The following is a 288,358-nucleotide window of genomic DNA, read 5'->3' on the forward strand; positions in this document are numbered from 1 at the left end:
AAAAAAAATTATTAACAAAATTTAAATTGTGTGAGTTGGATCAAATAATAATAATATCATGAAAACATGTTCAATATAGTGTGTTCACTAGGATTCAAACCTAAGACCTCTTGGAGAAAAAACTCTAGGAAAGAAACCTATTGCCAGTTCCCAACACAGCCTTTTGAAATTAATTGTGCGCTTTAACCTTTTGTTAACTACAAAAACTTCATCATTCACATATTTCACTTGATGATCATTGATAGACACATTTTTAACATTTTTCTTAAACATTACTTATTGTGCTTGTTTGAATATAATGCATACATTCATTTTTGAATCTTTGACATAATATATTATAGGGTAGACTTGTCACTTTGCAAAACTGAGAACACGTCTTTGTAATCACACATTACCTGTTCATCAACTATCAATGATACATTTGATCTTTATTCACCTTAGTATTCTAATTATGCGTAGTATTTATGTGAATACGAGTGTTCATCTGTTATACTCAAGGCGCTATTGTGTGTTCCTACACAGAGAGTGATATCCCAGGAAGAGCAGGAGGTGACCTCTGTGATGACCACATACGAGCCTCTGTATCCTCCAGGACAGATCCTCCATGTGCTAGAGAAACAGGATGATAACAGGTAGGCATATAGACAGAAGCAAGATGATAACAAGTAGGCATATAGACAGAAGCAGGATGATAACAGGTTCCTATATTGCAAAAACCAAGCAAATGAAACATGAAAGACGAAGCACTTAAGCATATAATAAAAAAGAAAGCAATTTCAAATGAAAACGTGTAATAACTATTTTAAGTTTTCTGAATCATGGGTTGTCATTAAATCCACGTGTGTTTCAGAGCCTGGTCAGAGGCACCAGAATATTACGTGGAATGGGGTGAACTGCAGCACATTTGGGGAGATAGTGTTGAGTCGGAGGATGATAGCTCACCACTTCCCCGACACTCTGCTGGCTGCATTGAGGCAGCTGGCTGCACACTTTGACCTGGAGGGCAAGAAGGACTCCTGATTGGCTTCCTTGAGAAGACATCGGGCTAAGGTGGAAAGCAATCGGGCCCTTTGGAGTTGTTTTCATGCAAGTTGATGTCTCAGTCTTCCAAGTTGGTGGCGTTATCACGTTAGACAAGTAAATTTATGTTTTAATGTATAGCGAATGTAAAGAATTATTTTTGTTTTGTTATGTATATGGATATCGTGTGTGCAATATATTAGCAATCTCATTATATGAGCAGCATTGTGCGAAAATAGGTATTATGCCATATGCTGTTAGCATAGATCACCCTGCGCATTTACAATAATCAAGTCAGGGGCTGCCTGTCCCTTTAAACTCGTGTAAGGTTTTATAAAACTTTAGAGGACATTATGGCTACTCATAGTAGTTGGATACAGAGGCTCCAATATGTCTTAAGACCTATTTTCGCACGATGCGCAGACTTGCAGGTTGGAATCAATCAGGCTAGGCATATTGATGCATTAGCAGAGTTGTATGTGATTTTATGCGGGTTTTTGTGTTAACATGATCAAGATAGAAGTGTTTATGTTATTCTATTCAAATCTCACTGCTTATTTCTGTGATTTTACAGATATTTTTATTTTGAGTTTTTTATATTATATTTTATGTGTTTTTTTTAAATGTTTATGAAATGATTTATTTACTCACTTGTTCTGAGATAAATCATATTTAAATTTTATTAAGCATTAGTGCTTTTTGCATGAAGATAATTGAGACAGAGGATCATAATATACATGTTTGTGAGGGTAAAAAGTTAGATGTTGACACATTCCAACTAAGGAGATTATGTACACATTTGTTTTGTGTGGAACTGACAGCTAGGAGTGCTGTTATTTCAAAAATTGGTCTTATGCTATTTGTAGCCAGTGCAGCTTGAGCAATTGCCTAGACAGGTCAGGAGCTACCTTGTGAGCTAAAAAATCATGCAGGGTTTTGTGGTCTCCTTAGTGCATAGGTAGCTCTTGACCAGACTGCACAAAATCTGAAGACAAGTGTGTATGCAGCTCCTTTGGTGTCATACGGCATTAGACCCATTTTTGCACGACTTGCTAATAGTGTCATAATTGAACTATGATTTTGATGCGTGCAACTTTGTGTGGAACTGACATTATGTCATCTAAAGAAAAACTATGGTATGCATATTGTTTGTGTGTTCACTCTTGTCATTGCGTCAATGCATATTTTTGGGTGAAACTGAAGCCACAACATAATGTTGCAGTCGCTGCGAAAATGGGTATTATGGTTCAAAAATAACATTTTCAGGTTTTTACATATTTTATTTCTGCTATCTTTAAGAAACAAAATGCAAAAAAATAGGTTGCTATCATTGTTAGTTTTCAAGATATTGACCTTAACGTAAGACCACTGTTGAGTGCAAAATGACTTATTTTCTGCAAATATGCTTCCAAAAAATTAACATAAGACAAACAATGGGAAATAAACCAATATGCAGCAATAGATGCTATTTATTCCATACAAAAATCTTTTACTTAATTCTACACATACAAGCAATACATTTGTGTCCCGAGATACCATTTTATAAATATGGTTTCCATGGTAACATAATTTTTAAAAATGATTTTTTTCAATAAAACAATGATTTTTCTATAATTATTTAATTAACAATACGAAAAAAATGTGTATGGAAATTTATTATAAAAAATAAAATCTTTATATTCTTGAGTAACTTTCGAAAATATGTTTTTTGAGTGGGCAGTAAATGCGCAAACATAACATGCTCACTTGAGGTGTTTGACAAACACTTTTCAACATATGTGTAATATGTGCATTATTGCCATTGCAAATCAGAAACATTTGTATAAATCACATAATAAGAATATCAAATAAGAAGTATTATTGGTTGCCATGGAAACTAATAAATAATAGGACAATAAAATATGTTACAATATTGTTAAATTTAAAAAAATAAAATTAATGCAATAACATGATAAACACTACATTGCAATGCATTCTCTGTAATGTTAAAGAAGCATTGTGCTAAACACATTACATTACTCAATGCAAACAATACATTTATATATAAATTATTGGTCAAAATAGTTATCCAGAACACCAAAACATATAGTAACATTTAAATATTTACAGCTGATCATTAAGTCATTCACTTCACATCTTTTTAAAGTTGATTACAGGTTGATAACAATTTTATAATAATTTAGCCTGAAAGAACCACTTTTTAAAAATCATGGGTAGTGGCATTCTTTGCTAAATGTAAGCACATTCATACATATTTGCATGACAAAACTGTCAACAATTCAAATAAGCACAAAGTACAAATACAAGTCTGATAGTACAATATTACATAATGATTATATACTATTCAAAGTAAATTTGCAGATTAATTGAACAAAATATTTAAAGTCACTATCACGCTCACCAATACATACGGCTACTGTATTATGCTATATGAAAACATTCGACAACAAGTAGTACCATACGATGGTTAATTACAATAAAAAAAAAACTAAAAACAAGTAACATCGATGTAAAAACGTTATATTACAAGCATTCGGCAAGTTTTAAGCATCTAAATATCTTAATATCGTTCGACGATGTAATTTACTTTCTCTTTCGAGTCAGGATCGGATTTATTCGAGTTGCGTTCATTTGCATAATTTATACAAGCCATTTTCGCATTCGCCAAGTTCAAGTTACCCAGAATTCATTTGGATTTCACAGAATGATTATTCATGAGAGCTACGTCATGCTTCGGACGCTTACTGTATCCAATCTCGTGTTCGCCCGTAAATGTTCGGATATTTCACGGGAGATATAAATGGAATTGTTTGTGGCCACAAAAAAATAAAAACTAGCATTTTGTATCTCGTTAAATCAATTCTACCAGACAACATCTAACGTTGAAATTTTGCATTTTGCTAAAAGGGACATTGATTTTTTTATGGGTTAGCTTTATTTAACGAAATATTCGATATTTTTTAGCGTGATTGTTACTTTAACGATTGGAATGTCTTACAAATACATAAATTATCTGTTTACCATGTTGAAACTTTTATACAGCGCGCTGGAACAATTGTCTTACAAACACATACATTACATGTACGTAACATAAGTTATCTGTAAGTTGTCCATTTACACAGTATGAAAAAAAAGAAAAAGACAAAACTTGTCAAATCATGAATATTCAATATTACTTCAACATCAAAACATTACTCTTTCCGTTTCTTTGTGGCTTTACCGGGCCTTTCAACATTACCCAATGGGCAGGTAGAATCTTTTGTTACCTGTGACCTGCAAAATTCCCGTATATGATTGTACAGGTACCACCTTCGTTCAGGTGTAAGGCCTGGTCCTGAGATTGTCACTGGCAATTGTGACTGGAGAATGTCATTGAAGCTTATTCCCTTTTTCAATAAGCTTATTTGTATTACCTCACCATTGTGAAGTTCACTGCATGAAACTTAACCAGGTTCTGTTGAGCAGAACAGAAACTTGTGAAACCTGTAAGTCCCTTCAAAGGCACGAAAAACTTGCTTAAGCAGAGCCACCAGTTATGGAAATCAAACTTCATTTACAATGTGTGGGTGGTTGTGCCTGTTGCGGGAGGATTTTTCTACTGTTTGCTACATCCTGTAATAAGGAGCATAACAAATTTAACTCATTTCATTTTGATAACGACCAAGTACACAAATATTAAGTAAAAACTGAAGAAATACTTGAGAATTAAAATGTTATTTATGACAAAGGTAATCTGATGAATTAATTAATAATATGCATAGAACTTATCAATATATGTATATATTTATATATTGATTATGATAATATGACATGTCATAATTATAAAATAAACACTTTTTTTATCATGACATTGACATTTGTACCCAATGTACATTGTAACAAAAAAGTAATAATACGCTTTGACATAGGTCATAGCATTTCCCCCTCCTATAGGAATTGCTCACCAATAAGAAGTTTTTAAAGTACTATTAGTATGGTAGTATGTTTCCAAACCTTTCTTTAATTTTCTATCTTAGAGGTAATCACTGTTATTTCACTTCCGTTTCAGTTCATTTCCGGTTTCAAATTTAAACACAATGGTGACAGCATTTTCAGATGAAACATATCCATTAAATCCAGCTATTTGAAGAATGATTTTTATATCAATTAATTTCAAAATTAAACGAGACTTACGCTCATTCTCTGGCTTTAATCTTTTTGAGGGGCCAGCTCCTCATCGTACTCATAGAAGTCGCCTTCTTCGAAGAAGCTTGCCTGTCCCTGTTCCATGGCCATTATACGCTGAACCATCGACAATTGAGTTTCTTGAATGCTCTTTAGACATTCCATAACAAGGTTATTGTTCAGGTCATTATTGACCGACTCCGCCGTGTTTACTTTAGGAACATCGGTGTGTGTCCTTTTTACTGCTGGGGCTTTGCCCTTGCTCACTTTTTGTCGTTTGAAGGAGCCTTTCTGTAACTTTATACAGTCACCAAAAGCTGTACTAATTTGATTACTATTGGATGTTCCACTACATGGATCAGCACGATGTGATGATGCATGATTTAATTGTGCATAAGGGTGTTGTATATAAACATGAGAGTTTTTGGCAGGCATTGAGTAAGAATGGTCCTGAAAAGGAGACGCCTCGGACCTGGTCGAGTTTGTAGCGATTTGGGAGAAATTTTTTTCAGTTTTACTTAAATTACTGTAATTTTTGCCTGTGAGTATTTAGTGGATTGCGTAGAAATTTGATGATTTACGAGACGGGACAATACTTTAAAATGATCATTTTCCAGCAGCAAAGAAATTCCTTTTTTTCATTTGAATTTGTTGGATATGTAGCCAATGTGTTTGTTGGCCGTTCTGATTTACGCCCTTTAAATAAACCTTGATGGCAAACTTTAGTAAATAAGAGGGTTGCCTCAATTTCAGACGCATTTGCCCACCAATTACCATCCAGCATACCAGTATGTATCTACAATGTAATGACATGGCATGGCCATTATACATTTGTACCTTATTCTGCCAAAAGTCTCAAGCATTGACAATTCTTTGGCAGATCAGATTTCGAAACATTTGAGAATTATCAAAATTTCTTGCCACTGCATGACTTGGAGAGTGAAAGAAACAGTTGCCATCTGGTGGTACATCTTGTACCAAAGAGAGAACATTGTCTTTTCTCTCAAATTTAGTAAGTGACATTTTCTGTCAAATGAAATGTTGTCTTTTAGTTGACTGTCAAAATATTTAAAAATTTCAACGATCGGATTTGTTAACCAGGTTTTCCGAAGGAAAAAACTGGTTATTAGATTGGCGAATGCGGGCGGGCTGGCTGGCTGGCGAGCTGGCGGGCGGGCGGAACAAGCTTGTCCGGGCCATAACTATGTCGTTCATTGTCATATTTTAAAATCATTTGGCACATTTGTTCACCATAGTTGGACGGTGTGTCGCGCGAAATAATTACGTCGATATCTCCAAGGTCAAGGTCACACTTTGACTTCAAAAGGTCAAAAATGGCCAAAAATGAGCTTGTCCTGGCCATAACTATGTCATTCATTGTGAGATTTTAAAATCATTTGGCACATTTGTTCACCATCATGGGACGGTGTGTCGCACGAAAGAATCAATATCTCCAATGTCAAGGTCGCCACGACTAAAAAAGATTTTTTTTAAAACAAACTTACAAAGGGGGTTAATTTAGTTTGTTCATTTCAAAAGTTCAGTTTGAGTTTTCTCCCTTTATCAGATTTTTTTTTCACAATGAAAACCTGGTTTTGTGACAATTTTGTCCCTTGTTTTATTGAATGAAACGCAGATTGTATCAGTTTAAAAAGACAGTTTAAGCTTCAATTGCAATGCAAAATTGTTGTTATCAAATAAAATTGATCTAATTTTTTTTACGTGAAAGAATTGAGAATGACACAACATCTTTGGTAGTGACAGACAGACGACAGAATGACGTCACAACCTGACATACATAGCCTCGATAGACTCAGCCTACCAGTTCATTTACTTTTTTTCTTGAGATAATAAAATAAATTGGCATACTATTTATTTTTTATCAAATAGAAAAACAATGTGCAATAATGATTTCAAAAATGAAAAAAATCTTTTGTTAAAAACAAGGGAATTCCAGTGCTAAATTTGGTGATGTCGTCATCGAACGGGAAACTCCCGGAATGAAGACAACTGTTTTACACCAAGAATGCTGATGCTTTATTCGAAATATAGTCACAATAAATACAGAGAAGAATTTAAGAAAATTTAAAAGCCGTAAAGTTGATCATTATACCCCCACAAACGAAGTTTAGGGGGTTACTATAGGAGAGAGCTTGTCCGTTGGTCGGACTGTCCATATTAAGTGTCCGCTCTCTAATTCAAGTAGTTTTCATCCGATCTTCACCAAACTTGGTCGGATGTTGTATCTAGATGATGTCTAGGTCAAGTTCAAATATGGGTCATGCGGGGTTAAAAACTAGGTCACTGCAGGTCACTTAGTGCGTTTTAAACATTGAGCATGTTGTCCGCTCTCTAATTCAAGTAGTTTTCATCCCATCTTCACCAAACTTGGTCAGAAGTTGTATCTAGATGATGTCTAGGCCACGTTTGAACATTGGTAATGGTTGGTCAAAAACTAGGTCACGGGGTCACTTAGTGCGTTTTAAACATAGCGCATGGTGTCCGCTGTTTTTTTTAAAGACAACATGCAAAATATTCTGTGTCAATCCGGCATGTGGGGATATTCGTCACGTCTGTGACAAAGCTCTAGTTTTTATCTATTTTATCATTATGATCAATCAGGAGACGCCGGTTATTAACTTAGAAAATTTACGGTTCCGAATATTGCGCGTGCAGGTACCAAACTTTTCAAAAAAACAACTTGCACAGTCAAATATTGCCGTATTGCTCGCCTCGATCTGAGCAAGCTATCATCAACTAGAAATAGAAAGTACACAATCTATTATCTGCAATGCTTTGTGTATGCAATATAAACCAATAATCAACACATTTCTTCGTTTAAAAGAACTTTTATCATAAATTCATAATGAAAGCACAACACACATTCAAACTCATTTTTCATTCACAATTATCCAAATTCTTTTTAAAAATCTTTATGAGTTATTTCATTCAACACACTGTCATTAATTCCTACAACGAATTTCTATTTAGTTTTAAAGGAATATTTTGAAATAGTATCAAATACCTAACATAAAATCACGTGACCATCAAGAACAATTACACATTAAATACTATCAGCATCACTGACAGATAAGATAATATAACTATATAGATATATTAAATATTTTTCAACATTTCAACATCCAACTTTAATAACGAAATGAAACATTAACTGTCATTCAACTTAATTTCATCTTAAATAGACTCAACTTGCACTGTTTACAATTTCAAATTTGCCCTTTTCTCCAGGCAAAGGTAAGTGTTACATCTGGCTTCTAGACTGATCAGGGCCAATTCCCGTCGTGTGTTGGGAAGGATATCTAAGGAAATGTGGCACCTTTGATGTTGGAAACGGATATGGTTAAAAATATTTGGAAAGTAAGTAGGATCTCGATTGATAAATCCAGAGTTATTAATGTTTGTGTTTCCATTGTTGGTCTTGTAGTTATGAACAATTGTCCACCGACATTTACTTCAACTAATTTAATTTTTCCTTGGCTGATTACTTTATTTTGGAGTTGAGTTTTGTTGTTCTTTTTCATGTTCCTGAACTTGAGCCTTTGGTTCCTTCCCTTTCCAAGAAAAAGAGGATTCTCCTGATGAGGAAGAGATTTTGTCAGAGGCAGCACTGGAAGAACTTATCGCCAAACTACTCTTTCTGGACCATTTCCAGTTATCTTTGTTTTCCTGACCTTCTGGCAGGCATTTTCCAGAAAACACTGGTAGTGGTCTTGTTGCCATTCTCCCAGTAGGGTCATGGTCATTTGGCCTTTTCACGTCTTGCTCTTCTGGCCTTTTCTGAATATGTTCGCTAATCAGCGAGGGGACCTTTAGTTTGAAGTCACTGAGGACTCTTTCTGCCTCAGCTCCTAGTGCGCCTGTTTGCACAAACCGGATGTAGTCATCTGGGTGGTGCAGGAACCACTGCTGAATGTGTTTCTGTGAAAACAACCCCGGAATGCTGTTCCACAATATGATTAATTTACTTCATTTCTTGTTGGGAATTTTATGTCCCCACACACCAGGCAGGTATAACTTTTCTGTCAAAAAAAATATACTGTATATTAAAAACGAGATTAAGTTATTTTTTAAGATAATATTGTCTTATTAATAATTTTCTTCAAAATACTTTTTATGCCCCCGGATCGAATGATTGTTTTTGGCCTGTCTGTCATTCTGTCCCAAAATCCAATTCAGTATCCACTGTGAGCGTTCCAAATCGGACAGTTGTTGAAAACTGTCTCTGGCTGTTCGAATCACTTCCAATGGCATTGATGCCAAACACATCAGGCTGCAACACAAGTAGGCACCTAAAACTTCAAGTGGCAGCAGGTCTTTCTTCACTGTACTGAATGAAGGATGTACATGTCCAAAATGTAACAATTCAAAGAGTTAATAAGCTTATGTCTAAGAAAACATTTATTTAATTGCTAGTATTTGTGGTCTGAAGCGTTGATATAAATAATTCATAACACTATAAGACAATAATAGATAAGAATAAAATTACTAATATTTTATTTCTAATTCCCCCTTTTTGGTCTCCCTTTGTTGTGGCTCATGTTTTCTGTACCCAACCGGCCTGCCCCTCTTTCTGAAAGAAAACCCTACAATTTCAGACATTGTACTACTTTTCATGCCCCCGGTACGGTGGCATTTAGCAGTTGAACTGTCCGTCAGCCTGTCTGTCAGTCAGTCTGTCCGTCAGAAAACCTTAACATTGCCCATAACTTTTGCAATATTGAAGTTAGCAGCTTAATATTTTGCATGCACGTGTCTCTCATGGAGCTGCACATTTTAGTGGTGAAAGGTCAAGGTCATCCTTCAAGGTAAAAGGTCAAATATATGGCTTCAAAGCAGCGCAGTAGGGGCATTGTGTTTCTAACAAACATCTCTTGTTCTCAATACTATTTATTTAGCTTACTAAGATGTCATTCTATTAGCAATGATTGTGTTGAAATTCCCCTCATCTCTGTATAGTAGGTTGGCCTGCAGGTGGAAGTTGAAAAAAGTCACTGCACAGCACTGTATTAATCCCCCGACAACGATTCTTCCTCATCTTTAAGCCGACACACTCTGATGTTATCTTTTCAAATCTATGAGTGAAACTGAAACTTGTTTACTTTAGAATCCGCTATTTATACTTCTGTGGGTGTGTAATATTCAGGGCCGTAAGGGACTGGTCCACAACCTGTCTTTGGGCATTTATCCTGTCTGCTGTAACAGACTCTTAATTTTTTCCGACGGTTTTCAAAAAATATAATAAAGAAAGAACACAAATTAAAATAACTTCAAAGCTGCTTCAAGCAGCCCATTAGGGGGCATTGTGTTTCTGACAAACACATCTCTTGTTCTCAATAATATTTATTTAGCTTACTAATATGTCATGCAATTAGCAATGGTTGTGTTTGCAATTTATAATAATTAATTAAGACATATTGTTTCCCATGCTTTTACACTCATTGGTCAGCTTGGTGCAGAAAAGATGTCTTCCATGCATGAGCATGGTACACACAGTTGTATTGTTATTACCTCACCTTATAGTTTAAGGCAAACAAGCTTCTGTCTTCAGAGATTTTGTTTAGCTCCATTGTCCCTTCATGCATAATGGTGCATCTCCCACAAGACGACATATGAAAACAGTGTGCCAATAGTGAAGTTGCTCATAAAGTCATAATCAGCCAGTTTTCATATTGTCACAAACTTTTTAAGGTCCAAAGATTAATAAAACAGCAATTCTAAAATGCTTTCTGCAAATTGATTTAATTAAATATAGAAGTGGTCTTCTGCAATATCATCCCATGCACAAATGAGTTAAGACTATGTTTGCAGAATAGTCATGATTACATTTGTAGCAGGTGTAGAAGAGATGGAATTGTTATCTACCCGTTGAATGTAACTTAAGGTACAGTGATGACTTCGGTGGAACCTTCGAATTAGACTCTCACTCTGTCGGTTTTTACTAAGACTGCGGACAACCACACAGAGACCATTGCAGAGTTGGTCACACAGGTTCTGGATTAGGATAACAGGGCAGCCCACCTTCAGCCATAACATTTTTGGAGCTGTTTTGTCCTGTAGTAACTGGAGATATGGACCTTCAGCAGGGCTTTGACAAAGTTCCCCCGGCTCTGTTGAAGTCATCTACCAAGTCATTCTTGGCAAAACGCTTCATTGATGACTGGCCAGGAACAACATGAAGAGGCCGTCTTTTTTTGTCCCCCACCACTATAGTGGGGGACATATTGTTTTTGCCCTGTCTGTTGGTCTGTTGGTTTGGTAAAACTTTAACATTTGCCATAACTTTTGCAATATTGAAGATAGCAACTTCATATTTGGCATGCATGTGTATCTCATGGAGCTGCACATTTTGAGTGGTTGAAGGTCAAGGTAATCCTTCAAGGTCAAAGGTAAAAAAAAAGAATTGTTAACAATGAATTACTTTCCTGCATGACTAATCCAGAAAACACTTTGTTGATAGCTTTGGTTAAGGCGTTTGTGCTTTCAATCCTTAAGTATTTCCTCAGAACCACCTTGTGTGGGAACCACTCATTGAATGAATCATGTTCAAAGCAGAACTCCCCCTCATCTCTGTATAGTCGGTTGGCTACAGGTGGAAGTTGAAAAAAGTCATGGCACAGCACTGTCTGAATCCCCCGACAACAGGGTTCGCAAAAACTTGAAAAATCTGTCAGTCATTCTGACTGACAGACTTGAAATTGTTTTGAGTCCGAATCAGTTTCTGTCAGTCCCACTGTCCGACTAAACTACATGTATAACAGCAAAACACAACAAAAGAGAGTACCTTTTAGATGTTTATTGGTTTTGATCACATTAAAATACAATAAAAACATGTCCAAAGTCGATATAATTAAACAATTATTTTATTAATAATAAACCACATATAAACCAAAGGCATACTTTTTAGACTTCTTTTTGTCAAACTGTTTTTTAGCCAGCACAGCTCTACAAATCCGTGTTCTTGAAAAGTTAGGGTGACATATCCAATCAAGTTTGACTTAATTGCACACACCCATTCACACTTCTTTGGATGACTTAAATTTCTGTTTATTAGCCAATTTCACAAGTTCTAAAACAAACACCTATAATTGTTCAAATATTTTCTCTTAGCTGAGGTGGTTGATTTTCAGGTTCAATTAAATGAATGTCTTTCACACCTATTTCTTGATAGAAAGGCCCATGATAATTACCACCATCCATTCTTGTTGTCTAAAATAACACAAAACATATTGCTACAAACTATCAACAACAATCAACGCATATATATCCCTATGTCCGAATTTTAAAATATCCGAAATATAGTACATCGGGTGAAAAATCTAATTTTGATTTCAGAAATAATAATTGAAAATACAGTTGCTTTATAAAATATTTTAAAATATATGTTTAAAAAATGAAGACATTTGTCCGATATGGAATAACAGGAACTATATAGTGTATAGATATTAGCCAGTTTAATAATAATAATAAAGTGTTTAATAACTTTAAATTTAAAATATTGTACAATTTACTGCTACACAATTAACGTATTTAACGTGTGCAGGCAAATGTAAACTCCGCATAAACATGTTTAGATGGTACATTACTGAATTAATTGTATGTAACACCATCATGAAAAGGAGCAATCACGTTTGATCACAATAGGGGTTAACAATACTTGCGTAAAATAAATTAAAAATATAGATTTTTGGTATCATAAAATGCTAGATTTTATCATTCATTATGACTAGTAATTAAAGAGATTTCAATATGCCCGCAAAGACTGTTCAGTTTGCATTATATACAGTGTTTTTTTCCATTTGTATGCTAGAAATATAAAAATTGTCATTCAGTGGAAACGAAACGAAAATTAGTTCAATGTAAAGAAAATTACCACATCATCAAACGATTGCAATGTATTCCGTTTTTTTTGGACTTTGTTTTATTATTGATTCAATTCACGTCTAACACTTTGGATGGCTGACAAAAAAACACAATATCACATCCACACCTGTGCATTTATAATTACAATCAAATTATAACATGCTTGATTGTTTTTGAAATATAATTTATTAAAGTCTTACTTTAAGACAGAATACGGCTAATTTATATTTTTGTTTTGTGGAATTGTCAGTGTTTAGTCTTCCGAACACCTTTACTGTTATGCTAATAATTAATTCGTATATTTATAAAGAGGAAATTATAAATTAATGAATGAACAGTTATTGGTTCTAACAGGATCCTATTCCACGATATATATATATATATATGTGGCTCCATGGTACTAAATACTGATAAGCGAGTATTAGTCGGACAACAGTATTTACTGGACTTTCTGATATTTTCGTGTAATGTAACGCTGAAACGCAATTTGCTTCGTTACATACTAACAGATGCTTGTTTTCTTGAAGTTGACAGCAACAATTCGTTAAATGCTTTTATTATAGTTAAACAAGTGCGGTGTTTTAAAATTTCGTCGGAAAGTAATGCGACCCCCTCGTGGTAGATGTTAATAGCATGCACATGCGAAGAAATCCCTTATTGATACCCGAATTTATTCGGTGCTTGAGATTTTCCTTTGTCTACTGCAATAGATCAGGGCTCAATTATTTGTATAACATTCTCTAATTTTCAATGAGAAAGTTATGAATGTCGCCGTACTCGATCGTCGGCCATAGTCAGGTCATTTTTCCAACATCCAGCTTGCAATTTGTACGGACATTCATTAAGCCCTATTAGCTTTATTTTCTGGTCATATCAGGCTTTCGACTTGCAATATAACCCTTCATTATAGTCAAAAGACATTTTAAACACCAATAACAGCACATTTAATTACCTATCAACTTCCCAATAGGAAGGCAATTGGTGAAATGTCAGCAGAGGTAGCTCAATCAGCGTAGTCAATCGTGCGTAACTAGGGCATTGTTTTCACCGTCGCTAAGGAATCGCCTCTGCTGTGACGTCACTGCGATATCCCCAATGAAATGCCCAGTTGCCATGTCAATAAAGGTATACGCTCCATATTTATCGCAATGTCCAGGGCTGTCACATCTTCCATCACCAGCTAGAGTGACACTCCTGCCCTCTTCCTTGAGTCAGAGCAGAGGATGTATGGTCTAGCCAAACAGCCTCCTCAGCTGGCCACAGGAATGATCGCTGATGCTGAAAGAATGTGCTCATAGAAATGCAAAATACATTCATAAATGAAAAAAGTCTCAGCACTTTTTTAGGTGTGCAGCCAGCAAACACTATTGCTGCACTGAGAAGCAGATTCCTAGCTGGAATGTCTTGCACTTTTGGCAGTGACGCACACCGCCGTGAGTAGCCACATTCACATGTCTGCCTCATGGCGATCTATGAGCCACTTCGTTGGCTGATGAGTCCTGCTGCAGGCAATCGACATTCGGGGCATGTCTTGAACAGCTCAAGCAGGTTTTCTTCAAACACTAAGTATTTGTTCTGCTCTCGGACATCAGTACTGAAATGAAACAGCATTTTGCTCAAAATCTATTGCAAATAATTACCTTTGTACGTCTTAAACAAGGTCACTTGTCCGAACATTCTCTCCAAACAGCGTCGGTACTGCATCCTGGTTCAGGGCAGGCTTACACGGCAAACCCAGCAACCACTTAGTTCTTGTTGATGAAGAGAATGACTCTAATGTGAAATGCATAGAGCAGACTAACTTGGTTGTGGTCTGAATTCCACGAATCCAGAGTCTTCTTTGGGCCATGTTTTTAGAAAAAGTATGGAGACTAACATCTTTACTCTTCCTATTGGCACATTCGCCAACACAGCAATATGAACTGCTAATTTCACGTCAAAATATCAAATGTTGACAAGTATCTTGCGTTTGTTATCATTTGTAATCAAAACAAAGATGGAGTCCTTATAGTGACGTTACACAACCGTAAGTTACGAATGAGACCAAGTGTAGCCGATGGCAAAAATAGATTTGCTAAGGTGCAATACCGGGCTCTGATGAGTCGGTAAAATATTTTTTCACTGAAGCTTACCTTTAAACAATCTGACAGTGTTGATAGGGTTACTGGTCGGCACATTGCAAGGTCTTGAATTGTAGTAGAAAATTTCAATGCTCGTCTTAGCTACTATACATTTTTAAAGAAAAAAAAAATTCCAGTCTTATTTTTGCCACTTGTTTTTTCATTTTTTTCTTATTTTTGGAAAATAATGTAATAAATGAACACACCCCCCACACTTATACACCCCTCTCCACACCCACCCCTAGCTCCCTTCTTTTTGATTAAAGTATTGAGATAGGTCCCTTCACCTTAAAAAAGAAAAATAGATGAGCGGTCTGCACCCGCTAGGTAGTGCTCTTATTTTCCCATATTTCTTTCGTTCGAAGTCTATATCATATAATGGAGTGGCTTGTAGTTTGATGTCTCTTGACTTTTCTCAAGTTTATCTAAATTAAAACAAGAAATTAAACTTGCAAGTTGTTCTGTTTAATTCTTTATACAAATATCTTTAAAAAGTCTATATCATATAATGGAGTGGCTTGTAGTTTGATGTCTCTTGGCTTTTTCCAAGCCTCAAATTTATCTAAATTAAAACAAGAAAATAAACTTGCAAAGTTGTTCTGTTTAATTCTGATTTCATTATACAAATATCTTAAAATAATATATGTATATATATATATATATATATATATAAATATATATATATATATATTATATATATATATATATATATATATATATATATATATATATATATATATAAATATATATATATATATATATATATATATATATATATATATATATATATATAATACTTGTACATGAAGGTATGTCCTCTTATACCATAAAAGACTTTACAAAGTCATCCAATGCATAGCACAAAGCTGCAACAAGCTTGCATGTGCTGGTAGGGCCCCTGGCTGTCTTCACACCCATAGTTGGCATGTATAATGTGTCTCCACTTTGGCTTAACAAAATTAAAAGTATATGTACTTTTTCTGCCTCATATGAGCCAGACACTCTGCCTTCAATAGAATTTTGCATGCATTTTTATCTTCCTTCGTCATTATCTCCTGTAGTGCAAATAAAAAATGTAATATAAACAGTGAAAATATACATGTAGATTTTTTCTAGTACATATTCGAAACATATTCAATTTTAAATTCTGTTTTGTTTTGTTTTTAATTTAAAAGATGTTAGTTATCAAAAGAAAAATTTAGTATATCAACTCTCTCTTCTAATTTTCTATTGTATCGGTTCGAAATTTTGTATTACCACCCGAGAAAAATTTGGTTATCTTAAAAAGTAAAATCACATTGAAATGCTGTACGCATTATTTAGTTATGGACTGCAATAGTTGCTTACAGAATGCAGATTAGGCATATTGGATGACATAAATTGTATTCATTTAATGATAGGCTAACTGTTCGCAAACAACTTCATTTTCTACAAGCTTGACCTAATTATCAGGTTAAAAAGTATACATACTCTGACGTTTCCGTTTGTAAACAGCTCGTATGAAACTTCTCTGATTGAACGAAAGTCTGAATGTATGTTGAGATTGTAACTAATTATTGATGTAATATTCAATTTTTTAAGTGATTGCGGCAAACTACCGCTAGAAAAGGCATTTTTTATTTCAACAAAGGAAACTGTTGAAGCAGACGCCATGCTGATTTAATGTAAACATAATACCCCAGAATTTGATTGGTTAGTGTGGTCAGCTGATAACGCTCCATATGACTTAGAATTCCGAGTTTCTGCCAATATTGCTGATCTTCTGGCGAAATGGGCTATCAAATAGAAGAAACTTCCTTTGTTTGATCCACACTGCATATTCTTTAAAATCGGAATGAATACAGTCGATTTTCGGTCAAAACTATAAATTCAATAACACTTAATACATCGCCATCTCTACAACGGAAGTTTTTATCGGATATTAATACATGTACAACATACAAACATTTGGGTCAGGTCATTCACTACTATAAAAGGAAACAGATTGATTCATAAATTCTGAGATATAACTTGCTTGTGTGTCAGGAGGTATGGAGTGTCCTCCCCGAGTCCAACAGTATGAATCCTGACCAACTAATATATTTTCTACTAATTCTTGGGCAGTAGCGCGGTCAACGCCTTACCTGGATACAAAATCCATGTCACGAATATTCACGAACTGAATTGGAGGATGGAATAGACTTCTAATCTATTTCGCTAATTCTGTCGCTGTAGCACATATATATTTCGGCCATTTAGTCAACAGTTTGCACCACCTAATACAGGCAGTTGCAAACGCCCAATACAAATTTGCAGCCAGCAAGTGCACATTGCAACTGCAACTTTTTAATGAAACGGACACAAGGTTGCAAGTTGCAATTAATAGCAAATTTTCAACTGCAACTGCGCTGCAACTGATAATGAAACGGCCCCCAGGCTGTTGTTTTGTGCCCTTGTACCAATGTATTTCAACTTCTGCAGGCGATACAATATTTATGACTTTGGCAACCTGAGACCACTTGTCAGCGTATTTTGCCCAGACAATTAAAACAAAGGAGCCTTCTTTGATGACTTGTATTGCAGGCCAGCAGCAGCCTTTTTGTTCCCAATTATAACAAGAGGGATGGGATTGTCAATTTTGGCAATTCCCAAGAACTCTGTTGTATCATCTGGGGCTGCTGTCTCCTAACTTCCTTTTCTGCATGAGCATATCAAGGATGGGCACTGGCTCATCTATCCAGCTGTCTTCTGAAGGATGAACATGCATAAATATTTCAAGTTATTTTGCAATGATGAGTGATCAATGTGGTGTTAATTTACCAGTAGCTGTATACATGTACTAGTATGTCAATTTACTTAGATTCAGCAACTGTGTAATATATACCTTTGCTCAATTGTGTAATAAGCCGGACTTTTTTTTTCGAAAAAATTCAGGCTAATAGATTTTATTTTTTGAATATGAAAGCATTTTTTATACTTTTTGTGGAATAAATGACTGCAAAATAATAGGATAGCTAGAATAAGTAGAGGATTATTGTTGGATACTCGTGATCATAGAAAGCATGAAAATATTATTTTCTATGATCACTCAAATGAATTAAATTGATATTCCACCAAATCCATCAAAGAAAATTGGTTTATTTTTTATCAATGTCGGAACAAATTTAAAATACAGTTTTTAATTCCTGTTAAGTCAATTAAATATACTATTTACGTAGATTTTTGTGCCTGATGTTCAAAACTGTGTTTTTTTCAATTCCTAGATTTTATTAATTCTGTAGTATATGAAGTGTATTCTTATTGAATGTGTTATTCCATGCATATGTTACTTGCATATCTTTCGGATAGACACTATATTCATAAATATAATATTTCAACATTTTAGCCGATATATGCTGATAATTGTCTGAATAACGTATCTTCAACCCAAGATACAGAGGTACAAATCCTCTCATAAATGATTTGCGGACGGTCGAGACGCATTATTTGGTGAGTCCAAATATTGTCGACAGAAGTTTATTTGATATGCCCAAATATATAATTTGAATAAGAACAGTCCAATACTTGTTCTTGCTAACCTTAAAGGTGTGTTTTTATGCCCCCGGTAGGGTGGGATATAGCAGTTGAACTGTCCAGCTGTCCGTTTGTCTGTCTGTCTGTCCGTCCGTCCAAAAACTTTAACATTGGCCATAACTTTTGCAGTATTGAAGATAGCAACTTGATATTTGGCATGCATGTGTATCTCATGGAGCTGCACATTTTGAGTGGTGAAAGGTCAAAAAAATAAATCCAAGGGAAGTAACAAGCTTTAAATGGAGATTATTTTCACAAGGGAAGATATATTTTTTAAAGGGATAAAATTTTAAAAAATCAAAGCAGCACAGTAGGGGGCATTGTGTTTCTGACAAACACAACTCTTGTTCACTTAGTCAACTAGATGGCGGCACAGGTCGTCAAAGTGCATTCTTGTAGGGCTGTAACGAATACACTAGGTGACGACTATGATAAGTATCATGAATACAGGGTGGCGAATACGAATATTTATTTGCGAATATGAATTTCAATGAACAAAAGTAATACTGACACCTTGACATGTCATTATATAGTATGAAACTATGAGTATATGTCAAGATTTTGATTGAGTATCATTGCATACTGAAAATATGAAATATAACACTTTGAAATCACAAAACACTGACTAGAACTGCTTAAACTTTAAACACAGTTTTGAAAACATGACTACTACCAATAAAATCCTTGAGTAGAACAATTAAGAGTCAACAGTTGACACATTATTGACAGTACCCATTCACATTTTTTTAATGAGCATATATGCCAGATAGGTGATGTAGATGATATTTCAATGTCACCTATCTGACATATGCTCATTTGATATATTGAATAAAAACAGTGTGACAATAGAAAAAGTATTGAACAAGAAATATTTATCATTACCCCATAAATACTGACCACAACTCAAATATTCAACCGGTGCCCGCCATTTTTGTTAATAATCTCACTGTGTAACATAGTGGGTGGGATAAACATGATGAAAAACACCGGAATAAGGAGAAGAACATTTAAATATAGGGGTTTATTGTATGAACTTTCATTCGTAAGTTTAGATGAAAAGATTAAACTTTCAAACTGGAAACCACGTTGTTTGTATTCGTCAAATATTTGATTCGGGAGGTGGCGAATAACGAATACAATTCGTCCACAGCTGTATTCGAGTAATTCGAATATTCGAATGAATCGTTACAACCCTACATTCTTGTGATACCAGTTAAAGATGGATAGTCACTGTCATTAAGCTTCTCAAAGTTTAGAAATGATTGCTGTGCAATGCAAGCACTTTCCATCTTTTGAAGCAGGTTGTTTATTGATGAATGACTAAGCACAGACTGGCTACTAACAGTTTGGATACTTTCAACCGCTATTGTAAGTATACAACCATCGGCAGTTTGTCCTTGGCAACATCTAGCATATGCGTTGATCAGGAGAGTAACCCCGCCTACAAGTGTCGAAGTGTCAGTCTTGGAAATAACAACTCCTCGTGGCACCCTGTGGCACGCATATTGCGCCGGTTACTGCTCCTGACACCCCGTATCGTATTAATTAATACACGAGTGTGATAAATAACAGGAATGTAAGGGTAAATATTTAATAAATTGTTTATATAGTAGTTTGTTGAATTGATTATTTTATTTTGCAAACACATTGATGCTTATTTTAAGTTGTTCATGGAAATAAAGAGCGTTTGAAATAAAGATTGAAACACCTAAATGATCTAATACTTTAAAATTACGTTCACGTATAGTTTAAAATACTATGCAACCGTATATAATTTAAATATTCATGTTGAACAATGTTTTCCATCTCATTATTTTCTCATTTGCCTTAAATTTGTTAATTTAGTGTAGATTTATTGGACTTTGCGTGCCTTTTCATGACTTTTCGTGCCTTTGCTAGACTTTGTGTGACTTTGTAGTGTTTAGTGTGACCGGTTGTCTGTGCGTAATCAAGTGGGCTTTTATTACTAAATCCAATTCATCACAAGTGAGTTTATGGCAGTATTGTCTAAAAGAGATTGCTTGTTGAAAGTCAATGACATCGCTGCACGTTTTTTAATGAAATGACGAACAGCCACATGTTAGAATTTTGAATTTGTTTTGCTTTTCTTGTTTCTTTAAATCAAACAAGGAATTCTCAATTTGGACAGACACTCCATCTGTCTCATTTAGCACAGATAATTCTGTTTCTGTACAGTCTGACTCATAGTTAATGTCTTCATCAGAATCTGACGAGCGCACTTTTTCATTAAGTTCTAAAACATCGCTTGTAATATTATCCATTATAATGCTTGGTGGTCTGTTTTGAAAATAAAGTATGTCAACCAAATACAGATCTTCAATAAAAATATCATTCTGGCCCTGGGAGATTTCATATGGGATCATGCTTGCTGAACTTTCTTGTGACATATTTACTATTTAAATTTTAAATAAGTGCCCAATTGCATATGTGTAACCAACAAAAAAGTTTTCGTAGCTATTAAGTATTTTACTTCTGATTTAACAGTTTCATTTTCAATGTTCTCTAAATAGGACACTTGGTTACCAACATTAATGATTGTCAAGTTTATTAAAAGATCTTACCTGATTTTAACTAGGATCCTTCAATTGAAGAAATAATTGTCAGAATTGATTGACAATTTATTCCAGAGGAACTCGCAAACAAACGGTGAACAATGTCAATGCCTTATTACATCACGCCATTTTTAGTAAAAGTAGGGTCGAACTAAAACCCGGACCAATCTGCGGACGATATAGATTATATAGTGATCTGCGGACCATATAGACAAAAAAAGCAATCTGCGGATGATATGAACCAAAAAGGAAATGGGAGACGATATGGATTGTAATTGAACAATTGTTTCGTAATTGTTCACGCGTTATGTTTTGGTACTGGAATATTTGAAAGTAAATATTTAATTATTGTGCTATTATTTTAGACAATTCACATTTTTCATAAACACAAACACAAGTAGGTTTAATGGTTTAGTAACAATACATTAAAGAATTACAATCATATACATCATTAAAGAATTATAATGTACACAATGACAAGCTGGCATATATTACTATAGAATGTTAATGCATACATAATAGAAAGGTGAACATGATAAATAATGTGTAATAGATATGAACAGGTACTTTAACACATTCACAAGTTATTGCATGTTGCAATTTTTGCAAACAAAACAGTACAGAATTTACAATCATGTACATCATCAAAGAATTATTATGTACACAATGACATTAGCACGCATATATTACTATAGAATATTAATGCATTTACATGTATAATAGAAATTTTGAATTAATAATGTGTAACAGATACCAAAATGTAATTTAGGACATTCACAAGTTATTGCATGTTGCAATTTGGGCAAACATATTGCACATCAACATTAGAAATGTCCGATGGTGCATGAACACAGTGCTTGTGAAACCAGTTCGAGCATTTGTCGCATTGAACTTGATCTCTAAACAGGCTGGTAAATTACAAATACAATATAAATCAATTGTTATTGACTTTGATTTATTTTTGCGTCGAACACTGATAGTTTTACTGGTTGTTGGAAATTCACTTATATGTCGGAATCTAAACAAGACAAAAGATGTTCTCTTAACTTTAAGGAATTAAATATCAAATCAAAACAAGTTTTTTTCCTAATACACAAAAATGTGTCGTGCGCACGTGCATAAAGACCACAATCGATGATATTTTTTTGTTTTGCACTGACAGAACTAAGATATTAATGTTGTCTTCGCCTTCACCATAAATTTGCGCCAACTTTATTATGACAGTTTTTTATTAATTGGTTTTAAGGGAATATGCTTTTGCCATTTATTTGTTGTCTTATCAAATTGTGGGACCTTCTCAGGTCCTTGAAGGCCGCCAATGTCATTCCCCAATTGATTTCTTAAAAGCTTATTGACTGCCTCTATATGCTGATAATGTAGTTTTTCGTTGTTTGTAATTTCATTTTTGTCATCTACAGTTAATTTGAGGTTTTCGTTCCACAATAAAATGATATTATGTGGACTGCTATTGCGACTGTCGCTGACATCAATACATGTGTTAACAGATTCTATCTGTGTAAGAGGATTTTTGTGAATTGTTAAAAAATGCTTATCATCATTCGCTAGTTTAACATCATTTTCGCAAAATTCTATCAGGCTGTCATTTCGATGGTCGCTCAATTCAATAAATTGATTTATTTCGTCTATAGTTGACAGGTCGGGTATTTTCTTAAATTTACAGGGGTCTTCTGTAGGGGATAACTCGAGTTTTCTTTTCTTTCCACTTGTGCAATAAGGCGTTTTAATAATTGATTCTGACATTGACGCATCAAATAACGATCTATGTACATCAACGATTGGTTTTGAGGCATTATTAGGTTAATGGAGGACGCTAGCATGTCTTTTTTTTAAAACTATTTTTAATTATAGAGCCGCATTGACTTGAATATCGCCATCACCCTTTCTTGCATGGACCTCTACCTTTTGATGAGGTCACTGGGGCTAATAATAGATTTTCCATCACACTTTTGTTACAATTTCTCATAGCGCCTTCAATATTTTACTGATCTCTTACATATTTGGCATGTAGGTACCTTGCATGGACCTCTACCTTTTGAATGAGTTCTGAGGTCAAGGTCACCGAGGCTAATAATTGATTATCTGTAGTTTCAATTCGCCTTATGGACTTATCCATCTCCTTTTCTAAATAAGATATATGAACTCGAGTTTCATTCAAATGTGTATTCATCTTATCTTCGGTGCTTGATACAAGTTTGGCTGTTTTATTCAACGTAGACTTGAGATTTTCCTTAAATTCGGACATCTGACCTCGAAAGACGTCAGATGCATTCATTAAAACGTTCATATCGGACTGTACGTTCCACTTTTCAGCAAAGCATTTAGTCATGACTGTGTTGCTGCCTTCTCCTGCTCCAGTCCGCATCTCAACAGATGCGACCTCTTTCAGGTGACTGTCAATATTTTCGAGTCTCTCCTGGACAGAGGTCGGTTTCTGATTAAAAGAAGCCACCTCACTGAACTGCTGATTAGTTGCGGTAATCGATGTGATGAGATCCTTCATATGTTTTTTCATGACATCTTGCTCATGTTTGATTATTTCCTGCTCCAATATGATGTTGTCTATTCTAGCAGACAATAGGCCATAAACCTTGTCCCATGCTAACTCACACTGTCCGCCATAGGCAAACAGAGTTACCGATCCAAATAAACAAATCAGAGGAGACATTTTTCAAGTCGCTATATTAAATTTTCAATGCTGTCTTATCGTATCAATTCGGTCTGGGAAGTCTGCTGCTCTTACGCATTTTCACATGCATTGCATATTAATGTGTATGCAATTTTATATATAGATTCTATCTGTGTAAGAGGATTTTTGTGAATTGTTAAAAAATGCTCATTATCATTCGCTAGTTTAACATCATTTTCGCAAAATTCTATCAGGCTGTCATTTCGATGGTCGCTCAATTCAATAAATTGATTTATTTCGTCTATAGTTGACAGGTCGGGTATTTTCTTAAATTTACACGGGTCTTCTGTAGGGGATAACTCGAGTTTTCTTTTCTTTCCACTTGTGCAATAAGGCGTTTTAATAATTGATTTTGATATTGACGCATCAAATAACGATCTATGTACATCAACGATTGGTTTTGAGGCATTATTAGGTTAATGGAGGACGCTAGCATGTCTTTTTTTAAAACTATTTTTAATTATAGAGCCGCATTGACTTGAATATCGCCATCACCCTTTCTTGCATGGACCTCTATCTTTTGATGAGGTCACTGAGGCTAATAATAGATTTTCCATCACACTTTTGTTACAATTTCTCATAGCGCCTTCAATATTTTACTGATCTCTTACATATTTGGCATGTAGGTACCTTGCATGGACCTCTACCTTTTGATGAGTTCTGAGGTCAAGGTCACCGAGGCTAATAATAGATTATCTGAAGGTCAAGCAAGGGGAGCATCCATCTTTTTTCAACGATACTTGTTTATTTATTTTGGTACGACACTTTTGCCTAAGTTCTGTTAAGTTGTAAACTTTTTTGTCATCCGGTTGTGGCATGCCGATTGCCATCATCGCTGAAATCAATTAATCCTCGTAATTTCCTTGTAATCTTTTTAACATAGCATTGAGACTGTCACTTTCTAACTTTCTATATCTCTTTCTAACAGAATCCATCGTGCTGAACAGTTAACAATTGCAGATAAAATACAGTCATCAAAATATTTCAGAAACGATTAGCTCCAGTTTATTTTTAGCTCATCTAATGTTTCATCAAAGATTGTTCGGTTCTCACATTGCAATAAAGTTTGGATATTTGCCTCATACACCTATCCTATCCTCCATTGTACCGCTGTGTTTTAGAACCCAAAATTTCACATCATTGAGTATGTGAACCCAGCAGTTCACGACCTTTGCGTTTTCCAATGTTGTCTCAAATGCACCTTCTATTGCTTGCTCTTGGTCTGTCACAATCATTACATGCTTTGAATCTAAATTTGGTATTTGTTGTTTTAAAATGTCAACGAAGCTTTCGTGGCAACTTTGGAACTTTCGTTCACGTATCATAAAAGCGATAGGTAGCACAGGTGCTTCTTTAAACATTTGGTGCTGAATTGCGATTGTAGACACCTAAAAGTCACCAAGATTAAACGTTGTGTCGCAAAATAGTTCAGGCGTTGTTTTTATACTTAGAACATAACCGTTTAGTTGCGATAGCAATAAATGCAAAGAATACATTTAGTCGTGAGATAGTTTGTTTTTGTTCTTTACCTTTAATTTCAAATTTTGAAGTTGCTTCAAATTTCTTGGGGCGCTAACACCCTGCAATTATGTCTCTGGCGATAGCTCAGATCTTATTTTTTCCAAAATGTGTTTCGGAATTTCATTGTTAATGACGGAATTTTTTTGTTGACCCATTACAGATGGTTTTGTTCACTGTTGTTTCGCTTCCTATTACCATAGGGAAGTGCTTGATATAGACTTTTATCACCATAATGTAGCTTGTGATTGGAAGACTTCTTCTGTTTTCTTGGCTGTATTTTCTTGGTACTTTCAAGCAGGGCACAACACAATTTAGAGTCAGAGTGTTGGGGAACCCTGATGCTGGAACGTTTTCACTGGCGTATCATCATTTTGATGCATGTTCTCTCCCTGTCCAAAAATAATGATGGAAACACACGTGTAACCCAGAACCATTTGTGTGCTTCACAGACACCTTTCCAGAAGTCTACATCAAAGTCAATGCCACACATAGCATGTCCATGATGGGTATTCACAAATAAATCACAGTATGGTCGATCCAAGATAGCCATTTGACCCTGCATTTGATAAAAGTATTGATGTTTTTTGTCAAACATCACAGGTCCGTTTTCATCATACAGTAAATATTTCACATTGTGAACAGTTGGTACAGAATCCTTAAAACTTTCAGGACATTTTATTTCACAAAGGCCTTTACTGTAGCACACACAATCCACTTCCAAATCTGCGCTTGCTGCAATGTAAGGTGCATCTGCACAAGCTGATAGGCCAGAGTCACATATGAATTCTATGTTGGTGCTTACAAATATTAAGTTGCAACCAAATATTTTGATTTTTTTGATTAAAAAAACATAAATTTTGTTTTGAAATATTGTTGCACGCCGGCTGCTCTGTTTTCTCGTCAGGATTGTAAAAACGCACAAACAAGTCATTTAAAGCTTCACGTAGCTTTATGCTTTAACGTAACTCGTAATGGGTATACTGTAACAACAGTACAATTTTCTTCAAATGTATATAACCTAAAAACTCTCAGAAAACAAGTCCTGCTATCACAATGAAACCCTCGTGCAACTGTTCAACACTCATTCAACACTATAGTATAAGTTTTAAAGAATGATAAGCTACTTACATATATTTACGAAGCAAGTCACTTTATTTGTTAGGTATTTAAGACTATTATATTGTTGTACTTATTATAAATGTGAATTCAGTATAAGATAATTATTTAGTATTTCTTACAAGTTTTCTTAATATTTTTAATCGATGTATATACCCTTGATGTTATGGCTTGACTGAAATGCTTAACAAAGTTTCTGGACCCTTATATACTGGGGCGACTCAAAAGATTGGTGCCAAAAAGTGGGTCAGTGACCAAAAACGTTGGTCATCGTGACGTCGATCGACCATATAAATGGTCATGAACGCTCAAAATGACATCACACAAAAATACACAGCCATATTGGATTTTGAACAAAAATTAATGTAAAACAAAATATGGGCGCTTAGAGAGAGGGATACACCACTTTAAACAAGTATTAAACAGAGATTTCATCATAAATAACCTGCTTCATGCCTAGTTGAGTCGCTGCAAGAAATAACTAAAATGTAACCACAATCCAACGCGACAAGATGGCTGCGACAAGATCATAAATGTGAGTGATCTGACAATAACATACGAAAAATGTAATAATGTATGCATATTAAAATAGGCATGCAGCGAAGATGTAAAGGTATTGTCACGACTCTGACTTTTGTGAAAGTAAAATACTTTCGGAAGCGGTAGCGAATCGTGTCAAAATAAATTTATTTTAGTTAAGAAGTGAAAAATAAACACTTTTTGTAAATTTTGTCAAACATACATGTATCATTTATTATTTTCATCATATCACACATTTATGAACATAATACATTCATGTCAATAATAACATTATGTGAGAAAAGTTAGAGTTATAAGTTTATAATTATGTTAAAATTCTGCAAGTTCCTCTGTTATATTCTGCAAGTTTTTCTGTTATATTTGTATGTTATTTCTTTTTCTTATGAGGTTGTTAATTACAAACCATTAACTTTCAAAGCTTTTGTCTTTCTTTTATTCTCCTATTTTTGCGTTACCACCTACCAACCCAACCGTTCTGGTTAGAGTGATTCAAACTCAGAACTTCTGCTAAGTATTAGAATGTCATAACGTGAACAGCAGAAGACTGACAGAATCACCAATAATTTTGGATTGTTCAATGAAAAATATAACATTTCACTATGTATTAACAATATAATATATAATACTACATAAATTATCTGAATATTTGCTATTTTAAATGCAAATAGTATTTTAAAACAATAAAAATTAATACAGTATAAAAACAGTTGACAGCAGATTGTTTACTTAATAGTGACGTCATTCTCGGCTACAACGCCACCTAGGGTTAAATAACACTAAGTGAACATGTGTACAATAACTTTACAAAAAATTTAAATTTAAACTCAAACAATGGCGTAGCTGGTTATCCAGGTAAATTTTGTCTGTTATCATTAGATTCTCATGCAATACTATAGCTTAACTGCAGACGTCATTCGAAACTTAGGTTAAATATCAAACAGTAAATAAACATTACCCCACCCACTAAGGTATACATGTGTTACAGTATATTCACTAAACGTTATTATAAAAAAGAAGTTTACAATGAGCAAAAAACTTATACATCGTAACAATGAATTTTGAAGTTATAAAACACAGAAAGAACAACAACAACAACAAAAGTAGAATTTACAGTTAATGGGTCGAATGTTTTTTAACGGCAATGTCTTTTGTTTTTGTATGCTTTTCTGTGAAATTAACAAGTTCACATGCAAATTTAATCATGGCTGCTTAAATATTCAATACATGAGTGGTACAGCAATTGGTAAGTTAAGTTAAATTCAGAATATAAACAATTGTTAGATACTTTAATGTTCCCATATGCAGGGCATATCAATATCCCCTTGTCTTTTTGGCAATACTCCCGTTGCCACACTCAACTGGTAATTGTAACAAATACTATAACAGTTTCCTGATAAACATCTTATATTAAGACAGAACGTTATATGATTTAAAATAAACAATCACTAACAAAACACACTTTAAACAGTAAAACAACAATACATCCTTTTGGAAATGTTACATGGCTTTGGTAGTTTAGTTTGCCGCGTCAGCACCTGCTCCTTCTCAAGCTTCTTAACAGTGGACCGCCTTTCCAGGTCTGAGTTGAATCGTAGTATTTTTATGTCATCACTAATCAGACCCAGTTTGTTATTGATTGAACGCAATAATCTCCGCCGTGTTCTCTCTAATGGCCTTTAGAATCTCCCTATTATCCCTGCTTTATTGATTGACCAAGACAGTGAAAGCTTGTCTTAGCACCTCGTTTGATGATGAGCTAGCAGCTGGAACATCATTGTCGCACTTCTTGGCGGGGCTAACGGGACGCTCGAGTTTCACGGCTTGCCTCAGATTTTCTGCGGTTGCAGTGGTTGCTGGAGAACATAAATCCTCAAGGAACAACTCGGCAATGCCATTACCCAAAAATTCATGTTCGTCTATTAACGGGGTGCTCTTGCTCTAACCGTTGATGACTGTGTGAATGTTATTGGAGCGTTCTCTCTCTTATTCTCTTACGTCGGCATTGGGAAGGGGATCGTCGCTGGCCACAGGTTTGGGGCTGGTGCCTGAATTGCCAGAATGAGCGGTGAGTGACTTGGTAATCTTGCAACACTAATCACTTAAATTTCCACAGGCTTCTCTACTTGCTTAAACGCAGACACAGGAGCTGAGGTCAAAGGCGTTGGCAAACTACCGGTAGCCTGAGACATCCAGTCGGGTAGGACTACTTCCTCTGCGTCTTGTTCAAAGATACCTTCTGAGTCATCTTCTAGATCGCCCTCATCCAAGTCCATTAAGTTGTTTACCTCGATGGGCCTTTCCGCTTTTCTCAGGATTTGTGAGAGATCGATTACTCCTTCTTGTTTGGCCTCATCGACGTAACACTTATACCGTGTTATATGTTAAGTTAAATCTGCCACTTCCGTACAGCGGAAGTTGCACAATCCGCAAGAAAAAGGGGCTTGGTCCATCGGCACATGGTGCTTCAGGATATGGCCAATCAATCTCCCTTTCCTGTTGGTTTTCCCGCACTTTTTGCACCGGTATCTACGCCTGGGGCGCTGCAGCGCTTGCACCTTAGGAATCATCTTTGTCTGAAATTTAGTAGTTCTTTTGTAATAACTTTGACTATGTCTATGAAATTTAATAAGAGTTAATATTCTTTCACTCGACCACTGTCACATAGGCATTGATTTGTATGTATCTTCACCGTTCTCAACTTAATGTCATTAACATAACATTAAGTTTCAGAATATAATATCCACTGATGGTAGGCTGGTTTATGGTTTCTATGTTTTTAAAATTTTCCTCCGTGCAGATAACGCCAATCTCGGTAGTATCCCCGCTTTGCATGGCTTAAGCTTGTTGTGGTGTACAACCCTGGTTTGGCCTTCTTTGTTTAGCTTGATCGTAAAGTTGATCTCGGAGAGTTTCGCTGTTACAAGATAGGGACCATCGTAAGCCTTTTCCAACTTAGGGTTGACGCCGACATTCCTAGACTCATGCAGGCACCAGAATATTCCCTCTAAAAGGTGTGAAAGTTAGTGTTAATTTCAGACATTTTCAAACTCAGTCCAAATTGATTATTTACACTACGTCTAGCTTGATATCTGCCTTCTGCCACACATCACCATGATTAAAAGTGTGACACACTACTAATATTAGTCCCAGGCAATACAACGTGAAACACTGTGGAACACGGTGATGTCGCTGTGACAATCTCTAAAAAAAATGTTGATAAAAACTCGTGCGCGGTCGTTATCTGGAAATGGATTTCACGATTGACTGCGGGGTTGCCGCTGGACCACTGCGGTCTTGGTGGTGTTTGGTGAAATAGAATTTTAATTTTCTTTGGTAGAAATCATGCTTTTCGATATGGCCTTCATCTCCTTAAAGTAGATACCGATACGTTCCTTGGTCATCCCATTGTGATGGTTTGTGATGGTTGCCTCATAACACAGGGGCGTAGATAACCTCCCAACATTGGGGGGGCGGTCCAGTTTCTGTACTGGGAACATAAAGAGGTTCGTTTGAGAGGGTTGTCCTCTCCCGTGGTTCCGAAAAAAATTACAATTACAATTAAAATGGTGCGTTTTTGGGGAACTTTCATGTTGATATAAATGTTATTGTTTTCTTTCCAAAAACTCTAATTACAACATAAAATTAAGTAAATGTTTATGTATTTTAATGACGGAGTTTTACAAGTGATATGAAAAATAAAAACATTAACATTACATTCACAACGGATATATTTTATTACTGATGGACATATTTAACACCTGAAAATGGGAGAGTGTTATAAATAACCACATGAAAATACACAACAACCAATACAATATGACATGATAAGTAAAGAATGTATCCACATTTCGAGCACTATCAAAATACTGAACCAGGATGAATAAATATTATTAAATTAAGTTAAATAAACAAAAATTACGGATAATTCATTTTTAAGCCACAATTTATCATGCACTGTTCGCGTAATGTTAATGCCAAGTGTCACATTCTATGAAAACTTCCCGAAGATAGTTAACCGTGATTCATTCACACTGACGAACTCATTGGCAACATCTAACAAGTCCATTGCGTCGGTAGCACACCTGTGCACGTGGAGCGTCATGAGGTGGGTGAGTCTCTCCTGTGTCATAGACGTCCGGAGGTACGTCTTCAGGCGTCTCAGGCCGGAGAAGGACCTCTCGCTGGTGGCGTTGGTGGCGGGCATTACCAGGACGTGGCGGAGGACGCGCATCACCTCCGAGAAAAAGAGGCGAGACTCAGGAGACAAGTCGCGGAAGAACGTGACAATGTCCGTGATGGTCTTGACCTTCTTGTCCCGTACGGCGACCTGGTACGTCTCCAGCTGAGTGGTGAGCGCCTGCTCGTTGAAGTCGTCCCTGTAGAAGTCCATCACGCTCCGCAGATGAGTGGTGTAGTCACCACCACAGGCGCAGCACACCAGAAGGTCTTGGAGGGATCTGTAGGTTTTGTAGCCTGGCTGATCGAATCTGTCCTTGATACACGCGATCACCAAATCGAATGCTTCAAAGTAGACCTGGCGGTACCGATCACGTGCTGTGGCTGGATACCCGTGGGCCCCGGTTCCAACGTCATAGCGTTTCGGCATCTTGCGTCGCCTGGGAACCACTGGCTCTCCTACGTCGACGTCATCGAGCTGGCTGTTGACGTCAACCCAAAACTTGTCGAAGGCATCGTCGGAGCGCTTGCTGGTCAATGTTTCCACTGTCATTGAAGCAACTGCCTGACCCTCTGATGCGGACATGTCCTTCTGTTGTAGGGTGCGGCTCAAGTTGTCTGTATGTCGCAGGATGATGTAACCCAGATGGACACCAAAGAAGAGGTCGAAGCTCTCCATCTGGGACCGCACGCCTACTATCCTGGAATGGATCTCCGAGTCTTTGGTCTGCTCGTAGCAGGTGTCCCACAAGGTCTGTAACACAGTGTAGTTGTCTAAGACACTACACAGGCTTGCTGCACGCACTGTCCATCTCGTGGGGCACAGTACACGGAAACCAGGGGTATCGGGGCTCATCTCCTCCTTCAGGGTCTGTAAGGTACTGTCCCTCTTTGGTGAATACTTAATCAGTTTGGAGACTTCATGCACTGTATCCATGGTGTCGCGCAAGAGCTTGCACTGACGTACACAGTCCCCAACGGCCAGATTGAGTGCATGTCCGTAGCAGTGCGTGAACACAGCTCGCTCCTCCTTTGCTAAGATGTTGGTCGCCACACCACGCTTCGCTCCGGTCATGTTGCTGGCCCCGTCATAACACTGCCCTCTGCACTGGCTCAAGGATAGGTTCATTCTTAGAAGAGTGTCTTCTATGACCGACGTCAGTGTAGTGGCGTCAATGGAATTTACTTGGTGAAACCCAACAAAGTCCTCGTGCACATTTAAGTCCTCGTCCACGTGTCTGAAGACTACCACCACTTGTTCTCGGTTGGACTTGTCTGTTGTCTCGTCAGCCATGATTGTGTAGAACTCGTTTGTCTTGATGTCGCTGGCCACTTTACGGAGGATGCGCAGTGCCATGAGCTGGAGTATTTCATTCTGGATATCAGGGGCGACGAACTTGTCCCGCTTCCGTTCCAGCCACGCGAGAATAGAGCTGTCCGTCTCCCCGTGGTGTTGTAGCAGCTGCATGAAGTTCCCCTCATCGTCGTCGTGCCCACGTAGCGCGATGCCCTGGCGTGCGAGGAACCGTATGCTGCGTAGGATTTGCAGCAGCTGCTTCCGGTTGTCGGCCTTCTCCTTAGCGTGCCCCGCTGACAGCATCTCCCCCACGTCACGCGTCGTGGCGGGAAGCGTCACCAGTCGCTCGACCGCCTCCTTGTGGCACTCGCTTTTTTCGTGCTTCCGGAACTTCTCGGTACCCGCTTTCCATTTGGAGAAGCCATCACTGATGAAGCTGCCGTCCACCTTCGTGTTGCCGATCTTGCCCAACTTCTTGGCCGCCATGCAGAGGTGGCAGAACGCAAGGTCCCGGCTCTGAAAAGAATAACATTGTAATAAATTTTGTGTTAAATATTAATGATAATAATAAGAAACATTATTAAGCAACATTTTTTTTTACAATACGAGTATTTTTTGTATGTTGTGCCTTTTTTTCTAAATTTCGTTTGTATTTAGATCAACGTTAGGTTCAGAAAAGATAAGAACGATCGCAAATTAAAATTTAATACTAATATACATACCTCATCGTAGTGGAGCCATGTGAAGGAATCAAACCAACAAGATTGGAATGAACGCTGTTCTGGCTTTTTCTTCCCGAATGTACGCTTAGGAAACGCAAAATTTCGAGGCTGATTAGGAATACTCATTTTGAACATTAAACAATTACATATATGATATTGTTTCAATGATTTCTAATCAAATAATAACTGATGTACTTAGAGAACAAAAATATTTTCAAACTAATGAATGTTTTTCACGCGTATTTGATTGCAGAGACTGTTGACATGATACTAATGGTCATTACTGTCTAATTCCTGGAATGTTCTGCAGTCTGAGATAAACAGTGAAGACATTAGCACTGACAGTGTGTTTATGATTCAAGCAGTTTCGAAGAAGGGTTGTTTTGCCAGGCAAGTTAAATAAACATTATAGTGTCTGAATAATGTTGCCATCAACATTAAGAGGTTCCAACCATCCCATTATTTTACCTAGGGGACACATGGCTTCTGCACTGACGGCGCGTGATTACAAAAATACTGGTTTTGGGGCGGCGATTTTTTTGGGATTTTACATTTATTTATATAACGATACTAGCCGAAATATTGGGGGGGGGGCGGCCGCCCCCCCTGCCCCCCCATTATCTACGCCCCTGTAACACAGAAAAGAAAAGCTTTAAACAGGGTCAACACATACAGCATTGGACCTCCTTCTAAAATGGCTTTCCTCTTTACTTCGCTTATACATCCACAAACCTAAAAAATGTACTTTTTTTGAACCCTAAGCTCATCTTTGACTCCGTCTCAGTTCGGATAAGCTCTTTGTCTTAATTCAGATAAGCTCTTGTTCGACCTTAAGACACAACCAGCTTTGTTTTCCAAGGATCTTCCAGCCTCATCTCTCATGCAATTATAATGTACTCATAGTAGATATCTTTAAAACAATGCTTTATAACTAATTAACAGATTAAACTGAATAAAAGGGCTTTTGTTTCCATTTAAAGAGTTCAATAAAATAACTGCTTAACAATTTATACCACTTACATATTGTTCATATTAGCATGTTCTTGCTTTCTTAATAGACTTATGGTGAATTCAAAATTGTTTGAATATTGTTATGCCAGTCCGTCTGGTGGCCGTCAGACTATTCCAACACCACAAATAACTCTTAAGCAAGTAAAACAAAACATTGAATAATTTATATATTTATTTTATTTACATTAAAATGGTCATTTCTATGTTCTTTCGGTCATTATTCCTTATCTAATCGGTAGTCGTAAAAGCTCTAGTTATGTACCTGATTATCCATTTCCCAAAGCGAACCTATGTCAGCGTCAGTGCCCAAAAGGTACTGAAGCCAAACAACAGTTGGGCCCTATTTATACTCATAGTAAGATGACGCCAGATGCAAGATTCAATGAATGACATCACATTACTAAGCACATTTTCAATGAATGACGTCAAATAATAATAAAAAACATTCAAGATGGCCGAAAAGAGAAAATACAGCGGAATACTTGAGATATAAAATGTAATATATCGTTATGCCGTATACATGTAACAAAGAAAACAAAGGGTTATAAAAGTTTCTGTACTTTTACTTTCAGTTTCATAATTATTTTTCTTATAATAAAAGCATATATCCAAAATATCGTATACAATCAATAATAAAATATTCGTACCTGCATCTCACTATTTTTCAACCCTTAAAGGTTTATAAATAATCTGAAGTATTTTAAGTTAAGTATCTACTCAATTTTGATCTGTATTCGTTTTAGCAGTATTCGAAAGTGAAACTTGTTTACGTTTGACCCCACTATTTATACTAAAACCGGCGTGACGTCAATGACATGTGACGACCGTTAAAGTAATAATATCTACCAATGAATGTCATACGAAATGGCGGATTTAATGAATGAACAAGATGCAAGCGCGAACAAGAATATTAAGTTAAATCGTTGACAAATACACAAGTTTAACAATGGGTATGACTTTAAATCAATTAATAAGATATTTATCTTTAATGTTTCATATAAATTCTTACTGTGATTATGATATTTAATTGGAAACGAGACTTATTTAAATTACGCAATACAATAACAACTGGGTGGGGTAACGGCCTAGCAGTACCCTCACCTTTTAAGAATTGTCCCAATTCTTGTGGACAACACATCTAACTATAAGGTAAGTATACTATTTTAAATTACATAAATTACTATGATATTAAAATGTATTTTGAATAAATGTTACAATTAAAATGTGTCAACATTTATGATTTCACATAATATTTACATGAACAAAATGACCTTGTGACAAAACATTGATAATGTAATGATAAACCACATCACACATAAATTGTAATAATGTCAAAAAATTTAATGACATATTTAATGACATACACAACACATACAACAGGAAAATGTCATTTAAACAATATGTTACAATATATGAATAATATTTAAACTTTAAACAGTTATTTAAACAGTTAAAACATATTAATGTTTGATGACACAATACTTACACGGAAAAAAATTGTCACCACTTTTTAGCTCACTTGTCACGAAGTGACATGGTGAGCTTCTGTGACCATCTGAGCTCACTTGTCACGAAGTGACATGGTGAGCTTCTGTGACCATCTGATGTCGGGCGTCCGTTGTGTGTGCGTGCGTGTGTGCGTGCGTCCGTCAACAATTTGTGTAGACAGTAGAGGTCACAGTTTTCATCCAATCTTTATGAAATTTGGTCAGAATGTTTATCTTGATGAAATCTGGGTTGGGATTGTATTTGGGCTATCTGGGGTCAAAAACTAGGTCATTAGGTCAAAGTCTTTGTCACATAATAGGTCAAATAATAGAAAAACCTTGTGTAGACAATACAGGTCGCAGTTTTCATCCAATCTTTATGAAATTTGGTCAGAATGTTTATCTTGATGAAATCTGGGTTGGGATCTGGGTCATCTGGGGTCAAAAACTAGGTAACTAGGTAAAATAATTGAAAAATCATCAACAGTTTGTTTGTGTAGACAGCAGAGGTCACAGTTTTCATCCAATGTTTATGGAATTTGGTCAGAATGTTTATATTGATGAAATTTGGGTTGGGATTGTATTTGGGTCATCTGGGGTCATAAACTAGGTCACTAGGTCAAAAACAAGGTCAAATAATAGAAAAACCTTGTGTAGACAATAGAGGTCGCAGTTTTCATCCAATCTATGAAATTTGGTCAGAATGTTTATCTTGATGAAATCTGGGTTGGGATTGTATTTGGGTCATCTGAGGTCAAAAACTAGGTCACTAGGTCAAATAATAGAAAAACCGTCAACAATTTGTTTGTGTAGACAGTAGAGGTCACAGTTTTCATCCAATCTTTATGAAATTTGGTCGGATTGTTTATCTTGATGGAATCTGGGTAAGAATTGTATTTGGGTCATCTGGGGTCAAAAACTAGGTCACTAGGTCAAAAACTAGGTCACTAGGTGAAATAATAGAAAAACCTTGTATAGACAATAGAGGTCGCAGTTTTCATCCAATCTTTATGAAATTCGGTCAGAATGTTTATCTTGATGAAATCTGGGTTGGGATTGTATTTGGGTCAAAAACTAGGTCACTAGGTCAAATAATAGAAAAACCTTGTGTAGACAATAGAGGTCACAGTTTTCATCCAATCTTTATGAAATTTGGTCAGAATGTTTGTCTTGATGAAATCTGGTTTGGGATTGTATTTGGGTCACCTGGGGTCAAAAACTAGGTCAATAGGTCAAATATTAGAAAAAACCTTGTGTAGACAATAGAGGTCACATTTTTCATCCAATCTTTATGAAATTTGGTCAGAATGTTTATCTTGATGAAAACTGGGTTGGGATTGTATTTGGTTAGTCAGGTGAGCGATTCAGGGCCATCATGGCCCTCTTGTTAATAATTGTTATTTCACTGTTTATATTTTATATTTTCGCGTGAATGTTTGTACTTCGTTTAGGAACCCTCCCTCTTCGAAGACCGTACACTCGCTTCTTTCAGCAACCAAGGTCCTCCTCATCCTCATGAGTTTCTGGATTTTTTCCTGTACCTCGACCAGTTCGGTATGCTCATCTGCTGTAACCATCGAATCCAGTCTTTGTCTTTTGTTCATGTTTTCTTTTTCAGTTAACTTTATCCATTTGTCTGTTGTTTTTTTCTTCCTTTCTTCCTTCTTATTTTCCTGAACTTCTTCCTCTTTCATAGCTTTTCATACGGACTTGTTTCCAAGCTTTGGATGAACAGAGTAAATTGGGGTATCAAAAACTGTAGACATTGCATGTAACTGCCAAATTCCCATTAAAGATTTGTCTTCTCTAATTGACATAACCTCCTTTCTGTACAAACTTTGAACAGTTTTCTTATTCAACTTCGTCCCAGGGATGTACGTTTCTGAGTACTGGGCGTATTGAAGTGACAGTTTTGTTTTATGATGGAGATTTTCATCAGAGGCGTCAACTCCTTTTTTTAGAAAATCATTGTCTAAGTACTTGTTTTCATTTTTAACAAGTTCAAGGATGATGCATACTCTTATTTCTGTGACACTTTCAGGTTGTCCAAAAGCAAAAACACTTCCACAAGAAGGTAGGCAGTTACCATCTGCTTTGACGATGCATATGTTTTGCATACATTTAGCTCGTTCAAGAGCTTAGTTAATATGTCATGTCTTTTATTTCCTTTTTGATTTTGAGAGTCTTGCTTTCTTTATACTCAGAACACTCTTGCTTATGTTTGATGTTTGTTTCATCAGAATCTCGAAAACAGCGAACGTCATGTTTGGATTGTTTTGGAGTGTTCCCTTTATCTATTTCTGAGTTTGCTTCATCGTGTAATTTGATTTTCTTTGCAACTTCTACCTTTTCTTCAGTTATAAGTTTCCTTTTCCTGAGTATTGTTGTCTTTTGTTGCTGATTCACTTAGTCAACTTGCTTTAAGGTTTCACTGCATTGATTACAAGTACTGGTGCATGTGCAGCTTAAGTTTCTGTAGGAAACTGTTCCAGGGGAACACACTATAACCTGATGAAGTTTAAGGGTTCCGTGTATGGGTTTCAATGTGTTTTGTTGAAGTCTAAGTTTTTCTACTTTGATTTCTACTTCAGTAACAAGTATAACTTTTGTTTTTCCAGTTTTCATTTTGTCTACAAATGCCTGTGCAGAAGTTATATCTTCACCGTACATAACTTTTTTATCTGCTTCGCGTTTGATTGACCCGCCTACTGCATCAGGTATACCTTTACCATGTCCCGATTAAAAAAATGACCACTTCGTGGATTTAAACCCCATCTCCTGTGGTTCAACTGAAAGCAAAAAGAAGTTACCCTTTTGTCTTATATTGTGTAGTAGGACCGTCACTAAAAAACTCAATGTTGACTATATTTGGATGGTACTTTTTTATATCATTTAGTACTTTCTTCAAGTGTGCCCAGACTGCACTTGGGCCGTGTTCTAGGGATCCAGACACAGTGCAAAATGTTTCCTTATTACTCTTTCGTACATAAATTATACCTGTGTGGAGTGTTAATTGCTTCTTTGACGCACCAAAGTGCATACTTTGAATTTCTTCTAACATTTTGCACACATAATTTTCACTGCAGTCTATATGCACTATACATTCATTCTCTGCTATATTGTCTCTTCTGCTTTTGAAATATATATGTTGCGCAAACTTGTTAAACTCGTGTTTCATGTATGTTTCTAATGCTTTACTGAATTTCTGAAACAATTCTTCAGCTGTGCAAGTAATTGTCTCTTTCACTGTAAATGTGATTTCTTTCTCTTTGCTATCTTTCATGATCCTCTTCTCAGACTTGGTTTTCCATTCAAACCATTCAATTATCAGATTTGATACTTTTTCATTGATTGAGTGCTTTGTCTTTACACATGCTGCACAGACCATACATGCAATCATGCTTCTTTATGTCACACACCTTTCCTTTCAAAACCTTCTCAATTGTATTTAGGGAAATTACATCTGCCTTATATAGAGCTGTAATCATATGATCCCTGTTGTGAGCTGTAATCATATGATCCCTGTTGTCACCTGTCTTACACAGGCATGTATTCCTATCGGTATCGGACAGAAATAACACCCAGAACAGCCTAGGTCTACAAAAAAGGCTGTATTTCAACTTTATTTTACCTTCTGACAGAAATGTTTGATGGAGGTTAATCAAATTGTCACATAGAACATGTCTCTGCTTTTTCTTCTTGCCTTTTGTGACGTTTTTCTTTAAGCCAGTGATAACTCTCGAGTTATCTTCTCGGAGATAAAACTTCTTAACTTTGTCACATATTCGTTTGGATAGAATATGTTCTTTCTTTATGTCTCCTTCTTGAAGCACCTATTCCGAGCCTATGGAATGTTTGTGTTTAAATCCTATACTTTTTATGCCCCCGGATCAAAAGATCGGGGGTATATTGTTTTTGGCCTGTCTGTCATTGTATGTGTCTGTGTGTCCCAAAATTTAACCTTCTTCATAACTTTTGCAATATTGAACATAGCAACTTGATATCTGGCATGCATGTGTATCTCATGGAGCTGCACATTTTGGGTGGTGAAAGGTCAAGGTCATCCTTCAAGGTCAAAGGTCAAAACAAAATCAAAAAAGTGCATAAGGGGACATTGTGTTTCTGACAAACACATCTCTTTTTTATTATTTCGTTGAAATAATAACTCATGGAAGTTATGCACTAAATAAACAATAAATTTCTTAACTTATGCTGATTGTATTCGATTCATCTTTACATTTTGTATTTCCTGTCACGAAATGAGTATTTACTGTTGCATGCATGACTGTTACACCAAAGACTGTTACAGGAGAGAAAATTTTGCTTCTAATTTCATACAGAATAATAATGGATCCCCAACATGTGCAAAATTGTTTGTTTCTCAAAACCTACCACCAAACATAATTTCCATCACTTAAAATGACGGCATACACTTCAATAACAATCAATAATTCATGTGACACTCACTGTAGAGAGAGGAAAAATAATTACGTATGCACTAACCAACTTTCAAACTCTTTATTTTCCATCAGCATCAAAATAAACTGAAATATCACCTCATGTGTTTACCGCGAACTGCTGCTTTTCAAAATGGACGGTGATGCATGAGAATAAAAACAAAGGGATCCTTTATTATTTTTATCGGGTGGCTTTTTGTTACACGAAAGACAAAAATTTGGGTACAAACTTTGATACTAAATAAATTGATGAATTGATTCGAAAATGATAGGTTTTAATGTGTCATTATCAAGACCATATCTACAATAAATAGAAATGGTCATTTTTTTTAAACCAAGAACGTTTTAGTTTCATAAAAAATCTCGTCAAATCTCGTCAAAAATTAAAAAAATGCACCTGGGGACAGCGGAAAATGCATCTTCAAACTATTTGAATTGGTAAAAAAAAATCGTGTTATACTACGCACAAGGTACAAAGTTTGGTATCATTTTCTTACGTACATAACATTGTATTAATCAATCACATCCTAAACAGTTTTTAGTGTCGTACATCGGATTTGCGGTCAGATAAACCTCTGGGACAGAAAATGTTGCCAAAAAATAGAATGACTCGTATGTCATTTATATTGAATATTAAGTGTACTAAATCCTGTCATTGTCTGCAAATCCTCGACGCGATGAACAATATGGTGTAGATTACATGTTGATTAACTTCTCAAGCTTGTTGTTGCTGCAAAATATTTGACGTTTCTTCAATGAACGCCACTTCTGGTAAATAACCTCGGGCTCGAATTCAGACAATCCAGGGAAATTGATGTCAACGCACATTAAATGGTCAAGATTTTCGAAACCCATTCTGCACCTCAGACGAATTTTTAGAAGGTTTTGAGCAGAAAAACCTCTTTCGCAGTCTACTGTACTGACGAGGAGCACCCTGAAAATGGCAACAAGCCCCGTCATGTTTGAGAACTTTGCCCACATCTCTTCTTGAGACAGTATTTTGTCTGCAAGCCCCTCGAATGATGAAACTGAGGGCTCCCTCTTCTCAAACAGGCCGCAATTTGCCACCGCTCTCTTTTCCATTCCAAAATGCTTCAAAGCACAGAGATTTGTTCAATGCCATAATCGGCCTTGTCTTTAGTGGAGCTTGGAAATCTATATATATATATATATATATATACACACCGCCAGTTTAATGTTGTCTGCATTTTTGCACAGACTTTTATCAACAGACGACATCCTTTGTGCTATCATGACTGATTCATGACTATTAAAATATATGTGAAGTTATTTCCCTGTAAGCAATTCAAAATAGATTTCACTATTTAGAAATAAATTCATGGTTATAGTAATCAATAAATATGGAATTACATTTTAACAAGTATTATCTATACAGTGAGTGTATCTTTATGTAAAATAAGTTTTTCGATTATTTTCACAAAGACAACAAACACATGCAAGAAATATTAGTTGAAAGTTTTCTACAATACATGAGAAAAGTTGCAAAAGCAAATATTGCATACACACTCACATACCAGCCATGGCCCATAGTCCTTGATTGGGCAAAACGCGTCAATACTAGCTGGGAATCTCACAATGTCGCTGACCTGTGCACAGACGCTGCTGGGAATCTCACAAATTCCGGCACTCTGGTTGCCAAAATGTTGCTGACCTGTGCACAGACACAGACACGGCTAACCGTTGCCTGGGACAGGCCAGTTCTGTCGCCCCTGGCCACATACCCCAGGTAAGTACATACTTCCATGGTGATCGGATCTGGCAAGCTCCCATCGTATTTTGGCTAAGCTCTTCCTCACAAATGTTGCAGATGAAAAGAATACCTGGTCTGGTAAAACAATAATGTTTGTACAGTTCAAACTCAGGAATGTGTGCATGAACATTATTTGCCTGTGTCTGGAACAATTTACCATTTAATTATGCCCCCTCCCTTCAAAGAAGAGTGGGTATATTGTTTTGCTAGATGTATATCTGTCTGTAGTTCTGTCGGTATACCAGTTTGTTTCCGATCAATAACGGATTGACCGATTGGCTTGATACTTCACATGTGCATCGGCCTTGTACAGTAGATGACCCCTATTGAAATTGGGGTCACTAGGTCAAGGTCACTGTCACAATAACTGTGAAAATTGTTTCTGATCAATAACTTGTCAATGAAATGACCGATTGGCTTGATACTTCACATGTTCATTTGCCTTGGACAGTAGATGACCCCTATTCAAATTGGGGTCAATAGTTCAAAGCCCTGTTGGGGGAGGGGAGCATATGTATCCGACTGCGGAACATTTGTTCTTAATGAATTAAGTTTTGTACATCTTTGTTCGAGTTAGAAACTTGCGCTGAGCCTTAAATTACAGAATAATGTTCCTTGGTGAATTTGGCTTGTGCTTCACTACTGGTACTAAATAGTTATTCTGAATCTTGGTGAAAAATGTGGTGCTTGGACATTTAAGTCAAAGGAATTGGGCAAACAATGCCATCTTCAAATAGTTGTTTCTAGAGAGTAGAGTGGATAATGAGGCTTGAAAGATGTTGCAGAATATTCAGAAGAACTGTAGAGCTCAGCCCTCTGTGTAAAACATACCCAATTTTCACAAGTCAATAAACACATTTCATAGTAGAGCTATATGCACACCTACCTTCAGGTCTGTCCACTTCCGTTAACAGTCTTCGCCTTTTCAGCTAAGACCTCCAACAGCATTTCTTCTTATGACATCAAAATATGTGTTGTAAAAAATATAACAAGTGTGTGCAATTATGAAGATCTAATAAAAATGACCAAACATAGATATTTAAAAATATGTATAATTATTACATTATTAATTATTTAAGTTGTAGTCTACAATATAACTTTTGGGAGCACTTGCCCAAAATATCAAATTATGTAGTCAACTTGTAAAAACTTATAAAATGTACTACTTGCCCAACAACAAATTAATCAATTGTCTTATTTTCAATTTACTTGCTAAGGTTTTGGTAAAGTGGGTTAAAGTGAATAATTAAGTTGTACATTAAATTCATTAATATATATCCATGCTGAGTCCTGATGATGCAGTGTATGCAGTTTTTCTCGACCCAGTTTTAAAGATCACAAAATTAATCAGTGCATAAATGCATAATTTGAATCAATCTGCAGTTACATCAATATTGGGCAAGTGTGTTAAAATCATTAGGCCTGTGTATGCTTTATATATCAATTAGGTTTGGAGATGGAATCTTGTCTCGACACACCTTGGCTTAAATTTGCCCCTGCCCTTAAGCAAGTTCACTATGATCAAAAGATTTTAACTTAATAAATAAATAAGACACATTAATTTCACCTTCTCAACAGTTTACATACATCTACGATTATTTGCATTAAGTCCTACTCTGTATTATTATTCAATAGTGTAAATCTAGTATTGCTACCTACTTCTCAGCAACTACATTGTACTTTCTATATTGATGCATTATCCTTGCAGGTATGACTCTGACTAAACCTTCCACACAAGGTTGTGTAGTTTTCTTCAATTTCAGCTGCAAGTGCTACAATTTCATAGTCTGACCAATTTTTGGAATGATGTTTTTTTAGCAACAAAAACACTACCCAATGGGGAGGCGGAAAACTACAACGGGCAAGGCATGGTCAGGGGTGATAACCCCAAAAAAAGGTTAGGGTAAGGGTTAGGATTAGTGGTCGGGTTAGGGTTAGGGTTGGGTTTAGGCTAACCAAAACCCTAACCCGACCCCTAACACTAACCCTGACCCTTACCCTAACCCTCTAACCCCCCCTTGCGCAATACCATACCATGCCTCGCCCGTTGTAGTTTTCCGCCTCCCTACCCAATGTTGACATTTGAAATATAAACACAAAGAAAACAGAATGTTCAATAAAGAAATAGAAGATTACGAGAGAGTTTTATGAGGTGAAAACAGAATGTACAATAAAGAAATAGTAGATTACGAAAGAGTTTTCTGAGGCCATTTACAAGGAGGTTATTAAAACGGTTTACGAGAATCGTACATCCAATCGCAACTTCTCAAGTTACAATATTGCAACATTGATACTAGATCTTGTTGAATCGATCCCCTGGTTTGCGAAAACAGTGTCAATGCTAGCTGCGAATCTCACAATGTTGCTCACCAGAGCACAGACATGGCTAATCGTTGCCTGTAACATGCCAGTTCTGTCGCCTACTGTTAGCTGGAGGTCGCCATTGGCCACATACCTCAGGTAGGTACATACTGCCATGGTGATCGGAACTGGCAGGCTCCGCATCGCACTCCGGCTTAGCTCTTCCTCACAATTATTGCAGATGAAAAGAATTCCTTGTCTGGTGAAATGCTAATGTTTGTTCAGTTCAATGTTCCTATATATTTTTAATGGATTTGTTGGGTCGAGAAAAACACTTTCAACTCGTATAGTATTATTGTTGTGCAAGTAGCCTTATGCTGCTGCTTTTTTAGAAAGTAAAGGTACACTCCAAGAACATTACATCGTGATTGTTATACTTCTATACTTATAAGTCTAAAATTTGTAGACTAAGCATTTGAGACTTAACATGTCTGAGTCTGCAATTTGCATTGTTATTTTTCTTGAATCAAGTTTTTTAACTCTGAGTCCTAAGTTAGAAGCTTGAGCAAAGCCTAAAATTACAAACTTACTGCCATTGGCTCTTTCCGCCTGCCAAACTGAACGGAAGTTTTTGCCATGGCGTCATAGGGCAATCCAATAAGACCTTCCCAGTTATACGGTGGATACTTTTGAAGATAATGGCAGCAAAAATATGCATTGGTGATTACCGCCTGAGACTCTTGTGGAAGTGGCTCTTTATGCCTGCCAAACTTAACGGAAGTTTTTGCCATGGCGTCATAGGGCAATCCAATAAGATCTTCCCTGTGGTATGGTCTAGACTTGTGAAAGTAAGTGACTGGTTTTTCCTGGCTCAGGAAAAATATCCTGTCCAGGAATTGAGGGTCTGAGTACCTGCTATTTGTATCAGAAGCGTAGCTACCACGTACCTTAACTGCTTCCCAGGCAACCTTTCCGGGGTTGGGGAGGGGAGCAAGGGTGGGACGTAGCATCTGATAGTCATATTCTTCTGGCCACCATTTTAAGGACTTGGACTCTGCCTTGCCAACAAGCGCAGCCATACCAACAGGCTCAGCTTATACTTAACCACAGTGCCTTTCATACAGGCATTGCCTTTTCAAGGGTCCGGGCCTTTCCAACAGGTTCTACTTTTCCAATGCGTTCAGCTCTACCAACAAGCCCACCCTTTGGAACGGGGGAACGAGTATTACTAGCCTCGGACTGGGACCAATAATCATGTAATTATTCTTGAATTAAGTTTTGTAAGTCTGAGTTATGAATTAAATTTGAGTTCTAACTTACAGACTTATGTAAATATGGCTGGTGGTTTACTACTGGTATTACATACTTCTGCTGAATACTGGTGAACACAGTTTTGCTTGGACATTTTAGTCTAAGAAATTGGGCAAACAATCCAAACTTCAAATAGTTGTTTCCAAAGAGTAGAGTGGAGAATGAGGCTTGAAAGTTGTTGCAGAATATTCCATTTGGGAGACCTGCAGAGCTCAGCCAACTGTGTAAAACATTCCCAGCTTCACAAGTCAATCAAACACACACACACACACACGCGCACACACACACACACACACACATGTTTATTTCCAATCAAAAATTAAACAGTGCTGGCAAATGTATTTATTTTCAATTATTGTCATGTTGATGTATATGTATGTTAATTAGAAAATTTAATTTGCATGCTCAGTGTTAAATAATATAAAAATTAGTAAAAAAGAATGTGCGCTGACAATCACAATTTTATAAACATGGTGTTCTTATAAGTCATAATCAAAGTTTGAATACATATTGTGCATGGCTTTTTATGGAGTAAATTTCTGCTTTTGTGTGTACCAATTTCTTTGTATCAGTATAAACACTACACATTGTTACATAAATAATATTCTTAACATAACTTATATCATAATATTGCAGTGTTCGAGGTAAAATGATGGCAAAGTACAAACATTTATATGTTTCCACATTGAATATGCTTGATCTGGGTAAGTTCCAGCATGGATTGGAATTTGAAATTCACAACATCTTTGCCTAAATGTGGTTGGGACTGAACAAAGTCTGCCATCCTCTGCCTACCTATCACCATAATGTATGACAGGTGTTTGTTGACTTGTCTTTCTGAAGTTGTATGAGCTTTAATGCACAAAATTTCAGCTCTCAAAACTGGCAACTCACTTCTAGAATACCCACAACAAAATTAATGTACATGAAAAAAAGGAGACTTTCGCATGACTAAAAGTCAATAGTAGAAACTCGACTGGTCTGTAGGGTCATATGGAGATAACTCGCTATCCTTAAGAGATTTATTGGAAATTATGCTAGGTTACATATAAAGCCTGTCATGCAAAAATGGGTCTTAGCAGTATATGGTTTGGAAAGCTCCATTCCAGCCTGCGTATCTTTGCTGTCTGGTCAGGGGTTTACTCTGTCCACTAACTAGACCACCAAACATTTTAACCCATTTATGCCTAGCGTCTAGAGAAAAGGCCTTGGCAAACAGCGTAGACTCAGATGAGACGCCACATGATGTGGCGTCTCATCTGGGTCTGCGCTGTTTGCTTAAAGGTATTTTTGTAAGAAATATTCTAAATATAGAAATAAATATACTAGACATCCCTAATTTTGGAAATAAATTGACCCAATTTAGAAGGATATGAGAGTCCACTAGGCATAAATGGGTTAAGAGAACAGGGTAGCTCCAGACTAGACTAGATACGCCCATGCCATGGCTGGTCAGGAGCTGCTTTGGCCACATATTGTTGTATGGCACATCATGTATAATAATAAGATGATTCATTATCATTTCAGTTTCACACAAAATATTTGTATGTAATAACAGCATAGGATGGTATACTTCAAGTAATTGTATTGAGTTGTATATGTAAAAATGAACTTTTGTATAGTTTAAGATGAACTTTGGCAATTAATGTCTTCCAACAATAAACATTTTTTAATGTGCTGTGAATGATTTCCGTTTGTGTAGTTAGTGTTTTCATTTATTTCATTTCAATTTGTATCTCTGAATTATAAGTGTTTTGATTTTATTGAAGTATATGTAAGCTTATAAGCATAGTAATATTTTTAATTTGTTATATTTGAATGAAGAATGTATGGGAATGTTGTTTCCATTAGTAAAATAGCTGATGATATGTTCAACAAATATGTATCTTCTGTCGGTCCATTTTGATCTAATTATTGATTTATTGGTTTGTTTTAATGAATGCAATAATTTGTTGTTTTTGTTAAATATTGTAAACACAGAACAGGGCTCGACATTAACTTTTGAAGCCACTTTTCCAGGTGGCAAGTACCAAAATTTTACTTGTCCTGACCAAAAAGCAACTTGTCCTTCCTTTCATAATTACATTAATTTTGGTTTCTTGGCGACCTTTAGGTATATTTTTTTAAGTTTCTTGTGAGTTTGAAGACGAAATACTAAAGGAAACCAGATTAGACATTTTTAAGCAGACAACATTGTACTAACAAAAACAAACCACAAATGGGAAATGATGTCGCAAAATCATTCTATACATAAAGATGACGTCACTACATTAATTGTCTGTAAGATCGGTTTGTACTGCTGTCGTAAATGCATAATCTTTACAAGGGAGAATATTCTTGTTATCTTTGTAAAGAAAAATGTTAAGGGTTGCTTCCCTTGTGAACAGTACGGTGTAGTATCACATGGAACTATCGGAATATCTCGCGCTTTGTTGTTTAAACGTAAACAAAATATAATCGAAATAGTTTTGTGGGAACTCCACAGAAATAACAGATTTAAAGGCATTTTGTCTAAGTAATTAAATTAAATCAACCACTTGTCCCGTGGGACTAGCAAATTCTTTATTTACTTGTCCGGACCTACAATTTGGTTGTCCCGGACAGTCTGACTACCGTTATTGTCGAACCCTGCAAAAATCTAACATTATAAAGAGACCCAGTACAAATCTTCTCATTTAATTGTGTGTGTGAATTTCTGAATTTATTTTTTGAATATCCATTGCATTTTTTTTTCATCTGTGTTTAGAACACAGTTTGTGTGTTTAGAACACAGTTTTTAAATCCATGTAAGTCCTTCATATACTTTCTCTGTGATAATTTTCATCTTTTTTGTTCACATCCTTATGTGGTCACTTTGTTATTGTCACATTGATAAAACTTGTACGTTCTGTCTGTACGTTTTTGCTATATGACATGTTTTGTTATAAGCTTAATGTATTTGTTTCATACATTCTTCATTAAAAAAAAGTTCTGTTTTATAATCTGTCTTTTTTTCTTTTAGCTAGTCTTGTTATCAGCAATAAATGTTTTAATATCCTCATTAAAGTTTGCAAAGTACTGGATACTAAACAACATGACCTGAAGTTTTATCTAAGGACTTGAGCTGAAGAAAGAATAAGCATTATCTGTTCATTCTTTTAATTGGTCTTTAACATTTATCACATATATACATTGTATTTACATAATGTACAAAACATATTGATGATTAAACTGTGTTTGCAAATATTTTGTTGTGTACAATAATATTGCATTATGATTAACAAACTTAAAATCCGCATATTATTACCTAAATCCTATAAACATGACCTTTACAAAAATCTGTTTAAATTGTCTTTTTGTTAACAACTGCAAACAAAATACATGGATGGATGGTCTCATATTATAAATAATGATTTAATTATTTATTTAATAGTTTATGTCTAGTTGGCAATGCTTTTTGAGTAATAATAGTATGTACATTATGTTCGTACCAAAGGGAAACAGTTTTGTAGCATGATCATAATAACAATTCTCTGACAAACACAATTTTGTTTTCAGAATTACAGATATTTGTTTGCATATAATAACAGATTCCAATTTATAATGTCTCAAATTATTGTTGGTAAACCATGGCTTTAATACACACAATATTTTGCAAATGTACTACAAATATAGAATCAATTTTTAGCGGCTCATAATATTATACAGTAGTTAAGAGAACTCATTTTCAATTATTTGTGTTTGTCAAAAAATTTAATACAATTTATCAATGCATTTCACTTAATTTTAGTCCTTTTTATACGGAATATGAAGCATACTAGATTCATTTTTATCTGCAAATTGATGCAAAATTAGAGTTCACATGTACAATTGCTGTGAAATATTATTTTAAAAAATTATCATGCCATTGTATGATAAATCTATTCTATATACAGTTGAATTAAAGTGCCCTAAACGAAAATGTCCTTTATATCCGAGAACATAACCTACATAGCAATCAAAAATTGCAATAAAATATAAAAAAATGCTTAAATAAAATGAAAGGATCATGGAGTTCAGAGGTTGTCGTAGTTTAATACACCTCTACATCGTTGATAAATGATTTACACCACATACATAACCGAAAAAATAAGCATAAATGAAGTAATTATGCAACACAATTTCCGTATGTAGATATACCCCATTACCGGTAACTTCGTCCAAACAAAAACGATCACCATTACAGTTAAAACCTTTTAAAGCATTTACAAAAATAATGCTCATTGACGCCACATGCGTGCATGCCTAAATACAAAGGAACACAACCCGAAATCCTTACTGTCTGAACAATCCTGTTTACCTATAACAGAGTATCCTTTTTCAAACGCTGAAACAACATGCACTCAAAGTACAATAGCACTTATGGTTTATTCATTTTCTGACTGAAGCTATGTTTACTTTGGCAAGGATTCATTTTTTAAAAGTTAAACGATTAAAAATAAAATAGTGACACTAATACAACGTTTTAACGTGTTTACCCTTTTTAAATGAAAACACCGTGGTACCTTTGATGGATTCTGTGAAATAACTTTTTAATATAATATCAGTAAAACACGGAGCGTATATGAGTAAAAGTCATATACCAAAGTTCTCTTTTTTGCTTTATATAACAGCCTATCAGCGTTTAAACCTATAATAACATGTTAATTAACGTCAATATCATGCTATGACCAGTCATTTGCAATGTTCTGGTTGGTTATTGTGAAACAGGGCGCCCTTCCTGCAAAAATCCAGAACCGCGCATTACGTTTACAATCAGAACTTTAAACCAGCAAGCAATGGCACCAATCAAATATTGATGCAAACACGCGCCGTAATATGGTGTACGAACTGGTCCAAAACTATTCTAAACTGTCCGGGACGGTTTATAAACCGTCCGGGACGGTTTGTAAACTGTCCCGGACAGTTTACTAAACTGCCCCGGACAGTTTTTTACTTTTGAACCGCTCGTGCGTCTGTAAACTGTACCGGGCGATTTATTTTGTGGATTACAAACCGTCCGGGACAGTTTAGGAAACTGTCCGGGACGGTTTCCTGGAAACTGTCCGGGACGGTTTCCTAAACTGTCCCGGGCGGTTTACAGGCATAAATTTTAGTACGGCATAGGTTCTTAAGAGGAGTCAATCAATCAATCAGAACACTCGTAACACTTCGCATTTGTGTGCCATTTCGAAAGTAAGAATTTCCTTTTTAAAAACGTTTACTCGAGTGATTGTTCGATAATTTATCATTGTTACGCGAATATGGACAGAGATCGATTTTTAGAGACTTGTCGGGATGTGTTTAATTCCATTACAAGAATTTTAGAGACAAATAGGTCCCTTGAGGTCATTAATTCTTCACTGACAAGATTGGATGCTCTGGCTAGAAATGTGAACAGAATGACCACATCATATCCCGAGTTTACACCTACTCGACATTTTCAGGGCAGCGACTGTAAAAGAAGAAGTTCGTTACCAATGTCAGAAATACTTTGTGGGCAAATACATTTATTTCGAGTACTTAAAATATTCATTTTTAACTCTGGCGTTTTTGGCAGCAATTATTGATTAAATATTTTTAAAATCATGTTTTGTCCGAGAAAAATAGCGTCGCTCGAGATGAGAACGATATTACATTACGACTTCTAAAGAAAAGCATTATTGTAAGGAGTGTTCTGATTGGCTGATATAAATAATACCGTATCGGACAGTTTAAACCGTCCCGGACAGTTTACTAAACTGTCCCGGACAGTTTAAACCTTCCCGGACGGTTTATGCGCACGAACGGTCCAAAACTTTCCTAAACCGTCCCGGACAGTTTGTAAACTGTCCGGGACAGTTTAGTTAACTGTCCGGGACAGTTTAGAAACCGTCCGGGACGGTTTATAAACTGTCCCGGACAGTTTAGAGTAGTTTTGGACCAGTTCGTACACCATACCGTAACGCATGTATGCTTTAGATGAATGTTATTTTTCATTAGTATGAAACTAACAGTTCGGTATTCAACATTAACGATTATATAACTATCCAAGAAAACAAGTCTTGCCATATGAATTTGTATCATTTGTGTTAAGCCAAATCAGTTCAAAGACATACATAAGCATTAGCTTGTAAACTGAATTATGTCTAGTTTAAATGTAAAACCATGTACCACGCTACAAGTATATATCGGCCTTCAACGTCGTCTAGAAATTTCAATTGTTTCCATCGTCATTGGATGAACACTATATTGTAAGTAACATCAATGCCGAAGTTCAATTGAACACGTTACCGCGTCTTCAAACAAATCGCTTCTTGAAATACCAATGTATTATCTTCAATCATCTTTCGTGTCAAACATCCTAAGCTTAGTCAAGTTATCCACAACAAACGTGTCGAAAACTCGATCGCCACTTCTCCAGTTATGTAACAAACGTGTGGGTCAAATCATCCTTGACATTGCACGTCTTAAATAAGCATTGCTTTTTTCCTGAAAGTGTATATGACTTCATCGATACTCTGGCTGCATCAGAATACTTGGCCGTCTGTTGCAACTTTCTTTACCGGAAGTGATGGACCGTCCCTGTGCTGGTCTCTCAATGCCTTCGAAACACGCATGGACTTCCGGTGCTGATATAAAGAAATAAACAAGCTATTTATTACTGACCTAGAAAACGCTGCTTAATTTTACGTAGTGTATGACTTGGATATAAACACGGTGAATCCAAAGCCGCACCAGCAGGAGATGAATCTTAAAATTGCATCGCCTTAATCGAAAGGAATCGATGAAAGATCTTTGCGACACAAATCATACTCTCAAGACACGAACCACAAATACAAAACTAACACAAACAATAATAAAACTCTGCTCAACATTGATTTGAGTCTATAATCCACGATAAAATGTTTTACAGTTGTTCTGAAACGGTTACTTTTTTACCATCAGGTCAGGTAAGTAAATGAACAAATGGTGGGTGCAGGAAGTTTATAGCAGGATTTTTTTTTTTAAATGAAGTATCTTTTGGGCATGTTGTTTTCATCTTGGAAAGATTTATTTTTTTCTCCGTTATATTTTTTTTATTCCAAATATTAAGAGATAAATGTGTCAAGACAATTGAATGATTTTGCAGTGTTATCTACAGAGGATTAGTAAAAATTAACCTGCTATGTAATACAGACTATATATTGCGAAGTTGGTGTTAGTTTAGAACCCTATGTATATTAAATACATGCATATCGGCCTCGATCATAACACTATTAGGTTACTGCTCCTATATCCAAATTCACGGAATAAAATTTGGATACATATTTCTTAACTATTCGATATCTAGAAAGTGAAATTTAGTTTCATCCTGTGTGATAGTTTCATTTCATTGAAATCAAGTTGCATACCCTTTCTTGTTTTTCTTATAACTTCCTTATTGTACGAGCAGAATAACAATATTTCAATTGAAAAACTCTTCAATACCATTATCACTACCACGTATGGTGTCAAATGATTACTACATGGAAACTATTAGTCCATGAAAAATCCACATTTAGTCATTCACAAAACACTTAAACTAAAATGTAACGAATACTGCGAAAAAAAGTAGTTTGTATCGATGCTTTTTGAAGCATTATTTATCAAAAGTTACCGATTCATGGATTGTTAACGGGAAAACGATATAACCACTAATTTTTTAAAATGAGGTTTTCGTGCCTTTTGTATGCCCCTAACCATTCGAAGGCGGCATTGAGTAGTCGCTCTGAGCGTCTGTGCGAAACTTCCTTTCTCAGCCATTACATTGCCATATATGCCAGAGCTCCAGATAAGAGGCGTATCTGCGTATTTACGCATTGAAAAAATATTTAAAAAACGCATTAAAAATCGACCCAGTACGTAACAAAACGCAATACAAATCTTGGTACGTATTTAAAATCGATGAAAGTGCGTACCGGTTTAATCAATAATCCAGTTGAGTTTTTAGTGTAAGTTAGCATTTGAATTAAAAGTAAGTTAATCAGAATAAGTCTGTAAACAAATGGCGGTTCATAATATTTGTGGATAAAAAAGAGACGTATTAAGCTACCAGCGGCTCCTTCGGGAATATTTTCTAAGAAATTCTTTTCATATTGTCATTTTAAATTCATTCAGTTTGCATTTAATAATATAAATAACAAATGATAATATTTCTAGATTAAACACGCCAGTTACTTTGTCAGTTTTCTATGGAAATGGAAAATTTCCTAAAATATTCCTAAATACCCTTTATTGCTGAAACAAAGGAGTAAAATACGCTTTAACAATAATATCATGGGGTGAAATACCCTTTAGACTAAATCCTTATCTGGAGCTGTGCATATATCGATCTTTTTATGCCCCCGGATCGAAAGATCGGGGGCATATTGTTTTTGGCCTGTCTGTCATCGTATGTGTGTTTCCCAAAACTGTAACCAAAACTTTAACCTACGTTAAAGTTTGGTCATAACTTTTTAAATATTGAAGATAGCAACTTGATATTTTGCATGCATGTGTATCTCGTGAAGCTGCACATTTTGAGTGGTGAAAGGTCAAGGTCATCCTTCAAGGTCAAAAGTCAAAAAATACAATCCAAGGGAAGTAATAAGCTTTAAAAGGGAGATAACTTCCAAACATGACAAATGATATATTGAAATTTTATTTCAAAGCGGCGCAATCGGATGCATTATGTTTCTGACAAACACATCTCTTGTTTTCTAATTATTTTGCGCACATATCCATTATATGACGACGTGCCGTGTGTATTATATGTTTCCATACCTAAAAGGGCAAGGTCATACATTGAGGTCAATGGTCAATTTTGGCCACAAAACAGCTTGACAATTCCTGTCCTAGTCATAACTTTGCCTTATATGTTTGATTGTTATGCCCCCGGATCGAAAGATCGGGGGTATATTGTTTTTGGCCTGTCTGTCATTGTATGTGTGTGTGTGTCCCAAAACTTTAACCTTCTTCATAACTATGCAATATTGAACGTAGCATCTTAGTATTTGGCATGCATGTGTATCTCATTGAGCTGCACGATTTGAGTGGTGAAAGGTCAAGGTCATTCTTCAAGGTCAAAAATAAAATCCAAAACTTTAACCTTCTTTATAACTTTTGCAATATTGAACGTAGCAACTTGATATTTCGCATGCATGTGTATCTCATGGAGCTGCACATTTTTAGTGGTGAAAGGTCAAGGTCATCCTTCAAGGTCAAAGGTCAAACATAAATTTCAAGCGGCGCATTAGGGGGCATTGTGTTTCTGACTAACACATCTCTTGTTTACGATAATTTTACACAATTGTAAACCATCATAAGACGCTTCATCCGTCTCACTATTTCAAAGGTCAAACGTCACAGTTAGTAGGATTAGTAGGTAAAAAGTGAAATTGGGGGAGGCTGGGAAGTGGCATCCATACCTTCGCGACACATATCTTGATATTGAAATGTTGAGAATAAATACTGACGACTTTTTTGAAGACTAATATGATATAGAAAATAAGCCAAACACTGAACCATGAGAAAAACTGCAAATTATATGTTCAATATCTATAATGCCCTGATAAGCTTTATTTTTGCAATATTAGGATTGGATTTGTTATTGGGAGGATTTTGCATCTAAATTTTACCTTTGAATTGGCAACAATGCTCAAAAGATTGCCATCACTTTCTTCTGTGTTGATGTCCGAGTGGCGAAGAACCTTAAATATATGAATATAATAAATTAAGTAGTTAGTTAGTAATTGTAAGAAGCAATTAGTACTTAACTTGTTAATATTTACAAGTGTCTTCCCATCTTGAATCCAGAGTATAGCAACTCTATACGTCTATCACTATATACGCGGTACAAATATCCGTAAATATAGTAAAACTGTTTTTCCCTGTAAGTCCTTTTTAGCAAATTGGTAGGGTTCATATATTAACTTACTGGTACATTATCGTCATCGTCTCTTTGAGAGATATCCGAGTGCGTGGAGCCGGTGCTGGAACCTGGAAAGGTGAACATGAACAAAATATATCACGTGACAGAACGACGGTATTTGATGAGATGTATTGTGGTAATGAACATTGAGTGCAATGTCGTGATGACATGACAGTTTAGACAGGTTTATATGGAATTTATATTAACCCATTTATGCCTATTGGACTCTTCCCATCCTTCTAAATTGGATCAATTTATTTCCAAAAAGTAGGGATGTATAGTATATTTATTTCTATATTTAGAATATTTCTTACAGAAATTCCTTTATGCAAACAGCACAGACCCTGATGAGACGCCGCATCATGCGGCGTCTCATCTGGGTCAAAGCTGTTTGCCAAGGCATTTTTTTCTAGACGCTATGCATAAATGGGTTAAACCAAGTATTTTGTATGCAAATTGCAGACACATTTACAAAATATACAAAAGAAAACATGCTTTATGATGCAACTGTTTACTCATGTTAACATTGTATTCACATAAAACAAAGTGCTGTATTTGGCCATCGGTGTCTAAGGTTACATGTACATTAAACTTGAAGCTAACATCATGTTCTTACGCGCGACACACCGTCTTATGTATGTTAAGATTGGTGCTAAGAAATTTCAAAATGTCGAAATTAAGATGTAGTTAGACGTACAAACATTTATCCAATATAGCCGCCAGTGGTTCATCTTTAATTTTATCGAAACATTCATGTGAGTTTTTTTATCACAAAAATACTGTATGACACTTTACTAAATTTCCCCAATATATGATATCACTTTAGATTAGCAAATTGGCCGCTAGTTGGGAATTCAAGATGGCAACCATTGTATGCAACTGCTTAAACGAGATGTGTACGCACAAAGTCACCGAATTCCATTTGTCACAAAAAGTGAAGACATTAACCAGATTATTGGCTGTGCTTCAACTGCAGCATAACCTGTTGACGTTAAAAGTTGTTTAGTTGTTATCAGTGTATCCTTACCGCATTTCAAACGGAAGATATCTCATATAGGAAGTAAAAACGCTTTGTTTTTACTCGTTTGTTAACGTCAGTTCTTTTTTGTTTTCTCGAAGCGGGAAATTTATTATAGTTTTGTTCGTTAAAAATGACGTAATATTTGTACTTTTGTCTATTTGTCAACAACAGTGCATGTCCATACTCTCGTATTTAAGCTTCAACGTGTGATGTTTTATGCCATTTGTCATATCTAATTGTACCTAATTAACTTTGAGCTCGATGCAGATGCGCATTGTCACACCACCGCAACAGTTTCATTATTGGCAATATGAAGTTGGAGAAAGAAATCAAATGTCGTCGCGATAGTCAACATATTTTTTAAGAATACTTTCAGCAGGTTAACATATGAGCTCCTCATTTCACGGAAACCAAAAAGATAGAGGTGCAAATGCACAACATAAATTGCGTTGTGCAATGAGGTATTGTACATTACGAAATTAAAGTGGTTGCACACAAATTTGCAAATATATCTCCTGAATGATATAACTAGGGTTGCAGCAATTACAGATTAATACCCGTTTAAAAGTGGACTGTTTAGTCATCAACGTTCAGTCATGTAAACGTGTTGCATTTCTTATCGATTTGTATTAAAATGTGCCTATTTATTTTATAAAATGTTAGTTTCTGAAACCCGTGATGTCTGATTAAAATTGAGAACACTTACTGGTGTCGCTGGAACGTTTAGAGTCCTCTCTTTTATACCGCTTCATGATGCCCTGAAAAGAGCAGATCGGTGTGAATCATTTCTCCATGTATGTATGTGCTATTATTGGCAAGAATTGTTACGTATCCTATAAATGTATAAAGATGTCGTACATAAATATATAAATGTTATTTACAAATGTACCATGACGAGAAAATAAGGGTTTAGATAAAATCCTAATGAATTGAATGCATAAAATTAAACAATTATGAATGCTTACGTTATAACTTATTACACACCGGCCTAAAATAAGTTGTAACTTTTCAATAATTTTAAAGCGGCCCTATGGAACAAACGAACCAATTTTGTCCAATATCAAAATAGTTTTTAGCGAGGCTGTTTTCGGAGAAAACCCCGAGGTATTGTCATAGCCTGCTCGTCGTCCGCCGTCTGCCGTCCGCCGGCGTCGTGCTAAAACCTTTACATTGGCTCTTAAATCAAAGTGCTTCCACCTACAACTTTGAAACTTCATATGTAGATGCACCTCGATCAGTTCTACACGCCACACCCATTTTTGGTCACTAGGTCAAAGGTCAAGGTCACTGTGACCTCTTAAAAAAAAATTCTAACAAGCTTTTGCAGCCGAGCGTGGCACCCGTTATGCGGTGCTCTTGTTTAATCAAATAATCATTTCTAAGTTCACTTCTTCAAACAAATAACCTATAATTTCCAGTCGTTGCTTTATAAAAAGTGACTTAAACTAAACTTCTTTCCACCAAGCACATTACAACGTTGATGATTACATACCTTGGAATTGTTCAGTTTAGGAGTTGACGACGGTGCCTCCGCTTTTCCACTTCCGCCTCGCACTCGTCCGAACAGTTTCGACAAACCCTTGGACTTCTTCTTCTGGGGTGGCGGCGTCTGTAACGCAATTCATCAGATGTTGCTTTCTAGAAACATCTTTTTAAATGTAATTTCCAACGTATTGTAGAGTTTTCACGTTATTTAGCTGTTGTTGCAGCTTTATTTAACTCGCATACTATTTAAATGATGTAAAATATGTATTATTTTCATCGATATAAAAATACAAATCAAATTAGTAAAATAAAAATAAAGGTAAGCTTTTGTATTGCAAACCGAAGTGATAGTGTCATTTCTTATGTTGCAAAATGCAAAGAACAGCCTGTGATAATGCACACATACACTAGATTAATTGAATATATGATATCATACGTTGACATCAATTTACAATTTGTAACATTCAACAATACAGTTAAATGAAGTATTATATTCTTAATCGTCATGCTATATTTGACATAATGCATGCTTATGTCAAGCTATTATAAATTAACATATATACTATGTATTATTTAATGTTTAATTAAGACATAACATAAGAAAGATAAATGGCGGAAAAGAGTTACGAGTTGATTATATCAATATGCAGGAAATGTCTTCTCTATAATATCGCCAAGAAACTTGCAACAATTAATTTCAAAACATAATTCAAATTTCTTTTTATAACAACTTTGAAATTAATATACTACGATGGAATTGCTATATTCTGAAAGGTCTATCTTAGATTCCGCGTATTATGTCACTTTACTCCGATGATGTTTAGATACAATAATGTCATGAATTTACTATATCGTCGCCTTATGTGACAATTCAAACAATTCCAGTTAAAAAAGCTTCAAAACGTTACGTAACAGTTACTTGTGTGTTTTTTTTAATAATGTATACAATTTATAAACGGTATATTGGTGATGACCGCAATACAATAGAATGTATTCCGCATTCAGACTATAACATAATACATAGATTTAATACATTTAGCTTGACGAAACGGCATGCCTGTTTATAAGAATGGAACAACATATTATATGTTAGTATATAATAAAGCGTGTAAGCACACATGCTGTACATAGATGCAACGACACTGTTTGAATTATAACAACCATAAAACCGATAGTTTCTTAGCTCTACTGACCAGTTTTCGTCGAAATGCTCATTAATACACAAGGTTATTAGCTCATCTATATATCTAGAAACTTATTTGACCAACATATTATTGCATTGATAATCAATATAAAAGTATAATTGTTTTATTCGTTTAAGAGGCGCGTGCATCAGATAACATAACCATAAAATGATATGTTTTCGAACTTTTTGAAAAACAACGCTTGACGTGTCTATCATTTCACCAACATCATTGCATCTATGAAACGAAGCTCTAAGCCTATACTACTACACATTCAATCAGGGATGGCAAGATGACTTTGCATGGCAAGTATTTACCAATTGTAGTTGACCAGCTTTTATTTAAAACAATTGCAGTTCATTTTGCCCATCCATGCTTGTAGGACAATACGGCCAAGTTATTTTGCCACCCCGTCAGCACATATATGCCTTCATGCCTCCCAAACCATCCGAGCTTAAAGATTTCAAAGTACCGACATGGAAAGTAGAACCGGTATACGAATATACGTATTTGGTTAGAATATATAGCTGTATGTAACTTGCGTTACGTGTTTAAACATTCAGGCATTTCGTGTGCTAACCGTCATCCCTAGATGGGCAGACAAATCTTTACGATGGTATTTGACGTAATCACTGACGCCATCAATCGCACCCCATACCTCGACAGATACCGGAGAGCTTTTTGGCGACTTTTCGGTTATATGATGTTTCGACTTTCCACTTTCTGAAATAAAGAAAACATTTTGTATAAAAATTACATTACAAATGTAACTAGTGCACATCATGTTTCTATAGTAAATTGCTAGTTGTGTTTCATTAAGTTCATGAATTGGGCAACAAGATACAATATCTTTTTTAAGTAATAGGCCGAATATGTAATATACTATTAACGATGGCATACAGTGGATATGGATACAACGGAAACAATGTATGAGTATGAAACTAAATTTATGCTTAGAACGAAATCTCTAACATAAACATACACGAAAAGAACTATATGACAGTAATGTAGATATGTAATCAGAAAACAGGAGAATAACATTTCGTTAGAACAACTCAACAGTAATCAAGTATTGCAAAAAAAGACACGAATAACACATGTGAGACAGTCATGTGTATAGCAGTACCCGTATTGCTGAATACGAGACTCGTTTTTGCGTCATGTTCGTGGATATCATCCGTAATAATGATTGGAATGCCTTCATCACCTAGTAAAGCAAGAAAGTTAGCTTAACCCATTTATGCCTAGTTGACTCTTCCATCCTTCTAAATTGGATCAATTTATTTCCAAAACTAGGGATGTCTACTATATTTATTTCTATATTTAGAAAATTTCATACAGAAATTCCTTTAAGCAAACAGCGCAGACCCTGATGAGACGCCGCATCATGCGGCGTCTCATCTGGGTCTACGCTGTTTGCCAAGGCCCTTTTTCTAGACGCTAGACATAAATTGGTCAAATGAGATGTAAATGTTACAACCAAAGACTTCATAAAATGACTGAAGGCATTTTCAGTCCTTTCGCGAAATTCCTTAAGAAATCAGGCATTTCGTGAAGTCCCTAACTGAAACCGTCATTTCACGAAAATCCCTTTCATTTAGTGAAATTTCGTGAAATTCCTAGTTTCACATATTAACTGTAACATATATATATTATTTAAGTGAGTAAGTGCAATTTTATTATCAATTGAGCAATAAAAAACATAATATATGTTATGTCGTCCACGAAAAGATTCGACCTATCTGGGCATTTCCATGATTAACAATAAAGAGTCAGTCTTCCAAAACACGATTATTTCAATTTCTTATATTGACATATATACGCCTGCCAAGCTGTTACAATAAGAATCACACTAACATATTTAGTAAAACTGTGGTTAAACATAAATGTGTGTACCTTCATAACTTGCAAGTAACTGTTGTCAGATTGAATTGCATATAGCAGCTAGGGTTTCATTAAATAATTATAAATGATAAAACGTTTACAAATGTTGGTAACTCTATGGCACGATATCTTTGACAATTTCGAGGCTAAATGCCATATTAAAGACGAATTTATTTTTATTGATAAAAAAATCTCTAACAATAACATAAACGGAGCTTGCGATTTTAGACCAGTCTTTAACTCGACGTGTGCAGTAGTCTTAGTTTGAAATAATTCAACTGTTTAACATTTAAAATTACATAACTGTTTTCTGACGTCGATTATTAATAAATGTGCAACGAATAACGAAAATGCATGAACTAACTTGTGAATTTGCATTGCTAGTGGTGTTATGTATAACCAAATGTCTCTACATATCTCTACCTGTTTCTCCGGCTACATTCGCATATCCGTCATGTGGTCGACTGAACGTGTGCGGTTTGGGTGGCAGGGCGGGAGCATCTTTCTCGCTCATAAGTCGAGTGGAAATCCTCGTGCGTTCAAGGGAGAGTTCCGAAACCCCGCTGTCGTACTTGTTATCGGGGCCTTTTTTGCGTTGCAACACATTGGATTATTTTAGATATTGAAAGATGGTGTTTAAACATACTGACACAATTGTATATATTAAAAGATTAAGAGCACTATGGGAGGAGCATACATGGTTATAGATTAAACTATTCGTCTTTGATTTATAATATTTCAATTAAAAAATATCTTTGTCAAGCCAATCTATTGATTTCCCTACGGTAAAACAAACAAACTATATTTCTATAAAATTGAGCACTTAACGAGAATGCATTCACATTGCAGTTCATATCCTTACCAAAAGCTGTCTTACATAGCTAGCACACATTATCAAGAAACTATTAAGTTTAAATGTATTATAGTGTCGATTTCGTTTAAGTGCATGCATTGTTTTAACTTAACTTATTTATAAAAAGCAAAGCAAGTTTACATGCTTGTTCTCCTTAACACATATGTATTATTATTGCCTCGAAACAATCGGTTTTGTTCAAAAATATTGTATAGGGAGAGTAAATTTCATAATTTCCATTTTACCAATTCCAATGAAGCCTATATCAATCTTTCAAAGTAATAATATTCCAAAACTCACTGGTGTGCAGTTTTTCAGCGAACGATTCAAGCATATTGGCCAGCTCACAATGCTCGTGCGATCGTGCGATATCCACGGGTCTCTGTCCGTCCTTATTGCGCCTGTTGACGACGTCATACATCATCGGGTTGCTTAGCAACGCATCGCAGAATCTGATGAGGTTAAATCTGGCGCCAAAATGTAACAAAGTAGGCCAGACGCTTTGATGGAATTCTAAAAAAAGGAAAAGAAAGTCGTGTGTTGGTAATAGACTTTATTACTGCAGGCCCGGGTTTACACATGGAATCCATAATAATAACTACGTTACTCATTCGTATGACCATAATAGTGTTGTTAGTTTCAATAATAAAAAGATAACTATCTATGTTAGTTATTGATATGGGAGATACATTCTAAGAATTTGTATCATTATCCGAATGATCATCATCGTCATCATCATCATCGGCATCGTCATCATCATTACGCTTGATAACAACATAATCATGTAGTCGATATTAGTATTGACTATTAATAACACTGAAATAGTTAATCATGTTTTAAGGAATTGAATAATGAATACCGGTCCTGGAATGGTTTAAGCTCGATCAGTTTAATTGACTAGATGTCATTAGCGGTTTAATATTTCAATATTCTCATTATTTTATGGTGTTTCTAAATAAAACTCAGTTTCTGTTAATAACAAAAAATGGAACATCGATTGGCCAAATATTGGACACAAAATGTCATCTACTAATTTTATTTTCTGAAATATATTAACTAAGAAGTAAACAGGACTTAAAAAACTTTCGGTATGTATTAAATAAACCGATCTGTAGATAATTAAGAATAAACAATTATAATGACTGAGGGTATTGTTTAGAAAATAATAAAAGTGCGTCCATTAAGACGCTCAGCAAAATGATGACTCGCGTATATCAAATAAGCGGGCGACGTTTTCTAAAACGGTAGTGGCTTTCCGGTTAACGCAGTGGTTGGTAGAAGCGGTTCTCACCTCGGAGACCTGGGTTCAATCCCCTTGCCGGAAGCACGTGATATTGGTTGGTGTTTTTTCATACCGACTAGGCTGTTTTCCTTCGTGTTCTACGGTTTTCCCTCACAGCACAAGCCCATTGCAAATATACAGTAATACTCGAAGTAGCTTAAACCCATTTATGCCTAGTGGACTCTCTCATCCTTTTAAATTGGATCAATTTATTTCTAAAATTAGGGATGTCTGGTATATTTATTTCTATATTTAGAATATTTCTTACAGAAATTCCTTTAAGCAAACAGCGCAGACCCCTTATGAGACGCCGCATCATGCGGCGTCTCATCTGGGTCTACGCTCTTTGCCAATGCCTTTTTTCTAGACGCTAGGCATAAATGGGTTAATTCACATATTCTCCCAATCTTTCGCGTGTCTAGTAATTTGATTATGAAGGATTGCTGGGACAAATACAGATTCCTCACATAGTATAGCATCAGAAGCGGAAGTGGCAGCCCCTGACGTGACTTCATGAATGAGCATCCTGGGCATGCGCTAAGCTTGCCTTATGTGGCATAAGACACATTTTCGCATTACGCGGCTAAATAATATATAAAGTGTGTTGTGTATCGACCATTATTATAATAATATCGAACAAAGTAGCTTAGACGGAAGTTACATGATATAAGTAGATTTTCTATTGATTGTATAGTACAGTACTCGTCATGTTACACATCTACATGTACTTAACTTTCTTCGTATTTGCAATAGGTTCCTGGTGTATTGTTTATTTAAAGACAAGTTTTGTTTCGTAAAGAACACGCTGTCGTCTTTGAAAAAAGTTAAGGTAGTTTCCCTTTGAAGAAAACGTTCAACCTTTTCAACCAATACGCTTAAATTATTAAACAAGTTGACACCTCTAAATCTCCATGTTTTTGGTCTTTTTAACGTTTGCTTTTTTAATTATGCATTCCAGATTTCCGATTAGTTTCTTAGACGCTTAGATTAATACTTTGGTGAGAAAATAGACGTTGCGACTCTGAAAGATAATAAAAAAACAACAGTAATAAACGTAGCAGTATTTCTGCCCGATGATTCGAGCCATTTGTGATTTCGAATTCACTTGAATATGCTGTAAGCATATTTTTATTTCACTTCTTTGTGAGTTATGTAATTAATAACTCGTTCGTATGTACATATGTCAGTTCTCGTTCTATTATTCTGAAGTCGCTATAAGTTTGAGCGTACTGCTCATAGAATTAAAGTAACATGAAACTGCATGTGTTTTTGTTGACTTTCAATTTTTATTTCGTTCATGATTTCATGTCATAATTTAATCTATAAGCTAGTTTTACAATTTATCGTGTAGAATTGCGATTTTATGTTTTCACGTATGTAAAGCGCGACAAAATTATACCCTATTTGAAATTCTAAACAGATTTTGTAAATTTGATAACTTTCGAGGCAGACAATATTTTGACATTTTTGAGTTTTCTGGTTCTTTTGGTGATATAAGCGGAAACATAATACCTTGATGATACACATGATCAGATGATACGTTTATGATATATACACTTTGTTACCACATCATTACGCTTCTTTTGCGAAGAAAGAGTAATGTTATGTGCCAAGTTTGTACAATAGTTCACAAGAGTCACAATAACCCGGACGTTGGAATAATAAACATAATCAGCAGATTACTTTTTGCCAAAGCCCACGGTCCATTAGCCTATTCCGTTCAGGTCCAAACATGCACATCAACATTAACTATGACATAATGAAGTTGTGGCACTGGCCACCGCATCCGAACGGTCAATGACATTAATTGGGAGTTTAAACCGGTCGAAAGTCGTTTCGAATTTAAATAATAGCAAATAACAGCATAAAATAATTTCCTCCAAATCATAGAGCACATTCGTGTAACTAAACATTAACTCTTCGCATTTTCATTAAAATAAAAATGCTAAGTTTTAGTAAATGTGCAATTCGAGGCTCATATATACTGATCCATTACCTGATCGATATCCATAGTGAGTCTGGAGAGGATCTTCAACATAAAATATCTTTGAGTGCATAACTAAAATCCAAGATGAAACAAAGAAGGCTACCCTGTGTAACTTAGTGGGAATCGTGGCCAGGTCAATTAGTAAAACACACCGGTATATAAAGCCATTATTAGTATCCGAAATGAGGCAATAGTTTAACAAAGTATTAAAAGCTAGGCCTTTAGCTTATACAAGTTTCTTCACGAGTAGTTCTCTATTAAAATCGTTAACTATTGGCGCCATAAGTATTGACACGTCTTATCTTTCTATTTCCATTGACTGAATGCTGAAGCTCAAGACCTTAATTGACCCTAAGTATGTTCGTACCCAATGAATCTTTAATTTTCATTCACTGACCTTCGTTATTTACTGGATACGTCAGACCCGGGAACGCGTTCGCGCTTTCGATCAATGACGTCATCTTCTCGTCGAGAAGCGTACAGTCGCTGTCCGCGATACCGAAACATTGGCACAGCAGTTGCTCAGGCGAAGTCACATCTTCCAGGAGCTGTCTCAGCAGCTCCAACTTATCACTTTCAAAGCAATCATCGTCGTTAGCTTTCAGCGTGTCTCTATTGTTGTCATTATCGTCCTTTACATACGATTGTACGTTTTTATCGGATTTCTTTCGGTTTCCGTTTGAGTCTGTTTGTTTTGTTACATTTTCGATGAAAACATTATCATGGTCACTAAAACTTTCGCTAACATTAACTAAATTGTCCGTCTGAGTTGAAACGCTGACGAGAGTATTAGACTGGTCGAGTGTGGATTTGTGAAGCGACGCCAAGCGACGTCTTGACTCGTCGACGTCGGCGTCAAACGCCTGCTTGTGGTCGTTATAGAGCCGCGACACTTTTCGTTCACCTATAGACTGGTCGTCCTGGTACACGGAAACGGAACACGCCGTCGGGTCTGCAAGTAGGAAAAACAACTAGAACATTACATGTACTTTGAAAAGTATTGTACACGTGTAAAGCACACAGTAATGGCATATTTTTATTTGAGTTCATAATGTATGTCATTGTGCAATATGTATATGCGCAGTCTGGCCAGGTGCTACCTAGTTCGCTATAAAATCACGCAAGATTTCGCGGCCTTATCAGTACCGGGTAGCTCCAAACCAGAACGCACGGATGCATATTGCAAAATGACATGCATTACGAACTCAAATAAAAATATGCCATAACATTTTGCTATACTGTGATAAAAAGTATAAATATCGCAAGATGACACTGCTATTATGATTATTAACCCATTTATGCCTAGCGTCTAGAAAAAAGGCCTTGGCAAACAGCGTAGACCCAGATGAGACGCCGCATGATGCGGCGTCTCATCAGGGTCTGCGCTGTTTGCTTAAAGGAATTCCTGTAAGAAATATTCTAAACATAGAAATAAATATACTAGACATCCCTAATTTTGGAAATAAATTGATCCAATTTAGAAGGATGGGAGAGTCCACTAGGCTTAAATGGGTTAAATGTTACATGAAACAGGCAGGCAACTGACAAAAATATACCACATTTAATAGCTTACGAAATGAAATGAAACTTCATTTTCATGGCAATTGTAATTTAAGCCATGTGTTTTTAGAGGTGAAAATTCAGTAAACCAAATTTTATGTAACTTGCGAATAACATACAATAATCTCCTCCTAATGATAAAAAAAAATTGTTTCATGTTAAAGAGAATTTATTACTTATCAATCGTTCCGAAACCAATGTCAATGTAACTGTATGCAGTAAACACGGAAGATAATTTGATGAATGGAATTTAAACATAACAATGAGCAACCGAAAAGGAATATCCCTTATTAATCCGTGTTCTGCTTTTAATGAATAAATTGCCGTGGTTAATTCGTATTTTAAACCATGTTCAGAGAGAAGTGTTCGGTGAGCGATGTTCCATAATTAGTGGGAAGAGACTGACCGCGCATTAAAGAGCGTGGGTATAAATATATACCGTGGGAAAATAACATTAAAACAGCAGTTCAATATAACGTGTCCTTAAAACGGTATAGAACATATTCAGTAAAATAAAACCCAAACTATCAGTTATTTCAATCGACGGTACTTCCAATAATGAATGTATATTTCGTAAAAAATATGTTACTATTTTTTTCGTAAGATGAACTCAACTTTATGTGAATTTTTACTTTATTGACGATAAGGTATTGGCTCAAAGACCGATTATCCCGCCTGAACATATATCAAATAGTTACTTGTAACGAAAAGTTTACTAGCCAGATACAACCTGGGTGATCTATTTAAGTTTAGACCAAAATTACTATTGATATTGCGTGGCGTAAATCATAAGCGATTTATAGCCTGAGATAGAAATTATTACTTCCGGTATCAGTCGTATTTAGGAAAGAACATGAATATGCCATAAGTTCAATAACGAAAACTTGATGAGTTTGCATGTAAGATAGTTAGTTTTTATGAAACCAATTTTAATTAAAAAAAACTGCTCGAATAGGAGCTTTCGTTTTTGCTAAATATAAAATAATTCTGACTGAAAGGAAACTAACTTTATTAACGAACTTACACCAGGAATTAATTAATGAAAAGAAACTGGGAAATTTGAGATAACCCCCGTAGACAAACAGGTAAATAAAATAAATCCAGGTTTGCAATTTATAACGCTGAAGTCTCATAACAATTTCAAAAAGAAAAATACTTCCTCATTGATGATCGATAAACGTGTTTCAATGAGGGGTTATTCGAGTTAATACATTGGCAGCAACGTTATTACACCATTAAAATATAGAAGGTTACAATATACTAAATACTCGTTTCATGTAGGGCTGTACTCTCTAAAAAAATATCATAGACATAGTTGACTCGAAGGCATGTTTTACATCTTAAACTATTGTTCGGGTTTTATCTTTCGGAGATAATGGTAGGGCATAAATAGGTGTTCACGACCGAATCCCTGAAATATGATAAACTTGGAGACTTTAGTAAAGCCTTGCACTGAAAAAGGTTACATTCCACTAAGAAACGGCCGAAAAAAAAGTTGCAAAAACAGTCGATTTTGATTAGCGTCAAGTTCTTTTTTGGTTTGAACATGACATGTCTTTTTTATTGCATAAATCGATTCCGCTTAGAATGGCCTTTAAGAAAAGGTATGGTTATGGGGGTCTCTATGTGCAAAATGTTGCATTTATTTTCGCTCAAAGTTGTCGCTTTTACATTGAATTATATAGGGAAACTATTTAGTATATTGTGACCTAGAAAGCACGGAAGACCATTACTCATGCATTAGAGCGCACAAAAAACATCAACCGACTATTGTTCGATGGTGTTAATGCATGCGCGCCAATATAAAGGTTAACATTTGATGGTATTGAAAACACGGTCTTTGATACCTGTTATTTGGTTTAAACATATGTATTCCAGAATGTGTCCTACAACATAAGTTGCAAGCATCTTTAGTTTCTAGGATTGGAACGTTAGCTAAGCTTAAGGGTTCCTTTCCTAGGTATACCTTTGGTTTATACCTAATTGAATAAAAAAAATGATGGATCAAAAAAACGTTTAAAAAATAAGTCATCTAAAGATCATGAGTGTGTATGAGCCCCCCCCCCCCCACCCCCACCCCGCTGCCCTGCGTTCAAATGCGCCGGAAACTCCCGCAATGTGGGAACGACGACATTTATCGCAATATTGTACATACTAGATAAAAAATATGGTGTCATATTGATTTCAGACAAAATATGATGTCCTACTTCACTGGTGTGACAATACACTTCATAGATAGCCGTATGGTCCAGTCGTGATTATTTTGACCTTCGAGTGGTGACATTGATGATGAGGTGGATTGACAATCTTATCCACTTCGATTGAGTCCACTTTGAGAGATGTATTGGAATCTGATCCTGCTGATATCAGTTCCCGTAACAAGGACTTGTCTTAAAGCAATCTTCGTTCTTTAACCCGTTTATGCCTAGTGGACTCTCCCATCCTCCTAAATTGGATCAATTTATTTCCAAAATTAGGGATGTCTAGTATATTTATTTCTATATTTGGAATATTTTTTACAGAAATTCCTTTAAGCAAACAGCGCAGACTCTGATGAGACGCCGCATCGTGGGCGTCTCATCTGGGTCTACGCTGTTTGTTAAAGCCTTTTTTCTAGATGCAAGGCATAAATGGGTTAAACATGCCGTCCTCCTTACCTTTCTGTTTATTCGACAGCTGGACAGTATAGACGGCGTATTCACTGAAGGTTAGACTAAATACCTCCTTACACGTGTCGTCCTCCCTACCTTTCTGTTTAATCGACAGCTGGACAGTATAGACGGCGTATTCACTGAAGATTAGACTAAATACCTTATTACACGTGCCGTCCTCACTACCTTTCTGTTTATTCGAGAGCTGGACAGTATAGACGGCGTATTCACTGAAGGTTAGACTAAATACCTCCTTACACGTGCCGTCCTCCCTACCTTTCTGTTTATTCGACAGCTGGACAGTATAGACGGCGTATTCACTGAAGGTTAGACTAAATACCTCCTTACACGTGTCGTCCTCCCTACCTTTCTGTTTATTCGACAGCTGGACAGTATAGACGGCGTATTCACTGAAGGTTGGCGTCAAGGTTTCCTCTCCCATGACGATTTCTAGCTTCCTCTCGGCTCTCCGATCTAGCACCAGGTATAAGGTGTTCTCCTGAAATACGACAAAACATGCGTTGTTCGTATTGTGAAGCAAAATGATGTATTTATGCATTTGGCATCTTTGTGGTATTTAGAAGTATGCGCCCTCTTCTTATTTTACTCAAAATGTATAATGGCGGAACATTCTTTAGGGCATGTTAATTTTACCCTTAGAAGCCGACGTAAACTACGGTGTATATATTCTAGATTCGATATGAAATAAAATCAATTTAAAATTTGACTACGGAACTTATTGCAATAATTCACGGAGTGTCTTCGCAAAGCATCTACAAAAGGTGGTGTAATGGATATGGTGTCCGCCTACCCATGTTAAGGTCTTGGTTTCTATCGATTTTCGTAGCATTTACAATCCGCCCCCACACCGGACACACAAAAGACTGGTTTCTACCAGTTCTACACAGGAATCGAATTCAAAAGTGCCTTAAAAGTTCATAGGCTTTCGATTCAATTCATATTAAATAAACAGGTTTAAACTCATGAAAACGTTATGAAATATTGATTTATAATATTGAGAAGGGATACGATCCTAATTGCACAAATATGCAATAGTCACATATGTTTCATGTAGCCCTCATAAAATGTATTGAGAAATTATAAAAAATGACAATAAACGTTGGTGCAATTCCTTAGCGCCTATTTACCAAAGGAAAGTGTTTTCATGAAACTCGAATTTACAGTATGAGTGGCTGTTAATGGTTATAATGCATTGATATTAAAGACTATGAACGAACAATGCAGACGAATTTCTGAAGGTTTTACACATATGCTTAGTGATGATAATATGTAGAGAATGATACTAAGAATTGAGCAAGTAAGATTAACTTTAAACATACACACTCATATATAATGAATACGAATTTATATGTTCACAGATGACTAATCAAAACTAAGTGGGAACCCGTGGTTTTCCATTAACCATGAACAATTGTAAACACGGCGCCTAAGTTAATATTCCTACATATAATTTAACCTTCAAATTTAGTTTGAGCATTTTTTTTAATCAGATTTAAACCAAAAGCGCCATTTTACTGCTGAATTTTTAATTTGTGTCAAAACCTACATCGCAGTAACCATATAATTATGACGATACGATATTAGATTTAATCTAAATGCATAACTGTATAACAAAATAAAAATCCTGAAAACATTTGAAGATTTTATAGCGTATTCATACAGTTGTACAAAAGAATATTACACAAATTAATTGTGATTTAAATGAACATTGAAGACAAATTTCGTTTTAGTGTTTCTTTACAACTTGAAAACATCCGCCCACAGTAACACCATCGTAAAGTATAATTTTGACGTTTAATGTGTCCATGTACGAATTAATTTGAGCCACGCTCTGGGAAAACGGTACTTAATGCATGTGTGTAAAGTTCCGTCCCATATAAGCATTAATTGCAGTCCGCACAGGCTTATCAGGGACGCTGCTTTAGGCAGGTTTTGTACTTTTCCACTGCCCGCTTCTATTATAAGTGTTTTTAATAAAGTCTCTTCTTAGCGAACATCCAGTGCAAGCGGAACGTGCCGTACCTGATTAGCCTGATCGGTCTGCACAGACTCAACCGGGACGGCACTTTACGCACATGCATAAAGCCCACATTTCCAACAACGAAGATCGTGTAACGATTCGGAAGCGTGAACTATCTCTTACATTCGATAAACCCAGCTTACCTTGTAGAACACTTCATGCAGACAATTAAGCTGCCGGGTGTAGGCCGGTAGTACGTCATAATCGCCCGAGTCGCGGTCCGCGCCCGGGTCACTCGGACTGTGATCGAACCAGTGCGGCGATGGGGCCGGAGACGAATTCGCTGACGGTGACGTTATGAGCTCCCCTTCGTACATAAGAATGATCCGTATCATCATTTCCTTCACCGACTCCTCCGAGCCGGTGTTTTCGTGCATCGCGCAGTTCGCTACCTGTGCGCAACCATAGCGACGCGACGCCTCCTCGAGGTCGCACTGTTCACTTCCGGTTAGAATGAGCATGCATTTGTTGATGTCAACGTGTTTGAACACAGTCCAGTCGGTGAATTCTAGAAAATCGGGGGTGATTATGAACACGTTTACGTGCGAAGAAATTTCGAAATGGTTCGTGTCCGTGAAGTTAAAGATCTTGCACTTGATGTTATAGTCCTCTAGTTTCTGTGCCACATATTTTGCCCAGTCAGTGCCGTCGCTCGGTATATAGAAGACAGAAGCGCCTCGATGCATTTTGAACGTTTCACACTTCCCAAGCTATCTCTGAAACACATTACAAATGTGACGGTGTAAAATTGAATTGCGATTAACCCATTTATGCCTAGTGGACTCTCCCATCCTTCTAAATTGGATCAATTTATTTCCAAAATTAGGGATGTCTAGTATATTTATTTATATATTTAGAATATTTCTCACAGGAATTCATTTGAGCAAACAGCGCAGACCCTGATGAGACGCCGCATCATGCGACGTCTCATCTGGGTCTACGCTGTTTGCCAAGGCCTTTTTTTCTAGACGCTAGGCATAAATGGGATTAATAAACTTAACTGTACCACAGGTATAACATGAATACGCATTGGTGCATATTGAAGAATATGTATAGTACATGTAGCTTGTTCTCTGTAAAAAATAATTAAGAAAGTGTAGAAAAAAACGGGCAGTTGTTATTTTTATTTCCTACAATACCTAAGGAATGAAGTAAGCGACAACTGTCGACGGTAATACATGTTATTTTAACGGTTATATTAATACCGGTACTAAAATAAATTGAATGTGATATTGATGATGTTGTTATTGCTGCTGATGATGTTTGAAGATGTTGGTTATGTTGTGTTGTTTGTTTTGTTCGGTTATGTTTCTTTTTCGTGTGGTGGTTGTAGTAGCAGTTTTTATTATAAACAGTGCTTCAATAAACCAAAGATTTACAAAATAAAATACGCTATCGGTCGTTTTATTACGCATTCATAAATTAAACTTGTACGTGACACGAATTTATTTTTTCACACATGTCGTACTTTGCTAATCAGCAGAAAAGTCACGGTTCAAGTCACGGTTCAACTACGGGACTGTTTTGCACTTTTCTTCCGGCTGTTCACTTGTCTTCCGGGTTCAAACTGACCCCGTTGTTGATTTCTCCGTGAAGTGTTAATGGATATTCGCATTACAGCGTGTGAATACATACGATTTATATCAAGCGTGGTGTCTATCAATGATGTCGCCCTAATAAACGAACATCACCTGCGCCAATTGCAGCTTCGTACGTTATCAATTCGACCTTAAATCTTCCTGATGTTTTGCTACACTCACATGACATAAATTCCCCTCATTAGCAAACTGACCATTCGGCAAACAACAACAACAAAAAAAACCAAAAAAAAACAACACTTATTTTCTAATTATTTGTGTCAGTTGATTACTTTTGTAAAAATAACTAGTGCATTTGAAGGAAAAGACTTGCTCTGTGCGTAGAATATAGAATGCATCTAATACTCTTAACACGAAACAAAATGGACTAAATTTCGCATCTGTGGAAACAATAGACTGTGACCTTGTAACTCACGGAAAGGCTTACCAAACTTCCTTGACAGCCATGCCGACGATAGTAGTAAGAAGAAATATCTTTAAAAAAAATTCAGCGTAGTTCCTGACTTGAAAACAATCAGGCTAATCTGGGATGACACTGTACGCACATGCATTAAACCCCCTTTATAGAGAGCTCGGTCCATATTTAAAACAGTGGTTGTCTTTCATACTGTCATACTTTATTAGTTAAATACTTATATATAAATAAATGCATAAATGAATTTGGGATTGGGCGCACGATTGGGCGTTTACACTCATGCCAAACACGTAAAGACTGATCATCATCTTCACTTAAAGTGTTAAAGGCAGAAAAGGTTGTTTTTAGTGATACTGACTCAAGTCGTCATTTAATTGCCTCGTTACGACCTTTAACAAGTGAAAGATCTACTCATAGTATTTGCCATAGGGTAACATTGATCTTTCTAGACATGACTTGCAAATTGAATAAAAACGTTTTTGTAAACAATTGCACAGTTCATGTGAAAATTAGGTGAGTCGTGTATTTTGCGGTTAAATAGTGTGTCACCTAGTACGCGGTCAGTAAGACTCAGCGACCTAAATCAAACAGAAAGATGCTTTATACATGAGTCAAAATCCACCTATTATAGTGTAACCCGATCTTTATGTTTATTCTTTTATTTTTCACTGGACCAGTCTAGTGTAGAGGATACAAACAACTAATTGTTGGCGGACTGATTCACAGTACTATTCATTGTTATACCAGTCTACTAACGAAACGTGGGCCTGCGAAAAATGCATCCGCATGAAGGGGAATATGAAATCTTACACTGGTAAAATTGGTGACAATGAAACGTGAGAATGCCAACAATGCATCCGCATTAATGGGAATATGAAATCGTACAATAGTAACTTGGTGACTTTGAAATCTTGAAATCTAGCAACAAACAACTGCTTGTTGGTGCTGAGACTGTGTGGAAATTATAATTATCATTGTGTAACTTCAAAGCAGGTCTTATTCATTGTATTTATTTAAAAAAAGAAAAATGTTTTGTTATTTCTCTATATTCTCTCGAAAATTTGAGATTCGTAAACCAAAGATGTGTATTAGTTATAACTATGATGCGTGAAGTGTTCCCGCAAAAGAAAGAAAATGTTTTCAAGAGGGTCCATTATTCTGAATGTCGGTGGCCGATTGTTAAAGTCTTTGTACTGATATACGTTATGCAAACTATACCCATTGCACTACTTGCATAGTTTATGGCAAACTATTTAAACATAAAAATAATATATAGCCTAAGTATAATTGATGTTGAGAACGAGCGTTTAATCTATGGAACCAATTAACGATGTGTAACATAATTATAATATTTGTTGCCATAAAAATATAATATGCAACAAATAACATATTTACACGAACGTTCAAGGCCTTGCAGCATCTATTTCAACAGATTTATGTTATTAAAATTCATGCTTGAACTAATTTCCAAATCTCAACAACAAATCTTAACACCGTTGCATTAGCTGTATCATATACGACTGATAACATGTCAAACAAATACACTAACCGATGCTAAAGCTATTTTGTATTGAAATATGTTTGTTAAACTAACATAGCGAAGAGGGGATGTCATGTTAGATAAAAAAAATCCATCATGGTGCATTAATTAAGCCATTTTAATTTAGATTATAATACAGTACTGCAAACATTTAATAACCAGGACATTTTTTTAGCTGTAACAGTGGAAGCAAAACTCAAGTTTGATGTAATATAAACATATGAAACAGTGAAATAACTAGTTATATTTGATTAAATTGAGCATTGATATTTTGTTTTGTCATAATTGTTATAACTGCAAATACTATCACTACTACTTATACTACCACTACCACCACAAATACTGCTACGACCAGTCATAACACAGCGGTCAGTTAACCTACCAATACTTCCCGGAGTCAGATGATTTACTTCTAACCTCCGAATTTATACATTTTTATTTTAGAGTAAAATTATATGAAAACTTTTATGTAATAAAATCACCAACACGACTCAATCCATTCCTGCTTCTACAAGGTCTACTATATATTTATATACGTGTTCCTATTTTCATTTATTCTGCATTACAAATAACGGAAGCAACGGACTATTGTGATTTTTCTTAGAATATGATGACATTATTTGTTCAAACGCAGCTGATAAATACATCCGCCGGAAAAAAAGTTATTTATATCTGTTTTGATTTCCTACTTCACTGGTATTTATAAATATGATATACTAGTAAATTAAATTACCTGCAATGACATCAAACGCCTTTCTATAATATCCGACTATTAGTCAAGTACGACTTACGGTTTATTAAACACATTACAGTATCAAATAGTTAACACCTTAAAACGCTTAACAATATTTTCAATTTCTTGTGCGACTCTTTCAACTTCTTTCGTCAAAGTAAACAGACCGTCGGTTAGCAGACGATAAAAATTGACTGCCTGTTGTTAAAACTTCCTCTGTCGTCTTGGGGTTTCCCCGTATGCGGCGAAGCTTAAACTAAAATAGAATCTAAAGACACCAGGTTCACCGTTTAAAGAAGTGTTCTCACCGATAATCGCGGATAAAATATCACCTATAATCGCGGATAAAAGATATTTTATTTGCGGTGGTTAACGGACGAATGGCAGTGCACTTGTTAGATATTATCTGCATATGGCTTTGGGAGTGATCATTTTCGGCGCTAAATGACATCTCGCTAATTGCTATGTCTTATTGCGTTTGTTTAACCCATTTATACCTAGTGGACTCCCCCATCCTTCTTAATTGGATCAATTTATTTCCAAAATTAGGGATGTCTAGTATATTTATTTCTATATTTAGAATATTTCCTACAGAAATTCCTGTAAGCAAACAGCGCAGACCCTGATGAGACGCCGCATCATGCGGCGTCTCATATGGGTCTACGCTGTTTGCCAAGGCCTTTTTTTATCTAGACGCTAGGCATAAATGGGTTAATCAGTGCTAAACGATGGAAATTGCAATTGAAACACAATTCGTGACAATAACTTCATCATTTGTTTATGTTTGTTTTCGGGGAAAAACAATTACAAAAAAGCGCCATATTACAATTACAGACGTGTTATTCTAATAAATACAGGCCTGCGACCATTAACATAATTAAAAGTTATATGTTCATAAAAAATGTGAGCATTATATAAAAAAAGCGAAGTGACACTTATGACTAAGAAACGTGTTTTAAATATCGTTTCATTTATCGATAATCATCACTCTACATCGAGACAATAATACGCGATCGAAACGATTGTCATCATTAATAAGCAAAACATAAGTATGTTCAATGCATCAAATCCCCAAAAGTAAAATATATTTTTTTTCATTTGTTTCTTTTGATGGTATAATTATATGAGATAATATAAGTAGTATAGTTTTTATAGAAAACAAATTTAGAAAAAGCGTGAAAAAATCCGTTTAAACCTTTTACAGGAACCCAATGACAAAGAATGCACAAGGAAAACGTTTACACATTCAATGTGGTAACATATTAAGGATTAATGCATTCTATATTAATGTTTGGCTTGTAAAAGTTATTTTAAAGCTATGCTCAAACATAGGTATGTCATCGAGTGAAAACATAACTTGCACTATTTCTTCAATTTGCACAACTATAAAGCGTATCAATGATGAATGGTAACGGGTCACTTCGACCGCCCTCAGTTCTTTGTATGCTGACTCATACTATGGCGTATCATCTGGGTCACACCTTTATACATGTATAAGCATACCATCTTAGTACAGTCTGTTATATTTGATGAATATGTTACAATTACTATATGAAGTCTTCAACCATGTATTTGTTCTGATACTTACGTTTTTTCATATTTTGCTAAATCCGTATACATTTTGGTATGTTTCCTTGAGTAATCTTTAAACAAAAATATTTATAAGGATTCATATCATATTTATTTTAATGTAGTATAAATTTAATTTAGATGTGTCAATCATCTACACGTATAATATGCATGTTTACGATTCGACGTCATTGACGTAACGTTATCCTGTTTTTGAATGTTGCGAACATAGAGCTGATGTAATTACTATCATTATTTAATTTAACTTCTGTCAGTAGTACATGATAGTTTTAGGAAAGATTATATAGAGGATATTTGTTGGATCCGGTGGATTATCGATTTTAATTCACGAGTGATCATAGAAAATATATGTTTTCTATGATCACGAGTGAATTAAAGTCGATAATCCACCGAATCCAACAAATTTTCTTTTTATTTAATGCATTTTTCACAGTTTATATACATTGTTCAAGAGTTTAACTAACGAATTTTGCTGGGATAATGACGTCATTTCGTCAAAAAAATGACGTCATTTCACAGTAAACAATGAAAATTATCGATAATTCTCACTGATAATTTTCACTGTTTGAAACAGTGAAATTATCAGTTTTAATTCACTGATATTTCTCTATAAACCACCGGAAAGCATTAAATAAAATGATGTATATATACTGTTCTAGAAAGCATCGATATATTAATTCGCTTTTTTTCTCTTCTCATTTAGTAAATAGATAAGCAACGATATTGGTCTTTTTCTGCAGCAAAATCGGTACATGTCCTTGAATAATTGATCATTTTCGTTGATTGAAAGTCTACACATATTGTGTTGTGTATTGGTGTTCATCAACAGTATTTAAACACGGATATCTTTTACCTCTCAAATGCTGTGATCAGCATTTCAGAGTAATGACCAGGAGGTCATTGGTTTCAGTCCAGACTCAGGATATAATTTTTTATCTTTGATAAATCGACATCAATTTCCTAGCCTATACGAAGAAGAATAACCTCTTGATCCTGACAAGATGAAGCATTGCAATTTCTTATGTTATTTTTTTTTCAAGAAAAAATCTGTAAAATAACCTGTAAAGTTTCATTTTAATAGACACTTATCCTTGGTAATAAACTTCCTATTTACGTGCAACATATGCACAACAAGTATTTCGTACTATAATAATTTTCCGCGATATAATTATGTTCACACTACAGAAGGTATGTTTTTACTAACCTGGGTTTGCCAGAAATCGTTATCGTTAATAGATATAACAATTCTGAAGATTTTCTGGTGTAATCATTTGCTTTAAGTTGATAATTATGGTAGTTAGGCATGATATGAAATGATGTTTTGATTGGATGTTCATTATCATCGACTGACATTAAAGTATGACATTACTGACCCATATATTTTATTCTTTTGACTGATAACATCTGCCGTTCATAATTTAAGAAAGGATCGATTATATTTTGAGGCCAGTTTCATTTTTTTTTTTACGATTCATAATACAATATCGACGTTGGTCGATACTGTTTAAATATGTGCAACGTTTAAATGTAGGATTTATAATTCTTCGTCTTGTATAAAGATGAACTTTTGACGTACATATGTTATTTGGACTGAAAAAAGTTCTTCCTATTGAACATTGCATAGTTGAAAATGCATAAATAATTATTTCTAAATGCAAAATCTGTAAATATGTATAGCTTGCAAACAATAAAAAATTCATAACTATAGATCTACTTATTCTGAAAAAAATCATTGTTTTTAATGTTTTGTTTTAAATATTTTCAAATCCCAAACTACCATTTTCATGAGTGAAATTAGCAAAAACGATGATTATCAAATGTCATGACAATCCTCTCATGCCCACATGCCCACTTATGTACTGATTTATTTTCCTGCTCAGATTTCAATGACTTTAATTTTTTTTAAATGCGCATGTCCACGGACAAGATTTCATTATTGCCCATGTTGTCCCAAATCATGTATTTAAAAATCAAAGCGCTGAAGGCACTGTAGGTGTTCGCTGTTGTAAAATGTCGTCCTTGATTAGCTTGTGCGCATTGCACAGGCTAATCAGTATGCACCGGCTAATCTTATTTGACATGCATTAAGCCCCGTTTTCCCTGAAAGCAGCCAATATGTACAGATTTCAATGATAAACACTAGACTGGCCAATCTGTATTACAAGCTGTTAAACACTATTAGTCATATAAACCCTCTGCAGTGTACCAGTAGTGAACTATAAACAAGCAAATGTGGTGGTTATCTTTCCTAGCAGACGCTCTATATAGCATGTGTCGTCTGCTGCAACAGGCACTGTCAGGCAGTGGTTGTTTCCATACCGTACCTAAGGCTTCTAAGCACATACTGATTTGCAAAATATGGTCTGTAACATTAGTGTGAGCTAACGCTCATACTAATAACGTTTAAACAGACACAACCAAGAAAGCCACCGAGGCGAAGCATAAAAGGGGCGCCATTTAACGTTTATACATACGTAGAACATTATGAGGCTCGGATAATTGCCTCTCTACATAGCACGTGTTGCGTTAGGCATTTTACAACAAAGATATTTGTAATATGTTGACAGAAAAGCAAATAAACAGAGGGCAGTATAAATGTATGTGACTGATCGACTGTTTGAACGCAAATAAAGGCAGTTAAATTAAGTAATCACAACTATTGATCTGTAAAACTGGTTGTTTTTGTTATTAAGTGCGTCGCTTTAACATTAAACAATGATGTCGCCAGAGGGACCTGCAAACCGCCGTCATAAACAATCAGCATCCTGAATTTAGTACGAATAATGACATTAAACTTCAGATCCTATTTCAATTAGCTCTTAATATATGCAAAGTAATTTGAAAGTCCTTCAGGCGGCCAAAGAGTTTCGGGAGTGCACAAATAGAGTGATATCAACCATCCGACCTCGGGCACAGGGCGTACTATAAACAAAAGCCATTTCATCCAATCCGTGAATCCTAGTATTGTGCAGACAAATTTTGACATATAAAAAGAAAACAAACATCTATGTGGGAAAAAAGAACAATTTAAAGCGGGACTGCACGATTTTTTATATGTAATATATTGATAAAAATATGATTCAATAACACAAAATAGGCAAGACAAATTATTCATTGAAGACGAATTTCATAAAATGCAGCAAAGACAAATAAGCACCCCGATCCGATTGTGACAACGATATTTCGTACATATTTTCCTACAATAACCGAAGCATAAGTCTTTTTATTAGGATCGGAGTTAGTGTTTGTGTGTCGCATGAATAGATATCGTTGCAGGAATTTGAAATGAACCGTTAAACTAAGTTTAGCTTCACATCGTACATGCATGATATACATGCTGGCGAATTCGACTGTAGACACTTTCGAATTAAATATCTGGCTTATTTTGCATTTTTCGACACCTGTTCTTCTGAACTTTTATTTTAATTTTTAATTAATTATTTTTTTACACATTTTATATAAATTCATAAATATTTGACAAAATCGTGCAGTCACGCTTTAACAAAAATATACTTGAGTGTTTGGTAAACGAAACTGACAATGAACACTTCTACAATCACGCTAATCTACATGTATTAAATTATCTTGTGAAAAAGGGATAGACCGCTGGGAAATACCCAATATGATCTGAAGATGTACTAATTCAACATATAGACACCAACTTATATGAGTTTACGTGTCGCAATTGACTTTGTCACGAAATATCTTTCTAAACAATCGTCAAAATAAATGTCAATATCGCAGACTCATTGACAAATATTATCGTCATGTCCAATGTTGATATCACCAGTACCAGTCTTCGTTGGTCGTTCATATTCTCATATGATATCTCAAATAGTTATGCATGTTATTCGACTAAGATTTGTAAAAAAAGTCTGCGACATCAGTCGTACTCTTTGATCTCGTCTTTTTAGTGATGCTCGCTTTTAATCAACTAACAACATATTAACGTAAACGTCGTATTTCTCATTTCAAATACAAATGTGTATTTTTTGAGAACAAATTTAACAGCATGTACACGCTTTCACATCGTTATTTGAGACAGGTTGCCATGTATACTGTTTCTGGTCGGGTCTTTATGTATGTGCCTTTTATACGCTATTACATGTAATGTGAAGTGTGTTGAGTTTTTAAACGGGTATACATTTCAATATGTATTCCTCTTACCCCAAATCGTGCACTCGCAGCTACATATTCTATTTTTAACAGAACATTTGTACACGAACTTTCAAAATACAATAATAGAACATCGATCGTTTATGATAAAAATAACAATGGCCGATTTATTTACAACGTTTAAACGACTTACGATCGCTACTGTATTATAAATTGAGTCGCGTTCTGAGAAAACTGGGCATAATGCATGTGCGTAAAGTGTCGTCCCATATTAGCCTGTGCAGTCCGCACAGGCTAATGAGGGACAACACTTTCCTCTTTTATCCAATTAAAGCGGAAAGTGTCGTCCGTGATTAGCCTGTGCGGACTGCACAGGCTAATCTGGGACGACACTTTACGCACATGCATTATGGCCAGTTTTCTCAGAACGCTACTATATTATAAATTGATTGTTCAATAAAAAGAGAATATTATGTATTATAGGATAAAATAAGAGTCAGCACAGAAGGTAGTCGTGACTTGATCTTTATCCAAAACTCACAAAATAATTATATTCTCTATTTATTGAACACTCAATTTATAATATAGTAGCGATCTGGTAATAACTACATTTCAGGTGTGCTTTATAAATTTAGTCATGCGTCCTATTAATAGTTATATAGTGTGTATATCAGAGTTTATTTACAGGTCATCGCCGTGTCGTTACGACTACCTTATATTAAATTGATTAATGGAAAAGGGGAGGAAATAATAGGACAAATAGAATATTATGTGAGTTTGGGATAAAGATCCTCGCGCTACAAAGGTTCTAAGCCTCGCATGATAAACTTGATCTTTATCCAAAACTCACGTAGTGTTCTCTATATCTATTTAAAATGCCTTAATAAATAATAATAAATTTTACAAATACTGTCTCTATAAATACTGTAGTTTCGGGTTTTCCGCTGGAAACCCCAACTATATATATTCATACGTAACGCGGCGAAGTCGTCTCCCTTTCATAGTATAACTACATCATCGCGTATTTCCATGATTATTTAATAAGGCCTTGTATAAAATGCAAACCATTTATTTGGGGCTATGTTACGTTTTGTTAAGATGCCAGTCCCATTTGAGTTTAATTGGATAAATCCGTGGTGATAATAAATAAGACTTTCCAAAATAAGATTAACAATGCCTATGAGTCACCGGTATTTGCCTGAACAAACCATCACACAAAGTGCTAGACTATTTTATAGCTAATATATGTTAAATACTGTATAAGGAAGATTTTGTGGAATGGGCGACCTTAGTATGCTATACTCGAGAACATTGCAAGTGAAATGTGTTGCTGTAGGTGGATGGTCCACGGCCGTCCACAAGCTCAAATGACCATATATGGAGAAAAAGGCGGGACCAAACCAAATAGGCTTGCAATGCGCATGCCCAAGCAAAACCGATTGTAAGCCATCTTGAATTGTTAGCGTGAAAAGAAATATATACTACATTTATTGGATATTTTAATATGATGAATATTCTAGGTAGAGAATATGGATAGTATTACCATTATTAGTATTATGTCAACATTAACTCAACAATTGTATTGTTGACATGAAGAAAAAGCTATTTCGAGGTTGTTTTGACCATTGATTGCTAAGTAGGTCAAACTCAAAGTTTTAACTTTTATTGATATTTTATTTAGTTAAGGAATCTTCGAGTAATAGTTAAAAAAATTTTTCGCATTCTAATTCTATAGCTAAATCATGTGTTGTTGCTATATTATAAACTTTCGTGCATGAGCCATTTAAATCAGTTTGCATTACTTTTTTAGTTGTTTCCCCTGGAAAATTCTCTTCTTGCTAGCCTTCGCTGAGTTATTCAACAACATCGCTATATTGCTGATTTTTGCTGTTGTTTATTGGTTAAAGCTGCATGCTTTTGTTGGATAATGTTTAATTTATCATTCACGTTTTACATATGATTCTGTTTAAACCATATTTAATCGATGTTTTGGTGAATTTCGCGCATGCTTAACTTGCCTGATTTCGGACGTAATTTACTTTCGGATACATGCTCCTCTTGTGTTTTTTTTCGATGTTTTCTTATGTATGCAGATTTAAAAAAACAGCTCATGCTTAAATGTGTTATTGAGCAAGTGACTTCTTAATACTATGGCAGGAATAAAAAAACTGTTATAAAATTATAAAGGAAGTTTAGTTACATGTATAAAGTTAAAACTCACAGTCACAAGTGTGTAAGTATTACCAGCGATTTTCCTTGTCCAATTGGGAAAAGTACCCGTACCGGTCCGATTGGGAAAAATTGAGTCGTGAAAACCTCAAAATTGGGAAAAATCGAATCGTGAAATCCTGAAATTGGGAAAATCGCGTCGTGAAGTTTGGGTCTTATTGAATACATCATACAGTTCATACTTAATTGAACATACCCATTTAAATAATCATTTGCAGGCATGCCTTAATGACCATTAAGTTATAAAGTTTATATAAATAACAAAATATTATAAAGAACACACCAAATCAATTACTAGTTGTTTTAATCTCTTTTAAAGCAATGTCTCTCTCTTTCATTTTTGTGAAAATTTCAACAATCTGTGATGTTTGATCATCACTCAGTTGCTTGCATCCCTCCCTGCACAGGATCATTAGTGCTGTCAATGTGTCCTGTGATAGATGGTTCCGATTGGTTTTTTGGCATAATATTTGCTATTATGACTCATTTCAAACTACGATAAGGTTACAAACCGACGTAAAACAGTACGCTGACTGCCTGGCAAAAGAACCGGAAACAGTAACAACTCTATTGATTGAATGCGCTGAATAATAAAACCCGAAATTAATCGAGCGCGTGGTTACACACAACTATACGATTTTCTTTGTTCGCTCGCCGAAAGTTGTTTTTTTTTACGAAACTTTCGATCGTTTTGAGAAAAAATTCGGACGCTGATTGGGATTTTTCCAGATGCCGATTGGGAATTTGGGAATTTTCGCTCGATTGGGAAAGTACCGTTTTGGGAATTTGGGAATTTTCGTTCGATTGGGAAAGTACCGTTTATCGGTACTTTATAAAGAAGGAGGAAAATCGCTGATTACTGTTACATTTATTTATATTTACTAAAAGTAAATATATGCTCACATATCAGTAAGTATTGTACAGCCCTAAATTATATTTAATACACCCATCTAGGCAGTTAATTCATATATGTGCTGGCTTTAATTTACATTCATGTTATTATCACCCTGCAATAGGCGGAGGGATATTGTTTTGGCCTTGTCCGCCTGTCTTTCCGTCCATCCGGCACTTTTGTGTTGGGAGCCATATCTTGGAAGTGCTTTGGTGGATTTCATTGAAACTTGGTATGAGTATATGTATAGATAAGAGGATGATGCATGCCAAATGGCATTGTACACTATCTGTTAATAACGGAGTTATGGCCCTTCGAACCTAAAAAAATCCTTTTTTACCTGAGTGTCAAATATAACACTTTTGTGTCCAGAAGCTAATTAGCGGGGGATATCAATTCAATGAATTTGCTTGTTATTAATTGAAGGGAAATAAACCTGTTATTTTGTTTGTCATTATGGTGTTTAAAGTCACATTTAATGGCATCCAACCTACTTTATTTCAAATACAGTAACACCTGGCGCCGTGACCTGGATGCAGATTCTAAGCAGATGGGCCAAAATGGTGGCAGCTAGAGAGACTCGCCTGGAACTGACAAGCCTGGAGGGAGCTGGTTGACTGTTGGCGAGATGGGACAACAGACGAAGAATAAACGAACCTACTTGATTTGATAAACACTTTTGTAAGTCATTCAAGAATCGAGCAAACTTTTTGTTTCCAATAAGCATTCCTGTATATATCCGAAATAAAATAAAATGTTTCACTCAGGTTCCTTGATACTCATCTTGGTATTTAAGGGACCTTATAACAGATTATGGCATGTATTGAAGTTTGTCATTAAATGCGTTATATTTATAAATGTAAACATTAAATCTAAAAAGCTCAATTAAAAAACAAGAACAAATTAAAAGAAAAAGTAATCCTCATCTGGGCTCGAACCACTGACCTCTGGAGTAAAAGTCTAACGCTAAGACGGCCATCCATGCTCATACAATATTTTATACTTTTAGTTTCTATAAGCAAAGCTCGTAGTGTCACAAAAAACGACAACAGAACTCCAAATTATTCAATTGTTTTGCTTTGCAATGATATATCATTTTCAGGTTGTTAATGTTAAGTATAACTGTTTTCTCACAAATATCATAACTGCAACAAAAATGTGCAAGTCTGAAACAATTTTTATGCCCCCTTTCAAAGAAAAGGGGGCATATAGTTATCAGACTGTCCGTCTGTCGGTCCGTATTTCTGTCACACTTTGCGTTTAGGTTTCGAAAAATGCTCATAACTTCTATTTCCCTTGAGATATAACCTTCATATTTGGTATGCATGTGCATATGGACAAAGCCTTTCCATACGAACACAAATTTTTACCCCTGTGACCTTGACCTTGAACTTAAAGGGGCCTTTTCACAGATTTTGGCATTTTTTTACTTACTCATTAAATGCTTTATATTGATAAATGTGAACATTGGATCGTAAAAGCACCAGTAAAAAATCAAAAATAAAATTAAAAAAAGGAAAAGAACATTGCCCGGAGCAGGTTTCGAACCAGTGACCCCTGGAGTCCTGCCAGAGTCCTGAAGTAAAAACGCTTTAGCCTACTGAGCTATTCCGCCAAGTACACATTCTTGACGTATTTTATACCTTATATAAGCAATCTTCGTAGTTTCACAAAATTTAACGACAAAAACAGAACTCTCCAAATTATTCAATCGTTTCGCATTGCAACGCTTTATAATTTTTAGGTTTTAAAATCGTCAAAAGATGCATATAATGGCTATATTAGAGCATGGTAAATGTTCAGTATTACTGTTTCCTCACAAATATCAAAACTAAAATGAAAATTTGCAGATCTGAAACAACTTTTTTCAATTTTGTCAATTTACCAAAGCGTGAAAAGATCCCTTTAAGGTCCGTGTTTAGGTTTCAAAATCTGCGTTTAGGTTTTGAAAAATGCTCATAACTTCTATGTCCCTTGAGATATAACCTTCATATTTGGTATGCATGTGTATATGGACAAGGCCTTTCCATACGCACAAAAATTGTTACCCCTGTGACCTTGAACTTAGGGTCCTCGTTTAGGTTTCGAAATCTGCGTTTAGGTTTTGAAAAATGCTCATAACTTCTATGTCCCTTGAGATATAAGCTTCATATTTGGTATGCATGTGTATATGAACAAGGCCTTTCCATACGCACACAAATTTTTACCCCTGTGACCTTGACCTTGAAGTTAGGGTCCGCGTTTAGGTTTCGAAATCTGCGTTTAGATATTGAAAAATGCTCATAACTTCTATGTCCCTTGAGATATAACCTTCATATTTGGTATGCATGTGTATATGGACAAGGCCTTTCCATACGCACACAAATTTTGACCCCTGTGACCTTGAACTTAGGGTCCGCGTTTAGGTTTCGAAATCTGTGTTTAGGTTTCGAAAAAAGCTCATAACTTCTATCAAGCATTTATAGGGGGCATAAGTCATCCTATGGTGACAGCTCTTGTTTTATTTTGTCAATTTACCAAAACATGCAAAGGCCCCTTAAAATACATGAAGTAATGTTTACAGTTGTCCATAACCACATATTGAAAAAGAATGTGCAAGCTCTATCTATTGGCATACAAACAAAGCCAATCTGTTGGATTATTACTCATGGCAAGCAATATGATCTTAGGTATACCTTCTATAATCAGGTGTTTGCACTTTAATTACATTAAAATTTGAAAAACTATAGAAGTACAAAAAGGTCAGAATGATAACAAACAGGTTTGTAATGGACATCATCTTGCAATTGCTATTTATGTGAGTGGGATGGTACACAAATTCTGAATTTGTTATATGTAGGACATTTAGTAACTTAGCAACCCATGCATGTTGCAAGGGTGTTAATTGTCCGGATTATTTGGAAATCCCGATTTGAGCCATTCAGGATTGAATTTTAGATCAGTGTAAATTCGATGATTTGTTTTAAGGGGGTGTGAACAAATATTGTAATTGCTTCATTGGCATGCCGGGCATGTGCGCTTAGTATGGATTTTTCCTGGTCTTTTTAACACGGTTTTCCAAAGAAAAAAACGGGTTATTAGATTGGCAAATGCCGGCTGGCGGGCGGACGGAACAAGCTTGTCCGGGCCATAACGTTGTGGTTCTTGGTGAGAATTTAAAATCATTTGGCACATTTGTTCACCATCATTAGACAGTGTGTCGCTCAAAAAAATACCGTCAATATAATATCCAAGGTCAAGGTCACACTTAGAGTTTAAAGGTCAAAAATGGCCATAAAAGAGCTTGTCCGGGCCAAAAAATGTCATTCATTGTGAGACTTAAAAATAATTTGGCATATTTGTTCACCATCGTGGGACGTTGTATCGCACTTTAGAATTACGGCAATATCTCCAAGGTCAAGGTCGCCACAACTAAAAATATATTTATTTTGAAACAAAGGGGGTTAATTATAAACAATCAGTTCAGTTTGAGTTGTCTCCCTCTATCAGACTTTTTCTACATTGAAAACCTGGTTTTGTGACAATTTTGTCCCTTGTTTTACTATTGTCTGATTGGTTATCGGCTGACACGGACATAAAAGGTAACTGACCTAACCTCTTGGCTACTTTCCAGAAATCTTACATACTACAAAATGTAGCATATGTCCCCGATCATTAAATTTCCATTTTCTGCTGTCAAACTAAGTGCATATCTTATTTCATTTGCAAAAGACATATCTGGATATATATTTGGACAGTTGTTTTACTGTATGGTTAGTGGATTAACATTTATTATGCCCCCCTTCGAAGAAGAGGGGGTATATTGCTTTGCACATGTCGGTTGGTCGGTCTGTCGGTCCGTCCACCAGGTGGTTTCCGGATGATAACTCAAGAACGCTTAGGCCTAGGATTATGAAACTTCATTGGAAGATAGATCATGACTCGCAGATGATCCCTATTCATTTAGAGGTCACTAGGTCAAAGCTCTAGGTCATGGTGACCCGAAATAGTAAAATGGTTTCTGGATGATAACTCAAGAATGCATATGCCAAGGATCATGAAACTTCATAGGTAGATTTATCATGACTTGCAGATGACCCCTATTGATTTTGAGGTCACTAGGTCAAGGTCACGGTGACCCGAAATAGTAAAATGGTTTCCGGTTGATAACTCAAAAACGCATACGCCTAGGATCATAAAACTTCATAGGTAGATAGATCATGACTCGCAGATGACCCCCTATTGATTTTGAGGTCAGTAGGTCAAAGGTTAAGGTCACGGTGACCCGAAATAGTAAAATGGTTTCCGGATGATAACTCAAGAACGCATATGCCTAGGATCATGAAACTTTATGGGTAGATTGATCATGACTCGCAGATGACCCGTATTAATTTTGAAGTAACTATGTCAAAGGTCAAATTCACGGTGACCCGAAATAGTTAAATGGTTTCCGATGATGACTCAAGAACGCTTACGCCTAGGATCATGAAACTTCATGGGTACATTTATCATGACATGCAGATGACCCATATTGATTTTCAGGTCACTAGGTCAAAGGTCAAGGTCATGGTGACCCGAAACAGTAAAAAAAAATCCGGATGATAACTTAAGAATGCTTTTGCCTAGGATCATGACACTTCATAGGTACATTGATCATGACTCGCAGATGACCCCTATTGATTTTCAGGTCACTAGGTCAAAGGTCAAGGTCACAGTGACAAAAAACGTATTCACATAATGGCTGCCACTACAACGGACAGCCCATATGGGGGGGCATGCATGTTTTACAAACAGCCCTTGTTATCGATGTTCTTTATAACATTTATATAAAATGACAATTACACATCGAGTGTTACTGGTGGTCTGGCTTATAATATTTTGCATTTTACTCACCAGAAATAGCAACTAGGACTATAAAAAGAACAATGAACTATGGCTTTGGGGGGCTCTACCTGTAAGGGACCTACAGCCTCAGACTCCAGACTTTATCATTAGGATTTCAAATTTGGGACATTTGACACCCCTGATGTTGTGCCATGTATCAAAACCGTCTATATATAAAAATTAATTTTATTAATTGGATATGTTGAAGATTTGGTGATGCAATCATTGGATTTCATTTTGTGTTTTGTTGACCTACTTTTAATTTTTAGGCTCAGCAGAACTATGGCTGTCAAAACACAATTGTATTAAAATGAATAGTGCTTCAAATTATACAAGAAGTCACTTTCTTTTTGTTTTAGATGTTTTTCAGTTTCATCGGAAGACATTTCCCACCAACCATCCTGTCTTGAAAGAAATAACTTTTGAACCCGATTATCTGGTAATACTCTTTTTTTTACAAACAGTTATTAGTGAATTATGAACATTTCATAAGGATCTCAAGGGTCACAACAGGTATATATATATATATAATCAAGATTTTCCATAGGCAGTTAGAGCACAGCCGGCCCGAATAGCATGGACAAGTTAACAATTTTTTTTTTAAATATCCAGTGTGTAAAAATTACTTTGCATTGCAGAGAACTTTAAGATCATTTTATTTCTGTAAAAAATGTTCAAAGTTATATCCTGAATGATTTTAGGGCCTTATATTATATATGGAAACAAGCTTATTTAATAATAAAAAAGGCCTGTTGAGTTTTTAATTTGTTCTCTTAAAGATTTACAGAAAGACCCTTTTTAGCTCGACTATTATATATGAAATCTATATAGTGGAGCAATTCTACTCACCCGGCGTTTGCGTTAGCCTTAGCATTGGCGTTAGTGTGAGCATGCAAATGTTAAAAGTTTGCGTACTACCCCAAATATTTTCAATGTCCCTTGGCATATTTCTTTCATATTTTGCATACTTCTTAACAAACATGACCCCAACCTATAAACAAGAGCAGACAACTCTATCAAGCATTTTGTAATAATTATGGCCCCTTTTCCACTTAGAAAATGCAGCAAATGTTTAAGTTTGTTTACTACCCCAAATATTTTCAATGTCCCTTGACATATTGCTTTCATATTTTGCATTTTTCTTTACCAACATGACCCCAACCTATAAACAAGAGCAGACAACTCTATCAAGCATTTTGTAATAATTATGGCCCCTTTACCATTTTGAATATTCATATTATTGATAAATCTATGTTAAAGTTGGCGTACCACCTAAAATATTTTCAACGTCCCTTGACATATTGCTTCATATTTTGCAAACTTATTTACCAACATGACCCCAATCTATAAAGAAGAGCAGACAACTGTATCAAGCATTTTGTAAGAATAATGGCCCTTTTTCCATTATTATATGCATATTACTTAAGATTCAACCCAATAATATCTTTAACAAGTTTTTAAATGACGCCGGTTGGTTGAAAAACATGGCATTTATGAGGTGGGGCATTTTCCTTATATGGCTATAGTAAACCTTGTTATCACTCTAGAGGCCACATTTATTGTCAGATTTTCATGAAACTTGGTCAGAACATTTTTCCAATGATATCTTGGATGAGTTTGAAAATGGTTTTGGTTGCTTTCAAAACATGGCCACCAGGGGGCGACCCATTTTTCCTTATATGGTTATTTATATATGGTCCATATATGGTTATATATGGCTTTAGTAAAACCGTGTGAACACTCTAGAGGCCGCATTGTCCAATCTTCGTGAAATTTGGTCAGAAGATTGGTCTCAATGATATTTTGGATGAGTTTGGAAATGGGTACATTTGCTTGGAAAACACGAATGGGGCGGGGCATTTTTTTCATTATATGACTATAGTAAAGTCTTGTTAACACTTTAGAGGCCACTTTTATTTCCGATGTTCATGAAAAATGGTCAGAAGATTCATCCCAATAATATCTTGGACGAGTTCAAACATGATGCTGATTGGTTGAAAAACATGGCTGCCAGTGGGCTCTGCATTTTTTCTTTTATGGCTATATAGTAAAACCTTGTTAACACTCTAGAGGCCACATTTATTGTCTGATCATCATGAAACCTTGTCCGAAGATTTGTCCCAATGATATCTTGGATGAGGTCAAAAATGGTACAAATACGTACAGACTTTAATGATAAAAACTAGTCTGGCCAATGTCGTCTTCAGGGGTGTCAATTTTCCGGATTATTCCGGAAATCCGGATTTGAGCCGTCCAGGGTTGATAGGGACAAAATTCTTTTAGTGCGGGATCATTTGAGAACGAATATTGTTATGGCATCGTAGGCATTCCAGACATTTGCGCTTGGTACCGATTTTATTTATTGATTTCTGATAGGTAAGCGGCTGGCACTGTCATGAGCAGTCAATGGCTAAGTAAAGCACTGCAATATCATATTTTAAAACAATATGTTAATCAAATTATGTATTGACTGCGTATTTGCTAGGTTACTGGTTACTGGTTTTCATTTTCTGCAGTCAAACGATATGCATATTTTATTTCATTTGCAAATGATGTATCGCGACATGTTTTCGGACAGTCTTTTTCAAATACGCTGGTTTGTCGATTTTAATTTAATTTCGGAGTTCTTAATATCATTTGTTAAGAATGACAAATACACCTGCGGTGTTACGGATGGTTTGGTTTATAATATTTCCTTTGTACTCACCAGAAATTGCACCTAGAAAGACTATTAAAAAAAATAACAATAAGCTAGGGCTGGGGGGGTTGGGCCCTCTCTTCCCTTTATCCTACGGCTTAATTTTCTGGATTTCAAATTGGGGACAATTGACACCCCTGCGTCTTACAAGCTGGTATATACACTCACTGCTAGAGCAGAATCATTTGTCATCTGTTGCAGACAGGCAGTGGTGATCGTTCTTAGCAAATTGAGTTGCGGTTCTTTCCGTAGCTAAGGCTTCTAAGCACACACTGATTTGCAAAATATGCTCTGTAAATTTTAAAATGCGACCAACTAACCCTAGGTCAAAGGTTAAGTTTGAACATCATGATTCCTTTTAAATGGCAAATGATATTCGCGTACGATCTTACAACTGTAACTCCCTATTAATTGTTCCCAACTCGGCATTTTCATCAAAGGGCATGAAGGGTGTCCAAGGTTGATAGGTTGGAATCTTTGAATGGCAGGGTGCTGCGCCCTTCCATTCATGCCAAGCTGGAGCACTGGTTTTGATGGTGTTTCACTTGTAACACACCAAGCAGTATGACCCATTATATTTATCAACATGGCTAAAATGAGGCCAAATAATTGTTAAATGCCCTTTGTTTATTTCCAAAGACATGGATGGATCATCTTTGTCTCTGAATATATTATAAATACTTGTGTTGTTGATTTTTTCCTGTTTGCTTATTGCAGGAAAACTGTTAACGCATTATGTTGTGAAGACTCCTCTGTAATCAGACAGCTAGCAGTATTATGATTATCAAATATTAAAATTTGACTTAACAATATAGCGATTCAAATTATATAAGACTTTATTTTTGTTTCAGATATTTTCCAGTTTCCCCTCACAACAATTTGCATCAAACCTCTTGTCTGGTAAGAAATTTCCATTGAAACCAACTGCTGGTAATATTATCTTTTTGGTAATGAGGGCTATATAGGAACCACTTTGTCGGTCCGTCAGTCTGTCCCGAAATTTCATCAGATCTTCACCCAAACTTGGTCACAAATTGTATCTAGATGATGTATAGGTCAAGTTTGAATATGGATCATGCCCGGTCAGAAACTAGGTCATTGTGTCACTTATTGTGTTTTAAACCTGAACTTTGTCTGGGCCATAACTTTGTCATTTATTTCATACAGTATTTTAAATGATGGAACAGTTCATAATGATTTCAAGACATCTTCTGATCCCTGGAAGATAAACTAGGGATTGATCTGTCTGTATATAACAGTTCAGAGACTTCCAATCTAGCGTGAGAAGATGTAATGATAATGTTAAATGGAAATTACATATAACCATACATGCCATAATTTTTCAGACCAATTCCGGGACATTGTGTTAAATTGTCCGGGACTTTTGCTGATTTTCCGGGACATGTATTAAATGTAGCGATATTTATAGACATATGCATTTTTGGTACGTTTTGTTTTGTTTCGCATCGTTAATTGCAAAAGTTCGAAAGCCTATCCGAAATATACTTGATCTATTAACGTCAAATTAAACATTACTAGTTCCTTTACTAGATACAGGCCATGTGTTTTCAGTGTAAGCGTTCTAAACATAGATGGTGACGTCACTGCGTTATTGTTATTAAGACCGGTGTGTAAAGCGTAGTTGTTGATACGCCTTTATTCATTTATAACATTTATATAATAAAAAATACAACAATACAGTACCGTTAGATTGTCAACTCAAATCAATTCACAATACATACAACCAATCACATAAAACAAATACAACAAAACAGTATCGGTAGATCGTCAACTTAAAATCCATACAGTCACACATTAGTTACACTCTTGTTTCGATGTAGATATAAGTCAATTAACAACCAAAACAATGCCACCTTTTCGGTTTGACAGCGAACGTGAGACAATGAATATGATAACAGGACCCCTGTTAATTGATCGAATTTGACACGTAGCGTAGTCTGCCTATTCGGGTAGGCATTGTCATGGAGACGCTGCATATATACACAGATTCGAGGTGCAGTTAAGCCTAAGATAAGGTACATGTATATATGGATTTTGTAAATTCGGGGACATTTGACAGATTTCCGGGACAGCGGGACAAGTTCTTCATTTCCGGGACTGTCCTGGAAAATCCGGGACGTATGGCATGTATGATATAACAGTTCATACAGTTTAAGAAATACAATACATTTTATACAATGTCGTTTTTATGCCCCCGAACCAGCGATTTTGAGGGCATATTAAAATCGCTCCGTCCTTTAGTTTGTTAGTCCATCCGTCTGTCTGTAAGTTAGTAAGTCGGGGTTCCAGTGTCCGTGAGCGTTGGAATGAACTATAGTGGGGGACATATTGTTTTCGCCCTGTCTGTTGGTCTGTCTGTTGGTTTGTTTGCTCCAACTTTAATATTTTGCCATAACTTTTGCAATATTGAAGAAAGCAACTTCATATTTGGCATGCATGTGTATCTCATGGAGCTGCACATTTTGAGTGGTGAAAGGTCAAGGTCATCCTTCAAGGTCAAAGGTCAAAATATACCTAGAAAGGTGCAGATTTGCTTCAGTTTTGTGTTTAGGTGCATTTTATTCTTAAAATATCACAGCTATTACACTATGCCTCCAAACAATATACAAAAGCTTGACCTAAACCAAGACACTCTTGATGTTAGTAATGGTAGGTGAACGTAAGAATTAAATGCTGGCAATTCACATGTAATTGACATGAGGGTTTATAAATTATCCATGGTCCTGACCCCTTTAATATCTGAAATCCCTGTTTGTGCATATAACATAATGAGAACACCCTTTGGGCGACCTAACTTTGTATTTCAATCAGGTTCTTGTTTTGACCATTATTTTTGCATTATTATCAAAACTTGTTAGTTTCCTACCCTTGAAAAAGGAGAGGGACTTACGGTTTGCGCTCTGTGTCTGTCAGTCTGACACTTTTCTGGATCCTTCAATAACTTAAAAAGTTCTTCACCCATTTACTTCAAATTAATACTGAACCTCTCTTATGACAATACGGTTAATCTCAACTATGTATGGCCCCATTACCAACCCTGGGGTGCCCCTCCCACATAGGCCACGCCCACCCAAAATTGCCTTTTACTATAATTTCTTCATTTCTACACCGATTCACTTCTAATTGATACTGAACTTCTCTTATGACAATATGGTCAACTATGCATGGCCCCATTACCAACCCTGGGGCGCCCCTGGGTCAAACATGCGGCATGGGGATATGCGTCGGTCTCTGCCGCTCCATTTCTAGTCAACATTGGAAACATTGGCATCTTAAAGGAATAAATTATGTATGAGCCCAAATTTTGCAGAACTATGGCCCTTGCTCATTTTTGTTTAGCTCCTCAGCTGAAATCATCATCTAGCAGTCACAATAGTTGAGCGGTTGGAGAGGCATGCATTGTGTCCTACTACTGCTCAGACTATATCATGGTAATGCCTTATCCAAATAACACAAGTATTCACCATGTGCAAATGTCTTGTTGTCTGTATAACTCTCTCTATTAGCTCAAAGTAAAAAGCATTTGAATTTGCACACTTTGGTATTTTAGCTTAATTTTGTTTGGACATTACAATTGTTTTGAAACTAAAGATTAGTGTTGGGGCATTACACTTCTCTTTAAAATGTTTATTTGTGATTATTATTTTTTTCAGTTTGGCAGACAAAACATGCTGATCAAAAAGAATGTGTACCACAGGGGCCAGTGTTTCCATTTGAGTGATTGACAAGAAGAAGAAGAGATGAGAAATGTTATCATCATATTTTAGTCCCTACATTTATAGTGTACAGCTCAATGTATTGAACCGGTGTTGTAGAATATAATTGGAGATACATGCAAACATTATAACATTATATATAAGATGATATTTCAAAAGCAATACGAAATAAAAAGTATAAAAAGGTCAAAACAGTGAACCTTGTGTTTACAGTGGACAGGTTTAAAGTGGAAGTGACTAGTTAACTGTTGATCATAAGCTGCACTGATGGAAAAAATAGTGGGAAATTACTATCTAGAAAACTGTTTAACGTACGACAACAGTTGTGGAACTTCATAAATTACCGTATGTAACAGGGCTGGGCAGTTTTCCTTATATAGCTATAGTGAAAACTTTTGAACACTAGTGAAGTCACTGTTTTTTTTCCAATCTTCATGCATTTTGGTCGAATATTTGTTCAAATGATGGCTCAGTCCAGTTTCGAAATTTGTATGTCTATTCAAAAAAACATATCCACTAGAGCACGAGGCAATTGTCTTTATATGGCTATAATGAAACCTTGTAAATTCTCTAGAAGTGACATTTTTAGCCATATCTCCATAAATTTTGGTCAGAATATTTATTCTAATGATAGCTCAGTTGTCGAGTTTGTAACTGGTTCCGGTTTGTAGACTAACATGGCTGCCAGTGGACATGACAGTTTTTCTTAAAGTGCTAGAGTAGAACCTTGTTAACACACAATTGGCCCTTTTTATGTGCATTTTTCATGAAAGATGATCAGAGCATTTGGCCCAATGTAATCTCAGCTGACTTTGAAACTGGATCACATAACGTCAAAAAGTGGGTCAAAATGTCAAATTAAAAAAAGATTGTAAACACTGGAAGTTGCATTTAAAATTGTGTTCCTTTTTTATGTCCCCCACTATAGTAGTGCGGGACATATTGTTTTTGCCCTGTCTGTTGGTTGGTCAGAGGTCAAATATATGTGGCCCAAATCGCTAATTTTATGAATACTTTTTCTATATTGAAGATAGCAACTTGATATTTGGCATGCATGTGTATCTCATGGAGCTGCACATTTTTAGTGGTGAAAGGTCAAGGTCATCCTTCAAGGTCAAATATATGGGTCAAAATTGATCATGTAATGTCACTTCTGCAATATTGAAGCTAGCAATTTTATATTTGAAATGCATGTGTATCTCATGGAGCTGCACATTTTGAGTGGTGAAGGGTCAAGGTCATCCTACAAGGTCAAACGTCATATAGGGGGACATTGTGTTTCACAAACACATCTTGTTTAAAGTTTGTCAAAACATTGCTGTAATAATAAGCAAAGTCAAGTTTATAAATGATTATTTGCCTACAAATTACATATTTTTCATCAAGTTCATTTATTATTCTAAACTACACCCTCTCAGAATAGTTTAGTTACTTCTGGTCACAGTTGAGCACCTTAGGCCTCTTGTTCTATAATTTGATTGTTTTGGAAAATTGTCATTTTGCCAAAATGTGAGCAAGTCCAAATTTAATTAACCCTGCTTTGTAGTATCTTGTTTTCCTTATATGTATAAAGTGGAAAATTATCTATGAATCTGACTGCATAGATATTTGGTATTCAGCAAAGCATCATGTAAATGTAGTAAAACTAAACACAATTGTGTTAGCATAAAACTGGCCATGCCATGGGGGTCAAATGGTTAATACAGACTTGTAGGAAAAAGACTTCTAAAAATTTTATCCGTTAAATATATTTTGTGTACATAATGATTAGCTTTTTCCTTCAACTTATCGCTTTCATGGTGTAAAGAAAACATGCCAACTTACTAAGTAAGTCGGAGATCTGGGTTTGATTCCCAGTGAAAGTCAAGTCACAAGGAAAAATGCTTATTGTTGGAAGGATTTATTAGTTATTCAAAACGTAAGATTTTTTTCTTTGCTCGTTCAGTTACAAATAACAGCAAATGATCTGAAAGTATTTGTTTATAACGTAGAAGTTAGTGTCATGAATAGTAAATTGGAATAATGCACTTAATAGAAACTATACATATTGTATATAAGACTAAAATACGCAGAAATGAAATACAAGTAGCATTATTAATACATTTTTATACCCCCACAAACGAAGTTTGTCGGTCCGTCTGCCTGTCTTGTCTGTCGGTCCGTATTAAGTGTCCGCTCTCTAATTCAAGTTGTTTTTACCCGATCTTCACCAAACTTGGTCAGATGTTGTATCTATATGATGTCTAGGTCAAGTTCGAATATGGGTAATGCCGGGTCAAAATCTAGGCCAAGGGTCACTTAGTGCGTTTTGAACTTTGAGCATGGTGTCCGCTCTCTAATTATGCACCCCTTCGAAGAAGAGGGGGTATATTGTTTTCCACATGTCGGTCGGTCGGTCCGTCCATCAGATGGTTTCCGGATGATAACTTGAGAACGCTTAGGCCTAGGATCATGAAACTTCATTGGTACATTGATCATGACTGGCAGATGACCCATCTTGATTTTCAGGTTACTAGGTCAAGGTCACAGTTATTCCAAATAATAAAATGGTTTCAAGATGGTAACTCAAGAATGCTTAGGCCTAGGATCATGAAACTTCATAGGAACATTGATCATGACTGGCAGATGACCCCTATTGATTTTCAGGTCACTAGGTCAAAGGTCACAGTGACAAAAACGTATTCACACAATGGCTGCCACTACAACTGACAGCCCATATGGGGGGCATGCATGTTTTACAAACAGCCATTGTATATACTACTACCCCATGCTCGTATATAAGTAATGCCGTTTCAAGCCAGTACTATACTAGCGAGTCATATACCGGATATATCCTACTACCCCATGCTCGTATATTAGTAATGCCGTATCAAGCCAGTACTATACTAGTGAGTTATATAGCGGTTATATCCTACTACCCCATGCTCGTATGTAAGTAATGCCGTACCAAGCCATTACTATACTAGCGAGTCATATACCGGGTATACCCTACTACCCTATGCTCGTATATAAGTAATGCCGTATCAAGCCAGTACTATACTAGCGAGTTATGTACCGGGTATATCCTACTACCCCATGCTGGTAAACGAGTCTTATACCGGGTATATCCAACTACCCCATGCTCGTATAAGTAATGCCGTATCAAGCCAGTACTATACTAGCGAGTTATATAGCGGGTATATCCTACTACCCCATGCTCGTATATAAGTAATGCCGTATCAAGCCAGTACTATATTAGCGAGTTATATACCGGGTATATCCTACTACCCCATGCTCGTATATAAGTAATGCCGTATCAAGCCAGTACTATAATAGCGAGTCATATACCGCGTATACCCTACTACCCTATGCTCGTATATAAGTAATGCCGTATCAAGCCAGTACTATACAAGCGAGTCATATACCGGATATATCCTACTACCCCATGCTCGTATATTAGTAATGCCGTATCAAGCCGGTACTATACTAGCGAGTCATATACCGGGTATACCCTACTACCCTATGCTCGTATATAAGTAATGCCGTATCAAGCCAGTACTATACTAGCGAGTTATGTACCGGGTATATCCTACTACCCCATGCTGGTAAACGAGTCTTATACCGGGTATATCCAACTACCCCATGCTCGTATAAGTAATGCCGTATCAAGCCAGTACTATACTAGCGAGTTATATAGCGGGTATATCCTACTACCCCATGCTCGTATATAAGTAATGCCGTATCAAGCCAGTACTATATTAGCGAGTTATATACCGGGTATATCCTACTACCCCATGCTCGTATATAAGTAATGCCGTATCAAGCCAGTACTATAATAGCGAGTCATATACCGCGTATACCCTACTACCCTATGCTCGTATATAAGTAATGCCGTATCAAGCCAGTACTATACAAGCGAGTCATATACCGGATATATCCTACTACCCCATGCTCGTATATTAGTAATGCCGTTTCAAGCCGGTACTATACTAGCGAGTCATATACCGGGTATACCCTACTACCCTATGCTCGTATATACTAGTAAGTAATGCCGTATCAAGCCAGTACTATACTAGCGAGTCATATACCGGATATATCCTACTACCCCATGCTCGTATATTAGTAATGCCGTATCAAGCCAGTACTATACTAGCGAGTTATATAGCGGGTATATCCTACTACCCCATGCTCGTATGTAAGTAATGCCGTACCAAGCCATTACTATACTAGCGAGTCATATACCGGGTATACCCTACTACCCTATGCTCGTATATAAGTAATGCCGTATCAAGCCAGTACTATACTAGCGAGTCATATACCGGGTATATCCTACTACCCCATGCCTTTATATAAGTAATGCCGTATCAAGCCGGTACTAAACTAGCGAGTTATATAGCGGGTATATCCAACTACCCCATGCTCGTATATAAGTAATGTCGTTTCAAGCCAGTACTATACTAGCGAGTTATATACCGGGTATAACCTACTACCCCATGCTGGTATAAAAGTAATGCCGTATCAAGCCGGTACTATACTAGCGAGTTATATAACGGGTATATCCTACTACCCCATACTCGTATATAAGTAATGCCGTATCAAGCCAGTACTTTACTAGCGAGTCATATACCGGATATATCCTACTACCCCATGCTCGTATACCCGGTATAAGTAATGCCGTATCAAGCCAGTACTATACTAGCGAGTCATAGCGGGTATATACTACTACCCCATGCTCGTATATAAGTAATGCCGTTTCAAGCCAATACTATACTAGCGAGTCATATACCGGGTATACCCTACTACCCCATGCTCGTATATAAGTAATGCCGTATCAAGCCAGTACTATACTAACGAGTCATATACCGGGTATATTCTACTACCCCATGCTCGTATAAAAGTAATGCCGTATCAAGCCAGTACTATACTAGCGAGCCATAGCGGGTATATACTACTACCCCATGCTCGTATGTAAGTAATGCCGTACCAACCCAGGAATATACTAGCGAGTCATATACCGGGTATATCCTAATACCTCATGCCTTTATATAAGTAATGCCGTATCAAGCCAGTACCATACTAGCGAGTTGTATACCGGGTATATTCTACAACCCCATGCTGGTATATAAGTAATGCCGTATCAAACCGGTACTATACTAGCGAGTTATATAGCGGGTATATCCTACTACCCCATGCTCATTATAAGTAATGCCGTATCAAGCCAGTACTATATTAGCGAGTTATATAGCGGGTATATTCTACTACCCCATGCTCGTATATAAGTAATGTCGTATCAAACCGGTACTATAATAGAGAGTCATAGCGGGTATATACTACTACCCCATGCTCGTATATAAGTAATGCCGTATCCAGCCGGTACTATACTAGCAAGCTATATACCGGATATATCCTACTACCCAATGCTGGTATATAAGTAATGCCGAATCAAGCCGGTACTATACTAACGAGTCATATACCGGGTATATCCTAATACCCCATGCTCGTATATACGTAATGCCGTATCAAGCCAGTACTATACTAGCGAGTTATATACCGGGTATATCCTACTACCCATGCTCGTATATAAGTAATGCCGTTTCAAGCCAGTACTATACTAGCGAGTTATATACCGGGTATATCCTACTACCCATGCTCGTATACAAGTAATGCCGTATCAAGCCAGTACTATACTAGCGAGTCATGTACCGGATATATCCTACTACCCCATGCTCGTATATAAGTAATGCCGTACCAAGCCAGTACTATACTAGCGTGTTATATAGCGGGTATATCCTACTACCCCATGCTCGGATATAAGTAATGCCGTATCAAGCCAGTACTATACTAGCGAGCTATATACCGGATATATCCTACTACCCAATGCTCGTATATAAGTAATGCCGTATCAAGCCTGTACTATACTAGCGAGTTATATAGCGGTATATACTACTACCCCATGCTGTTATAAGTAATACCGTATTAGTTACACTGTTTGTAACTGATGGTGTATGAGAGCGAAGCTCGAGAAGGGAACTGAGGGTGTATATCCTATACACAATCAGTTACTAACTGTGTATCCATTATATCTCAACCGATTACTCGGGGTGTATGGAAATTTCTCGGGGTGTATGGAAAATACACAATGGGCACATGGCCTCTCAAAGCAAATCGAATCAGGTCATTTTTGTAGGAGGCGAGTTATACCTTACTACCCTATGCTCGTATAAGTAATGCCGTATCACATCAGTTGTATTTTTGTCGTCATTTAGTTATATACAGGATAGTCATATAGCGGGTATTTCCTATAACACCCAAGTACGTACTGTTAATGCTATATCAAACCTGTTATATTCCTAATTTCACAAAGCGGGTATAACCGACTATCCCAGGCTCAAGTTTGCCAAGCGGTATCTACCCAGTAATATTCTATATGTCATTATGCGGGGATACCTGACTATCGTATGTTCGTATTTAAGTGATGCTGTAGCACATTAGTTCAACACTCACAAGTCATACCAAGGGTATATAGGGTTAGGGCAACTAAACCTAATCATATTGTTCACTGCTCGCCTGCATGGTCTGTTCTTCTAAAAGCCATGTAAGAAACACAATCATTCTGCTGTGTGCATATTTTGATCAAATTAATGAATGCTAGTTCGGTTGTTCGGCGTAGCTGTCTTACCAAGCTTTTCACATTAAATACCCTTTATCAACAAACAATTAAATGATGGGGAAATTTCACGCCTGTAGACCCGAATGAATGAATCAGAATATTTTAATTATTGATTTCAGAGAAATCACCCACAGCATTGGCCAAATCACTGCGGAACTCCGGACTTCTTCATGCACGTTTTTGACCTAACAACAATCACTGCGAAATAGCGCAGACCGTGTTTGACTTACGCTGGCCGCATACGCATTAAGACCTATTTTCGCAAGACGCGACTATAAGTGTGATTTGGTTGTGTTGAAAGAACACTGTGCATGTATGAACTATTTACATCTAATTGCGATGGCGATATAATAAATTCATAATAAGCCTTGTGAGGCCACATATGATCACATGTAGTATATTTTTATCTAAGGACAAAATTGTTCGGTTTGAATATACCTGCACTTTATAAGAAACACATCATGCGGTGGATATGCGACAATTAAACCTTTATTTTCTATTTAAATATTTATAAACGTGAATATACGACTTGCTTTAACGATACAAGCGTTAATTCGTTACTGATAGGATCATGCGGCAGCAATGAATAGGACACTCCTCGTGTAAGTAATCATCATAGTCTAGGGACCCTTCAGATTTTGCATCGTAAAAAGTGTGACCCAGTAATATTGCTTAAAATGGTTGAGCTAACTTAATTTTCATCTTTTCTCGTGCTCTTTAATTACCCACATATTTAGGTCTGGTTGATAGTACTTTTACTTCCCACAGAGCAATTCGGTTCAAATTACTAATAACAACAATACACATTTTTATACGCCCGTCTATGACGGGACGTATTATGGTATACCCCGCGTCTGTCCGTCCGTCCGTCCGTCTGTCCGTCCGTCCGTCCGTCTGTTAATGTCGTACGCTACGTCAAATATCCTTTGACAGATTTTCTTCAAATTTTAACACAATCTTAATATTGATAAACCCTGATCCCCTTTCGTTTTTGACGGAATTCTGAATTGTCGTTCCAGAGTTATGGGACTTTGTTCGTCAAAATTTCGTTATTTCATTGAATGTCCTACTGTAGCTCAAATATCCTTCGATGGATTTTTTTCAAATTTCAACACAATCTTAATATTGATAAACCCTGATCCCCTTTCGTTTTTGACGGAATTCTGAATTGTCGTTCCAGAGTTATGGGACTTTGTTCGTCAAAATTTCGTGATTTCATTGAATGTCCTACCGTAGCCGTCCGTCCGTCCGTCTGTTAATGTCGTACGCTACGTCAAATATCCTTTGACAGATTTTCTTCAAATTTCAACACAATCTTAATATTGATAAACCCTGATCCCCTTTCGTTTTTGACGGAATTCTGAATTGTTGTTCCAGAGTTATGGGACTTTGTTCGTCAAAATTTCGTGATTTCATTGAATGTCCTACCGTAGCTCAAATATCCTTCGATGGATTTTTTTCAAATTTTAACACAATCTTAATATTCATATTTATAACAAACTTACAAGAAAACAAGATAGGTGTAGACAACAATGTCAAAAGAGAAATGGAACGATTAAGAGATAATCTTATGCAAAAAACAATCAAATTTATCTACGAACTAGAAGATTCACACTACAAGATTTATTTCTTGAATGCATGCTCTTTGAATAGACATATTGAAGATACTCGTGTAGACTATAATATTCAGGCTGCTGATTTTTTATGCTTTGCAGAGACAAGATTCACAACAAAGGACTCTCTAGAAGATACAAAAATAATACCATTCAATCAGTTTAGACAAGATTCACAAATGTCAGAATCAAATAGAAGGCCTGCACATGGAATTGCTATCTATTCAAAACATTTATTTCAATGTGATTTCCCATCAAATGAATCCTTTGAAGGCATTGAAATAGCAATCTCAAGAACAACAGCAATGGCATATTTGGCTATAATAAATGTGTATAAACCGCCAAATAAACCAACAAAACAACTTTGCGAGCTACTTTTATCTATTCACAAAAAACACATCAAAGATTCAAAAGTAGTAGTGATGGGTGATTTCAACATTGATTGGAATAAAGAAACACCAGACAAAAACCGACTGCACAAACTAATGGTTCAACAGCTGGACTACAAACAAGTGGTAACTGATCCTACAAATGACTACGGATCCACTATTGATTTGATATTCACAAATATTGACAACTTCCAATGTGGCACACTAGAGACATACTTCTCAGATCATAAAGCTATCTGGATTTCTCTCAGTCAATAAATCTTGAGTATACCATCTCATTTATGACAAACATTATTGACAAACATTTTTGCAGATATTACTTGTGTATTCTTCTAATTGCTCTATGGACAAACCTCAATCTAAATTGATGTTGCAAGATGATACATTATGCTCCATTGAAATAGTATCCCTGAAAAATTGAACAAGGTGAGCTTTTTTCTATTCCGATTGTACACTACCACTTACCCATCTACATTTCTCTTTTATTATTGGTCAAAATATCTATAACAGGTTTACTTCAACTCCATATCCTCTAAAGAAATGCATACATATACTCAAAAAAAGATATGGTATGAATGTCAAGGAGACGGCGCTCCATGCTCATGTACTTATAAAATAAACCATGTATTCAAATACAAATAAACTGAAGTAAAAAAATGATTCAAAGGGTTATTTATTACCTTACTACTTCATTGGCGAACGACGGGCGTATCATGCGCTCATGGCGCAGCTCCTCAGTTAGCTTTATTTCAAATGTGAACATATTTATTTAACGCAGACGTGTTACATAATTTTAACACAGAACAAGGGCTGTTTGTAAAACATGCATGCTCCCCCCTATGGACTCTCAGTTGTAGTGGCAGCCATTGTGAATACGTTTTTGTCACTGTGAACTTGACTTTTGACCTAGTGACCTGAAAATCAATAGGGGTCATCTGCCAGTCATGATCAATGTACTTGAGAAGTTTCATGATCATAGACCTAAGTATTCTTGAGCTATCAACAGGAAACCATTAAACTGTTTTGAGTCACTATGACCTTAATCTTTGACCTAGTGACCTGAAAATCAATATGGGTCTTCTGCCAGTCATTATCAATGTACCTATGAAGGGGGTCATCTGCCAGTCATTATCAATGTACCTCTGATTTTTTTATTTTATGATCCTAGGCGTAAGCATTTATGAGTTATCATCCGGAAACCATTTTTCTATTTCGAGTCACTGTGACCTTGACCTTTGACTTAGTGACCTGAAAATCAATAGAGGTCATCTGCGAGTCATCATCAATGTACCTATGGAGTTTCATGATCCTAGGCGTAAGTGTTCTTGAGTTATCATCCGGAAACCATTTTACTATTTCGAGATCAATAAACCTATGAAGTTTCATGATCCTAGGCCAAAGCGTTCTTGAGTTATCATCAGGAAACCATCTGGTGGACCAACCAACTGACATGTGCAAAACAATATACCCCTCTTCTTCCAAGGGGGGCATAAATATAATATTAATTTTTAGTAATCTAAATTAAATAAAAATTGCTAGATTGTATTTTCCGAGAAATTATCAGAAAACATCGTTAAAGTTAAAGGGTATCTGCCAGCTTATGCCATTATAACACAAATGTTAAATGACAAAAGCTGTTGCCCGGTTCACGGCACGCGGAGCCTACCCTATTGTGAACCAAAATCTTTTTGTGTATTTCATCCTAGTAGTTACCTTGACATAGAACAGACACATTGGTTACTTTTATGAAACAATTCATATAAAACTTGGTATACAAATTGCAACATTGTTGCCCATTTGTCCGTCAGTCCATGTCCGAATAGTAGCTAAAATTGAGAAAACTCAGTAAGATTTCATGAAACTTAATATTCACATAATTTTTAAATACACAAAATAATACATTGACCATTTTAATTTTGTGATAAAACTTGGTTTACAAATGAACTCAGAAAAGCAATGTGATATTTATTTTGTCCCTACCGTTTTCACATGAAGGGATTTACGGTTGACCCACTGTCCATCGGTCTGTCAGTCAAATAAACCTGGATCTGGTTACAATGTTTTCCTAAGATTTCACCAGGTTACCTACTTTTTGGACACACTCAACCCAGGCTTACTCAACCAAGATGAGCATGTCGATCAGGTTTCATCAACATTGAGTCGAAAAAAGCCTGGTTTCTTCCATCACCTGATGATCCTCTAACACAGCAAGTCAATCCTCGAATGTCCGAAATATGTTCTGGTTCTTATAGTGGCAGACAAAAACAAGACCTTTGATTTTAAGTAAATTTGTTATGTTCATATATACATTAATTATTCCAACTATTTTTTTAGCTCGTATATGTTGTTATACAATTGTATTAAACATGGCCATTTAAGTCTTTCATAAGATTCTAACTAAACAAATGAGTTTTAATTTCTTTTAAAACTCTTGATGCAAACAAACGATGAACGGCAGTATTGGGGGAAAAAAACTGGCAGACAATATGTATTTGACCATCAAAACTAGAGAAGACTGAGATAAAGATATGCAGAAAATGAAGTAACATCAGTTCATACACAGTGCTAAACTCACATCATAGAGATGTTTAAGTTCATGGATTTCAAGACTATTAAAGCTCAGGACTTTGGTACAGTCTCCCCATCTACAGCATTTCTCTTGATCCACATGAGAGATGATATGTGCATCTTGCTGTCCTATGGAGTGGAAGTCTTCCTTGCAGGATATCCATTTGCACGAATACACCTATAACAAGCAACTTTGTAAACTGCAGATTGGAAGCCAAAGTCAATTAACTTACAGTGTCCACATTTTTAACTTTAGTTATAATCATTGACTAAGTTTTTCACAAATGTTATTTTTGATTGAAAATGTTAATGAAAAGGCAAAAAAAAGAGATTTACTGTGAAATAAGTCAATGGAGATAAGCCTACTAATAGCTCTTGGTGTGTATTGTGGATTTCACCATGATTTGTTTAACTCTATTTTTGTTTTATTTATCTATATATTGATATTTTCTATGAGTTCTTTACGCAGATACACATCTAATCAGAGCCTCTGTTAATGTAATAAAAGTATGTTACTGTGCTGTTCTTCTTTTAATAACTAATCTAAAAAGAAAGAAAAAAAGTAAATTTGCACTATTGTATGAACACGGCATACACTTATTTTTCCACGTTGAAATCTTATTAAATTCATGATATGAAGCCCTAAAATGTTTGTAACAAACAGATGGATGGACTGACAGACTGACCGATGGAAAACGCCAACACTATATCTCTCTGGCTTTGGAAAGGATAATGATTCAACAGAAAGTAGAAATCATCAATAAAAACTTGATGCATCTAATTTAACTTAGCAATTAGTGAGTTCAATATGTCCTTTAACTGAACAAAAAACAGATGTTTCAAAAACTTAACATGATTTGTCATTTGTTGCAAATATTAAGAAGCACTTACAGGTCCTGGGTTTCAATCACCAACATATGATAAAATAGTTCTCAGTAACAAAAGGCACAAAAATGCAAGAAAAAAATCACTTTAATGTTAAAATAAATATATATAGTTATTCAATAAACGATGTATATTTTGTCATAAAGTACCGGTCCTGGATTTTTCTCAACATCATTTAAGAGCATCAACATCCGCTGGGACAGGTTAACATGTTGTTGAATACACAGCTGCATCATGATGTAATGAGGACCACCTTGTCCACACATACGACCCAGAATCATCAGCCCAAACATCTTGATCCACATGGTGGGTGGGAAATGTTTGTATGTTCCTAAAGAACAAAACATGTTAATGATTTATCATTTCAAGTATAAAAGGCAAGCCTTAAATTTCTGAAGGTTAATATCACCCTGGCTGTGCAGATCTTGGTAATATACCCATTTAAAAAACATTCCTTAAAGCCACACACCTTGAAATGAAATATCTGGCATAGTAAATTTGGATATAAATAAGAAACATATTTTATCTTTGCCAATTAGAATATATCTGGTGGTTGCAAGGTAGAAATCCATCTTTCTTGTGCTTTAAAACTTAAAAATAATTGAGTTTCTCGAATTGAACATGTACGTATACAAATCAAACATTCAGTTTTAAAATATAAAAAAATAAATTACTTGCTAACTAGGCTATAGATTTAATGACAATTTTGAACACTTTCAAATTGCATCTATATGTACTGAGTAACATGTATTTCATTTCAAGGTGTGTGACTTTAATGTAATAAACAAGAGTGCTAAACTGTCACAAGATACACCCGTTTGAAGGTTTTGGACACAATGCTAAACGCTGGAAATGCACTAAGTGACCTAGTTTTCGACCCGGCATGACCTATATCTGAACTTGACTTAGATATCATTAAGACACAACTTCTGCCCAAATTTGGTGAAGATCGGATGAAAACTCTTTCAATTAAAGAGCTTACACCATGCTTAATCCTTGAAATGCACCCTGTGAACTAGTTTTTGACCCAGCATGACCCATATTCGAACTTGAACTAGATATTGTCTAGATACAACTTTACTTCTGACCACATTTGTTGAAGATCAGATGAAAACTACTTCAATAAGAGAGTGGACACCGTGCTAAATGCTTGAAATGCACTAAGTAACCTCGTGACCTAGTTTTTGACCTGGCGTGACCCATATTTGAACTTGACCTAGATAACATTTTGACACAATTTCTGACCAAATTTGGTGAAGATCGGATGATAACTACTTCAATTTGAGAGCGGACACCATGCTTAATCCTTGAAATGTACTAAGTGAACCCCTGACCTTGTTTTTGACCCGGCATGACCCATAATTGAACTTGACTTAGATATTGTCTAGATAAAACTTCTGACCAAAGTTTGTGAAGATTGGATGAAAACTACTTCAATTAGAGAGCAGACACCATGCGAAATGCATGAAATGCTCTAAGTGACCTCGCGACCTAGTTTTTGACCCGGCATAACCCATATTTGAACTTGACCTATATATCATTTACACACAACTTATGACCAAATTTGGTAAAGATCAGATGAAAACTACTCCAATTAGAGAGCCACCAATGCTAAATCCTTCAAATGCACTAAGTGACCCTGTGACCTAGTTTTTGACCTGGCATGACCCATATTCAAACTTGACCTAGATATTGTCTAGATACAACTTCTGACCAAGTTTGGTGAAGATCGGATGAAAACTATTTGAATTAGAGAGAGGACACTGTTATGGCCAAGGGTGAAACTATAATACGTCCCGTTTTTTCAAAACCGGCGTATAAAAATAAGTAATATCCCTCACAGGGTTCAGGTCACACAATTAACTTATAGACAATAGGCAATACTTAATTAATTCGCTTCAAACTGTTTCTCTTGACAGATAACAAATGTTCAATCAAATTTTCATTCAAGATCTTGTCACTTCATTTGGTTACAAATTTGAAATATACTAAAATTTGCCTTCATAATGGAAAATTTTATTTTCCAAGCATGCCTTCCACTTCCTTGAGCTGACTTCGTTGAGTTCATGATTAGCAGATGCAATCTGTAAGATTTACTTATAAATAACTCTAAAATAAGTGATTGTTACCCAAAAAATAAAAAAATATAAATTCTTTTGTCTAATTACACACTTTCACATACATAAATGTGACACACGCATAAAGGCCCATAACCATCCAATCAAAATATTCAGAAATAGAGGTGCTCATTATACTAACAGTAATGACTAAGTTTGTATACATGTATGTTTTTTCAACTATGTTTTGCAAAATATTCTCATGCAAACCAGGGTTTCCAATATAATAAGCCACATGTACATTGCATGTAACAGGGGTAAGACAATGCTAACAAGAAATGTGGTTGTCAGAAACACAATGCCCCCTAATGCGCCACTTTGATTATTTTTTTTACCTTTGACCTTTAAGGATGACCTTGATCTTTCACCACTCAAAATGTGCAGCTCCATGAGATACACATGCATGCCAAATATCAAGTTGCTACGTTCAATATTGCAAAAGTTATGAAGGTTAAAGTTTTGGTTAAAGTTTTTGAATTATTTTTTTTGACCTTTGACCTTGAAGGATGACCTTGACTTTGACCTTTCACCACTCAAAATGTGCAGCTCCATGAGATACACATGCATGCCAAAAATCAAGTTGCTATGTTCAATATTGCAAAAGTAATGATGAAGGTTAAAGTTTTGGTTAAAGTTTTGGGACACACACACACACACACACATGGACACATACAATGACAGACAGGCCAAAAACAATATACCCCCGATCTTTCGATCCGGGGGCATAAAAATAATCCTGGTTGCGTTTTTCAAGCAATCTAGCTAAAACAAACAGGTTTAATAAAATAGAAAGATTAACTAAAATGAACATACCAGTTATATAGGGCTATAACTATCATATTGAGTATGTCAACACAAAATCGTGTCATTAGTTGCTAAAAGATACAGAAAGCATTATATGGGAAAGTGCATGTGTTGACCTCCTTTTTTTGTTACTTTATTTGTACATAAAATGCTTGTCAAGCATACACAAGTTAGTGATTTAAAGTCATACCATTGGTGAGCCTATCAGCTTAATTTTACTCTCTTTTCCAGTCTCTGGTTGCTTGATGTGGCGACTGCAGAAGTGGCTCAGCAAAGCGTCTTCGTTGGAGCAAACAACCCTGCATTCTGGACACCGATTGTGCGCCTCCTTTAAATATAAAACTTTGTGAAACATAAAAATATATTTAACATTTATTTTTCATCATTTTAACTAATAAATACCTACTAAACAAGAACTTTGACATTAACTTAGATAAGAAAACATATATATTATTTTCAATTAAATTGTTAAACAAGAGCTGTCTCCATAGGATGACATATGCCCCCAATAAATGCTTTGATAGAAATTATGAGCATTTTTCGAACCCTAAACGCGCACCCTAAGGTCAAGGTCATGGGGTAAAAATTTGTGTGCGTATGGAAAGGCCTTGGCCATGTACACATGCATATCAAATATGAATGTTACATCTGAAGCGACAAAAGAAGTTATGAGCATTTTTCGAAACCTAAACACAAAGTGTGACGGACGGACAGACAGACATCAGATAAACAGACGGAAGGACAGTGCGATCACTATATGCCCTCCTTCGGCGGCATAAAAAACGTTAATTTAGAAATGCAAAATAAGTCCCAAACTAGAGAGCGGACACCATACTTAATCCTTGAAATGCACTAAGTGACCCTGTGACCTTGTTTTTGACCCGGCATGACCCATATTCGAACATGACCTAGATGTTGTCTTGATACAACTTCTGACCAAGTTTGGTAAAGATCAGATGAAAACTACTTCAATTAGAGAGCAGACACCATGCTTAAACCTTAAAATGCACTAAGTGACCCCATGGTCTAGTTTTTGACCCGGCATGGCCCATATTCGAGCTTGACCTAGATATTGCCTAGATACAACTTCTGACCAAGTTTGGTAAAGATCAGATGAAAACTATTTGAATTAGAGAGCGGACAAGAAAAGTGTGACAGACAGACAGTGCGAAAACTATATACCCACTTTTCTTCGAAAGGGGGCATAAAAAATGTGGAGTAAAATATATACAAATGTGTTCTTTTTCTTTGCAGACTGACTTACCTATCAAAATAGTTACATAAACAAATATGTATAATTATATTGTTAATATTATGCGCATAAATAAAACATTTGCTATTTCATGTAAAATTAATTGTAGACAGCAAATAATGAAACAAGAAACCGTTTGAGACGGGTGATGCTCCACAAAGGTTTTTTTGTCACAATATTGCACTATATATTCAGATAAAAGGAAACGTCTTGAGGGGCATAACTTTGGACAAAATAATACAATGGATGGTTTAGTAACTTAAAAATTTCAAAGGGCCATAACTCTGTAAATAAATCATCTAACCAGAACCCACTAATAACATGCGCATCTCCTCAAGGTAGTTAAGCTCCCCATAAAGCTTCATTGTATTCCAGTCAGTAGTTGGGGAGAAATAGCCTGGACAAGAATTGCACTATATGTACAGTTTATAGAAAATTTCAAAGGGCCATAACTCTGTGAAAAATCATCTGACCATAACCGGCTTATAATATGCACATCTCCTGTTGGTAGTGAAGCTTCCCATAAAATTTCATTGAATTCATGTAAAAAGTTGCTGAGAAATAGCTCGGACAAGAATTGCACTATATGTACAATGGAAAATTTCAAATGGCCATAACTTTGTGGAAAATCATCCGACGAGAACCGGCTGATAATATGCACATCTCCTGTTGGTAGTGAAGCTTCCCATAAAGTTTCATTGAATTCCCGTAATAAGTTGCTGAGAAATTGCTCGGACAAGAATTGCTCTATATGTACAATGGAAAATTTCAAAGGGCCATAACTCTGTGAAAAATCATTCGACCAGAACCCGCTGATAATATGCACATCTCCTCTTGGTAGTGATGCTTCCCATAAAGTTTCATTGAATTCCAGTCATTAGTTGCTGAGAAATAGCCCGGACAAGAATTGCACTATATGTACAGTAAATGGAAAATTTCAAAGGGCCATAACTCTGTGAAAAATCATCCGACCAGAACCCGCTGATAATATGCACATCTCCTCTTGGTAGTAAATCTTCCCATAAAGTTTCATTGAATTCCGGTCATTAATTGCTGAGAAATAGCCCTGACAAGAATTGCACTATATGTACAGTTAATAGAAAATTTAAAAGGGCCATAACTCTGTGACAAATCATCCGACCAGAACCCGCTGATAATATGCACATTTCCTCTTAATAGTGAAGCTTCCCATTAAGTTTCATTGAATTCCGGCCTTTAGTTGCTGAGAAATAGCCCGGACAAAAATTTTTCACGGACGGACTGACGGACTGACGAAGCGGCGACTATATGCTCCCCCCCAAATTTTTTGGGGGAGCATAAAATGTCAAATTAACATGGATAATAGAAAATATTGTGAAAAGCTTTATTTATAAATTAGAAACTAGATAACACTTCTAAAATGATTGCAAGTTTCCATGACTCATTGAGGAATAAACCATGTAAAATGTTAGTTTTGCAAATTTATATAGTTATGGGAAACAACTACATTAAATTTAAATATCAAAGCTTTTTTTTATAATTGTATATGTACCGGTAAAACACCGCTTCATTCGTAAGAATGTCATTTGAGCCTAGATGAAGATACAGCTGTTGAACATCCATCTTCCGCAAGTCTCTCAACAATGCATGGCGAAAACGATCACAAGAAAATTTGGCACCTTTGAAAACAGAGTTGGCGAAAGTCTGTGTAAATAAATCACAAATATACATGAATGAATACACAAGGAAAATTCATGCTTTGCCGCAAGATTAAAATGAAAAGTTTGCAATTACAATTCCCTACAATCTGTAAAATATTCCACAAGCTTAAATAAAATATATAACCATGCAAATTAGTTAGAAAACGCAATGATGCCAATCATTGCACATCAGCATAATAAGTTTAACTTTATATTGATGACAAATACTGTAATCATACGAAGCTTTGGACTTGACATTTGAACTGTTTAAGTATAAAGAAATGAAATAATTACATCATTTATAGAAACTATGAGTATCACGTTTAAATGGTGGCATTTCGTGTTTTCTCAAAAATGTTTACAAAAACAGTAAACATTTAAACGACTGTTGATATCAACATAATCCATTTTAGTTCATTACGTTACAATGTTGCAAAACTTATTAAAAGCTGTTAAAAAAAGACTGGTATACATTTGTATCATGTGTGCCAGATGGCCCTTATTCACAACAGCGTAAACATAACAAAACACCATGTACAACCTTTACGTCTTGAATATTTGACACACGTCGGCACAAAGTGCTCGGGAAAATTTTCCAGCTATTTGTTGCATGATCATTCCCCGAATTGTCTTGAACATTTGACGCGCGTCAGCACAACGTGCATGAGGAAAATTTTTTCGACATTTATTCATCCGTATTCATTTTAATTTAATAAACAGATACTCGTTTTTATGTACATCTTGTTAGGTAGAAAACAATAAAAATTTTACACAGGTGTAGTCTTATTGAAGAAATGTGGGATCAATATTTATTTGTCTTTGTTATAAAATACTACGGCATGTAAGTAGAAAATGTTTACCCAATGACTCAACAACGGCAAGAACAGTTGGTTTTAATATGACGTCATTGCCCAAATGGGTTATGATCTGAATATAACTTCTGGAAATAATCATTACTTTCAGTTTGGAAATGCGATGTCAATGACGCTTTTATAACTGACATATGGATACTGTTTAAACGGTAACCTTTTGTATATTTCATTAATCATTTCGTTTTAACGTCTAGAAAAATGTGTACATGTGATACCATTAATAGAAACAAACCTGAAACTGTAATTACTGTTCTATACCATTGTCATTACATATTCTCATCAGAGATTGGCAGGCATTTGACAGCTATATCGTCAGGAAGAATATCCTTAATCCGATGAGCATTGGAGTCTCCAGCAATACGGTTCACTTTTCTCCTGTCTTGGGCACCTGAAAAAATAAAAGGAAAATGCTTCCTGACACAACACTGCATCCTGTTCAAAAGAGCCTGCGTAATAAATCTACTAATTATAAAAAGACAAGTCTTAACAACCCAAATACTACCTTAACAATACTATTGCAACACGACTAATAAGGATGACTAAACTTGTCTTATGTGTATCTAACTACACAAAAAGAATATAAACAAAACAGATCAATCACGCTTTAATAAAAATAAAGGTCACACAAGTTAAAAAGCACTAGTTTTCAATAATCAATAAGTGTCAAAATTGCAATACACTGGTCAGTGTTCAGTGCAAATATCACTATGAACATGTCAAAAGTGTCAATTATTGCACCAGTGTGTAACACACTGAATGTGTCCAAATGCGCGAAACACCTGTTTTTTAATAATTTGTATTAAAGTGTCACTCAAAATTGCAATCCACTGGTACAGTCCACTCGCCGATAACGGGCCAGTATACAGAAAACGCATGAATGTAAATAAATCAAGCACAACTAGAGACTGAAATAACTATCACATTGAATGATATTTCATCTGCATTTAACCTGCACACGATTTCATCTTTGTGTTTGGAACTTACAGATTTTGCTGCCTGTATTTGTTTACATGTGCTTCCGCCATTAGCGGGCTAGTTTTGTCAATAACGAGTCACGTGATGTATAGATTGTGGGGGTTTTCTCAAAGTCGATTTTACCTGTCAAAACAGTCAAAAAGTAAACAGTGATTGTCATTGCCATCATGTAAGAATTAAATACTTATATAATGGTATCTAAAGAAAGATTCTGGGCATAATTATTAAGACAAAACTAATGAAATATTATGCTTGTTTATTTAAACAGATATATAATGTCAATAAAATATTCAAAGGTCAACAAAATATAGGTCTGTATAGATACATATATTTATATACCGAGATCAAAGATTACTACTTGTATTCAATAGAAAAAATACCAAAACAAAGCGACTGAAATTAACATTTTAAATGCTTAGCTTAATCAATACTGACTAGATTAAACAGAGATCACACATATCTATATCCTGAGGTCAAAGATTACTTCTTGTAATCAACATACAAAATAAAAGAAATAATACAAAATTAAAGAAATAAGTGATTGGAACTTACATTATTTGCCAATCAAAACTTACCAGGTAATCAACAGAGATCAAAGATTACTGCTTGTAATTTAAAACACATGCAAAGAAATACTCGGAGTAGCTACAGCAGAACAAGTTCCATGGCCGTCCCTTCAGGGATACTTTTGAGCAGTTCTGAAAGTTTATTATATTGTGCCTCAATATCAGAATGTGTGATAATGTAATTACATGGAAGCACTACACCCCCTCCTTCTTCCTTTAGTGCAGGCCAAGGAGGAAAGCTTGGGACAGGTTCTCCAGTCACCACTGCTACAATGCGTCCACTCTCCATTAAAGGCCGGAAGAATCCTGCCAAATTTCTTGGGACATGGCCACATCTTGAAGTTTTAGCTGCCTCTTTTCATCCGTAATAAGTGAATGCATATGGTCTGGAAAAGTATCTAATTCTGGTAACCATACCAAACTGGCACACTCATCATGAATGTTAGTGTATTCTGGCTGGACTAGTAACTGAGTAGGGGGTGTGGTATTGGGTGGTCTTATTTGGAAAAAATGGTATCCCTTAATAACAGAGTTTCTTAATACCATTTCCTTTTTTGTTGGTGCCAAAACCACGGAATCATCTGGTTTCTGTAATGAAATGGACAAATTTATAGGGCAAACCATACATACAATATTATGCATATTTACATAGTTGTTATGACAGTGCACTAATACAAGTTATTAAAATATGTACATGGCTAGCCACTTGTACTTTTGATATTTTACATGTAATATTTTAGTATGGTTTAATTATTCTTACTTTAGTGCATAACTATTATATGTTTTCTAAAGAGAATGAAATATAGTCAATGGCATGTATGAATTTGTGTTTTATAATTATCATGTCTAATTTTAATGTACTTTCATTTTGAAAACATGATTATCTCTTCGAAAGTATCTGGACAGTTGATTTTTTTTTTTAATCAGCCATCATTTTATTATCACTAACTATAGATTATGATGGACTGCTTATTACTTCTAAACGCAATCTGGACAGGTGAAAGGCTCATCTTCATCCACACGTTCCGTTAGGCAACCTGCATGTACCCATCCGTCACATTGGTCGCACTGTATCCATAGTTGATTTTCACCTGATGTGATATCTTCCACCCATGTGGTTAGACAAGCTTTACAGAAGTCCTTCGACATACTTGATCCTGTTGTTTCTTCTTGGGGAACAACATTTTCCACTTTTCTTTTTAAGCACCCTTTACCTTTCAAGGGTCCTTTACCTTTCTTAGGATTTGCAGCTGAGCTCCCTTTCTTTTTTTCATTTTTCTTAGAGATTTGGGCTTGTTTTTTCAGGTACGCCGCTTTTGCCTTAATCTCTCTTTCTGTAAATTTGGTAATTTTTTCTAACTGCTTCAGTGACATTGTACGAATACTTTCTGTTGAGGTCAGATTGTCTGGCAAAGTGTTCAACAGTGTTTTCCGGACTGGTTTCAATGTTTCTGGAGCCTTAGGGTAAACAAGAGCTTCTCTTAATACAGGTGAAACCAGACAGGATGAAGTGGATGGCGGTGTGGACAGAAGTGACACGATGTCAGGTGTTACAACTGATGACGTCTGTGTGGCTTGGAATGCAGCATCTGCTAGCATGTGCAGTCCAGTATGATGACCAGATGAACTACTCCCTTGTGAAGATGATGGGGGTTCAGCTGTCTTGTGCACTTTACTGTGCAGTTTCTTATAGACCTCAAAACAGGGTGACTGCGTTTCAATGTCATAGTTTTCCTCTATTCTTGTCCTGTACTTCTTTAGAACTGGTGTGGACAAAGTCTCTTCAAATACCTCTAGAGCACCCTTTGCCTTTTGTTGACCAGGCGAACATTCCATGGGCATGACTTGTGACACTCTTCCAGAAGTTGACGGTTGTTCTTCTGGTTTGGAAGTGAAGAACGTTCTTCCAGGTTTCAGGATTTCATCAGTTATAACAGATGCATCTACCGGGTATATACCAGAGGATCGGAATGCATTAATGACTGTTAGCGGTTTGTAGAAATTGAGAAATGCCTCTGTCAATTTCTCGGCAAACACCTCCTTGCCAATCGATCTTCCAGGATTTTCCCTACTGTACTTTCTTGCAACCAAATGCCACTTTGATTTCAATGGCCCGAAGACGCCTTTGTCCATCGGCTGCATCAGGTGGGTGGCATTAGGCACCATTCTGTACAACTCTATCCCCTTGCTCTTTGCATCCATGAACACTTTGTGATCAACATGACTACTGACACTGTCTAGCAACAAGACAACAGGACGATCAGTTCCAGCATGCTTATCAAAATGGTCAATGAATTTTCCAAATGTGACAGCATCCATCCAACCTTTCTTGGTGTAAGCGATGGCTGATCCCTCAGTAGCTCCATTCAATGGATTGTACGACCTTGGTTTAGGTTCTGGAAATACTAAAAATGGTGGCATTATCTGTCCATTAGCACAACCACAGTACATAACTGTAAGTCTTTCTTTCCCTGCAGTTATGTGGGGCACTGACAAATCTCTCCGAGCAGGACCAATTACCCTTGATTTGTTACTTCCCATATTGAAACCAGTTTCATCTGCATTCCATATACGAGAAGGCTTATCAATGCACTCTTTGTTCACCAGGAAGTTTCTAAATTTCAAATACCAATTGTCAGTGACATCCTTGGTAACTTTTGAGCGCTTCAGCTCAAGTGGAGTTTCTGTGCGAATGTCTATGATATGTGAGTTCCTATTCATGAAAGCAATGTACCAACTGTAACCTGGTCTACCATCAGTGAAAGGCGTTTTCCTTTTCTCCCGTTTTACTACGTCCTGAACAAAATCCAGGAATTCACATGTTCTGAGGCCCATGCCTCTCTGCGCCATCTCACTTAACCATGAGGCCATATTCTCCTCCTCTTCTTTAGTGAAAACAGTAGCTGGACCTTTCACCTTATCTATGTCAGTTTCACCAGAATATCTCCTCTGTAAAAAGCTATATGATAGATTGTATTCACGGGCAGCTTTTCTTAAAGACATACTTTCATTACATACGCTATAAAGGGCTCTCCGTACAGCCATCGTCTTCCTCGGACTCATCCGCTTCCCTTTCAGTTTGTATTTATTGGATACTGCCTTTGCAGATTTCTGTGCAGGGCTGGAGTGCACATTTTGGACAACCTTCTTTTTCTTACAAGGCATCTGAAACCAGAATAAAAACAAGATGTGTTTGTGAAACACTATGTCCCCAATATATTTGACCTTTGACCATGAAGGATGATCTTGACCTTTCAAACTCAAAATGTGGAGTTCCATGCATGAGAAGTTGTTATGAATCTATAGTGTACATTACATGAGCGATTTTGACCCATATCTTTGACCTTGAAGGATGACCTTGACCTTTCACCGCTCAAAATGTGCAGCTCCATGAGATACACATGCATGCCAGATATGAAGTTGTTATCTTCAATATTGCAAAAGTTATGGCAAATGTTAAAGCTTGACGAAAACCAACAAACCAACAGACAGGGCAAAAACAATATGAGCCCCAGTATAGACTTGGGGGGGGGGGGGGGGAATAATAACATTCAATTCATATCAAGAGGTTTGAAACAAACATTCCTATTTTGAGCTTTCCATCTCATGGACCTACAAGACACAAGAAACTTTAACTTTTTTTATAAACAATTAACAATAGCTATCAAAGCCTTTTACAGTTTAAACAATGTGTAATTTGCAATAAAATGTGTCTATGAAAGTCATATATGCCAGAAAATGTCAAAATGTAACGTTGTGAAATCTATATGAAATGCAGAACAGCTCTAATAAGTAGTGTTCAACCTACATTCTGTAATTCAAACATTTGTGAGACGACCCCTCACCTGATGAAACTGACGATTCGCTAAGGGCAAAATTAGGTCAATTTACTTTCATGTCAGCAGGCCATTAAACAAGCAACTGATCAGGGAAATAATATGATGGAGGAAAGTGCATACCTTGACCCTGCTTTTAAGCAACAATTTTATTGTTCGCTGAAAATCACCGCCAGGAAACACGAGGTGAACTTCGGCCTTTCAATTTAAAACGAGGCTCTGAATCTGGATCAAAAAGACGCCGTGTTTGCATTTCATCTACGAAGATCAATACCCGTTAATTGACAACAACCATTTTTAGTCTTCAAAAGTCAAAATGAAAGACCTCAACGACTGATGCATTATGATTTTAAAAGGCATGCATTAAACAAAATTTCCATTCTGTTGAATATTGTCTGATTCGTTAAGGGCTACGATTCGTTATCGGCGAGTTGACTGTAAGTGTTCAATCAATGCAAATATCACACAGTCACTATAAACACATCAAAAGCGTCAATTATTGCACTAGTGTAAAACACACTGTAAGTGTCCAAATGCGCGAAGCACATTTTTTTAATAGATCACAAAATGGGTAATAAAACGCACAGTTGAACTTAAGGTGAAAAGTAAACACAAATCCTTCGTTCACTCACACCGAGTTACTAGGACTAGGTCGCGAAAATGAATGCCACTTTGAATTATACACTTTACAACGTCGAAATACACCAAATCACAATTAAAAGATAGCTATTGCAAGTTAAAAAACAAAACTGAAATATATAAGCGCCGAAATGACTTTTTGATCTCAAAACAATGTCACAAACGTATACAATACCGGATCTCAACCATTTGAAAGCTCGTGTGCAATCAAAAGGGGAGATTATTCCAATGATGTTTTTTCTTGTTTCTCCATTCGGTACCCCTCGCACGTTATTTGATTACGCTTTCTTCATATATGGTCATATTACACTCATTCATAACGTTTATTTATAGATGTTTGTGTTGTGACATATATGGTTATGATTACCATATAAGGTAAAGACGGCCAGGGACCAGAGTCGCTCTGCAAAGGAGCGAAGTAAAATGTCAGGTAAATAATATGTTTTTTCTGAATATTTACGATTAAATGACTTCACTATGATTGATCCTAACTGGCACCATGTGCACGTTGAATACCACATGATATTTCGAGTCTTTTCTTTTATTAGAAATTACATTAAATGTTCATATTTGAAGGAGAAAACTTATGTACAGAAATATATTTCTTTTTTTGCGAACGGTTGTTAATCATAAAATAATACTAGGTATTATCATGTCAACACAGATTAGTTAAATTGTCTTTAAAGCATATGGTTCGACGACTTTTTGCCTCTAACGTTTGTCGTTTTAATAATAATGGGGTTCACTATTGAACATCTGGGCCTTAATGAATCAAGAGTTTGTCAGCATTTCTCTCCCATCCCTTGTTTCGTTTCTACCAAGTTTATGTTAAAACATGCTTTAAAGTTTATGGATTATAGAAATACTGCTATAGGCAATATATTAACAAAAATAAAACTTAAATACTACGAAACCTTCCTTATTGATTATTCCGAACCGTTAGGAAGGTTATTGATTTCTTAGAAGACGTCATAGATAAATCTCAAACTAGGCTTAATTAAGAGATAGCATTTATATAGATACCACTACTTTTATAATTTTGCTAAAAGTATCTTGACGAAATCTCACGAGGGCCACTTAAAGCAATATTTTCCGTTAAATAATACGTTGTAGTTGTTCATAATGTATGCCTTTGTAATCTATTCCAAAACTTAAATGTTATTTTATAACTGTGTTTAGTTTTCCTTAAAGGGAATGTACACTTAACTACATAAGGGAATGTACTCACATTTTGCGATTTCTAGTATAATGTTAATGGATTCTTAAGAACTGTTGTAATACCGAGTCATGTGGGATTAATTCCTTTTATTTGCGTATGAATACTTACATAAAATTGAGAACACAGTTGATATGGATATGAACATTAATTGTTCGATGCTCAAGTTCGCGATGTTAGTATTGAATAGTAAACAATGGTTTTCGATTTGTTCAATTGTCTAAAGCATATGTGTAAAAAGTTACAATTTTGGCAGGAATATATTGCTGTTTGAGAAACAAGGATTGCATTCTGTTAGAGCTGTTAACGAAACCATGTTGCTTAGAGTTTTTAATGACCAAGACAGTGAACCTAAGAAACTTATCCATATATTTGACACAGCTCATAAGGTCTTAAACGCATCGAATAAAAGGTGCACACAAATGTCGAAGCAGGATCGCAGTTAATTTATCCGAACCATATTGAAGGAGGTAGACAATATAATAATAATGAATTTTACAATCAACACAGTGCAACTCCCTGAAAAATCTGATCCACCTCCGGCCTATAGCCCACCCAAAGCAGGGGGAAACGTATACCCACCCATGGGACCGGGGTACCCGCCACAACCCGGCTATGGTTATCCCGGACAGCCAGGATATCCCCCGCCCCCTCAGGGATACCCGGGTTACATGCCGGCGCATCAACAAGCCGCCCAGTTCTCACAACAAAGCACCAGCGTCGTTGTGGTTGGCGGGCAACAGCAGGCAACTGGCAACTGTCCGTATTGCCTGGTAAGATTATGCATGGTGTGTCCTGTATTCTGCAAATACCAGCGTATATAAATGTGCATAGGCAGTGTTCAATGTAATATGCATTGGTTTATGGACTTTAGAAACATGAATAAAAAAATCATGAGGTGGACTAACAAGTGAAAATGACAACAACAATTAAACTTGTGTAATTAATATAATTGTTTAGAATTGGAAATTTTAATCTTTATTTTCAAAAACTAGGATTAACGTCGAATATCTTTTAGAAATATATTTCTTGCGAATGGTAAGAAAAAGAACACGATTTGTATGCATATTATGTAGTAATTTGACGAAGTGCAGCTACATTTAGTATAATTCGTTTTTATTATTTATTTTCCACACCGTTGGTTGGATTGTCCATATCCGTAACAGTGTGTCGTTTCTATTGTAATTCTGTATCGTATTACCCCTTTAAAAAAGCTAAAATGTTCTTGATGGAAATCAGACATGATATAAACATTGATTTAAGATACAGTTCAGATAGCGTCGTCAACCATAAATTTAAGATAGCGTTGTGCTCATACGCGTGCACCACAGGGCATATTAAAATTGAATGTCAACAATAGCGCTGATACTAGCTGTTCAATAATGTACAGATATCATTGCAATCCTGATCGGTACTCAACGTCGTATGTATGATAACATACTCACAGATGTGGGTTACTAAGACACGTGATTTACAGTACACACGAGATAAGTAATCGACGTACAATTGCATACACCATTATGGAACTAATATACAAATTCAGTTAATTATTCACTGTCATAACGCAGCACAATGTTAGCTAACACTACATGCATAGTTTACCTTTATAAAAAACGATTCTATATATGGTTTGTCTTCAATACAGAACAGAGAAATGTGTAAACACGGCCTTACTTGTTAACGCAATGCGCTTTTTTACAAACCAGGTTATCAAAAACCCATTCTTTCTTTTTTCATGTTTTACAGCAATGATCAGCATAGGCATGCATCTTCCGTTGTTATAATGTTTCACTAAATACGTACAGGTCTGTGGCCGCATTGCCACATTCCTGACATTCCTGAAGCATACCGTGACTTACACCAAGAAGAACCATATTACAAAAATACAATATTAAAATTATATTGTCTTCATTCCGTTTTCAGCTCGGATTTATCAAGCAGGACTACTTCACACTGATCAAAGTCGCATTTAAATGTGTTATTTTAGGTTTTAATTATATATTTAAATATCACACAAAACAACTTTTAACTTAGTATCAGGTTGTCATCCGTTTTCAGAAAGCTTCACCAAGCTCCTCCGCATTGCGCCAAAGGCATACATGTTGCCGTTTCCAGCATGGCTGCACCTAACAAGCTACACCCCAATCAAAGTCAATGAAATTGCAATACTCTTTTCTACCGTTAAGAACACGTTTTTACCAAGCAGGACTACCTCCAAATGATCTAAAGGTACAGTATTTTGCCTTCTATTTCAGCACGGCTTCACGAAGACGGATTTCACCGCTATCGGCATTGTCATTGCCATCTTGTTCTTTCCGTTGGGCGTGATTTGCTGCATGTTCATGACAGAGCGACGCTGTACCTCCTGCGGGCGGGTGTGCTAGGGTTACCACGTTTCGAGCAGCATGTGATAGACTCTTTATCTTGAGACGTATTTGTTTGTGTGTGCATAACTTTAATCTATGAAAATATTTGGTACCGTAAATTAAAATATAATTGTATGTTATTTAATATTTGGTTAACTCCTTTTCATTTAATCCAGTTTAAACGTGTTTTCAACGTTTTATTCCACATTATTATAAACGCATGACTTTGTAAATGTTATATATAGATTATATATAGAGTGTTTGATGTGTTATTCTGTTAAATGTTATATTTTAAGTTATATAGCGCAAGGTGGGATCAAATGCATACATATGTAAATACATAACATTTTGGGAAAACTATAATCTATAGTTGGTCTCGCTTTGCACAAAATACTTCGTGTGTTTCGTGACCTTCAATTTGCAAGAATTTATAAGGATGATTAGAATTTATTATTATTATTTTAAGAAGATTATCTTTTTTGTTTTGAAAACAAGATCCTGGTTTAAAGGAGTCATTTCCATATTGAATCGAATACAATTTTAAAATGGATCAAATTTAAGCAGCGGACTTTGTTATTTTTGCATGAAGTTCTCAAAGTGAGCGCTATTGTGGTCACCCTATGTGTGGCCTCCGTCGTCTTGCGCTGTGCGGTGTGTGATGTGCATCATAGCCTTTTAGCTCGTTACCTCTCAAGAGACAACACACCCTCCAATCTTGGAGAAACTTTGTCAGAATCTGGCGAATATCTAGGCCAATGTCGAATATGGGTCATGAGCATGTAAACACGAGGTCACTATGTAAAATCTTTGAAAAAAACAAACATTCTGACCACTCTAGAGAACACATTTATGACTCAAGGAAAGCAGAACAGAACAGAATATATATTTTGGTGATGTCAGAACCGTGTTTAAAATTTTGTCACAATACCATATCTTACAAAACAAGTGCTTACATTCTAGAGGTCACATTTATTACTCAATTTTGATGACACTTGGTGAGAGAATAATTATCATAGTATTTCCTAGTCATGATGAAACTTGGTCAGAATAAATATTTGAGCAATGTCTAGGCCTAGAAATCCGAGTCACATACCTAAAAACAAGGTTATAAGGTCAATTCTTATTTAAAAAACACACACTATATCATCACTTAAGATGAGCCACATCTGAATTGTCAAAATCTAGGTTAAATCTAAGAAAAAAATTGTTTCCACTCGTTAGACCACAATGGCCCAGTCTTGATGAAACATGGTTTGAATGTTTGGCAAGACAACGTTTGTATGGTTCAAAAAGGCTTGGAAACTAGCCGCAATTCTAGTAATACATGTTTTATTTTCTTTAAATACTTAGCCGTTGCCCTTGAAAATGTCGTTCGCACGACTGACTTAATTCCCAATTTTTATTAAGTCGCTGTTAACGTTGACTTTGGGGATAAGTTTCTTTTGAATGTTGATTTACACAAATCAATATTTGAACAAAACCCCTGTTTAAATGAATAACAAAGGAGTGAATATATACAAACAGTTTATTTGTTAAGATGTTATATCGCATAGGAATTGCAATTGAATCATTTAAACATTAAGCTCTTAACTATAAACGATATAGACATCAAAGACATACAAGACGAAATCATAAATAAAGCTGTTCATTTACATAAGTACTGGATTTGAAAGATAAATAGCGATAAACTAAGTTAAAATACAACAGTAAAGATAAAATTAACATAAAACATTTAATAAACATATTTACACATATATTGCATCATAAATCGTTAAATTGACTTATGTATATGTTTTGAAATCCGCCATAACGAACTGTATACATACATACATTGTTTAAATTGTATGAAACTTGTACAATATATTTAATACAACGGTTTAATTATAAGTAATATATTAAAAATCAGAAATAATACTAGACAATACACTCTGTACAACATCAATATACGTGTTAAAAAATATATAATAATGTCATTCAAAAATCAAATAAGGCCTGCTTCAAACACACCATGATATACTGGTTTCACCTGCATGCATGCGGTAGTCAATTAACTAATGTGCCTTGGTTCAACGATTCAAACTTGTAAAAATACATAACAATTAAAAGAAATAGGAAATAATTTCAACAATGCCATTTTTCTCAAATAGTTAAGTCATACCTAACACTTTACTATGTCCATCGGAGTTTAATCACACACTTCCTCATGACTAGCAAATTATTAATTCTATAAAAGGTACGATTTAACCAGAGCAATAAACCAGAAGAAAACCAGAAAAAACAAAATGGACATCCTTAACAGAGATGATAACCCGTATTAACATATTAACGTTATGTTATTTCCGATAATCAATAAATTCCTCACTGTTTTGTTTTGTATCTAAATGCGGTTTATCATAAACCGTTTGCCTTTATTTTTCGTCTATATTTTACATGCCTGTCAAATAAAAATCTTATTGATATTATTTCTGGTCTATGAGAATTTATTTTGCTAAATATTGGTCATTAATTTAATGACGTGAACACTTAAGTATAACCGTTTTTATCACGGCTTTCAAATTATATCACTGTCAGTTTGTGAAGGATTAATCTAAAGAAAATAATACCATTGTTCATTGGTATAAACAAATTATCTTGTCAGGGTTGTGAGAAAATTATTTGTAATTATTTCTTAAATAATTTTCAACATTTCATAACTCAGCATTAGGTGTGTATTTTAATAATTAAATATGAGTTGTGCTTTCTAGCATGAAACTTCAGAAATTTGAAAAATCCTTTCCGTACAAATTGTGTTTAAAGGTAATTGTGGACAACCAGGACATGGCCATCAAAAAAGTGCCAAATTCTTCTAACCTTCAAACATATATTTGCACAAGTATGGTATATATTGAAATGCCTTATTTTGTTGTACTAGTCCGTCTTAATGAGATTTTTGAATGAAGATTATCGTACTTGACAGGGCACATATATGTTAAACACTAAATAAAGAGTACTGAAATGTCATACTATGCACGCAAACATGACACAAAGATTACGTTTGTCAGATTTAATACTGAATTTGTTTTCCATTGACATGTTATTGTCTGTTAAACAGAACTATTATGATATATTAACAAATGGTTTCTTTTGTCTTAAAACCACACATGACAATCACGACATTTTCAATAATGGTTGCCAAGACCGAAGGTTCGAAGTGGAAGAGTTAATTTAATATGTCTACGCGGGATATTTAACAAAATATATGGGAAACAAATCCATGGAAAATCGCCAAGAAAATATACCTCTAATGCTACATAAAAATCATTTTGAACATGTGTATGTGGGATGTCAAACGAGATATGTGGGCCACCAACACTTGGCGAATAGCGAACGAAATAACCTCCATTCCTTCATAAAGAACCTTTTTTAATCCTAAGTCAACAAACTATTGAGCATTTTGCTCAAGGTATCATCCCATTGCGGTAAAGCTTAGATTGGCATGGAGATTTACAATAAGCAGGTCATACATGAAATGGGTTCTTGTTTAATCATAAGGCCAAATCTAGACCAATCAAATCATTCCCGTTATCTCAAAGCGTCGAAGTGAAAGCTTGGAAAAAAACACAAAAGAGGAGAATAAACGAAAATTAACTAACAGCCTGTGGATCATCCTATGATACTATGGATCATCATTGCGGTACTTTCGAAATAAGAAAAACAACAATGAACCTCACTCTTTTCAATTATGTGTCATGTTGGCTCTAAGTCCTTTGTTGAGGAACATCGTTACACTCCATTCGGTTTTCAGTCGTAGTATAACATTGCAACATTTCTTGCGAACAATGAAGGCGAAATAACAGGTGAAGAACCAATCAAATTCATCAGACGACGGAGAGGGAACAAAATCATTGAAAATTGGCAGATGTATATGCTTTCATAGATATCAAAAACCCGGCTTGAAGGAATTCTCAAGCCAAAGTAAGAAACATTTACTGATACTGTTTGATATAAATATGTAAAAAGAAAATCGTCATTCTGGCCAAGAATTAATCATCGGGGTGAATCGTAACGTAACGTTGTACATGTAACATAATGTGTATGTTTATACTCGTACATAATATGGCAAACCAAGAAACGGGTGCTCAGTCAAACCAAGAAACGATTTCCCACACAAATTTGCAATCCGTCATGGAAAAATACATTAGCGAAACAAGGTAATTACTAAATTATATACATTCTGGTAATAGTATTACAGGTAAATACAGATGGACATTTTACGTCAATTATTTAGGAGAGGGTACTAACATTTAGAAAAAAAAATACAACAACATGTGTTCCAACTGACTTCCAAACGTCTAATAGAGTTTATTTTGTAACAAAATGATTGATACAAAATGTTATCAACATGTGACAATATGTTTGAATAAAATCGGATTTTCCTTTTCGTCTCCTGACATGTGTGAAAAGGCGATGCATGACGAACGGTATGTTAGCAAGTGTTTTCTACCTTTAGAAAGAAATTGCAAGGTTAGCGATTGTATTGCTATATATCATTTTTTTATTATTATTTTGTACAGTGTTATGTAATGACGAATGTCAATGCATATATTAATTAACCTTGGAAAGCTCACCCATGTGACATAGAACAACGCAACTCGTCAACAAAATAATTACTTCAATGTGTTGGATTGTGTGATATTTTTTGTATGTTTTGTGTGACTTTGCTTTACTCGACCACATGTATACCACTGCATTTTCTATTGTATTAATTGTAGAGTTTTAATTTTGATTATCATTTCAAAAGGACACATTTATGTTTGAAAAAAACAACAGCAACACAATGTTACAATTTATATAATTACGTTCGGTCAGTTTATTAGAAAACAAGCAACAAGGAATAGAGAAACGATAGAGAGAAACCTAATCCGGAACATGGTATCTAAATTCAAATAAAAAATTCCTGTAGTTTGTATTTTGCTAAATCTTCAATAATTCCAACCAAAGAAACCATATATTTACACAACATGACAAAGACCACTTTCTAGTGATGTACCCAACTGTGACAAGAAATCAGACTATTGGGAAATAGGCAAGTGCTACTTATCTTCCGACGGATATGTCATGGCATGTTTGGAGATAGTAATGTTTAATTTTGTTTCTTAAATGAAAATATGATCATTTTTTAACATACCAAGGGATTGAAATTGGTGCAACATAAATGGATTTGGCTAAGATCGATAGACAACAATCGCATACAAACGAAGAACCCCTGCGACTGGCAATTCACAAACTTACCACAAGTCCTTGAACACGTGACTTGGACACCAGCCAATCAAAGAAGTTTATCCTTAACATACATTTGTCAAGCCGCCATGGAAGAATACAGCAGCAGAATAATGCAAAAGCTAAGAGACAACCAAAACTAAATGAAGCAAATTAATTGAATCCTTGGGTTGAGTCTTTTTTCACATTTTTGTTTATGTTCTTTTTATAATGTGTGAGCTTCCTTTGCTAAAAAAGCAACATGCTTTCTGTCAAAAGCGCAGCATATGGGTATCGCGATGAAAAACAGAATGGAAAATGAAAATGACTTGACTATGCAACTAATAGGAAATAGCAAAGTGATATTTCTTGACAGAATATCAATTTTGAAAGAATACAGGAACATAATATTCGACTTATATATTCGATGTGCATAACAACAATAAAACAACATGCAGCAAGAGAAACAATTTGTTGGAAAACGAAACTTGCAAGTGCTACATTTATGAATACTACGGGTATGTTGCATTTTGGCAAAGTTTCAAAAATGTAGTGATAGTAGAGGCATACAACTTCAACAACAACTAAGGTTCACTTTCATGTAATAATACTGAAATGTAACCACTGACCCTTGGAAGTTGGCAAAGTGTTACATGTCTGCAGACGGACTTTGTCTGGTGCGTTATTTAATATAATAATATATGTATTGTATTTTATTGTATCGTATGATATTAGATATATACACAAATTAATCCGTGATCATGTGATGTGCTCTTAAAAAAGCGTGTACGTGACCATTGGTAGATTGCGAAGTGTTTCCATCCTTCACAGGTATAAGTTTACCGTGAATTGTACGGTATCCAATATGTGAATAATAGGTCAAAGACACATTTCGCAAAATCACATAGTATGGCACATGCTGGTAAAGTTTGCATGAGAAAATAATCCAATCAGGATTCGAACCTATGATAATACCCTTGAGGATTGACCCACGTACGACTTAGTAATATACTTTATATTTTAGAGCAACATATCAATGAAAACAAAATTAGGTCTATTTAGCATATTATTAGACTACCTTAACAAAAGGATGTTTTATTGTACTTATTGTTATGTGTTAGATCCGTTCAAAGGAACACAATAAGAACAACTTGTTTATTTGTCATAAGCACATTATTTGAATTAAGCGCAATGTTACAAAGAAAAGCTAATCAATGCGAATATGAATCAACCGTGATTATCTCATCCATATCAAAAAGCAAACTTTTATTTATCCACACATTTTGTTGAGTTTTAGTTTTGTAAGTTTCATGTGACTGTAGTTAACTCTAGCCCAGGTATCTCACATCATGTTCCATTGTATGAAATGTACAAATTTTAATTTCGATAGGTATTACAATAGGAGTAATCCAAGTTTGAAAAAATAACAACAACAGTAACACAATGTAATAAATAATATTTTAACTGAAAATTTTCTTTATGAAAAACAAGCAACAATGACAACAAACATCGATAGATGGAAACAAGAACTTGCTATCTACATTCAAATTAATACTTGTTGTATTTGGAATATTAGTTAAATTAAAATATTATTAAAGAAAGACACCGGGTATTGCAACACAATAAAGAAGACCAATTTCTTGTGATACAACGCAATGTGACCAGACACCGAATCCTGGTAGATTGCCTATCTGTTACCTATCTGCCGACGGTAATGTCATGGTATGTTATGTAATATGTTATGCTTTGACGTTTTAATAGGAAATGTGACCCTATATTTGTCGAACAAAACGATTCAAAGAAGTGCAACATGAATGCATTTGACTTAACGTTTATGCTGTTTTTATGTTTATTTATTATGAATAATATTTTAATAAATCTCTTCCTATATATATTAGAAACTTAAGGTGTAGTTCCATAATTGTGAAGCGTAAAATATACAATTGTAACAATTACAACACCATGTCAACACTGGAAACTGAAAACACTGAAAACAAAAAACACTCTCCAAACTAAAGCCGATTTCAGTCTACCGCAGATTTCCCAAGTTTCAGGAATTCTTAATTTGCTTATATATTGTCTACATAAATATTCAGAACAATCCATTTAGAGTCATGCATGTGGCGCCTAGAGTGGTTATAAGGTCTTTATCAAATTTAACTTGGTAACCTATTTTGTACATACGTGACCAAGATTCTAACTGATATCAAATATCGTCAAGATAAAAAATATGAGCGAGTGTTTTTATTTCAAAATCGGATAAACAAATAGCATTCAGAGTGTTACAGAGCTAACGCTCGACATCGCACACAACACGACGCTCGACGCCGGACGCCTTTAATGACCACTGAGGTTTCTTCTTTATATTTACTTTGAGCAGTTTGTGCTCGCATTAACTATAATGAACGGATAATATAAAAATTACTAAAACTCATTAAAAAATCTTAATGTTTTCCGCATAGTATTTGCATTTTCACTCTACCATAGATTTAGCCAAATCATGCGAAATTCCAAAACAATGAAGAACTGCATACACAGATATAAAACACCGTGGTGGAAGAAAACAAACACGAATAACGTGTTGCATTCTAGAATATGGTATATTGCAGAGTATTGGTGTTGTAACTTTAAAAATGGAAAAAAGAGACAAACTCGTAATATTACACAGCTGTTTCCATTAATGCTAGAGATAATTTATAGACTAATATGTTACTTATAGCTAAACAACATTAGTCGAAAAAATAATGTAATACAAATTCACAGATTTAACGGGCCATCTTGGAAAAACACATAAGCCGAGAGTGTACGTAAAATAAATAAGTTCTCATTGCTTTATACACAGATTCAGAAACTTTTTAAAAGGACATAGAAATCACAGAAACAAAACTTGTATCTCGAGACACACGTGCCAATAGTCCTGGACCGATTCGCTTGGGCAAACAGCCTATCAAAAAAGCGTATGCTTTGTATACATTTTCAAATCCGTCATGGAGGAATAATGTAAATGTTAAGTAGCGATTGACCAACCAAAACAAAATACAGCAAGAATCGAATCTTGGGTTAAAGCTCACAGTCTTATTTCATAAGAATGTGTTATATTTGTTTGATTATGTTACATTTTCGTTCATTAAAAACAACATGCTTTCTGTCAGAAGAAAAGTCTACGAGTATATCGCTAAAAAACTAGAATGGGAATCGTTATATATAGAAATATTGGCAATCACATTAATGGGAAAATGAAAGGTAAAGAATGAAACCATCAATACAGAAATACATTTAATTTTTAAGTTCTATTTGTATAAAAACAAATAAGAAAAAAACACGATTTGAGTGTTGAAAACGAAACAGAAGCGTCGACATTCTTGCCAATGAATATTAAGTACGTTTTATTTTGGCAAAGTTTCAATCAATATGAAAATAGATACGGAGTATTGCTCAACACAACACCAGATATTAGAATATTCGGAGATAGCAACGTGTTACTTGACTTCAGACGGACATATCATGATGCGTTATTCAATATACCATTATAATATTTTACATTATTTTATATTATATTTTAAATTAAGTTACATATAGGGTGGGATCACATAATTATATTAAAACACCTTTTACAATAAATCCGAAAGTGTAAAGAGGGATTGTGTCTTGTTTATGTGTACATGTTGGCAAAGAACTACAACAACAAACTACCAATTTAATGTTTTATAAAGAAATGTGACCAGATCTCAGACTCTTGGCAGTTGGCAAAATGCTACTTATCTGCAGGCGGACATATCATGGTGGGTTATATAACATAGTATCATACCATATTGTATTGTATAATATAATTTATATTGTATTATATTATATTATTTTATATTTTATTATTCTATGTTATATAGGACACAAAAAAAACCCCGTAAATTAAGGTCATTCAGGGCATTATGCTGTATTAATTGACAATAGTTTCCTATTTTCATGAAACTGTTTGCATTGTTACGGTACATAAAAAAATGCATATTTCCTTTAAACAGGATGACTGAAAATGGGAATCATAAAATTAGACTAACAAAATAATATATATGATGTATTTTTTTATAAATTAATTTGCTAATAGAGTAGTGGGATCACAGAATCATAAAGGCAGCGATTTTCACAAGCCTGAAGGTGTGCAGCGAGATTGTTTCTTGAACATGTGTACCGGAGATATCAGACCTGGGCATACATCCACTTGATCATAGCAAGGATAAATATACCACCATAATGATCATAAGTGCACGGTCTCTTAGTACATGAATCCAAACAAGGAATTTTGGAGTAAAAATGTTTCCTCATGGTTTGATTCGTCATGTTTTAGACTCGTTCGTAAGAAACACAATACGAACGCCACTTGCATATTGCGCTACGAAACATAGAATATGAATGAGAATATTCAGACGTGACAATCACATCGATGTTCAATAGTAAAGTATTCTTTCCCCAAATAATGAAACCAACAATTAATATACAAATACATTTACTCGATTTATTGGTTCGATTTGTATAAAAACACATCAAGAAACATCCGTTTTATTGTGAAAAAACGAATCCGAAAGGTTCTTATGGCATGAATACTTCGGTGCGTTTTATTTTTTCCATTTGTTTAAATAAATATAAAAATATACACGGAGCATTAGCAAAACAACAAAAACAACAACAAAACCAAAACCAACAACAAGAAACGACCTCTTATGTTATTTACTGATACGTGACCGCATTACAGACTATTGGGAGATAGCAAAGTGTTACTTATCTGCAGGCGGACAAATCATGATGCGTTATTCAATATCATTATATTGTATTATACTGTACTATATTATGAAAAAAGCAACACTGAATAGAAAGGCGGATAATGGGAAACCAGAATTGTGTTTCTACATTCAGATCAATACTTCTAGTATATTGTATTTTAGTCAAATTTCAATATTGTACCGTTATGTGACCAGACCTCTGATTCCTGGTAGATTGCCAAGTGCTACTTATCTGCTGACGGAAATGTCATGGAATGTTATTTGTACGACTATGTGCGATTTTCTGAAACGAACAAGTGAGCATTCATTTTTCCTCGAAAAAAGATCAAAGTATTCCAACAAGATAATAATGACTTTGACGTTAAAACGTTCGTTATGTTAATAAATTAATATTAATATTAAAATAAATATGTGATAAATAATTTAACAACATAAGGTGTACATTTCCAATGTTGATGTGGGAAATTGTAACAATAGCAATACAATATCAGTAGTTGAAAATACATACAAACAAAAAATCCAAATTTAGTCAATCGCAGGTTTTTAAGTCGTTTGCAGTTCACGAATATTTAAGGAATTCACAAGTCCATCGTGGAAGCACATGAGCGGAATACAAGTTTGATAAAAAAAACTAGGATGTATTGTATAAAAAGGTTTCCTAATTATAATAATTTATAAATAAATTTATAACCTAAATAAATGAAACTAAACAAAAATAAACTTCATATTAAACTATTGTTTTCCGCAATGCTAAAAATGATTTGGGGACCAAGGGATCGGATTTGCAAGGCTAGGGATGACTTTTTCTTAGAGCTTTTGTGTATAATGATATGCATACTGATATTTATATTATGGATGATATATCTGAGCACTGAATACGGATTTTAAAGGTTAAAAAAAATATCATCAAATGTAGACTGTCCGTAATTCGAATTTGTAAAACATTTTGGGAGATAAAAAGACCTTAAAATGAAGACGTCCGTAATGCAAAATTTTAAAACATTTTAGGAGATACAATTACCATAAAATGAAGACTGTCCGTAATGCGAATTTGTACAACATTTTGGGAGATAAAAAGACCTTAAAATGATGACGTCCGTAATGCGAATTTTTAAAACATTATGGGAGATAAACTTACCCTTAAATGAAGACTGTCCGTAATGCGAATTTGTACAACATTTTTGGAGATAAAAAGACCATAAAATGAAGACTGACCGTAATGCGAATTTGTAAAACATTTTGGGAGATAAAAAGACCCTAAAATGAAGACTGTCACTAATGCGAATTTGTTAAAAATTTTGGGAGATAAAAGTCCCTGAACACACGGATTTCCAAGGTCTGTTTGGAGGACGACAATTCTCAAACAAAGTTTCGATGCATGCTTACGAAAACTGTCTAATGATATTAAAGAAAATATTGCGAGATAAATAGACCATACACAAACAGCTTTCCAACGCCTTCCTGGAAGAACACATTAGAAAGACAACGTTTCTATGCTGATTAATGTTTACAAATACTGTATATTATATATCGCATTTTTGTTGTTTGCCTTTTCTTAAGTTAAATGAAATACAGCAGTTAACTAGTAAAGATAGATAAAAAAGTACAGAAAACAGTCTCAGGACAATAATGAACACTTTTTCACTGTTTTAAAGAGAGGAAGAAAGAAACTGTGATTCATAACTCTAGATGAAACACGACCTAGACTCACAGTCACAGATATTTGGATGAACGTTACCCATATTCGTATCTTGCTTAGATATTGTCAGGATACAAATTCTAAACATTTTTCATCAATACTGAATCATAAATGTGGCTTCCAGAGTTGATCTAAGATTTAACTTGGGTACTTAGTTTTTATACACACGTGACAAATATTCTAACTGATCCTAAATATTGCCAAGATAAACAATCGATTTTTAAAATGACAACACATGGCATACAGATGGCATACAGAGTGTTACCCACCTAAAGATGCCTACATTGAGCCCTTTGTACTCACTAGAACTAAATGAACGGATAAGATTATATCCGTTACAAGTATACCAACAACAGTATTATAAATACTTTGCGCATAGAATTTCCATTTTCACTCCACCATAGAGTTAGCCATGTCAGGCGCAATTCAAAAGCATTAAGAACTGAATACAAAGATATAAAGTGTCGTGGAAGAACACACACACGAGTAATGTGTTGGATTTTGGAATATGGTTTATTGCAGAGATATGTATATTTAACTTAAAAATTGTACTGAAACAGAAAAGAAAAAATCGCGATATCACACATTTGTTTCCCTCTTTGCTAGAGATACATTATAGACTTACTGATATATTACTTATATCTAAACAACATCAGTAGAAAAATACATGTATTACAGAATCACAGATTAAAAAGGCCATCTTGGAAAAACACATAGTGTACGTAAAATGAATACATTCTCAATGCTATATACATACATTCAGAAAATATGTCGCGAGACACACGTAGCAATATTGCTGGACCGATTAGCTTGGGCCAACAGCCATTCAAGGAAGCGTATGCTTTGCATACATTTTCCAAACCGTCATGGAAGAATACAACAGAAGAAGAAGGTTAAGTAGCGATTGACCATTTACAACCAAATACAGCAATCATCAAATATTGGGTTAAAGCGTATAGTCTTATTTCATAGGAATGTTTGATGTACATGTAATGTGTGGTAATGTTTTAGTTCCGTTCGTTAAAAAATTAAACTGCTTTCTATCAACAGAAAAGCCTTTGAGTATCGCGCAACTACAAATACTATGGGAATGGAAATATTAAGATTTTTTTTTAATCACATTGTGGGAAATAGCAAAGAAAAGAATGAATCCCTCAATGAAAAATACAGGAATATATATTGAATTTAGAGGTTCTATTTGCCAAGTTTCTATTTCCAATACTCAATAACTATGAAAATAGATACGGAGTAATGCCATACAACAACAAACGACCACTTTCATCTAGTATAATTAAATGTGACCACGGACTATTAGGAGATAGCAAAGTGTTACTTCCCTGCAGACGGTCACATGATGCGTTATTTAATATATAATTATGTGATATTATTTTATATTATATAATATTATTGTATACTATTTTATATTATAAATTAATTTACATAAAGAGTGGGGTCACATAATATGAATACAGCGTTTGCATGTCCGACGTGTGAAGAGGATTGTTTTATGTGTATGTATGATGGCAAAAAACTGCAACAACAAACTAACACTTTAATGTGTTGTTTAGAAATGTGACCAGATACCAGACTCTTGGGAGTTAACAAAGTGTTACTGATCTGCAGACGGACATTTCATGGTGAGTAATATAATATAGTATAATGTCATGTTGAATTGTATAATATATTATTATAGTTAACTGTATTTTTAATATGATTTTATATTATATAAGAAAACATCGGGAATTAAGGTAATAGATGATATTGTGCATTAAAAATTGCTAATAGTTTCTTAACTTTATGAAACTGTTTGCCCGGTAATGTAACATTATAAAATGGTCAAGTTCGTTTAAACAACATGATTTAACACTGGACATTATACTGGACACAAAATATTAAATTGCATGCTAAAATGAGTCTATTTAGTTATAATTAAAGTAACTAATGGAGTAGTGGTATTGCATAGTTATAAAGACAGCAAGGTCCGACGGTGTATGGTGTGAATATTTCATTTACGCGTGCACCGCAGATATTTAACCAGGTATCTGGGTAAACAACGACTTCATAAAAGCCAGGATAAATATACCGCCATAACGATCATTAGATTACGTCCGCTTAGCAGTTATTTCAAGAAGAAAAACAAGGTATTATGGAGAAAGAACCTTCCCCAAACGCTAGAATTGCTAATAAGGAGTTGACCAATATACAAGCAGTAGTTAGAAAATAGGTTATCATAACGTCACACACATTGAAAACATTCCCATGAACTCACATCTTGAAAGGACCAACATGGAAAAGCACAGAAGCAAAGTGTGTTGTTTATCATAAGAAAACTTTCGTAAGAATATACTATTAACGATCATATCGGAACAAATTGCCATATGCTTATCGCTTAAGAGGCGATCAAACTTCATCACTAGCAGAAATGTCAACCACTTTATACAACAATTTAACCAAACACATAAAAAGGAACAACGTTGTTTGGCAATGTGACATGTAAAACAAAGCATTGCCTACTGATGCTTCAATCGTTATTTTAGAATTCGTTTTAAAGAAACAAATCAAGATGATATGTTGATAAAATTGATAAGAAATTTGAAAGTTTATTTCACTTACAGGCTATTTGCCTTTCGTTAGCGGTAAACATAAGCGCACAATGCTAACGTTCAAACGCGTTTTTGACTCGCATCACAAAAACGAACATAACAGGAAAGAACAAGTTCATCTGTGCTATAGTATTATTCGGATTAATAATGTGCATACTGGTTACCATTTATAAGAATAAAAGGAGCAGTCAGGTTCCCGAAATGTCAGCGGAAGAAAGCGAGAATATTAACGTCTTCGTCGACGATGTGTTCACCAATGAGGCTGGGTATTACGTTTTACCGGACGATGCTACGCTTTAGCAAATGACGCGGCTGCAATTGATCGGCGTCTTCTGAAATACATCAACCGTATGCAGACGTTGTGCAGGAATGTATATCGTGTTTGTACTGTTAAGGACGGGGGAAAGGAAATCTGCACTGATTAGCCCTATCGACCGTCTCCACCGTGTATTGTATATTTCTTTGGGATAGACTATAGATTAGACTTAGATCTGGCAGTGGTTAAGCTATTTGGATGCAAGGTGTACGCGTTTGATCCAAGCATAAAAATGGAAACCAAGCGAGTATCTGAACACATCTGGTTCAACAACTGGGGACTTGGTGGCGAGGATACGGTCACTATCGACGGCTGGGTCATCAAAACGCTTGCAACCATTATGTTCCCGGAATGTCAGCAGAAGAAAGCGAGAATATTAACGTCTTCGTCGACGATGTTGTTACTAATGAGGATGGGGATTACGTTTTACCGGACGATGCTACAGTTAAGCAAATGACGCGGCTGCAATTGATTGGCGTCTTCTGGAAATACATCAACCGTATGCAGACGTTGTGCAGGAATGTATATAGTGTTGGAACTGTTAAGGACGGGGGAAAGGAAATCTGCACTAATGAGCCCTATCGATCGTCTCCACCGTGTATTGTATATTCCTACGGGATAGACTATATATTAGACTTCGATCTGGCAGTGGTAAAGCTATTTGGATGCAAAGTGTACGCGTTTGATCCAAGCATGAAAATGGAATCCATGCAAATATCTGAACACATCTGGTTCTGCAACTGGGGTCTTGGTGGCGAGGATACGGTCACTTACGATGGCTTGGTCATTAACGCTTGCAACCATGAGGAAAGAACTTGGTCATTCCAATGTATTGAAATACAGTTTGACTGCCTAAGACAAGATCAACCAGGTATGGTATAAACTATTTCAGATACACAGCTGCAAAACTGTGGAATAATTTACCAAATCATTTTAGACAAATTTCATCCTTCAACTCATTTAAATCCATGCTTGGGTACTTGAATGAATCAGTCTGCTCTTGTCCGTCTTGCATAAATAACTAAATATATTTTAAATATTAAAGTTTGTAGCCCGTGACACTGAAAGGGTTTTAATCAAATACGTCCTTGAATTTGCTATTGTCTCCTCTTAGATATGTTTCCCTGCATGATCTCTACTCTTTGCCTTAGTTTGTAAACTTAAGTGCTTATGCTTATACTATTTTATATTATAAATTAATTTACATAAAGAGTGGGGTCACATAATATGAATACAGCGTTTGCATGTCCGACGTGTGAAGAGGATTTTTTTTATGTGTATGTATGATGTCAAAAAACTACAACAACAAACTAACACTTTAATGTGTTGTTCAGAAATGTGACCAGATACCAGACTCTTGGGAGTTGGCAAAGTGTTACTTATCTGCAGACGGACATTTCATGGTGAGTTATATAATATAGTATAATGTCATATTGAATTGTATAATATATTATTATAGTTTACTGTATTTTTAATATGATTTTATATTATATAAGAAAACACCGGGAATTAAGGTTATAGATGATATTGTGTATTATAAATTGCTAATAGTTTCCTAACTTTATGAAACTGTTTGCCCGGTTATTTAACATTATAAAATGGTCAAGTTCGTTTAAACAGCATGATTGAACACTGGACATTATACTGGACACAAAATATTAAATTGCATGCTAAAATGAGTCTATTTAGTTATAATTAAAGTAACTAATGGAGTAGTGGTATCGCATAGTTATAAAGACAGCAAGGTCCGACGGTGTATGGTGTGAATATTTCTTTTACGCGTGTACCGCAGATATTTAACCAGGTATCTGGGTAAACAACGACTTCATAAAAGCCAGGATAAATATACCGCCATAACGATCATTAGATTACGTCCGCTTAGCAGTTATTTCAAGAAGAAAAACAAGGTATTATGGAAAAAGAACCTTCCCCAAACGCAAGAATTGCTAATAAGGAGTTGACCAATATACAAGCAGTAGTTAGAAAATAGGTTATCATAACGTCACACACATTGAAAACATTCCCATGAACTAACATCTTGAAAGGACCAACATGGAAAAGCACAGAAGCAAAGTGTGTTGTTTATCATAAGAAAACTTTCGTAAGAACATACTATTAACGATCATATCGGAACAAATTACCATATGGTTATCGCTTAAGAGGCGACCAAACTTCATCACTAGCAGAAATGTCAACCACTATATACAACAATTTAACCAAACACATAAAAAGGAACAACGTTGTTTGGCAATGTGCAATGTAAAACAAAGCATGGCCTACTGATGCTTCAATCGTTATTTTAGAATTCGTTTTAAAGAAACCAATCAAGATGATATTTTGATAAAATTGATAAGAAATTTGAAAGTTTATTTCACTTACAGGCTTTTTGCCTTTCGTTAGCGGTAAACATAAGCGCACAATGCTAACGTTCAAACATTTGACAAACGCGTTTTTGACTCGCATCACAAAAATGAACATAACAGGAAAGAACAAGTTCATCTGTGCTATAGTATTATTCGGATTAATAATGTGCATACTGGTTACCATTTATAAGGATAAAAGGAGCAGTCAGGTTCCCGAAATGTCAGCGGAAGAAAGCGAGAATATTAACGTCTTCGTCGACGATGTTGTCACCAATGAGGCTGGGGATTACGTTTTACCGGACGATGCTACGCTTAAGCAAATGACGCGGCTGCAATTGATCGGCGTCTTCTGGAATACATCAACCGTATGCAGACGTTGTGCAGGAATGTATATCGTGTTTGTACTGTTAAGGACGGGGGAAAGGAAATCTGCACTGAAAAGCCATATCGACCGTCTCCACCGTGTATTGTATATGCCTTTGGGATAGACTATAGATTAGACTTCGATCTGGCAGTGGTAAAGCTTTTTGGATGCAAGGTATTCGCGTTTGATCCAAGCATAAAAATGGAAACCAAGCGAGTATCTGAACACATCTGGTTCAACAACTGGGGACTTGGTGGCGATGATACGGTCACTAACGATGGCTGGGTCATCAAAACGCTTGCAACCATTATGTTCCCGAAATGTCAGCAGAAGAAAGCGAGAATATGAACGTCTTCGTCGACGATGTTGTTACTAATGAGGCTGGGGATTACGTTTTACCGGACGATGCTACGCTTAAGCAAATGACGCGGCTGCAATTGATCGGCGTCTTATGGTAATACATCAAACGTATGCAGACGTTGTGCAGGAATGTATAAAGTGTTGGAACTGTTAAGGACGGGGGACAGGAAATCTGCACTGATAAGCCCTATCGATCGTCTCCACCGTGTATTGTATATTCCTTCGGGATAGATAGACTATATATTAGACTTCGATCTGGCAGTGGTAAAGCTATTTGGATGCAAAGTGTTCGCGTTTGATCCAAGCATGAAAATGGAATCCATGCGAGTATCTGAACACATCTGGTTCTGCAACTGGGGACTTGGTGGCGAGGATACGGTCACTTACGATGGCTTGGTCATCAACGCTTGCAACCATGAGGAAAGAACGTGGTCATTCCAATGTATTCAAATACAGTTTGGCTGCCTAAGACAAGATCAACCAGGTATGGTATAAACTCTTTCAGATACACAGCTGCAAAACTCTGGAATAATTTACCAAATCATTTTAGACAAATGTCATCCTTCAACTCATTTAAATCCATGCTTGAGTACTAGAATGAATCAGTCTGCTCTTGTCCGTCTTGCATAAATAACTAAATATATTTAAAATATTAAAGTTTGTAGCCCGTGACACTGAAAGGGTTTTAATCAAATACGTCCTTGAATTTGCTATTGTCTCCTCTTTGATATTTTTCCCTGCATGATCTCTACTCTTTGCCTTAGTTTGTAAACTTAAGTGCTTATGATTCCTGTTTTGCTTTCTTATGTCTACCCTTATGTTTTGCTTTTCATGTGTTTTACATATTTTTGTACATTCAAGTAATGTAAATTAATCAGGTTCCCTATTTTATAAAGACTCTAAATGTTTATTTGAGCCGCATTATATATATATATATATATATATATATATATATATATATATATATATATATATATATATATATATATTTATATATATATATATATATATATATATATATATATATATATATATATATATATATATATATATATATATATATATATACATATATATACATATATATACTGTTTCCAACTTTTAATATCCATGTGTCTCGTGACCAAGCCAGTGCGCTCTTGTTAATACGGACACAAGTGTTAGCTTATTATTTTACTCTCTTAACTTATTTTTGGAGACTTTCAGCATTACAAAAGCCTTCCTGAACAATATTGTTTTAAAAAGTCATAGAGTTCTTAGTAATAATGTTTTATTTGTACTATTAAAATTATACAACATCGTTTAAGCTGTGATTTTTCTTATTGATTTTATATAGCTTTTGAATTTTATGTTCTATGTTATTTTTAGCTGCTATCTTATGTTTTCCTTGCTTAATATATGTTCTTATATGTACTGGGGTGTCTGTTATGTTAAATGTGTTTTATGTTTCTTGGTTTTCCTATTTGTACTGCTATGCATTTTAATGTTTGTCCTTTCATTTGTGTATGCTTTGTGCAATATTTATTTGTTCATTACTTAGATCTGTAGTACTAAATTTGTCTGATATTTTAAGTACATGTTAACGCTAGTTAAAGCGTACAGTCTTATTTCGTAGGAATGTTTGATGTACATGTAATGTGTGGTAATGTTTTAGTTCCGTTCGTTAAAAAATTAAAATGCTTTCTATCAACAGAAAAGCCTTTGAGTATCGCGCAACTACAAATACTATGGGAATAGAAATATTAAGATTTTTTTTTAAATCACATTGTGGGAAATAGCAAAGAAAAAAATGAATCCCTCAATGAAAAATACAGGAATATATATTGAATTTATAGGTTCTATTTGCCAAGTTTCTATTTCCAATACTTAATAACTATGAGAATAGATACGGAGTAATGCCCTACAACAACAAACGACCACTTCCATCTAATATAATTAAATGTGACCACGGACTATTGGGAGATAGCAAAGTGTTACTTCCCTGCAGACAGACACATGATGCGTCATTAAACATATAATTATTTTATATTATTTTATATTATATAATATTAGTTTATACTATTTTATATTATAAATTAATTTACATAAAGAGTGGGGTCACATAATATGAATACAGCGTTTGCATGTCCGACGCGTGAAGAGGATTTTTTTATGTGTATGTATGATGGCAAAAAACTACAACAACAAACTAACACTTTAATGTGTTGTTCAGAAATGTGACCAGATACCAGACTCTTGGGAGTTGGCAAAGTGTTACTTATCTGCAGACGGACATTTCACGGTGAGTTATATAATATAGTATAATGTCATATTGTATTGTATAATATATTATTATAGTTTACTGTATTTTTAATATGATTTTATATTATATAAGAAAACATCGGGAATTAAGGTAATAGATGATATTGTGCATTATAAATTGCTAATATTTTCCTTACTTTATGAAACTTTTTGCCCGGTTATGTAACATTATAAAATGGTCAAGTTCGTTTAAACAACAAGATTGAACACTGGACATTATACTGGACACAAAATATTAAATTGCATGCTAAAATGAGTCTATTTAGTTACAATTAAAGTAACTAATGGAGTAGTGGTATCGCATAGTTATAAAGACAGCAAGGTCCGACGGTATATGGTGTGAATATTTCTGTTACGCGTGTACCGCAGATATTTAACCAGGTATCTGGGTAAACAATGACTTCATAAAAGCCAGGATAAATATACCGCCATAACGATCATAAGATTACGTCCGCTTAGCAGTTATTTCAAGAAGAAAAACAAGGTATTATCGAGAAAGAACCTTCCCCAAACGCTAGAATTGCTAATAAGGAGTTGACCAATATACAAGCAGAAGTTAGAAAATAGGTTATCATTACGTCACACACATTGAAAACATTCCCATGAACTCACATCTTGAAAGGACCAACATGGAAAAGCACAGAAGCAAAGTGTGTTGTTTATCATAAGAAAACTTTCATAAGAATATACTATTAACGATCATATCGGAACAAATTGCCATATGGTTATCGCTTAAGAGGCGACCAAACTTCATCACTAGCAGAAATGTCAACCACTATATACAACAATTTAACCAAACACATAAAAAGGAACAACGTTGTTTGGCAATGTGACATGTAAAACAAAGCATGGCCTACTGATGCTTCAATCGTTATTTTAGAATTCGTTTTTAAGAAACCAATCAAGATGATATTTTGATAAAATTGATAAGAAATTTTAAAGTTTATTTCACTTACAGGCTATTTGCCTTTCGTTAGCGGTAAACATAAGCGCACAATGCTAACGTTCAAACATTTGACAAACGCGTTTTTGACTCGCATCACAAAAATGAACATAACAGGAAAGAACAAGTTCATCTGTGCTATAGTATTATTCGGATTAATAATGTGCATACTGGTTACCATTTATAAGAATAAAAGGAGCAGTCAGGTTCCCGAAATGTCAGCGGAAGAAAGCGAGAATATTAACGTCTTCGTCGACGATGTGTTCACCTATGAGGCTGTGGATTACGTTTTACCGGACGATGCTACGCTTAAGCAAATGACGCGGCTGCAATTGATCGGCGTCTTCTGGAAATACATCAACCGTATGCAGACGTTGTGCAGGAATGTATATCGTGTTTGTACTGTTAAGGACGGTGGAAAGGACATCTGCACTGATAAGCCCTATCGACCGTCTCCACCGTGTATTGTATATGCCTTTGGGATAGACTATAGATTAGACTTCGATCTGGCAGTGGTAAAGCTATTTGGATGCAAGGTGTACGCGTTTGATCCAAGCATGGAAATGGAAACCAAGCGAGTATCTGAACACATCTGGTTCAACAACTGGGGACGTGGTGACGAGGATACGGTCACTAACGATGGCTGGGTCATCAAAACGCTTGCAACCATTATGTTCCCGAAACGTCAGCAGACAAAGCGAGAATATTAACGTCTTCGTCGACGATGTTGTTACTCATGAGGCTGGGGATTACGTTTTACCGGACGATGCTACGCTTAAGCAAATGACGCGGCTGCAATTGATCGGCGTCTTCTGGAAATACATCAACCGTATGCAGACGTTGTGCAGGAATGTATATAGTGTTGGAACTGTTAAGGACGGGGGAAAGGAAATCTGCACTGATAAGCCCTATCGATCGTCTCCACCGTGTATTGTATATTCCTTCGGGATAGACTATATATTAGACTTTGATCTGTCAGTGATAAAGCTATTTGGATGCAAAGTGTACGCGTTTGATCCAAGCATGAAAATGGAATCCATGCGAGTATCTGAACACATCTGGTTCTGCAACTGGGGTCTTGGTGGCGAGGATACGGTCACTTACGATGGCTTGGTCATCAACGCTTGCAACCATGAGAAAAGAACTTGGTCATTCCAATGTATTCAAATGCAGTTTGGCTGCCTAAGACAAGATCCACCAGGTATGGTATAAACTCTTTCAGATACACACCTGCAAAACTCTGGAATAATTTACCAAATCATTTTAGACAAATTTCATCCTTCAACTCATTTAAATCTATCTTGGGTACTGGAATGAATCAGTCTGCTCTTGTCCGTCTTGCATAAATAACTAAATATATTTTAAATATTAAAGTTTGTAGCCCGTGACAATGAAAGGGTTTTAATCAAATACGTCCTTGAATTTGCTATTGTCTCCTCTTAGATATGTTTCCATGCATGATCTCTACTCTTTGCCTTAGTTTGTAAACTTAAGTGCTTAAGGGGAATTTTACAAATAGTTTTTTTATATTTATCTTATGCGATATTGGAAAATAAAGTCACACGACAATTACCCACACATGACATTAACACTAGAAACTAAACCAATTATTTAATATACATCTGTTGTATTGTAAGTTATTTCATGTGTTTAGTTCAACTTATGATAAGTTTAACAAAACAAGAAACATGTTTAAAGCGATGTGTTTATACATCGCTTTGAGTAACAATCAATTGAATTAGGATGATAAAGTAGCAATTACATCCAAGGGTACTAGCACAGTGTTATTTCTCCACATAATGAGCATGTTCTTATGAATACTGTTGTGACATGCTGTTAAGTAGATAAATGTATAGGAACCCTGCAACTTGTAACTTAGAACTTGTTTTAAATATGTTATATATAATATGTTTAATTGTGATTTATGTCTTATTTGCAGATACATAGCCACTTAAGATTCGTTCTGAAGAAGACTATACTCACTAATCATTAAGATATACATAACACCATAAAGGGGAAACGAACCGGGAGCGAACTACCAATATTGAATGAAATACTGTATGTTTTATATGCATTATACATTTGTGTTATGTTTTAATACTGCAACCAGAAGAAACATGGTTGTAACCCCAAAAAAATCAACAACGATCACTTTCCTTCGATATTTAACAAAATGATAAACCATTGGGAAGTAGGCAAGTGTTATTTGTCTCTAAACGAATTTGTTATGGTATGTTATATTATCTTCTTTTTATGGGTTCTTCTGTCTTTAAAATGCTTCAGTCCAATCGTGCAACATGCATTATTTAAACATGTCTTTATTTTGTTATATCAAAATGCTATGTAGATTTCTTAATCTAATGTAGAGAATACGGATGTTTTTATTATCATTTAAAGAATATTTAAATCTTTCTTGTCATGTTTGAAATAAAATGAGCTCGGACGAATCAAACCAGATATAAAAGGCACGACGAAATTAGTAAGAACTAGTTTTGCTAGTTATACAATAAAACCTATATGTAATCAATATCAAACAAATAGCTGACAAGTGTGAAGAATATGAAACAATATACAAAGTAGAGTTTTAAGCTGCCAGGAAAATAACACCGTTGATGGCTTAAAAAATAAGATAAATGTTAAGAGATACAAATTTGTCCTATATGGACTTACAGGTTCCCTTCGTCTGTTTCAAAGTATATAAATACTCTCGTCAATATTATTTGTGTTAACTAAGTGAAGATAAATGCACAGTGTTTCAAAGATCATTACCAGATATCAAGCAAAACTATATTATGACAAATGAAATACTTAATGACTACCGTCGCAGGTTTTGCTTATGACACACGTTAGCATTCGTTCACGTTTCAAAACTATAGCATCTCATAAATACGTATTCAAAATTGAGTTATACATGAATATAGGCAACACATTTTTGGAATCATCGTTATCGTGATATATTGACAAAAGCAAATGAAACAATCTATAAGTGAAGTAGCTACTTGAAAACTTGAGATAAGAAGATGTCAAACATGTTGAATAATATCAAACAATGTTTATACTTTAGCGTACACATTGGTGACTTATGTTTTGACTCTATGTATTTTAACGAAAAAGTGTAAATAATATTTTTTCAATTGGCGTGATGAATATACTCTTTTCACGTTAATCTATATACTATAGTACATTAGATTATCAACTTGCGCATTAGTTCATTGGTAATTGAAATACTTTAAATCTTAACAATAAATGACCTTTATACAAAACCTCTCAACGTGTTTAATATGGACGATGGACGATCGCTTGTTTCGCTGTCAAATCGGCTGTTGGTTTGATGTCCACTTTGCCTACTTTGTACTTCGCTTCGAGTGTCGTGCAATGCGAACTATTTCTTTCGCATTCCATTGGCATACCCATGGCGTAGCGTAACGCATCTTGACCTATTAAATTGATGAGAATTATATGAATATTTGCTTCTAAAGAATCACACACTCTAGTTACATATACTATATAAGAGTCCTATATTGCGATAACTTTATCGTTCAATACAAACATGCCAATGAAGCGTTAGTCATTTAAAACAGTATGGTTCATTTGAAGTAGTAATAGCGTTCTAGAAGCTCTTTAAGCTTAAGTCGTGTAAAATGTTTTGTCTAAATCGTTTTCACTAATTGGTCCCTCAACTCGATGCACAGACAGAAATGTTATTAAAGTAGTAGAAAAACTAAAATGTTTTCGTACCAGATCTTTTATCAGGTATCTGTCAGTTGTGGGGTTATCATTTTTTACTTGGTTGATACGTCATTTGCGGCCGTTCAAAGTTATCTATGAAAAACAATTGTAAAAAAAATATTTTTATGTGAAGAATCAGAAAACGTGGTTACATAAACTGTGAGAGATCTCTATTACTATGATAATGTTATAGTTTAATACAAACTTAGTGCTCTGCGTATTTAGCATGAAACCTGCTAAGAGGAAATACCGTTCTAGTGGTACGTTAAGCTCCCGTCGTGTAATACATACGCTTTTACCCATTTATGCCTAGCGGACACTCCCATCCTTCTTAATTTATTTCCAAAATCAGGGATGTCTAGTATATTTATTTCTATTTGAATATTTCTTACAGAAATTCCTTTAAGCAAACAGCGCAGGCCCTGATTAGACGCCGCATCATGCGGCGTCTTATCTGGGTCTACGCTGTTCGCCAAGGCCATTTTTCGAGACGCTAGGCATACATGGGTTTAATTAATTTCCGTCATTGCCCTCTGAACTAATATTACATAACACGCATATACAGCTTTATAAAGTACACAAATACAATTAACAATATGTTGGTTTCAGTTTCTTACCTGAATTGTGCCATTTGTGAGTTTGTCTCTTTCTTCGGTCGATATATAAGGTCGTTCGTCGTTGTCTAAAACACAATCGATACAATAGTTTTCAAGAAGTATTTTTTTGAAAAGAGTGCACATACAAGAAAAATGTAAAGTGTCAATCTAGCAATTAGTATTTGGTATATGGTCATAGGTGACTCTTTATTTTAATTCTATTAAGTTAATAACACAATCGTCACGGAACAGATACGAATTACGTATTGTTGGCAATGATTATAAGCCATCAACTAGGTTTAGAAATTAATCAAAGCGCTGAAGGCACTGAAGATGTTCGCTATTGCATAATTTAACACGCAATTCATTTTTCAAAATCAATCGCAAGTTTGAAATGAACACACGCCATTCAACTTAAAAAAGTGTGTGTCATAGCGCACGAGTCGAGTTTTGTGTGCACTTTTTATCATCCTTATTATTTCATAGAAATAACTAAGACAAAATAAAAACAGCATGCTTTTTTGGAAGTTCTGAAAGCAAAGAAAGTATGATGAAAATGGTAATGAGAACTTAATATAAAGAAAATTTGCAGTCACCATCATATTAAAGGAATATTTTTTCTAATATCAAATGACTATCTCACCAAGAATATAAATTCATAATGAAAGTTCCGTGTACAAAACTTTTTATTTTTGACACCATATACAAATTCAAAATATACAATAATCTTCGTATCTTGTATATGGAGGAATAAAAGTATATAAACATTGCTGTTTATGCTTTACTTGTTACCCGAGCAGTTCACACGGTGTCAACAACGCTAACATAAACATAGGTATAGAGCACTAATGCGCTTTTAGGCGAAGCTGTTTCAGTTTTCATCTTAGTGACTTTAACATAACGCCAACAGACACGCATGAATATTTTCTAATATTTAATAAGCTGATTCGAGATACAACCTCTGAATTTTTGCTACATCACTGCGTATGTGCTCAATTCAAAGGATGTAGCACTGTTCAGTGTAAGAAATTCCGGACTACTCTCTGTATGCTCAAACGACACAAATTGTGGCCCTGTTACAATTACGCGTTACAATCCATCTCGCAGAATTTCAATTTCGCCTCCAAGATGAGAAAACAATCATTAGCGAAATAGTATAGTGTCACGATAAGAGAAAATCGTTTAATTATCATACCACAATGTTTGCCGTACTTGGTCAGCACGTCTGGAAATCATTCCTTAATGCGTCGATAGGCTGCCATTATTAACAAGTTTGCTATTTTGAATTCAATTTTGTATCAAAAAGCATTGTTTTTAAATGTGGGATTTTCAATTCGCAATGAGATTTGTAATGACCCTTGTCATGCGAAAATGGGTCTTATTCCATATGCGCCCTTCATATAAATAGCCCACTCAGCTATCCCTCCTTCTGGTAAGGAGAAACATAACATATTGAGTGATTTTAAAGCGAACAGCGTCGCCTATGGCCTGACTGCGCAAGAGCACTTGTTGGGTTTAACAAACGCTTGCCGAAACGCATAAGACCCATTTTCGCATGACGGCGCTATTGACGTGTGATTTAAATGTGACGAAAGAAAACTGCGTTTAAATCAAATATAAATATACGATATATTTCGATAATGAAGAAAGATACTCATAACAAGGCATATGAGGACACATATGAAGTGCTCTCCCGTAGTATATTTTTTATTTACTCACACTAATGTGTGGTTTGACAATGCTAACACACATTTCATGCGGTGAATATGCAGCTTACAAGTGAAAAACACAACACAATAGTTTAACTTTTGTTTAATTGTATTCAATTATTTAGAAAAGTAAATTGCTAACTTTATTTCAAAGTCGGCGTATACGCCGACTACATTTTTAAAAGACATGTATTGTTATAAATATATTTTATATAATATATTTAGTTGTTTTCGGTTTTAGCGATTATAAAGCATTTTCGAGGTTGCCTATAGTATGCCTGAGTAATTGATGAACTCATATCCAACTGTCAAGGTATTGAGAACTGTGAATATAAACAAGCTAACCCTTCTACTAAGCTTCTACTATTGCGTTGCTAGCACCCGTAAATACAAAAGATCGCCGCTATGTGTTGAGAACCAAGAACGCTTTCCAGAAATACCCGATGTAGTAGCTTCAACGAGGTTATGAAACAGGTCATTCGTATTATTATTATAAATTGTTTGTTATATTCGGGTTAAGCGATTATGATTTTTTTTAGTCTATCGTATCGCTGAAGTTATTGTTGAACTTATGTTCAACGTTTTATAAATTGAGAATATAAATAAGCGTCAACTTTTTCCCAAATCTCTCAATTTACGACCTGTACTACGTCATTGAGTTGTATGTGAGAGCGTAACCTATTGCGTTGTTATCGCCCGTAAACTTTCCTTTGTTTATCGACAGGCGCATCTATTAATAGCCTCATATCATGAATGCCAAAACACCCGCGAAAAAGAACCACGTGACCAAATAGGACGCTAAACGCAAATACCATGCGACTACGACTTTTAATTATGTAAGAACGCTCCGCAATTCCTCTGAAGCCGGGGCCTTGTGATTGCTTTTACGTAAAGAATTGACCTCTAACTGAAGTAAGCAAAGGAAACGCAGCACCTAATTGACCCATTCCTTCTATGTGCGAAGGCAGATTGAATTTTACTAATGTATGGTTTGCCTATTATAACACACATTATAATGCGGTAAATATGCGACTAAAAGTAAAAAACACTATAATTAAACTTTTGTTTTTAATTAGGTTATTTAGAAACCAAAATTCCAAACCTTATTTCAAAACAGCAAGACTACATTTTTTAGAGAATATTCTTGTTATATTTAAATGTTTTTTAACAGTTTCAGCGATAATGAATCATTTTTATGTTGTCTATCGTATCCCGGTAATAATTGTTGAACTCGTGGTCAACGTGTTATTAATTGAGACCCGTGAATATAAACAAGCGTAACCTTATACTAGTGCGTAATTCTCACCCGGACTCCCCTTTGTTTATCGCCAGCCTCAGATTTATGAATGAGATGAGCGAAAATACTACGTCACGCAGACGCAGCAGAAAGTGGACTATTTTAATCATTCATAAACAATCTCCTCCGCGACACGTGCAATACGATCATTGTTTTTTTTATTCTTTTCTATAAAACACCATTCGAAACTATTGCATTTAACACGATATTAATATAATGTTTCCATTGTGACTAAACATAATTGGAGAACTCAAACCTCTTGCATAAATTATACAACTCTTTCTTCGCGCGTAGTGTAAGCGGGAATTGGGCAAATCATACCCAGGCCGTATCGACCTGAATTTTATATCAAGCACATTAGACGGTCGCTAAAGCGCCCATCTAAAAACCAACCCAAACTATTCATATATGCATCATTAGGTCACAGCATTTGAACTGAATGTAAACGTCTTGATATATAAAACAAACCGAGACTATGCATTATGCATCATTAGGTCACATCAATGGCTATACAGATAACATTATTTTTATTCAATTTTCGAAATAATCAGAGATGCGCGCAAAGCGTCGAATAAAAAAAACTTCTTATTTGGATTGAATATGCCTGCCAAATCTTTTTTCATATTTTCCTATAATACCATATTGTCAAGAGCAGTCAATTTTGACTGCTCTTGCTGGTTAAGTAAACAGACTATAGTGTCGGTCTTCGATTACGTCAAGACATTGTAACCTTGTTTCGAGTTAAGCGACATTTTTTCTGAGAGTAGTGTTGCTATTTATTTGTGAAGCTTTTGTTTTACGACGTTATACAACGGAGGTGAATTTCGGCTCAACAATTTACTAAAGACGTCACTACCAGCTTTACATGTTTACACAGGTGTACAAAGGCGCAAATAGACAAAGACAAAATTAAAAAAATTCTACAATATCATTTTTTTACTTATTATTACACAATTCAACATCAATTGAATAATTAATACATACAGTACCAAAAAGTGTCCATTTTCCACGAAATTCAAGATAAGTTTAAATTTAAATTGTTCACCTCTACAAACATAACTTCCTTTCCGTTATAGTAACTAACATTTGACCTTCAACTTCAAGCATTATTGACAATCGCTTTACAAGCTCAAACGCGATTTTAATCAAAACAGAAATCTTTATTTCGAGCGTGTGCTTTCTTTATTAACGCAATAGAACATTTACAATTCTATTAAAATTAATTATGTATTTTTGTTTTTGTTTTAACGATTGTTAAAACAATAATAAAATACTTTTTTATTTTTATTTTATATAAATACTTTAAAATATCTAAATAAAACACTGTCTGCAGAGGAAATATTACAATATGAATATCGTTAATAACACTCAATTGCAAGGTATAAGACATGTATAGGAGTATTCTTCCTAACAATTCTCCATGGTTCATTATTTGTACATTTTAAAGTTTATATATAACTTAATTCAAAATCATCAGCTTTATTAGTAAAATGAATAAAACATAAGCAAAATACCTGCTTAATCTTCGAGTAGAGGTAAGACGCCGAACAAGGTCAGTAGCATGGTTGTCACATCACAAAACCGTTTCAACCGCTGGCTAACGTTAATTCTGAGTTGGTCTGTGTGAAGTCAAATGTTTTCACCGAGGATTCCGATTAGGTATTCCCGCCGTTGTACTATTTTAAGACTACATTTATAAATTCTTTAAAGGGAGTATTTCAATGTAAAGACAGACAGAGCTGGTTGATTTATAACCATTGTTTAGAAATAGTATAACTAAAAGCTTCGTAATGAAAGGGGCGTTATCAACTGTAGGCTACAAAGCACCATTTTATAAAAACAACTTGTGCGTATGTGCATACATTTTTGCAACATTAGATTTATATTGAGATTAATATCTTATACACTAACTTAAAATCGTTACGTTTATTTATAACTTTAACTGCACCACTCTTTTTTTAATTGAACTCCTCTTTTATTTAGTTTTGCACTCCTCTTTTTTGTATCTCGTGGCCTCGACTAAGTTACTCGTAGCCGCGACATAGCTAACTTATGGCCACGAGAGAGTAAGTCTTGGCCAAGAGATAGAAAAAAGAGAAGTGCATGTCACCTCTATTCCACCATAAAAGCATTCTGCTATACTAATGTGCGTTGATACAAAAATGCATACACAAATATGTTTTTGCAAGATTTTGAAGATTAATATATGCATCTATTAATAAATGCCAGCAAATAAATATCTAAACATGACCTATGTATGCGAACGTAGAATATTTTGTACAATTAAGCTATACATTTGTTTTATTTAATACGGAGCGCTACCCTGTAATTTTATCATTCTTTATTTGGATATTTAAAGGAAAAACCTCTAGGGAACCCACACCTGGGAAAACTGAATTGCATAACATTTAAAATAGGAAACACATTTTCCAGAATATTATCAATTATAACTAATAAGGTATGTATGCTTCATATACTCAACAATACAATTCGATTTATAATGCTGACTTTTTAAATCCCAAAATACACTTTGTAAATATTTACATACAATGTGGAAATTTTCTTTATTTTATGCGCTCTTATATTTCTTACATCTTATAGAGTAACATATTGGTCTCTCGTTTCCTTGGCTTCATGAATTCGGATGTATTTTTAATAATATAAATGGGTTTCCATGTTGATCAGATTGATTGCCGTTGGTACTTCCTTTATAAACGACTAAGGGTTGATTTTGAAACTTATCCCATATAAAGGATGGCATTGAGTTAAAAATTTAAGTTCAGAGTTTTAAATGTTTGTTGAATGTTACTGTGCTTAATGTCTCAATAATTTATTTGAAAACAACTTATAGCATGTGCGAACATAAACGTAAAATATATTAAATGGCATGGGCTAGATATAGTTAAACTAAATTGAGAGAAACGCCATTTGCTCATGCAAGGTCAACGGAAACTACTGGATAAAGTTTTGGTTATTTGTTCTATTGTTGTCGGATAATTGATTGTCACCGAATTACATTATATCAAGTGCGGATGCAAACTTGCAGGTCAACGAAAGAGATTTTAACCAATGCGGACGGATTCCTAATATTGTCAATAAAGAAGAGACTTGAAGGGAAACATAATTTTTAAACAAAAACGATCATATCTATATTTGGCGAAGACGTATTGCAATTGAAGATTAATATGTATCGTGTGGGCGGATACTTATTGTCACCAAAAGGGATTTCATCTGGTTTGGACAAAACGTCAAGGTCAACGATGGAGATTACTTCTAGTGTGGTCGAGCCTTGAAGGAGCCTTGACTGGATACTTAATCGTAAGCGTTGGAGAGAGTATCCATTTTGACCGGAAACTTAAATGTCAACGAATGAGGTTATATTTTGTGCGGAAGCAAACTTAAAGGTCGACGAAGGATACTTAATTTGGCGGATACTTGATCAATGAAAGAGACAATCTAGTGTAGACGGACACACGAAGGTCAACAAATGAGGTTATATCTAATGTTGTCGTAAATATGATCAGCAATGGAGGGTATATCACATGTGGGCGGGCAATTTAAGGAAAGCAAATTGGATTAAATACATTATGAAATGAAACAACTTCAACATGGTGTGCGAAGGAGGTTGTATTTAGTGTTGACAGAAACACGAACGTCAGCGCAATTATATCTAGTGTGGACGGAAACATGGTGAGCGACCTAGACTATATCTAGTGTTGACGGAAATGTGAACGTCAGCAAAGGAGATTGTATCTCTTGTGGACATCAGCTCAAAGGTAAGCTAGGGATTTTGTATTTACTGTTGGCGTTCATGTAAATTTCAGCAAAGCAGATAGTATTTACTATTTAGTGACAACGAAACACTGAAGTCAGCTGATGATATTAGGGTCACCTTCATTCATTCGTCCACTCTTAATATAATCACCTTTGTTGACCTTCAAGTTTCCTCTTACATTAGATAATTATCTCATGTGCTTACCTTAAAGTTTCCACAAACACTAAATATAACCCGCGTTGTGCAAAAAATTGTCCTATGCGATATTCGTTCAGCGGTTCTCGTCACTAGCCTGCGAATGCGCGCAGTCTTGTCGGGAGCTACACTGTCTGCTATAAAGTAACGCATGATTGTGTCATTTTTGGACAAGGTAGCTTTTGACCAGAACGCGCAAATGCGTTTGTTGGTCTGGAGTTACGCTAAGCCCACATGACATAAGACCCTTTTTTCACACGACGCGGGACTTATCTAATGTTGGCGGAAACTTTAAGATCATCAGTGACAAAAGTGCTTTTAGAAGCTTTATGTTGAACAAGGATATTATATCTAGCGCACAAACGATTGGTTAGCATGTCGTTTGTACTCATGAACAACATACCATGGCTACCATTTGAACTAGTTTTATTAAGATGGAAATGAATATTGCGTATGATAGTGAAGCTTGCGTGAATTTTAGATGCAATTTGAATTAATTTAAAAAATGCAGTTCAACATCATACTGTTAAAGCTGGGTTCCCACTGCCGATCAGATCAACTCGATCAAGCCCGACCAAGCGGTCGGGTACTGGTCTGGTTCGGTCGGCATGAGTGGTCGGGGGCGGTCGGGTAGGTCGGCATTGGTCTGGTTTCCTACCCGATATTTTTTGACATGTCAAAAAATGTCGAGTAGCGGTCGAGTAAGAAATGGATCGAGAAGCGCTCGGGAAGTGGTCGTGCATTAGTCGAGTAGAAGATCGAGTTGACCGTGAAGCAATCGTGAGGCGATCGGATTGACATCTTTTACACGATCTGTAACCGATCCGCTCGACCTCTACCCGAGTTATTTTAGATCGCAACACGACCCACTCGACCTCTATTCCATTTGATGTACATATTTACTAGACTGCTACCCGACGGCTACTCGACCGTACACGATCACTTCCCGATTGCTATTCGACCATACACGAGCTCATGTCACTAAAATAAAACTTACTTGCAAAACGTAGTGCTTGTCTCTCATAATCTTAGAATCGGACGAGTAAACATCCAAAGATGCCAAGAAAGGGCAAAAAGGCGACTTTACTCTGAGGAAGTTCTTGTATACTTTTGGGTCTTCTCTTTTGAGTTCCTGTAGTAGTTGCTCATATTGTCCATATAGTGGCCGTCGCGTAAGCCACTTCGTTACTCACACTTCCCTGCGTCGTGGCCGCCTACGCTTACGCACCTGCAGGGAGCCGTTTCATCAACGATTTACGACTAGTTGTAAACAAAGACCTATAGATAACATGTTATCTATAGGTCTTTGTTGTAAATTACGATTTACATAAATTACGATGTTTCAATGCAATCGCGTTTCATCAAGCAAATCGTAAATTAAAGTTACATAAATTTCATACATAAATATACGACTGGGTAAGGGCACCCGTAAATTAACGTAATGGCGGTCGTTTTTGTCATCCACGATGACAGGAGACGAAAAATTACCAATGCCAAGGCTTTTTAGGGAGAGAATTGTTCTCGAAAACCTAAGAGATGAGAAAATTGCTTCGATATATCGCCTAAGTAAGGGCGGAATAGAGCGATTGTTGGTTTTAATCGGGGAAGACATAGCACCAACTTGCCGGCGAGCTCATCCCTTTCATTCCGTCGCTTAGGTATGTAAATAAGGCGATGAAATCATTGATTTAAACAAGTATAATTATAAAATTGTATTTATTTTCAAACAGCAAATAAGTAGAATTTAACCCAAAAACTTTAGGGTAGTTGCCCCTTGTTTACTTAGCATTTGACAACTCGGATTTTGCAAAATGGTTGAAGAATAAGTCATTGTTGTATCTTTTCTTAATAAAAGCATTCGATGATTACCGGTATTAGTTTAATCATTTATTGTTGTGTTTCTTTACAAATGACTTTATGTTTAACTCATTCTATTTTGTGCCGACGTATATTATCGATGACATTAAGAGCAAGCGGTTTACAGTCAAAACGGCCCCAAGTCAAAACGGCCCCTAGTCAAAATGACCGAAAACTTGGTCAAAACGGCCGCAAATTTGGTCAAAACGGCCCCACTTTGGTCAAAACGGCCCCAAAGACAGTTTTTAATTGGTCAAAACGGCCCCACATTTGGTCAAAACGGCCCCACATTGAGTCAAAACGGCCCCACGGATAGTCAAAACGGCCCCACATTTAGTCAAAACGGCCCCACAGATAGTCAAAACGAAATCGACAATCAGAAGTAAATATATATATATGAAATGTACTTCTGTTATTTTCTTAGTTAAGTCTGCAATAACATCTTTAAAGGATTTAGTTTATTTTACGTACATACAAACATATCATACAAATATTGATTGCGCCTTATAATATAATAATTCTAAATTGTTTAACTATCTCACAAATCACTGATTGCGTCGGTTCTTAATTGAAAATAATTTGTTTGCCGGCGAGAATGGGCGTAAGTTAATTATGACAATAAATTATGTATCTTTGAGAAATTAGACTAATTGTAAATATACTATAATTATATCAAAGTTTTATCACAATCAAAAGGTTATTGATTACTTGTGATCTTATTTGAAGTCGTAATTGAAGTTAACTTAAAAGGAATTAAAGATGCTTTAGATGTATTGTTTAAAGCAAACTGTTGAGCATAATCTGGATAAGTGTTAATAATATTCTTTAAATCAATTATTTCCCGATCATATAAATATCGGCGAAAGAGCATGTAGTTCATTATTATGATCTATTTGTTTCTATACGGATATATTTGAGTGTATAATTGTGCAATGGAGGATAAGTGTATTGAGTGTGATTTATCAGTTCGACCGCGTCAACAGGGAATTTCATGCGACCTTTGTGAGAGATGGCATCACCGAACATGCAATTCAGATAAGCGAATATCAATTATATCAGTTGATATTTAGATTTTCAATAAATGTACAGCTTTACATATGTGAATTGGTTATGTCTTATATCTTTGTATATTGAGCATATTAATAAGAAATAATATTCATTTATTACGGCGTTCATATGACAATATTTAATTAAATTATTCTGTATTAAACGTATTCTTGATGCGGAAATATGTATCTAGTCTTGACGAATTATTAGGTTAACTGTTGTTTGTAATGATCAACAATTAGAATGTAATTGATACAAATAGAACATTTTTTCACAGAAATCATACTTATATATCTCTTTTGTTTCTTCCTTGTCAATTATAATGTTTGACAACTATTAGAAACTATTTGATAATTATTATGTTTTACTATTATGTTTGATTATTCAACATGCATATCTTCAAATAAATACAATATTGAACAAAGTTCTTTGTTACACAATGGGGCCGTTTTGACAAACTTAAAAACTGTCTTTGGGGCCGTTTTGACCAAAGTGGGGCCGTTTTGACTATTTTTGACTAGGGGCCGTTTTGACTGGGGCCGTTTTGACTAGCTCCCAGAGCAAGCTGATTTACCCCACCCGCTAATGTTGAACTTGTAGTTGTTCTACTTCTAAATGTTGTGATTGAACAATACTTTACCTCGAAATTGTTGATTATAACATCATAATCATGAAAATGAATATGACATCATGATACTGTTTGTGTTTGATATTTCTAAACTAGTTTATTGTATTTGTGAGTTAAGAAGATGCTGATGGTACCTTATGTATTTAATAATAATAATTGTAGAAAAATCACTATAATTGTTTCTATATTGTTCTCATTTGATTACAATGTTGTTCGATTGGTCATTGTCAGCTCGGATACTAATTACCAGTACCCCCCGTACTCTTTAAGTATACTTACATGTAGAGCTAACCCTGTTACAGTTAATATACTTTAACATAGCCGGAAATTTAATGCTAAATGGGTTGTTGTAGGCTTAATTTTTTTAAATTATGTTCACATTAATGTCAATTTTTTTCTTAAATAGTCTTTATATCATCGAAATTTATACTCAAGTGATGGAGCCGGAAGTTATGAACAACACACCAGTACATTGAGCAGCATGTGACAAGAGGCAGCAGCTGATCAAACTGTTTCATAAAAAATGTAAAAAAATTATAGTTATAAATGTTATAAAGTGATAGATGGCTCGAGTCTTCGCTGAATAGGCAGAGCTACACTACTCAGCCAAATGGCGTAAAGTTGTGTCATACTAGTAGTTGATTTGGAATGATTGGTATTCCTGGTGGTCTAGACACAATAGTTACAATAGTTACAACGGCTGATGTTTGCATGTTTTATAATTGTTGATGCATAATTTGTCTAATATTTACTTCAAGGTTATAGGTTTGTGAAAGAAAAAAATGCCAATGTTCTGAGGACCAATAAAAAGTTATGTGTTAGATATTACCAAGTGCTTGATTTAATATTTATTTTAAAGGGAACTTTTCCTAAATTTTGGCAGATATTTAAGTTTTTCATTAAACACTTTTATATTGATACATGTTAACACTGGATCTAAAAAGCTCCACTAAAAAAAGAATACAATTAAAGAAAGATAAAAAGTAACTCCTACAGGGCTCAAACCACTGACCCCTGAAGTAAAAGCCTCACACTAAGACCACTTGTCCGTCCATGTTGATACAATGAGTGATGTATTTTACACATTATATAAGCAATCCTCATCGTGTCACAAAATATAACGACAACAACAGAACTCTACAAATTATTCAATCGTCGAGTGTTGCAGCAGTTAGTTGCAACGCTTTAAAATTTGCAAGTTTTTAAATCGTCAAAAGATGCATGTAATGGATATTTTAGAGCATGGTAAATGTTCAGTATTACTGTTTCCTCACAAATATCACTTAAACTTATTTTTTTTAATTTATTCAATTTACCAAAACTGGAAAAGGTCCCTTGAATATTGAACATTTATCTGAGCTCCAGAAAAGATCATATACTCAAGGTACTTTTCCCCATTAACAATTTTTCAAGTGATATTTTACCCACTGACTTTCGCTCTAAAAGGTGTTCTCTGTAATGAACATTCTCAAAGCCACATTAAAACAAGGGCTGTTACTAAAACATGCATGCCCCCCATATGGGCTGTCAGTACGTTTTTTGTCACTGTGAACTTGACCTAGTGACTTGAAAATCAATAGGGGTCATCTGCCAGTCATGATTAATCTACCTATGAAGTTTCATGATCCTAGGCCTAAGCTTTCTTGAGTTATCTATCATCTGGAAACCATCTGGTGGACAGACCGACCAAGCAAAACAATATACCCCCTCTTCTTTGAAGGGGGGCATAAAAAAGTGGGCTTGTAAATGTATCAGTACTTTATTATAATAAGTGTGCTGTCTATAAATATGGATATTATTGTCATAAAAAAATAGAAGTTTTCCAGTATATTAGATTGTTTCCGAATGTATTTACTAAACTTTACCCCTTTATGATTCTCTGTTCAATTATTTAGTCATCTACCGTTAAAATATGTTGTTTACCTGTGCAATTTTTTTGTATTTTAATTGAAATGTTTATCATAATAATGTTTATGGTATTTGATAACAGTTGCTACGACACAAGTTTTCAATGAATAAAACACAAAGAACATTCACAAATATTTATTATTAATCAGGAAGTACAATATATTAACTGGGCATGGTATTATAATTCATATGACAATTTATATCTTACATGATATTATGTGTAATAATAAGTTTCATAGACTTACTTAACACCATCACATGTAAAATCAATTAAAAGTTCCAGAAACAATTGAGCAATTTAATTTTTTTTTTTTTAAAGAGAAACCAGTTCCTCATGATTATTGCTTATGTCCCTCTGAATGGCATATCTTTCTCTTGACGTATCTTGGCATATCTTCTCAACATCTCCTCCCGAGTTTTAGATACGCTGTTGCTTCATTCTTCACATGTTGCTGCAAGCAGATAAATTTACTAGTTTATACATTTAACAGAACTAAATATTAAATACACAACATATGACACTATGGTCATAATAAGTTAGCATGCCTTCATGACCTGGTTTTGTTTCTGAAAGTTGGTTTTTGTATTGCAAAATTAACCTAGCTTTCTGAATTTAAACTCAACATTTGTGTGTGACACTAATGCTCTACATTCCAATTTCTTTTTTAAGTACATTGATGTCGAAAGAATTAAATAAAAAATACCTTGACACACAAGTTCATACCCTGGTAAATAGGTTACCGGTAATAAAGTTAAATGAAAAAATGCAGCAATACTTTATCCCCATAAAACAGAGTACAATGAAAAACAAGAGCACCGCATAACAGGACTGGTGTGAACGTGGTTGCAGGTGCATTTTTTTAACGAATAAAAGCTTGTCAGAATTATTTTAAGGTCACAGTGACCTTCACCTTTGACCTAGTGACCCAAATATGGGTGAGGCGTGTAGAACTCATCAAGGTAGAGCTGCATATGAAGTTTCAAAGTTATAGGTGGAAGCACTTTGATTTTATGGCCAAAGTTCAATACATTGACAAAATGTTAAGGTTTGAGCATGACGCGGACGACACGACACGCTGGCTATGACAATACCTTGGGTTTTCTCCGAAAACAGCCCAGCTAAAAATTGAAAACATAAATTGTTACATCTTAATGGTAGGAAATAATTAGCAGTCAGCTTTTCTATAATCTATAGAAAAAAACTAATAATTACTATTTCGTGGGCTTAGCGCAAAACGGTTGTAACTCACATTTTCACCAAAAATCATATTTTTTCATTTTTCAAGTTTTTTTTTACTTTACACATCCTAAATAGATATAAAGGTTATATTCTGAAAATTTACCCATTAAAACACGTATTTGGCTTATGGTTGTATTTAATTTTGGATAATTTTTGTTATGCAAAACAGTTGTATCTCAAGTTACAACCTTTGAGCACAAAAAATTATAAAGTGTACAATGTTGGAAGGGTAGTAACTCATCTTTACATCTTTAGTTTATGACATCATAATTATGACATCACTGTTTGATTTGCTTGCCATGTGGGCCTTGACATTTTAAAGGTTGTTTTAATTTTTTTTAATTCTCAAGAACATACATAATTACCTTTACATCTTTCTTAAATCATTTAATATTTGTATTGTAATTATTATAATTCAACAGAGTTAAAGACAAAGCAAGTTTATCTTATCAGCTTATTTTAATTTAAAAAAATAATGAACTTTAATCCTCTTTCTGAATTCAAATACAAACTATTCAAATATAATTGTGTAATAAGAAAAATGATAAGACAGAAACTAGAACAAAATGCGATTGATCTTTTTCCTACCTTTTGAGCATCATTATTATAATTGTCTCAGTCTGACATGCTACACACTGGTACCATTGTCTCAGTCTAAATTGCTACGTACTGGTATTATTGTCTCAGTCTGACATGCTATGTACTGGTACAATTGTCTTAGTCTGACATTCTATATACTGGTACCATTGTCCCCATCTGTCATGCTACGTACAGGTATAATTGTAACAGTCTGACATGCTATCTACTGGTACCATTGTCACGGTTTCAGATGCTACACACTGCATGGTACCATTGTCACAGTCTCACATGCTACATACCGGTATAATTGTCACAGTATGACAAGCTTCTTACTGGTACCATTGTCACAGTCTGACATGCTACTCACTGTAACCATTGTCACAGTCGCAGATGCTACGTTCTGGTACCATTGTAACAGTCTCACATGCTAAATACTGGTACTATTGTCACAGTCTAGCATGCCATGTACTGGTAGTATTGTAACAGTCTGACAAGCTACGTAGTGATACCATTGTCACAGTCTCACATGCTAGCCACTGGTATAATTTTCACAGACAGACAAGCTACATAGTGGTACGATTGCCACAGCTGCACATGCTCCATACTGGTATATTATAACAGTCTGACTTGCTACATACTGGTACCATTGTCACAGTCTGACATGCTACATACTGGTACCATTGTCACAGTTGCAGATGCTACGAACTCGTACCCTTGTAACAGTCTGACATGTTACATACTGGTTACATTGTCACAGTCAAGCATGCTAAAAGCCTATATATTTTTTTTTTACTGGTATTATTGTAACAGTCTGACAAGCTACGTAGTGATACCATTGTCACAGTCTCACATGCTAGCCACTGGTATAATTTTCACAGTCTGACAAGCTACGTAGTGGTATGATTGCCACAGCCGCTTATGCTCCATACTGGTATAATTATAACAGTCTGACTTGCTACATACTGGTACCAATTTGTCACAGTCTCACATGCAACATACTGATATAATTGTCACAGTATGACAAGCTACATACTGGTACCATTGTCAAAGTCTGACATGCTACGTACTGGTACTTTTGTCACAGTCGCAGATACTACGTTCTGGTACCATTGTAACAGTCTCACATGCTACATACTGGTACTATTGTACACAGTTTAGCATGTCATATACTGGTATAATTGTAACAGTCTGACAAGCTACGTAGTGGTACCATTGTCAAAGTCTCACATGCTACATACTGGTAAAATTTTCACAGTCTGACAAGCCACGTAGTCCTGGGTACCATTGTCAAAGTCAGACATGCTAGATACTGGTACCATTGTCAGAGTTGCATATGATTCACAATGGTACCATTGTAACAGTCTGACATGCTACATACTGGTACCATTGTCACAGTCTAGCATGCTATGTACTAGTATAATTGTAACAGTCTGACACGCTACGTAGTGTTACCATTTTCACAGTCTCAAATGCTACTCACTGGTATAATCTCACAGTCTGACAAGCTAAAGAGTGGTTCCATTGTCACAGTCTTAAATGCTACCCACTGGTATAATCTCACAGTCTGACAAGCTACATAGTGGTACCATTGTCACAGTCTCAGATGCTACGTACTGGTACCATTGTCTCAGTCTCACATGCTACGTACTGGTTAAATTGTCACAGTCTGACATGCTACATATTGGTACTTTTGTCACAGTCTAACATAATACATACTGGTACCATTGTCACAGTCTGACATGCTATGTACTGGTACTATTGTCACAGTCTGACATGCCACATACTGGTACCATTGTCACAGTGGCAGATGCTACGTAATGGTACCATTGTTACAGTCTGACATGCTACATACTGGTTACATTGTCACAGTCTAGCATGCTATGTACTTGTATAGTTCAAACAGTCTGACACGCTACATAGTGGTACCTTTGTGACAGTCTCACATGCAGCACTGATGCTACGTTCTGTATAATTTTCACAGTCTGACAAGCTATATAGTTGTACCATTGTCACAGTCTCAGATGCTTCGTACCAGTACCATTGTCACAGTCTCAGATGCTATGTACTGGTACCATTGTCTTAGTCTCACATGCTATGTACTGATATAATTGTCACAGTCTGCCATGCTTAATATTGGTACTATTGTCACAGTCTTAACATAATACATACCGGTACCATTGTCACAGTCTGACATGCCACATAGTGGTATAATTGTAGCAGTCTGACAAGTCATGTTGATGAATGATCTTACTTTTGTTGTTATACCCAGTTAAAGCGTTTATGGTATCAAATCTTTAGCTTAATGATTAATTCTTTTATGATAAATAACTGCAGACCAATTTGAACAAAGTAACAAGGGAATTATTGTGATGCTAAAATATGTTTGAATACAAGTACATACAGTCCACTCTCGTTATCTCGAAGTCGGCGGGAACAAGAAAAAATATCGAGATAACGAGAGTTCGAGATATCCGATTAGGCGTTTTCAAAGAAAAAATGAGACGAAAATTTTCCTTGTTTTTTTAACACCTAAATACCTGCTAAGTGGTCTAACTAAAGCCGTCATTGTGTGGCATAATACTCTCTACCTGATATATACGCGTTTTTACGAGGTACGATTAATTTTGCTATTTAAATGCTTAAAATGACGTTTTAAGTATTACAGAATTGCATGAACACACGCGGTTATAATTTTTCTAAACTGTCGAGTAAACATCCGGTAATGTTGCTATTTTAAGTTATGATGCAATTGACGTCCAATCAAGACGAGGGTTTTCCATCTGAACATGCGTAAATCACGTTCCAGAATACTGAACTGTATATGCACATTTTGTAGTTTGAAATGCTAAGTTCAATCGATTATTAGTACGAGATCAAATAAAAATGAAAAGCCATTTTGAGTCTTGTCTTTATTATCTTTATTACTCAACATCCCCAGATCTACATACAGACTGTGTATTATTTGCAGTTAACTGATGTTAAAGTGACAGTTAAAGTGACAGGCCATACTTAAGTTTTAAGGGCTTACGACATTACACATGTGTGATCATTGATGCAATTAACGGATCAATTTCCTACCGCACAGTATCGTGAGCAGCTGGGCGAAGCGGGGCGGTGAAGAATCAAAGAAATTTGTTCTCACCTTTTGCCGACACTGGAACAGTTATTCGCACTTCGAGATAAACCACAGTAAATACATGTATATCGGGACTCGGGACAAAATTTAATATCGAGATATCGAATTATTCGACATAACGAAAATCGAGATATGCGATGTTTATTTATATAGATAAAGAAGGAAAAAAGTTGGGACATTGAACTTACTTCGACATATCGAGAATATCGAGATATCCGATGTCAAGATAACAAGAGTGGACTGTACTTAGAAGTCTCAATTCTATTTTCCAAATCTCAATTCTACCTTTTTGAAACAAAATTAACTTGTTCTAGAACTTTCTTTATTTTTAATTTTATTAATTTACCTATGTTAAACGTAGTGTTAAATTCCTTTTTATTCATTAAAAAATCAAGTGAATGAACCGTGAAAAAATAATTATATTCTTTATAATTAATTATAGTATTATATATAAGCATTATAGAAAAATGATGTACATGAACGGCAGGAAATAAGTTAATTAATTAAGTTGGCTTGAGTAAAAATCTTTTAATACTGGATATATTATTTTCGCTTCTTTAATTGCATTTGTCGAGACTGCAGTATAAAATCACAAACTTTTTCGGTAATGTATAATAAAGGATAAAATAAATACCTCAAAGTTTGAATCTTAGCTGATCATGTAGATCTCTAGAATAGTTTTAGATGATTAAAAAAATCGTTTAAAGATCTAATTTAATTTATTAAAGTAAACAACAAATTATATTATAAAAAAACGTATATCAATAATGTTTGGAATAATTATGAATACATTTTATACACCATGATACTAAAATGATTGTATTTGTTCAAAAAAGTGTTTTATGATTGTTGAAAGTTTATAGTAACTAATAAGTTTTGCTTTCTTTTACTAATGATGATGAATAAAGAGTATATGATGAGATACTTCCATTTAGTACACAAATAAATATTAAAATCTCCCCAAATTAAAAATGGAAAACAGTTGTAACTTGAGTTACTTCCCTATTGCATAAAAATAATAAATGAAATTTTCCAAAATTTCAGGTGGAAAATGGTTGTAACTTGAACATGTTCAAATATCTCTTTCCATAATTATTCTACAGATTGGAAATGAGTCTTTTAACACTGCTTGGAACTAACCAAATATATGCTTTTTTTATAAAATCCAGCAAGAAATTTTTAAAAAAAATTGGCAGTTTTTTGTCTCTCCTGTAAAATTTCCAAAAATGGAGTTACAACCGTTTTGCGCTAAGCCCACGATTTGTTGCTTCTGCCTTCAGTTTTATGTTTTAACGTAGATGAGTGACACAACTTCTGTTTGAGTTTTGACAACCGTGTTCTCTGTCCATTCAATTTCGGTCCATCAGCCAGTTATAACATTTTGTTTTCTGGAAAAACAAAGAAATAAAAACTGCATTTGTGATCTTTACATGTAACACAGTTTTGCAGAGAAAGCAATATAAATCAATGTTGATTATTTACATCTTGTGAATCAACACTATAATAAATTATTGTGGACAATGATATTTATTTCATGCTTTCCGTCAGTTTATATGGAAATATCGGTGGAATAAAACTGATAATTTCACTGTTTCTAACACTGAAAATTATCAGTGAGAATTATCAATAATTTTCACTGTTTACTGTGAAATGACATCATTTATTTTACAAAATGACAACATAATCCCAACAACATTCTTAAGTAAAACTCTTTAACAATGTATATAAACTGCGAAAAAAGCATAAAATAAAAAGAAAATTTGTTGGATTCGGTGGAATATCGATTTTAATTCACTCGTGATACTAGAAAATATATATTTTCACTGGTGGCTGTGCCACTTGTGAAAATATCATTGTCTATGATCACTTGTGAATTAAAAACGATAATCCACCGAATCCAACAAATATCCTCTATATAATAGACAAACAAATAGCATTCTCAATGATATGACATTTGTAATTACTAAACATGTTGCGTCATGTGAATCTAATACCTTATTGAAATAAAATATTTGATAATTGAACACAAAAATGCTGACATGACAAACTTTCAACCCACGATGTCTTGTTATTGTCAGCCTGAATTCCGATTGGTCTATATTAAACTGTTAATTGATCTGCACCACAGTCGCATTTCTGCATAGAAAGCACAAAACAATTAATCTAACCAATATATTTTTATTCATGTATAAAGAAAATAGGCAAAAAATAATCTTTATTCTTGTCAATATCAATTGCCGCCTTAGAGTCTTTTGATGATTTTTGCTTTGGCAGACACTTGGCTGAAATAATTCCCGTTCAGATTTATACTCATGTTATCATGAGAAAGACAAGTCACCATCACTACCACCTTCATCATCATCAATATTGCATGCTTGGAGTTGGTCTGACAAATCTCACAGGCAGTTATACTCATTTTATCATGAGAAAGACAAGTCACCATCACTACCACCTTCATCATCATTATTATTGCATGCTTGGAGTTGATCTGACAAATCTCACAGGCAGTTATACTCATGTTATCATGAGAAAGGCCAGTCACCACCACTACAACCTTTATCATCATCATTATTGCATGCTTGGAGTTGATCTGACAAATCTCACAGGCAGTTATACTCATGTTATCATGAGAAAGACAAGTCACCATCACTACCACCTTCATCATCATCATCAGTATTGCATGCTTGGAGTTGGTCTGACAAATCTCACAGGCAGTTATACTTGTGTTATCATGAGAAAGACAAGTCACCATCACTACCACCTTCATCATCATCATAATTGCATACATAGAGTTGGTCTGACAAATCTCACGGGATGTACCGTAATTATCAATGTATTCATGAGAAAGGCAAGTAACCGCCACTACTACCTTCATCATAATCTTTATCGCATACAGAGAGTTGGTCTCACAAATTTCACAGGCACTTATAATCATGTTATCATGAGAAAGACAAGTCACCATCACTACCACCTTCATCATCATCATTATTGCATGCTTAGAGTTGATCTTACAGATCTCACAGGCAGTTATACTCATGTTATCATGAGAATGGCCAGTCACCACCACTACCACTTTTATTATCATCATTATTGCATACATAGAGTTGGTCTAACCAATCTCATGGGCAGTGATAATCATGTTATCATGAAAAATGCCAGTTACCACCACTACCACCTTTATCATCATCATAATTGCATACATAGATTTGGTCTGAAAAATCTTACAGGCAGTAATAAACATGTAATCATTTATATGATTACAAAGACAAGTTACCACCACTTTTACTTTTATCATCATTATTATTGCATACATAGAGTTGGTCTGACAATTCTAATGGGCAGTAATTATAATGAAGACAAGTAACCCTCACTACCATCATCATCATCATCATAATCATTATAGCATACAAAGAGTTGGTCTGACAAATCTCACAGGAAGTAATAAACTTATACATGTAATAACTAGAAATGGCGCGGTAGAGGCCGACGAGTATCCCTACACCGCATGTTTGACCCAGGGGTGCCCCAGGGTTGGTAATGGGGCCATGCATAGTTGAGATTGACCGTATTGTCATAAGAGAAGTTCAGTATCAATTAGAAGTGAATCGGTGTAGAAATGAAGAAGTTATAGTAAAAGGCAATTTTGGGTAGGCGTGGTCTTTGTTGGCGGGGTGCCCCAGGGTTGGTAATGGGGCCATGCATAGTTGAGATTGACCGTATTGTAATAAAAGAGGTACAGTATCAATAAATGAAGTAAATCGGTGTAGAAATGAAGAAGTTAATGTAAAATAACCTACAAAAATGAGTGAAAATCTCTGACCCAGCCCCACCCCAACCCCATAACTTTTGACCCAGGGGTCAGATCAAAACATTCCAAATAGTGCAGGGTTGCACATATGCTCGTAGCTACTATGTGCACATATGCTCGTAGCTACCATGTGGGAAAGTTTCAAGGTTCTTAACCAACAATTTGCTTGATAAAGATCTCTTTATCACAACTGTCTATAGGTGAAAATCTTCACTAATGAATGATCATTTAAATAAGGCAGTGGTACATGTATGGCACGCGAAATGCACATTAATTCCTTAAACCACGGTTTAACAGTTAACTATATAGTTAATTGACTTTGAACCTGGGTTCAAATTGCTGTTTGCACATGAAGTCCTTAAACCCGGGTTCAAGACTTTGAACCACGGTTCAAAGTGTGTCTAAACATAGATATAAATCTGTTATCTGAGACAACCAATCAGCGGGGCTTAAACCACAATTTGAAGGTAAATACCGGGACTTCATTGGTCATCTCTTAACTATAGGGTTAAGAGACTTTGATCTGCGGTTCAAAGTCCTAAACTGTGGTTAAGAGGCGCGGAATGCACATTTATTATTTAACAGTCAATTGTATAGTTAAGAAACTTTGAACCGGAGTTCAAAGTGCCGTTTGCACATTAATTCTTTATTGGTCCTCTCTTAACTATAGGGTTAATAGACTTTGAACTGCGGTTCAAAGTCTTAAACTGCGGTTTAAAGTCTTAAACTGCGGTTTAAAGTCTTAAACTGCGGTTCAAAGTCTTAAACTGGGGTTAAGACGCGCGGAATGCACATTCATTATTTAAACAGTTAACTATTTATTCCTTAAACCCGAGTTCAAGAGTTTGAACAGCGGTTCAAAGTGCGTCTAAAAAAGATACAAATCTCTTATCTACATAATTCAGAGACAACCAATCAGCGGAGGTTAAACCACAATTAGAAGGCAAATGTCACGGTTTCATTGGTCATTTCTTAACTATAGAGCTAAGAGACTTTGAACCGCAGTTCAAAGTCTTGAACCCGGGTTTAAGGAATTAATGTACAATGCGTATTTAAATACTACATAACTGTGATTTATATTACTTGCTGTATTTGTTGTTTGGCGAAATAAATTGCATGTTCATATCTCCCTTTTTTACACCCTTTATATACTATGCACAAAAATCGGAATTTCACTATCTAAGTAGCTAAAACATATGCACTTATTATCTTGCCTGACGTTCATGTAGCAAAAAACAATTAGCATCTAATCAGCCTGCGTGGTAGCACACAATTTAAGTACATGTATTAGCACGTGTTCTCATAATGCATGGCAAAGATATCTGCACGTAGATCAATAAATAATCAATATATTTATTTGTTATAACAGCTGTATGGCTAAACATTCCCTGTAGGAAAGGCTAAACGTACAGAGCCATACGACAAGCCAATATAGGCTAGTCGAACGGCCCCGTATGGCAAGCCTATATAAAGTATATTGGCTTGTCGTACAGGGCCGTACGGCTAGCCACTTTCTTTTAACAAACAATTTATAAAGTATCTAATCTACGACTTATCCTTATTTCCTAGAATTTTACATTTTATTTGGATTTTTTTAAATAAACAGTTGCCAACTTTGCTACATATGTTGTGTAGATGAAAATAATTTGGAAAATATTCACTAATAATGCTTGATTGATCATTGTCGGCTCAGGTACTACTTACATGTACCCCAGGTACTCTTAAGTATACTAACATGTACCATGGGTACGGTAAATAAACGTAATCGTACCCGTTCAATATTAGACTGTACCCGAGTTGTATTTCCGCCTAAAATCTGATGTCATAAAACGCGCTACCAATTATTTTAAACAAACTTATCTTAAAAAAAACTGCGTCAACAGGCTTTTTGAGTATGAGTTTTCGATAATATAGAGGCCATTTTACAGAAAATAGACATAAATGTGAATATAATTAATATTTTTTTTAAAGCTGACAACGACTGATTTAGCGTTAAATTTCTCGGGTACGTTAAAGTATATTTACCGTACCCGGGGTACATGTAAGTATACTTAAGATTACCCGGGGTACATGTAAGTAGTACCCAAGCCGACAATGACCAATCGAGCACTATTAACAGTGTGTTGGTGATCATTCATGTATACGATTTATTGAATGAGTTATATCAAAATCATGACAAGTTTATTGTTAAGTGTGTTCTTAATCTTATAAAAATGATGACTGCCATTCAGTCTGAACATATTCAGTTTCAGAGAGATCTAGATAGTCTATCATTGTGGGAGCTGAAATGGAAGATGTCTTTTAACATAGAAAAATGTCATATCATGCATGTTACAAGAAACTGTAAACCATTAAAAACAGCCTACACTCTTCACAATCAACCTCTGTCTGTTGTAAACCAAGCCACTTATCTTGGCGTTGAAGTAAGCTCAACTTTAAACTGGTCACCTCACGTAAATAAAATTAGTAGTAAAGCAAGCCAGAGCTTAGGTTTCTTAAAACGAAACATTCATTCTTCTAAAATGGAAACTAAGGCAGCGGCATATAACAGCATTGTTAGACCATCCTTGGAATATTGCTCTAGTGTGTGGGACCCTTACCATCAGAAAGATATTGATAAAATTGAAAATGTTCAGCGTCGAGCTGCCAGATTTGTAACAAATAATTACAGCAAGACACCGTGCACGGTCACAAATATAATTAAGGATTTGAATTGGAATACCTTGCAATCAAGAAGACAACAAGCTAGACTCATTTTGTTCTATAAAATAGTATATAATCATGATGATGTCAAACCCCTTCACTATCACACTCCATACATTAGACACTCACGCCATCACCATCACATGGCATACCAAATACCACCAAGTACAGCAGATTACCACAAATTTTCTTCCTTTCCAAGAACAGTTGTACAATGGAACACACTTCCATCTTATGTAGTTAGCGCTGATACGATCCATGGATTTAAATCAGTGCTGTCTACATCAGTGTTCCTTCCTTAGATCACATGATTCTGCTTTTATCCTGTTTTTAACACGACTAATATTCTCACCACATGCACAGTTGTATATGTATATATTTAGGTCTTAGGGGCTTAAGGTGTTAGGTTTTGCACCTTTTTTATCACTGTTGATAGGATTTTCCTGAGTGGATTGAGTAACTCGGGAAACCTATCAATCTATTTCTTTTTAACCCCCCACGCATGGCCATAATGTATCAGTATTGAACATAGCCATTATTATAAAAGAAGAAGAAGAGATTGAGAAGAAAGAGATAGAAGAAGAGTGCGCATGCGCGAAGGATATGGCAGCTTTTCTTGAGAGCAAATAATTTAATATTTATTTTTAAAATATCCGTGATCATCAAGTGTTATGAGTGATAAATTTAAGTTATCTTTGGATTTAAACATTATTACAACATAGTGATTTGTGTTCGCTATCAAATTTACTTGTGTTAACCATTTGAAATCAGTCTTTGGTGAATTGCCTCGTGTGTCCGGAATAACCGTGAGTGTCCGAGATCAGAATGCCGCCCAAGAAATCGAACCGTAATAATTGTGAGGACTGTAAAAAGGAAGTAGGGGCAGATGATAAAGCATTGGTGTGTTGTGTTTGTGAAAAGTGGCATCACATTAACTGTCAACATGTTCCCATGGATGATTATAAATTTCTCACAAAATCGGACGATAGCATCCAGTGGTATTGTAAAAGTTGCAGGGGAGCTTCTCAGAAGCTACTAAAAATGCTCACTTTAGTATCAAAAAGGCAGGATCAACTAGAGGAAGAGGTCAAAAAAGTAAACGGTGGATTAAAAGACGTTAATGGGAAGTTGTCAAATCAGGCGGCCGAGATAAGTATTGTAATGAAAGATGTGGCGGAAATGAAGCTCAAGCTACCGGAAGTGATCAGCGAAAAGGTTAGTGAGGTACTTTTAGACAAGAGGGAAGAAGATTTGAGAGCTAATAACATGATATTCTTTAATCTTAAAGAAGCGGAGAATGGAAGTTCAAAGGAAAGGGACATTGAATTACTAGGGGAGGTAATAAGTAGCATTGGAATAGATTTGGATCTATCACAATTAGAGAATGTAACAAGATTAGGTCGTCTCTTCCCAAACAGTACGAAAATACGCCCCATAAGGCTATCCATTGAGAGTCGCATCAAGAGGGGAGAAATACTAAGGAATGCTTATAAGCTAAAGGACATAGGTAGACTTTCAAAGGTCGGAATAGGGAGAGACCTCACTCAGAAGCAGAGAGAAAACAATATTATACTGAAGAAAACGCTAGAGGCTACGAGAAAAGACTTCCCAGGGAAAATATGGGCTATCCGGCGGGATAAGATCGTTGAACTCCAACCCAGACAAGCAATTAACTTGCCAGCTGGTGCAACAGGGACTACTCTCCCCGCCCCTCAAGGGTCCTGGGACGGTTATTAAATGGTTTGGTTTCACAGAGATTGTAATGTAATTATGTTAACAGTTAAACATGTTCAAATCACAGTTAATCGCGTTCAAAATGTTCAAAATATTGTTAATCACGTTCAAAATGTTCAGTTATTGAGTCGTTCAAATGGAAGTGTGGATAATGCAGGGTGTTCAAATACTTAGTTAATGGGTTCATCTGAAGATACAGATACATTTTGAAATTGTGCTTTACAAATGTTGATTCGTGGTCGAATAAAGTTGCAGAACTTGAGGCATTTTAGACATGTTACATCCAGATATATTTGGAATTTGTGAGGTTTTTTCCAAAGTCAGCTAATGAAAAACTGAGTATAAATGGTCTGAAGTTTACAGACTATGATGCCTTTAGTCCTACTTCCAATGGGAACAGAGGTGTATTGTTTTTAATAAGAAAATATTTGAAAGCTACAAAATGTGACTACTTTTGATGATCAGGATTTAATGAGAGTGTCTGGTGTGAAATATCAATTCATTACTGGAACAGTTTGGAAGAATCAACAATAGCTGCCACAAGTGTTAATCAATTTAAATCGTTGCTTTATTCTGAGAAATGGAACATTAAGTTTAACCCGTCTGTAAATGAAGTTAAATTAATTTTACTAAGCGCACTCTAGAGAAGTTTTAATAAAATTAGTTCATATCAGAGAGAGATTCTAAAGAAGAGACCATTTATCAGAGGGGCCACTACAGCATAGCTAAATTACGGCCCAACAGTCCAGGTATCCAGGTATCCAGATATCAACAAATCAGGGTTGCTAGGCCCACAGGAGTATGAAATTCTATCCATAAAACTAATAATAACTAATATTACAAAAATATACCCCTATATGGTAGTCTATATACTATAAAGGGGTATTTTTTTTGTTATTTAGCCATTAGATTAGCTTTATGGATAGAATTTCAAGCTCCTGTGCCAGGCTTAAGGTCGGTTGCAAAAGAACTATCTGAAAATAATTATTTCGCCTGTATTTTGATAAGACATCAGTCTTAAAAGAAATTATCTCACTTGCGACGAAATTGTTTTTGTTCAGTATAAAAAGCACATTCAGCACAAGTGTCCGCATTAGTCTAATACATCTATTAAATCATAAATGAGACGTTGAAGTTGAACGCACCGCAGTGTAGTAGCGACATTGTGGGCCGCCGCGACATTGTGCACAGATGTCGTTAAGATACATTTAGTAAATAACTGCAGTAAAATTGAAGGTAAATTGTAATCGTAGTTATACATGAAATATTATGCATAGATTGTCATGTGTCTGTTGCAATTATAATTAAATAATGGAAAGAATCGTTGCTCAATATTACCTGTATCTGACGGTTCTCACGCATATGATTTTGTTTATTTATGTTCTAATGCGCATGCGCAGTGCTCTGTGTTTTCCGTTTATCTGACCCTTCTCATGGTCTGACGAGTTTCACGTCACACCGGTCTAAACGTCGTTTTCCAATGTTTGTTTTTGTTTCGATTCACAACTAGCATTGTTTTTGTTAGTCCAAATAATTAGACGCAAATCGACCTCATTTATAGGAGTACGTTTTTGTGCGATGTTTTCGGGAAACACTCTTTTCCATTTTCCTGATTCCATTGGCTGTTTAGATTGGCTGTTTCGGCTATGGAAAATAGTTGTATGGCCATAGACGAGAAAGACCGGTTATGGAAGAGAAAGACCGGTTATAGAACATTTAGTTTTAGAAAGACGTCGGAGGACTAAAAGATAAAAAGTAAATAGTAATAAAATAAATTTCATTCTTAAATACGAATTAAATTATATGTACTGGTACTAGTCTTCTATCTGCAATGGTCAAATATGGATGTGTATGGTGTACTTAATAAATAAATAAACTACACGTATGGTTTATAAGTTTAATGTACATCGATAATACATATATAATCAGGCAACTTAATAGTGAGCGTGCATGTGATGAGCGCTACTGCAAGTCGACTATGGTCGCAGTAAATAACTATTAAAATGACAACATTGCTCATTTCTTAAAGTCGACTATGGCCACAGTGAATGACTCTGAAAATGAAACAATTTTTCGTTACTGCAAGTCAAATATAGCTACAGTAAATGACTCTTAAAATGTCACAACTGTTCATTAATGAAAGTCGACTATGACCACAGCAAATGACTCTTAAAATGAAACAATTGTTCATTACTGCAAGTAGACTATGGCCACAGTTAATCACTCTTAAAATGATTCCATTGTTCATTACGGAAAGTCGACTATGGCCACAGCAAATGGCTCTTAAAATGTCCCCATCGTTCATTACTGCAAGTCGACTATGGCCACAGTAAATGACTTTTTATATGACACTTACGTCCAATACTACAAGTCGACTATGGCCACAGTAAATGAATCTTAAAAATACACCATTGTTCATTACTGTAAGTTGACTATGGCCACAGTAAATGACTTTTAAAATGACACCATTGTTCATTACTGCAAGTCGACTTTGGCCTCAGTAAATGACTCTTAAAATAACACCATCGTTCATTTCTAAAAGTCGACAATGGCCACAGTAAATGACTCTTAAAAAGACACCATCGTTCATTACTGAAAGTCGACTATGGCCACAGTAAATAACTCTTAAAATGTCACCACTGTTCATTACTGCAAGTCGAATATGGCCACAGTAAATGACACTTAAAATGACACCATCGAACATTACTGCAAGTCGACTATGGCCACAGTAAATGACTCTTAAAATTCACCACTGTTCATTACTGCAAGTCGACTGTGGCCACAGTAAATGATTCTTAAAATGACACCATCGTTCATTACTGCTAGTCAACTATGGCCGCAGTAAAAGACTCTTAAAATGACACCATCGTTCATTGCTAAAAGTCGACTATGGCCACAGTAAATGACTCTTAAAATGACACCATCGTTCATTACTGCAATTCGACTATGGCCACAGTAAATGACTCTTAAAATAACACCATCGTCAATAACTAAAAGTCGACTATGGCCACAGTAAATGACTCTTAAAATGACACCATCGTTCACTACTGCTAGTCAACTATGGCCGCAGTAAAAGACTCTTAAAATGACACCATCGTTCATTACTAAAAGTCGACATATTGTCATTAAGAAACAAATTGTATATGGAAAAACGTATGATTGCGTCACTTTACACACGCACATACGTTTGCAAATGTTTAGCTAAGATTTGCAGTAGATTTACGCTTTTTGCAAGAAATATATTTATTTTTGCATGCATTTATTATTGCATGTAGAATACGCATTTAATCCGAATGCATCAACTCTTGTAAGTAGACAAAATGGCACCTCCATTATAATGGCTTTTTACCGCTCTAAGACAGTGAAGGAATATTATTTTGGCGATGTCCGGAGGTGTTTATCAATAATTATTTATTAAATTTCATTAAACTTAATATGAAAGTGTTCAATCATACTGCGGTGCACGCGTAATTAATTTATTGTCCCTTAATAGATTGAAATTCAGGAAGGTTGTACGTCCGGAGCTGTTTCACAGTACCTATTTCACGAAACTTTAAACAAATATGCATCATCATTCGCCGATATTGTTTCTGTATGGTTCTCCGTCCTTCCACTTTCAATGTCCGGAGCTGTGTGACAGTAACTATTGCATGAAAGACTATAAAACTTAAATGTCATCATACTGCAGTGGTGCACACTTAAGTTCTGTCCGGATCGATAACTCAACAGTTAACAGTAAACCGGTGTCTGTAATGCAACGATCCCATTTTTGTCCTTACACATCTTCCGACCGTACGGTGTTGTCAGCCATGTTGAACTTTTCTGCAGGATGTTAGCGTCTTTGTGTTCACCAGGCTTTACCTTTGAAATAGATTGCAACAAAATCCAATCTGGTACGACATATTGACTAGGATTCTCACACAGTTTCTGAGTACCATGAAAGTTGTGACATAAGCTACAAGAAAACTTGCTTTTTAACATAAATATACATCTACTATCCAGAAAAATTTCTTACATGAAATTTCATGAGCACCTACAATTTCATCTGTAAAATATATGTTCCGTGTTTTACTTACGTCTATCCGCTAGGGCGCTTGACCAATATACTTTTATGCTCGAGCCTGCATTAAAAAACCCAAAATATTTGTTAAAAGGAACTAAAAACACATCAAGTTACATAACAAGTCAAACTTTTAAAGTGTCAAAGGCTACGAAGACACTTATAAGTAATTGTTTTATTTCGATGATACGATAAACTTTTACTAATCATAAATTGCCTGTGACTATTAATTGTATTAATGGCTTGGTTATGCTAAAACACGTTACAGATATTTCTTTAAACCATTTTGTAAAACGTAAATCCGAATGAAATTTCTATGACATTTATACGAAAAGAAAAACCTAATAAGACTGCTATATTATTTTACAAAACTGATCATTGTAGTATTAATGATATGGACAACACATACGGTGAGTTGTTGCCAGGCTATATGCTGTGAAAATACTTTTTGCCACCGTTCGTTGCAGAGCCTCTGTGGCCTCTTTATAACTACATCCAGTCGCCTGCAGTTTTATGATTGGAAACAAACGATTATGAGAATATTTAACAAATTTTACATACATGTACTGTGAAAGATTTTCTGTACGAATATGTAGTTTACTTTGATACCAAAGAAGAAAATAATTATTGTATGACATTCGAAACCGATATACTTTTTTCATTTAATTATATTACTTTAAATTTTTGCCTTTACTATTTATATTGTTCGGACTCGCCTTTAAAAACCGCGTAAAAAATAAAACGGGATTCTATGTCTATTGACAGTCTAACAGGCATGTTATATGGAGATATTGTACATTTTAAGACTTTGTTCTTCCCATTAACATTTAAAATATTTACATTTCACGGATTAAATTTACACAAACACAGCGCAAGTTTATACTTTCGTGAATAAAATGTGGTTGTGCACAAAATGAACAAAATGTTACGCACTCTTATAAATAAAATCATGTTTTGAAAACGTATATATTATTGTAAGATAATACTTGTTACTAAAAATAAGCAAAGACCATACTCTATACCTCTTGCATGATCTCTGAACACGCTTCCTTGACGAGGACGGATTCTGTATACGATGAAACTAGTTTGTAATTCAATATAGAAATGGTATTGGTTTTAATTTTTATAGGTTTAAGTTAAGTTTTTAACAAATGTTGATGGCAGTTTAAGTAAGCAATCAATTTCCCATGTTTTGTGAAATTTGTATGAAATCAAAGAAAGGGAAAGTTTTACATTGTGTATGGTACCGTTTGTCAGGAGAAATTGTGAATAAGCGAATAACACATATTTTTTCTTTACAATCGAACCTCGACTTTTATCGTTGATTGATTCAAAATATTTCGGCTCTTATCCTAAATATAAAGTGGTCATATAAATAAGGGAACACAGATAGCTTTCAATATAATTGGTATTTTGAATGCCAAGCGCTTATGCAATATACAGTTGCCATTGCTTGGCATTGTACTGTACTAAGTGCCTGTTCGTAATGCAACCGGATCATTGCGATACTTTGGTCTTTACGAATTTCTCATATAGAGTTTATTTATTTCGTTCGGAGCTCATAGAATTCGAAGAAGCTCTTGACTTTGGGCAAGTAACAGACGCATCAAGACCAATTCCACAACACCGTCACACATAGGTTTCGGTGGCAAGACCGAGTTCGAATACTACGCCGTTTACAAAGCTTTTCTGCTGTTAAAGTCAGTTTTTGTAAGCATTAACGCACATTTTGAAGAAGCTTAGTATATCAGTGCCTTGAATTTAATTGCAGAAAAGCTACCTTATTTATGACAATTACAACTTACCCGTTTTCTGAAAAGGTATCTTGGATGTTTTTCTCCACGACAGTCAGTGCCTGAATTACATGAGGAAAAAACTGATAAAAAAAGAACCAAATGATTATAGCATGTACACTGTTTCAAGAGTATGACAATACGTTAATGAAATTGTGCATTAATATTTGAATATGATAATCAATAGGCATGCAACGGAGAGTAATGTATGAATTAATACCTCTAACGTGAAAACGCAAAATCCATATCCGATGGAACTTTTTGGTGCCGCGTCTACGTTTGTAATAAATTTGCAATGGTTTTGCAACCACAAAACGTCACTGACATATATATATATAAGATCGGAATGAAATGGCGATAGAACTTCGACCAAATTCCTATGAATTTATGTGATCCAATGGAGAGTAAAATATATATGACTTTCTTTTACAATATTGTTACCACTAGAACATGTAGAAATCCTATGAAACCATTGCTCACCGTTCTTCCACCGTCGATGTGACAATGGAAAAGCACGTTTTTTATGCCACAGGGACCTAGAAAGCATTTACTGTGGCCATAGTCGACTTGCAGTAATGAACGATGGTGTCATTTTAAGAGTCATTTACTGTGGCCATAGTCGACTTGCAGTAATGAACGATGGTGTCATTTTAGGAGTCATTTACTGTGGCCATAGTCGACTTGTAATGAACAGTGGTGACATTTTAAGAGTCATTTACTGTGACCATAGTCGACTTACAGTAATAAAAAATGGTGTAATTTTAAGATTCATTTACTGGGGCCATAGTTGACTTGCAGTAATGGACAATTGTGATATTTTAATTGTCATTTACTGTGGCCATATTCGACTTCCAGTAATGAACAATGGTAACATTTTAAGAGTCATTTACTGTGGCCATAGTCGACTTGCAGTTATGAGCAATGGTGTCATTTTAAGATTCATTTACTGTGGTCATAGTCGACTTGCAGTCATGGACAATAGTGTCATTTAAAAAGTCATTTACTGTGGCCATAGTCGACTTCCAGTAATAAAAAATGGTGTCATTTTAAGAGTCATTTACTGTGGCCATAGTCGACTTTTAGTAATGAACGATGGTGTCATTTTAAGAGCCATTTACTGTGGCCATAGTCTAATTGCAGTAATGAACGATGGTGTCATTTTAAAGAGTCATTTACTGTGGCCATAGTTGTCTTGCAGTAATGAACGATGGTGTCATTTTAAGAGTCATTTACTGTGTCCACAGTGGACTTGCAGTAATGAACGATGGTGTCATTTTAAGAGTCATTTATTGTGGCCATTGTCGACTTTTAGTAATTAACGATTGTGTCATTTTAAGGGTCATTTACTGTGGCCATAGTCTACTTTTAGTAACGAACGATGGTGTTATTTAAAGAGTCATTTACTGTGGCCATAGTCGAATTGCAGTAATGAACAGTGGTGACATTTTAAGAGTCGTTTACTGTGGCCATAGTCGACTTCCAGTAATGAACGTTGGTGTCATTTGAAGAGTCATTTACTGTGGCCATAGTCGACTTGCAGTAATGAACGATGGTCTCATTTTAAGAGTCATTTACTGTGGCCATAGTCGACTTTCAGTAATGAACGATGGTGTTATTTTAAGAGTCATTTACTACGGCCATAGTCGACCTTTAGTATTGAACGATGGTGTCATTTTAAGAGTCATTTACTGTGGCCATAGTCGACCTTTAGTAATGAACGATGGTGTCATTTTAAGAGTCATTTACTGTGGCCATAGACGACTTGCAGTAACGAACGATGGTGTCATTTTAAGAGTCATTTACTGTGGCCATAATGGACTTGCAGTAATGGACGATGGTGTCATTTTAAGAGTCATTTACTGTGGCCATAGTCGACTTGCAGTAATGAGCGATGGTCTTATTTTAAGAGTCATATACTGTGGCCATAGTCGACTTCCAGTAATGAACAATGGTGTCATTTTAAGAGTCATTTACTGTGGCCATAGTCGACTTTCAGTAATGAACGATGGTGTCATTTGAAGAGTCATATACTGTGGCCATAGTCGACTTGCAGTAATGAACGATGGTCTCATTTTAAGAGTCATTTACTGTGGCCATAGTCGACTTTCAGTAATGAACGATGGTGTTATTTTTAGAGTCATTTACTGTGGCCATAGTCGACTTTTAGTATTGAACGATGGTGTCATTTTAAGAGTCATTTACTATGGCCATAGTCGACCTTTAGTAATGAACGATGGTGTCATTTTAAGAGACATTTACTGTGGCCATAGACAACTTGCAGTAATGAACGATGGTGTCATTTTAAGAGTCATTTACTGTGGCCATAGTCGACTTGCAATAATGAACAGTGGTGACATTTTAAGAGTCATTTGCTGTGGCCAAAGTCGACTTGCAGTAATGAACGATGGTCTTATTATAAGAGCCATATACTGTGGCCATAGTCGACTTCCAGTAATGAACAATGGTGTCATTTTAAGAGTCATTTACTGTGGCCATAGTCGACTTGCAGTAATGAACGATGGTGTCATTTTAAGAGTCATTTACTGTGGCCATAGTCGACTTGCAGTAATGAACGATGTTGTCATTTTAAGAGTCATTTACTGTGGCCATAGTCGACTTCCAGTAATGAGCAGTAGTGACATTTTAAGAGTCATTTACTGTGGCCATAGTCGACTGCCAGTAATGAACGGTGGTGTCATTTTAAGAGTCATTTACTGTGGCCATAGTCGAATTGAGGTAATGAACGATGGTGTCATTTTAAGAGTATTTTACTGTGGCCATAGTCGACTTGCAGTAATGAACGATGGTGTCATTTTAAGAGTCATTTACTGTGGCCATAGTCGACTTGCATTAATGAGCAGTGGTGACATTTTAATAATCATTTACTGTGGCCATAGTCGACTGCCAGTAATGAACGGTGGTGTCATTTTAAGAGTCATTTACTGTGGCCATAGTCGAATTAAAGTAATAAACGATGGTGTCATTTTAAGAGTCATTTACTGTGGCCATAGTCGACTTGCAGTAATGAACGATGGTCTTATTTTAAGAGTCATTTACTGTGGCCATAGTCGACTTTCAGTAATGAACGATGGTGTTATTATAAGAGTCATTTACCGTGGCCATAGTCGACTTTTAGTATTGAACGATGGTGTCATTTTAAGAGTCATTTACTGTGGCCATAGTCGACTTTTAGAAATGAACGATGGTGTCATTTTAAGATTCATTTACTGTGGCCATAGTCGACTTGCAGTAATGAACGATGGTGTCATTTTAAGACTCATTTGCTGTGGCCATTGTCGACTTGCAGTAATGAACGATGGTATTATTTTAAGAGTCATATACTGTGGCCATAGTCGACTTCCAGTAATAATCGATGGTGTCATTTTAAGTGTCATTTACTGTGGCCATAGTCGACTTTCAGTAATGAACGATGGTGTCATTTTAAGAGTCGTTTGCTGTGGCCATAGTCGACATTTATTAATGAACGATGCTGTCATTTTAAGAGTTATTTACTGTGGCCATAGTCGACTTTCAGTAATGAACGATGGTGTCATTTTAAGAGTCATTTACTGTGGCCATAGTCGACTTGTAGTAATGAACGATGGGTGTCATTTTAAGAGTCATTTACTGTGGCCATAGTCTACTTGTAGTAATTAACGATGGGTGTCATTTTAAGAGTCATTTACTGTGGCCAAAGTCGACTTTTAGAAATGAACGATGGTGTCATTTTAAGAGTCATTTACTGTGGCCATAGTCGACTTTGAGTAATGAACGATGGTGTTATTTTAAGAGTCATTTACTGTGGCCATAGTTGACTTGCAGTAATGGACGATGGTGTCATTTTAAGAGTCATTTACTGTGGCCATATTTGACTTGCAGTAATGAACGATGGTCTCATTTTAAGAGTCATTTACTGTGGCCATAGTCGACTTTCAGAAATGAACGATGGTGCGATTTTCAGTGTTATTTACTGTGGCCATATTCGACTTTTAGTAAAGACTATAGACTATTTATAGTCAAGAACAATAATTTCGATTTTAAAATAATCTTTAGTGGTAAAGGATGAGGTGTGCTAACGAATGCAATTTGAATTATTATTTTCTCACGCCTTGGCTAGACTTCTAGAAGGAAAGAACTGAAAAAATAGACTATTTGTTTTAAAATGTAATAGTCCGTCGGTACCGTACATATTACGAACAAACGTATTCGCTTTTAAATGTAACTTAAATCTTTTGAACATCATGCACAAACTATTTAGCGTTGAACTGTTTTGCTAAATAAAAAAAAATGTTGCATAATTAGGTGTTTCACTGCCTTTTTGCAGACAATGGAAAAGAGACATTTCAGACAATGGAAAAGAGACGTTCCCGATGTTTTCCTTTGGGCTGCACACCACACTTTTTAGCCACCAATGCGCATTGGCAAGGGAGAAATTTCAAAATAAAGAGAACAATGCTCAAGTAAGCACCATTTTGAGTGTCTAAATAATAATGAATGTCAGGTTTGAGTTGTGGTGATTGTTCTTGGATGTTTGTAAGTTACCAAAACATAGGTATTGTAACTATAGCTGCATACAGGAAGTAGAATTAATGCAATTCGAAAACAGGTGTAATGCTGGCTCCGGTCAGTGTTTCTGTTGGAAATTTGAAAGGGCGTACGGACATTGAACTATTACAAAAAATCTAATCCTTTGACCCCCAATTTTCTCCATTGCTGTTTAGTACTTGGTAAGTTACCAATGTAAAAACATGGTCTCCAGGCACCTTGCTTCCGCAGGAAAGTGGCAGTTTGTTGTTGAAACTGGCTTAAAAAGGCTCGGAAACACACATAATTTTGTTGTTTTTATTTGAAATAATCAATACTAAAGCATTTTGCCCCAACTCAGTTGATTTGAATGTTACTGATTTTTCAGATGGCACACCCTCAACCATTCTGGAAATGTGCTTGGTTTATTTTCAGATATGCGAGGTGACCAGGTTTCGGACAGTGGTTAACTCCTGCTTGTGTATGAGATTGGCCGAGACTAAAAAAACTGTATATTGCCACCTTAAGGTAAAACATCAAATTATGAAAATGATCAAACACCCATGAAATATGCTTTTGCTTAATTATTTATCCCTAAGGTTTTGTTTCTAAACAGAGTGTTTGCCCCATAGCACCATTGTATGACCAATACTGATTGTAAATCAAGGGAGGTAATTCGGAATCATGTTTACCGATATCTGCAATTCTCGAACAGCTCTGTGTAAAAGTATGTGTTAAATTTGTAGCCGGGTTGGAAAATTTACTACTCTGTGGTGAAGAATAACTTTATTTTCATATACTGTCAGAAATACAGCAAACAATATAAGAATACAATCAAAATAATGAGTCAAAATGGCCGTTCTGCAGCATTTACTACTGTTTAGGGCCTATTGCACATTACAATCTTGTTAACATTGTTCCCTGGCACATAAACATCTTGTTAACATTGTTCCCGGCAAATGCAAAGGCATTTAATAACACATTTAGTATGTAATGCCATATGAATGGTCCTGGCTTGAAGTGGACGGCTCACATGAGTACAGGGACTCCTGTAACAGCGGTCGATTTGATACTCTTTTCCGTAGGAAGTATCGAGATTGTTTGTATGCTTGCGACTTCTTTCGCCTGGAATGATACTGGCTTTTTTGGTCGATTCGATTCAAATTCATGTACATTTGTGAGTTTTTCTTCACATTAATGCCAACAGCCCTTGCTAGTATCAATGTAGCCCGTCCTCGACCCAGTGTTCGCGAATGTGTTGCTGAGTGACATAGTCCTGAGAAGTTTCGCGTCCAGCATGTAAACTTTGGAGCGTAATTGAAAATTGTCGAGTGCATGCTTTCGCATTGATTTGTGCTGTAGAGTTCTTTAACTGATCTTAAAGTTTCTGTGTTGAACGTGTTCATGATGGCATCTTTAAGAGTAGTTTGATCATCTTTTGACAGGGTAAGGTGTTGTCCGTAGGGTAGATGTTTATAACTGTACTTTCCGTAGTGCACAAGATGATGTTGGCAGACAGTCGATTGCTTAGAGCATGCAACATGTGAGTCCGCGAAACAGGGAACAATGTTTTCAAGAGCTTTTGTGCTACGCTCAATGAACTCGGCCTCATTACTTCTTACGGATTTAAGGTTTGTCAGCTCCATGCGGGCACGGGTACGAATTCCACTTGCAAGTGATTTCAGGAAAATTGTCTTGTTTTGCCCAGCCTTAAGTTTTGAATTTAAGTTGATATTCCTGATTTTTTTCTCCAAAGTTCTGAGTTTGTGAATAAAACAATGGTAATGTTTCATGTTTGTTTTATTCTCTGTATTGTAGTCTCTCAGAGCTTTCGCCACTTGACTGCTTGCGTCTGTCGTCACAGATCGAATATTCAAAACGCGTCGCTTCAGGACACTGTTCAGGTTAGTGAGTAGGGAACTTTGTTCGGTCGACGATATCGATTGGTCTGTAGCCAGTGTTTTTGAGCAATTATCATGTGTGCAGGCTTTTTTCTTGCAAAATTTGCTGGAAATTGATGCTGCCAGGACAAATTTCTTTGACGTATTGTGCTCGATAAGAGGAGCAAAACTCTGCTTTGCTTTTTCCGCACCACCTTGCGGTCTGCATGAAAACGATGTGTCAAACTGTACATCAGCAGAGTTGTCTTTTCCTGACAGTGTTAGAATGCGACTGACATAATGCTGGTTATTACACATTTCGTCTTCGTTGACTGTTGTTGCCTTGTCAGACATCAAGTTCATTTTCTTTTGCATAAGTGAGTCACTTGGAGGCTTGATGTTCAAGCATGACAACACCAGTGACACATCAGCCATCCCCATTTTGGATTTCATCACTGGCAGCAAAATCATTTCATTTAGGACACCAGCACCTGGCCCCCTAGGTTTCTTTATTGTATTTGATAGCTCCATAGGTGTTGACTTATAATGGCAGCCCCTGCATTCCGCACAAATAGAAATAGCTAGTCCACGTCGGTGCACAACACTCACGGAAACCAGTGAATTCTTGCAGTTTTGCTGATGTACCTGTTGTATAGTGTTTCTTAAGCACTGCATATTGACAATGACATTCTCATCAACACTAGTGCAGTCTGGAATGTCTTTTATTTCAGCTTTTGGTCGTAGCTTGTAAGGCAAGGTAGTCCCTGAAGAAGAAGCGTGAAGTACGTCAACAGCCTCTTCAGCAGAAAGACGCTCCGTTGCAGGTACTGATGGAACAGCGATATCTTCAGTGGGACTAGGTAAATTTTGGCCTGTTTGTCGGAATGTGTTTCCTGGTCTAAACCAAAATGCCTTGCGTGCTTTATTTAATCTATAACTGCGCCTTGAATTACTTTTGGCCATTGTGCGCAATTCAACTGATGTTATTTATATGTAAATAAGAAGTTATTGTGAAGAAGTGACTCTGGTAAATGCCTCACTTTATTGTATGCCTTTTTACAATGATCTGAGCTTACTAGAAATTTAATTTTCTGTTTCCAAGATATTTGGGCTGATATTTATGTCAGATGTCAATTTTTAGGCAGTTGTTAGTGTTATCGCAGGGGTATTTCCTCAATATGTCAGCCCCAGATATTTATGCTATGATTGGGTTACCTCCCTTGCATGTGTTTGTTTAAGGGATTAGTACACTGGGGCCTTTAATGTTGTGTTTTTACAGCAGATTAAAGGTCCAAATGCCTAACTTGCCTTTCAAGTTCATGCTAAGCATGCAATTAATTTATATTTTTATTATTCTAAGCAAAAACATGTGCATTTATTGGGAGAGATGTAAAAAAAATTAGCAACATAAAGTATTTATTGGCCCCAAACTGTGTTCTTTTGTGTTGCTTCTGTAATAAAGTTATGATTTAGAGGCTTACCTAGTCACCTGCACTACCATTTATCATTTCAATGTGATTAAGACTTCATTTTATTGTTGCAATATGTTTCTGTGAGGTAGCTTTTCATTACCATGACTTCTACAGTAACCCAGAAAATGGCATAGAAAAAAAAAGAAAACAGGGGTTGGATTAAACGCTTTATAAATAACAGACAAGCCTTCAGAATTGGTTACAAATGTATTATATTTGCTTGTTTTTGTCCAAATTTTAAGAAAACAAGTCATTTTCAGCAGTTTCTAAGACCTAAAGGCTGCACACCACACTTTTTAGCCACCAATGCGCATTGGCAAGGGAGAAATTTCAAAATAAAGAGAACAATGCTCAAGTAAGCACCATTTTGAGTGTCTAAATAATAATGAATGTCAGGTTTGAGTTGTGGTGATTGTTCTTGGATGTTTGTAAGTTACCAAAACATAGGTATTGTAACTATAGCTGCATACAGGAAGTAGAATTAATGCAATTCGAAAACAGGTGTAATGCTGGCTCCGGTCAGTGTTTCTGTTGGAAATTTGAAAGGGCGTACGGACATTGAACTATTACAAAAAATCTAATCCTTTGACCCCCAATTTTCTCCATTGCTGTTTAGTACTTGGTAAGTTACCAATGTAAAAATATGGTCTCCAGGCACCTTGCTTCCGCAGGAAAGTGGCAGTTTGTTGTTGAAACTGGCTTAAAAAGGCTCGGAAACACACATAATTTTGTTGTTTTTATTTGAAATAATCAATACTAAAGCATTTTGCCCCAACTCAGTTGATTTGAATGTTACTGATTTTTCAGATGGCACACCCTCAACCATTCTGGAAATGTGCTTGGTTTATTTTCAGATATGCGAGGTGACCAGGTTTCGGACAGTGGTTAACTCCTGCTTGTGTATGAGATTGGCCGAGACTAAAAAAACTGTATATTGCCACCTTGCTGACAGAACGCGCGAAAATTACGTCATGCAATTTTTCAGACTGTGTCACTATTTTTTTCGGTTACAAAATACGTATATTTAAGTAGTCGTATTTTATGTATGTTGCATTTACGATTTCGTTGATGAAACGGAGTTTATGTAAAATCGTAAACGACTACATTAATCTCGATACATAATTTACGATCGTATAACAATACGTAATTATTGATGAAACGCCCCCCAGACTCAGGATATAATTTTTATCTTTGATAAATCGACATCAATTTCCTAGCCTATACGAAGGAGAATAACCTCTTGATCCTGACAAGATGAAGCATTGCAATTTCTTATGCTATTTTTTTTCAAGAAAAAATCTGTAAAATAACCTGTAAAGTTTCATTTTAATAGGCACTTATCCTTGGTTATAAACTTCCTATTTACGTGCAACATATGCACAACAAGTATTTCGTACTATAATAATTTTCCGCGATATAATTATGTTCACACTACAGAAGGTATGTTTTTACTTACCTGGGTTTGCCAGAAATCGTTATCGTTAATAGATATAACATTTCTGAAGATTTTCTGGTGAAATCATTTGCTTTAAGTTGATAATTATGGTAGTTAGGCATGATATGAAATGATGTTTTGATCGGATGTTCATTATCATCGAGTAACATTAAAGTATGACATCACTGATCCATATATTTTATTCTTTTGACTGATAACATCTACCGTTCATCATTTAAGAAAGGATCGATTATATTTTGAGGCCAGTTTCCTTTTTTTTACGATTCATAATACAATATCGACGTGGGTCGATACTGTTTAAATATGTGCAACGTTTAAATGTTGGATTTATAATTCGTCTTGTATAAAGATGAACTTTTGACGTACATATTTTATTTGGACTGAAAAAAGTTCTTCCTATTGAACATTGCATAGTTGAAAAATTCATAAATAATTATGTCTAAATGCAAAATCTGTAAATATGTATAGCTTGCAAACAATAAAAAATTCATAACTATAGATCTACTTATTCTGAAAAAAATCATTGTTTTTTATATTTTCAAATACCAAACTACCGTTTTCATGAGTGAAATTAGCAAAAACGATGCTTATCAAATGTCATGACAATCCTCTCATGCCCACATGCCAACTTATGTACTGATTTATTTTCCTGCTCAGATTTCAATGACTTTCATTTATTAAAAATGTGCATTTCCACGGACAAGATTTCATTATTGCCCATGTTGTACCAAATCATGTATTTAAAAATCAAAGCGCTGAAGGCAATGTAGGTGTTCGCTGTTGTAAAATATCGTCCTTGATTAGCTTGTGCGCATTGCACAGGCTAATCAGTATGCACAGGCTAATCTTATTTGACATGCATTAAGCCCCGTTTTCCCTGAAAGCAGCCAATATGTACAGATTTCAATGATAAACACTAGACTGGCCAATCTGTATTACAAGCTGTTAAACACTATTAGTCATATAAACCCTCTGCAGTGTACCAGCAGTGAACTATAAACAAGCAAATGTGGTGGTTATCTTTCCTAGCAGACGCTCTATATAGCATGTGTCGTCTGCTGCAACAGGCACTGTCAGGCAGTGGTTGTTTCCATACCGTACCTAAGGCTTCTAAGCACATACTGATTTGCAAAATATGGTCTGTAACATTAGTGTGAGCTAACGCTCATACTAATAACGTTTAAACAGACACAACCAAGAAAGCCACTGAGGCGAAGCATAAAAGGGGCGCCATTTAACGTATATACATAGGTAGAACATTATGAGGCTCGGATAATTGATTCTCTACATAGCACGTGTTGCGTTAGGCATTTTACAACAAAGATATTTGTAATATGTTGACAGAAAGGCAAATAAACAGAGGGCAGTATAAATGTATGTGACTGATCGACTGTTTGAACGCAAATAAAGGCAGTTAAATTAAGTAATCACAACTATTGATCTGTAAAACTGGTTGTTTTTGTTATTAAGTGCATGGTTTTAACATTAAACAATGATGTCGCCAGAGGGACCTGCAAACCGCCGTCATAAACAGTCAGCATCCTGAATTTAGTACGAATAATGACATTAAACTTCAGATCCTATTTCAATTAGCTCTTAATATATGCAAAGTAATTTGAAAGTCCTTCAGGCGGCTAAAGAGTTTCGGGAGTGCACAAATAGAGTGATATCAACCATCCGACATCGGGCACAGGGCGTACTATAAACGAAAGCCATTTCATCCAATCTTTGAATCCTATTATTGTGCAGACACATTGGGACATATACAAAGAAAACAAACATCTATACGGAAAAAACGAATTATTAACAATTTAACAAATGTGTGTTTAACAATACTTGATTGTTGCGCAAACGAAACAAACAATGAACAATTCTGCAATCACGCTAATCTACATGTGTTCAATTATCTTGTGGAAAAAGGATAGACCGCCTGGGAAATACCCAATATGTCCTGAAGGTGTATTCATACAACATATAGACACCAACTTATAAGAGTTTAAGTGTCGCAATTGACTTTGTCACGAAATATCTTACTGAACAATTGTCAAAATGTAAATATCGGTATAGATAACATGTATTGGGTTCTTCCAAGACACGTTTTAAATGTAAAATGTAAATTTGCAAATTAAAATCCATAGATTAAACAAGATTAAATACACCATACAGACCATATGTTGATGTATCATGTTGATCGGCCAAGCCCATATATCGTTACTTGTCTAGAGATTGATCCAAATTTTAATTAATTAATAGGTGCATACTTTTTGGTTTGAAAACAAAATGACAAATATTATCGTCATCTCCAAGGTTGATATCACCAGTACTAGTCTTCGTTGGTCGTTCATATTCTCAGATGATATCTCAAATAGTTATGGATGTTATTCGACTAAGATTTGTAAAAAAATCTGCGACAATAGTCATACTCTTTGATCTCGTCTTTTTAGTGATGCTCGCTTTTAATCAACAAACAACCTATTTACGTAAACGCCGTATGTCTCTTTTCAAATACAAATGTATATTTTTGTGAACATATTTAACAGCGTGTAATAGCTTTCACCTCGTAATTTGAGACAAGTTGCCATGTATACTGTTTCTGGTCAGGTCTTTATATGTGTGCCTTTTATACGCTATTACATGTAATTTGAAGTGTGTTGAGTTTTTAAACGGGTATACATTTCAATATGTATTCATCTTACCCCAAATCGTGCACTCACAGCTACATATTCTAGTTTTAACAGAACATTTGTCCGCGAACTTTCAAAATACAATGATGGAACATCGACCGTTTTTGAAAACGACTTCCGATCGCTACCATTTTATAAATTGATTGTTCAATAAATAGAGAATACCGGTATTATGTGTTATAGGATAAAATAAGAGTCAGCACATATGGTAGTCGTGACTTGATCTTTATCCAAAACTCACATAATATAGTAGCGCTCTGCCAGGAGCCAATCGTATAAATATGGATAACTCTTATGCAGCGGATAACTTTTTGTTATCTTCAATTTAAGGATATCTTTTTTGGTTAGCGATTGTATAAAAAAATAGTTACCCGAACAGGTGCACGTTTTGGCTATGTTTTGGATAAGATTTAGCCAAGGTATTTGACTTCAGTTATCTTTTGGATTGGCTAAAGTTATCCATATTTATACGATTGGCTTCTGGTAATAGGATAAAAACTACATTTCAGGTGTGCTAGATAAACTTAGTCATACGGCCTATTAATGGTTTGTGTGTATTTCAGACTTTATTTACAGGTCATCGCCGAGTCGTCATGACTACCTTATATTAATGGAGGAAATAATATAGGACAAAAAGAATGTTATGTGAGTTTTGGATAAAGATCCTCGCGCTACCATTGTTCAAAACCACGCATGATAAACTTGATCTTTATCCAAAACTCACATAGTATTCTCTATATCTATTTACAAACTCCTTATTATAAATTTACGAACACCGTCTTTAAAAATACTGTAGTTTCGGGTTTTCCGCTGGAAAACCCAAACTATTCATGCATAACCACTCTGGATCAACAGACGATTTATTTCATAAATCATACGGAGGAGTCTGGAGATAACCGATGTATCACGATTGATACATAACTCGAAGAAGTCGTCTCCCTTTCCTAGTGTAACTACATCATCGCGTATTTCAATGATTATTTAATAACGCCTCGTAGAAAATGTAAACCATTTATTTGGGGCTATGGTACGTTTTGTTAAGATGCCAGCCCCATTTGAGCTTGATTGTGTAAATCCGTGGTGACATAAATAAATAAGACTTTCCAAAATAAGTTTAACAATGCATATGAGTCACCGGTATTGCCTGCACAAACCAATAAACAAATTGCTAGACCCTTTTATAGTTAATATACAATAAATACTGTATAAGGAAGATTTTGTGGAATGGGCGACCTTACTATGCTATACTCGAGAACATCGCAAGTGAAGTGTCTTAGGGAAAATACATTACATATTGGACTTCAAATATATTATTGTATTCCTTGATGTCTGTGTAACGGAAATACATTTTGTTAACACACCGTCTCAGTAGCAAAAATTATATCCATTCAACTGTGGATACTAAAAAGATAAAATATACTTTTTTTACGCTTATGATTAAGTTTTTACCCAGTTTTACATATATGTTAGGTTTCTAATATAGGCCCTATGTTTTCTTTACTTATAATAAAATCAGCCTAATCGCCCTTTCTTTACTCATATTCATGGAGTATGCTCATTATTTCACAGAATATTTCAAATTTAATAAAAGTAAAATTAATTTGTAATGCACAACATTCAAGAACCTTTTAAATTTAGATCTACATATGTGTCCGGTTCTGTGAAAATTGGGAAAATGCATGTGCGTAAAGTGTCGTCCCAGATTAGCCTGTGCAGTCCTAATCAGGGACGACACTTTCCGCTTTAATGGTAGTTTTCATTTAAAGGAAGTCCCTTTTTACCGAAAATCTAGTTTAGACGGAAAGTGTCGTCCCAGATTAGACTGTGCGGACTGCACAGGCTAATCTGAGACGACACTTTACACACATGCAAAATGCCCAGTTTTCTCAAAACAAGACACATATATATAATGTGGTATGAAGATTCATGAATTTCCGTTTGGAAACAATTCTACTAGACCGGTAATTCTAACAAATATATTCACTGAATTTTAAGACATTAAATGAATTAACGATTCCTCGCATAAGTGGCTTAAACACGTTGACTGATCAAACAATTATTTTTAATCATATATTATAAACCCCTAAAGTTGAACTGTGTGTATTTGCGGTATGAGAAATTCTCAATGAATGTTCGTAATATGTCGTCACATATAAGCTTGTGCAATCCATTGTCCTTCATTTTTCAACGAAGAACTAGACAAAATACAGAATATCGTTATGTAAAACAGTACACTGGGCACAGAGCACACATATTATTACAGATGATAAAGTTGAATAGATTGAATGCGTATAATATAAAACATTGTGTTACGTGTTTGTAAATATATGGCACTGAACGGACACTGGATATGATAATTAAACAATCTTCTGAATTTATCATTAACGTGTGATGTGATTGCAGACAAATTTAGCTTTACAAGTGGTACACTAACCAGATGAAAATACGTTGTCGTTCTTAACAAAACCATGCCATGTTACAAAAACTTCTTAATTTAAGAGTAGAGCTATTAATTTTTAAACAAGCACTTTCACTGCCAGTTTTACTTTCGTTTCTGGGTTTTAACAATAATTTGGCTATACTGCAATAACAGCTAATCTAAATAAAAAAAAATAATTGTTCAAACACTTTTTTTTATCCAACTAGTATTATTAGCATCAAGCTTGAGATAACATCGGTACCACAATTAATCAAAGTACTGACAGTACTGGTGTGACGATGCTTTTGAAGAGGATGGATATAAAAGCATCAATTTAAGTTGATCTACATCATAACAATTGTGTATGTGGGTACGAAAAAAAATTTGGGAACGAAAAAATTATGCAAAAAAACAAATTTGGTTACGAAAAAAAATTAGTGTACGAAAAAAAATTGGGTACGAAAAACTAATTGGGTACGAACAAAATTTGGGTACGAAAAAAATTTGGGAACGAAAAAAAAAATGGGTACGAATAAAAAATTGGGTACGAAAAAAATTTGGTACAGAAAAAAAAAGGGGGTACGGGGACGTAGTTCCCCTTGGGAACTTGACCCACAATCGCACATTCTTGGCCCTTTCCGTCAAACATCGGATAAGTACCTCGAAGGCAATAGTATGAATACACATTTATGGCGTACCATTTGTGTCGAAAGTCAACAAGACCTAGTAGGTAAAAAGAGAAATGTACTTTGACGTACAATATGTACGTCGAAGTACATTTTTTGTACTTCGACGTACAAAATTGTAATTCGACGTTTAGTCTTTACTGACCATTGAGTGTTAGCCAATCAGATCGAAGACGCATTACGTCTGTTGCTTTTAGAGATATTTGACATTGAACATTATTATTATTATTATTATTTATACCAAATTATGCGACTATCGACCGCTAACTCATAGATATTGTGCGTATTTATTGACCTGGCGTGGCGGAATTAACATCTGACTTATGCAAATAATGGTTAACACAAAATACAACCAAACCAGGGAGGTTATTATACATTTTTAATCCCGTAATCGTTTAGTAACTGTTTGGTTACCGTTGGGAATTTCCTACACAGTTATGCGCTGGACCGTGATATTCTGCCCCGCATGGTCAATAAATACTCACAATATGCTTGATAATTTTATTTTTTAAAAGGGTTACCTTGAATCTTCTTCAAATGGGTATATAAACTATTTCAATGCATTAAATACTCGAAACTTCCTTGTAAAATGTTTTTTTTTTCAATTTTGATATTTATATTTATTTTGTCCTCAATTAAAAAAAAGAGATTTTACACATTTATTATGAATAAATCTGAAGGAAAAGCGGCTCATGAGACAAGTGTTTTGATCGGCTGTTAAGAAAATTTGTACGTCGAAGTACAAACATGTACGTCGAAGTACAAATTGTACTTCGACGTACAAATTTATACTTCGAAGTGTATTTCATTTTGTACGTCGAAGTACAATTTTTGTACCTCGACATACATATTGTACGTCAAAGTACATTTCTCTTGTCACCAAGTAGGTCTTGTTGACTTTCGACCCAAATGGTACGCCATACACATTTCGTAAGCGGTAATGCGGTCCTACCTATGCACGTCAAAATGTAAGCGAAATATGTAAACAAAGTGGTAGCCTGTCAGGAATGTTTGAATTAATGAAGAAAATCGTGTATTGATGTAAGTTTATTGAAGAAATGTACAGAAAGTATGTTCAATAAGCAATAGCGATATTTTTCTCCGCCACATAATTGTTGATAGTTTGATAACACAAAATGAAAGTGAAAGTAGAACTGTCAAAAATGACAACCTGTCAATGTGTTGTTTTTGCTGGCACGAGAGGACGATTACGCTCAATGTGTTCACTTTTTTTACTATAGGCTTTGCCAATGACCTTTATAGTATGGGTGGCTTTGTTATTACTTATTGCTATCATGTAACTGCATGATTGTGTATATGTTTACAATACACAAAGCATAAATAATGATATAAATATACTGATTGAGCTTATAATAATCTGATAACTATAGCCAGACCAATTAAGTACATAAAATACATTTTTTTGTCCTGATTTCATGAAGACTTGAGATATTTATGCACATAGATATGGGTTGATCCACAAATGAAAAATATTTTTGATCTGTGTTCGGTGCAGGCTCTTTTTCCATGACTGTGAAAGTTAAATTTTTATGTGAAAGGATGTTTATTTTTTTCTGAAGTATTTCATTCAACCATTGAATAAAATGAACTGTTCTGCATATAATTTGCCATTTTGATAGGTGTTTGTTAGGTGATCAACAGGAGATGAACAGGGTGCCAGAGAAAAGGGATAAACATTTGAGATCTGGTCAGGGCTTCATATAAAAGTGGTTAAATGGTATACATTTTATATCTGACCAGTGCTCAAGAGAAAATGTGTACATTTCAGAAAATTTCACCATTTAAAAATGTTTAAATACCGCTTGACTAAGGCTCTTAATTCATCTAGCATGAACACTTGTACTATATCTTTAAGTTTTTAACACTAAAAAATAATATTTAATGTACAAATTTAATCTACCAATGTGTACAGATACTACTTAACATATATTTGACTGTATTGAATGTAGGAACTAGCTAAAATTTCCATTAGTAAAAAGGAGCAGGGGGTGAAATATTCATTGCCTGAAGCTCTGACGCTGGAGCTATGTTTATATTTCTTAAAACACACTGATTAAAAAAGTAAAACAATACAATGATACAACAGAGGGAAAATCATCCCCTCTAAACAACATGTTACATAATAATGTAAAATATTTTTGGATCTGGATCTGGATTGGTACACAGCAGGACCTTTAGGTATGCGCGCTGCGGGAGAGAGATGGGAGTGACTTACATTTTGGATTGAATTTAATCACTGAAATTAATCACTGAAGTTACAGTATGATCTCATTTGATATAGATGTACATGATTGTATCAAGCAACATAATTAAATAATTATCAGTGTAAAGTACTGTCATGATTTCAGTATCATTTAAATGATTTCAGTCAAGTTTATCATTCATATACATTAATTTTGTAAATATTATCAATATAAGTATACTAGATGCAAACATATTTGAAATAATACAGTTTGATATACTGTATATAATGTAACTACACATCCAAGTAGTCCATCAAACCATTGCAACAGAGCCACCTGGTGTGCCAACGCACCAGCAGACAAGTCAAATGCCTTCTGACTTAGTGCATTTTACTATTTATAACATCTACATTAGTTACAGATACATGTTTACACTCGTATGTGTTTGAAAAATAATCTTTAATGGCATCATCTGACCATGCATGTCCTAGATTTCAAAATCAAGGCCGTGGTCTGACACATTGGTGACATTAAGGTTAAACTGTTACCAGTCTTCTGAACTTAATTTTTATTGAACTATGAAATCTTAATCGGGCACTGATTTTTCTTGTTTTAAAACAGTCATAGATCAGTTGTGGCCTCTCGGTAATGACCTATTTTTGCTTACTTGTCACAACCTTAAAACTTTCCACACTTCTATAATAGCAAATCTGGATTTAGGTGATCTTCAATGGAACATTAACACTTTAGCTCTGTCACAAGAGTGCTGGTAAAGTCAAGTCACATATTTCAATCTAGGCCATGTCAAACTCAAAGTGTCCAAGACAAATGAAAGATGCGTTTATTTATTATTGTCCCATTGTTTACTACTGCTGGGAGTTTTTATATAATATAACTGATGGCCATCATGTGAGAGAAAATTCACATTATCTTTGTATATCAGGTTTAACAGCCTTTTAGATAACAAAGTTGGCAAGTTTTCAATGTCGCTTCTGGGGATCAAACCCGCAGCACAACCTCCTGCAATCAAAGACGACACACTACCACTAGGCTTTTAGGAAGATTCTGAAATTTTTCGATCCCTCGTCAGAGCAACCAAACCAAAAATTAAGTCAAATATTGCCGACTCGGTATTATTGAGTCAGTTCATAAGAGATAATGGAAGATGCAGCATTTCTCACGCCCCTAGCATCGCCTTAAGCAGTATTCAATTCTCAACACGAAAGTGCTGGAGTCATTGATCCCGAGGGACCAGAAAAAAACACTTGATTAATGTTCGAAATAAAATCATTTGATTAATGACAATACTATTATTTGAGCCAGGTCACAGGGAAAGGGCAGTCTAATCAGTATCCAATTAAACTATTTGTTATTGTCAGAAAACCGCTTTTAAGCAAACAGCTTTCAAGCGACTGCAGGCTGATCTGGATCCAAACTGGCCACACTCGCCTTAATGTCTCTTTTACTGTGACACAGTTCATTTTACTTTAAAATGATATCAAATACTAAAATAGAAAGAATAAATAATACAAACCAGTAATTTAAGTAAAGACTTTGTAATCAATGTTTTCAGGACAGCTTGGTGATCTGCAAATCCCATGTGATATGTTGATATCGGGTATCATAGTCATTCAATAAGTCGCAAAATGCTCGAATACAATTTACAAAGCAAAATGTGACTTAAATTGATAACTAAAAATACCAGTTTTGCCTTGTCAAGCTGTCAAGATCCAGAAAGTCCTGCATTCACATCGAATATATCCTTCGAATTCAATCCATTGTTGACATTAGCGGAGATTTAGTTATTAAATAACTAATATATCCTAAATGACAGTTTCTAAATAGCCAAACAAGCCGATGTATGCTGTAAGAAAGTTTCGACACGAGTGTGAACATTTTCTCATGGGCGCGGCCATTGTTGTATGTTGAGGCACGAACGACAACTCTGCTGGAGAATGTTATCAATGCTTATCAGCGAGATATGCCGATTAGAAAAATAAAAATCGAGTTATCTCAATCGGACTGGCTCGGTCTTTTACATAGCTCGCCATTGTGAAGAATTTTTCGGCGTGCTGTATTAAGCCAGCTTTTCACCTTACCTGACCTTTGTAAGTGTCCAATAAAATTCAAATAAAATTTCCCGCGGCTAGGTACGAATGAATACACTTCATTTATTCCATTGGCTGATTTGAGTATACCACCAGAACTTTGGAAACATATACGCGTCTGTAACACTGTTTTACTGCATGAAACAATTTTATCTCTAATGAAAAGGCTTAATAGATATAACAGTTTAACACTCAATTCTCGACATCAATACAGTTTGTGCGTGCACCTTTTATTTTCAGAGGATTGCCATGGCAAAAGCTTTTATACATAAAGGCTATGTACTCATATTTAGTACTTATTTCCATATTCCGGTCAACATGTTAACATGTAAAAGTATAAAGAGCAGTGGAAGCGAGGCCTCACTTTAATGCATTGCATTTCAACCCGTGAGATATCGGGTCAATTCGCGGTTAGTGTGTCTGGATGTCAGAGTTTATATACAGGTTATCACCGGAGTTCGCGGCCAGTAAAATAATCGTTACAATACAATGATAAATATTATTTTTGATTAATTTAACAATACTTATTCCACCATATTGTAATGTATTAAGCATGAGCGCGATGATTCTCGATACTGTTAATAATCGAATCAAATAGCAACGCCGGACAAACCACTAAAACAGGTTTGTTCGAAGAACGCGCCTATAAATACGAATACTTCGCGTGTGGCCGGTTGACTCATATGTTTTAATTTCACTTCCATTCTTCTTTTGGTTTTCTGTTTTGTATCTATAGGTTTATGACCAGAAATATGTAATAATGTAAAATAGGCCGCGAAAACCCCGCGTAACATCCCGTACTGCGTGTGATGCAGCTAAGAACTGCACAGAAAAAGACATTCGCTATCATTGATCTCATTCATTGAACTATCAACGCCGTATATCTTTTTAAAGATATTTCTTGTTTCATGGTATGATAACTTAGACGAGCTGCAGAAGCAGCATCGTCAAAAAGAGGACAGAGTGTTGCTGAGTACCAACAATAACCAATGTCGGTAGATGGGAAGTAATCTGTCATCAACGTGTAATTAAAGTGTCAAAGTCAACCATTGTTTCATAAGAAAACACGTAAGAGCAGACATATTTGCTCGGATTTATTTGATAAGATACTATAATCTCGCTTCGCACAAAGTATTGACATGACGTGTTTTTTAAAGAGGCTCTCCGAATAAGGATCAAAAGACTGCGATAAGGGCACATATTAAAAAAATATTATACACGTTTGCTAAATTTAATTGCGTTACGTTACGGTCTAAAGCATCCTGAATATGTAATTGTAGGTGTCAGTATGGGAACCTTATATCAATAATGAACGTTATTGCTATTAATATTCGTAAACCTATGTAAATGTAACACGTGCATTTCTTTATTATGACATGTAATCCCAGCTAGCACAAAACCGTTCTTAGAACGTTATCCTAACGTTAGCCCAAACGTTCCAGAAATGTTGCACTTCAACATTCTCCTTACGTTAAAATGTATGGTTCGCTTAACGTTCCCGAAACGATGCGGAATAACGTTATCATTTAACCTAAAACAAACCTAAATCTTATTGTCATATTGAGGTCGAAAACCAACACATCTTTATTATACTTAAGTTTATTACATGAATGTAATCAATACAAATATATATCATCGCATTGTTGTTCTTTTTTGTCTTGAATCCTGATTTGTTCGGGTGTCTTCCCAGTTGTCCTGGAAGTACAGAAAAATATCAGAATGACCAACTGTTCTTTTTTTTTAAAAACAAAACGGAGAAAAAATGACAAGACATACATGTACCGCATGAATAACACACACATATATGCGTCATCTTGAACATACACATAAATGAAACCGAATTTTCATACATGGTAAAATAATCAAGCTTTACAACATCTTTAAATTTAATAATGTATTTTATGACTGAATCAATTCATAACTAAATTTAAAATTAACGTACAATATCAATAGTTTAATCATGTCACGACCAACAAACACTTTTCATAAACTACTTTTTACATAATTATACATTTCAATTTTAGAATTTAATAAAATAAGATCTAATAATTGAGGTTAAGATAGATTTTTGAATTTTATTCCTTTTTCAATTAAAGGTGAATTGGGATTATCGTTGTTCGAAATAACGGTGTTCAAGTGTACATTATTACATGTGTTTTCAAGAATGTTGCCAACAACAAATTGCTAACAAAAAATGACTAAGTGAACGTTAGTATATTTAAATGTGGTACGAAGTCTCCATGGTACGAGTTTCCCCATCATTCCGAATTTGAATTTAAAGCAAGTGCATAATGATATCAATTTTAATATTACAAATTGAAATAACAATAAAAACCTACCTCGCAAACTGTTGATTATCGTCGATTGTAGGTTCCAACTTCTCTTATTAATGAACAAAAAGGTTAACATTCAACATCAGCAAAGTTTGAAAATCCAATTAGCCAGTACTTAGTTGGTCAGGGAACAAAGGAATCGAGTGTCACGCACGCGGGAGATCTGCTGTGTAACAGTATAGGCCTTAAATTGAATGCATGAGCCATGAGTCATACGCCGTGCCACTCTTTTAGTATATACATGCCTCCGCACTTGACTCAGTCTATTGCTAGCGCTCACAACATACACGCGCACTAGCAAGTTGCCTGATAATATATTTATTATGGATGTATAATAAATTTATAAACAATACATGTAGTTTATAAAGTACACCAAAAACATGCTGGTTTACATAACAAACATTCGAAGAAAAAAAAAAAAAAAAAAAAAAGGTCATTTTTTTATGAAAACATATAACAATTTAATGCTCATGTTTATATTGTGTGATTTTTAAACGTTCTTATAACGTTCTGCGAACGTTTGGAATGTAACTTTGAAATTTGGTTTCCCGATAACGTTCCGACAAAAACGTTGTAAGAACGTTACAGAAACGTTACACTTTTTAAGTCCACCAATACATCCTAGGATCGTAAAAATATACTGTTGAAATGTGACTTTCATAATATATATTTCATATAACTAAAATAAGTTACGAATACTGATAGTTTGATTTTTGTTACAACGTTCTGAAAACGTTCTGGAAACATTCTGTGTGATTATAACCTAAATACAACTTAAGCGTAACGTTATTTGAACGTTACGTGCTAGCTGGGATTGCTTTTCCTTTGCAAAATATATGTGAATAATCGTTGTCTAAGTTGACTGTGTTTAGTGTTTTCGTTCACTTCCTATATACCAGAGGTCAATGTAGCGAAAAGCGAAATTCAATTATAACTCGTATATACTACATTTGCTTATCGAAGCCAGACTGGACGCGCCAATCGACACGAACGTTAAGCGCATCTTTAAATTTGAAAGGTCGTATCCGTTCAGAGCCTATAGTTAAGTGTTTATACTGTTACTATATAATACTGCCTTGCATAATCCAGCTAAAGGGGCATTTTCACGTTTTGGTAAATTGACAAAAACATGTTTTAAATCCGCAAATTTTCGTTTTAGTTATGATATTTGTGTGGAAACAGTAATACTGCACATTTACCATGCTCTAAAATAGCCATTATATGCATCTTTTGACGATTTAAAAATCTGAAAATTATAAAGCATTGCACCGCAAAACGATTAAATAATTTGGAGAGTTCTGTTGTTGTTGTTTTTTTTTATAACTACGAGGATTGCATATATAAAGTATAAAATACATCCATCATTGTATGAGCACGGATGGCCGAGTGGTCTAATTGGTAGACTTTTTACTCCAGGACTCCAGGGGTCAGTGGTTTGAGCCCCTTTGAAGTTTACTTTTTTTAAATTTTATTCTTGATTTTTTTACTGGAGCTTTTTAGATCTAATGTTCACATTTATCAATATAAAGAATTTAATGACAAACTTCAATACATGCCAAAATCTGTGAAAAGCCCCCTTTGAAATATTCAGGTAGACAAACTCGTGGTTCAATAACAAAAAAAAACACCCGAAAATCATTGATTAACGATCAGCAATTCTAATTCGATTTCAAGGGGCCTTTTCACGTATTGGTAAATTGATAATATTAAAGAAAATTGTTACAGATTCGCAAATTTTCGTTGCAGTTATGATATTTTTGAGGAAAACGTAATACTGAAAATTACCATGCCCTAAAATATCCATTATATGCATCTTTTGACGATTTAAAAGCCTGAAAATTTGAAAGTGTTGCAACGCGAAACAATTGAAAAATTTGGAGAATTCTGTTGTTGCCGTTATATTTTTTGATACGAGGATTGCTTATATAAAGTATAAAATACATCACTAATTGCATGAGCATGGATGGCCGAGTGGGCTAAGCGATATACTTTTTCTCCAGGGATCAGTGGTTCGAGCCCTGTTGAGAGTTACTTTTTTCTTTCTTTAATTTTATTCTTGTTTTTTACTGGAGCTTTTTAGATCCAATGTTTACATTTATCAATATAAAGCATTTAATAACAAACTTCAATACATGCCAAAATCTGTGAAAAGGCCACTTTAATTTGAATTATATTGAGATTAATCAGTGTTTTCAAAGTATTTTTGTTAACACCATCTGAAAAAGTAATTAAATGAATTAAACCTTTTTTTATTTAAGTGATATTTATTTGTTAAAATGATGTATACATTTTCGCTGGAAACAATTTTGCTCCAGTATTATTTCAAAATATTGCCAGCATCAGCATTTTTATACCGCGTAGTTTCTTATGCATGTTATGCATGCAAAGCAATTTATGAAAATTTACGCGCTGTCCCTCTAACGGCTGTTATCAGTGAAACTGAAAATCCAAGTGCCTTTACTGCAACACTTCATTTCAACTTGGCTATCCAAAGGAGCGAAGTAAAATGTCAGGTAAATTATATGCATTTCTGGATATTTGCGATTAGATGACTTTACTATGATTGATCCTAACTGGCACCATGTTCACGTTGAATAACACATGATATTTCGAGTCATTTCTTTTATTCGAAATTACATTCAATGTTCATATTTGAAGGCAAAAACTGATGTACATAAATATTATTCTTTTTTTGCGAACGGTTGTTAATCATATAATACTAGGTATTATCATATCAACACAGATTAGTTTAATTGTCTATAAAGCATATGGTTCGACGACTTTTTGCCTCTAACGTTTGTCGTTTTAATAACAATGGGGTTCACTATTAAACATCTGGGCCTTAATAAATCAAGAGTTCGTAAGCATTTCTCTCTCATCCCTTGTTTCGTTCTACCAAGTTTATGTTAAAACATGCTTTAAAGTTTATGTATTATAGAAATACTGCTATAGGCAATATATAAAGAAAAATAAAACTTAAACTCTACGAAACCTTCCTTATTGATTATTCCGAACCGCTAGGAAGGTTATTGATTTATTAGATGACGTCACAGATAAATCTCAAACAGGGCTTAATTTAGAGATAGCATTATATAGATACCGCTACTTTTATAATTTTGTTAAACGTATCTTGACGCAATCTCACGAGGGCCACGTAGAGCAATATTTTCCGTTAAACAATGCGATGTAGTTGTTCAAAATGTATGCCTTTGTAATCTATTCCAAAACTTAAATGATATTGCAATAAAAGTGTTTAGTTTTCCTTAAAGGAAATGTCCACTCAACTACATAAGGGAATGTACTCACATTTTGCGATTTCTAGTATAATGTTAATGGATTCTTAAGAACTGTTGTAATACCGGGTCATGTGGGATTAATTCCTTTTATTTGCGTATGAATACATAATTAACATTGAGAACACAGTTGATATGGACATGAACATTAATTGTTCGATGCTCAAGTTCGCGATGTTAGAAATGAATAATAAACAATGGTTTTCGATTTGTTCAATTGTCTAAAGCATATGTGTAAAAATTTACAATTTCAGCAGGAATATTTACTGTTTAAAAAACAAGGATTGCACCCTGTTAGAGCTGTTAACGTAACCATGTTGCTAAGAGTTTTTAATGACCAAGACCGTGAACCTAAGAAACTTATCCATATATTTGACACAGCTCATAACGTCTTAAACGCATCGAATAAAATTTGCACAATCTAGATATAAATAGGTCGAAGCAGGATCACAGTTAAATTATCCGAACCATATTGAACGAGGTAGACTATATAATAATAATAATGATTTTTACAATCAACACAGTGCAACTGCCTAACAAATCTGATCCGTCTCCGGCCTATACCCCACCCAAAGCAGGGGGAAACGTATACCCACCCATGGGATCGGGGTACCCGCCACAACCCGGCTATGGTTTTCCCGGACAGCCAGGATATCCCCCGCCCCCTCAGGGATACCCGGGTTACATGCCGGCGCCTCAACAAGCCGCCCAGTTCTCACAACAAAGCACCAGCGTCGTGGTGGTGGGCGGGCAACAGCAGGCAACTGGCAACTGCCCGTATTGCCTGGTAAGATTATGCATGGTGTGTCTTGTATACCAGCAAATACCAGCGTATATAAATGTGCTCAGGCAGTGTTCAATGTAATATGTATTGATTTATGGACCTTAGAAACATGAATAAAAAAATCATGAGGTGGACTAACAAGTGAAAATAACAACAACAAGTAAACCTGTGTATTCAATATAATTGTTAAGAATTGGAAATTTTAATCTTTATTTAAAAAACTATGATACACGTCGAATATGGTTTAGAAATATATTTCTTGCGTATTTAATAAAAAGAACACGAATTATAAGCAAAATATGTAGTTGTTTTGACCAATTGCTGCTAAATGTATTTATTTTCCATACCGTTTGATTGGATTGTCCATATCCGTAACAGTGTGTCGTTTCTATTTTAATTCTGTATCGTGTTACCCCTTTAAAAAAGCTAAAATGCTCTTGATGGATTTTTAAATCAGACATGATATAAACATTGATTTAAGATACATTTCAGAGAGCGTCGTCAACCATAGATAAGATAGCGTTGTGTCCATACGCGTGCACCACAAGGCATATTAAATTTGAATGTTTACAATAGCGCTGATACTAGATGTTCAATAAAGAACAGATAGCATTGCAATCTTCAGCGATAACCACCTTCGTGTTGCATGATAATATAATCACGGATGTGGTTTAATAACACAAGTGATTTACAGTGCCCATGAGATTCCAAATTGACAAAAAAATCGGTACACGATTATGGACCTAATATACAAAGTCAGATAATTAATCACTGTTATTACGCAGCACAACATTGGCTAACACTACATGTATAGTTTACCTTGATAGAAACGATTATGTAGATGATTTGTCTTCAATAACAGTCACAGCCTAACTTATTAACGCAAAACGGTTTTTAAGAAACCAGGTTACCAAAGTCACATTCTTTCGTTTTTCATGTTTCACAGCAAGGCTCAGCAAAGGCATTTACTTGTTTTAATGTACATGTATGTAACTCCGAACTTGCCACAGCCATGTAGTATACCGTGACTTTTACCAAGGATTTACCAAGCAGAACTATATTTCAGAAATACAATACATGTATTAAAATGATATTTTCTTCATTCCGTTTTCAGCATGGTTTTATCAAGCAGGACTACATCACACTGATCTAAGTTGCATTTAAATTGTCTTATTTCTCTTTTTATTACAAATTTAAATATCAGGCAAAATAACTTTTCACTTGGTATCAGGTCGTCTTACTTTTTCAGAAGGCTTCAGCAAGCTACTCCGCATTGCTCCAAAAGCATACATGTTTCCGTTTTCAGCATGGTCGCAACCAGAAAGCTACACCCCGATTATAGTCAATCAAATTGCAATACTCTTGTTTCACGTTAATACCACGTTTTACAAAGCATTACTTCCTCAAAATGATCTAAAGGTACACGAATTTTGCCTTCTATTTCAGCACGGCTTCACTAAGACGGATTTTACCGCTATCGGAATTGTCATTGCCATCTTGTTCTTTCCGTTGGGCATAATTTGCTGCATGTTCATGACAGAGAGACGCTGTACCTCATGCGGACGGGTATGCTAGGGCTACAACGTTTCGAGCAGCATGTGATAGACTCTTTATATTGAGATGTATTTGTTTGTGTGTGCATAACTTTAATATATGAAAATATTTGGTACTGTAAATTAAAATATAATTGTATGTTATTTAAGATTTGGTTAACTCCTTTACATTTAATCCAATTTAAACGTGTTTTCAACGTTTTATTCCACATTAACATAAACGCATGACTTTGTAAATGTTATATATACATTAAATATCGAGTGTTTGATGTGTTATTCTGTGAAATGTTATATTTTAAGTTATATGGCGTTAGGTGAGATCAAATGCATACACATGTAAAAACATATCATTAAGGGAAAATTATAACAAAACTATAGTTGGTCTCGCTTTGCACAACATACTGCGTGTGTTTCGTGACCTTCAATTTGCAAGAGTTTATAAGGATGATTAGAATTTATTATTTTTATTTTAAGAAGATTATCTATTTTGTTTTGAAAACAAAATCTTGGTTTAAAGGAATCATTTCCATATTGAATCAAATACCATTTTAAAATGGATCAAATTTAAGGAACGAAAATTGTTATGTTGCATGAAGAGCTCAAAGTGAGCTATTGTGGTCACCCTATGTTTGGCCTCCGTCGTCTTGCGCTATGCGGTATGTGATGTGCATCGTAGCCTTTAGCTCGTTACCTCTCAAGAGGCAACATACTCTCCAATCTTGGAGAAACTTTGTCAGAATCTGGCGAATATCTAGGCCAATTTCGAATATGGGCGATGGGAATGTAAACACGAGGTCACTTATTCAAATCTTTAAAAACAAAATTCTGACCACTCTAGGGACTCATTTATGACTCAAGAAAAGCAGAACAGAACAGAATATATATTTGGGCGACGTCTGAACCGTGTTTAAAATTTTGTCACAATACCATATCTTACAAAAAATAGATATTTACAAAAAACACAACGTGCTTCCATTCTAGAGGCAACATTTATTACTCACTCTTGATGAAACTTGATGAGAGAATTATTATCATGGCATTTACTAGTCATGATGAAACTTGGTCAGAATAAATATTTGATAAATGTCTAGGCCTAGACATCCCAGTCACATGCCTCAAAACAAGGTTACAAGGTCAATTCTTATTAAAAACACCATATCATCACTTTAGATGAGCCACATCTGAATTGTCAAAATCTAGGCCAAGTTCCAATCTAGGTAAAATCTAATAAAAAATTGTTTTCACTCGTTAGGCCACAATGACCCAATCTTGATGAAACATGGTTTGAATGTTTGGCAAGGCAACGTTCCGTATGGTTCAAAAGGGCTTGGAAACTAGCCACAATTCTTGTATTACGTGTTTTCGTTTCATTAAATACTAATCCGTTGCCCTTGAAAATGTCATTCACACGACTGACGTAATTCTCAATTTTTATTGAGTCGTTATAAACGTCGACTTTGAGGATTAGTTTCTTTTGATTGTTAACTATTAACGATATAGACATCAAAGACACACAAGACGAAATCATCAATAAAGCTCTTCATATAAATAAGTACTGAATTTTAAAGATAAATAGCGGTAAACTAAGTTAAAATACAACAGTAAAGATAAAATTAACATAAAACATTAAATAACATATTTACACATATATTGCATCATAAATCGTTAAATTAACTTTTGTCTATGCTTTAAAATTCCCCATAACGAACTGTTTACATACATACATTGTTTAAATTGTATGCAACCTATAATATATTCAAACGGTTTAATTATAAGCAATATATTATAAATCAGAAATAGTACTAGACTCGGTAAAACATCAATATAAGTGTTCAAAAATATATAATAATATAATTCAAAAATGTAATAAGGCCTGCTTCAAACACACCATGATATTCTGGTTTCACCTGCATGCGATAGTCATTTAAGCATTGTGCATTGGTTCAACAATTCAAACTTGTAAAAATACATAACAATTAAATGAAATAGGAAATAATTTCAACAATATCATTCTTCTCAAATAGTTAAGCAATAACTAACACCCCTATGTCTATCGGAGCTTTATCACACACTTTCTCATGAATAGCAAATTATTTATTCTAAAAAAGATACGATTTAACCCGAGCAACTAACCAGAAGAAAACCAGAAGAAACATTTCATTATATTGCTATACAACTCTTTTTATGTGTTTTCAATATTCATGTATTGTTTAACTTATATCATGTTATCTATCTGCGGTGTAACACAAAAACTATTGCGATGATTATTTCCAATATGTAAGGAAAATAGAAATCCTAATCAGAGATGATAACCCGTATTTACATGTTACCGTAATGTTATTGCCGATAATCAATAAAGTCCTCACTGTTTTTTTTGTATCTAAATGCGGTTTACCATAAACCCTTTGCCTTTATTTTTCGTCTATATTATTCATGCCTGTTTCTGGTCTATGATAATTTATTTTGCTAAATATTGGTCATTAATTTAATGACGTGAACACTGAAGTATAATCGTTTTTATCACGGCTTTCAAATTATGTCACTGTCAGTTTGTGAAGGATTAATAATTAAGAAAGTAATACTATTGTTCATTGGTATAAACAAATTATCTTGTCAGGGTTGTGAAAAAATTATTTGGAATTATTTCTTATATAGTTTTCAACATTTCATAACTCAGCAATAAGTGTGTATTTTAATAATTAAACGCGAGTTGTGCTTTCTAGAATGAAACTTCAGAAATTTGAAAAATCATTTCCTTACAAATTGTGTTACAAGGTAATTGTGGACAACCAGGACATGGCCATCAAAAAAGTGCCAAATTCTTCTTACCTTCAAACATATATTTGCACAAGTATGGTATATATTGAAATGCCTTATTTTGTTGTACTAGTCCGTCTTAATGGCCCCGTTTCATAAACAATTCTTAAGTTTTTTCGTAAGAATTCTGCAATTCTTACGTACGAACGTTCTAACGCAAATTCTTACGAACGTTTCATAAACACGTTCGCAAACTTAAGAATTCTTACGAATCTTACGAACGTTAAACCAGTCTACGTTCTTCAATTGAAGGATTGAAAAGACGTTACACTATACTTTGGCGCCATCTGTCAGATTAAGTCTAGGAAAGTAAATAAAGCCTAATGATTACGCATAATCATTTTTTATTTTCGCTTTTTCAGTTTCTTTGTTGATATTCAAATACACTATTATTGGTGTTAAAATGGCGTAGAGTAAAATGCTGAAAGTTGCTGTCGGTGTTCGATATATTTACTCGGATTTACAACGGAGCGTAGATTATATTATATCGATCGAGATGTAGAATATCTTCATTAAAGAGTTGGTATTCCACATCAGGTAAGATTATGAATCTGCATGACATCGTGATAAAATTGCAATTTTAAACATTGACATCAAATGTTTTGTTTTGGAAGGTAAGTGAATGTTTAAACAGACTAAATTGTAATTTTCTTATAATTTTAAAATGGAATTCTATGGCATTTGAGTTGTAATACTAACGTTGTTTATATGTTAGATGGTAATATTAGTAAAGATATTTGTATGTTTGAGCTATTTTGTCAAAACTTTACATATGAATACATTTTGTATTGAATTAAATCAATAACAGCTTTAAGTACATTAATGTTTAAATTTGTGTTTATTATTTTACAGTCATGCACTTCTGTTAAGATAACTAAGAAAAAATAAATAAACAAAACCTTCTTTAGATAGGCTGTTACTTACGCTCCATTGGTCATTGTCGGCTCAGGTACAACTTAGATGTACCTGGGTACTTTTAAGTATACTTAAATGTACCCCAGGTATAAAAAGATGCTTACATGTACCCGGCCAATTTAGACTGTACCCGAGTTTTATTCCCGCCCAAAATCCGGTATCGTAAAGCGTGCAAAAGAAAACAAAACAATATTCTCTTTGAACAAAACTTTCCTAAACATGCTTTTTTGAGTACGAGTTTCGATAATATAGAGTTTATTTTACAGAATATTGACATTAATGTGAGGAAATGTAAAAGAAACAAGATATGTGTTTGTCAGAAACACTATGTCCCCTTCTGCACCACTTTGAAGCTATATATTTGACCTTTGACCTTGAAGGATGACCTTGACCTTTCACCACTCAAACTGTGCAGCTCCATGAGATACACATGCATGCCAAATATGAAGTTGCTATCTTCAATATTGCAAAAGTTATGGCAAAATATTAAAGTTGGAGCAAACAAACACACAAACCAACCAACCAACAGACAGGGCAAAAACAATATGTCCCCTTCTATAGTGGTGGGGGACATAACAATAGCCGATAACGACCAATTTATTGTTAGATTTTGCGGGTACGTTTCAGTATATTTTTCGTACCCGGGGTACATTTAATTATACTGAAGGATACCCCCGGTACATTTAAGTAGTACCTAGCCGACATTTACCAATCAACGTTACTCACGTGTGTGTGTGTTGCAAATTGGACACTTCTATATTAAATTCAATAAAAATCAAATTATGCTTTGGTAAGACATATTTTCTGATTTATAAAATATTTTGTAAAAAGTAAGATTTGTATATGATGTCTTATGTCAGGAAATTATACCTAAATTCTGCAATAAAAGTGATTTTTTTAAATTTCCTTTATAAAATCATTTATTCATCAAGTCAGCAACAGTCAATCTTGTTTTTAATAACAGTGTTTTAATTATGGAAGTGTGATAGTAATGAACTTTTTGTTTGTGTTTCAGTATAGAACAGATATCGGTATTTAATGAAGTGTATAAAGGTGATTTATTAACTACCTGCGCATTTGCACCCTGGGTGAAAGAAGTAATATTGACTTACTTGGGCAACATATTAGTCTCAACTGCATGTAATAACTTATGTTTTGTATTTGCCGGTAGTGACTGTTATCATTATTAGATTTAATACCCATTTACAATACCGTACTTTGTAACTTCAATTGTGTTCATACATAGGCATCTGAACAATACAAAAGTACAAATAAAAACAATATTTATAGTTTGAATGTTTTGATACTTTTAATAGGAAGTTTTAATTAAGATTTTGCATGTGTAGGGTTTCCATTAAAGACAAAGATTTCATAACATATCTAAATTAATATAGTAACTGGTACATGCTCAAGTTTGGTGCATCCTGATGATTAACAGCCATGAGGGTTTCAATCATGACTGACAGTTTTGTTTCATTCCAAAATTAATTAAGGATTCATGACATTTTTGCGCTGGTACTTTTTATGTTCAATTTTTTATTTAAAGAAATGTTGATATGGAATCAATCAAGGGCGTTTCTGTGTCTCTTCTCTATGTGGACATAGAGCGCTACAGCTTGTTGGAGATTAAGGATACCATGTACTTTTTTTAATGAGAAAATATGTGAATATTAATGCTAACAATAGAAATTAAAACCTAAGATATAAAGTAGAGAACATTTCCATGTACATGCTGGAATTTCATTCCAATAGTAAAAACTGAAACGATTGAAAATTATTTTTTCTTTTTATATACACTTATATTTTTAAATAACAACACAATATAAACCTTATATATAAGATTTTTATGGCTATGTCTTACTATGAGTAACCAAAATGTGCTAATAAGATTAATCAATGCCTTAACATATCGAATATTTTTTACTTCAAATAAGTGATGCATAAAATTGAGTGGACCCATTTAATGTTTGGTTCTGTTGTAATGGTTATCAAAATAATAATATCAATAATACCGGTATGCTCACATCTTTAGGGTTTCAATATTTAAGGGACATGTCCACTGGTTGATTAATTTTGACTTATGACAGTAAAAAGCCTTACATTGCTAGATTTTAACCACATAATAGAATTTTAGAAGCAAAACCAACAATAGAAAAATGTAATTCCCCATGGTGGTCATTAACATTTCATAACATTTCATTTGCCTTTACCACTCAGCAATCCTGAATATTATATTAAACATTCATTTTATAATTCATATATATGATCCATGTTATTTGACAGAATTTAATAGAAATAACAGCATAATTAAGAATTAATCAATCATAACTATTTATAATTGTATTCATTACAAATAATGATAACTCATAAGAAAAACTGTATTTTCAGTTTGAGTCAATATTATCACTGACATTCTGCTCCTTGATTTACAGTTTTCTTTTATATTTTGTATCTGTGACTAAAATGTGGAAAATGGTCCTTTTGACAATCTGTGTACAATTCCCTTTGAAGTTTAACTAATGTTTATTCTTAGTTTTGTAAATGGAATGCATATCACCATTTCAAAAGTTAATTAATGAGATTAAGTACTTGTTAAAAGCAAGGCCCTAAAACTAGCAAAGCCCTATTAATTGTATCTCAAATTGGGAAAAGCAATTCTGTGATTTTTATCTTTTTTTTCTAAAATTGAATTCCTTTTTTCAGGAAATATTCTGATGAGTAATAATGCCTTACTAATTATAAGTACATGTAGTTTAAGTTTTTAATGCATTTTCTTGTACACATAAACAAAAAAAACATATGAACATATACTTTTGTGTGTTGTGTAGTACATTTGCTAGCATGGCAATCAAGTTATTTACATAATTCCATTGTTTTTCTTTCAACACTTTGAAAACCATATGAACTCAAAATATTGAAATAAATGTACTTTTCAATTACATGGTATGTCATAAATTATAAAGCAGTATAAATACACAAATCTAATATAGTTATTCAATACAGTGTATGTTTTTAAACATCAACCAATGAAAATTAATCTATTGCAGATTTGAACATAATTATTGAGATTCTCAAATTTATCTTTAAAAAAAGCTAAACATTAAAATGTTTTTTAATACCATGCACTGATTTCTGAGGCCCGTATAACAAAATTTAATATTTGACTTATACCAAAAGCTTTAAATTATTACATCTGATACTTTAAATTTCATTGTATGCGAACATGAATATGGTAAAGGAAAAATATAAGGAAACATGCAGGAATAAATTAGAGTACGGGCGGGCCCTTTAGTTTTGTTCATTATTATGAAAATTTAGCAAGATGTGAAAAACTTTTCAATGAATTAAATTTTATTAATTTATTTTCTGTGAAGATCCATATATATATTTGTTTGTTATTAGCAACTGAGCATTTCCAAAAATATTTCAGTTATGTTGTTTGTAAAGCGATCTATGCAGGTTAGCTGAAAGTCTGTTTTTTAAGAGAACAAAGTATATATTTAGTATTTTGTATACTACAGTATATTGTAATTGCTATTGGCAAAACTGATCTAAATCAAAACCAACTTTCAACAAGAGCATTGAAAATTATCACAGAAAATAAATAGAGCTATTGTTTGTTTTTGCATACATATCAACTAGCTATCATTGATAGTATCAACTTCAAATATGTTGTTTTTTATTTGAAACATGAAAATTTTGAAGCCTTTATAAATAAAGTAAAAAACATGGATAGCTGTGATAATGTAGATCTCGAACTACAACCACTGAATAAAAGCTACTAAAGGCTATTTAGAGAACTTGTTCCATGTATTAAAGTTATTTACGCAAGGAGAGTTACATGTTGTACCTTTTGTTGTTCCTCTCCTGTTTTGAACATTCCATTTATTATAAATCACTGACGCATTGAAAATAATCAAAGATAACCTTTTAGTTAGATCTAATTCAATCCTAGAAGGAAACTTTGATATTGTTGCATTGTAGAGTCGTAATTAAATGCCACAATAAATATGTCCGTGTCTTTTGTATCAATTATCCATGTATTCCAGTTTGCTCCATACATTCCAGTTTGACATAGATCAAGCTAACCTTTTCCGTTTTATATGAGTCGCTTTTGTAATCATCCTCTCTTCTGTATTTAGACAATGTCTATCCAGTACTACAAAGCATGGTTAAAGTGGTAATTCAAAAGAAACGTTACCAGTGGCGTAGCCAGACCCACATTTTAGCCGAGGCAGTATAATAGGTCATTCTAGGGTTGTCCGGGCAAGCGCCCCCCCCCCCCCCCGACGGAAATTTGTTTATACCTAGAACGTCTCTGGTGCGTTTTAAAGGCCATTTAAACCACATTTTATACCTAAATTATCGGAATCGTGAATGCAACATAATACATTAAATCAAAAGCGTTTTCAATCATAAGCACATATAAAAAAGATCATTGATGGAAGTTATTTGGAGAAAAACAGGACCTACTGGGGTTCGAACCAACGCAGTGACAATATAATAGTGGTCAATGGATCCAGAGTCGGACGCGTTACCGATTACTTCACAGGGACATATTGATTATCAGGAGGAGTACAAATATTTAACTTAAATCAGTTAAGTTTCTGGTCATTTTTTATCATTTTTTTGTGTAAAATTTTGTTTTAGCACTGCGTCATCATTTTCTGTAAGTTCTATCATCAACTACATTCAATTTGACTATTAAAAAGAAAAGACTTGAAATTCTTTATATCAAAAAAGTTTATTACGCGGGATATCATAATTTAAAAATTCTAATGTAAACAGATTCTTATCACCTGAAACGGTCCCGGATTTAACTCGACGCCGGCTATAAAGAGGAGAATACCAACAAAGCCGAAATCGCCAACCACCCTAAAGTGTCTAGGTACAAAATAGACCCAGACCTTGCCGTAAAACACCCGATTCTAGCTCGGTAAGTTCCGATGTCCACCATGATTATAGCATCGAAGTGTACAGTGCGACTCTTTGTTTAATATACGGATTTTCCAAATCATTTTGCTGAAACATTTTGGCATCAATTGAAGTTATTAAATTGAAATAATTATCTGCCTCAACATGAACCAATTGTACTTAATGATAGTATTTGTTTGTGAATATCATAGTGCCTTAAATTCATTAAATTGCCTCAATGTCTTATATAGATTTTATTCTTTGACATAATTTTCCCTTTTTTCCTTGTTATCTCAATATTGCTCTGCAAATTTTAGCCGAGGCAATGCCTCGGCGTGCCTCAGCGTGGCTACGACGTTGGTAACAATAAACTTTGTTTACATTTATCCTTGTTTTCTCATCGCGACTTTGCAAACAAGGGAAACAACTTTGCTCTCTATAAAGATAAATCATTAAAATGTACAACAATTTACGGATTTTTTTTTCATTTTTAAGCGAAAAACCATGCTTCTTTTTAAGAAAAAACACATTTAAGATCTTTTTTTTTTAATTTGGTAAAATTTGTAAATACGTTCACTCGCTTAGGCGGCCATATTTGCGAACGCCACTACAGCCCTTGACCATTCGTAACTTTTACATTGGAACTTACGCATTCGTAGCAGGTGGTTGCGTAAGAATTATTTTATGAAACGCTCGGATTTTCTTACGAATTTCGTATGTATACTTACGTAAGAAACCGTGCGTACGACCGTTATGAAACGGGGCCAATGAGATTTTTGAATGTAGATAATCGTACTTGACAGGGCACATATATGTTAAACACTAAATAAAGAGTACTGAAATGTCATAATATGCACGAAAAACATATCACAAATATTATGTATGTCAGATATAATACTGATTTTTTTTCCATTTACATGTTATTGTCTGTTCAACAGAATTATTATGATATATTAACAAATTGTTTGTTTTGTCTTAAAACCACACGATAGTTAATGTTGTAGAAATTTACAAGGTCTCACAGGACAATCACAACCATTTCAATTATGGTTGCCAAGACAGAAGGTTCGAAGTGGAAGGGTTAATTTAATGTGTCCACGCGGAGTATACAACCAAATATATGGGAAACAAATTCATTGAAAATCGCCAAGGAAATATACCTCCATTGCTACATAGAAATCATTTTGACCATGTTTACGTGGGATGTCAAACGAGATATGTGGGCAACCAACACTTGGCGAATAGCGAACGAAATAACATCAATTCCTTCATGAAGAACCCTTTTTTAATATTAAGTCAACAAATTATACAAGACATTTTGCTCAAGGTATTATCTCCCTGCGGTAAAGCTTAGATTGGCATCGAGATTTACAATAAAAGGTAATACATGCAGTGCCCCAGATAATTATTTGGGTAATAGGGTTTTCACACGTTGATTTTGAAAAATAGGGTGATTTCAGTTTTTAAAAAGGGTTAAATATGTTATTAACATTTATACCTCAAACTCATGTATGCTTTACTTTTGTTGCACAGACTGGTTGCAGTATGCACATTTCAACTTTTATTTCTGCCCTATCAACGTAAACCATTTCTAACCAGGGATATGACTTTTTCCACTTTTGACAGTTTTTTTCAATCACGGAGTCGGACTTTCCGTCATGTTTTTGGATGTCAACTAGCTTCTTTCAACTGCTGCATACACAGTGGCTAAGAAATCGATAACACAAATGATTGCGTTGTTTGTACGTGGTTGGAAAAAGTTTGCGATCGACATACATTTAGCGCAACAATCGCGCATGTCTTTCGACCTTGCATGGGCATTTTTATTACGCATCGTTATAGAAACTGAAAGTACAGACGCTTTACAAATGCACGTCATAAATATTTTGGTCAGACGCTTAATTTGTTTTGAAATTTAGTCCGCATAGCGTTTGAATAACTTCGACTGTTTTGCTCCTCCGTCATCCAGGCGCTTGCTCACTGTTGAATGAATAAAATCTTTGCCGCCGTACGATAATTATTCCAATTAAAAATTACCGAAATTGAGCGAAGCATTTTCGATCGAGACTCGTATCGTACGCATCAAATTTAAAGAATAAGCGTAAATGCAAATTGATTGCGTTTTCAATACGCATTATATTGAATTTCTTTGCGTATTTAAACATTTTAATAGGGTGAAAAACGCCGATACGCAGCTTATCTGGGGCACTGTACATGAAATGGGTACTTGTTTAATCATAATGCCAAATCTAGGCCAATCAAATCATTCCCGTGAACTCAAAGCGTCGAAGTGAACACCTGGACAAAACACAAAAGAGGAGTATAAACGAAAATTAACTAACAACCTGTGGGTCATCCTATGATACTATGGATCATCATGGCAGTACTTTTGAAATAGGAACAAGGGCTGTTTGTAGAACATGCATGCCCCCCATATGGGCTCTCCGTTGTAGTGACAGCCATTGTGTGAATATGTTTTTTGTCACTGTGACTTTGACCTCGTGACATGAAAATCTATAGGGATCATCTGCCAGTCATGATCAATGTACCTATGAAGTTATATGATCCTAGCCATAAGCATTCTTGAGTTATCATCCAGAAACCATTTTACTATTTCGGGTCATCGTGACCTTGACCTTTGACCTAGTGACCTGATCAATAGGGGTCATCTGCGAGTCATGATCAATCTACCTATCAAGTTTCATGATCCTAGGAATAAGCGTTCTTCAGTTAACATCCGGAAACCATTTTACTATTTTGGGTCACCGTTAACTTGACCTTTGACCTAGTGACCTCAAAATGGATATGGGTCATCTTCGAGTCATGATCAATAAACCTATGAAGTTTCATGATCCTAGGCATAAGCGTTCTTGAGTTATCATCCGGAATCCATTTTACTATTTCGGGTCACCGTGACCTTGACCTTTGACCTAGTGACCTGAAAATCAATAGGGGTCATCTGCCAGCCATTATCAATCTACCTACGAAGTTTTATGATCGTAGCCATGAGCCTTCTATAGTTATCATCCGGAAACCATTTTACTATTTCGGGTCACCGTGACCTTGACCTTTGACCTAGTAACCTGAAAATCAATAGGGGTCATCTGCGAGTTATGATCAATCTACCTATCAAGTTTCATGATCCTAGGCCTAATCGTTCTTGAGTTATCATCCGGAAACCATTTTACTATTTTGGGTCACTGTGACCTTGACCTTTGACCTAGTGACCTGAAAAGAGTCATGATCAATTTACCTATCAAGTTTCATGATCCTTGGCCTAGGCGTTCTTGAGTTATCATCCGGAAACCATTTTACTATTTTGGGTCACTGTGACCTTGACCTTTGACCTAGTGACCTGAAAATCAATAGGGGTCATCTGCGAGTCATGATCAATCTACCTATCAAGTTTCATGATCCTAGGCCCAAGCGTTCTTGAGTTATCATCCGGAAACCACCTGGTGGACGGACCGACAGACCGACAGACCGACCGACCGACCGACAGACCGACATGAGCAAAGCAATAATCCCCTCTTCTTCGAAAGGGGGCATAAAAACAACCATGAAAACCTCACTCGTTTAAATTATGTGTCATGTTTGCTCTCATTCCTTTGTTGAGGAACATCGTTACATTCCATTTGGTTGTCAGTTCTAGTATAACATTGCAACATTTCTTGCGAACAATGAAGGCGCAACCAGGTAAAGAACGATCAGCTTCATCAGACGACGGAGAGGAAACAAAATCATTAAAAATTGCCAGATGTATATGCTTTCATATATATAACAAATGCGGGCTTGAAGGAATTCTCAGCTAAAGAAAGAATCATTTACCTATACTGTTTGATAAAATATGTGAAATGAAAATCATCATTCTGGCCATCAATTATTCACCGGGTTGAATTGTAACTTTGTACATGTAACATAATTTGTATATTTATACTCGCAAATAATATGGTAAATTAAGAAACGGGTGCTCAGCCAAACCAAGAAACGATTGCTCACACAAGGTTTGCAATTCGTCATGAAAAAATACATTGGCGAAACAAGGTAAATACTATATGATATAAATTATGGTAATGGTAATTAAATACATTAAAGTAAAATACAGATGGACATTTAACGTCGATGATTAAGGAGGGGATACTAACATTTAGAAACTAAAAATACAACAACATGTGTTCCAACTGACTTCCAAACGTCGAATATAGTTTATTTTGTAACAAAATGATTTATAAAAAATGTTATCAACATGTGACAATATGTTTGAATAAAATCGGATTTTCCTTTTCGTCTCCTGACATGTGTGGAAAGGCGATGCATGACCAACGGTATGCTAGCAAGTGTTTTCTACCTTTAGAAAGATATTTGCAAGTTTAGAGATTATATTGCTATATATCATAATTTTGTATTATTGTGTACAGTGTTATGTAATGACGAATGCAAATGCATAGATTAATGAACCTTGGAAACCTTATACATGTGACATAAACTAACGCAACTCTTCAACAAAATAATTGCTAAAATGTGTTCGATTGTGTGATTTTTTTTTTGGTTTGACTTTGCTTTACTCGATCAAATTTATACCACTGCATGTTCTATTGTATGAATTGTAGAGTTTTAATTTTGATTATCATTTCAGAAGGACGCATTTCTGTTTGTTAAAAAAAGCAACAATAACAGCAACATACTGTTTCAATTTATATAATTACGTTAATCCAGTTTAATAGAAAACAAGCAACAAGGAATAGAGAAACGATAGAGGGAAACCTAAACAGGAACATGATATATACACTACATTCAAATTAATTCTTACTGTAGTTTGTATTTTGGTAAATCTTCAAGAATTCCAACCAAAGAAACCATATATTGACACATGACACAGACCACTTTCTAGTGATGTACCCAATTGTGACAAGAACTCAGACTATTGGGAAATAGGCAAGTGCTACTTATCTTCCGACGGATATGTCATGGCATGTTTTGAGATATTAATGTTTAAATGTTTCTTAAATGAAAATATGATCATTCTTTTTACATACCAAGGGATTGCAATTGGTGCAAGATAAATGGATTTGGCTAAGATCTATAGACAACAATCGCATAAAAACCACGAACCACTGCACGTGGCAATTCACAAACTTACCACAAGTCCATGAACATTTGACTTGGACACCAGCCAATCACAGAAGCTTATCCTTAACATACATTTGTCAAGCCGTCATGGAAAAATACAGCAGCAGAATAATGCAAAAGCTAAGGGACAACCAAAACTAAATGAGGAAAAGTAATTGAATCCTTGGGTTGAAGCTTAGTCTTTTTTCACATTTTTGTGTATGTTCTTTTTTTAATGTGTAGGCTTTCTTTGCTAAAAAAGCCACATGCTTTCTGTCTAAAGCGCAGCAAATGAGTATCGCGAAGAAAAACAGAATGGAAAATGAAATAGCCAAATAACTTGACTATGCAACTAATGGGAAATAGCAAAGTGTTATTTCCTGACAGAAGGACAAAATCAATTTTGAAACAATACAAGAACCTAATATTCGACTTGTATATTCGATGTGCATAACAACAACAAAACAACAAGAAACAAGAGAAACAATATGTTGGAAAACGAAACTTGAAAGTGCTACATTTATGAATACTATGGGTATGTTGCATTTTGGCAAAGTTTAAAAAATGTAGTGATAGTAGAGACATACAACTTCAACAACAACTAATGTCCACTTTCATGTAATAATACTGAAATGTTACCACTGACCCTTGGGAGTTGGCAAAGTGTTACATGTCTGCAGACGGACTTTTGTCTGGTGCGTTATTTAATATAATAATTTATATATTGTATTTTATTGTATCGTATGATATTAGATATATAAAAAATTGGTCCGTGATCATGTGATGTGCTCTTAAAAAAGCGTGTACGTGACCATTGGTAGATTGCAAAGTGTTTCCATCCTTCACAAGTATAAGTTTACCGTGCATCTTTGTACGATATCTGTTATGTGAATACTAGGTCAACGACAAATTTTCACAAAATTACATGGTATGGCATAGGCTGGTCAAGTTTGCATGAGAAAAAACCCAAACATTATTCGAACCTATGATAATAGCCTTGAGGAATGCCCCACGTAACACTTAGTCATATACTTTATATTTTAGGGCAACTTAAAAATGAACGCAAAATTAGGTCTATTTAGCACATTATTGGACTACCGCTGAGAGTTTTCATAAGGATGTGTTATTGTGCGTATGTTATGTGTTAGATCCATTCAAAGGTATCCGCTAAGAACAATTTGTCATTAGCACAGTGTTTGAACTTGGCGCAATGTTACCAATACAACATAATCAATGCAAATATAAATCTACCTTGATTATCTCATCTATAGCAAAAAGCAAACTTTTATTTATTTACACATTTTGTTGAGTTTTAGTTGTGTAAGTTTCATGTGACTGTACTTAACTATAGCCCAGGTATCTCACATCATGTTCCATTGTATGGAATGTACAAACTTTAATTTCGATAAGATGTAATAACAGGAATAATCCTAGTTTGTAAAAAAATAACAACAGTAACACAATATAATAAATAATAATAATATAACTGAATATTTTCGTTATGAAAAACAAGCAACAAAGACAACACACATCGATAGATGGAAACAAGAACATGCTATCTACATTCAAATGTATACTTATTGTATTTTGAATATAAGTTAAATTACAATGTTATTAAATGAAGACACCGGGTATTGCAACACAATAAAGAAGACCAATATCGTATGATACATACGCAATGTGACCAGACGTCCGAATCCTGATAGATTGCCAAATGTTACCTATCTGCGGACGGTAATGTCATGGTATGTTATTAATATATTATGCTATGACGGTTTGATAGGAAATGTGACCCTATATTTTTCCAACTAAAGGATTCAAAGAAGTGGAAGCATGAATGTATTCGACTTAACGTTTATGCGTTTTGGAAGTTTATTAATTATGAAAAATATTTTAATGAACTTAAGGTGTAGATTCCACATGTGTGATGTGTGAAATATACACTTGTAACAATAACAACACAATGTTAACACTGGAAACAAAAAACCTTTCCAAACTGAAGCCGATCCCAGTATACCGCAGATTCCCCAAGTTTCAGGAATTCCTAATTTGCTTATATATTGTCACGATAAATATTCTGAACAATTTCGATCCGAGTGTTTTAATTTCAAAATTGGATACACAAAGAGCATTCAGAGTGTATCAGAGCTAACGCTCGACATCGAACACAACACGACGCCCGACGCCGGACGCCGAAAATGACCACTGAGGTTTCTTCTTAATATTTACTTAGAGCACTTTGTGCTCGCATTAACTATAATGAACGGATACTATAATAAGTACTAAAACTAACTAAAAAATCTAAATGTTTTCCGCATAGTATTTGCATTTTCACTCTACCATAGTTTTAGCCAAATCAGGCGAAATTCCAAAACAATGAAGAACTGCATACACAGATATAAAACACCGTCGTGGAAGAAAACAAACACGAATAACGTGTTGGATTCTAGAACATGGTATATTGCAGAGTATTGGTTTTGTAACTTTAAAAAATGGAAAGAAGGAGACAAACTCTTAACATAACGCAGCTGTTTCCATTAATGCTAGAGATAAATTATAGACTGAATATGTTACTTATAGTTAAACAACATGAGTCGAAAAAATAATGTAATACAAATTCACAGATTTAACGGGCCATCTTGGAAAAAACACATAAGCCGAGAATGTACGTAAAATAAATAAATTATCAATGCTTTATACACAGATTCAAAAACTCTTTTGAAAGGACATAGAAGTCACAGAAACAAAACTTGTTTCTCGATACATACGTGCCAATAGTCCTGGACCAATTCGCAACAATGGGAAACAGCCTTTCAACATAGCTTATGCTTTGCATACATTTTCAAATCCGTCATGAGAGACTATTGCAAATGTTAAGTAGCGATTGACCAACCAAAACAAAATAAACTAATAATCGAATCTTGGGTTAAAGCTCACAGTCTTATTTGTCATATAATGTGTTATATTTGTTTGATTATACTTTAGTTTCGTTTGTTAAAACAACATGCTTTCTGTCAGAAAAAAAACCTAAAGTATATCGCTCAAAAACTAGAATAGAAATCGTTATATATAGAAATCTTGGCACTCACATTAATAAGAAAAGGCAAAAGTAAAGAATGAAACCATCAATACAGAAATACAGGAGTCTATATTTGATTTATAGGTTCAATTTGTATAAAAACAAGCAAGAAAAAACACAATTTTAGTGTTGAAAACGAAGCCGAAGAATGGAAGAATGGAAAATGAAATAGGCACATCACTTGACTATGCAACTAATGGGAAATAGCAAAGTGTTATTTCCTGACAGAAGGACAATATCAATTTTGAAAGAATACAGGAACCTAATATTAGACATTAGATAGCAACGTGTTACTTGTCGGACATATCATGATGCATTATTCAATTATCATTATGTTATATTACATACTATTATATTATAAATTAAGTTACATATAGAGTGGTATCAAATAATTATAAAAAAACACCTATTACAATAAATCCGACAGAGTTAAGAGAGATTGTGTCTTGTTTATGTGTACATGTTGGCAAAGAACTACAACAACAAACTACCAATTTAATGTGTTATAAAGAAATGTGACCAGATTTCCGACACTTGGCAGTTGGCAAAATGCTACTTATCTGCAAGCGGACATATCATGGTGGGTTATATCATTTATTATCATACCATATTGTATTGTTATAATATAATTTATATTGTATTATGTTATATTTTATTATGCTATGTTATATCAGACACAAAACAAAACCCGTAAATTAAGGTCATTCAGGGCATAATGCTGTATAAATTGAAAATAGTTTCATATTCTCATCATCATGAAACTGTTTGCATTGTTATGGTACATAATTAAATGGCATATTTCCTTTAAACAGGATGATTGAAAAATGGGCATCATGCTGGACACACAAACTTAAATTGCATGCTAAAATGAGACCAATAAAATAATATGTTATTATGATGGATAGTTGTGTAATTAATTTACTGATAGAGTAGTGGGATCACAGAATCATGAAGGCAGCGATTTCCATAAGCCCGAAGATATTTTCTTGAACATGTGTACCGGAGATATCAAACCTGGGCATACATCCACTTGATAATAGCCAGGATAAATATACCGCCATTACGATCATAAGTGTACGTTTCTTGATGTTTTTTTTTCTACATTGTGGATTGTGGAAAAACGCATCCGAAACGTTCATTATGGCATGAATACTTCTGTGCGATTTATTTTTTTCCATTTTTTTTATATAAATATAAATAAATACGTAGCATTAGCAAAACAACAAAACAACAAGAAACGACCTCTTATATTATATTGATACGTGACCACATAACAGGCTATTGGGATATAGCAAAGTGTTACTTATCTGCAGACGGACATATCATGATGCGTTATTTAATATATCATTATATTGTATTATACTGTACTATATTATGAAAAACAAGCAACACTGAATAGAAAGGCGGATAGTGGGAAACCAGAATTATGTTTCTACGTTCAGATATATTTTAATATATATAATAAGGTTTAATAAATATATTATAATACTTCCAGTATATTGTATTAAAGTCAAATTTCAAATTGTATTTTAGTCAAATTTCAATATATATTATACCGTTATGTGACCAGACCTCTGATTCCTGGTAGATTGCCAAGTGCTACTTATCTGCTGACGGGAATGTCATGGAATGTTATTTGTACAACTATATGCTATTTTTCTGAAACCAACAGATGAGCATTCATTTTTCCTCAAAAACAGAGTATCAAAGAAGACAACAAGAATGACTTTGACGTTTATACGTTCGTTATGTTAATAAATTAACATTAATATTTTAATAAATATATTATAAATAGTTTAGTAACAAGGTGTAGATTTCCAACGTTGATGTGAGAAATTGTAACAATAGAAATACAGAATCAGTATTTGAAACAAAAAAATCCAATCAATAAATCCGAATTCAGTCAATAGCAGATTTTCCAAGTCGTTTGCATTTCACGAATATTTTAAGAATTCATAAGTTGTACGTCCATCGTGGAAGCACATCAGCGGAATACAAGTTTGATTTAAAAAAAAACTAGGATGTAATGTATAAAAAGGTTTCCTAATAATAATAATTTATTAATCAAACCTACATATGTGAAAATAAATAAAAATAAACTTCATATTACACGGCTGTTTGCCGCTATGCAAAAAAATGATTTGGGGACCAAGGGGCCAGATTTGCAAGGATACGGATGACTTTTTCTTAAAGCTTTTGTTTATCATGATATGCGTACTGATATTTATATTATGGTTGATATATCTGAGCACTAAATATGGATGGTAAAGGTTTAAAAAATATATCATTTTATGAAGACTGTCCGTAATACGAATTTGTAAAACATTTTGGGAGATAGAAAAGACCATTAACATACGGATTTCCAAGGCCTGTTTGGAGGACAACAATACTCAAACAAAGTTTCGATGCTGACTTAGAAAAACTGTCTGTAGTGCGAATTTGTAAAAAAAATAAATATTGCGAGATAAATAGACACTACACAAACAAATTTCCTAAGGTTTTCTTGGAAGAACACATTAGATAGACAAAGGTTCTATGCTGATTAATGTTTTCCAATACCGTACATTATATTATCGCATTTTTTTGTTATTTGCCCTTTCTTAAGTACAATAAAATAAAGCAGTTAACTATAGTAAAGATAGATTATAATAAAAGTACTGAAAACAGTGTCAGGTCACAATCATTCACACATTGTCAGCTGTTTAAAAGAGAGAAATAAAGAAACTGTGATTCACAATTCTAGATGAAACACGACCTAGACTCAGAGTCACTGATATTTGGATGCACGTTACCCATATTCGAACCTTTCCTAGATATTGCCACGATAAACATTCCGAACACATTTTTCATCAATACTGAATCATACATGTGGCTTCCAGATTTGATCTAAGAAATCACTTGGGTTCTTAGTTTTTGTACACACGTGACAAAGATTCTAACTGATCCTAAATATTGCCAAGATAAACAATCGATTTAAAAAAATGATAACACATGGCATACAGAGTGTTACCTAGCTAAAGACTGCCTACATTGAGCTCACGTGAACTATAATGAACGGATAATGTTATATCCGTTACAAGTACACCAACAACAGTATTATAAATACTTTGTGCATAGAATTTGCATTTTCACTCCACCATAGAGTCAGCCATGTAAGGCGCGATTCAAAAGCAATAAGAACTGAATTCAATGATAAAAAGCTTCACTGGAAGAACACACACGAGAGTAAAGTGTTGGATTCTAGAATATGGTTTATTTCAGAGATATGTATATTTAACTTAAAAATGTGTTCTTAAAGTAACATTACTACTCAAAATCAACGAAAATTTCGTACAATATTTCGTAAAATAAACTTAACCAATTTAAAATCAGTGTTCCTTATGGCAATGGCCGAAATTTCAACGCCAGATGTGGTCTGGTAAAATAGATGTTAATCGATACAAAATGCTCGTTGTTTTTTTTCCATTTTAATTTCCCGCAACGATATCTATTCATACGACACATGAACACTAACATGGTGTTCGTGTGTCGTATGAATATATATATTCGCGGGAAATTAAAATGGAATTAATTGTGGTCACAAATAGATAAAAACGAGCATTTTGTATCTACAAAAATCTATGTAATCATACCACATCCAGCGTTGAAATTGTGGCTCTTGCTATATGAACACTGATTGTTGAGGTCTTAACTTTATTTTACGAAATTCTTTACGAAATTTTCGTTGATTTCGAGCGTTGTAGAGACTTTAAACAGAACAGAAAAAAAATCGCGATATCACACAGTTGTTTCCCTCTTTGCTAGAGATAAATTATAGACTTACTGATACGTTACTTATATCTAAACAACATCAGGAGAAAATATCTGTATTACAGAATCACAGATTCAAAGGGCCTTCTTGGAAAAACACATAAGCTGAGATTGTTCGTAAACTGAATACATCCTCAATGCTTTATACATACATTCAGAAAATATTACATAACAGTCAGAGAAACAAAACTTATATCTCGAGACACACGTAGCAATATTCCTGGACCGATTCGCTTGAGCAACAGCCATTCAAGGAAGCGTATGCTTTGCATACATTTTCCAATCCGTCATGGAAGAATACAACATAAGAAGAATGTAAAGTAGCGATTGACCAATCAAAACCAAATACAGCAATCATCAAATATTGGGTTAAAGCGTACAGTCTTATTTCATAGGAATATTTGATGTACATGTATGTATGGTTATGGTTTAGGATAGTTCGTTAAAAAAAAATAACATGCTTTCTATCAACAGAAAAGCCTTTAAGTATCGCGCAACAACAAATACTATGGGAACAGAAATATTAAGAAAATTGTTTAATCGCAATTGTGGGAAATGCAAAGAAAAGAATGAATCCCTCAATGAAAAATACAGGAATATATATTGAATTTATAGGTTCTATTTGCCAAGTTTCTATTTCCAATACTCAATAACTATGAGAATAGATACGGAGTAATGCCATACAACAACAAACGACCACTTTCATGTAGTATAATTAAATGTGACCACGGACTATTGGGAGATAGCAAAGTGTCACTTCCCTGCAGACGGCCACATGATGCGTTATTTAATATATAATTATGTTATATTATTTTATATTATATACTATTATTTTATACTATTTTATATTATAAATTAATTTACATAAAGAGTAGGGTCAAACTAACAAACAAACTACCAAATTGATGTGTTATACAGAAATGTGACCAGATACCAGACTCTTGGGAGTTGGCAAAGTGTTACTTTTGTGCAGACTGACATTTCATGGTGGGTTATATAATATAGTAAAATGTCCTATTGTATTGTATAATATATTATTATAGTTTACTGTATTGTTTAATATTATTTTATATTATATAAGAAAACACCGGGAATTAGGTAATAGATGATAGTGTGCATTATAAATTGCTAATAGTTTCCTAACTTTATGAAACTGTTCGCTCGGTTATGTAACATTATAAAATGGCCAAGTTCGTTTAAACAACAAGATTGAACACTGGACAGTATACTGGACACAAAATATTAAATTGCATGCTAAAATGAGTCTATTTAGTTATAATTAAAGTAACTTATGGAGTAGTGGTATCGCATTGTTACAAAGACAGCAAGGTCCGACGGTGTATAGTGTGACTATTTCTTTTACGCGTCAACCGCAGATATTTAACCAGGTTTCTGGCTAAAAAACGACTTCATAAATGCAAGGATAAATATACCGCCATAACGATCATTAGTGTACGTCCTCTTAATAGTTATTTTAAGAAGAAAAACAAGGTATTATGGGGAAAGAACCTTCTCCAATCCAAACGCTAGAATTGCTAATAAGGAGTTGACCAATATACAAGCAGTAGTTAGAAAATAGTTTATCATAACGTCACACACAATGACAACTCTTCCATGAACTCACATCTTGAAAGGACCAACATGGAAAAGCACAGAAGCAAAGTGTGTTTATTTATTGAGACAATTGCAAATATATATGTCTTAGGTATGTTTCCCTGCATGATCTATACTCTTTGTCTTAGTTTGTAAACTTAAGTGCTTATGCTCCCTGTTTTGCCTCCTTATGTCTACCCTTATGTTTTGCTTTTCATGTGTTTTACATATTTGTGTACATGCAAGCAATGTAAATTAATTAGGTTCCCTATTTTATAAAGACTCTTAATGTTTTTTTGAGCTGCATTATATATATATATATATATATATATATATATATATATATAATATATATATATATATATATATATATATATATATATATATATATATATATGTATATATACTGTTTCCTACTTTTAATATTCCATTGGTCTTGTGACCAAGTCAGTGCGCTGTTGTTAATGCGGACACAAGTGTTAGCTTTTTATTTTACTCTCTAAACTTCTTTTTGGACACTTTCAGCATTACAAAAGCCTACCTGAACAATATTGTTTTAAAAAGTAATATAGTTCTTAGTATTAATGTTTTATTTGTAATCTTAAAATTATACAACATCGTTTAAGCTGTGATTTTTCTTAATTATATTATATAGCTTTTGAATTTTATGTTATTTTTAGCTGCTCTATTATGTTTAAGCTTGCTTAATATATGTTCTGGTATGTACTAGGGTGTCATAATATGTTAAGTGTATTATGGTCCTTGGTTTTCCTATTTGTACTGCTTTTCAGTTTAATGTTTGCCCGTTCATGTTTGTATGCTTCGTACAATATTTATTTATTCATTACTAAGCTCAAGTAATATTAAGTTACCTTCAGTCTTTTAAAGCAATTATTCATAATCGTATTCTCTGTTTTTTTTTCAACTACAGGATTGTTATAACTATGTTTCATTGTATGTGCTATATATCATGTTGTTATGATTCACTGTTTCGTGTCAGTCGGCTTTAAAAGCTCTTCAGAGCTTGTGTTATCATGTTTGAAATACCCGACTTTATTAATAAATATTACTTGACTTGACTTGTTATAATTTTCAATACAATATTCCTTGAATAGCTTTGTATGTGTTAAACACAATATCTAACCAATATTAAGTGTTTGTCTCCTTCAAAGATATATTTTTAAGTTTGCCATACATTATTTAATGTTTTTTTCATTGAAGCGATTGTATAAATATATACAATTAACTCCACATTAAAAATATGTGATATACTTACAAAAGTATCCCTATGTTATGATATTAAAATATTTATGTGACATTCCGTATTAGTATTTGACCATATTATCTACGCCTCAATTGATATTGATATAGCAATTAGCAAAGGGAATTTAACAAAAACGTTTTTTATTTTATTTATCTTATATTGGAAGCGATATTGGAAAATAAAGTCACACGAAAATTACCCACACATGACATTAAAAGTGGAAACGGAACCAATTATTTATTATACATATGTTGTATTGTAAGTTATGTCATGTGATAAGTTTTACAAACAAGAAACATGTTTAAGGCGATGTATTTACACATCGCTTTTAGTAACTAGGATGAACTAGGATGATACAGTAGCAATAACACCCATGATAGCACAGTGTCATTTCTCCACATAATGAGGATGTTCTTATGAATACTGTTGTGACATGTTATTAAGTAGATAAATGTCTAGGAACCCTACAACGTGTACCTTAGATCTTGATTTAAATATGCTATATATAATATTTTTAATTGTGATACATGTCTTATTTGCAGATACAGAGCCACTTACGATTCGTTCTGAATAAGACTGTACTCACTAATCATTAAGATATACATATCACCATAAAGAGGAAACGAACCGGGAGCGAACCACAAATATTGAATGAAATACTGTAGGTTTATATGTCTTATATATTTGTGTTATGTGTTAATTCTTTAACCAGAAGAAACATGGTTGCAACACACAATTTAACAACGATCACTTTCCTGCGATATTTAACAAAATTATAAACCATTGGGAAGTAGGCCAGTGCTATTTGTCTCTAAACGACTGTGTTATGGTATGTTATATTATCTTCTTTTTATGTGTGCTTCTGTCTTTAAAATGATTCAATCCAATCGTGCAACATGCATTATTTAGACATGTTTTATTTGGTTTCATCAAGATGCTATGTAGATTTCTTAATCGTATGTTGAGAATACTGAAGTTTGTATTGTTCCATAAAGAATATTTACATCTTTCTAGTCATGTCTGAACTAAAATGAACTCGGACGAATCAAACCAGATATTAGCGACACGACGAAATAAGTAAGAACTAGTTTTGATACATATACAATCAAACCCATATGTAATCAATATCAAAGAATAGCTGTCAAGAAGTGAGATGAATATGAAACAATGTCAAAAGTAAAGGTGTAAGGTGCGAGGAAAATAACATCGTAGATGGCTTAAAAAATAAGATAAATGTTAAGAGATATAAATTTGTCCTCTATGGACTTACAGGTTCCCTTCGTCTGTTTCATAGTATATGAATACTCTCGTCGATAATATTTGTGTGTCTTAAGTGGAGATAAATGAACAGTGTTTCAAAGATCATTACCAGATATCAAGCAAAACTATAGTATGACAAATGAAATACTTAATGACTACCGTCGCAGGTTTTGCTTATGACACACGTTAGCATGCGTACATGTTTCAAAACTATATCATCTCATAAATACGTATTTAAAATTGAATTATACATGAATATGGGCAACACTTTTTGTGAATCATCGTTATCGATATATATTTACAAAAGCAAATAAAAAAATCTATAAGTGAAGTAGCTACTTGAAAACTTGAGATAAGAAGATATCAAACATGTTGAATAATATCAAACAATGTCTTTACTTTAGCGCAGACATTGGTGACTTATGTTTTTGATTATATTTATTTTAACGAAATAGTGTAAATAATATACTTTCAATTGGCGTGATTGTTATACCTTTTTCACGTGAATATATATTATAGTACATTAGATTATCAACTTGCTCATTAGTTCATTAGTAATTGAAATACTTTTAATCTTAACACTAAATGACCTTTATACAAAACCTCTCAAAGTGTTTAATATGGACGATGGATGATCGCTTGTTACGCTGTCTAATCGGCTGTGCGTTTGATATCCACTTTGCCTTCTTGGCACTTCGCTTTGAGTGTCGTGCAATGCGAACTATTTCTTTCGCATTCCCTTGGCATACTCATGGCGTAGCGTAACGCATCTTGACCTATTTAATTGATGATAATTATATGAATATTTGCTTCTAAAAAATCAAACACTCTAGTTCCATATACTATATAAGAGTCTTATATTGCGATTACTTTATCGTTAAATACAAACATGTCAATGAAGCGTTAGTCATTTAAAACAGTATGGTTCATTTTAAGTAGTAATAGCGTTCTAGAAGCTCTTTCAGCTTAAGTCGTGTAAAATGTGTTGTCTAAATCATTTTCCCTAATTGGTATCTCAACTTTGATTATCAACGATGCACAGTCAGAAATGTTATAAAAGTAGCATAAAAACTAAAATGTTTTCGTACCGGATCTTTTATCAGGGGTCTGCCAGTTGTGGGGTTATCATTTTATTTGGCTGATACGTCATTAGTGGCCGTTCAAAGTTATCTATGAAAAACAATTGTACAAAAATATTTATATGTGAAGAATCAGAAAATGAGGTTTCATTAACTGTGAGAGAGCTCTATTACTATGATAATGTTATAGTTTAACACAAACTAAGTGTTCTGCGTATTTAGCATGAAACCTGCTAAGAAGAAATACCGTTCTAGCAGTTCGTTAACCCATTTATTCCTAACGTCCGGAAAAAAGGCCATGGCAAACAGCGTAGACCCAGATGAGACGCCGCATCATGCGGCGTCTCATCAGGGTCTACGCTGTTTGCTTGAAGGAATTTCTGTAAGAAATATTCTAAATATTTAAATACATATACTAGACACCCCTAATGTTGGAAATAAATTGATCCAATTTAGAAGGATGGGAGAGTCCACTAGGCATAAATGGGTTTATATCCGTCATTGCTCTCTGGACTAATATTACAGAACATGCATACACAGCTTTATTAAGTACACAAATAAAATTAACAATATTTTGGTTTCAGTTTCTTACCTGAATTATGCCATTTGGGAGTTTATCTCTTTCTTCGGTCGATACGGAAAATGAGGTCGTTTGCCGTTGTCTTCAAAAAACAATTGACAATAAGTGTTCAAGAAGTATTTGTTTTTGAAAGAGTGCATATACAAAAAATGTAGAATGGAAATCTAGCAATGAGTATTTGGTCATTTGGTCATATGTGACCCTTTAATCTAATTTTATTAAGTTTATAACACAATAGTCATTTACGGAACGGATACGATTTACCTATCATTTGCACTGATTATGAGCCATCAACTAGGTTAAGAAATTATAAACCAACCAAAACTATGCATCATAAGGCTACAGAATTTAAACACAATATAATAGAATAAAATGTTTCTGTCTGATTTTTTTCGTAATATATCAGGCAAGGCTTAGAATACCATAACGGCGAGGCTTATTGTATTCGTGCCGAGCCTGATATATTACAAAAAGATCAGGCAAGAACCAGTTTTTCTGTTTAGCATACCTCTACATGTAAAATATAAAAATAAAATATATATTTAATATAACATATATGAGGCAGCGTTATATCAGGCAGATATCAATGCGGTGGTAAGATAAAAATCATTAAATAGGTCTTGATATGTTAAACCAACAGCGACTATGCATTATGCATCATTAGGTCACATCAAATTGATCGACTTATTTACAAAATTGATCAAGCGACCAAACTGACTATGCAGATAACATTATTTTAACTCAATTTTCGATATAATCAGAGACGCGCGCAAAGCGTCGACTAAAATTCTTCTTATTTGGATTAAATATGCCTGCCGAAGATTTTTGTTTAATTTTCCTATAATACCATCTGGTCCAGGTTTTTATTTTGACTGTTCTTGCTGGTTAAGTGAACGGACTATAATGTGGCGGTCTGCGATCACGTCAAGACTTTGTAACCTTGTTTCGAGTTCATCGACAGTTTTCCAGAGAGTATTGTTTTCGCTCTCAAGTGTTGCTATTTATTTGTGAAGCTTTTGTATTACGACTTTTCATCAACGGAAGGGAGTTTCGGCCCAACGATTTACTAAAGACATCGCTACAGCTTTAAAGGTTTACACAGGTGTACAAAGGCGCAAATCGACAAAGACAAAATTAACAAAAATCCTACAATATATCATTTTTTTACTAATTATTACACAATTCATCATCAACTAAATAAGTAATACATACAGTACCAAAAAGTGTCCATTTTCCACGTAATTCAAGACAAGTTTAAATTTAAATTGTTCACCTCACAAATATGACTTTCTTTCCGTTATAGTATTTATCATTTGACCTTTTCAACTACTAAACCTGACGTTGTAAACGATACATGTATGGCAATGTGCACTAAATCTAAGTTGACTCGCTATCTTTATACCTTGAACGAACATGTCCTGTGACGGCTCACATTAAACTTGAGTATAGAGGAGCATTGTTCAAAGATCGGGTGACTCCATATCAACTTCAGGCATTATCGACAATCGCTTTGCAAGCTCAAACTCGATTTTAATCAAAACGGAAATCTTTATTTCGAGCGTGTGCTTTCTTTATAAACGCAATAAAACATTTACAATTCTTATTAAAATTAATTATGTAGTTTTGTTTTTGTTTTAACGATTGTTAAAACAATAATAAAATAATTTTTTTAAATTCTATATTAAGACTTTAAAATATCTAAATAAAACACTGTCTGCTGAGGAAATATTACAATATGAATATCGTTAATAACACTCAATTGCAAGGTATAAGACATGTATAGGAGTATTCTTCCTAACAATTCTCCATGGTTCATTATTTGTACATTTTAAAGTTTATATATAACTTAATTCAAAATCATCAGCTTTATTAGTAAAATGAATAAAACATAAGCATAATACCTGCTTAATCTTCGAGTAGAGGTAAGACGCCGAACAAGGTCAGAAGCATGGTTGTCACATCACAAAACCGTATCATCCGCTGGCTAACGTTAATTCTGAGTTGGTCTGTGTGAAGTCAAATGTTTTCACCGAGGATTCCGATTGGGTATTCCCGCCGCTGTACTATTTTAAGACTACATTTATAAATTCTTTAAAGGTAGTATTTCGATGTAAAGACAGACAGAGCTTGTTGATTTATAACCACTGTATTTTAGAAATAGTATAACTAAAAGCTTCGTAATGAAAAGGGCGTTATCAACTGTAGGCTACAAAGCACCATTTTATAAAAACAACTTGTGCGTGTGTGCATACATTTTTGCACATTAGATTTATATTAATATCTTATACACTAACTTTAAATCGTAACGTTTATTTATAACTTTAACTGCACCACTCTTTATTTAATTGAACTCCTCTTTTTTTTAGTTTTGCACTCCTCTTTTTTGTATCTCGTGGCCTCGACTTAGTAACTCGTGGCCGCGACATAGCTAACTTATGGCCACGAGAGAGTAAATCTTGGCCAAGAGATAGAAAAAAGAGAAGTGCAATTTAAAAAAAGAGGAGTGAATGTCTCCTCTATTCCACCGTTAAAGCATTCTGCTATACTAATGTGCGTTGATACAAAAATGCATACACAAATATGTGTTTGCAAGATTTTGAAGATTAATATATGCATCTATTAATAAATGCCAGCAAATAAATATCTAAACATGACCTTTGTATGCGAACGTAGAGTATTTTGTACAATTAACCTATACATTTGTTTGATTTAATACGGAGCGCTACCCTGTAATTGTATCATTCTTTATTTGGATATTTAAAGGAAAAACCTCTAGGGAACCCACACCTGGGAAAACTGAATTGCATAACATTTAAAATAGGAAACACATTTTCCAGAATATTATTAATTATAACTAATAAGGTATGTATGCTTCATATACTCAACAATACAATTCGATTTATAATGCTGACTTTTTAAATCCCAAATACACTTTGTAAATATTTACATACAATGTGGAAATTTTCTTTATTTTATGCGCTCTTATATTTCTTACATCTTATAGAGTAACATATTGGTCTCTCGTTTCCTTGGCTTCATGAATTCAGATGTATTTTTAATAATATAAATGGGTTTCCATGTTGATCAGATTGATTGCCGTTGGTACTTCCTTTATAAACGAAGGGTTGATTTTGAAACGTATCCCATATAAAGGATGGCATTGAGTTAAAAATTTAAGTTCAGAGTTTTAAATGTTTGTTGAATGTTACTGTGCTTAATGTCTCAATAATTTATTTGAAAAAAACTTATAACATGTGCGAACATAAACGTAAAATATATTAAATGGCATGGGCTAGATATAGTTAAACTAAATTGAGAGAAACGCCATTTGCTCATGCAAGGTCAACGGAAACTACTGGATACAGTTTAGGTTATTTGTTCTATTGTTGTCGGATAATTGATTGTCACCGAATGACATTATATCAAGTGCGGATGCAAACTTGCAGGTCAACGAAAGAGATTTTAACCAATGCGGACGGATTCCTAATATTGTCAATAAAGAAGAGACTTGAAGGGAAACTTAATTTTTAAACAAAAACGATCATATCTATATTTGGCGAAGACGTATTCCAATTGAAGATTAATATGTATCGTGTGGGCGGATACTTATTGTCACCAAAAGGTTTTTCATCTGGTCTGGACAAAACGTCAAGGTCAACGATAGAGATTACTTCTAGTGTGGTCGAGCCTTGAAGGAGCCTTGACTCGATACTTAATCGTAAGCGTTGGAGAGAGTATCCATTTTGACCGGAAACTTAAATGTCAACGCATGAGGTTATATTTTGTGCGGAAGCAAACTTATTTTTCAACGAAGTATGTTATATTTTGTGCGGAAGCAAACTTATTTTTCAGCGAAGTATGTTATATTTTGTGCGGAAGCAAACTTAAAGGTCGACGAGGGATACTTAATTTGGCGGATACTTGATCAATGAAAGAGACAATATAGTGTAGACGGACACACGTACGTCAACGAATGGGGTTATATCTAATGTTGGCGTAAATATGATCAGCAATGGAGGGTATGTCACATGTAGGCGAGCAATTTAAGGAAGCAAATTGGATTATATACATTATGGGGGGGGGGGAACAACTTCAACATGGTGTGCGAAGGAGGTTGTATTTAGTGTTGACAGAAACACGAACGTCAGCGCAATTATATCTAGTGTGGACGGAAACATGGTAAGCGACCTAGACTATATCTAGTGTTGACGGAAATGTGAACGTCAGCATAGGAGATTGTATCTCTTGTGGACATCAGCTCAAAGGTAAGCTAGGGATTTTGTATTTACTGTTGGCGTACACGTAAATTTCAGCAAAGCAGATAGTATTTACTATTTAGTGACAACGAAACACTGAAGTCAGCTGAGGATATCAAGGTCACCTTCATTCATTCGTCCTTTCTTAATATAATCACCTTTGTTGACCTTCAAGTTTCCTCTTACATTAGATAATTATCTCATGTGCTGACCTTAAAGTTTCCACAAACACTAAATATAACCTACGATGTGCAAAAAATTGTCCTATGCGATATTCGTTCAGCGGTTCTCGTCACTAGCCTGCGAATGCGCGCAGTCTTGTCGGGAGCTACACTGTCTGCTATAAAGTAACGCATGATTGTGTCATTTTTGGACAAGGTAGCTTTTGACCAGAACGCGCAAATGCGTATGTTGGTCTGGAGTTACGCTAAGCGCACATGACATAATACCCTTTTTTCACACGACGCGGGACTTATCTAATGTTTGCGGAAACTTTAAGATCATCAATGAGAAAAGTGCTTTTAGAAGCTTTATGTTGAACAAGGATATTACATATAGCGCACAATCGATTGGTTAGCATGTCGTTTGTACTCATGAACAACATACCATGGCTACCATTTGAACTAGTCTTATTAAGATGGTAATGAATATTGCGCATGATAGTGAAGGTTGCGTGAATTTTAGATGCAATTTGAATTAATTAAAAAAATGCGGTTCAACATCATACTATTAAAGCTGGGTTCCCACTGCCGATCAGATCAACTCGATCAAGACCGACCAGGCGGTCGGGTACTGGTCAGGTTCGGTCGGCATGCATGAGTTGTCGGGGGCGGTCGGGTAGGTCGGCATTGGTCTGGCTTCCTACCCGATATTTTTTGACATGTCAAAAAATATCGAGTAGCGGTCGAGTAGGAAATGGATCGAGAAGCGCTCGGACAGTGGTCGTGTATTAGTCGAGTAGAAGATCGAGTTGACCGTGAAGCAATCGTGTGGCGATCGGATTGACATCTTTTACACGATCTGTACCCGATCCGCTCGATTTTAGATCGCAACACGACCCACTCGACCCCTTTTCGATTTGATGTACAGATTTACTAGACTGCTACCCGACGGCTACTCGACCGTACACGATCACTTCCCGATTGCTATTCGACCATACACTAGCTCATGTCACTAAAATAAAACTTACGTGCAAAACGTAGTGCTTGTCTCTCATAATCTTCTTAGAATCGGACAAGTAAACATCCAAAGATGCCAAGAAAGGGCAATAAGGCGACTTTACTCTGAGGAAGTTCTTGTATTCTTTTGGGTCTTCTCTTTTGAGCTCCTATAGTAGTTGCTCATATTGTCCATATAGTGGCCGTCGCGTAAGCCACTGCGTAACCCACACTTCCCTGCGTCGTGGCCGCCTACGCTTACGCACCTGGGTTGATTCTTCCTCCTCTAACTCTAATAAAGCCATGGCCCTGTCTCTCTGGAGCTCTAACCATCTGGCCCACAACTGTAATTGTTCAATCTCCATGATGATTAAAGTGATTAGTGAACAACAATGTTTCAAGTTTGTATTCTCAAAGTTTCAATACACGACCGTTGGCGACTTTGTACGACTGTAGTACGACCATCACGATCTGGTCGTGTGAAGATCGGGTGGCGATCGAGCTGAAGTCCACTTGGTCGAGCTGAGATCGTATAGGATTCGCGTATAGGTCGAGATGATCGAGCGGAAATCGGAAAGATGGTTGAGTGGACGTCGTGTATGAGTCGTGTGGGGGTCGTGTTTTATCGACAAGAGACCGAGAAGAAGTCGTGTAAACCCTTTTTAGTCGAGCTTGGTCGGGTATGGTCGGGAAATTTCGGTGATCGGGATGATCGAGTTGATCGGATCGGCAGTGGGAACCCACCTTAATGAAAGCTGGTATATTCAATGTGAAACGTTTAGTATATACAGTTGAGGTGCCATTACTGCACAAATACGTAAATGTGTGAACGCGTACGTATGTTTATTTATAACCATACAAACAACCTTCTTAACTTGAGAAAATGTATTACTAACAAAATGGTGTATGTTCATAATTTGATGGATAATTAAAGTGTCAAGGTAAGATTTATATTATAAGACATAACGCATCATCTCGTTTGAACGATAACACCAATAACTAAACAAAACGTGTTAAAAAAATGCAAGAGACACATTGCAAAAGTACACACATAACACAAAAATGAATACACTGGGAATTACACTTTTAGAGCGATAAATGCATATAAAAACGTTACACTTGGTGAATAATTTCTCACAATTTTTATTGTATTTTAAAACATCATACTTTAAAGATACAATGGTAAAATATGGATAAGCTTAATATATTTTTAATAAATCAATTGTCTAACGTTATGTATAATCCATATGTTGGATACAATGCACGCGTCAAAACATTACAAGCAAAACATATGCAAAGTAATTGTGATAGCATTTTTATATAAAAATAATAGTTTGCCCTATATCGTTTATTAACTGTGATACTCAACAAAGTCAATTCAATATAATTGCAGTGTATTAAAACCAACAGAGTAACACATTTAAGAATGTACATAGAACATGTGGATACGGGATCAATATTTCAAGAAAACAACATAATTTAATAACCATTGTTATTCATGGCTTTTTAAACATTATCAAAGTCAGAAAATTGATGTTCGCGATGAATAAAATAGGAAAAAGCATTACACATACACATGCGGATTATGCTGTTTAGGTTAATAATCTACCTATAGTATGTGCAACATACACCCTTTTTGTTATTCATTTTTCTCTAAAGATAACTTGCAAAATGGGAGGTGACGCCAGAATTTCATAGTTAACTCTTCCCTTTCTTTTTTCAACATGTCACGTTTGTTTTTCAGTTCTAAATACGTGTGATGTCTTTGTTTGCAAGTCTGAAATGTTAAAACATACAATCTATATCGTGCAATTCGGTAAATGTACAATATTTCATTATCTGATAAATAGGGCTCTTTACATAACAGAACACAACTAGATAATTTATTTACCAATATCTTACGCTTATCATGAATACGGGTAATTATGGCATTAACTCGAAACCCTCATGATGCGTTACGAAGTCAAATCTAAATCTATATTTCCGAGATTTGTATATATTAAGAATATTCACAATCTAGAATACACATCAATTTTCACGTATAAAGTCACTGAAAGATACGTGCTGTAACCAACGGTCAGAGTCAAGCCAACGGCAGATATGTCTAGTGACCTAAACATAATCATGGACGAAACAAAGTTTCACTAAAACATTATTACTTGAAGCAAAGTTCTTTCGCGATCACGCTGCCGTCTTCGTGCCCTGCGTGCCGATATTCTGTTCAACTTCATCCGTCTATCACGTTTCTCCTCTTCTTCAGGAGTTAGCTAAAAGTGATAATGTGAGACCCTTAAACAATGATGTAGAAGTTAAAAAATAAACAGGGAAAAACGTAAATACAACACAAAATTCGTGAGGCATTGACCATTCAAGACCAAGAAAGTTCAGATTAGCACTATCAGTTGCGGAAGCAGTTTCAGCGCTAGAAATGTTTTCTTCAGTAATTTGTGCTCATGTAAGAACACGTGTATTATGATCTTATTTTGAGTCGTTCCCATGGACTTCGTGCCCTTTGTGTACAATCAAAACACACACGCACGCGTATATTTTTAATTGCATATATATGCTATTTAAAATGCACATCGTCAATACTTAATATTGAACTTAATATTCGCAACCGTACACATCGAAAGTAAATAAACTGAAAATACTACCGTATATTCTCTAGGATCTTTATTTTCAAGCACGATATCTGGTTCCCCACTAAGCATACGCCTGTATTGGATCTTAAATTGCAATTCTTTCATCAGCATTTCTTTCATCGGTTTATCTGGTTGCAATTGTTTATCAGGTTCCAAATCTGATGAAATTAGTTGTTTTTCTGATCCACTGTACGTTTGTGGCTTGTCTATCTCATTTCCATTCGAAACGCTTGAAGTGGTACTATTCGCAGAAGGACTGTAACTAGGCAACTCTAATACGTCATCAATGTCTGTGTCAATCTCTATCTCAGATTCGGGGTCCTTATTCACAGAGTAAATGTTCAATTCGTCAGACTGGGCAGCAATCTTATCATGAAGCGCGATTTGTGTTTTAAACGAACAAACAGTTTCAGACGAACTTGTCTTTTGTTTCTTGCTTTTGTGTAAGGGTTTAGATATATATTCAAATCTTGGAATGTTTCCAATAGATGGCACAGAACTGGACAAAAAATCACTGTCAGAACTGTACAAACTTTTAAAATGCTCGATTTCAGTTTGTTCCGAATATTCAGGTTTACTCGAAATGACCTCAGTTAGAAGGTCCAGATCATCGTCATCATATCTAGCTAGACTGTCATCACTGAGACGGGGACATGATGGGTATTCATCTTCAGAAGAAAAAAGGTCTTCGTCTTCGAAAATAGGGGTTGCAAAAAGTATATCACTTGAGTTGGAAAGCAGTATTGATGAACCGAGTTCAATATCGCCCAAAGTAGAAACTACTGTAGGCTTGTCGTTATCGATATTACCAATAGTCGAAACAACCGCCGGCGGACTAATATCAGTATTACTCAAAGAAGATACAAATGTCGGAATACAGATGTCAATATCACTAAACGTAGAAACACCGGTCGATCTAGAGATGTCGATATCACTTAAAGTGAAAACATTAGGTGATTGTCTGGGTGCAGTTGAAGAATCGTCAATTCCAGATGGAGTACTTTCGATTTCAAAGTCCTCAGCGATATTATCATTTAAGTCTGATATGAAAACGATGGCCGATGGATAACCAACATCTTCATTTGACATTTGGTGATCATTTGACAAAATGATAGCTCAAAAGTTACTAATGATAGGTTAGCTGGTTAACAGCCATGTTAGCATACAAAAAGGCATATATATAGTGGAGTGTAACAGTTATGTTGTACGGTGTAGCTTTATTGCTTGAGTTCGGTTCTTCTATATCAATGATCTGTAAATGTAGAAGGTGTGTTATAAAACAAAGCAGTAAAAAACGTATGATACTTAACATATATATATATATAATTTCTATGTATTTAACATTTGTCTGTACATTTAAAATGAACAAACAACATTAATTGTATTTCACAACTTATAGACTACTACACTACAATTCGAAGTATAGCATAACAAGTTATATGTTTGCACTTATTTGTATAACTTGATCTTTTTAAATAGCTTTAAGCAAAATCGAATTTTCGCATATTCAATAAACTGTTATTGCATAACAAGTGATTATTTATGACGCCTAAAAATAAGCCATAAAGATACAGCACAAATAAACACTTAAACCGTAAATCAAAATAATATTATGAACGCTACACTACGTACAACAAACGTATTTTGTATTTGATGCAATGATGATCGTTTAATATAATTACAACTAACCTTCAATATTACTATTCCACAATATCTATTCACTTTTTTAGTGGGATCCCTCACATGGGAAACCCAATTTTCTATCACGCAATGTTACTCATGTCTTATTGTGGCAAGTAAATGATGTAGTTTTATTCGTTTCAGTTAATACAATTCTTTGTATGGTTTTAAAAATCTTACCTGATTCGGTAATGTAATGCTCATATAAATGATAGCAAATGCTAGATATATATGGAACATTCTGAACGAAAGAGATTCATCGAAAAAAGGACCCCCGCCCCACCCCCCCACCCCCCCCCCCCCCCCCTAATATCGCCAAAGTAAAGTCAATTCATTTGATGTTTCACACTTAACTAGATCTAAACCACCTATTTAAACTTGTCAAAGCCTTCAAAATCACTAAAATCGTGGAGCTTCCGGGGGCGAAGCTCCCCTGGAACCCCAAAACTATAAACTATGCACTTTTTTTGGCATTATAGGAAGGTACCTTGATGCAAGTATATAAGGCATGACATGCTCGAGAAGTGGTTGTCAAAGCCTTCAAAATCACTAAAATTCTGGAACTTCCGGGGGGCTTCGCCCCCTAGACCCCCAAAACTATAAACTATGCACGTTTTTTGGCATTATAAGACGGTACTTTGATGAAAGTATATAAGGCGTGACATGCTCGAGAAGTGGTTGTCAAAGCCTTCAAAATCGCTAAAATCGTGGAACTTCCGTGGGGCTTTGCCCCCCTGGACCCCCAAAACTATAACTATGCACTTTTTGGCTTTATTAGAAGGTACTTTGATGAAAGTATATAAGGCGTGACATGCTCGAGAAGTGGTTGTCAAAGCCTTCATTATCACTAAAATCGTGGAGCTTCCGGGGGGCATCGCCCCCTGGACCCCTTTAACTATAAACTATGCATTTTTTTGGCATTTTAAGAAGGTACTTTGATGAAAGTATATAAGGCGTGACATGCTCGAGAAGTGGTTGTCAAAGCCTTCAAAATCAATAAAATCGTAAAGCTTACGTGGGGCTTCGCCCCGCTGGACCCACTAGCAGGGAATTGCCCTGCACCCATCAGCAAATCTTTCAATATCCCGCCCACCTAACTAGAAATCCTGGATCTGCCCCTGATGATACACATTGAAGCGAAATCTTAAAAACTCGAAACCTAATATAATGTACTACTTCTAGTGTGGGCTAATTAATATTAATTATCATAATTAGCGATTTCCTTGAATTAAAATACGTGGGCAATTAACAGCAAACACATGAGCTGCATTAGATATAAATGTCAAAGCGTAAGATACAAATGGTAATACTTCGCAATATACACCATTCTCACAGAGTTTATGTAAAAGTATACAAAATTCTTTATCTTAATCATACTTGTTGTCGAATAACCAAAGTTCAGGGGTATTGAGGAGTAGGGATTAAATCGAGCGTTCGTATTTTACATTCATGGCCGTGGGTTATTTGACTGTATATTTGAGGTCATGATTTATATATTTATCTTTAATCCACACATCTTTCAGCTATGTACATGTACACAGGTTTATCAATAACGTCGATAGTTTACGGGACAATAACGTCTTAACAAATATTTGAGCGCAAGAACCTAACAACATGCATATGCCCATCTTTACGGATAATACATATTAGGTTTAATCAAGTTAGTAAAAGCCCTCCTACAGATCTCGCACGTTAACAATGCATTTAAAATGGATTTATCTATAAAACATGGCAATAACTGTCTGGATGCTTATAGAAATACAGTATGGTGACTTAATGCCATCCCTCTCCTTCGAAAAGCACGATAAAAAGGTGTAAATGTAATTATAAATTGTGTCATTCATTATGTGTCTTTGTTTGAAAACGTCAAACACTTTACGGTATTCATTAAACTATGTCACTATTGAAGTTTAAACACGTAGATATTACTGAACAGTTTATGGTACTTTTTAGACCTATATTAAAACAAAGTTCCACCCATAATCATTCCAGAATAACCCGCATTCCTTTGTGTATAGAAAACAAGCCGCGCCTACTTTTCAAATAGTAAAACATAGGTTTACTGGTGTTGAATTACAAGTATTCTGATCGCCCGGTATGAAACAACGTAGGTATTACAGCGTTAAACGTTGGCTGATAATACAGAAGTGTTGGCTGATAATACAGTATAACATTTAGTGACCTCAGAACCCCCCCCCCCCCCCCCCCCCCCCCTAGTAAAAACATGTACCTAAAACAATATCTATGGCTAGATAATGTTTACTTCTAACTGTTTTCGATATTACTTCCTACTGTTTTCGATATTGCTATGATGGCATTTCTTTTCATAATAAATTGCTGTAAAAATAAGTGTTGACTATACTGTATGGACATGTTTGCTGTTGAAGGAAAGATTCATGTTGTAATCCGTCATTAAATGGGTGGTACTCCGTCATTAAATAAGACATTGTTTCATTGTATCAAATGAAGTATACTTGGAGGATTGTTTGTTTTAATACCGCGTGCTTCAATACCATATTATGATGGAATGCACAATCGGAACTGAAATCATATGAGTCGTGTTCTGAGAAAACTGGGCTTAATGCATGTGCGTAAAGTGTCGTACCAGATTAGCTTGTGCAGTCCGCACAGGCTAATCAGGGACGACACTTTCCGCTTTTATGGTATTTTTTGTTTCAAGGAAGTCCCTCCTTACCGAAAATCAAGTTTAGGCGGAAAGTGTCGTTCCTGATTAGCCTGTGCGAACTGCACAGGCAAATCTGGGATGACACTTTACCCACATGTATTAAGCCCATTTTTCTCAGAACACGACTCATATGGTATACATAAACAAGAAAGTTATCTGAACATGGGACCTCGAGATTGAAAAGCTTCCGCGTTTGATATTTCTGTCATTCTTAGCTACAATTATTTATGCCTGCATTTCATTGTAATGAAAGTGATTAATAATGCGCGAAACGTCATGTATTTTAAACATGAAAACCATAAGCTGGTAGTGTTCTTAAATATGTAGGAAAACAAAGCGGTACAGCCAAAACAGTTGACAAGTTTTTTTCTTGAACCGCATTACTTTTCGAACGAAAATTATTGCGATGTACTAGGTAAATGTTTCCTTTTAAAATATATACAAATCATCTTAAGACTAATCATTACGTACTTCTCTTTACAATTGTTCACTTAAGGGATTATTTAGTACATGTTTTTTGCCTCATAAACAGACCACGAAATCGAACACAACCACGGGTTTATTGAGTAAAAAAACGAGTGATGTAGTTGGTTGGAAATATAAATCGAGTTCCTTCCCTTACATTGCACACATGTTAAGCGTTTAGTTTCATTATCTATAAACTATACGCAGACTGACATGTCCGTTTTAATCGCACAATATTTTAAAAATAAAAACATAGCAGTTTCATGATTGTCTGATCATTTTATTTTTTATTATACTTTTCTTATTGTTTACGCCAATGCCGTAGTGTTTATTTGTATGAAACGGTATTGGTTAAAACTGTTTTGTTTGATCGGTACATTTACATGTTTTTGTATAATCGTTACATTTACTTGCTCTATATCAATTATCTGCTAATCAAATTTTGCAATTTATATAAACCCACATACATGCGGTAACTATGTTTACTTGGTACATAGGAACTGAAATACAAGTATAGAAACACGAGTCTTACGAACGATACGAGCATAAATTCAATAGTTTCATGAAACTAGATACAATTAATATATTAGTAAGTGTAAAACATCTTCACGCGTACTCGCGCTAAAAAGCTGGTTACAGCTTTAAAACAATCAAATCATGAGCACGCTGGAATATACTAATAACCATAACGGAGAAGTCTTTCAAACTAGCACACGTTTACATGTATAGATTGGTGTGAAGGACAATTATCATTGTTACATCGTCTCACAATCGACACTTATAATTAAATACACTCCCTTTACATCTGTTTCGTACTATCTATGCTCTTATTTAATATAACAAGCAAAACACTCTTGTGTAAAAAATACATTTCAAAAGGCGAGCACAAATAATATTCACGGTGGCTTCTTTGTTACAAAGCAAAACTCATGTCGATCTAGTAGCCGTTGAAGCGAATTTCTCTCTTGTTTTAATGCTTCGTGCGTTTTCATTAATTCGCAATACTCCTTCGTTCGTAAGGCCAATACCTATTCAATTATAAAAAAATATGTAATCATATGTTTAACAAACAAAAAGAGTTTTATAATAATTTGGAAATAAGACACGCAGACGTTTGTTTTTTTACATCAAAAACAGCAATGCTTTAACTGCAGATGCCTTAAAACTTAATCAATTTCAGTCTAAGTTCATTAACAGACACTAATAACGAACGTGAACCTCTTTAATCGACGTTTCCTTTTCCTTTCTCTTTAGTCTTGCCCGTTTTGACGATTCTCGGTTAAGTTTCATCCGTCTGCGTCGTTTTTCTTTTTCCTCGTCTGTCATCTAAACAGACCAATTCTACACAATAATCAAAAAGGTTCATGTTTTATGCTTTCATAAGGAAGTCGCAAAGCTTTCTAAATGGATGTGTATGAACTCACCGACCTTTGCAGCCTGTCAAATAAGTTAGAAATAGTTAATATTTCTCGGTTTGGGAAATTAATATTATTTAATAAATCAAGCAATATGATCTCTATTTATTATCGTGTTGTGGTAAATTCAATATTTGAAGACACACAAAAAACATATTATCATTCTTTCATAGAAATTATTGAAACATAACAGGAACTTCACAACCCATTTCACAAATTTAACGATGTACTCATTTTGGAAAGCTTTTATTTTAATTTATTTTGTCCTTTATTCCTTCATTACGACTTTTACATGTGCATGTACTTACTATTCATACTTTATATAAGTTGCACATTAAAAGAATCTATACAAGATACATCCGCCAACAAAACACACACCCTAGTACACGGATGTCGAAATGCATTTGGTTATTACCTCGTATATTGACGTGGTATCACACCCACTTGGTAATTCTGTTTCTCCACGGGCCAAACGTTGGTGTAAAACTTTATACATCAATACTTCTTTTACAGGACTGATGTTTTCCTGCGAAGAATTGTCATATAACTCGTGAACTATCGTGGCCGATGATTTGAAGGTACTTGAATCATTTTCTACAAATGTTATTACGTTATCGTTGTTGTTGCTTATGTCTTCCTCCCAAAATGATTGGTCTAAATCGCCAAGCTCTTCGAAACCTAAATCGGTATCGGATAAACTTTCTGATCCTGAAGAAATCGTATTACTAGAGGCGACATTTGCACTATCTAATGCATATGCGATTGGTATGGAACAAGCTGATGTCAAATCTAAATCTCCTTCTTTCGATTTGTTAGTATGTGCATTTGCAAGTAAATCAAATCTAGGGATATTTGTGGGTTCGGCTTTATCTTCGAAATCCAGCAGACCAGTGCTTTCCAATGAAGTTTCAATGTCTTCAACTAAATCATCGTCTACAATCGTTTTCAGGTGGTTCGTTATAACATCATTCACAAGGGTAAGATCGTATTCAAATTGATTGCTGATTCGTATGTCGGTAATTACATTTTTAGTGATATATGAAGAACACGGGTAGTTTTTATTTAAGTTATGTTCACTATTATAAACGCAATTTACACTATTGTTCATTGCATGACCAATTCAGACATGCGTTTGAAGCTCGAAAGAAGACATCGAACTGAAAAGGAGAACATATATAAGAAGGAGAATATAATGTTATGATCCACATAAATATCAACACATTGTGTACACATAATTGTTGTGAACATAATTATGAAGTGTATAATTTAATGCATCACAACCCGAAGCTGATTTATGATCGATCTTCGAGCATACATATGCTGTTTACATAATCGCTATTAACATGTGATGATGGATTGTCCGACAGTTTACATGGTCTTTTCTTGAGTGGATTTAGAGAATATTATGTGAGTTTTGGATAAAGATCAAGTTTATCATGCGAGGCTTAGAACCATGTTAGCGCAAGGCTTGCCGAGCATGATAAACTTGATCTTTACCCAAAACTCACATAATATTCTATTTATCCTATTATTTCCTCCCTTTTTCCATTAATAATTTAAAAAATTGCATTTTTGACAATTTTATCTTTCCTTATTTGACAAAACCATATTCTCCAATTTCTGGAAAAACCCAAACCTGATCTAAAAATAGCGATATTATAAAGCTAAAGTTTATACGATCGTTGTTAAATTTAATATACTATCGATTTTTATCTGGTAATAGGATAAAATACGCTTGATTAACGGAATTTGGACAAGAGCGAAGATCAAATATTAGAATAAAAGCAAATAGTAAAAACCGGACCGACACACAGGGGAGGAATATGTTTAAAATGGTATGCGAGTAATATAAAGAATACAATACATCAAGCATTTCAAGACATACACACTTTAAAGAATATGTTAACCTTGATCGATGCATATGTACGTTATTTTTATCAGCGCGGTAAATAAATAAGTGCCATAGAGGACAGTTTATTTTCTACAAATTTTGTACTCATCGGAATTCAACATTCAACGATTTTCAGCTCTAATGCGTAAGTCGAAATAGGCCTGGAATTAACAAACCATTCATCAGAATGACAACGATTTGTTTATTGCCCATTACATAAAGAATTATGAATTTTTAACATCAAATGTGTACTTTAAATTCGAACTTAATTTCAATATGTTGTTCTTAGATTCCGGGCTTGTTTTTACATTCTTAACGAGGATTTTAACAAAGATTATGTTGTTCTTTGGCAATAAGAAGATCGGCGGGTATAAGTAAAAAATAATTCACTGAGTTTTCTTATTTAATGATTCTGCCTTTGTTAGACAATCGCGAAAACAGGTGATATATACACGGGTTGCTACTCAAAATATTTTTAACAACTCGACTCGAAAAAAGTGTATTTAACTAGTAAACTTGATATACAACATTAGTAAAAACATGTAAAAAATGTAGCTTACCTATATTTTGAATAAAGACCACGTGTCAAATCGTTGATCATCACACAAGAGCACACCCACCATGCTCTTTTTAAAACACGCATGATAACCTATTTAAAGAGGTTGTGGCAGAAAAAACTCATGAACGTTTTGAGAGGGTATCGCCATTTAAAACCGATCAAATCTTGAACTAAACAACACACCACAGAAACGCAGAGTCAAACTGATTTAATTTTGATAAATGTTGTATTTTTGAACTTATGCACACAAACAAAATGTCCGACAAAATGCGACGCAAAACACACATACTATGAAAGACGACCACAAAAGAAGACGATATAAACTTTCTACGCGTAGTATGCTTTAGAAGAAAACGTGGTCACTGTTGAGTTGCTAAATTTATTATTGTACGAGACTCAGACCGCTTTCGATTGTCGAGCTGAGCATTAAGGATATATCTATAATATTAAACATATCATCGTGTTCTAAATATGCGATCATGTCTCTCATTTCCATTCAAACATGTAAAGAAACAACAAACAAAAACACCATAACAAAAGGCCATGATCAAACTCGAGCTACTGCTATGTCAGCTTTCGTTGATATGGCGCTTTGTTATTTTACAGAGCACACGCAGTAGCACGAGTGTATTTTAAATATGACAATATACTGAATATTTAACTATATGGTGATACACCTTTAAGCTTTTTAATCGCATACAAGATGTTCTTAATTCCTGTTTTAGTTTCGTTTTATTGGACGGTGACCGTTGTTGGTTTGCATCTCTTAACAACTGGTTTAAACCCCCTAATGGTTGAATCGGCCGTTCACAGACATTGACCCCAGATTTATTTATTGTTTATTGTGTGTTTGTCATGTCTAGAACGTGTGGTTTAAGATTAGGACCACATGCTATAATACAGTGTCTCTCAACTATATACTTATATATACATTGCAGGCGCTATGTAATAAAGTTGCGAATGTCCTTTTGAGCTGAATGTCTCACATGATTGTTCTCTTATAAAAATAAATATATTCGCGAATGTCTTATGATGATAATATAATTATATTCTAAGTTCTAAAAGGTACGCTGTGATCTGTTTTTATTATTATTTATCAATGCTCACAGTTTCGCTGAATATATAAGATTAATATCTACCATCCAAACTACGCAGAAATCGTTAACATTGTGTAACATGATTTTGATGTGTTACATAACGCCTGTAAATGATTAATATCAACAATAAACAAGATCATACGAAAAGGTAAGTCCATGCACAAACTATTTTATTAATCGATTGTTATTGCAGAACGCTTACACATTTTTCCCATTTGCCATGTCTTTCTTTACCATTTATCATACTACATACTTTTTATCTTTAACATTGGTTGATTGAGGTTCATTTAGATACCACGGTTCTTGTTGACAGTAAAGATAGTGAACAGCATATACAAAAAAAGAAAACGTGTTGAATTCTGTATCTTGGTATGCTTGTGAAAAATTATAACGTTCTCATTTTCACGGTATTATTATATGATATAATCGGATCAAATATAACATTACATGTTGAACATTAAATGTCGGCCCACTTTTCTTGTATACATGTCATGTTTATGAGTAAGCATATCAGTATACATACGCATTCAATATGTCCGATAACATGTATATGCATTTCTTTCGTACGGTCTAAAATGTTAATTATCATTACACAACACCGTGTCTGTTTCACATACGCATGTAAAAAGAATATTAAAAAACTCAAGGCTTGTTCAAATTTAGTTAATAATGCATTTTTTTAAAGAAATACATTTAACAATAATATTAAATCCCGAATGGTGCAACAACAAACGCTATTTTTGTATTCATAGTTTGACAGTCGAACACTTTTGTCATTTTGTCTATAGGTATAAATTGATACACATTGAACACAATCTACATATTCGAGATAAGTATTTAGAAGTTGTATTCTTAATTCTGGCTATGTCTGAAGTATTTCCTAATTATAATGCTCGCATGTATTGCTATGAATGGTACCTTTAATAAATCTTTCTTGAACTGACATTTCAGAAAATGTCTTACCACTATTTTGAAATCGCAGACAAGCAGGTGAAAGGTTACTTCCACACATGTACATATACATCTGGATATCCCGAGTTGGTTTCCCAACTTGGAATCCCAGGGTTTATATTGTTAACAACGATTGCGAAACGTTGTAAAGAATTTATAAAATCTGCCTTAAGCATGCTTTATCTGAAACTCACTTGACATTTTTTTTTGAAAAGCTTTCAGCTTTGCGATAAAATCTACATGTAAATTCAGGTATTCATACAGTCACATGGTTTGGAATTCACCATGCAAGTGTTTGCATGTGAATAAAACCACTTCATTGAAAGCGTTTTATTAATTACATGTATGCCAGCTCACAATTAAATTTATCGACTTTCACCTAATGAAATCGTAAAGAATTATAGTATTAACATTTATAATCAAATTATTTGTTATAAGAACAAAAATGGAGCGATCGATATAGCCGATTTGTATAACAATGCATTTTAAACAAACACCTGAAAAATGCTATGAAACTGTACAAGAGTTTGCATTGCAAAATATGATGATAAATCTTTTTATAGCCTTGTATCTAAGCAAAGCGGGGTATGCAGGAGTCAGAATGTAAGTCTGTCTGTCCGTCGTAAATGTGCGATCTTTTAAGATAAGATTATACTAGTTACTTCCATATTTAAACTTGAATTGGATAGCATCATGATTATTGGTAACCAGTTTTAGCAGATTATTATTATTATCCCATAACGACGTAAAGTTTGGTAAACTGGACCCAGTCGTATGTCCGTCATCATTTCATAAAACCATACCTGTTTTATACATGTTTCTTCGTAACAGATATAACAATGTCTCAAGTCACACCCAAATTTAGTAATTAATGATTTTGCAAAAGTGTACACACAATGGAACTAAATGTATTTTATTATATCAGAATATGTCATACCAATCACTAGTCAATGTATTTAACATGCAAATGCCCCTTTAATAAATGTTTCATGTACTGTTATTTTAGAAAATTACTCACAGTGTTTTGCAAATCCTGTTATCCAGGAGAAGTTGATTCAACTACCCACGTTCATGTACATCTGATGACATTCTGGAGTACAATTTGGATTCCCAGCTTGGAATACCACTATTTATTTTTACTATATAAATGCCCTCCGGTTGCACTTTTTGTGTATGAACTTAATTTACATTTAGTAAGATAACGTGGATAAATAGAGTAGAATTTTCATAATTCTTCCCTAAACGTGCTTAAATCTGTTAAATTTCATGGCATTTTAATTAACGAAAAACATGTTATTTTAGATATGCAATTATGCATACGGTATATTATTTACTTTTTTTAATTTGCACGTTACTACGCAATCTACAATGAAACGCGTGTTTGCATGAATTAGTTATGCTATGCTGGACTCGTGAGTCTTCGTAAGCGTTGTTTAGCAAATAATTTCATGACCTTAATGATGCCCTTTGAGAAGAGAAAATCTCATAGAATATCATGTAAGTAGGTATGTCTTATAAAGGACCACTTCTAAAATTGATTTATAACCAATTAACAATGATTTAACGAAATTATGCATTTAACATGCATAACATTGCATGCTTGCAGTTCTTCAAAAAGATAGCATTTAAGTTGCAGAACTTCTTAATAGAAAGTGTTAGACCTCCCCCCCCCCAAAAAAAAAAATAATAAAAAATAAAATAAAATCTTTGTCGTTGTTTACTTGTAAACAAGAAACGCATTTTTGCGCCGATGCAATTTCTATTTTGGTCAGAACGCTACATCTTGTTTGTTTGCTGCAAAGGAACTACATATCGACAATGTTTACGCATTGAACCTTGAAGGTCATATTTATGTATCACAATCCCCCTTCATTCACAGTTATTGGAAATTCCCAAACAATTGGAAATACCAGTACATGTAGTCCGTTATTGCGAATCATCCATTTCATATAAGAGAACAACAGATGTATGTCTCTTTGTTTATTTTTTTTTGCTATATTAACTGAACATACTTTGTGCTATGGAAACTAGGATATTTTGTAAGCGAGTTTATAGATAATTTGAATTGGTTTAACTTTATTATAATAACAGTTTAATTTTATTTAATTGGTTTGAAAAACAGCCCTGTTAGGTTAAATGTAATTCCTTCTGCAGTTGCAAACAAAAGTACACATAAAAGTAACATGGCCGAAAAGTATGTGTTCGATTAACTAAATAAACAAAACATATATTTCCACTGTGGTTTAATATTGTATGTCAGGTTCTACTTGTAAATTGTATTATTTTAAATCAACGACTCACGACCGTTAATCACTCACTCAGGCCCGGATGTTCTGAAATTTAACAGATAATTTTACATGGTGATTAGGTTTTATATGGGTTTTTTTTTCAACATATTTCGCATTATTTTAAAAATCGACCAATGTAGTGCTATTCAGCGATTATAAATTCATCCAAAGATGTACAGAAACATACAATCACAACCCATTTGCAAATGTGAGAACCTTTATAAGTTGTGGTATGGTAAAATTCGTTATAGCAAATCGATGTCTTTTGCCCGTGTGACGAGCAAATTTCCAGCCAATTAAATAGCTCATTACATTGAACGATTGCTTTGAATCTGTACAAGTTAATGCGTACACAAAAACATCGGCTTCTAGCCGATGTAATAGATGAATTTGCATATTTCAAAAAGAGATGGAGCAAATGCCAATGAGGGGGCGCCCAGATTAGGAGGTGGCGCCAATGCACATTTATAGCTATTTTAAAGTGGTATATTTTATGTTATGGTTTCTATTATTACAAGACTTACATTATTTTTTTTAAGTTTACAACTTCAGCACATTTGAGTCGCGTGCGTTTTTAATTAGAAAAAGAAGTTATCTAATAATGTCTTGATGGTTTTAAACGTTCATCTTTGTAAGAAAAGAACATTTAACAAGTATGGTTTAAAAAACCTAAAGTGATATTATGGGCATCTAGCAGTTAATAGGTGTCTATCGCAAACGTTGTTTATTTTTGGTGTTTTCACTTCATATACACTTATTTTTGTTAATGCAGCATCAACATACTGAAACAATATCCCGGAAAGAGAAAAATAATGCATTTGAATATCAACCGTACTTTCGTTTGACAACTGATCATGCATGTACGATGTGATACTAAATTTAGTTTTAGTGCAGATTCGTTCATACGACACAAAGACACAATTTTATTTTAAGGATCATTTCGGCTTACAGGACTGGGTGGGTCACGTAAGAATATCGAATATAAAATATATTTTTATAAACAACTGGTAGCAAGATGAGTTGCAGATAATTGGTCAGTAACCACATTTTCACTTATTCTTTTAATCTGTTAATACTTTTCAGCTCAATTCAACAGTGAAAAATGCCCATTATACCACTTTAACGGAAAATACCGAGCTATCTTCATTTATTGGGAGTTGATCGTGGGAAAAAAACAATATATATTAGCCTAATTAAGATTCGTTGACCTTGGCCTTTTAGTAAATTAGGCATTTGGATTACGGGACATAAATCATCGTTTCAAGAAGAAGTTTTATTTTATATTTATTTCTTGAATTACCATACTGTATACAAATATTGCGGTCGATGAATTATTTTGAGAATGTTGAACATTAAGTTATTGGTTTTATTGAGTATTACAAATTTTGGGTATATATCGTACAATATCTTTTAGTCATATTGGTTGATCACTTATATATTTAAAAAAACAACTTCATCTTATATTTATTATAGAACGTGTTTATGTTCTTAAAAGACTTTGGCCTTCGTTTGTTCGTTGAAAGAAAAATATAACAAATATCATTATCTACCAATTGTACGTCATTTGATAAAATGCCTTTGCGATACGACTGTAAATTGATACATGCTGCATTGGCACCACCTTCTATCATTAGCGCCACCTCCTAAGCATGGGCTCCATCTCTTTTGCAAAAATGCAAAATTATCTACTACGTCAGAAAGAAGCCAATATATTTGTGAATGCAGCATGTTATGTATGTTGAACGCAATCGTTTGATGTCGTAAGCGATTAAATTGGGTTGAAATTGTCTCGTCACACAGGAAAAACTCTTCGAAATGCTTTTTAAAACTCCACCATGTCACAACTTATAAAGGTTCTCACGTTTTATAATGGGTTGAGAATGTATGTTCCTGTACATTTTTGGATGAATTTATCTTCGCTAAATCGCATTACATTGCCCGATTCAAAAAATAATGCGAAATATGTTGAAAAAACATACAAAAACTAATTACCCTGTAAAATTGTCCATGAAATGTCAAAACATCCGGGCCTGAGCGCCACCTCGGAAGTTGCATTGGCTCATTTATTAATGCATCTCAGAAAAGAGGTGGCGCGCGTGATTAACGGCCGTGATGACTGATTTATGTACTAAAGGTAGATGAATAGCATTATTGTATTGCCCAGCAGCTTGATGGCAAATTTAATACCACTATTACACGCATACAAGGACACGATGTTTTATTACCTAAATGATTAATCATCATAATAAGGGGCCCTATAAAAAGATGTAACGTGGTTTAGGTACCTTTTCACAGATTTTGGCTCGTATTGAATTTGTCAGTAAATACTTTAAATTGATAAATGTATACATTCGAACTAAATAGCTCCAGTAAAACAACAAGAATAAAATTAAAACAAGTTATAAAAAAATCCTCAACTATAGGCTCGATCCACTGACCGTTGGAGTAAAAGTATAACACCGAAACCTCTCGGCCATCCGTTCTCATAGAGTGAATGATGTATTTTGTACTTTGTACAAGCAATTCTAGTAGCGTCACAAAATATAACCATAAAAACAGAACTCTCAATATTATTCAATTGTTCAGCGTTAGCAACGCTTTATAATGTTCAGGATTTTAAATCAACAAAAGATGCATGTCGTTGATATTTTAGGGAATGATACATTTTTGATATTACTGTTTCCTCGTAAATATACTAACTGCAACGGACATTTGCAAATCTGAAACTTTTTTTTCCAATTTTGTCAATTTACCATAACGTGGAAAGGTCCCTTTAAAGAGAGCCGTGTTGAACAGTTTAATAATGTGTTGTCTTAGTTGGAGATGAAGAGAATTTTATCACACGAATGATTATTCATGGCGCAATATCGTACGTGTTAATATATTCTTATGAAAACAGTAAAAAATGTAATAAAGAAATGAAAACAAACGGTTAAATAAATTATTGTTAATTTAAAAGTGATATTAGGGGCATTGTTCACTGTTGAATTGAGCTTAAAAGAATTAACAGGTCAATAGAGTTAGTTAAAATGTGGTTACTGACCAATTATCTGCAACTCATCTTGCTACCAGTTGTTTATAAAAATATAATATTTTATATTCGATATTCTTACGTGACTCACCCAGTCGTCTAAGCCGAAATGATCCGTAAAACAAAATTTTGTATTTGTGTCGTATGAACGAATCTGCACTAAAACTAAATTTAGGTTCACATCGTACATGCATGATCAGTTGTCAAACGAAAGTACGGTTTATATTCAAATACATTATTTTTCTCTTTCCGGAATAGTGTTGTAGTATGTTGATGCTGCATTAACAAATATAAGTGTGTATGAAGTGAAAAAAACAAACAAAATAAACAACTGTTGCGATAGACTGTTAGATTCCCATAATATCACTTTAAAGGGACATTTTCACAGATTTTGGCATGTATCGAAGTTTGTCATTAAATACTTTAAATTGATAAATGTAAACACTGGAATTAAATAGCTCGAGTAAAAAGAAGAATAATAAAAAAAAGTATGCCTCAGCTGGGTTCAATCCACTGACCAATGGAGTAAAAGTGTAACACTTAAACCACTCGGCCACCCGTGCACATAGGGTTAATGGTGAATTTAATAATTTATATAAGCAATCCTCGTAGTGTCACAAAATATAACGATAACAATAGAACTCTAAAAAATATTAAATCGTTTTGCGTTTGCAACGGTTTATAATTTTCGGGTATTTAAATCGACAAAAGATGCATACAATTGACATTTTAGAGCATGGTAAATGTTAAGTATTACTGTTTCCTCACAAATATTATAACTACAACAAAAATTTGCGAATCTGATTTTTTATTATATTTTATTTTGCAAATTAACCAAAACGTGAAAAGGTCCCTTGAAACATACAGATATGATTTCCAAAAAAGACTCATTAACTTATATGCTTTGACGCACGGGCAATTTTCAGTATGCGAATATAAGTAATTTTGATGGTAAACTTAAACAGAGTGCGTGTCACATCGTTGAACTAAAATACACTTTAAGGCACCTGAACTTTCATTGTCTGAGTTGTGTTTTGTTCGTTTTTATGCAATAAACTACTACAAATATATGTCAATAAAATATATGTGAACGATTTATAAAGTTGGGTTTTCCAATTCAGGTATTGACATATTTATCGTCAATTGCCTTTTTGTGAAAACGAACGCATTTCGCATTGAAGAACTAGAAACATATGTTTGCATTGAGGAAGTGTGCAATGCGTAAGTGCTAAATCGTTGTACAACCTGTTAGCTTGTAGGTTAGACTGCATTGTTAACCTGTGGGTGTCTGCATTGTATACTTATAATCAAATGCTTTGTAGCTTTGTATATTGCACTCTGTATGTACACATTACTTTGTATGTGTATGTTCGTATGACTTAAATATATAGAAATTTGCTTTATGTATGTCTGCTTTGTTTTAAAGTAAAAGCGTTGTTTCTCAGTGGATGTCTACAATAATAACTTGCGTATGTTATTTTGCCTTGGATTTGTGCAATATGTATGAGAAAGTGATGTGCATGTCTGTGAAATGTTCATTGTGTGAATGTTTATGCATTGGGGACCCATGCATTTCTGCGATATTTAAATGCAAATCGTGCGTATGTCTAGAATGTCTTTATGTGTACGTGCAAATGATTTGTAAACCGTCGGGTGGAAGTGAACAGAATTTAAAAAAAAAAACAAAAAAAGCTGTTCGTAAAATCTTATTTAAAGTGGGATAATTTAGGACTAGAAACATAATCATGAGGTAAAAATCTTGATTCTATCAGTTGGGTTTATACTACTATGACTTTGCATATTTTTATTTAATCACTTTCATTATTATGTTAAAATGTAAATTCAATATGAATCTCAATATCTGTAACATAAATCGGTGTTTATTATTTTATTATGAAATGCCATGTTTATGTACTCAATATAAATGAATATGAATATTCTCTTTGCTTATAATAAATTGTTCATCGTTTTTTTAAAGTTTATTTTATTTAAAAATTACAATAATTTCTCGTACATTGCAAGGCATTTTCTTCGTACACCATGGTGGATATTTTACCTATTTATAACGTCATTCATTGAGATCCTCATACAACGGGTATATATAGGGGCTTGTTTTATTTTCAAACTCTTGGCACGAAAAAGAGTACCACGGTCACACAATACGCTTGTCAGAATAGATACTAAGGTGTTTATTCAATGGAAAAAACTAACAATACTCATTCCATGATGGTGATTTCTGCTGCTTGAAACTTTCCTCTATATGAATCAACACTCTGGTCAACGATCTGCAAAGTCTATCATATCTGCCTATGTTGCTAGGTTTTTGTTGCGGTGATCCATCTCGATACTCCGTTGTATCATGCTGATCAACCTAACGTAAAATTTAAGGCTAATTTTAGATTCCACCAAAGAACAGCATGCTTATCCCTTCTTCAACCAATGCTCTAGTAATTTTGCGGTCGGAGATCCGCATCTGTCAGTGTTTGGATGTCATTAGTAATATAACTTTGTTGTTCGTGCTCTTTTGATTCAAACACGTGTTGTCAATCGTCATTATCAATTGAAAAGCCGCACTGAACTATTCAGTAAATGTACATTTGCTTATGGTTCACTAAACAAGATTGCTACAGGAGCTTACACTAGGTAATAGAAAAAATAACGGAAAAATGTTCATATGTCACTTTCATAGCGATTCGAGATATTCAATAAATATGATTTTTATGTGTAAGTTTGTTTTTCAGGAACCAGTTTTGTGACTTCGCAAACCGGTTGTGTCAACCGTGCTCAAGCATTCTGGATAGATGCTTCACAACTGAGCATGTTCAAAATTGCAAAACGAAATGCTACGGTAAATTCAATTGTTAAAAATAATTGCAAACAGTTTATACGCCTCATATCTATAAAGATAATCTTAATAACTTGTCCAACGACGTATTTCAGCTGCGTTATGATATTATGGTAGATATAACAATGATCAATTTTCAATAACAAACCACAAAAGAATAACGTTAGTTTCTTGTTAATATGATGAGCAAACGCGCTTGTTCACTGCATGATATGTATTAAAATGACATGAAATATTCAATTGATATAGAAAGTATTAGTTGTACGAGCAAGAGGTGTAATAGACGTAACGTTTTCGCAACGCTGAACTAAAATATTGTGTGTTACAACATTAACAGACATATTTGATGTTTTCTTGTCAAACTTCACAACTACATGTACGTGGAATATTGTAATTTTGCAGACTTCCGACACAAAAGAGTTCAGGAAAAGCAAAGAGGTACAAAATATGCTTTATTGTTAAACCCTCTTCCGCATAATAATTTAATATCGACACATTAAATGATTAAGGCGTGTTTGTTTATGCTATATTTATTAAAAATACATGATATATTTTCATCGGTCAGAAGCATTGAGGTTTACGCTCTATTGCCTCTAAATACAAATAAAATTTATTGATTAACATTTGAATACAAAACTAATGTATGTTCTAAACTAGCTTAACCATTGATTGAACCTATGATGTGTTATGATACAAATTTTTAGGTTAAATGAATATGCTCCACGTCATCTCGTTTTGACGGCAGTGTTACTTATAAACAAGCACTACAATTATACTTAATACAAAAACAATGGTAGTAACCTAAGAATGTCTTAAAAAGATCATCATTGCTGTTTTTGAAACGTATATACAAACTGATGAACAGAGGGATATTAAGTATTTATGTTCGTGTTTGTCGATATAATTAACATTGGTCTGTTTATGTTTAATATTAAGTAACTTGTTGTTTAGTGTCAGGATGTCGTATTCCTAACCTTCCCGCGAAAGGAAGATTTGACAGCATGTCGAGTCACTTCCCTTATAACACGACGATAAAGGCTCGTGCGACCATGGGTACCGGCTGTCTGACAGTCCACTTCTCCGATGTGGTGATTACGGCATTTGGATTGGGGCACCACCAGAATGTACCGGTATACATTTTTTTCTTAATAATGTGACCATATGGAAAAACTTAAAATTCACTTGAATGCATCGCTACTGGTTTTCATAAATTAATGATGGATAATGTGTTGTATCTATAATCATTAACGGAATAGTCTCGTGTAAAATATTACAAAAATAAAGTGACAAAGTTTTGCTTGATTTCAAACTCTGAGAGTAAATGGACTTAAAGTGATATTATGGGCATCTAACAGTTTTTAGGTGTCTTTCGCAACCGTTGAATATTTTTGGCGTTTTCACTTCATATACATTAATATTTGTTGATGCAGCATCAACATATTAAAACAATATACCGGAAAGAGAAAAATAATGCATTTGAATTATCAACCGTACTTTCGTTTGACAACTGATCATGCATGTACGATAGAACCTAAATTAAGTTTTAGTGCAGATTCGTTCATAAGACACAAAGACACAATTTTGTGTTACGGATCTTTTCGGCTTACAGGACTGGGTGGGTCACGTAATAATATCGAATATAAAATATATTTTTATAAACAACTGGTAGCAAGATGAGTTGCAGATAATTGATCAGTAACCACATTTTAACTAACTCTTTTGAACTGTTAATTCTTTTCAGCTCAAATCAACAGTGCAAAATGCCCATAATATCATTTTAACATGAACGACCAGTATTAAATTGTTGCATTTTTGTTTTATTAGTAAGCGCCGGGATATTACATGTCAAAGTATCAATTAACATTTGCTTTATGAAAAGAACAAAATACATTTATACAGTTTTATATCTAAGCTAACCTGCACGCCGCCGCCTCAAGTCTTCCACGGCAAATGGCAACTGAGTTTTCCAGATACGAATATCCCACTTGGCACCAAGGCGACTGTTAATTGCGCGTCTGGGTATATCTTACACGGAGACCCTGTCGTAACATGTAATTTGAACGGAGAATGGCATAGCGCTTGTCTCTATCCGGGTTGTAAGTTTGATGACAATATAGCAGGTATGCAAGACACTTTATATGAGTGTTTTTGTAAGGTTATGCATATTTTATTCGTACTCTTTTTGCGTTTGATATTGTCGTTTGTATATTCTTATTTTCAAGGCAAAAAAACAAGAACGCAATCAGGAAATGATTTGGAAAAAAGAAATGCCGATGGTTAATCAGAAATATTTCCTTACATATAGTGTCAACGAAAAGACTTGCAACAAAAGAGCACAGCACCATCAATATTTTGGTTAATGTTTTAGTCGCAATAATCACACTTGCCGCTGCTATCCTCGTCGCTGGTTGTTTAATATGGATGAAACGACGCCATGAAAAAACAAGGCTAAGTAGACGAAGACAAGATTCGACGGAACCGACGCTGAACGGTACTCGTTCTTATACTTTATTACTCTATATACAATATGTATATAGCGTAGCAAATTATTATGTTGTCTAGTGTAGTAAACAATGTTTTCGTTGGTGTTAATTTATTTGTTTAAATTTAAGTAAGTGAATACCAAAATGATAACAATACTGGGTGTTTATAAGTATCAGCTTCTAACGACTAAGTAAATTTATTTCTGATCGATAAGCTTAATATGAGAAGTCCAGCATGCCGTGATTAATATTCATTCAAAACATGGACTTGATTATATAGATATTGTAAATGGAGACCAATATGCAGTTTTTATTGCAGCTTTTAAAGAGCATTGCATTGAAATAGGTTTGCATTTAAAAAGATTTTCCACAACGCAGCATTAGGGAAAACGATTCACCAAAGCAAATATTGTATATGTGAAGTGAAACCGTTAAATAGTCAAATATAACGATCGGCATTTACACGAAGCTTTTTTCAATTCTAGCATCACGGAAAAACAGCGATGGGGTCTCGGTTGGGACATGCTCAATTGCCGGCCCAATGAAGCGTTATTTTACGTCGGATGATATCACCGGATGAGGTCAAAGCGATTTTTTGTTTGCTCCTTCTACGACTAGCTTATCATCGCAGCCTGTATGTAAGTACATGAGGTGTCGCATACATTTGTATGAGAATTGAAAGGGGTATGCACGACGAAGAATATCATACATAAGCGGTGTTTCAGTGGATTGTATCATATGCGTTCATTATTTCAAGTTTTCTAAATTATACATCATATATAATTATTTCTTATATATATATTTCAGTCAACTTCAACGTAAGCGTTAACGTCAATAATTCCAACAGCGACAAAAAAGCAAAGCAACTACCGTAGACAGTGGCATCATCACCGGAGACTTCGACAATTCGTCAAGGTCTGATAGAAACCCGCTGGATCCGTTTCCGACACAGGAAACTGCCGTTAACCACGACCAGGAATACGAACGGCATGAATTGATCACTCCTAGACTGTCTGCCGATCCAGTAGTTTACTTAAGAAGTACATGCTAAATCGGTAGTTAAATTATTAAGTACTTTATTTTTACTAATATACTAATAATAATGTACTAATATGTTTGCTTGGAAGTATGTGCTGAACCATACGTTTCCTAAAATGGTTAATGCTGAATGTGCTTTTTAGTGAACAATATAAGATGCCCAAATAAATACAATTCTTAAGTTCAAATAATTTAACACTGTGTACCAGCTGAATAATAATGAGTTACAATTTCTTGCTGCGTTTGTTTATCTGTATTATTAATTTGTTAGAATATATCATTTTGATCACGCAATTTATACTGTTGTTCAGTTACTATGTATACACGCAATCAACACAAATGTTAAACGGATTGTGTAAAGTTGTGTTATCTTAAAAGACATAGCATGACTGATAAACGAATTAACTAGCGTTGGTCATAAAACATATTTTTTTTCTTAAAAAACAGCATCTGCATTTATTATTTAAGATTGTTTACTTTAAGGTACAAGTGTAAATCTCTTATTCAGGTTTAAATAATGTCTGACAGAAGGAACCATTAATCATTTACACCATTTAGCTCAAGTGTACATTGATGTTTTGTATTTTTAATTTTAAGTACAATTTTGTATTTGTATTCGACCGATTCCTTTAAAATACCAATACACCATTTGCACAGTAAACGTTTATAAAGCATGATTCGTTGACTAAGTGGCCAATTTTGGTAAATAACAGGGTAATTATAACTAGAACGAACTTGATAAGCATGATAATCTATTCAAAAGCCTATATTTCCAACCAAGTTTGGTTACGCAGTATTGCGTGCATGTCTAAGTCATATCCATCAGTTACTGTCGTTTGTCAAATTGAGTGTTATACAATTATTAGCCCCACATGTAATATTGTTCAACGCTGTTAAAACCCTTATCCCCTAAAACCATAACTTTCTGTAAGAAGTGACTGTGTGACTTATTATGCACAATTCTTATTTAAATACATTCTTGTATACAAAATATTTTTGAAAATAAATTGGTTGTATATAATGATTTTTAAAATATAGTTTGTTTTTTTTCATTTCAAAATAATTAAATTTTAAACAAATTTTAAATTGTTGTTTTGTCTGTTTTCAATTGAAATTCCATTACTCGTCGCATTACATGTTTGCTTTGTTGTGTATTGCATATTTTAAAGCTAAGTGTTTAATCATGTTTAATCGATTCATAAATCAATTCACAGTGTATAAGACATTAAAATGCACTAATATACTTTTGTTAATGCTGGTATTTGCACAATTATATACAGTACTATCAATTAATTCGTGTATATGTATATTCAAACTGAATACTTTTTGGTAGATAGTTTTAATACTGCATTTGTTAAATAATTTTTGTTCTCACTTACTATATAATGTATTTAATATAACTTTTGTAATCACGATCGAAACATATGGTACGTTTGTCGCTTTCAAATCAATCACGTATATATCATTTAAATTACTTATACTTTTGTCGATCGAAAGGTGAAGTCACATTGTGTCCTTAAAGACAAATGGGCATATGTCGAAGCCAATTCTGTTGTGCGTGTGTGGACCAATTAAAAAAAGATACTGTAAGTCATGATGCCCTATGAACAAAACTTGTTATTTCGGATAGCAGGTGTAAAATGCTTTATGTGCTGAATTCCGTATATGCTTATGTACAAACTTGAATAAAGTGTACAAGTTCAATTTCATATTCAGAATTCGTTTGAGATCAAACAAGGTGAACCACTAAAACCTCTTTTGTTTATTATGTTAATCAATGATATTGGGAAACAATTAAGTTCTACAAACCTATGTACTAATGCTATTTTTTGGGGGTTGTATGTTAATGTTATGTTAATGTTTGCCGATGCTTTTGTATTTTTTTCAACTGAACCCCGTGGTCTGCATACCATCAATTAAATGGTATAAATGGATATTCTTAGAAGTGCGGTTTCGTCTAATGCTAAGAAATCTAAGGTGTGTATTTTTCATAAGTATTAATATAGAAAAATTCACAAATGGGAACTCATCGGTTTAACGCACTTTAAAGGGGCCTTTTCACAGATTTTGACATGTTTTGAAGTTTGTCATTAAATGCTTAATATTGATAATTGTAAACATTTGATATAAAAAGCTCCAGTAAAAAATTAAGAATAAAATTTAAAAAAAGCAGGGCTCGAACCACTAACCCCTGGTGTCCTGGAGTAAAATGTCTACGACTTAGACCACTCGGCCATCCTTCAGGACACAATGCCAGACGTATTGTATACTTTATATAAGCAATCCTCGTAGTTTCACAAAATATAACGACAACAACAGAACTCTCCAAATTATTAATTCGTTTCGCGTTGCAACGCTTATTAATTTTCGGGTTTTAAATCGTCAAAAGATTCATAAAATGGCTATTTCGAGCATGGTAAATGTGCAGTATTACTGGTTCCTCACAAATATCATGAGTAAAACGAAAATTTGCGAATCTGAAACAACTTTTTTCAATTTTGTCAATTTACCCAAACGTGAAAAGGCCCCTTTAATGTTAATTTTTTTTAACGGTTTCTTTAAACGTGCAGTGGATGCACTGAATGAGCAGGCCCTCAAAGCATATCATCACCAAATGTCATAATTAGCAGTATCAATTAAGATATTAAAACTATATCAAAATTGTTCATTTCCGACTCAATATGTTGGCGAAATGCTGTTAAAACTACACGGGATTCACTTGATTTTTGAAATTTATGGTTGCACTAGTATCACGAAGTCGATTAGATGTTTACGCTGAGACAAAGAGTCCGCGCTGTTTCAACCCAAACTTGGTTTCAATGTACAGTATCAAATTAAGCTGAAATATTACATCTCATTTAAAAAGAATTCAGTTTTGAAACCTACTTGAATTTTGTAAATAATGAAAATCGTAAAATTAGATTGAGTAGATTCCGATTTATTTTCGAAACATTTATATAAAAAAGGAACATCTAATACTATTAACGTCAATTATCGTAAGTGTAAAGTGTGCACAACCGGAATGATTGAATCTGAATTCCATATTCTATGTTTTGTCGAATTTATATAGATCTGAGGTCGAAATACAAAATAATGCTGTACTTAAACACATTGGATTATTTTGAAATAATTATGTCTTTCAAACGTTTCCGTAAAGTATCGAAATTTATATATCTTTTTAATTTAAAAGTGTAAGATTATCATTGATTATTCTGTTGCTTTCTAGTAGTTTTAAATTCCCTTCACACAACATAAATATACGCTTTTCGTTATATATTCTTGTTGATTTTTATTTAGCATTTTGTATCTCGTTAAATCTATGTAACAATTTCACATCTAGCGTTGAAATTTTGGCTATTGCTATAAGGAGCACTGATTCTTTTCATTCATTTACTTTTTTACGAAATATTTTGCGAAATATTCGTTGATTTTGAGTATTTATGTTACTTCAATAAACATAATGTCGCATTCATATCTCTGTCGAAATGCTTTCATAATGTACTTTTCTTTTTTAAACAACAATTAAAATAACCTAACACAAATCAATATAAACGACAACAGTATATATTATATACATAACATTGTATAATATCCAAAATTAATAGAAAACATATAGCATGAAAAAAAACACTATATATAAACTAACGAGTAATAAAACAAAATTAAACATCATGTTATACGCATGGAGTAGCGTTAACGTAAGCATATACACTTATCCTAATTAAATATTACAAATAATAATGTCCACATTTAACAACTAGTTGAAGTACGGAGCACGCGTATTATGTTTTCCCGTCACGAACACATATCATGTACGAAATCACGAATTTATAGTCGAATATACGTCCTCGAAGTCAGATCTGTTAACGTGTTTGCAATTATGGCCTTGCAATTTTTTGTTGAGGGCGTCTTTTGTCTGCTTGAGAAGATTTATGTCTTGTTGAAGTTTTGTACGTTGCTGAAGCTCACATTTTAATGCCTGAAATTTTATTTGATTAATAGGGAATATCAGCGGCATTTCAAAGCTATAAGTGTGTACACATGTAATATAGTCAATATATGTATTTTGTATCGATCGCTCATATTATTGTTTATTTGAGGAGCGAACGAAGTAATTATACACTGCTACCGTTTATGAAAACACACGCCGGGTAGTTTTTATGACCATAATATGTTAAGGTTTGAAGTCCAACGTTGATTAAATCTTATTAATATTGCACATTCGTGGTGCGATTAACACATATATTTTATTAATTGCGAATCATATATATTTTTGTTCAAAGATCATCTTATGTAATAAAGTTGGTTCGTTTACTGTGCATGTATAGCTGTTACATTCCATAAATGAATAGAGATAAGAACAAAACAAAATACTCATTTATGACAAGTAGCTTATTCACAAGTATTAGGGAATGTGTAAGACAAAAGAACGGTTGCCATAGTTAATGCAATTTCACACATGTGTATATATAATTTCCGTAAAATAAATCACATTTACCGATATGTTGGAAGGCTTTGCCCTCTGCAATCGCATTTTGTCGTTACATGGTCAAATGTACAGTTGTAATAATAACATTGCAGAATTTACTGGAAGGTGATTACGATTTTGGTAATGCGTCTTTACACACGTATATGGTCCATATAATCTCATTTTCATATGAAAAAGCAGCAACGATAAACAAAAATCTACCTTTATTTTAAAATAGTTTGTGACTCTCGTTCTTTTGAAACAGAAATACATACCGAGCTCAACTAATTTCAGGGAAGGTCCCAAATGTAAGTGCTTGCATTTGGAATTTTATGCGTGTATGAAAACGCACAAAGGCTATCCCAACATCAAGCATCGAAAATATAAAGAGCCTGTTTGCTCTTCTTTAACTCTTTTTTGTGTGAAGACCTATCCATTTATAAATAGTTATCAACTTAAACCAGTAATATTGGTCCTAGAAAAAAGAAGATTCAATGCGCTTTCTTATGATGGGATAAACAATGTAATTACATCTTATTGAGTTATAGAATTCTCCGTCAAAGGGTTAAGTAGAAGTTTTTATAGTAACATATATCGATCCACATAATTATGAGTTATTAGAAAAATTAAAAAGTTATGATTTGTTTAGTTGAGATGTCAAACTTAATTCTCATACTTTGGGACTATGAAAGTTAAGATAAATATCTCTTTACGTTTATTTTTAAAACTAGATATGACATGTTATTAAAGTTTTTATATTATATTTATTTATTTGTATTTATAAATAGTTTTTATATTAATTATCTTAAGATAATTTGTAGTTTGTGTGTGTCAGTACAATATACTTGTTTAGGTGTTCCTGTTGCGTGAGATTTTATTCTGATAATTTCCAATGCATCGAGTAACAGAGTGTTCATGTTTAATAGAAGTTTTACGTTCATTGATTTTGAGCAAGAATCGTAGATCTTTAGGTGCCATGTCATCATTCACATATTATTTTTTAACATACAATTCAAGTAGAATGACGTTCGCAAAGTTTGCGGGTAAGAACGCTTGGTAAATTTTATTATGTGTTATTAGTTTTCGGTATTCTTATGCATGGGGACATACAAGTTTTGTGCGCTTTGGTCAGAGATGTGTGCGCTATCAACGGTGTGCAAAACATTTTTTATGTATAAAAAAAACATAATTATTATCGATTATTCCTTGATAACCGGATGATGTTTTAGTTGTCTTGAAATTGAGTCTCTATTTCAAAAACAGGCATTTGAAAAATGTTCCATTTAATTCCAGTTATTTAATTGGTTTGATATTTGAAGTATACATAATGTACCTCTTTGAGTTCTGTTTCGCGACTCTTAAACTTCCGTCTGTAGGTTTTAGAGGCCTGTCGTGCACGATTAAGACGTAGTTGTTGGTGCTGTTTTTCCTCGTCAGATAACTGCAAATTATATGTCTATATCGCAAAAACATTATTAATTGCATCAGATGTTCAACATAACTATTGCTTCGATTGTTTAACAGCAGCTGAAGGTATCGTAATTAAAATTAATGTATGAAAGCCATTCAAATTAAAACAGATTTATTAACATTTTCAAACCAAAAAGTTAAAACCACAAATCGAAAATTAAAATCGCAGTCGACGCTCCAATATTCAGAATTACACCATACATAACAATCGAGTTGTATGAACGCGAAATGAGGCGCTGAAGGAAAACGGAATGATTATGTTAAAGTTTAAATGGTTCATAATAAATATACTGTTAACTATAGAAAAATAAGACAAAATAAATACAAACGTGCTAGACAATTTATTAATAATATGACATATGCATTCGACAATTAGATCAACTATTGTAATTTTAATCATAATGTATACGCTTGTTAAGGCCATTTAATTAAAATATTCATACAGGGTGTAACACGTGTAATTAGTTACCGCCTGTCGTGTTCGCTATCACTTTGAGTACAAACTCAAAGTATAAATTATCTTTTTATATTTATCTTTTTTTATTGAATAAATCGTGACTTAATACGTTTTTATGATATTAATAGTTAATGTAATATCAATTTAATTATCATCAACTAGATCTTGTATCTCTTGTCTTCTAGATGGTTTTTATTTCAATTTTTAAAATGCTTTTACCTCGATTGGATGTCGTAAATTGTCGTGCATATGTGGCATTTCAGGGAGTCCTTCTTGTACACGCCGGCATTGTATTTTTAGCTTCATTTCAATCTTGATAAGAGACGATAATTTTAGAGGTGTGTTCAACAATTGAACATCTGGCGGGTCAATTGAATAACTGCTGCGTTCATCTTCTTTGAAAAACTCATTCGATGCATCATCAAGTTCAAGGTCAATAGAGTTTTCCGATATTGGTTTATCGGTCAATGATGTTTTGCACGTGTTATTGTTTTTGTAAAGCATCCAGTTCCGAAATGTAGGACAAGGTTCATCAGTGTCTGTAACCGTCAAAATCTGGGGTTGTAAATGCGCCCATTCAGATATGCTCCTATATATTCGAGTAGATTTTCTTTCCACGCTACATATATTCAATTTCGAACCAGCATTCTTGCCTCTTAATAAGCCAGCTTTTAACGATTTCAATTCAGTATGTTTTACACGTGTATTCTCCTCCAGAATAATTAAATGACTGTTTTCTTCGATACATGGTACTTTTACAACTGGTACATTGGAACTGTGATTATTTTTATTCAAGAAGTATCCCTGACATACATGTATGTTTTTATTACACGGATCTGAAGACAATACATGTTTATCATCCGCCTTCCATGTCTGTGTTTCACGCGGTCCGTTATCTAACGTATGCAAACAAGGCAGATTACCAGTTCCAATGCCAGATGAGGCAATCATGTCTTGCATACTACAACCAGTCACATTAAACGTTTCACCTAAATGAATTACTTAAACTAATAAATATTGATGTGCTTTTTCTACAGATATTTAGTGTCATTTACTCCTAATGCTTTCACAAATTTGCTGTTTTAAACGATCCTTTATACTTCCTAAACGGTTGACAAGAATGTATAAAATCGGTCGTATTTGAATAAAATTGTAATACATTATGCAGACTAAGACAAAAACCAAAACACCATGCGTACATGATGAGTCGTATATGCGAGACAGTATTGTCAGAGTTTATATGTGAATATTATGGGATCCCATAGGATACAGTTCACCGCAGAACTCGACAATAATCAATACAAAGAATGAAGTTAGAAAATGTATTGCCTATTAAATATAAGGCTTGCTTTTTAATATAAATCTAATTAATGGACCATGTTAATTAGTCGTTTGATACCTGGACTATTTACAGTGCTCAAGTACACCGTTTGAAAATGTGAAGGATCCCACCACGGTTTCCCCTGAATATCACATGATGTTAAGGTTGTTAATATTTATGTAATCTATCGAGGTCAACTAAGGTGACTGAACTGGAACTTGAACGGTAAATGAACCATTGATCCAAATATTTTAGAATTTTGAAATGTATCCGAACAATACTCAAGTACAACATATGTATTTAAACACTGCACTTCAAATTAGGTCGCCATGATGTAATGGGTATGGTGTCCGCCTTGCGACCGGGAGGTCACGGGTTCGATCCCCGCCGTGGGAGCGTTCTTCAGATCTCCCCAAAGACACCAAGTACTGGTTCTAGGCCCAGGAAACGGACTCGAGAGCGTTTATATAAGCCTAAGGCTTTCGACTCAATCGAGCTAAAATAAAAAGGTTTAAACTAAACTAAATAGTCACAACATTCAAATGAACACGTCAAAAATATAAAATTTATAATTAATATGACAAAAGAGCTTTCATGTAGGTTGAATAGTTGTATCGTCTAACCTTTCAAATTAAAAATTTGTCTATTATATTCGAAACACGCTTGACTGTTCTGTTTTTGTCGAAATTTGCGCAAAGAAACATATGCACATATGCTTACATATAGCGTAGCTATGACAGTTTGCTTCAGGTATACCGGTATGAAATAATTGGAAAGATAATTTTACTTATATTTTCAAAATGAAATCTAAAGCGAATGACATTTGTATCGTGTTACAAAACGGCAATATCTTTATTACTGCAAAAAAGTATATAGTGTAAATGCTGGCCATTTAGAGAAGCATCATCATGTCTTTTCAATTTTAATACATTAGTTAAACTCTTGACAGGTTATTGCAATATGTATCTATTAACATACGCAAAACGAAGATACCGATGTAAACACTTGTTATTGGTTCAGGTGAAAAAATGAATAATCAATGTTTATTATTGAATGTCATTTCACAAGATTACACTTATGACGTCTTCGTAATGGTAAATCGTTAAGTTATATATATATATATATATATATATATATATATATATATATATATATATATATATATATATATAGGCAAACGGGCCTCCGCAAAGAACACTCTCATATTCGATATGTTGATTACTACATTTGCTATCTGGAACTATGTAGGTTTCTTTGTGTACTTGCAATTATTAAACGTGAGGTAAGAAACTTGTCCGCTAATGACCTGAGACTTTGTATGTGCACTAAGCATTGATAAACCTATACACACAATAAAAAGGAAGGTGTGTGAGGTATTTATCAGTTACTTGCGTTAGTTTGCAATCGGTGTGCATAGATAAGCTAAGCTATCTCCATAGAATTGCAAGTAGCTTAACTGACTGAAATACTGCTGTAAAACTAATGATAAAAAACCCATAAACATTTCGCTGATAGAATAAAATATGTGCAGCATAACGCACGAACGTTAAGTTTACGGTATGTGTTTATATGTTTTTAGTGAAAATAACACTATGAAGCATGCATTTTCTACACTGAATGCAATTCAAATTTTTGAATGGTCGTATTTCCTTCACAGTTTAACTGTAACAATGCGTTAAGTTTCCTAATCTTCAAGTCAGAAATCACTTTAAAAATGTAGCATAAAGCTTCATATATAAATGTGACATTTCGTTTGTCAGCGGAGGATATATTTTTCAACACAACAACAACAACATGCCGGCTTGCTTCCATGAGGGGGTGGGGTATGACGAACACGCAATGGGTGTTTCATGAAAGATGTTGAGTATTCGTCGCACCCGAGAATGCTAGCACATACATGCAAGACATCACAGGCAATTCACCTTGCAAAAATGTGTACTTGGTCTATCGCCAACACTGATTTGTTTACATCGTATGATTCGTCTCGAGCATTGTACAAAGACGGTAATGAACAGGGATTGGCTTTGAGGAATCCCACAAACAAACACAAATAAACCCTACGCAATAAAGTTCACAATTCAGTGACGGAAATAACAAAAAAAGACTCCGCGTGTCAGAAAAAGTAGTGCAGATGTCATAATAAAGATTAAAAAAATATATATCGGTTATTAAAAAGCATCTTATTTAATTACATAGCAACAAAGCATTATAGTTACTTTGATTATGCGTCTTGTTGCAATACCTTTCATCTGTGATTAGATGTTTTTAATTCTATTTAATGATGGTAAGTCTTCCGATTAAATTTAATAGACGTCCATGTAATATAATAATAATTTAAACTTTAATTAATTTGTAAAACCTAAAAGCGAAAACTGACCTCCGCCCAACTGGACCAACGAAACTGGAATACTATATGCAAATTAATTTGAATTACAATCTGATTCATGAATGATAGTGATTCCCTAATGTCTAAGCTTTTTGCAAACATTCCGCAACTCATTGTTGTTGTCAATCAGTACTAAGGACATCAACACATCCGCATAATTGTTCTTTGTTTCTTACAAGTTTTTTTTTTTTTAATTTTCAGTGTCTTCTGTCGGGTACTCGTTCGCCGGAGTAATATTTTTTGCTGGACTGAGCCAGACTATTGTCCGTTGAAACCAAGGAGTAAAGGACTCAGTATGCAACTTTGTATCAAGAGTTGGTTGTATCTCTTACGTCGTCATTCAGTTCGGTAATATTGCCGTGTACTCGTCTTAATTTCTTTGCATTCTCTTTAATGTGTACAACAATGTGTTTCTAGCAAAGATGAAAAACACAGTGCCGTTACAGTTTTGAAAATAAAGCTAATCGAAGTATAAAAAATATATACCTAAGATCTCAAAAGAACAGATTACTCTAACACTATAGTCAGAACAAATTATGCTAGTTGATTCATATCAGAATAATGCCGCATAATGTTTAGCATTTCATTGAACACACTAAATATATTAAAGATTTGCACATGTTATTAAATATTTATTACAAACAACAAACAATAAATATGGTGTGACTGGTTCCAGCTTATTTAAAGGGGCCTTTTCACAGATTTTGGCATTTTTTAACTTATTCATTAAATGCTTTATATTGATAAATGTAAACATTGGATCGTAAAAGCTCCAGTAAAAAATCAAGAATAAAATTTAAAAAAAGGAAAAAAACGTTGCCCGGAGCAGGTTTCGAACCAGTGACCCGTGGAGTCCTGCCAGAATCCTGAAGTAAAAACGCTTTAGCCTACTGAGCTATTCCGCCAATACACATACTTGATGTATTTTATACCTTATATAAGCAATCTTCGTAGTTGCACAAAATTTAACGACAAAAACAGAACTCTCCAAATTATTCAATCGTTTCGCGTTGCAACGCTTTATAATTTTTAGGTTTTAAAATCGTCAAAAGATGCATATAATGGCTATATTAGAGCATGGTAAATGTTCAGTATTACTGTTTCCTCACTTATATCATAACTAAAACGAAAATTTGCGAATCTGAAAAAACTTTTTTTCAATTTTGTCAATTTACCAAAGCGTGAAAAGATCCCTTTAAATATGGCTTCACAAAGTGTTAATTGTTGAGGATTTAACAAATACAAATAATCTTTATCCCAAATAATGTTAATTTTAAAGCCCATTCAACAGGGGCTTGCTGGAGATAACTAGTTCGTCACTAGACTCCCGAATTCACTGTAACGTACGTGTTCTTGAATGTACCGTCGTATTCAAGAAACATGCATTTAATTTCCTAAACATTAACGCAGCTGGATGTAATGTTGGACATTTTGTAAAATGCTATTTAAAACATTAATTGTTGTATATAAGCATAACGCATTAACAAAAAAATTATAGGATCACGGATAAGATTAATGTACGAAATACATTATTTATTTGAATAACGTAAATTGCGGTCAACATAGTAAAAAGTTCAAACGCATTTCATAATAATTGATCATAAGTGCAACTGAAATAGCACTTATACGTTTAAAATTGAGATTTACAAAGAGAACGTATTATTACCATTAGTGTAATAATTAGATTGTCAATCAATTTTCAAACTGAGAGGAGCATTTACAATATTTGTTATTCATCTTTAGTGTGTTTAATGCATTCAAAACAAATTCATATGCCATAATGCTCACCTAACACGTCTTTGGGATCTATCACCCTGATAATTGCATCGACGTGTTTTTGTTTTACTTATATTGTTCTTAAAGCATCTTATAACTTCACAGTTGCAAAACGTTGTACATTCCATTTAAGATATAGTATATTATTCATATAGTTTTAGTGACCTTGAAGCCGTTCATGCCAATCGGTTTTCATTTAATATTAGTTACTGTATGTGAAGTATTTATGCTCATTTATTTTGTTTAACAAAGCACGAGCAAGCCTCGTGATTGAACATAATTAGTGGGAACTTCAAGTTGGGAAACCTTAACACTATTTATAACATGTCGGGTTTCCATGATATATATCGGTCGCCAGATTTAGGCGTTCAGCGGAAAAAACGTTTCATAATTTTAATCGGCATTAGAATCTTTTACTCAAACAGATAGATACACCACTGACTACTTTGACGATATATGTCAGGGGATACAACTATTTACAAGAGCATTAAAACTGTAATGGGCTTTTTATGTGACAGACTTTATCGATGGCATCAAGTAATTTGTGTTTATGAAAATTGAAAAAGATGTCTCAATATTTAATACACAAGTTCGCTTAAATAGTTTCCGACTTTTCGAAAAGCATAATGCCTGTTTCATTAACTTCATTTTCTTTAATAAAACTTCCACTATTTAATTGGTAATCTTAATGCAATGTTATATAGCGGAGACTATTGATTTCTTTGTTAAAATAATTTTGTTTCTGCAAATAATATGCCTTTTTATTTGCGGTTAAGATATATTTACAATGTTCTTTATGTTTTCAAAATTGTATTTACCATCAATTCATTAGGTGGTGAATTGGTGGTATTGCCATTTGCAACAAGCGATTTAATACAAAATTGAGACATACACAACATGCACCTTTAAACAGGATAATCGGCTTTTATCCTGACTTTAATATAAGTAAGAAAAATTACGTTTTTACGTTTAACTTATTAAATTAAAAAAAACAGATGTACAAGTAATATTGTGTGTGTTTTTTTCCACTTAAATCGCATATCAACCGCATGAAATGTTTGTTATGAACTGAACGTATATCAAACTACGTAATAGTGATCATAGATAGAAATTGTGCTTCCTTAGGTCACATCAAATGTGTCCTCACATGACGTATTAAGAATTTATATCTTCGTCATCGAAACAAAATGTATGTTGATATTTGATTAAGTCGCAATTATCTTTCCACACATTCAACTAACATTGTCAAATCCGCGGCATGCACAAATTGGTCTTATGGCATATGCGGTCATCGTAGCTCAATCCCAGCCTGCGCTATTGCATAGTCTAATTAGGGGCTTCGCATTCCTCTGTTAATTACACACAATGCTTCGTTGTATCTCTTGAGAATCCTTCTTCGTATGCATATCCCGACAAATCTGCGCGGATGTGCAGGCTGGGCTCGAGCTTCGCTGACAGCATATTGCCGAAGACCCATTTCGCATTACGCGCAGGAAAGATTTTCAAACAAAATGACCGCGAACTTCACGCATGTGTGCTAGTTAATTAAACGATTTCCCTTTTTTCATGGATACTATACTTTTTAGGCGGTTTTGTCTGACAATAAAAAAACGGGCATTTACCGATAGGGTTGTATTCATTTTTGTCCCAAAAAATCATGATATATGATATCTTGAGAGCAATACTGTGTTTTCAAGATTAGACGTTTATTGATAGTACATTCCGTATTCCCCTGACGATTTACTGACCCAGCACTGACCTTGAAAGTATTGTGGATTGAATTTACCGGTAATACGTTATTGGAATTGGGCATAAATGCGTATATATGTTTCGTTCGAACATGCAGAGAGTAGTCCGCATTTCCCTAGACTAAAAAGTGTCACATCCTATACTACAAAGACGCGGTGATATTAATGTTCCGGGAGATTGTGCTCAAATAAGCCAATGGAATGAATGGAGTGAATTCATTCGGAACTCTGCCGTTATATTAAAGTCATCTTAATTGAAAAGCTGGGTTAAACAGCTATGCCGAAAAACTAATATGAGAATGTATTTAATCCGTTACTTAAAGTCTTTTTATTTTCTTAAAATCGCTAAAGCAAGTCGCAAAAGTATGCAGTTATAAAGCAATCACGTCTAGAATTCCAACGAAATCTAAAATTAGAACCAGCTCATTAAAGGTTTAAACCTATTTATAACACTTAATTGCAGTGTTTATAATCATTGCATGTTAACTAAACTGTTATGAAAATAAGATAGAATGTTTGAAGTGCAAAACAACAATATGATTTTCCAAACAATTTAGTACATTTTAAGTGAGTATCTGTGATTTAATATTTTCTTCGCAAAATATGTTCATCAACAGATGTAATTACCATTGGTGCCGAAACACTTTACCATCTTGTTTAAAAACAACTGCAAAACCGTGTTTTGCCGTTTAGTCCAAGTGCCAAACGTGCTTTTTTATGAATTTTATATCCGATTTATATATATATAAATACTATTTATTTCAAAATATGTTCTGGTATGCACACAAGTCTCAAGAATTAATAAAAACTAGTAACATTTAGAATGCATGCGTTTACCATACATGCGACAATATTTAATCTATACATATAAACTAGATCATATGCATTGTGAGGTGTTTATAAATAATGTGCTCTATTGTATCATGATTTCTGTCTCTACGCATACTATAATAGGTGTAGATCTGTACGGCGGATAGCCTAGACGTTTGCTCTCAACAGTTAAAGCCCTTAGACAGAAAGACATATTTTGTTTCTTATTTGCAGTGTAGCATAATGCGGTTTAATAAAGACGTACACAAGTCGAATAATTGTGAATTATATTTTTTTCTCGCTCTTTAACACGTCGCTTTCCAAGTCAAAAACATATTCCAATCAACACGATACATATGGGACCCTAACAGGCTAAATGACCCTCAAGCTGATATCTCCTGCTGTCTGGGATGCACTGTTCAAATGCTTAATTCCAACCAGTATTTATACTTAAACACACACTATTTACGTAAATTAAATAATGAAGTATCGTTCTTGTAACTTTAAGATTGTGTCCATGTTAATTGTGTTGTAACGCTACAACATAATACTTAAAGAAATACTACATCTGAAATAAAGTATTACATTACTTTTGTAAACATATATTTATGGCGAGATACAGTTTAAAGAAATAAATAACATTTAATACAAAAAAGTAAGCCTTATTGTATGTTATCAGGACAATACACTTCTTATTCATCATTTAATTATATTAAAGTGTTGAATATATGTTTGGACAAGGTTGTTTTCATATAGTTCCACTGGAAAACACATACCTGTTTTAAACCAATCCAAATGATACAACTTAATATGGCATGGCCCATATTCATGTTTTCTTTCACAAAATCTTTATTGTATTTTATGGAAATAACCACCATGTATACATTATTATAAGATTTCAGTGCATTTCGCAAATGTCATAGTCTGTTGCAGACAGGTATGTCTCTCATTTATCAAAGGCTCGCTTGAGGTAACACTTCTCGGGAACTTGCATTAATGAAAATTAATATACCATAATTTTAATTGATAAAGTTTCAATTATGATTGGGTTATACATTTTTTGTGAAACACAAATGGCATTTTTTATTTGGTTCTCAGTTCCATATGCCATATCACCTCAGGTTTGTAAGCTGGATGAGCTATGCTCTTAACAAGTCAAACTCTGTCTTAATTTAAAACAAAAAACAATTAAGCGAAAAGTACTGCTTGCTTTGCAAATTCGCCTTATTCAAAAATGGACTTAGGTTTCTGAAAAGAATATATTGAAATGCACGATTTTAGAAAGCTTTTAAATCATACTAAAACCGGTTATACAAACCACATTTTGTGTAATGTTTTTTTAATTTGTCAAAGTATATTAAAATATGTTCTTTAATTTGCTGTTTTACATCAAGTTCTCGTTCAATGATAGTAAAGCACTGCACATGTTTCAATTATCAAATAAAAGCATGGTCATAGTTCATGCGCAGTTTTGCTTAAGCATAAGTTCTTTATTAGTTTTACAGCCATGCGTATATGTCTTTGTATATATTTGGTTTTATTGTGTATATATAGTACCGTCAGACATAACATGTATAACTTGCGTCTCTGCGTCCGTTATTCCAGATTTTGATTGAAAATCAACACCATTTTTGTCGCCCATAGCTAAAAGCACAAACTGGTCCTCTCCCAATGGAATCAACGAAACGGGTGTTCCATATGTATATGCATCTGAGTTACCCTCGGACGCCTGAATAATAGTGTATTGAATGTATTCAGTTTCTTGCACAGCATTTTGTCCAGATTCCGTTACTACATGTTGTTGTTCTTCCATGCCACATTGAATACGATCACTCAGGGCATCAAATCCGTTCGAAGAGTCATCGTCGTTTTCTTCTTCTTTCAAGGCAGCTACACTGTCAGTGTCCTCTGTCGAAAGCTCGTTACCCGATGTACTTGACTGCGTGCTGCACTGATCCCGAGAATTGTCCGTTGAAAGCAAGAAGTCAAACGAGTCCGTCTGCAGCTTTGTTTCAAGCGTTGCCCGTATCTCTTCTTCGGTCATCCACGCTGATAACAAAGTCATATATTGGTTCTTGTTGTTTTTCATCCGTTTCAACTTTCCCTTTATATCACAATTGTATTCCTTTAATTTCTCCAAGCGCTGTATACAAAATGAAACAGCAATTTAGTTAGACAATAACGTATCATAGAGACATTTAAAAGGTATGCATGTCTTTTTAGAACTACGCGAAACACTCGGACGCATTTTTTAAATCAACGTTTGCAAAATTACCTTTCGGTTTTCCTTGTATTCTTTTTTCTGTCGTTCCCTGCTTTCAAGTGCCGATTTTCGGTTACATGCACGTCTTTTCTTATCTTTTTCTATTTCTTCCTTCGAAGGCTGAAGAAGGAATCAATTATTTAACATTAAGGCACTGCGGTTTATAGTTATCGTACGGAATATCGTTAGGGCCATTGTGGTTACACATTAAAATCCAGGGGGCGACAATGCGATAGTACGATGGCGATAGTACGATGACGACAGTGCGACAATACGATGGCGACAGTGCGATAGCACGATGGCGACAATGCGGTAATACGATGACTACAGTACGATAACGCGATAGTACGATGAATACAATCCGATAATACGATGGCGACAGTGCGACAATACGATTGCGAAAGTGCGATAGCGACAATGCGATAGTGCGATAATAAGATGGCGACAGTGTGATAGTACGATGGCGACAATGCGAAAATGCGATAGTACGATGGCGACAATGCGATTATACGATGACGACAGTGCGACAATACGATGGCGACAGTGCGATGGCGACAATGCGATAATACGATGACAACAGTACGATAACGCGATAGTTCGATGGCGACAATGCGATGATACGATGGCGACAGTACGATATGACAATGGTATTGTCGCCATCGCACTATCGCCATCGTATTGTCGCACTGTCGCATTGTCGTCATCGTACTATCGCGTTGTCGCCATCGTTCTATCGCACTGTCGCCATCGTATTTCCGCACTGTCGTATTGTCGTCATCGTACTATCGCGTTGTCGCCATCGTACTATCGCACTATCGCCATCGTATTGTCGCACTTATGCATAATGCAGTCAAAATATTAAAACGTTATTGTAATTTCGATTTCGGAAATTCATTCCTGACTCTAATTACATAAGTTATTTAATCATTTTGCATTTATTTTTAGACTACGAATATTTTCATAAAACGTTTACACAATTTAACAGTAAGACACGCGAACTACAGCTTTCATTATGTAGAGCTAGCAGTGTGTGAATACTACTAAAAGCATGTTTAATTACCTCATACGTTCTTGGCAATTTGTCTTTCTGAATCAACTGTTCAATTTCTTCAACGTTTCTCGATTTACTTATTTTGTCTTTTAAGCACCTTAAAACGTCATAATTGCAAACAGTTGTACCCTCCATCTCGAAACCAGTCTTTCAGAAAACGTGGGGTCCGTCCTTGTTATCTGTCCATCCTAATTCGATACAGTAAAACCCAGAAATATGCTCACTTCAACGAATACAATTGTAGTAGATATTCAGAGTGTACAGTTTAGTGTATTGAATATAGTTATCAAAACCATGTCTGGTGTAGACTGAACAAGAATTGGCGTCTTCGTAGAATGTTTATCGGGTTTATCATATTTGGGAAACCATAACACCGGGTTTTCCACGCTACAAATACGCTAGGGCGGGTTTCCACAGATATCAAATAACCGGTACACAGTGCTCGAAGTTTTTTTATTGTGAACGCGGATATGAAGTGTGCCTACAGGTCGGCTTAATTACATTGATTTCGCCATGGCATGTAATATCAGCCAGTGTTAATGCAGACCCAGATTTTATAGTACAATTATTTGCATTTGATATTTCGTACGTAATAGTTTAACAGTAAAGCTAAGGGTATTTAAGTGCAAGTTATGGACAATTTTACTTCAAAACGACTTAAATTTGTTGCAAAATATGAAATAAAGATAAGACGAAAGTTTCATCGATAAAAACGATGTATTCGTCATAAACAGTTAACATAACTAAACTGACTTTAAACTGTGATATTCTTCGCTCGAATTGTTTATACAATATAATTATGCTCTCGCGTTATTCTTAAGCTCTAAATCCCATACATTTTGCCCCATGATTAAACCCTGCACTCTAAAGAGTAAACCACACCTTAGCCTAGCTGTCGTTGTTATTTTGCGCGAGGGATTCTAAAAAATCTTAAATTATAAACAGCTAATTATATTGCGTATTACCTATTTATATCACAGCGTCATGGTTTGTAAACATTAACTCTCAATTGTTTAGCACGTACTTTGTTCAAAGTCTTTTCTGATTTGTATATATTCAAATTATAACAGCTATCAGATACGTTTATTGTGAGATCAACCAATGTCAATTAACATGTTAAGCATTACTTTATGGTGTTTCAAATAAACTTTTATTGACGAGATTTGTTCGGTTATAATTTTATGAACCATTTGTTTGGATGAAAAAATATTACAAGTTGAAACAGTATTAGCATATTATATCAACGACATAGTTTTTTAGCAAACTGTTTGATGTTTTTCAACGCAGCTGTTCAACCCAGCTTTTCACCTTAAATGACTTTTACATAACGCCAGCATATTCGAATGAATACATTCGAATATTTCATCGGCTGATTCGAAGGAAATCCCAAAAAACTTTTGCCACATCACTGAGTCGGTGTATATCGTAGAGGATGTAACACCGTTCGGTGTTAGGAAATCTGGACTTCTCTCTGCATGTTCATACTACACACAGGCACACATTTTTGACACACATTTTGCACAGATACAATACGCGAAAAAATCCATCTTTCAGAGTTTTAGGGTCAGTACTCGTTCAATAAATCGTCAGGTGAAGACATAATGAACTATCGATAAACGTTGATAACACAGTATTGCTTTCACGATGAGAAAACAACCACTACCGTTGTTGTTAAGTGTCACGATAATAGCAGGGTCATTCTTGAATTATCTAACTACACATTTTTGACGTACTCGGACAGCCCGGCTGAAAATCGTTCCTAAACCCTGAATAAACGGCCAAAATGTGCAAGTTTGCAATAAATAACACTTTTTGACTTCAATTTCTATTTGAAATTATTGTGCTTAGATGTTCCATTCACAAGAAGCAATGAGATTTTTAAAGAACCGCGTCATGCGAAAATGGGTCTTATGCAATATGCGGCCAGCGTAGCTATAGCCAAGCTTGCGCATCTCGCAGTCTTGTCAGGAGATACCTAATGAGACAATTAAGCCTTGATTAAGATTTTTATAGCGGAGAGCGTAGCTCCTGACGGAACCGTGCACATGCGCAGGCTGGGCTTGAGCTACGGTGACGGAAACGTAATAATACACATTTTCGCATGATGCGGCTCTGAAAGTGTGATTTGAATGTGTGGAAAAAAGAAACGTGATAATCAAAATAATATATCATATATTTCGATAGTGAAGAAATTAACACATTATAAGCCTTGTCAGGACACATATGATGTTACAAATGTATAACCCGAAGTTTAATTTTTACCTGCGAACACGTTTGAGTGGTTTGAATATACGTGCACTTAATAACACACATTTTATGCGATCGATATGCGACTTACAAGTGAAAAACAAACAAACAATATGACCTGTGTTTTTAATTTAATTATAAAGAAACGTATATATTCTGGTTTTACTTAAAAGTCTGGGTATACGCCGAATACTTTTTTTGAAAGATGTTTCTTGTTAGAATTTATGAATAGTTTTCACTTACGCGGATCTCTATCGGCCAATAAACACAGAGCTTTGATGCGATAGAACTTTAATCCTAGTAGTATATCAAGAGCGAAAACAGGTTACATACCCGTGCGTTGCCGATAGTTTGCAATTACTATCTCCCGAACGACGGATGATTTCGACATAAATGTATATTATTAGACACCTTGATTTAAGCATAAGAATAACCAAGTTTGACTTTTGTTAGGTTTACTTTTGATGAATAAAGTAAAATGGCCAACTTTGAGATTATTTCAATACATGTATCATCTTCAAAATACATGTGCAATCGTTATTGAACGCAAATGTCAACTGATCGTAGTACAGAATCTAGATTTTTTTATTGCGTCGTTTAACAACGAATATTGTATTTATTCAGCGATAGCGAAGCTATTGTCCCGAAAAGCAGAAAGGCCTGACGTTAGAGCTATTCACGCGGGAGTTGGCGAAGCGTTGCAATAAGATATCTAGAGTTATGTCCCTTAAAGGATTTAAATTAATATTCCGATTGTAAAGAAAAGTTCATGTAATACAAGTATGGTCACTTAGGTATTTCGAACGACTGAAACAACACTAATATATTGGTTATTTAATGGTTGAGCACTATTTTTTTTTTTTGGAGGGGGGGGGGGGGGGGTGAGCAGACTCCCGTGTATTAACGTCTAGAACACCACCGATAGACCTAAAGTATGGGAATTTCAAAGCGATTTATTGTGTGTGATTTGTCTAATTTGATACTTTTTCTTTTATATAATCGGTAAAAATCGTGTAACATACCTATGTGTGTACCTTTAGCACAGTGTATTAAACAATTGAACGTAGTATCGGATGCTGCAATTGCGTCCATAGTAACCACACACATTTATGACATTTTTATTCCTCGATGGCTTTCTCGTGTTGTAAAGTAAACTAATTATTATCTTTATCAGGATGATCACAGAGACGTGTATTTCGATTTGAAATAATTGGTCTTACTTATTTCAGTCATTTTTTAAATGTTTTGCAATGATATATTGTCTGAAACGTACATAATCTAGGGATTATACAGGAATTCGGACATACATAAAGAGATAAAAAAATCTAATATTTGTTAAGGTTGCTATTTGTAGGCTCGTGTGAACTCTACAGTTTCGGATATTTACTGTAACGAATAAAATATATGATTCTCGGATAATTGTCATCATTTAATTTAACTTACAAAAATCACTTCGTTTACTATGCTTGAGGAGAACGATTTATTAATTATTTTTCTAAATTATTTTCTGTTCCTTCATAGCTAAAAACCGTCGTCCCCTAAACGCTATCAGAGCAATATAAAATTGAGTATAACAAACATTAAAAAAGAATTCATGTATTTTGCAAAATCGAAATAAATCGTACAGGGCCATTTATAATAATATATTTACTTAACATTGATGTTTACTTTTCAAAAGTAAAAGAATATTGTAATTTAATTAAATAACACTTCCATTCAAGACCTACAATAAATAATTGTATCAATTAATTGGAAAGTGGGATAACCTTTAAATATCGATTTCGTCTTTTATCTCGGAGCAGTTACTCCCCCTTCTGATATACACTTCAAAAAGAACGCTGACATTTTAACAAAAAAGCCCTTTCCGGACAGCGCGAAGCCCAGAAAATGTTGAGGAGCTTAAAGACATAATCAAGGGCGGACCCCAGAGATGACATAGAAGACTGATGTTCGATATTTAAAAAAGCACAGTGGTTCTTCTATTGTCAACCGGTAGAACAAATACGGGACAAATACATGCACCAGTGACAATTTAATAATAAGAGCGATGATAGATAGATATCGACGGCCGCGGCCTACATGTGTATATACAATAGTTCGATTCATGACCATGCGTTTGTGGATAATACATTGTTTCGCGTAATCAATGCCTGTAATCACAATACTTGGCTTTTATGCGGTATACATTGATGAATAACGACTAGTATTACTCTATTAATACAATTAAACAATAACATTAATTTGCAGCTTTTATGGACTGAGCTTAATCTACGATAAATTTGGCAATATTATGAAAAGCAGTTTCACGGTGTATAACCATATCGGTACCCTTCTCGGATGCGGTACCGGTCATTCTCTGATAAAATTAATCATGGTTCTGTGTGGATGGTCATCCACAAAAAAACAATTTCTTTGTAAAAAGGAACACGGGCCATTCAAAGTAAGTATATCGCGGAACATAAGAACCATTCTGCTTTGTAGTTATATGTGTATTTTCTTCTATAGAGCTATCAAACGTAATGAGAGGTGGGTGTATGGTAGCGAAAACATAGACATTGTAAACGATTTTATATATCTGGGTGTAACAATTAATTATACAGGGAATTTTAATCTCAATACTAACACTCTGCGTGGTAAGGGTATAAAGGCACTTAATATATTGCTATCAAACTTGAAAAACTATAGTACACCTAAGGTAGCCTTACAGTTTTTTGATGCGTTTGTTTCTTCAATTATTACATACTCGTGCGAAGTATGGGGTTTTTCAAAGTGTAGTGAGTTGGAAAAATTGCACCTTAAATTCTGCAAAGATGTTCTTGGTGTAAGGAAATCAACTTCAAATGTAGGCGTTTACGGCGAACTTGGTAGACACCCGTTATATATTAACAG

General features: G+C 34.8%; 8 protein-coding genes and 10 long non-coding RNA genes across 26 annotated transcripts; 6 read left to right on the forward strand and 12 right to left on the reverse strand.

The window, feature by feature from the left end:
• The first annotated feature begins 522 nt into the window (after positions 1-522).
• LOC127867659 (uncharacterized) lies at positions 523-2,168 on the forward strand. Its single transcript, XR_008043597.1, has 2 exons — positions 523-632; positions 851-2,168. It is a non-coding gene; the product is annotated as an uncharacterized LOC127867659 (long non-coding RNA).
• Positions 2,169-21,288: 19,120 nt separating this feature from the next.
• Positions 21,289-26,371, forward strand: LOC127867660 (uncharacterized). Its single transcript, XR_008043598.1, has 2 exons — positions 21,289-23,385; positions 24,683-26,371. It is a non-coding gene; the product is annotated as an uncharacterized LOC127867660 (long non-coding RNA).
• Positions 26,372-29,575: 3,204 nt separating this feature from the next.
• On the reverse strand, positions 29,576-33,920 carry LOC127869830 (zinc finger MYM-type protein 1-like). Its single transcript, XM_052412489.1, has 3 exons — positions 33,390-33,920; positions 31,231-33,183; positions 29,576-29,767 (listed from the first exon to the last, which is right to left on the reverse strand). Exons 1-3 carry the CDS (start codon positions 33,522-33,524, stop codon positions 29,576-29,578), a joined length of 2,280 nt encoding a protein of 759 aa, XP_052268449.1. The 5' UTR covers positions 33,525-33,920.
• A 17,848-nt stretch (positions 33,921-51,768) lies between these two features.
• Positions 51,769-76,094, reverse strand: LOC127867661 (uncharacterized). Of its 4 annotated transcripts, none has more exons than XM_052408982.1 (13): positions 75,869-76,091; positions 71,726-72,298; positions 69,908-70,040; positions 65,728-66,282; positions 62,362-62,574; positions 61,632-61,793; positions 60,451-60,531; positions 59,905-60,047; positions 58,148-58,264; positions 57,362-57,413; positions 55,641-55,702; positions 55,342-55,413; positions 51,769-52,335 (listed from the first exon to the last, which is right to left on the reverse strand). In XM_052408982.1, exons 2-13 carry the CDS (start codon positions 72,266-72,268, stop codon positions 52,234-52,236), a joined length of 2,235 nt encoding a protein of 744 aa, XP_052264942.1. In that variant the 5' UTR covers positions 72,269-72,298; positions 75,869-76,091; the 3' UTR covers positions 51,769-52,233. The 4 variants fall into 4 exon arrangements, with proteins under 4 accessions (XP_052264942.1, XP_052264943.1, XP_052264944.1 ...); XM_052408983.1 differs by having other exon boundaries at positions 59,983-60,047; positions 75,869-76,089; XM_052408984.1 differs by lacking the exon at positions 60,451-60,531 and having other exon boundaries at positions 75,869-76,094.
• A 7,742-nt stretch (positions 76,095-83,836) lies between these two features.
• On the forward strand, positions 83,837-97,783 carry LOC127867679 (uncharacterized). The gene is made up of 4 exons (XR_008043611.1): positions 83,837-85,376; positions 89,918-89,997; positions 93,108-93,156; positions 95,931-97,783. It is a non-coding gene; the product is annotated as an uncharacterized LOC127867679 (long non-coding RNA).
• Positions 97,784-109,186: 11,403 nt separating this feature from the next.
• On the reverse strand, positions 109,187-115,278 carry LOC127867678 (uncharacterized). Of its 3 annotated transcripts, XR_008043609.1 has the most exons (4): positions 115,080-115,276; positions 113,802-113,928; positions 111,209-111,346; positions 109,187-110,181 (listed from the first exon to the last, which is right to left on the reverse strand). It is a non-coding gene; the product is annotated as an uncharacterized LOC127867678 (long non-coding RNA). The 3 variants fall into 3 exon arrangements; XR_008043610.1 differs by lacking the exon at positions 109,187-110,181 and having other exon boundaries at positions 110,974-111,346; positions 115,054-115,278; XR_008043608.1 differs by lacking the exon at positions 109,187-110,181 and having other exon boundaries at positions 110,974-111,346; positions 115,080-115,277.
• Positions 115,279-116,695: 1,417 nt separating this feature from the next.
• On the reverse strand, positions 116,696-119,527 carry LOC127869831 (uncharacterized). The gene is made up of 2 exons (XM_052412491.1): positions 117,339-119,527; positions 116,696-116,950 (listed from the first exon to the last, which is right to left on the reverse strand). Exon 1 carries the CDS (start codon positions 119,525-119,527, stop codon positions 117,341-117,343), a length of 2,187 nt encoding a protein of 728 aa, XP_052268451.1. The 3' UTR covers positions 116,696-116,950; positions 117,339-117,340.
• Positions 119,528-121,240: 1,713 nt separating this feature from the next.
• Positions 121,241-208,834, forward strand: LOC127867671 (brain protein I3-like). Of its 3 annotated transcripts, none has more exons than XM_052409004.1 (3): positions 121,241-121,267; positions 122,564-122,826; positions 124,309-124,682. In XM_052409004.1, exons 1-3 carry the CDS (start codon positions 121,261-121,263, stop codon positions 124,435-124,437), a joined length of 399 nt encoding a protein of 132 aa, XP_052264964.1. In that variant the 5' UTR covers positions 121,241-121,260; the 3' UTR covers positions 124,438-124,682. The 3 variants fall into 3 exon arrangements, with proteins under 3 accessions (XP_052264964.1, XP_052264962.1, XP_052264961.1); XM_052409002.1 differs by lacking the exons at positions 122,564-122,826; positions 124,309-124,682 and adding exons at positions 206,756-207,018; positions 208,462-208,834 and having other exon boundaries at positions 121,245-121,267; XM_052409001.1 differs by lacking the exons at positions 121,241-121,267; positions 122,564-122,826; positions 124,309-124,682 and adding exons at positions 205,317-205,451; positions 206,756-207,018; positions 208,462-208,834.
• LOC127867685 (uncharacterized) lies at positions 131,104-136,837 on the reverse strand. The gene is made up of 2 exons (XR_008043617.1): positions 135,627-136,837; positions 131,104-135,509 (listed from the first exon to the last, which is right to left on the reverse strand). It is a non-coding gene; the product is annotated as an uncharacterized LOC127867685 (long non-coding RNA).
• On the reverse strand, positions 147,897-154,355 carry LOC127867682 (uncharacterized). The gene is made up of 4 exons (XR_008043614.1): positions 154,224-154,355; positions 149,725-149,789; positions 149,117-149,200; positions 147,897-148,815 (listed from the first exon to the last, which is right to left on the reverse strand). It is a non-coding gene; the product is annotated as an uncharacterized LOC127867682 (long non-coding RNA).
• LOC127867677 (uncharacterized) lies at positions 162,239-176,961 on the reverse strand. The gene is made up of 2 exons (XR_008043607.1): positions 176,658-176,961; positions 162,239-168,462 (listed from the first exon to the last, which is right to left on the reverse strand). It is a non-coding gene; the product is annotated as an uncharacterized LOC127867677 (long non-coding RNA).
• LOC127867684 (uncharacterized) lies at positions 187,514-189,992 on the forward strand. The gene is made up of 3 exons (XR_008043616.1): positions 187,514-187,600; positions 188,308-188,436; positions 189,903-189,992. It is a non-coding gene; the product is annotated as an uncharacterized LOC127867684 (long non-coding RNA).
• Positions 208,835-232,291: 23,457 nt separating the features above from the next.
• On the reverse strand, positions 232,292-237,047 carry LOC127867676 (uncharacterized). Its single transcript, XR_008043606.1, has 4 exons — positions 236,890-237,047; positions 235,001-235,070; positions 234,418-234,499; positions 232,292-234,105 (listed from the first exon to the last, which is right to left on the reverse strand). It is a non-coding gene; the product is annotated as an uncharacterized LOC127867676 (long non-coding RNA).
• Positions 237,048-241,256: 4,209 nt separating this feature from the next.
• On the reverse strand, positions 241,257-254,880 carry LOC127867664 (uncharacterized). 2 transcript variants are annotated; one of them, XM_052408994.1, is made up of 4 exons: positions 254,806-254,880; positions 243,056-244,295; positions 242,561-242,668; positions 241,257-242,178 (listed from the first exon to the last, which is right to left on the reverse strand). In XM_052408994.1, the coding sequence occupies exons 2-4, from the start codon at positions 244,130-244,132 to the stop codon at positions 242,041-242,043; spliced, it is 1,323 nt and encodes a 440-aa protein (XP_052264954.1). In that variant the 5' UTR covers positions 244,133-244,295; positions 254,806-254,880; the 3' UTR covers positions 241,257-242,040. The 2 variants fall into 2 exon arrangements, with proteins under 2 accessions (XP_052264954.1, XP_052264953.1); XM_052408993.1 differs by lacking the exon at positions 254,806-254,880 and adding an exon at positions 244,733-244,961.
• LOC127867667 (uncharacterized) lies at positions 248,134-251,863 on the reverse strand. Its single transcript, XM_052408998.1, has 4 exons — positions 251,741-251,863; positions 249,705-250,446; positions 249,093-249,200; positions 248,134-248,902 (listed from the first exon to the last, which is right to left on the reverse strand). Exons 2-4 carry the CDS (start codon positions 250,395-250,397, stop codon positions 248,771-248,773), a joined length of 933 nt encoding a protein of 310 aa, XP_052264958.1. The 5' UTR covers positions 250,398-250,446; positions 251,741-251,863; the 3' UTR covers positions 248,134-248,770.
• Positions 254,881-262,919: 8,039 nt separating the features above from the next.
• Positions 262,920-267,147, forward strand: LOC127867683 (uncharacterized). Its single transcript, XR_008043615.1, has 4 exons — positions 262,920-263,081; positions 263,864-264,442; positions 264,920-265,072; positions 265,242-267,147. It is a non-coding gene; the product is annotated as an uncharacterized LOC127867683 (long non-coding RNA).
• Positions 267,148-269,020: 1,873 nt separating this feature from the next.
• Positions 269,021-273,081, reverse strand: LOC127867666 (uncharacterized). Its single transcript, XM_052408997.1, has 3 exons — positions 272,087-273,081; positions 271,274-271,381; positions 269,021-269,451 (listed from the first exon to the last, which is right to left on the reverse strand). The coding sequence occupies exons 1-3, from the start codon at positions 272,825-272,827 to the stop codon at positions 269,293-269,295; spliced, it is 1,008 nt and encodes a 335-aa protein (XP_052264957.1). The 5' UTR covers positions 272,828-273,081; the 3' UTR covers positions 269,021-269,292.
• Positions 273,082-280,739: 7,658 nt separating this feature from the next.
• Positions 280,740-283,579, reverse strand: LOC127867669 (uncharacterized). Its single transcript, XM_052408999.1, has 3 exons — positions 283,232-283,579; positions 282,184-282,291; positions 280,740-282,051 (listed from the first exon to the last, which is right to left on the reverse strand). The coding sequence occupies exons 1-3, from the start codon at positions 283,355-283,357 to the stop codon at positions 281,446-281,448; spliced, it is 840 nt and encodes a 279-aa protein (XP_052264959.1). The 5' UTR covers positions 283,358-283,579; the 3' UTR covers positions 280,740-281,445.
• Between the last annotated feature and the right edge of the window lie 4,779 nt (positions 283,580-288,358).

Source organism: Dreissena polymorpha, chromosome 2 (genome assembly GCF_020536995.1).
Source record: "Dreissena polymorpha isolate Duluth1 chromosome 2, UMN_Dpol_1.0, whole genome shotgun sequence".
Taxonomy (NCBI): domain Eukaryota; kingdom Metazoa; phylum Mollusca; class Bivalvia; order Myida; family Dreissenidae; genus Dreissena; species Dreissena polymorpha.

Bases quoted from the DNA above. Each gene is read 5' to 3' on its own strand.
- LOC127867669 (XM_052408999.1), bottom strand. From the start codon at position 283,357: ATGGAGGGTACAACTGTTTGCAATTATGACGTTTTAAGGTGCTTAAAA. The intron at 282,292-283,231 runs GTAATTAAACAT...TTCCTTCTTCAG, and splicing joins AATTGCCAAGAACGTATGAG to CCTTCGAAGGAAGAAATAGA. The intron at 282,052-282,183 runs GTAATTTTGCAA...TTTTGTATACAG, and splicing joins AATACAAGGAAAACCGAAAG to CGCTTGGAGAAATTAAAGGA.
- LOC127867664 (XM_052408994.1), bottom strand. From the start codon at position 244,132: ATGTCAAATGAAGATGTTGGTTATCCATCGGCCATCGTTTTCATATCA. The intron at 242,669-243,055 runs GTAGTATTTTCA...TATCACTTTTAG, and splicing joins AAGATCCTAGAGAATATACG to CTAACTCCTGAAGAAGAGGA. The intron at 242,179-242,560 runs GTAATAATGTTT...TTAACATTTCAG, and splicing joins GCGAAAGAACTTTGCTTCAA to ACTTGCAAACAAAGACATCA.
- LOC127867666 (XM_052408997.1), bottom strand. From the start codon at position 272,827: ATGCAAGACATGATTGCCTCATCTGGCATTGGAACTGGTAATCTGCCT. The intron at 271,382-272,086 runs GTAAAAGCATTT...TATAATTTGCAG, and splicing joins ATTTACGACATCCAATCGAG to TTATCTGACGAGGAAAAACA. The intron at 269,452-271,273 runs GTACATTATGTA...ATAAAATTTCAG, and splicing joins GCGAAACAGAACTCAAAGAG to GCATTAAAATGTGAGCTTCA.
- LOC127867661 (XM_052408982.1), bottom strand. From the start codon at position 72,268: ATGCATCGAGGCGCTTCTGTCTTCTATATACCGAGCGACGGCACTGAC. The intron at 61,794-62,361 runs GTGAGTTTTGGA...AACGCAAAAAAG, and splicing joins CGCTGAAAAACTGCACACCA to GCCCCGATAACAAGTACGAC. The intron at 57,414-58,147 runs GTATGTAATCAT...TGCTCTTTTCAG, and splicing joins CTAAACTGAACAATTCCAAG to GGCATCATGAAGCGGTATAA.
- LOC127869830 (XM_052412489.1), bottom strand. From the start codon at position 33,524: ATGTTCAAAATGAGTATTCCTAATCAGCCTCGAAATTTTGCGTTTCCT. The intron at 33,184-33,389 runs GTATGTATATTA...TATTCTTTTCAG, and splicing joins CATGGCTCCACTACGATGAG to AGCCGGGACCTTGCGTTCTG. The intron at 29,768-31,230 runs GTCAGTGTGAAT...ACTAAATTTCAG, and splicing joins TAGATGTTGCCAATGAGTTC to ACAAAGATGATTCCTAAGGT.
- LOC127869831 (XM_052412491.1), bottom strand. From the start codon at position 119,527: ATGCCTTGTAAGAAAAAGAAGGTTGTCCAAAATGTGCACTCCAGCCCT.
- LOC127867671 (XM_052409004.1), top strand. The intron at 122,827-124,308 runs GTAAGATTATGC...CTTCTATTTCAG, and splicing joins GCAACTGTCCGTATTGCCTG to CACGGCTTCACGAAGACGGA.
- LOC127867667 (XM_052408998.1), bottom strand. From the start codon at position 250,397: ATGAACAATAGTGTAAATTGCGTTTATAATAGTGAACATAACTTAAAT. The intron at 249,201-249,704 runs GTAATAACCAAA...TGGTCTGTTTAG, and splicing joins ATACCACGTCAATATACGAG to ATGACAGACGAGGAAAAAGA. The intron at 248,903-249,092 runs GTTCACGTTCGT...ATAATTGAATAG, and splicing joins AGGAAACGTCGATTAAAGAG to GTATTGGCCTTACGAACGAA.